Source organism: Dipodomys merriami, unplaced genomic scaffold, assembly GCF_024711535.1.
Source record: "Dipodomys merriami isolate MVZ:Mamm:240054 unplaced genomic scaffold, mDipMer1.0.p SCAF_136, whole genome shotgun sequence".
In the NCBI taxonomy this organism is placed as follows: domain Eukaryota; kingdom Metazoa; phylum Chordata; class Mammalia; order Rodentia; family Heteromyidae; genus Dipodomys; species Dipodomys merriami.
The window spans coordinates 672,878-913,881 of record NW_027202671.1 but is presented as its reverse complement, the minus strand read 5'-3'; the positions used below and the strand labels follow the sequence as shown (position 1 = coordinate 913,881).

The window sequence follows — 241,004 nt, the reverse complement described above, 5'->3', positions numbered from 1 at the left end:
AAGAGAGATGTGATCTGCCATGTTTGTTCAGGATTCTCCTTAGGGGAAGAACAGAAGTGATTGGGGCCTAATTAGGGAGGTTGTTGGTCAGGTAGAAGATGGTGGTAGCAAGAAGGCGGAATGCTTTTATTCGGATTTCAGACTTTTTTTTTCAAGATCTGGTCTCACTATATTGATGAGGCTGGTCCTAAACTCAAGCTATCTTCCTAGCATTAGCATGCACTATGCCACAACAGTGTAGATGTGTTTCAAAGGTTTTGTTGATACATTAGTGGTAAGGCATGAAAAACCAAGGATTACAGTAAAACCTTGGACACCATATTACTCTGCTTTCCCATAGCAGCCTTTTCTCACAGGTGCTCTTCATGAATCACTCTCCCTAAGTGGCTTGCTTACTTTTGTGGTTCACCACAAAGTCTGTTTCCATGAGCATCTGAGCTTGATGGTGCCCACTGTGGTATTTATAACATCACCACAAAGTAATGTATTCAAGTTCTTTATCCCTTAATACAACTCTTAGAAATAAGCCTGCTGGGCATGGTGGCACATGTCTGTAATCCTAACATTCAGGAGGTAGGAGGTAGGAGGACTCTGAGTTCCACACCATCCTGAACTGCATAGAGAGATACTGACTGTGAGACTAAAGGAGGATACTCTTAGGGACACCAAGGCACAATGCCTCTGTGCCTATAATTATATAAAATAATATTTATTTAAATGAATTCCAGGAAATAGAAAGAGATTTTTTCCTTTGTTGCTGTTTTTTTTTGTTATCTATTTTGGTCTTGTTTATTTGTCTTTGGGAGAATAATAGGGGGCACAGAAAATGGAGAGACAAAGGATAAACAAAGGTAGCAATAGTATTCAGTAGACACTATGTTGAAAATGAACTATATAACTTGTGGGTAAGGATGGAATGGAAAAACTGGGAGAGAGTAAGGGAAGGGGTGCCATTGTCCAAAAAGAAATGTCCTCTTTACCTCATTTATGTATCGGTAACCCCTCTGTACATCACCTTTATAATAACAATTTGAAATGTGAAAAAATAAAAACTAAAACAAGCCAACACACAAGTAGTACATACTTTCTGTTCTTATGTGCCACGTAATATTTGCTAAAGTTCTATAATTCCCCATATTTGCTTTTGAAGTCTTTTCTTCTCTTGTTGCACTGAGTTTTATATGTATTTGTTTCTGTGTCAGTACTTGGACTTGTCCTCCGGACTCGGCTCTGTTCCTTAGCTTTTGTGTTTGAGGCTGATACTTAAATCACAGATCCAATTCCAGCTTTTTGCTAGTTAGTTGGAACCAGAATATCTTGGATTTGTCTGTCCAGGCTGGCTTTGAACTCAAGCCTGAGATTTCATTCTCCTAAAAAGAATTACAAGTGTGAGCCACTGGCACCTAACAGTACTAGAGTTTTGAATTCAGATTTTCATGATTTGAGTCACATCCCAAGTCTTTATTTTTTTCAGATGATACTACATGATTTTTGTTTTTGTTTGGTGAGCCTCAGGCAAGATTATTCTACATATGTTCTTACAAGTAGCTGGGATGATTGTTATGTCTCACCATACCTGGCCTAATTATTGTTTTTTTAATAAGTTTTTTATTGTGAAAATACTGTACAAAGAGGTTTCAATCACATGAGCAAGGTAATGAGTACACCTGGCCTAATTATTAAGATAAGGTGTTGCTAACTTTTTTCCTAGACTAACCTCAAACCTCAATCCCCAATAATTGCCTCCAAATAGCTAGGATTATAGGGTTGAACCATAACTCTAGCCTAAAGTCTTTTTTTTTTTGTCAGTTATGGGGCTTGAACTCTGGGCCTGGGTGCTGTCCCTCAGCTCTTTAGCTCAAGGCTAGTGTTCTACCACTTGAGCCACAGTGCCACTTCTGGCCTTTTCTGTTTATGTGCTACTGAGGAATTGAACCCAAGGCCCCATGCATGCAAGGCAAGCACTCTACCACTGAGCCACCTTCCCAGCCCCCTAAAGTCTATTAATTATCACTCTTATTAAATGAAAAAAGTTTAAGCAGGATAGCCAATGTTGGTCTCAAATTCGCAATCATTCTACGTTAGCCTCCCAACTTCTGGAATTACAGGAATGGGCCACTATATCCAGTTTAAGTGAATACTGTTATTGTTATTATTAGTAGTATTATTTTGTCAGTCATGGGAACTGAACTCTGGGCCTGGGCACTGTCCCTCAGCACTTTAGCTCAAGGCTAGCACTCTATCACTTGAGCCACAGAGCCACTTCTGGCTTTTTTCTGCTTATGTGGTGCTGAGGAATCAAACCCAGGGCCTCATGCATGTAAGGCAAGCACTCTATCACTGAGCCACTTTCCCAGCCATAAGTATTATTTTACATTCACCTGTAACTTTTTTTTTAAGAGATGACATCTTTTTTTGTTGTTGTTGTTCGTGAATCTTGAACTCTGAGCCTGAATGCTGTCCCTCAGCTCTTCAGCTCAAGGCTAGCACTCTACCACTTGAGCTACAACGCCACTTTCAATTTTTTGGTGGTTTACTGGAGATAAGAGTTTCACAGACTTTCCTGCCCGGGCTGGCTTTGAACCATGATCCTCAGATCTCAGCCTCCAGAATAGCTAGGATTACAGGTGTGAGCCACTGGTGCTGACAAGAGATGACATCTTAATATATTGTTGGCCCCAAACTCCTGGATTCATGCCATCTTCTGCCTCAGCCTATCAAGTAGCTGTACCTATAGGTGTGTACCACTGTGTCCTACTTACTACATGACATTTAAAAATAAAAACAGCACTTTTATGTTTTCTGAATTTTCCTCTCCCCCCCCCGCCCCATTATAGTATTACTCCTCTTTTCCCTTGCCTACATACTTCACAGTAACTCTTTCTATAGGAAGATTTTGAATTTGTATTTTTGTGTGCCAGTTCTGGGACTTGAACTCAGGGCCTTCGTGCTCTGCCTGAGCTCTTTTATTGCTCAAGGCTAACACTCTACCACTTGAGCCACAGCTCCACTTTTGGAAAATCTCACAGACTTTCCTGACCAGGCTGGCTTCGAACCAACCATGATTCTCAGATCTTAGCCTCCTAAGTAGCTAGGATTATAGTCTTGAGTCACTGGCACTCAACTTGAATTTGCACTTTTGAACCTAGAAGTACCAAGATATGCTGGCCATCACTTTGAGGTAGTTTTAAGAACTAGGCACAATTCTGTGTTCCTTCTACCACAATGACTGACAAGAACTGTCCCACACAGCCTACTCCTCAGAAAATATGGAATGTAGGAAGAGTGAATCATTGTTGCTGTGAGCTACCTTCGAGAGCCACGTTAGCACCACGTTATCTAGTTTATCCTGACTAATGCGTACCGTAAGGACACATCACAAATCATCAGAGTTTCTGGGAGGGGGGTGATGGAGCTCCATCCAGATTCCACAGTGAACTTGCTAATTTACCTCTGTCTCTAGATAATTAAGGAAGAAGCTTAAGATAAATAGTCCCTGGGGCCCTTGAAACCTATTTTAAACTTTCTCACTGAAAGTCACTGATAAATGAGTGCTCAAAATCATGGTTTGATTTGTTTGGTTTTATTGAAAGTGGGAGTTAATTGCTTATTAATTTCCAGCTAAGAAACCATGTCAAAGAGATAATTAGAGGTGGCAGTAAACAAAACACTTTTCATGACATACTAAATAAAATACCTTGCCTAGAACAGTTGCTGATGGCTCACCCATGTAATCCTAGTTACTCTGGAGGCTGAGATCTAAGGATCATGACCAGCTCAGACAGGAAAATCCCTTGGGCTCTTAACTCCAATTAGCCAAAAACCAGAAGTGGAGCTTGTCTCAGGTGTAGTGTACCAGCCTTGAGTAAAAAAACCAAGGGACAGTGCCCAGACCCTGAGTTCAAGTCCCAGAACTGACACAATTATTAATTAATGGAATCTAAATGCTCTGCTGAAAACAGAGACAGACATCTACAACATGAGAATGGTCTGTAAACTCAAATAGTAGGTCAGGTTTGAAAAAAGAGATTTCAGGCCCAACAGAAATTGCCAATCCATGTGAGACCGTATTCCACAAAGTTACAACTGCAAGAAAAGCCTGTAGTTTGCTTCCTTTTTGTGAGAATTGTTTTTCTGAAAGTTCCTGCTTTAGCCAGGTGGCTTGGCCTTTGTTAATTACATTTTAGTTACATACATCCTGTTCCTGAGAACTTTAATTAAGACATCCTAGTGAAGCTCCTTGAATTTTAATTACATACTGGTAAGTAAGCCATATCCTTTTGCATATTGTGAACTCAGCTAATGTGAGCAGAGACAGGGCTGGTTGGGTTAGGAATAAAAAGGGAGCAGCCTGCCTGCTCTGTGTACTTTGTTTGCCAGATGTTTGGCTGATAGTGCATACTTTTGAAGAAATAAACTTCCTGAGTTCCTTTCAAGTTAGTGTCTTTATTCTTCCAGGACACTTAAACAGCCAAAAATTCTAAGACTATTTTAAGCTATGTACAGTACTTGTCCTTATTAATTCATGTACGTCATGTTTATTTTCAGTTCAGTTAAACTGTTTCCGTGCAAAGTCAATTTACCCAAGTATCTGCCTTTCCAGATTTACCCTTCTCCTTGCTCTGCACACTAAGAGGCTGACTTCTTATTGAAAGGAGGAATGGAAAGACAGAAGAGAGATTGAGGAGTCTATTCCTCTGGTTTGCTCTTGCTCATCCTGCTGGGCCTTGGGTTAATGCACTCCTCTGTTGCTCATAAGTATGGCCACTTTGGAGTCTCTTGTAATCACAGCTGTTCCATTAGCTCCTCCCTTCCTCTTTTCCTTTCAGGTCATTATTGCTAGACCTCTGGATTTCCTTACCCAGCCCTCCTTGTGATCGGGCTCTTCATTCTACTATTCTCCATTACCTTTCCTGAATGTACTGTTAAGTGTCAGGATCTTTATTAAACAGAAAGAAGGAAAAGAAGATGGAGAGGAAGGGGAGGGGGGAGAAAGAGAGAAAGGGGGAGAAAAAAGGGAAAATGGGAGGAAAGAAGAAAGGACAGGACAATATTTCTTTCTTCCCTCCATTCCCTATTACTTGTTATCCTGATATCTCTCTTTGTCCTGTATGTTGACAGTGACAACTACTGGTCTCCTTTCTTTTAGTAATGAACACCCAAGATTTAGGTGGGCCCAAGAGCTCCAGATCTATAATCTCTGAAAATTTGAATATCTCAATATCGCTGAAGCTTCCCTGTAACTTCTAGTGCCCAGTGATTAAACTGTGGCCAAGGTGCAGTGAATAAAACCAGCATGTTACCTCCAGGCCTTGCCTTGGAAGACAAAGCATGTCTCCATTCACCTTCTGTGTTAGGTGGTGACCTACTGTTTGAATTTAAGCTGTCTACTGACACTGGATTTGCAAGTATCTCAGACAATATAGTGAGTTGCTCATTTTAAGTATGGATGTGATGGTAAGATGAAAGGAGCCATTTAAAAGAAGTATGCCCTTGCTAAAAAAATGAACTATTATCTGGTTCAAGCTTTTGTTATTTTTCTTTCTTAGCAACAGAGTCTGTAGCCTAACAAATGCATAGGGTTTTTTCTTCTAATTTTTTTCCTGTCTCCTTTTCTTTTTGTGGCTGGTGAATTTTCTTAACAACACTGTCATGATAAAGGTATTTTTAAAATTTATTTATAGCTGGGCACTGGTGGCTCATACCTGTAATCCTACCTACTCAGGAGGCTGAGATCTGAGGATCACAGTTCAAAGCCAGCCTAGGCAGGAAAGTCTGTGAGACTCTTATCTCCAATTAGAAAACCGGAAATGGCACTGTGGCTCAAGTAGTAGAGTGCTTGCCTTGAGCTGAAGAGCTCAGGGACAGCTCCCAGGCCAGAGTTCAAGACCCTCGCCTGGCCAAAAAAAAAGTTTACTTATTTATACATTTCAATAGATGGACTACTAAACACAGGTTTACCATCTTGCCTACCAATTCCTCTTCCAGTTATATACTCAAAGTCTTGAAAACCAATATTCAAATAAAACTGTATACATGGATATTCTGAACAGCCCAATCCACAATACAAAAAAGTAGAAACAACTTATGTTAATCAACTAATAAATGGATAAACCAAAGGAGGTATAGCCACACAATTGATATGGATGTGTAAAAAAGTAGCCAATTAGGGAACTTCAGCCTAGAGTAATTACAGATAGCAGGGTAAAGCTGAGAAACCAAAACTGCTTGACAACAGAAAGGGGCTACAAAAGAATGAGGGAAGTATGACAAAAGAATTAGGAAATAAAGGGGCTGGGAAGGTGGCTCAGCGGTAGAGCACTTGCCTTGCATGCCTGAGGCCCTGGGTTCGATTCCTCAGCACCACATAAGCAAAGAGAAAAAAATGCAAAATAAAGATGACATTATAAAAAAAGAATTAGGAAATAAGGACTGGGCTCTAAACCTTGAAACAGGAGACATATCAATTAGAAATCCAATTGTCGCCGGCGCCGGTGGCTCATGCCTGTAATCATAGCTACTCCGGTGGCTCATGCCTGTAATCATAGCTACTCAGGAGGCCGAGATCTGAGGATCTTGGTTCAAAGCCAGCCCCAGTAAGGAAAGTCCGCGAGACTCTTATCTCCAATAAACCACTAGAAAACCGGAAGTGGAGCTGTGGTTCAAGTGGAAGAGCGCAGGGATAGCGCCCAGGCCAAGTTCAAGCCCCACGACTGACCAAAAAAAAAAAAAAGAAAGAAAGAAATCCAATTGTCAGCTGCATGCTGGTGGCTCATACATGTAATTCTAGCTGCTTAGGGGGGTGAGATCTGAGGATCATGGTTCAAAGCCAACCTTGGCTAGAAAGTCCCTGAGACTCCTATCTCCAATTAACCACCAGAAAACTGGAAGCCATATTGTGGCTCACAGTGGTAGGGTGCTAGCCTGGAGCAAAAAAAAACCTAAGGAACAGTGCCTAGGCCCTGAGTTCAAGCACTAGAACTGACAAAAGAAAATAAAAAACTAATTCATTTATCAGTATTTAATTTAAGGCCAACCTCAGCAACGAAGATGCCCAATATGGCAAGGAAAGTCTGAACTGCTGTCTTCCTTGTGGTATATCTATGCCATGTTCTCTCTTCTCTTCATATTTCTCTTCTAATAAACTTTTTTCTACCATCTTTATTTTCATTTGTGTCTTGTCTGAATTTATCTCTTAACAGACACAAGGACTAATATTGTTTAATTGTCCTAAACTTCGTAGTAATATTTGGTGAATTGGCCAAGAAGGGTTTAAGTATATCTTTATTTTCACTTAAACTCATCCATAGACTACACAATGGAATATTATCATGGCCATAAAAATAATGATGTAGAAATAAATGCCCCGACATGAAAATATGTTAAGTGAGGAAGCAAGATACAAAAGTCTATGTATTAAGTGGTCCTATTTACATGAGATATCCAAGATATGATATTATATTGAGATGGAAAGCAAATTAATGGTAGCTAGAGTTTGGTAGGAATGGAGAATGACTGTTAATGGGTACAGAGTTACCTTTGTGGGTACAGAAATGTTATGAATCTAGATAGTGGTGGGTTGCAAAAATAATACTAAAGTCACTGAGTTGTACACTTTAAAATAACTGAGATGGTGGATTTCAATGTATGTGAGTACACATATAGAGTCTGTTCAAGTAAAACTAAAGTCTAGGAAGCTATGAAATTTCTTCTTCCAAATGAATCAAAGCTCAAGACCAGCAAAAAAATAATAATAATTTTTAATTTTAATTTTAAAAAGCAACACACAATTCCAGACTTTAACAGAGCTATAACAACAACAAAATCCACAAAATAAGTCTGAAGACCAATGAATTAAACTATAAGACCCAGAAATAAACATATATTCATAGTCATCTGATATTTATCAAGGGAGCCAAAGATATATGTTGGGGAAAAAACAGCCTCTTCAGCAAATGATGTTGGGAAAACTGGACATCCATATGCAGAAGACTGAAATTAGATCCCTGTCTGTCACTTTGCACCAATATCAACTCAAAACGTGTCAAAGACCTCAATGTCAGACCTAAAACCTTGAAACTACTATAAGAAGGAGTAGGAGAAGAATTCATTAGCATAGGCAGGAACTTTCTCAGGAGAATTCCAGGGGCTAAGCAAATAGGAGAGACTACAAATGGGATTGTACCAACCAAATAGCTCCTGCACAGCAAAGGCCATCATTACTAAACTAAAAACACAGTCTACAAAATGGGAGAAGATCTTTACTGGCTATACATCCAACAAGGACCTAAAATATGTAAGGAATATACAAAATATACAAGGAATTCAAGAAACTAATCCCCTTGAATTAATAACCTAATTAATAAACAAGCAGAGGAGCCAAACAGACTTCTCAGAAGAGGTAAGAATGGCCAATAAACATGAAATACTTATTATCCTTAACCATAAAGGAAATATAAAAACAAGCTAGCATTGAGAATTAGAACAATAAGAAATGCTAGCAGAGATGTGGGGAAAAGGAACCCTATCACACTGTTGGTGAGAATGTAAACTTGTACAGTTCATATGGATGGCAGTTTAAAGATTCTTCAAAAAACTAAACACAGGAACTATTCTGTGGGGCTGGGAAGGTGGCTCAGTGGTAGAGCGCTTGCCTTGCATACATGAGGCCCTGGGCTCGATTCCTCAGCACCACATAAGCAGAAAAAAAAGCCGGAAGTGGTGCTATGGCTCAAGTGGTAGAGCGCTAGCCTTGAGCTGAAGAGCTGAGGGACAGCGCCCAGGCCCAGAGTTCAGGCCCCACGACTGGACCCTCCCCCCCCGCCCCCCAAAAAAACTATTCTGTGATCCAATGATACCACTATTGAGCATCTATCTACCAGGGCATTACAAATCAGGATACAGTAAAGACACTTGCACACCCATGTTCATTGCTGCACTATTTACAATAGCCAAGTTATGGAAATAGCCCAGATGCCCTACAACAGATAAGTGAACCAAGAAAACATGGTACATATATACAATGACAGTTACTCAACTATAACAATAATATTATGTCATTTTCAGGGAAAGGAATGGACCTAGAACAAATTGTGTTAAATGAAGTAATTCAAGCTCAGAGAGACAAATGGTAAATGTTCTCTCTCAATGTGGAGCTCGATCTAAAATACAAACATACATAATAACATATACAGGGTTTATGCATGTATATATGTATATATATACATATATACATATATACATATATGTATATATATATGTATATATATATGTATATATATATATATATATATATATATATATATATATATATACACACACACACACACACACACACAAACTGACTAAGCATGGCTTGCTTAGGAGTCCAAAGGTTTAACTCTTCTGAACAACTAATGAACTTTTTAACAAAATAAATGCAGGGAATAGAAACATGATTGGGGGGGAGGACAGGTGATGAGGGGAACTCACAAATGGAGGGAGGAAAAAGTGAGCAAATATAGTCATTAGATTGAAGGTACATTATGTAAAAATTGAACCATGTGACTTGCGAGTAGTGGTGGGGAAAAAAGAGGAAGAACAATTGAAGGGGTGACATTGATCAAGATGTATTATACTCACAACCTGACTTCTGGAATTGAAACCTTTTTGTTCAAGTACTTAATAAACTTAAGAAGTACCAGTTCAAAAATATGTTGAGAAAGGAACACAGCTCTATTGACACTGTTTTTGTTTTGTTTTGTTTTGTTTTTTGGTAGTACTGAGGTTTGAACTTAAGAGCCTTGCACTTGTTAGGCAAATGCTCTACTATTGTGCTTGCCTTCAGCCCCCTTTTGCACTGGTGATATTTTGAGATAGGGTCTTGCTTCCTTCCCAGGCTCACACTTGGATTGTGATCCACCTATTTTAGGCTTCCCACTGTAGCTGGGATGATGACCTCATGCCACTGTGCTCAGTTGTCCATTGAGATGGAATCTCACATACTTTTCTGCCCTAGCTGGCCTGGAATAACAATTTTTACAATCTGAGCTTCCCAGATACTGGTGTAATAGGTGCACACCACTGTGCTTAACTATTGATTGTGAAGGGGATCCTGCATGTATGGCTTTGAACATTGCTTCTCCCAATCTCAGCCTTTCAAATAGCTAGGATTACAAGCATGAGCCACTGGCATTTGTTTCTTCTGATATTTTGACTTTCGAATTTCTAAGCTCCAGAGCTGTAAGATAACAATTGTGTTATTTTAAGCCACAAGAAAGGAAAAAGATCTAATCAAAAACCTCTTCTAGCTCTCCCTCAAGAAAATGTTAATACCTAAACACCTTGTGTTACAATTGTAAGGAAATGGACTTTTCCTTCTAACAAGTAAATAGGAAATGCTATCTGTTGGTTGATTGCAATGTAACTTGTAACTTTTGTCTTGCTTTGTCTTGTGGGATCTTTAAAACAACCTTCTATGGTAAGGCATAGTTCATTCCTGCTTTTCTTGTGAGAAATCTAAGGCTTAAAAAGGTTAGGAAAGTTCTCTAAGAAAGTTAGAAAGGGATAGCTAGCCTAACTTCAAAGCCAGTACATGAATTTACCCTGCCAGGTGTTGTTGGTGACCTTCAATATAAACAGTTGCCTGTCCCTGCATAGAGGATTACTGACAGCTGCAGCTGTAGCTAGGCACATGCAAGGGAATGAGAGGGGCTTCCTGGCAGGCCCCATTAGTTTGACAGATTTGAGCTGCCAGCTGCTGATAATCGCAGTGTGGTTTCTCCCTCGGGTCTGGGGGCTGGAGCTTGGGGTCTTGTTTCCTGTCTGCTTTTCTGTCCCCACCTGGAGCCTCCTTTCACCGCTTCGTGGGGCTGCTTCAAGCTGAAATTCCCTTTTAAACACTCATCCTTGGCTAGTTTTTCATGTATATGTTTGTTGTTCCTTATGAAGGACTTAGTCTGAAATATTTTTATCTCTGGACTTGATGTTCTCCTAGCATGTCTCTTCTGATTTATGTTGCTTTGAATCATTTTTAAACTGTGTTATCTTATTTGTTCACCTTTCAAGTTCTCTAATTTCCTTTTATGTTTTCCTTGCTTTTTGAACTTCCATTTTATGTGCAACTTAAAATGTATCTCTGTAATATATTATTTGATTTTTAATCTCTTTATTTTGCTATTTTTTCTTCCTTTCATCTTTTCTTTTCACCTTGCTGTACCTTATTAGAGACTATTTTTCTTCAGTATTTTGGATCTTCTAGTTTAACTTGTTCTACTCTGCTATTACTGAATTCTTTAAATGTTAAATTATTTTGTCTTTTCATTTGAGCTTGTTCTATAATTTCTACTTTCAGTATTTTAATATGTTCAATTATCTGTACGTGTCATAGTTGCTTTGGGATTTATTAAGTGTTATTTTTGGTAACTTATTAGTGGCATTCACTCACATTGTGTGTGTGTATGTGTGTGTGAATGCAAAGCACACCAGTCCTGGGGCTTGAGCTCAGTAACTGGGTGCTATCCCTAAGATTTTGTGTTCAAGGAATCACAGCTCCACTTTTGGCTTTTTTGGTAGTTCATTGGAGATAAAAAGGTTTCATGAACTTTCCTATCCAACTGGCTCCTAACTGCCATTCTCAGCCTCCTGAGTAGCTAGAATATTGACATGAGCCCCCAGCACCTGGCACACTTTCTTATTTTACATGATTTGACATTTCTTTAGCAATTTGATACTTGAACTGTGCCACTGATGTACTACACAAATGATTACATCTCTGGTTTTTCTGTTTTAAACTCTATCTGTTCATTTGAAACATGAATCTTTCCCTTCTCTCTTCATCTGAGACAGGTTCTCCCTATGTTGTTCAAGCTGGCCTTGAACAACCAGGCTTAGGCCATCCTCCTGCCTCAGCCTCCCTGGTCACTGGGACTACAGGCATGTGAAACTGGGCTCAGCTATTTCTCCCTGTTCTTAACTTTGAGTTTTTACTGTTTTCAGCCCTGACTTTAGAAAATTGGTAGGAAGTTTTACTTTGGTGAGTTTTGTGTTTGTCTGGTATCTTTTAATAGGTTTCACATGCTCTTCTGTTCACCTAAAAAGAAATCCTAGAAATAAATCACCCTTCCTGAAATGAGCATCTCTGGCTACAAAAAGCCTCTCTCTCATTTGATACCTATCCCTCTACCCTCTTCCCCCATCCTGCCTCTGTACCCCTCTCTTTCACACCTGTAGCAGAAGTGTTATGGGCCAAGGAATCATGTTCTCTGTAACTATGACTTTCTAGTCAGTCATTCTGACTGTCCACTCTGATTCTCTTTTGCTGCAGTACCCTGAGTATTAAGTTCTTTCTTCATCTTCCCATGCCCAGTACCTATCTACACCCATGGGAAGAGTATTGCTTGTTTGTGTTTGTGGTATTGGTGATGGGGATTGAACCCAGGGCACACTGCACTCTATGACTGAGCTATGTCCTCAATCTAACTCATGATCTTTTCAACCCACCTCCTTCTCTGTATAAGCTTCCTCCTTTGAGGCTAGATCCACCATTTCACACAACCTTCCCTCTGCACACTTAATGAAGAATTTAGTTCTCATCAGACAGTTCTGCTGTTCTCAGTGTCACTGAGTCTCACTCAATGCCTACTCAATACTAAACCTCTCAGAGTCTCTGACCAATTCCCAGACTGGCCAGTTAACCAGTCGCTAAAGGTTGCTCACTTAAATCTTGTCTCCCATTGCCTCAATTTACACACATCATTGAGCTGAATCTTTGCAACACTACTCTGAGGTGAGACTTTTATTAAAATCTATATTGTAGATGAGAAACTGAGACTTAGAACCCTAGAAAGAGCACTTTGGAAAAATCTTTCAAATTTAGTAAGCACTCACCTTGACTTTGTAGCTTCATTTCTACATTATCATCCCACAGATCTATTCAGGTTCAAGGGCACTTACCAAGTGACCAATGTTTACCACAAGACCAAGGGGGCTGTTAAATAAGGGATGATATAAGTTCTGTGATACTATGCAACAGGGAAAAGAAAGGAAGTAGCTGGGTGTTATAGTCAAGACTTTTTTTTTTTTTTTTGCTTTTTTTTGTTGGTCATGGGGCTTGACCTCTGGGCCTGGGCACTGTCCCTCAGCTCTTCAGCTCAAGACTAGCGCTCTACTGCTTGAGCCACAGCTCCACTTCTGGTTTTCTGATGGTTTATTGCACATAAGAGTCTCACGGACTTTCCTACACAAGCTGGCTTTGAACCACGATCCTCAGATCTCAGCCTCCTGAGTAGTTAGGATTACAGGCATGAGTCACCAGCACCCAGCTCATGAGACTCTATCTCCAATTAACAACTGGAAGTGGTGCTGTGGCTCAAGCCGTAGAGCACTTGCCTTGAGCTGAAGTGCTGAGAGAGACAGTGCCCAGGCTGAGAGTTCAAGCCACACAACTGACCAAAAAAAAAAAAAAAACATTAACACAAAGATGTATGTGTAAGCAAAATCTCTAATCCAGGGCTGGGAAGTTGGCTCAGTGGTAGAGTGCTTGCCTTGCATGCATGAGGCCCTGGGTTTGATTCCTCAGTACCACATAAGCAGAAAAAAAAAAAAGCCGGAAGTGGCTCTGTAGCTCAAGTGGTAGAGCGCTAGCCTTGAGCTGAAGAGTTGAGGGACAGCGCCTAGGCCCAGAGTTCAGGCCCCACGACCAGACCAAAAAAAAAATCTCTAATCTACTTTCCATTACCATTTGAGCCAAATCCAGGCTCTCCCCCTCTCCTCATTGAACCTCTCAGAGACACTATTAGTAGTGGGATAAAGTTGTAGACATGAGCAGAAAAATCCAGGAGACTTGATCTCCAAAATAACCAGCAGAAAGCTGGACTGGCAGCATGGTTCAAGTGGTTGAGCGTCAGTTGAACAATCTGGGTTCATGACTGACCAAAAAAAGAGAGAGAGAGTCTCATGGACTTTCCTGCCTGGGCTGGCTTTGAACCTCAGATCTCAGTTTCCTGAGTAGCTAGGATTACAGACATGAGCCACCAGCACCCAGATAATTTTTTTTAAATCCTTGCACATTTTACCAGTTTGGGTGCAGCATGGGAGAAGGAAGCAGTTGAGGCCAGCCAGCACATGAGCAAGCAGGGGTTATTTGTGTGCTGATATTCGTGTTTGTCGCCCTTCTGCTCCTGAGGGAAAAAACCATCTCCGCAAGTGAGGAAGTCTGAATCTCAGGCTATAAATGAAAAGACACAAGAATGTAGCCTGATTTATTCCTATAACCCACCTTAAGGTCAGCCTTTGATCTAGCAGAAGAGTCTGACTTGAGTCCTGGCCAGGGTCCATATCCTTCAAATTGTGTTATAGTTTAGGGACCTCCCAGGAGCCTATGAGGCGAGCATGTGAGATCCTCATCTAGCCATTCATCACCATAGAGGGGCTCTGCTGTTACCTGCTCCAAGCTAGCTACAGACATGGACATCTTGGTTTACTGTTGTTGTTTGTTTGTTTGGCATGGTACTCAGGATTGAACCCAGGGTAATTGTGCATCCTGGGCAAATGCTATACAACTAGTACTTTTTGTATTTTGTTTCATTTTTCCTTTAAAAAAATCAAGTAGGATTTTTGACTATTGATATGGTATATTATACCAATTGGATTTTGTATATTAAACCAACCTTTCATTTTTATGATAACTCTCAGTGTTAATCATTATTTTTATATGCTACTAGATTCTAGTTGGTAATATTTCACTGAGTATTCTGTCTCGATTCATAAAAAATACCAATCTGTAGGTTTCATCCTTTTGATATCTCTAATTACCCTGGTTTTGACATAAGGGTAACATTGGCTTCATGAAATGAGTTGAGAAGTGTTCTGTCTTTATCTATTTAAAAAAGGTTGAGGAACTGATACTGATGATGATGATGATGATGATGATGATGATGATGATGATGATGATGATGATGATTTTGGTACTAAAAATGAAACCCAGGCCTTTATGCATACTAGACAAGTGCTCTGCCACTGAGCTATACTTCTGGTACTAATTTTACTTTTAAATTCTAAAAGAATTTGATGGAGAACTATCTAGATCTGGATTTCCTTTGTTTGTAGTTTTTAATTACTATTTCAGTTTCCTTACACCAGTAAACTCATTCAGCTTGTCTATTTCTTCTTAAATCTATTTGTCTTTGTCTTTTGTTTGTTTACAACCCTCTTTCATAATCCTTTTAGATTCACTCTGATGTCCTGTCATTTCTGATTCTAATCCTTTTAATTCTTCTTTCCTTTTTTTCTTGATTACTATAACTAAAAGATTTATTTTTCAAATAACCAAAAACTGGTTCCTTGATTGTTTTACATTACTTTCTACTTCATTACCCTTCCAATCATTTCTTGCTTTGTCTTTCTCTACATTTAGTTTGATCTCCTTTTCTCACTATCTTCTGATAGGTTGTGTTATGATTTGGATTCACCCTCTCCCCCTCATGCTGGGACTTGAACTCAGGGTCTCTCACTGTCACATGGCTTTATCCGTCAAGGCTGGTGCTCTACTAGTTGAGCTACATCTCTATTTCTGGCTTTTTGTTGGTTAATTAGAGATAAGAGTCACATGGACTTTTGTGCCAGGGCTGTCTTTGAACCTCGATCCTCAGCTTCTCAGCTTCCTAAGTAGCTAGGATTACAGGCTTGAACCATCAGCCCTAGTTAGGATCTTGAACGTACTTCAAAAGCTCATGTGTTGAGGGGTTTAGTACTCAGGGCAACAGTGTTCAAAGGCCTTTCAGTGGTAACTAGATCATGAGAACTCTGACCTCATAGATGGATTTTCTTTTATTTATGGATTTATAACTCAACAGATAATTGAGAAATGGTAGGCACTTTAGAAGGCAGAGCTGAGTTGAAAGAAGTAGGTAATCAGAGGCATGCCTTTAAAGGGTGTCCCCATCCCCCACTCCCCTGAACATCATGACCTAACCATCTTTTCTCCACTACACTCCCCACCATGATATTTCGGCTCATCAAAGGCCCAGAAACAAACAGTCCAAGTGATAACAGACTAGAGCCTCTGAAACAATAAGCCAGAATAAAACTTTCCACCTTTAAGTAGATTTTTCTCAGGTATTTTGCCACAGCAGTGGGAAACTGACTAACACAAATCATGAAGCTACAGTATGAGATCTTACTTAATATAGATACTTAAAACCATACACTTCTTTTTTTTTTGGGGGGGGGAGGTCCGGTCGTGAGACCTGAACTCTGAGGGGCGCTGTCCCTCAGCTCTTCAGCTCAAGGCTAGTGCTCTACCACTTGAGCCACAGTACCACTTCAGGCTTTTTTCTTTTTACTTATGTGGTGCTGAGGAATCAAACCCAGGGCCTCATGCATGCAAGGCAAGTACTCTACCACTGAGCCACCTTCCCAGCCCAAAACTATACACTTCTAAGTAGTATTTTAGCTTATGACTCATGAGTTTGGGTGTGTTATTCCTCCCTGTGGAACAGCCTCAGCTATACTCAGACACCTTGGGATAAAAGTTTGGACAGAGCCCTTTTTGACTCATTCCTTGACTGGGCACTACTATGCTGTGCCATTAATTGTAAACTGATGCATCCTAGGATATAACTTGCCCTGCAGACTAAACCAGTAAAATTCAGCTCCTTTGAAGGGATAGCTCCCAAGGTCTTTGAAGCTTTTCCTGATCCTAGAAACTTTCAGAAACACATCTAGTCTCTAGTTTCGTCCAATTGGTCCATTCATCATCTCCAATTGCCTTTCAACGTGACTTCTAGCTTGAACTTCTCCATAAGCCATTGCCAATAAAATCACTTCCTTGAGATTAGGAGCTGTTGTTTTATGATCTGTTTTCCCTCACAGAATAAAGTCTCTGAATCACGCCTTTAGAGATGAGGGTGGTTGACAATGCCACTTTTCTCTCTGACAGCCTATTTAGGAGCTGTGCATTTGGAGATGAGAGGCAGTAGATTTGGGTATCCTTGGCTTACCTACCCTGGCATGACATAACTGCCTTACAAGTTTGGTCAAGGGAAATCAGGTGCCAGTATGCTCAGGGCTGTCACATCCAAGGTAGAACCTCTATGCCTGAGTGGAATATGGGTGAAACACGGGAGGCCCCACTGGTCATTCATATTTATCTGGATCAGGTGAGAAAGCCGGTATCTTTCCCTCCTTGGGAAGATAGTTGTACACCTGGGAGGTGAGGAGAATCTATTGTCTTTTTGTTTTTTTTTTGTTGTTGTTGTTTGTTTTTTTATTTTGTTGTTTTTTGGGTCATGGGGCTTGAACTCTGGACCTGGGCGCTGTCCCTCAGCTCTTCAGCTTAAGCTCTACCACTTGAGCCACAGCGCTACTTCTGGATTTCTGGTGGTTGTTTGGAGATAAGAGTCTCGTGGACTTTCCTGCCTGGGCTGGCTTTGAACCACAATCCTCAGATCTCCTAAGTAGCTAGGATTACAGGCAAGAGCCACTGGCGCCTGGCTAGACTTACTGTCTTTGACTAAACCAGACTGGAGTAGAGTTTCCATTTTGCTGTGTTGGGAAGTAGAAGGAGGGAGGGAGCATGACTAGGTTTAAATATGACATACTCCTACTCTTTGGACTAAATTTAAGTAGATTACTTTGAATAAGTATTTCTTCATATTTGCTGTATGACTTTGGAATCATTTCCAGAGGATATAAATGGTTGGTGTGTTTTTGTGTTTTTTTTAAAATTAGCATTATTGGGACTTGAACTTGGGACCTCATGCTGGCTAGGCTGGTGCTCTACCACTTGAGTCACACCTCTAGTTTTATTTTTTTGTGGTGATCCTTGAGCTTAGACTCAGGACCTAGGTACTGTCCCTGAGCTAGTGTTCTACCACTGAGTCACAGCTCCACTTCTGGCCTTTTTTTGAGTTGTTTAATGGAGATAAGAGTCTCATGGACTTTCCTGCCTGGATTGGCTTCGAACCACTATCTTCAGATCTCAGCCTTCTCAGTAGCTAGGATAATAGGTGTGAGCCATCAGTGCCTTGCTTAGCTCTGTTTTTTGTTGGTTATTTTCAAGATAGGTACTCATGATCTTTTCTGCCCAGGTTAGCCTTGAACCTTGATCCTTCTGCACTCAGCCTCCCAAGTAGCTAGTGGCTTGAGCCACTACCCGCTCAAGCTGCTTTTGTTTAAATATATTTCACCAGTTTCAGTAGTGAGTGAGCTCACAGAGCTTCTCACCTTGTCCTTCCAGGGAGGTCTGCCTCTGTTTTCCTAAGTCAGTAATCCTTTGGCTGTGAGCTGCTCTTGGGTGAAAAATAGGAAAGATAATATTCCCAGTGAAACAGCTCCTATGTGACTGAGGGGAAGTCTCCAGAGAAAGAGTCAGCTGTGAGCTCTTAGCACCAGCTCTGCAACAGCTGGAGGTGGCTGTCTTACCCATATGACAAGGCTTTAGCAGGCAAAACCAGAACTCCAGGGCTGAGGGCATAGCTCAATTGGCAAAACGTGCCTAACAAGCACAAGTCCCTGAGTTCAAACCCTAATACCAACAAGAAAAAAAAAATATGGTACAATTTTTAAAAAAATTCTAGCCAGGAACCGGTGGCCACACCTGTAATCCTAATTACTCAGGAGGTTGAGATCTGAGCATCATGGTTCAAAGCCAGCCTGGGCAGGAAAGTCCATGAAACTCTCATCTCCAATAAACCACCAGAAAACCAGAAGTGGCTCTGTAGCTCAAGTGGTACAGTGCTAGCCTTGAGCTGAAGAGTTGAGGGATAGCGCTCAGGCCCAGAGTTCAAACCTTATGACCGACAAAAAAAAAAAAAAAAAGATATATTGATGTATCTATTTCTACAGACAGATTAATCTATCTATAGATAGATACCGACAGATAAGATGGATATATCAATATATCTATATATCTATAGATAGATAGATTTATCTGTCTGTAGAAATAGATTTATCTATAGAAATAGATATAAGCTGGGTGCTGGTGGCTCATGCCTATAATCCTAGCTACTCAGGAGGCTGAGATCTGAGAATCGTGGATCAAAGCCAGCCTGGGCAGGAAAGTCCATAAAACTCTTATCTCCAATAAACCACTAGAAAACCAGAAGTGGTGCTATGGCTCAAGTGGTAGAGCACTCACCTTGAGCTGAAGAGCGTAAGGAGAGCGCCCAAGCCCAGAGTTCAAGCCCCACCACCGACCAAAAAAAAAATAGAGAGAGAGAGAGAGAGAGAGAGAGAGAGAGAGAGAGAGAGAGAGATTCATATTCCAGGGTATGTCAAACTTAAATAATACCTACTACTATTTTAATTTTGTACATGTTTTATTGTTAATGTTAAAGTGATTAAGGAGGGCTTACCGTTTTTTACTATTTTTTTTTTTTGGGTCCGGTCATGAGGCTTAAACTCTGGGCCTGGGCGCTGTCCCTCAGCTCTTCAGCTCAGGGCTAGCGCTCTACCACTTGAGCCACTGCGCCACTTCCAGCTTTTTTCTTTTTTTTTGCTTATGTGGTGCTGAGGAATTGAACCCAGGACCTCAGGCTTGCAAGGCAAGCGCTCTACCACTGAGCCACCTTCCCAGCCCTTTACTACTATTTTAAACAGAAAAGAAAGCTTACAAAATCACTGAGACTTTTGTTTCCCAGTCTGAGAAACACTTACATAAGGAAATCTGATTTTCCGAACATTTTATTTTGTTTCGTTTTGTTTTGACAGTCCTGGGGCTTGTACTCAGGGCCTGAGCACTGTCTCTGAGCTTCTTTTGCTCAAGGCTAGCACTGTACCACTTGAACCACTGTGCCATTTCCAGCTTTTTCTGTGTATGTGGTACTGAGGAACTGAATCCAGGGCTTCATTCAGGCGAAGCAGGCACTCTATCTCTAAGCCACATTCCCAGCCCTCTGAACATTGTTCTGATTTTGCACTACAAATAAGATTTTTTTTTTTTGTCAGTTGTGGGGCTTGAACTCAGGGCCTGGGCACTGTCCCTGAGCTCTCTTTTTGCTCAAGTCTAGCACTCCATCATTTGAGCTATGGCTCCACTTCTAGTTTTCTGGTGGTTACTTGGGAGATAAGAGTCTCATGGACTTTGCTGCCTGGGCTGAGATCCTCAGATTTCAGCCTCCTGAGTAACCAAGATTACAGATGTCAGCCAATGGTGCCTGGCTCCAATAAGAAAATTTGTCTTTAGAACCAGATAAAGAAAAATAATTTGAGGGCTGGGAAGGTGGCTCAGTGGTAGAGTGCTTGCATTGCATGTATGAGTCCCTGGGATCGATTCTTCAGTACCATATAAGAAGAAAAAGCCAGAAGTGGCGCTGTGGCTCACGTGGTAGAGTGCTAGCCTTGAGCTGAAGAGCTGAGAGACAGCGCCTAGGCAGAGTTCAGGCGCTACGACTGGCACAAAAAAAAAAAAAAATAGAAAAGGAAAAATAATTTGAGATTATCATCGAAATGAAATCAAGAAACTGGCAATTGCGCTTGGAACTGTAAACAGTTGTAGTAGTCCTGCTCATTTTAATTAAGCTTTTAGGGCAGAGGACCTAGAGACTGTTGTGGTTCTGCCAGCTTTTAACTTTGGAATTGAGCAAGTCATAGCCTTCATTTACTCATCCAAAGAAATGTAAAAATACCATTGACAACACATGTATGGACATGAGATCAGAAAATCTAAGAAAGTGCTTGGGAAACTACACTGACTAGCCACACCATAGTTGGTTATCACTCATAGGTGAAACAGCCCAGGAAACAATCAGTCTTTTCACTAGCACTTTGTGAAGCGTCATAGAGGGGTGGGTATGAACTAATGCATATGGATGGAGGACCCAGTGTCCTTGTCTCACATTGCTGGTGGTCCTGCTTGCTCAACCAGGAAGGATGCAGTCATCTCCAGCATGATGCTCTCCCTCTCTTGCATTCACTGCCTCTGACTCCAGTGGGGCAGCTTCTCTGTCATATTCAGAGGACTGAACTTCCTCACAAGGCTACTATCCAAGCCTGGCACAACATAGTTTTCTTCGTATAGTGGTCCCAACTCTCGTCTGTCCCATGGATCAGCAAACTCTGCTCCAGGACAGTTGGACACTTAGGAGTGGAAAAGGAAGAGCAAAATGGTACCCTGTGGTCTTGGTCATGCCATCTGTAACTGTCTAAGGCTCTGATATCTGTTTTAGCAGCAAACTTGTTTGCTATCATTATGTCGTGTTCCCAGAACCCCAGGCTCTGGGCTGCAATGATAGCTGCTGTAATGTTATGAGTCTGAACTCCAAACTCACTGCTAGCTTGTTATCCTATCACTTCTACCACTTGCTTGCTAAAGTTAAACAAACACTGGCTGCTGATAACCACATACTCCCAGCTACTGACCATCAATTTCTCACATTGCTAACCACTGAGTGGGTGCTCCAGACTCACTTGATCTGGTCTGGATTATAATAACACTCCAGATGTCCTTGAACTCACTATAGGAATAACACTTAAAACACATCTAGCAGTTCCATGGTAGGCCCAACCCTGACCACATCTGGGAAGAAAAGAGGTCCCATTCTGACACCATGAAAAGCTGTGATGAGTTCATGTACACCACACACTCTATAGCCCAGTCCTAGAAAAACCTAGACTCGCAGCCCCAGACCTGCTTATAGGAGAAGGCTCCTTAGAATGTACACTCCCTTTCTTTTTTTAATTGGCTGCTGAATAAAATTTTGCCTGCTCCCAGGATAGTGTGGTTGTTTGGAAATGGTACCGAGTAGGAAAAAGAATCTGAAAATTGGGTAATAGGACTTTAAATAAGGATCCTGAAACCAACTCAGCCTTTAAACTCTTGGAAGAGAAACACTGTATTAAGGCTTGTCTGCCACTTTGTTCTCAGGCTCTCCAGGGAGCAGAGTCTAGGGAGCCTCCTGTCTACTTTCAGTTCTGGAGGCTGAGAAGTTGGCGAGTGAGTAACAATATGAGAACGCTCAGTTCTCAGGCCTTTGGACTTGTACTGGGGGTGACAACATGATCACCCCTGATTGAGTTACACCACACATTCTCTTGATTCTTTAGCTGGCAGAAAGCAGATCATGAGACTTTTTGGCTTACCTAATATGAGCCAACACCTACATACATATTCATATTTATATGAGGTATATATATATGTATATTGTATATGATATACATTATATGCATGTGTATATAACATACACATATATTTAATATATAGATAAATGCAAACACACTATTGATTCTATTTCTCTGGAAAACCCTAATACAATCCCAGAGTACCCACTACAAAATCCATGTGAAGCTCCCCTTCCTGGGATTCCTTGCTTCCCTGCTGCCCCTCTGTCCATTGTGAGGGTTTAGGTGGTCTTAGTTAACAAGTGACTTCTCCCCTTCAGTCCATTTGCATCCAAGGTGAGTTAGGTGCCATCTATGCCTAAGCAGTTTGCTCTGGCATTGCTCTACGAGGCAGATAACAGGAGCAGCCTGGAAGCATGGGCTGGACACAGTCAGGGGTCAGATGAGGGATCTTCGGAGATCATTCTCAGAGTTTAGGGCCCTTCCCCTCATCTCTTATACCTATATCAGTGCAGGTCATTAGCAGTGTTTCTTTCATGAAGGGAGTTTAAGCCATTCTTGTAAGGGTGACTTTTGTTTTAACGTTTGCTATAGTTGCCTCTGAACTAAAATAGCCTTGGGCTCCTGAAAATCTGACCTGTGTGTTATCAGCCCTGTGAGATGCTTGCCAGAACTAATGGCTGTCATTAATCCTGGACTCACAAATCTCTTCTGGAGGAATTCGCCTTTCCCTGCCCTGATGTTCCCTCCCTTGGGAGGTCTCTTCCTTGACAGTTTCCTGCACCAAATTTCTTCCTGTCAGGGTCTACTTCTGAGCAATTCTAATTGGAGGCCATTCAGGTTGGATAATGAAGTAACATAGAATGAGTGGCTTAGATAGACACATTTCTCACAGTTCCGGAGGCTCAAAGTCCAAATCAAAGGCTAAACATGGTCTAGTTGCAGTGAGAATTCTTTTTCAGCTAACACCATATATTCTCATGTGGCAAAGAGTAAGCTAGTACTCTGGCCCCTTGTTATAAGGGCACTAATCCTATTTCTGAGGGCACCACCTGCATGACCCAGTCATCTCTCAGAAGCTCTGTTTCCCTGAAGTTGGATGAGAGTTTCAGTGTAGGAATTTGCAGAGGCAAGAGAGGCACACATTTATTCAGTTGCATGGATGTAGCCAAGATTTTCCTGTTTGATCTCAGATAATCCCCCTATCCACACCAGACTCGAGGCCACTCTCCTTCCATAGATCTTCTTTACTTCTTAGGGAAGGCTTGTGCACTTTTTACTTCCTCTCAGAGGCTCCTTCTCTGTTCTCTGGTTCCAGTTACTTCCTGAATCCACAAGTGTTGTGACTCCAGACTTCTTTTTCTGCTTTTCTCTCTCTGCACTTTTTTTATTTTTTTTTTATTTTTTGGTCAGTCATGGGGCTTGAATTCAGAGCCCAGGCACTGTCCCTGAAATTCTTTTTGCTTAAGGCTAGTACTCTACCATTTTGAGCCACAGCACAACTTCTGGTTTTCTGGTGATTAATTGGAGATAAGTAATTTTTTTATTCTCTTGTATGCTCTTCCCCCACAATATAACCCCTGTTTTCACTGTATTTGATGTCAGTGCCCTGCATCTTGTATATGCATTTTTCTTTTTCTTTTTTTTTTTTGGTCGGTTATGGGGCCTGAACTCTGGGCCTGGGCGCTGTCCCTCAGCTCTTCAGCTCAAGGCGAGCGCTCTACCACTTGAGCTACAGCGCCACTTCCGGTTTTCTGGTGGTTTATTGGAGATAGTCTCCCGGTCTCTGCTGCCCGGGCTGGCTTTGAACCGACATCCTCAGATCTCAGCCTCCTGAGTAGCTAGGATTACAAGCGTGAGCCACCAGCGCCCGGCGCATTTTTCTAATTTTGGGAGGGGAAGGGAAATAACAAAACGCTTCAATAAGGATACAGGTTGACCCATAGTAACAATGAGTTGTATAAGACACTATGTTAAAAACAAACTTTACGGGGCTGGGAAGGTGGCTCAGTGGTAGAGCGCTTGCCTTGCATGCCTGAGGCTCTGAGTTCGATTCCTCAGCACCACATGAGCAAAAAAAGAAAAAGCCAGAAGTGGCGCTGTGGCTCAAGTGGTAGAGTGCTAGCCTTGAGCTGAAGAGCTGAGGGACAGCGCCCAGGCCCAGAGTTCAGGCTCCACGACCGAACCCAAAAACAAACAAACTTTACAACTAGAGTCACGGCCTTTTCTGCCTGGGCTGGCTTGGAACCGTGATCCTCTGGCCTCAGTTTCCTGAGAAGCTAGGATTACCGGTGTGAGCCACTTTACAAATGGATAATCTCCTTCACCACTCATTCCTTCACTGTCAGGGTTCACCCATTATCTCCTGAGTTTCAGCCTCTTAGTACCAATAAAGAGCAGCATCTCATCTTTAGCAGGTCTCCATTGGAACTCTTTCCTCCAACCAGCTTCACCTCCTTGCCTGCAATTCTATGACCAGCTTCCCACCCTGCTTCTGTTATTTCCGGCCCTTCACTTTATTTTCTTCACCTTTACAAAACACTTCCCAAGGCCTATTGATCGTGCCTCCACAGAATTTGCTCATTAACCCTTCTCATCCCCATTTCACTACCCCTTCAGTGAACCGAGCCTCCAATTCCCTCATCTGTTTGTTCTAAGGGCATTTCTGATCCTATTCCAAGAGATCACAAAAGTCAAGACAGATTCTGGCTGGGCACCGGTGCCTCACACCTATAATCCTATCTGCTCAGGAGGTTGAGATCTGAGGATCACGGTTCAAAGCCAGCCCAGGCAGGAAAGTCTGTGAGACTCTTATCTCCAATAAATCACTAGAAAACCAGAAGTGGCTCTGTGGCTCAAGTGGTAGAGCGCTAGCCTTGAGCTGAAGAGCTGAGGGACAGCGCCCAAGCCCAGAGTTCAAGCCCCACGACCGACCAAAAAAAAAAAGTCAAAACAGATTCTGAACTCCAAATTCTCCCACTGGATTGAATTTCATGGCTATTACATCAGTTTATATCTAGTAGATTCAAATTATGATGTTAATGTTAGTAGATATTAATATGGGAGCTTATGGGGTTGTAGGTCAAAGAATGAAACTCTATGTATTATGGAGCAGATAAGAGAGGTCATTTAAACTGAGATTACCCCTAACCATGATTTAATAAAACCCCTCTAAAAGTCTACTATCAAGTAGTTGAGAACATTAATCATATCATGAATATGCAATAAACTGAACAGCCACAATAATTTGAGGAAAACAACTGGGCCAAAATACTTTCTCTCTGAAACTTTTAATTAACTGGTATATTTATATTACCAAAAGGCAAACAGATTTCTCTAATTGGCAAAAGATAACATATTACTGAGACCATCAAAATAGACTTTAATAACGTATCTTTTTGCTCACTATTTCTTCTGCAGCAAAATCTAGCATGCCTTCATGTAGTAAGTAGTTATTTGTATCATTAGCCTATAAAGGCCATCTCCTTTCCTGTCCACATGAGTCTGTAACTCATGACACCTACACTCTGGCACCAGTGAGTTTAGGTAGCACAAGTGGGGTATTAATTCCCACAGGCATGATGATTGGAATAGGAATGGACACATGACCTGAGACTGGCCAATCAGAGCTTTTCTGTGGTATGTTTTTCATTAGAATTTAGAAAAGAGTCTCTCTGGTTGCAGACTTTAGGGATATAAAGCTGAGCTACCCATGGCACATTCCCTACCCCATAAAGGAGCCAGTCCTAGGAAACAAAGTTTGGCTGGGGTTATGGCTCAAGTAGTAAAATGTCTGCCTAACAAACATCAGGCACTAAGTTTAAACTCTACTGTCAGAAAAAAAAAAGAAAGATAAAGACAAAAAAAGAGACCAGAATAGAGACTCAAGCATATGAACTGTCCCTGGATTCAATTACATCTGAGGCTAGATCTATTTCTCCCCTTTCTGCACTCTTTTTCCCTGAGTCAATACATATTCTAATGTGCCTAAGCTAGTTTGAAGGCAGCTGAGATCTGAGGATTGCCATTCAAAGTCAGCCTTGGTGGAAAGTCTGTGAGAATCTTATCTCCAATTAACCACCAGAAAACCAGACGTGGAGCTGTGGCTCTCAAGTGGCTTAAGTGGTAGAGCCCTTGCCTTGAGCCAAGAGCTGAGGGATGGTATCCAGGCCCAGAGTTCAAACTCCGACTTAAAAAAGAAAAAAAGAGTCTCAAGTAAATTCCTATAGGCAGTAGCCATATCTTATAATTTTTGCTTGTGACATCTAGAATGAAAGTTTAATAAAGATCTGCTAATGAATTAAATCAAATTTAACGGATTAATTTCCAAAAGAGACATGCCGATACATACAAGCATACTTGCATTACATATTTACAGACACATCTTTTGTCATTGTCCTGTCAGCAGCCTGGGGAGTTGTGCATGTGTGCATGCCTTCCTCCACCCCACCCCCTCACACGTAAGCAAAAACTACTTTCTGAGAAAATAGAACATCTTCAAAGGGAAGGGAGAGAAATACAAGAGGTAAGATTCATTGGAACATACTATAAACACACATGCAAATGTAACAATGAACTCCCCCTGTGAATAACGAATGTAAGGCTAAATTTAAAAATTGCTTATTTGATCAAGAAAGATCTTCAAAGGTCAAGTTGTCCCAAAGTTCTTTAGGGAACATATCTAGCATTATGTACAAAATGGATCAGAAAAATTTATATTTTCCAGCTCTTCTTTTGTTCCAGGTACTGTGCTTTATAATTTATTTGCTTCAAAATCCTATTAGGTGGATACTGTTGTTCTACACAACGGTTAAGCAGATCTGGAATTCAGAACCCAGCCTGTCCCAGGCTCCTTGTACTATGCTGCCTCCTTGTGGACATGACACTACTCCTATTGTCCAGAATCAAGGTAAGTGCCAAGCTCAGTAATTAGGCAAGGGTAACTTCAGAGAGGCTAACCTTTGTGGAGGCCGGTGATTACCCTGCTGGCAAGTAGAAGACTGCATTGCTGGCCTTGGGGAGGGATAAGGAAATCCACTGCTGAGGAGCTTTAAATGGACAGTACTGGGGACAAGAAGCAATGGTGTAGGCAAAGGAGGCATAGAAGAACAGTAGGTTTGCTGAAACTTTAATTGAGTCATAGGGCAGTTGTTGTCTCTCAACCATATGCTCCTTTATTCATGGTGATCATGGAGCCTGCTCCTCTTAGCTCAATGCTGAACATAGTATAACTTATCAGTGTTTCTGACTGAACTACTAAATTTACTTTATCAAAAAGTGTTGGAACTAGCATCTGCAAAACATAATGGTCCACACAATGGTCACAAAAATGCCTAATAGTATGATGAAAATAATCAGATTGTGCAGTAGCACTGAAAACAAAGGTCAACAGGCTATAGCAGTGGATAGAGGAAGTGAGATCTGATTAGGAGGCAGGTTTAGCCTTTTGGCTACAGTGGCATTTACCCTGTGTCTCGTGAGTACTGACGTAGGAAAGCAAGTTTGATTCTTTCATGGAGCTTCTGTACTCTAGCTCAGGCACTCAAAACAAGGAAAACCAAATCTGGCATGCAATGCACCCCTCTAAATGACTTGCTATTTTTATTCCCAGTAGTACTAGGGATTGAATTCAGAACCTCCCACTTGCTAGGCAGACACTCTACAACTTGAGCTGTTCTTGTGGCCCTTTTTTGCATTGGCTATTCTCGAGTAGGGTCTCATTTTATGCCTTTTATGCCCAGAATCCTGGGGGCTATAATCCTCCTACTTATGCTTCCCAGTGTTACTGGGCATGAAGACATGTGCCACTGCACTCAACCATTGGTTGAGATGGAATCTCAACAACTCCAGTTTGCCCAGGCTGGAATCAAACCTTAATCCTCTGATCTCTGTCTTGCAAATACACAAATAGCTAAAGATTAAAGCTTGAGCCTCCTTGACCTCGTTCCTGAATATTTCTTTTTTGTTCCCCCCTGACCCCTGAATATTTCTTTTATAGCTTTTTTCCCCAGAGCTGAGGACCAAACTCAGGGACAATGCTCACCAAGCAGGTGCTCTTCCCCTGAGCTAAACCCTCAGCCCCAACCTGTATATTTCTTGATGCACTTTCATGCATCCTTATTTCTGTGCCCACCTTCCAGGAAACATGACAATAAGTGAATGGGATATATCAAATGTTTAATAAACTCACCTTTAATGGGATAGCTGGAACTACTTCTCTTTGGAGAGGCATGTAACATAAGCTGGTATTGATAGTGCTGCTATTTGCAACTGCTTGTCCATGTTTGCTTCATCAGTTTGGAGCATAGTACATTTGATCACTGGTACATTTTAAAAACCATTCCTTTCAACAATAATTTGTTCTAGCCAGGCTCTGGTGATTCACACCTGTAATCCTAGCTACTCAAGGTGGCCAAGATGTGAGGATCACCATTTGAAGCCAGTCCAAGCAGCCAATTTTTTCTGCAATTAATTAGCAAAATGTCAGAAGTAGAGCCGTAGCTTAAGTGGCAGAGTGCTACTTAGTTCGACCTTAGTAGTGGCATGTATGTGTACCAGCGCGCGCGCGCGCGCACACACACACACACACACACACACACACACACACACACATCAAAAACAAAAAACACCCAGTAAGTTGTTCTGAACATAGATTCATACTCCAATGCACATGTCCTCAAAATGGGAAATTCATCATTGCTTATGCAACATTCATAGGACTCAAGCAGTAGGAGGTTCAGCTCATTATCACTGCAGCTAAATGATTTCATGACATAGGTTAGCAGGCATAGCCACTATTCCACTTTGAGTGCTATAGTAAAGATGCTCAATTCTGTTAGTCAACATTTTTAGTCAATGCCTCAGTTCATTTCACAGTCATGACCATGTTTAAGTGTCCTAGAAGGTGTTTGTCCTTTCAGAGTAGGGAATAGCACTGTTCCTGTTGCATTGTGCCCAGCTTTAATTTAGCATCAAATGACTTCATGTTTGAAATCAGGGAACTGGGAAACTGACTGGGGCCCTGCAGCTTGACATTTTAGCCATGAGAGGTACTTGGTAATGTACACCATGAACATACAGCCTCTTACTATCATTGGGATCTCTGACAGATTTTTTTCCTTCATCTCCATGAACTGCAGTTGTGAAACTTCATGAGTATGTTCTGAGACTCAGCCATTGCACTTCTCAGAGATAAACAAGATCACCATGCTCAAGAATCAAGGGCATTCAGTCACTCCTTAAACTGTGAATCCCTGTGCTTTTGATCAAATTTATGCATGACATATACTGTTGACATCACATTGTTGACCTGCAATGACTGTACAAAGAGACATTCTTCGTATATGATGCAGTAGCATAAAATTAAATCACTTAGATCAAGACTGAGACAATTCAGTTCTTTCTTGACAAATGCAAATAAGCCCTTTTTGTGAACCAACGATGGCTGGAGTTCCATCTGTAGTAAGGTCATTTGACTTTTCAGATGTTAGCTCAAGTTTTTCATTGGTAAAGCGAGTCTCTCAAGTCCTCATTTTTGTAGTGCCATGCATGGCTTCTAGTCACAGCAGTTCCTCTCCTGTGTCAAACTCTGTAGTTATGAACAAAAATGGCCAGTGGGGCAGTTTTTGTTAGATCCAGAGGGAAAAAATTGTTAACCAGAGGGAAACAAATGGGAAATGTCCTGTGGAATCCTCCAACGTATTTTCAATACCTTGTGCTAAGTCAATAATCCAATCTGAAGTTGTTCTCCAAGACAAAGTAACACTGAAACAACTTTGCTTTGGTGCTAACAGCTTTGCAGCAGCCCCTATGCACCCTGCAAACTCTCCCCACTCTAGGAGGCCTTAGCTTCTTTGCTGTTAGCTTACTAGGTACATAACTCCACTCAATAACCTTGGCTCTGTCACACTGAAGTCAGGCAAAAGCAGCTTGTCATGTGAGTCCAAGCTTAGTTGAAGAGTGTTGATTTATCCAGATGCATTGGGCCTCTCAATTCATTGGATGTAGCTTATTTTGAGGTGTAATGATGCTCCAGATTGGCTTGTTTTAATTTTCCTAAAGCTAACAAATTAAGTATTCGCGTTTGCCTTTAATTTCAATAACAATAAAATCATTTGTCTACTTTTGCTGGAAAGATTGTTATTCTGCATCTATTTTTATTTTCTTTGCAGTTGCCATTTGTAGGATGTCACACCACTTGTTTTAATAACGTGTTCCCAGCAATGCAATTATTTTGCTTTAATTGATGTTCTAAATTTGCATCTTAAATTTGGAATATAACAATATTTCATCTAAACTCTTGAAGTATTTTCTGTATACTGTAATTTCCTTAATCTTAACCTGATATTCTGTTTTTAGGAGGATTATTGATCATAGACATATAAAGATTGGATTGAAGTCACCTGTAAAGAAATCATTGTCATTTAATCATTGGAGGCAATGATATCTCAAGACAATATCTCAGGGTTATCAACATCTGGAAAAACCATCACATCACATCATCAAGAGATCATCATAGTTTTACTAGAGGGTGTTAACACTGTTACAATGTGTGCACTTCCAGCCTGCCTGGATAGTCAGTGGACTCTTCTCTGAATCATTCCAGTACAAGTTTAGGGGCCTTAGCAACTGATGAAAAGCATACATGTCTATTCTGTCATGTATTTGTACATGGCATTCTTGTTGATTATATAAGAAGCTATCGAATTGGAAATAGATTAATATGTTTTATTATTTTATACAAATGTTACAGATTTGATTGCAGTGTAGTATGCATATTTTTTGACCAAAACTAAGCTCTGTTTTAAAAGAAAAAAAAATTCTAAAATGTCAATCTGGCAAGTGAAAATTTGAGAAAAAGAAATTTCATCTTATCTCAGTGACTGTTTCAGAGGGAAGAACAGATACAAATGAACTGGCAGCTAGCTAGCAGAGCAGGAGGGAAGTTTGGAAGGGAAAAGAGGCTGGCTCTGCAGTCTGTAAATCAACTGTGAAATGCCGCCCAGTCTGCTGTCAGGAACATGTTTTATGAAGCCTGTGTTATCACCCTGCTGCACGTTTTTGTTTTCCTGCATAGAGGAAGGAAAGATTCCCAGATACAGGAAGAGGAAATGAAATGGACAGAAAAGATTTCTACCCAGCCCCATCCTCATGGAACTGCCTATTGAGAGGCAGCTAAAGGCCTGAGCTCCTAGATAGGAATCAAATCTTGAATTTTAAGTTTTCCAGAAGGAATTGTGAAGCCAGGCTTCTCTCCTCCTTCTGTGAGCCAGAGATGTACAGATTCTTCAAGATGTGTCCTACATTTTCTGTGTGTGTGTGTGTGTGTGTGTGTGTGTGTGTGTGTGTGTGTGTGTGTGTGTGTGTGTGTGTGTGTGTGTGTGTGTGTGTGTGTGTGTGTGTGTGTGTGTGTGTGTGCCAGTCAGTTCTGGGGCTTAAGCTCAGGCCCTGGGAACTGTCCCTGAGCTTTTTTTCCCCCTTAAGGTTAGCACTCTGCCACTTGAGCCATGGCTCCTCTTCTGGCTTTTGGTGGTTAACTGGAGATAAGAGTCTTATGGATTTTCCTGCTCAGTCTGGCTTTGAACCAAGATGCTTAGATCTCAGCCTCCTGAATAGCTAGGATTACTGTCATGAGCCACTGATCCTCTGCATACATTTGCTTTCTTTGCTTTCTTCTTTCTTTCTTTTCCTTCCTTCTTTCTCTCTTTCTTCCTTCCTTCCTTTCCTTTCTCTCTTCCTCTCTGTCTCTGTCTCTTTCTTTTCCTTTCTTTTTTTTTTTTTGCCAATCCTGGGGGTTGAACTCTGGGCCTAGGCCCCATCCCTGGCCTCCTTTTTGCTCAAGTCTAGTGCTCTAACACTTTGAGTAACAGCTCCTCTTCTGGTTTTCTGGTAGTTAATTGGAGATAAGAGTTTCATGGACTTTCCTGCCTGGGCTGGCTTTGAACAGCGATCCTCAGATCTCAGCCTCCTGAGTAGCTAGGATTACAGGTGTGAGCCACCAGTGCCCAGCTGCATACATTTTCTTTTAATTTTAAAAGTAACATATGCTCAACCTAGGAAACAGAAAATATAGACAGGTATGAAGAAGGAAAGAAAAGTTAATCACTACCCAGAGATAAACATTATTATTATCTCCAAGTTATTATGTACATACACTCTTTAATTTTCACTTAATTGGGAATATACAATAAACTCATGTTTTCTTGTTATGTCATATCTTAACTAAATTCCCATCCCTTCTTTTTGTTGTTGTTGTTGTTGTTGTTGTTGGCCATGGGACTTGAACTTAGCCTAGGCACTGACCCTGAGCTCTTTTGCTGAAGGCTAACACTCCATCACTTGGAGCCACAGCTCTACTTCTGGTTTTCTGGTGGTTAGAGATATGAGTCTCTTGGACTTTCCTGCCTGAGCTGGCTTTGAACTGTGATCTTCAGATATCAGCCTCCTGAGTAGCTAAGATTACAAGTACCACCAGAGTCCAGCTTAAAAATTAGTTTTAAATGTCACTTAAATGACCACATAATATTCCATCTTATAAACATGCTGTATTATTTAACCCTCTGACGTTACTTTTAAGCACATCCCCCCTTAAAAATAACACAGTAATGAATATTTATTTTCATCTACTTATCCTAGGCTCCTAACAGTAGAAATTCTAAGTCAAAGAATATGAATTTTTTTTGGTTGGTCATGGGGCTTGAACTCTGGGCCTGGGTGCTATCCCTTAACTCTTCAGCTCAAGGCTAGCGCTCTACCACTTGAGCCACAGTGCCACTTCTAGCTTTTTCTGCTTATGTGGTGCTGAGGAATCGAACCCAGGGCCTCATGCATGTGAGGCAAGCACTCTACCACTGAGCCACCTTCCCAGCCCCTGAACATGAATTTCTTTGATTCATATAGTCTTTGATTCATATGACACTGAGTGCCCATTAGACAAGCCTCTATTGTCTAAATTCTTTTTTCTTCTTTCCTTTTTTTTGTCAATCATGGGGCTTGATTTCTGGATCTGAGCGCTGTCCCTCAGCTCTTCAGCTCAAGGCAAGTACACTACCACTTCAGCCACAGCACCACTTCTGGTGGTTTATTGGAGATAAGAGTCTCAGACTTGGGCCTGGGAAGGTGGCTTAGTAGAGCGCTTGCCTTGAATGCATGAGGCCCTGGGTTTGATTCCTCAGCACCACATAAGCAAAAAAGAAAAAAGCTGGAAGTGGTGCTGTGGCTCAAGTGGTAGAGCACTAGCCTTGAGCTGAAGAACTGAGGGACAGCTCCCAGGCCCAGAGTTCAGGCCCCACGACCGGACCTCCCCCCCCCCCCCCCGCCAAAAAAAATAAGAGTCTCCTGCTGGCTTTGAACCATGATCCTCAGATCTCAGCCTCCTGAGTAACTAAGATTACAAGCATGAGTCTAACTTCTTAATTGTAGATAATTTGAAGCTGTTTCCTACAGATAATGTGGATCCCATGTAAATCAGAGGAAGCTGTGCTTTAGTGGCCTAAACATTTCTAAAGTAGTTTGGGGGCTTGCCAGTTACCAATTTATCACCTTTGTCTCCAAATTCACTGTTCTTATCTGCTCTATGGAAATAGAGCTGAGATCTTGAAATATGTTTTCCTTTCCCGGTGGCACTAAAGCTTTGTCAGAAGAGGGCGCAGGTGAGGCATTGCAGAAAGTTTTGCCCCTCGGTTCTAGTGTTCTTTGTTCAACAAGTTCCTGTGACAAGTCTAAGTTCTCCACTTCCGGGCTCGTGTGCCAGCCAGAGGCAGACAGTATCTCCTGGCACCTCAATGTAACAGATTGATAGTTAAGTGCCTCCGGTGCCACCTCTTCATGAACAGTTCAGTTCCAGTACTGCTGGAGGGTTGATTTCCAACAAGTTTCGCTGGCACAGATCACAACAACTCTTCTATACTACGGGTCATGGATTCTTGAAGAGTTACTTCTCATATCTGTCATTCCTACATCCTTTAGCATTCATTTGCTTCTTGCTAGCTCATCCCTGTTATTCTAATCTACTATTATAGTTAATTCGTGTGTGTGTGTGTGTGTGTGTGTGTGTGTGTGTGTGTATTGGAGTTTGAACCCAGGATCTCACTGTCTTGCTTAGTTTTTGCACTCAGGTTGGTGCTCTACCACTTGAGCCAAACCTCCACACCTGGCTTTTTGCTAGTTAATTGGAGATACGAGTCTCTACAAGTTATCTACCCAGGTGGGCCTTGAATTGAGATCCTCAAATCTCAGCCTTCTCATAGATAGGATTATATGTGTTTTGTTTTGTTTTGTTTTTTGTTTGTTTGTTTTTTTGTCAGTCATGGGGCTTGGACTCTGGGCTTGGGTGCTGTCCCTCAACTTGAGCCACAGCACCACTTCTGGTTTTCTAGTGGTTTATTGGAGATAAGAGTCTCACAGTGGACTTTCCTTGCCCGGGCTGGCTTTGAACCATGATCCTCAGATCTCAGCCTCCTGAGTAGCTAGGATTACAGGCGTGAACCACCGGCGCCCGGCTAGGCATCTGTTTTATAGTTCATGTTTTACATTAAACTTTCCCTGTTCAAAGTGATTCTGTAATTTCTCTCTTCTGACTAATCTAGAGGCTTGTGCTCAGTGCTTTAGCTGGTGGGTAATGTAACCAGACTCTTCACAGCAACCTGGATCTCAGTTCTGATCTAGCCCAAATATACTAGATTGGGTTTAAAATAACTAAAAGTCTGGCTTTTATTTCCTCTTAAGTTTTCAGGTTGCAAAGCCTTCTAGGCAGTTACTTAGGAGGCATAGACATTTCTAAACTACTGCTTTCTGTAGATGCTTCTAAACTATCCCTTTCTTAGCAATCAAGTTCAGTCAAGTCCTTTTTCTTTTGCCAGTGCTGAAATTTGAACTCAGGACCTTGGACTTGCTCACCTTGCTTGACCATGGCTAATATTCTATCACATGAGCCACACCTCCAGCTCTATCTTTTGCTGGTTAGTTGGAGACAGTCTTGCTGGCTTTTTTGTGTGGACTGGCTTTAAACCTCAATCCTTGGGATCTACTCTCCTGAGTAGCTAGGATTACAGGCCTGAGCCACAGACACCTGCTTAAGCCCTCCTCTATTTCTTCTCTCTTCCCTCTTAATATCTCTCCATCCTCTCTCCCTGTTTCAGGGCCCTCCTCACACAGCAAAATATTTTTTGTTCTCACCAGCTATACTTCTTTTCTGCTTTGTGTTCCTCTATTCAATTATGGTGGCATCTGACTGAATAGGCCCCAGCCCTGTCCTTGGATGGTTAGCAACCTTGTGAACTAATGGGGATCGTTTATTTTCTGTTTCCTGTTATCATTGAGAGCCACCAGCCAAGGAGGGCTGCTTGGTTTATCTGGAAAATAATGGTTATCAAGAATAACAGGGGCTTGCTTCTCTGCTGAGTTAAAGAAAAAGCCCTCCATTTAAAAAGAGTTGAATTGATATTAAGTAAATTTCCCCTTCTCCACTTGCTGGACATCTCATACATCTTTCAAGATCCCAATCACATGTCACTGCTTCAGTGGCCTTTCTGCCAGCTTATCAGTGGGAATGAAGCCTTCCTCCTGGCTCGGCTCCTTTATTGTGTCTATTCCTCAGCTGCGGTGCCGATCACAGTTGGCTGGAATAACATGTCATTTCCCATCATTGTGTAAAACCCCTGGGGAAAAGGTGTCTTTGTTATTTTTGTATTGTTCCCTAATAAATGCTTAATTGGTCTATGTTAGACTGTGTGTTCACAGTAATAAAATCAGTGTTGTATGATAAACATAAAAAAATAACAGCCAGATCAAAACAAATTCTGGATAAGTGGTTCTCAATCTTCCATTTTATGAGTGGAGTTAAAATATAAAATCTTAGGTGGACATGGGTAGCGCATGCCTGCAATCCTAGCTATTCAGGAGGCTGAGATCTGAGGATAGAAGTTTGAAGCTAGCCTGGTAGGAAAGACTGTGAAATTCTGAACTCCAGTTAACCACCAAAAAGCTGGAAGTGGAGCTGTGGCTCAGGTGGTAAGGCGCTAGTTTTGAGCAAAAACAACCTTAGGGACAGTGCCCAGGCTCTGAGTTCAAGCCCCATTCTGGCACAAACAACAAAACCACCCACAATGTTGAAGCAAAATAGGATGAAATAGGAGGTAAGTACCAATGAGAGGAGAGAAAGCTAACAAGGTGAGCAGTGTTGAATATGTCCATGAAGTTTATTTAAAAGATAAAAATAAAACAATGAAGCTGGGTACCAGTGGCTTACACTTATAATCCTGTCTACTCAGGAGAGTGAGGTATAGAAGATTGAGGTTCAAAGCCAGGTCAGGCAAAAAAATCTGTGAGATTCTCATCTCCAATTGACCACAAAAAGCAGAAGTGAAGCTGTGATTCAAGTGGTAGAACATGAGTCTTGAGCAAAAAGCTAAGGGAAAATGCCCAGATTCCAACACCAGTACAGACATAGACACACATACACACACACAGAGACAGACAGACAGATACACACACACACACACACACACACACACACACACACACACACACACACACACAACACACGCAAGATAAGAGAAAGTAGAAACTGAAATAGTGTGTAAGGAAGATTAGAGGATGAAGGGTTGATAGGGATACATTGTTTATGTATCACAATGTCACAATGAAACCCCTTTTGTATAGTAAATATATGCTAAATAAGATTCCTAGACTCCTAGAGCAGCTTAAGCAGTAGTTGCCTGCCTAGCAAGTGTGAGAATCTGAGTTCAAACCCTAGTACTACCACCACCACCACCATCATGGACTTTCCTGCCTGGGTTGGCTTTGAACTGCGATCCTCAGATCTCTGCCTCCTGAGTAGCTAGGATTACAGGCATGAGCCACCAGTGCTCGGCTTGTTCTGAAATTTTTATCTACCTCTCTCCCGTTGTTTTCTGAATACTAGTATGGGATAAGTGATCTCAATCTGGGTTTGAACTTGGGTTTCCCTTGAAGACTTCACCGAGTTCTTTTAAATGTATTATTATGACTATTATTATTTTATATGTGTATTGTGTGTGTACATGCATGCATGCATGATGGTATTGGGGTTTGAACTCAAGGCCTCAAATTCTCCCTTAGCTTTATCACTCAAAGCTGGCACTCTGTCACTTGAACCATACCTTTACTTCCAGATTTTTGTTGGTTAATTGGAGATACGAGTCTTATGGACTTTTCTGCCTGAGCTGGTTTTGAATCTTGATTCTCATATTTCAGGTTCCTGAGTAGCTAGGATTACAGGCATGAACCAACAGCGCCCAGCTTCACTGAGCTCCTACCCCTCCAGATGGACCGGTTGAAGATCATGGGCTCTTCCCAGTCCCTTCCACTTCCCCACCCAGCATAGTTCTTTTGGGGGCCTTCCCCACTGGTTCCCCCAGAGGGCGCACCCCCCTCAGGCCAGAGCCCCAAGGAATCCCCTGTGTGGACTGTAGAACTGGGGCTAACCCTTGACAACATGGCTCTGGGGGAGAAACTGAGTGGTCCTGGCTAGTGTCTCAGAGGGCCTGATGGCTGGGTGCTGCACCTAGGAGGGGCTGTCCAAATCCTGCTTTGACACTATACTTCCGTGTGACCTCAGGTAAGTTACTGACTCTGAGACCTTGGGGAATTGAAGGTTTCATGTGAAAACATCACAAAGCAATCCATTTAAATCCCTTCCTTGCAATCTAAAATGTAATTGATTTAAGTGATAGTTACTATTATTAGGTTTGGGTGAATGGGTTGCCATTGAGTTGCATTTTCTCATCTGATGGTGAGATGTCTTCAATTAAAAGTAAGGCTACAGGTAGATAAGGAAAGGACATAGTTTTCTAAGAGTGAGAGGAGGAAGCAAAGCAAATTGTGTGACTACTATGTGCTGTGTGACACACGATGTGGAGCAAAGTCAGCAGGGGACACACTGGGTACAGGAGTTGGAAGATAGTGTTGTTTCGCTAGCCACTGTTGGTTCACATATGTCTGTAATCCCAGCTAAACAGGGGGCTGAGATCTTTGAAGACCGCCAAGGCAGATAATTCCTAGAGACTCTTATCTCCAGTTAGGCTGAAAAAAGAAAAACCAGAAGTAGAGGTGTGACTCCAGTGGTAGAGCATTAGTCTTGAGTGAAAAAGCCAAGTAAGAATACACACCCTCAGTTTAAGAGAGAGCTGGAGCTGGGCGACGTTGGCTCACACCTGTAATCCTAGCTACTCAGGAGGATGAGATCTGAGGATCATAGTTCAAAGCCAGCCTGGGCAGGAAAGTCTATGAAACTCTTATCTCCACTAAACCACCAGAAAATTGGAAGTGGCACTGTAGCTCAAGCGTTAGAGCGCTAACCTTGAGCTGAAGAGCTGAGGCACAGTGCTCAGGCCCAAAGTTCAAGCCCCAAGACCACCAACAACAACAAAAAGAGAGAGAGAGAGAGCTGGACACTGGTAGCTCACACCTGTAATTAATGTCTCAGGAGGCTGAGATCTGAGGATCATAGTTCAAGGCCAGCCCAGGCAAGAAAGGCCATGAGACTCTTATCTCCAATTAACCACTCAAAAAATCGAAGTGGAGCTGTGGCTCAAAGTGGTAGAATACTAGCCCTGACCAAAAGAGCTCAGGGATAGTATCCAGGTCCCAGGACTGGAGGGGGGAGGAAAGGACAGAGAGAGAGAGAGAAAGAGAGAGAGAGAGAAAGAGAGAGAGAGAGAGAGAGAGAGAGAGAGAGAGAGAGAGAGAGAGAGAGAGAGAGAGAGAGAGAGAGAGAGAGAGTTGCTTTTCCCACCAATTTCACTTGAAGCCCGGCACAGAGGAAGCTCAAAGTGAACAAAACCTAGGAAGGGATCAGGTGACTCAAAAAAGAGAGAGGCTGGACCAGGAGGTCAGATAGCAGCAGACACTGTCTCCAGTGGACCACTACCTGGAGCACCCCCCTAGACAGTGACCAAAATGAAGTCCCTGAGCCCACACATAGCACTGAATCTTCTGCCCCAGAAATTATGCCCCAGCCCTTATGACTTTTGTACCTGTTCTCTCAAGAATGAATTGCAAATAGGTATGTTACTTGATTGAGAAATCCAATAGTCCAGTGCAATCTGATTTTGCCACTAACCAACTCTCAGGACTTGAGTAAGTCCTGAAAAGTAAGTTACTTGTCTTAGATGTCAGTTTCTTTATTTCTAAAATGGAGCAATAATAATATTCACTTCTTAAGACTGTCAAGAGCTTAAATAGGTTATATCCATTTGACATGATCCAGGCTCTTCTAAAATTATAAGCATTTCATTTAGTATTTGACCTTTCTTTCTCCTTCCCTCCCTTCCCCTTCCCTGTCCTCTCTTCCTCCTTCCCTCCCTCCCTTCCTTCCTTTCTTCCTTCTTTTTTTTGTGGTGCATAAGATTGAACTCATGGCCTCAAGTTTGCTAGACACTTGCCTAACTCCACCACTTGAGCCATATTCCCAGTCTTTTTTTATTTTAGTTTGTTTTTCATGTAGAGTCTTGTACTTTCCCCAGGCATGATCCTCCTATCTCCTCCTCCCAAATAGCTTGGATTACAAGCATATATCATCACACCCAGACTCTGGGTATTCAAAGCACATCTTCAAGCATTACAGTGTCTTCTTCTACAAAGGAATTTTATAATATGATGGCAAATATCCTCATTTACCTTTTTGACTAAAATGCCAGGTTTCCAATGATACTTTAAACATCAAGAAACAGATATGTTCAGATTTTGGCCTGACTGAGTGAACAAACAAAAACAGAGTGAATGTTATGAACAATGTATGAAACAGGAATTGCCACTTTTTAGTGGACTGTCTTGATCTTTGCAATCATTAGAACTAGATAATAGAATTTCCTATCATTTAGTAGTCCATAATTGAGTTGGTCCCTTTTCAAAGTGAACATTTGTGTTTTTCACCTATTTCATTTGGTAGTAAGTTGAGGGATATTTTTAAACATCCATAATTGCTTTGTAGAACAATGAAACTTACTGAAATTGTTTTAAAAAGCAGAGAAGGGAACAAGAGAACAATAGAGGCTGAGGTTGATGTGATATATTATATATATATGTGTGGAAATGTCACAATGAAGTCTCTCCTTGTACAACTAATATATGCTAATATTAAAAATCTAGACCTGTACCTGGTGGCTCCCAACTCGTGGCTCATGCCTATAATCCTAGCTACTCAGGAGGTAGAAATCTGAGGATCATGGTTCAAAGCCAGCCTGGGAAGGAAACTTCTTGAGCCTCTTATCTCCAATAAATTACTCCAAAAAAAGCCAGAATTAGAGTTGTGGGTCAAGTGTTAAAGCACTATCCTTGAGCAAAAAAGCTCAAGGACAGTACCTAGGTTCTGAGTTCAAGCCCCAGAACCAGCACACACACATAAAAAAATCTTTGCATCTTTCACTTGTGACTCACACCTATGATCCTAGCTACATTGGAGGTTGAGTCCCAGATAATGGAGGTTTGAAGCCAATCTTGGCAGAAAAATATGTGAGATTCCTTCTCCAATTAACCAGAAAAATGTGAGACTGAAGGTATGGCTCAAGTGGTAGAGAGCTAGGCTTGAGTGAAAAAGCCAAGCCAACGCTTGAGGCCCTGTGTTCAAACTCAAGTACCAGCATGCACATACACAGGCACACACACACACACACACACACACACACACACACACACACACACACACCCCACAAATTCTTTTGTTCAAAAATAGCTAGAAAGGTTTGAGTTAACATATTTCAAGGACACTCAAATGTATAATATTCAGAAACAGATTGCATAGAAACATTCATTTTGCCAGTAGAAAACTTTGGGGTATCTGTGGGCTATTTTATAGTTAATCTCTATCATCTCCTACCTGAGACATACAATATACACACACACACAATATATATATATATATATATATATATACATGTTCTATATATGTATATGTGTATGTGTATATACATGTGTATATGTATATATATATACATATATGTGAGTATACACACACACACACACACACACACACACACACACACACACACACACAGAGCCAGACACTGTGACTCACACTTGTAATCCTAGCTACTCAGGAAGTTGAGATCAGAGAATCATGGTTCAAAGCCAGCCCAGGCAGGAAAGTCCATGAGACTCTTATCTCTAATTATCCAGCAAAAAGCCAGAAGTGGATCTGTGGCTCAAGCAGACCTTTGGCACAAGCAGTAGAGAGCTAGCTAGCCTTGACTGCAAAAACCAAATGAGAGCTCAAGGCCTTGAGTTCAAGCTTGAGTACCAGCACACAAAAGAGAATGGCAATAACTCCTATTTATAGAGAGTACAGTGTAGTAGACATTTGAGGAAAAGTCCTTTGAGACATTAACTCTAAGGGGTTGGAGGTATTTTTGTTTCTACTTTACAGATTATTGTATACTTTATGTTGCTTCTTCACCTCAATCATGCCCTAAATACATCCTATCTTCAGCCTTATCATCTCTTCCTTCCTTTCTTTTTCTGGATACATCTTATCTGCTCTTCTCTGTTACTTGTTAGCTCCTTGACTTTGGACATATTATATAGGTCAAAAAGCCTGATATGAAGCTAAACTAAGACAATGCTTAGCATAGTGCTTAAAAAATGGCAGTTTTAAAAAAATCATTTCATTATTAGCAAGACTGGTCTTATCACCTCCAAATGACTTTTGCTTCCTGGTGTCTCCCTTGCAACCAGGCTTGCATATTTTGTGCAAAATTCTGGACACTCAGCCAGGTGCTGGTGACTAACACCTATTCCTAACTACTCAGAAGGCTGAGATCTGAGGATCTAAACCAGCCTGGACAGGAAAGTGTGTGAGACTCTTATCTCCAATTAACCACTAAAAAGCTGGAAGTGGAGCTGTGGCTCAAGTGGTAGAGTGCTAGCCTTAAGTAAAAATTTTGCTCAGGGACAGTGCCCAGGCCCTGAGTTGAAGCCCAGGACTAGCATGCGCGCGCGTGCGTGCACCCACACCCACACCCACCCACCCACCCCCACACACACACACACACAGACACAGGCTGATTACAGACACCCTGGGCCTGGCTGTCTAAACCACATGGCTCTTCACTGTGTACAAACGGGATTCCTACCTTAGATCATGCAGGTGATGTAGAAAGAGCCCTGACTACAGAGCTCAGAAAGGTCTAGGCAGCACTGAGGGGGGCGGGGTGTTCTCAGGGAAGCTACCCTGTACTTGCATCATCTTCCACAAAAGGTTACCTACACTAGGTAGCTTAAAACAACAGAAATTGATTCTCTTAGTTATGGAAGTCAGAGGTACAAAATCAAGGTGTTGGCAGGTGATTCCTTTTGAAGGGTCTGGAGGAGAATATTTCCATGTCTCTGTCCTAGCTTCTAGTGACTTCCTTGACTCCTACTCACAATGCTCTAATCTTGTCCTCCTCATCCCATGGACTTCTTCCTGTGCACATCTCTGTTTCTTCTCTCCCCTTGTCTCTTCTCCTCTCCTCTCCCCTCCTCTCTTCCCCCCTCCTCTCCCCTCCTCTCCTCTCATATCCCCTTCTCCTTCTTCTCCCTCTTCCTCTCTCTTCCTCCTTTTTCCTCTTCCCCTCCTCTTCCTCCTCTTTTCCCCCTTTTCCTTTTTTCCTTCGCCCATTTTGTTTTGGTGCTAGGCATAGAGAACACAGGCTCTCATGCATGCAAAGCAAGCATTTATCATTGAGCTACATCCCCAGTCACCCCCTCTTCTTTTATTTGTTCAGTCGTGGGGCTTGAACTCTGGGCTGGGGCGCTGTCCCTGAACTCTTCAGCTTAAGGCAAGTACTCTACCACATGAGCCACAGTGCCACTTCTGGTTTTCTGGTGGTTAATTGGAGATGAGACGTTCCTACCTGGGCTGTCTTTGAACTGTGATTCTCAGATCTCAGCCTCCTCAGGAGCTAGCATTACAGGAAGGAGCCACTGGTGCCTGTATTTTTATGGCTGTAACTTTTAAAATTTATTTCATAATAGTACTAGACATTGATCCCAGAGCCTTGTACTTACTAGACAGTCACTCTAGAACTTGAGCCATGCCCATCAGCAGGGTCCTAGCTTTAGATATTCCCACACAAATCTCACAGTGTTCATTTGAATGCCAGTCAAAGATTTTTGTTTAATGATAGATAGAGCTGGGTGCTGGTGATTCACAACTGTAATTTTAGCTATTCAGGAGGCTGAGAGCTAAGGATCATGGTTCAAAGCCATTCTAGTCAAAAAAGTCCATGAGACTCTTTTTTCTTTTTGTCGGTTGTGGGGCTTGAACTCTGGGCCTGGGCACTGTCCCTTAGCTCTTCAGCTCAAGGTGAGCACTCTACCACTTGAGCTACAGTGCCACTTCCGGTTTTCTGGTGATTTATTGGAGATAGGAGTCTCCCGGTCTCTCCTGCCCGGGCTGGCTTTGAACCGAAATCCTCAGATCTCATCCTCCTGAGTAGCTAGGATTACAGGAGTGAGCCACCAGCGCCCGGCTGAGACTCTTATATTTAATAAACTATTCAAAAAAAGCTGGAAGTGGCTCTGTGGCTGAAGTGGTAGAACACTAACCTTGAATAAAAGAAGCTCAGGGAGCGGGGTGTTGGTGGCTTATGCCTGTAATCCTAGCTACTGGAGGCTGGATCTGAGGATCACAGTTCAAAGCCAGCCCAGGCAGGAAAAGTTCGTGAGACTCTTATCTCCAATAAACTATTCAGTGGCACTGTGACTTAACTGGTAGAGAGTGCTAGCCTGGATCTGAAGAGCTGAGGGATATTGCCTAAGCCCAGAGTTCAAGCCCCGTGACCGACCAAAAAAAAAAAAAAGAAGCTCAGGGACAGCTCCTAGGTCCCTGATTTCAAGCCCCAGGATGAGAGACAGGAGAGAGAAAGAGGGAGAGATAGTACCCAGAGATACTTTTGAAGTTTGCCAAAGCCAAATGCATAGAGAAGTTGTTTAAATAATTTAAGTGTAGTGTTCTTGTCTGTTCCGACTAATATAACAAAATGCTACAGATTGGGTGGCTTACAAACAACACAAATTTATTTTGCTGTTCTAGAGCAGGAAAGTTGAAGACAAAGGCACCGGCAGATTCAGTGCTGGTGTGAGGTCAGTCCCCTGGGTCATAGCTGGTGCTGTCTCACTGTGCCCTGCCTCTGGGAGAAGGGGTGACTGGTCTGTCTGAGCTTTCTTTTAAAGAGTCCTAGTCCTCATGATCTCATCACATCCCAATGTGCCCCCCCCCCTCTTTCTCTCTCTCTCTTTCACACACACACACACACACACACACACACACACACACACACACACACAATCACCTTGGGAATTAGGTTTCAATATGAATTTCTTGGGGGACACAAATAGACTGTAGCATGCAGCATGTAGGTAAAATAAAATGAGAAATGTCTTGGCTTGAAAGATTGTGTGTGTGGGGAAGGGGCTGGGAAGGTGGCTCAGTGATAGAGTGCTTGCCTTGCATGCATGAGGCCCTGGGTTCGATTCCTCAGCATTACATAAGCAGAAAAAGCCGGAAATGGTGCTGTGGCTCAAGTGGTAGAGCGCTAGCTTTGACTGAAGAGCTGAGGGACAGTGCCCAGGCCCACAGTTCAGGCCCCACAACTGACAAAAAAAAAAAAAGAAAGATTTTGTGTGTGTGTGTGTGTGTGTGTGTGTGTGTCAGTACTGGGGCTTGAACTCAGGGCCTTGTTCTTGGCTTTTTTGCTTAAGGCTGTCATTCTACCAATTGAGCTATAAGTCCAATTCCAGATTTTGGTGGTGAATTAGAGATTAGAATCTCACAGGCTTTTCTTCCCAATCTGGCTTTGAACTAACCCTCACATTTCAGTCCTCTGAGTAGCTAGGATTATAGACATGAACTACCAGTGTCTAGCTTTGACTTAAAATATTTTTAAGCACTCAGTGTTTGAGATACTGTCTGAGTGTTTGAAGTTTATAACAAAGGATTCTCTGCCTCTTATGTCTTCTGAGACAAACTTCTTTTCAAATATTTTATTATCCAAAAATAGCATATTTATATTTGTGAGGTAGCTATCCAGCTCAGGGACATAAAGTAAAAACGAAACATCTCTCCTGTCCCTAGCATATAATCAGTCCTTCATTGAACAATGGAACACCTAGTAGGTCAGATACTGTGGCTTCAACCTATTGTTCCTACTCAAGGGAGCTCATCTGTGTCACAGATGCATATCCCTTAGCAGAGGAGACAGGGACATGGAGTTCAGAGAATGCATATGAATGCTGCTTGTGGCTGGGGGTCAGGAGAGACTTTCCAGAAGTGAGAATAGCCTAATCAGGAAGAAGAAATAGGTGAGTAGGTACTGAGTGTGGTATGGAGGCAGTCCCACCAACCAGTAGACAGAGATGGGGAGAGAGAGTACCTGGTTTATGAGGAGGAAAAGTAACCATGATCAAGTAGTAGATGCTGGTGAGCTTGCCCCACCAAGGTGGAAAAGCCAGGCACTAAGCTTTGGGGCTGATCACGGGGGACGGCTGGAAACAGAGAGAAGGGAATGCCTTCCATCCACACCCAGGAAGACTGATTTGCTCCTCCTCATCCTCCCCATGATTCTCTGGGCATGAGGTTTCTCACCTTCCTTCTTGTGAAGTTCTCCTTACCTCTGGGACCCCTTCCTCCTGGAGCTCCTAAAATGTTATGGAGTTAGGTCTACCAGACTCTGAAATGATTCATAGAGTGGTCCTATCTGTCTGCTCAGATGCCCCTTCATATCCCCTCTCCTCAGTTTCACCCCCTCTCCTGTTCACTTCCATGCTCCCTAGCTCCCCCACTACCACTGCCACCTGAATTGCAGTGGTAAAACCAAGGTACCTTGATAGATGGTGAGTGAGTCAGACCACTTGGCATGAGTTCAGGTCCTACTTCTTAGAGTTACTTTTTTACTTTTTTGGGTCCTGGGCAAGTCTTTTTGTTAAACTTTTATATAATGTATATTGAATATAATGACTGCATTTGCTCACCTTCCTTCCTCCATTTGTGTGCCCTGTGTTTGTGTACATGTGTGCACGCGCATGCACGCGCGCATGCTGCTACTGGGGCTTGAACTCAGAACTTTGCTATCTTACTCATATTTTCATTTGAGGCTGGCATTCTATCACTTGAGCCACAGCTCCGCTTCCAGTTATGGAGATAAGAGTCTCACAAACTTTTCTACTAAGGCTTGCATTGAAACACCATCCTTAGATCTCAGTCTCCTGAGTAGCTAGGCTTATAGGCATGAGCCACTGACATCCAGCAAGTCTTCTTTAGATAAGCCATTTTTCTCCATAACAAATATTTAAAATTATATTTTACCACTGCACAGAGTCAAAGACAGAACCCAGAATACATTATGTTCATTTTCCCCCTTATCGTTTTTAAAGAAATTAAAACATGTTCGTGGGCACTTTAATATCATGGCTATTCCCCTGTGCTTGGTGTGAATGGCTTTCCTGCTTCTCTTGGATGTTTGTACCAGGAGATAGGGAATTCCCTCTTGAATGTTATGATGCTGGCTGCATCTAGAGGAAGAAAGACATCCGTGATTTTTTAAATGGTTCCAAATATAAGAAAGTAAGAACAGGTCACAGGGGATAGTCTATGGGGCTCTCAGGTACCTGGAGTCTTCAATCTTAGCCCACCTTCTCTCTGAGTGTGGTGTACTTTATTTAATGAATAGAAAATTACTTCACCTTCTGAATAGTTTATTTATTGTACTTTGAAAGCCTTTTCTTTAGGGTGCTTATGATACTTATAAGTGTCCTTAGATGTTTTGTTTATCATTAACTTTATTCATTTTTTGTTTATGTGGTACTGAGGAATTGAAGCCAGGGCCTTATGTATGCTAGTCATGCTATCACTAAGCCACATTCCCAGCTCTCCCTGGATGTTTTTTAATGCATTTTGTCTAATTAGCCTGTTTAGACATGTTCCAGAATTCTTACTATTTTGGAAGGAATATAGCAATCAATGATATCTTCGAGAGATGCACAAAATGTTTGAACACGCTCCTGAGAACAATGGACAAATTCATACATTAACTAATAAGTAGATACATTTGCTGAGGTTTGCAAGGGTGCGTGGGTCCTAGGTGAACCACTTCAGGCCCAGTACCTGGACTCTGGGAAAGGAAAGCCTTACCTCAGGACCTTGTATTCCCACATGCTGTCTCCCTTCTCCTGGAATCCTGAATCCTGGTGAGAACATGCAGCTGCTCCAGCTATTAGCAAGGACGCTTCAGCGGTCAGGCTGAATCTGACTCTGTCAGTGCTGACCAGGACTTAACTGCTCCTGGGATCCCAGTCTCCATGGGAAAAGGCATTCCTGCATCCACAACAGACTTCTGAAGGACTGGCAGCAACCATCAGAGTGTCACTGGGGCTGGTTGTCTTGATGGTAATTCATTTAATGAGCCCAACAGTAAGAACAAACAAAGCAGTCTTTTCTGGGCCTTTTCTCATGGCCCTGGCTCAGGGTTTAAATACTTCCCTTCCAAATTCAAGTGTTCTTCAAGGCTGCCCAGCACTTATCACAACAGACTCCACATAGATTAATTCGTTTATGGGAGTCATTTGTCCAGCCCCCACAGAACCCACTGCTGTGTGTAGGGGGAAAGGCCTTAATTAATTCTGAAGTAAAATAGGAAAAAAAATAATAGCCTGTATCTGTCCACTCTACTAATCAGCAAACTAAACTTAAGGTAAAAATTGAAGACAAAAATCTCACAACATTCAGCTAGCTCAAACTATCAACACTGTTGTTTTCTTTAAAGTAACTATGTTAATGGAATCAATTAAAATATAAAAATTTAAGATTATTTTGTAAAAATAATACTGTAGTACATGGTTATTGAGTGAAAATTATACAAATAGCCAGTATTAAAAAAACAAATGTAGCCAGGCACTGATGGCTTATGCCTGTAATCCTAGCTACTCAAAGGGCTGAGATCAGAAGGCTGTGGTTCAAAGCCAGCCTGAACAGGAAAGTCCATGAGACTCTTTAGCTACCATTAACCACCAAAAAGCTGAAAATGGAGTTGTAGTTTGAGTAGCAGTGTAAGCTTTGAGCAAAACAAAACAAAAGCACAAGGATAGTGCCCAGGCCCTGAGTTAAAGCCCTAGGACCAACATACGCATACACACACACACATATATATGTATATGTATATATATATGGATGTGAGAAATGCATACTAATGCATTGAACATTTATATATAGTGTTTATGTTACATAAAATATTACATGTTATTTATTAGACTTAATATAAATTATTTCAGTTATATAAATATAATTATATGTTCTGTACATTACTTACATTCTTTTTGTTTAATAACCAGATACACTTTAAAAAATTTGTATTGCTACAAATCAAACTCAGTTTCTCCATAACTTACCAGCCCTTACAGTACTATTGTTTTAACAAAACATTAATTGTTGTCAGGTGCCAGTGGCTCAGAAGGCTGAAATCCAAGTATGGAGATTCAAAGCCAGCTTAAGCAGAACTGTGACTCTTATCTTCAATTAACCAGCACAAAGCCAGATGTGGAGCTGTGGCTCAAGTGGTAGAATGCCAGCTTTGAGTAAAAGTGAGTGCAGGCCCTAGTACCAGAAAAACACAAACAAAGTCAATATTGTTTTGTTGTGACAGTGATGGGAAAGTAGGTAAAATTTAGAGGTTATTTTGGTGTGTGTATGTTTAAGTGTTATCTGGTTCACACCCAGTATACTTGTTACCTCATTTAGCTAAGAGCTATAGCTGTTGTTGTAATTCTGCATCCTTCTGAAATAGACTCTTTTTCTTGGAATAACCTGAATTTCATGGTTCTTGAAGGCAAGAGCATGAGCCAGAATTCCTCTGGCCTGGCTTCTTGGCTTGTATAACCAGCTCAGCTCTCACATTTGTAGGGAGACTTCTTTTTCCCGACTTCTTGGCCAGCTCTATTGGAACAATGACATTTCAGAGAAGTGTGACCTTCTTCTACATCTCTCAGTGGGAAGCTACCCATGAAATTTAATCATCACCCTCCAGGTTGGCACCCAAGGATGCTGAGCCCACCGGGGGAAGAGGGTCACTGTGAACATTTCTCAGCATTTGTTCAGTCCAGCTTTGTAGAATAATGCATGAATTCTTTAGAATTCTTTAGAATTCACCACCAGGACTGTAGGCTTTTTCAAAGGATATTAGGATGCTAAAGAAAGGTTGAGGCTGAAGCAGGGACTGGGAGGGATCAGCCTACGCTCTGGCTTTTGACAGAAGTTCCCTTTTTGCTAGGACTGCTCACCTAGATGGGGATGTGCGTCTGAGGCTGCTGGAGCCACTGTGGGTTGGTTTCTGGGTAGCTGTCACTTTCAGACAGATGTAAATAACAGAAAGAAAGAGCTCCATACGTTGATTTGGGTGGAGAAATCCAGTGCTAGAAAAATTAACATGATCTGGAAGCTTATATATTTTCATTCAATCATTCAGTCAGACAAGCTTACATGGAATTGCTGCCATGACTATCCTAGAGCCAAGGGGCTGGGAACCATGGGTGAATAAACCAGAGTCAGACTGGCTAACATTTCCTAGTCTAATGAGATTGAAAGGTTTGTAATGAAATGTAAGCCAGTGCAATGCTCCGGAATAGGTGAATAAAACTTCTAGAAAGAAGCAAAGTAGGAAGTTGACTGGGTAGGCTGTAGGCAGAGTGGTAAAAGAGGTCAAGGAGCCAAGTGCTGGAGGCTCACACTTGTAATCTTAGCTAGTTAGGAGGCTGAGATAGAAGGATTGTCATTTAAAGTCAGCCTGGGAAGTAAAGTCTGAGAAGCTCTTATATCCACTGAACCAGCAAAAACACAGAAGTAGAAGTGTAGCTCAAGTTGTAGAGAGCCAGCCTTGAGCGGAAAAGCCAAATGAGAACACAAGGTCCTGAGTTCAAACCCCAACATTGGAGCAAACAAAACAAACCAAAAGAGGCAAAAGAGATGGGAGAAGAATCTTTCTGACACTGAGTCCAGGCAGGATGAGTGTTTGATGGATACTACAATGTTGGGTGTGGTGATGAGAATCAATATTAAAATCCACCTCATGGAGGGCATGTGCTCTAGATTCACACCTCCTCTTCCTTCACTCATTCCAGAAATGTATCGAGTGCCCTGAGGAGGAACTGTTAAAATACTTGGCACTCAACAATGAACAAATCAAAGCGTGAAACAGGTGAGCTCATAGTCTAGGGGGATAGAGAGAAAGTAAACATAATAAATGAGCCAAGTCATATCCAGCTTGTGCTCTTTATTCCCAGGAGTTATGTCCTATGAAGTTACCACAAACTCTGCATTAAAGAATACTGTACTTTTGCCCCAAGGGAAATTCTGGGAAATTCTGAGTTAGGTTCCTGTAAGCCTCTGGTCCTAACATTTTTATTGACTGATCAATATATGACTTTGCCTTATGGGTGTTTCTATTTGATAAATATGGTTAGTTCATTGACATTGAGCTCACTGCCAACTCACAGCACAAGCTTGGGGGCCTTTTCAAAATTATCAAGCTCAAAAACTCAGCAGAAGAAGGAAAATGAAAGCACAAAATGGACTACAGAGAGGACACTTGATTGTCATATGAAAACTGAATCAAGAAGGCAGAATATTACTTGCTGAACCTCAGCTGCTAATGTCCGTAAGTGATGATTCAAAATGGTTCACTACTGTGCACATGCTGGTGTCTCTCAGGCCAAACCTGAAGCTAGAATTGCCTCCAAAGCACTAGCAGGCCAGGTGTTAGTGGCTCATGCTTTAATCCTAGCTACTCAGGAGGCTGAGACCTGAGGATCATGGTTATATCAATTAACCATCAAAAGGCCAGAAGTGGAGGTATGACTCAAATAGTAGAGTGTCAGTCTTGAGCAAAAAATGCCAAGGGCAGCATCCAGGCCCTAAGTATCAGCATACACACACACACACACACACACACACACACACACACACACACACACACACACAAAACATACCACACACAGAGCAGGAGTAGGGGAGTTACCTTTGAGGGTGCTCCCAACCACAATTCAGAGAGCGATCCCGCTTGGATGTCAAACAAAGAAACAATAACCTCCAGGTTCATTAGTCCAAAGTATCTATCAGAAAAACTTGGTACAGAATGCTATGACATGTCTTTGGACAGACATTAAGAGAAAGGAATGTCCTACATAGGTGTGTCTGCAGTAAAAGTATGGGTATAGTATATATATATGAGTGTAAGGAATTTGGTTCAGAGACAAGAATGTTTGTTTCATCTTTGGAACAATCATCTGAAAATGAACATGAACAACTATATAAACATGGTTATCAGTTCCTGGTAATATTAGAGGCCCAGCTTGGGTTCTAGCCTGCTGGAAAACCCTATAGTTGGCTGGGCCACAGAAGGGTCAAGGTATGCTGTGTTATCAGTAGGGATAAGAGGAAAAACAGGTGCCTGGGACCCTGCAGTTTGCAGATGACTAGCAAAAGTTCTGTATATGTCAGTGGGGGAATTACAGATATATTATAGCAAATATGCAAGTACAAAATCTGCAAATAATGAGGATCAACTGCATGTAGTATTTTGAAAAGTGACAAATTAAGAAGGAAAATAAAGGTCCTTGGAGAGCTTTCTAGGCTGTCATGTGATTTGGGGGTTGGGAGCAGGGTCCAGATCACAGATGCCAGGGCTCTACTTCTGAAAAACCATCACCAATGGCTTGTTATAAGTCATAGGGTGTTGATGAACATCACACAGCCTTCAAAAGGTCTCCAGCAGGAAAGCCTTTGGTAAGAACAACTGGCCTTTTGTGCATATCTGGATCCACATCAGTGGCCATATTTTCCTTTCTTCTCCAGAAATGAATAAACACCTCATAAAGCTCATGATAGCCCTATCAAGTACTTTATATTGATTGATTGATTGATTGATTGATTGATTTCCAGTCCTGGGTCTTGAACTCAGGGCTTGGGCACTGTCCCTGAGCTTCTTTTGCTCAAGGCTAATACTCTTCCACTTGAGCCACAGTGCTACTTTCAGCTTTTTCTATTTATGTGCTACTGAGGAATCGAGCCCAAGGCTTCATGCATGCTAGACAAGCACTCTACCACTAAGCCCCAGTCCCAGTCCCAGATGAAGTACTTTACAGAGAAGTCTCATTGAGCCTCAAAAAACCTTATGAAACAAGAAGGGCAAAGGTAATTTTTGCTTTACAGGTGTGTGTCTAGCTTCATTACAAAAGGTGACTCACCAGTTAAGGGACACTTTTGTTAAGCTAGAGGTGGTGAGTGATGACACAGTTTCTCATCCATCTTTACGGGGTTCCATTCATGCTTGTGGGTTCCACTTGGTCTTCATTTCTCTTATTATATCTATCTTCTCTGTGGTCTTTTAAGTTCCACCATCAAAGACGACAATAGCCTTCCAGGAACTATTTAACCAGCCCTGATAATTGTTTAAATGCCATAGCAAAGAACATACAGAGATGGATACATGGATAGTTAGATAGTAGAAAATAGAAGATAGAAACAAAAAGAAAATTGAAGATAGATGGCAGATAGATGGATAGATGTTAGAAAATAGAAAAAAATAAGTGCCAGGTTCTGGTGGCTCACACCTATAATCCTAGCTACGCAGGAGGCTGAGATTTGAGGATCAGAGTTCAAAGCCATCCCAGGCAGGAAAGTCTGTGAGACTCTTACTTTGAATTAACCATCAGTAAAGCAGAAGTGTTGCTGTGCCTCATAGTGGGAGAATGTTAGCCTTGGGCAAAAAAGCTCAGGGACAGCACCCAAGCTTTAAGTTCAAGACCCATGCCTGTCAAAAGAAAAAGAAATAGAGGAAAAAAATAAAATAGAAGATAGATGATAGATGGATTGATAGATAAATGAGTATATGGATAGAGAGACAGACAGACAGAGAAAATAATCAACTGGTTTGGCATCTCTGGCTGATATATTTTTACATGATTCCACACCCTGCTCAGTGGTAAAAGATCTTCAGCTTAGTATTTCCCATTCCTATTTTACTTTATATGTATATGTCTTTAAGTAATAATACAGTACAGATTATTGAATTGTAGTTAATGTTAATGCTCAATAAACAATAGCTCAAGACTCTTACTATCTTGGTTATAATTCTCAGAGTATCTTCTACAGATATCTCTAGAATTCCAAAGGAATATCTCACATGAACCCACTAACTTCTCTGTTTACTAAGATTTCCATACAGCACCTGCAGTAGCCTTTCTTTCCTATTGCTAAGTCTGAGAAGGTGTTACTGCGAAGGTGGCTACTGTCAGTGGTGCCCCTGGGATCACCAGCTTTACACTAATGGAGCTGCCTCTCTAGCCCCTGGCCTTCTCAACTATGGGCCAAAACAAATCCAGGTTCTGTCTGGAGAGGTCCAGGTTCTTCTCATCTCCAGTACTACATATCTTCATCTCAGTCCCAAAGTATCCTGTCTTGTACTCAGGGGCTCTTACCTATTTATTCCCTTTCACCTGTTTCCTTCACCCTTCAGATGCTGCAAACAATACCCTTCTCATCCAAACAAACCCTCACTCTCATCACCACAGCAAGACATGATCTCTAGAGTAGAGTGCCTTCGGGGTCCATCTACAGCCAAATACCGTTAACTCACACTCACCTTTAAAATTAAAGATACCTACAGGGCAGGTTAGAGACTTCCCACAGCTACAGGGCAAAAGAGTTTACAGCAACTTTGCCTTCCAAACCCGGGCTCTTACTGTTAGATCCATATGACATCTTCTCCAAGAGCAATGTGTGAGCACTCAACTTTACCTCTAGGAAACTTAAGAGATTACATTCATTTTCATCCAATGGAATAGTATGCATCAAAACTTTATTCATCCAATCAAGTGTCTCCTACTAACTGAGGTGTTGGTCAAGACCAACCATAAATTCCACCTTTGTGTGGTTTTCATTCCAACTTAGTGGTCAAAGACTTATACTTTCATACTGTTTTGTAGAATGGGAACTTCTTTGTATAATTACGTAAAGATAATAATTAAAGGGGCTGGGAAGGTGGCTCAGTGGTAGAGCGCTTGCCTTGCATGCTCAAGGCCCTGGGTTCGATTCCTCAGCACCACATAAGCAAAAAGAAAAAAGCCGGAAGTGGCGCTGTGGCTCAAGTGGTAGAGCACTAGCCTTGAGCTGAAGAGCTGAGGGACAGCGCCCAGGCCCAGAGTTCAGGCCCCACGACTGGACCCAAAAAAAAAACAAAAACAAAAACAAAAAAAAAGATAATAATTAAAAATGTAAAAGAAAACCCATAGTTTCTTGCAAATATTAAATGATAGTTTATTCTTTCACCTATATTTATGCTTTTCCTTCAGAATTTCAGAATTTTTTATAGCTCAAACATTAGCCACACCACCATATTAAATATCGAAATTTTAAGATTAATTTTTTTTGGTTGGTTTTGGAGCTTGAACTTTGGGCCTGGGTGCAGTCCCTGAGTTCTTCAGTGCAAGGCTAGTGCTCAACCACTTGAGTCACAGTGTCACTTCCAACTGGAAGTGGTGGTGGTTAACTGGAGATAAGAGTCTCACAGACTTTCCTTCCCAGGTTGGCTTTGAACTATGATCCTCAGATCTGAGGCGCCCAGCTTTAAGATTAATTTTATTGAAGTATAATTTCCACATAATAAAATTCAGACAATTTCGAGTATAGTTGGTTGAGTTAAAAAAAAAAAAAAAGATGTTTGGGCCTGGTGCAGGTGGCTCACGCCTGTAATCCTAGTTTCTCAGGAGGCTGAGATCTCAGGATAGAGGTTTGAAACCAAGGTGGGAAGAACACTCTGACTCTGAGATTCTTATCTCCAATAAATCACTGAAAAATCAAGAAATGGAGCTGTGGCTCAAGTGGTAAAGCATTAGCAAAATTGCTCAGAGGCGGTGCCCAGGCCCTGATTTCAAGCCCCAGGACTGGCATTCCCCCCTCCCCACCCCCCCACCCCCACTTCCTCCTCCGCCAAAAAAGTTTTCATTCTGTAACTACCACCACAATTCAAAGATTTCTGTCATCTCAGAAAATTCCCTGTGTCTCTTAACAGTCAGTCTTCTTTCTGCCCAAAACGCCAATCAACTTTCTGTGCTTCTTCCCCACAGTTTCATATAAATGAGATCATTTCATATAAATGAGATCTTTTTTTCTTTTTTGCTCATTTTGAAGTTTTGAGATTCATTCATGTTATTGCATGTATTGATGTAATTCATACATTTTTATTACTGAATGATATAGAGTAGAATTTTAAAAACAGTTTTGTTAAACTTAGACACATGAAATTAGTATTCCAAAGAGATTCTAAAATTTCATATCTTGGGGAAATGACAGTACATTAAATCAAAATCGAGGCTGGATGATTTAAAAAACATTTGACTTTTGAATAATAAAAAGAAAAGTGAAGAACAAGAGAAAAAATAAATATACCACATTTTGCTTATCCATTCACCTTCTGACCATCAATTAAATTGGTTAATCTTTTTAGGCATTGTAAATAATACCACTATGAACATTTATGTACAAACCTTCATGTGATCATATAAGTTGTACTCCCTACAGTAAATGCCCATTAATAGAGTTTCTGGACCATATGATAAACATTTCTTTCTTTCTTTCTTTCTTTCTTTCTTTCTTTCTTTCTTTCTTTCTTTCTTTCTTTCTTTCTTTCTTTCTTTCTTTCTTTCTTTCTTTCTTTCTTTCTTTTCTTTCTTTCTTTTTTGTTGGTCATGGGGCTTGAACTCTGGGCCTGGACACTGTTGCTCAGCTTTTCAGCTCAAGGCAAGTGCTCTACCACTTGAGCCACAGCACCACTTCTGGTTTTCTAGTAGTTTATTTAAGAGTCTCATGGAGGTTCCTGCCTGGGCTGGCTTTGAACCACGATCCTCAGATCTCAGCCTCCTGAGTAGCTAGGATTACAAGGGTGAGCCACCGGTGCCCAGCTCATATATTTCTTTTTTGCAAATATTTATGCATTTTTCCAGATTAATAAGTTAAATTGCTACCTGGTTTTACAAATATTTACCTTGCCAGCAACAATGTATCAACATTGTCATTCACAATGCATAGGAATTTCAGTTGTCCTCATACCAATTAGCACTTGGTAATTTGTCTTTTTTTTTTTTTTTTTTTTTGGGTCCGGTCGTGGGGCCTGAACTCTGGGCCTGGGCACTGTCCCTCAGCTCTTCAGCTCAAGGCTAGCGCTCTACCACTTGAGCCACAGCGCCACTTCCGGCTTTTTTGTTTTTGCTTATGTGGTGCTGAGGAATCGAACCCAGGGCCTCAGGCATGCAAGGCAAGCGCTCTACCACTGAACCAACTTCCCAGCCCCAATTTCAGTCTTTTTAATAGCCATTCTCTTGGGTGGGTGGGAGATCTTGTGATTTTTAATTGTCCTTCCAGGTACTAGGTTAAGTGCTTTATTACTGTATATCTCACAGCCTTATGAAGCATGTATATTACTATTATTATTCCCATCTTACGTGTGAAGAAGCTAAAACACACAAAGCTTATATAGCTTGAAGCTTGGCCAAATCACAACAGATTTAGTCGCAGTCAGAGTTCAGTTTGGCGTTCATACTCCAAAGTCAAAGCCCCTTTGCATTGGTCTCCCTAGATAAGTGTTTGGGCACTATCATGGGTTCCACCTCCTTCCATAAAAAGGGCTGGAAACAGCAGCCCTGAGAAGTATTACTGAAGCTCCACAGTCTAAAGAAATATGTCTGACGAGATACAGAAAGAAGCTACTGTTGCTAGGTCGCAGCTGAGCCAGGAGAATGAACCACCCCACTGTCCTCAACCTCTGCTTTTCTCTACTAAGCCCTACCCAAGGGAATTTTTGCCTTAAAGAGATAGTGCAAGGTCATTCCTCCTGCATCCCCTTCCTATATTTGAATCCTGTTGGAAACACCCAAGGAAAGCCCACATGACTCAGTAGCCATTATAAGAATCTGGAGAGTGTGTGAGATAGTCTGGAAAGACTGTTCTGCTGCCTTGAATCCTTTCTGGAAACAGGTGGGGCATAAACTATAAATGAACACATGTGCTAGTTCTATAATCAGGGAGAGAAAACAACCAGAGACAACATGAAACCTTACAACAATATCAAGTTTCCAGTGTATCAGATCAGATTCCAGGCAGCCACCCTCTGCAATATGTGTTTCACTATGATTTGACCCAAATCCACAGGTGTCTGGAGGCAGGGACCACTGACAGTGGCTTCCAATATCAGGCTGAGTATTAAAGAAATGGTGGCCATTTCTGAACAGTGTGATAGAGTTAGTGACCTTATGACCATTTCCCGCTCAGAACCTAGCCCAGACCTCTGCTGTACTTCATCATTGCAGCTGGAGTCCACTAGGACAAGGAGAGAAAGTTCACAATGTGTTTGGAGTGGTCTTGATTGCATAGTGTGTGAGCTGCACTGGGATACTCTCATTTCCAACCCACTAGGCAGAGGCACCTGCCCACTCAGGTTCAAAGAACTAAGAAGAACTTGATGCCCACATTCCTGAGGCTGATCTGTGAGCAGCTGTTTTGTTGGTATGGCTGCCTCATTCTCCCAGCTTGCAACCAGGCACAACTTACAACCCTAAGGAAGATGGTGCTAAAAATAGCAGTCTCCTGAGCAAAGCAGGGCCCAAAGAGACCTTGATAGATTTAGGGACCCAGGGCTACTGCTAGCCCTGAGGATACTGAACTCACTCTTAGTAGAGGTTACTGAGCTCTTTAGATGCTCAGAAAAGGTACTGGGAAGATGAGATACCAGTCAAGCAGTTTAGATAAATTTCAGAAATATCTTGGCTGGGCCAGGCTCAAGGTCAAGTTTGTCCCCTCCCCATCCCCCAGCTGCCATCGACTCCAGAGATAATCCCTGTGGTCAAAGCCTTGGTGCGGCTGAGCTAGAAACCCAACAGATCATTTGAGACCATGGTTTGAGGCCCAACTTTAAAACCATTCCTTTTTCATTCCGTCATTCTCTCACTCTCTTCTCCCTTTGACCTCCTTCTGCTCCTCTTTCCTCTCTCCTTCCCTCTCCTTCTTCTGTTTCTTCTCTTCTTGCTCCTTCTCCAAATCTTCTTCTCTTTCTCCCCAGGATCTTTTTCTTCTTATATTCTATTTTCCCCTTCTTTCCTTTCCTGTAAGCCTCCCTCTTTTTTTTTTCTGAAAGAAACCTCAAAGAGGTTAGTTTGAGTCAGGTTTCAATGGCATCCTAGCTACTCGGGAGTATGGGCAGCAAAGTCTGTGAGACAAATTAACCATTACAAAAAAAAAAGCTGGAAGTGGAGATGTAAGTCAAGTGGTAGAATGCTAGCCTTGAGGAAAAAGCTCAGAGACAGCCCCCAGGCCCTAAATTCAAGCTCATGGTCTGGCCCCCACACACAAATGTTACTTTATCTTTATAATAACTCTGAACATGGAGGTGAGAATTGGTATGTGGTGTGAGATTATATAAAGGAAGTTTTCAGGACTGCCTTTGGATGGGGAAGTTGGCAGAAGCAAAGCCCTGAGAAGGATTCTTGTTAGTATGAAGATAGTGAGTGCTGCCTTCAATATGGCTGGGTGAAGACACGGTAGATGCTGTGTAGCCTTTTCTCAGCCATGAGAAGGACACTGCAGAAGGGGAACCAGAGCTATGATGTAATGGAGGTATTAAAACCACAGCCTTCACCTGGACTTTGCATATTTGTTTTTTGGGAGCTGCAGATCAGACCTAGGACATCACACATGCTGCTCTATCCTGGAGCTATACCCCTGGTCCTGCTACACCTAGACTTACTGTTATGTAACAAAAATGAGCTCTTCTTGTTTGGTTCAGTGTGCTCTTACACTGTGGACAATCTATGATAGTTAATACACTTGTAACAGGATTGGGATTCAAAATAAAACTTAGAACTGGAACACTAGCCCCAAATGAAAAAGACAAAAATAATAATTGTAAAATTTATGCATTAGGAGTGAAGATTATGGGCTGGGAAGGTGGCTCAGTGGTAGAGTGCTTGCCTTGCATGCCTGAGGCCCTGGGTTCGATTCCTCAGCACCACATAAGCAAAAAGAAAAAAGCCAGAAGTGGCGCTGTGGCTCAAGTGGTAGAGCGCTAGCCTTGAGGTGAAGAGCTGAGGGACAGCGCCCAGGCCCAGAGTTCAGGCCCCATGACTAGACCCCCCCCCAAAAAAAATTAGGTAGGATTGAAGATTGATTGTGCATGGAAGAAAAATACAAATGAATCTATGCATATATACATACATATATATGTATATTGTATGTTAATGTATCATAGATAAAAAGAAAATTACAGGCCTTAAAAAATTATAACATACATGAGAGACAAAATTTTGTAATGATTATGCAAAGAATTTTTATAAGCCAATAAGAAAAATGGCTAGGGGTATGGCTCCAGTGATAGAGCACCTGCCCGCAAGTGGAATGCCCTGGGTTCAAACCCAGTACCAGGAAAAAAAAGAAAAGAAAAGAGAAAGAGAGAAAAATGACATGGAATAAGAAGAAACAATTAATTGCAGAGGCATATTCAAGTTTTTGTTTTGTTTTGTTTTTTGTTGGTCATAGGGCTTGAACTCATGGCTTGGACTCTGCACCTAAGCTCTTTTGCTCAAGGCTAGAGCTCTACCACTTTGATCCACAGCTACTTCTGGCTTCCTGCCCATGCTGGCTTCGAACTGCAATCCTCAGATCTCAGCCTCCTGAGTAGCTAGGGTTACAAGGGTTAGCCACAAGCATCCAGCTCAGATCTTTTATTTAAATACAATTTTATTGTTATTATTAAGGTTTTATACAGAGCTGTTAACATTTAATTAGTCAGGTAATGAGTACATTTTTTTTTCTTTTTGTCAGTAATGGGGCTTGAACCCAGGGCCTGGGCTGTGTATCTGAGCTCTTTTTCTCAAGTCTAGTGCTCTACCACTTTGATGCACAGCGCCACTTCCAGTTTTATGGTTGTTAATTGGAGATAAGAATTTCACAGACTTTCCTGCCCTGGCTGGCTTTGAACCATGACCCTCAGATCTCAGCCTCCTGGGTAGGTAGGATTAGAGGCATGAGCCATCAGCACCTGGCTATGAGTACATTTCTTTTTAGACAATGTGACTTCTTCCTTTGCTTTCTCTCAGTTTTCCCCACCCATCCCTGCCTATAAATTGTATAGCTCATTACCCACTGTGTCTACTGTACTCAGTACTCATGTCTGCACTTGTTTATACTTCCTCCCTCCATTTCTGCCCCTGTCCCCCCTCAAAAGATAAAAAGAAAAAAAGACAAATGTAAACAAAAAAAACAACAAAAAAGCAAAAACAACACTATTGCTACCACTACCAACAAAATATTCACATACTAAGGGTTTAAAAGACTTTTTTGGGGGCTGGGAAGGTGGCTCAGTGGTAGAGCGCTTGACTTGCATGCTCGAGGCCCTGGGTTCGATTCCTCAGCACCACATAAGCAAAAAGAAAAAAGCCGGAAGTGGCGCTGTGGCTCAAGTGGTAGAGCGCTAGCCTTGAGCTGAAGAACTGAGGGACAGTGCCCAGGCCCAGAGTTCAGGCCCCACGACTGGACCAAAAAAAAAACCCACCATGTTTTCATTTCCTGGAATTCATTTCAATAAGTAGTATTTTAAATGTTCAGAGGCATTTGCTGCTTGTGTGTGAGTGTTTAGAGTCATGTATAATTTATCATGCCCCAGTATATTTTCAATCTAGCTTCCACATATGAGTGGAAACATGTGCCATTGGTCTCTCTGAGTTTTGCTTCCGTTGCTTAACATAATTAGTTCTAGGTCCTTCCACTGCAAATGACATAATATTCTTTCTGATGAATGAATAAAATTCTATTGCATAATGTACCACCGTTTCTTTTGGGGCATCTGGGCTATTTCTGTAACTTTGCTGCTGTGAATAGTGTGGCAATGAACATGGATGTGCATATATCTATGGTCTTTTTCAGATCTTTAAGATCTAAACTTTATAGAATTTGCATGTTGAATTCACAAAACTGTGCGTTCAAGTGAAAAGCAAATACCTTTTTCAATGACAAATGAAATTACAACAGATCAAGCCATTTGTAAAGCTTCAAACTGACACAAATGTCATTAAAGCTAGTAAATATAAAATAATATTTGTGTCATGCGTTAGAGATGTTTTCTTACATTTTCTGGCTACATAGCCTTTCATTATGTCTTTACTTGACAATTTTGCATTGCAATTTTCTTATGGAGAGAAGAGGACTGTAATGCCATGCTATATTCTAGCATAGCTCATTAAAATATGCTTGAGAGCTGGGGTTCTTAAAATACACAACTCCACACATCAGTTAACTTGCTGTTTGTACAGGTTTATAAACTCAAGAATTCTTGTGTGTTCTGTTTTACATCATGCCCATGAAAAAAGAACAAGTAGCTAAGTCTATTTATAATGTTATTTCATATAGTCCTGAAAGAAACTTTTTTCCTTTTCTTTCCTTTTTCTTTTTTCCCCTTCCTTCTTCCCTCCCTCCCTTCCTCCCTTCCTCCCTTCCTTCATTTTCTCCTCCTCCTCCTCCTCCTCCTCCTCCTCCTCCTCCTCCTCCTCCTCCTCCTCCTCCTCCTTCTTCTTCTGTCAGTGATGGGGCTTGAACTCTGGGCCTGAGTGCTGTCACTCAGCTCTTCAACTCAAGGCTAGAACTTTACCACTTGAGCTACAGTGCCACTTCCAGTTTTCTGGTAATTTATTGGAAATAATAGTTTCATAGACTTTCCTGCCCGGTCTGGCTTTGAACCTCGATCTCAGATCTCAGCCTCCTGAATAGCTAGGATTACAGGTGTGAGCCGCAGGCACCCGGCTTCACTTCTTTCTTTTACGCGTGGTAGAGGGCATTGAGTTTGCTAAGCAGATGCTCTAACACTTGAGCTATGCGTGTAGCACCTGTTTGCATTGGTTATTTACAAGACAGGGTCTTGCTTTATGCCTGGACTTGAGTGGGCTGTGATCCTCCTACTTGTGCTTCCCTGTCCCACTGGGGAGGAGCAGCATGAATCACTACATTCAGCCATTGATCCAAGTGGAGTCCAGGAACTTTTTGTTGTCTGTTGTCAGTCATGGGGTTTGAACTCAGGGCCTGGGCACTGTCCTTGAGATTTTTTACTCAAGACTAGTGCTTTGCCACTCTGAACCACAGCACCACTTTTGCTTTTCTGGTGATTAATTGGAGATAAGAATCTCATGGACTTTCCTGCCTGGGCTGGCTATGAACCATGATCCTCAGATCTGAACCTTCTGAGTAGCTAGGATTACAGGGGTGGGCCACTGATACCCGGATCATGAGCTTTCTTTCTTTCTCTCTTTCTTTCTCTCTTTCTTTCTCTCTTTCTTTCTCTCTTTCTTTCTCTCTTTCTTTCTCTCTTTCTTTCTTTCTTTTTCTTTCTCTCTCTCTCTCTCTTTCTTTCTTTTTTTGTCACTGGTCATGGGGCCTGAACTCTGGGCCTGTGCACTGTCCCTCAGCTATTCAGCTCAAGGCTAACACTCTACCACTTGAGCCTCAGTCCCACTGCCGGCTTTTTCTGCTTATGTGGTACTGAGGAATCGAACCCAGGGCCTCATGCATGCAAGGCAAGCCCTCTACCACTGAGCCACCTTCTCAGACCTCTTTCTTTTTCTTTTCTTTTCTTTTGGTCATGAGGGCTTGAACTCTGGGCCTGGGCGCTGTTCCTTAGCTCTTCAGCTCACAGAGAGTGCTCTACCACTTGAGCCACAGTGCCACTTCTGGTTTTCTGGTGGCTTACTGGAGATAAGAGTTTCACAGACTTTCCTGCCCAAGCTGGCTTTAAACCATGATCCTCAGATCTCAGCCTCCTGAGTAGCTAGGATTACAGGCATGAGCCACCAATGCCTGGTGAGCTTTTTTTTTTTTAACGTCAGGACTGGCCTCAAACTTAGACACTTCCCCCCTACCCAAAGTTTAACTCAGGGCCTTGTGTTCTCACTTAGCTTTTCATTCAGGGTTGGCATTCTATTGCTTAAGCTTCACTACCACTCCTAGCTTTTTGCTGGTTGACTGGGGATAAAAATCTTGGACTTACGTGCCAGGCTGACTTTGAACCTCAAACCTCAAATCTCAAGTCTCCTGAGTAGCTAGAATTATAGGCGTGAGCTACTGGAGCCTGGCTAACCTGAGAGCCTGGCTAACTAAGAAGGACTAAACTCAACTTAAAATTGTCTACACCTAATTGGAAGAATTGTTATAACCTAGATCCAGACTCTGTATGCTTTATACCTTATTTCTCTTCTGCTTTCCAAACAGTTTCAGAGACAAGCCTTCTGGACATAATCTTCAGTCAGCAACTTTGTGTCATAAAGTCAGTGAGTTTGCCAAAGGAGTATTTTTGGAAGCCATTCCTTTGGTAGAGAGCAGCTGTAGATTAAAAACACATGAAATTCATTGCAATGTCACAGACACATCCTACCAAACCCCAACTAAATGAAATTTCAACTCAATTTTACCTTAACAAGCTCCCTAAGACACTATCAGCCACTTCATTAACCCTCAGCCAATGAAAAGAGTGATTGAGAGTTAGGATAAAAAAGTTGCCTTTAATTTGTTTTACTTTTGCTACTAGGATTCTGCCCAGAGTTTGAATTCGATGCCTTAAAACTTTAGCTTCATCTATATGATAAATAACCTCTGAGTTAAAACTAGAACTTACACTGAGTTTCCTTATTAACGTCAGTGTTTAAGACAAAAATTTGTTTACAGTAAAAATTGTTCATAGTTGTCTAACACAGTTTTTCCTCAAGTGTGAATCAAATCACTTTATATTTTTTGCCGATTTCCTGCTGGAACATTGGAAGTTCATAGGATCATATTGTAAAAAAATTACAGTTGAGTGCCAGTGGCTTGCTACTGTGAAGCCTAGATTTTGGAGGCTGAGAAGGGAAGAGTGCTATTTGAAGCCAGCCTAAGCAGAAAACACACGACTCCTTCTCAACCTATAGTTGGGCACAATGAGCAGGCCTGCCATCCCAGCTATATAGGAGTCTAAGATTGAGAAGATCAAGATTTTAGACAGAAAAATCCCAAAGAATCTCAGAGGGAAGCTGGTGGTGCATTGGTGGTGCATGTCTGCCGGTCTAGCCACTAGGGGAAACTGAAGTAGGTGAACCCACCCTGTTTTCATTGATATTTTTTAATTTAAATATATACTATGGGAAAACTTTGTTCCATCTTATGTCTGTGATCACCCACAAAGGAATCAAAGTAGCAAAGACATGTGAACAATCACAACTTCTAAAATTGGAATATGGGATCATTCTCTCATAACAAATAGAGAGCTCTGTCCAAAAAAAAAAAAAAAAAGAGGAAGGAGGGGGTGGGCAAAAACAGAGCCAATATATCCAAGACAGCAATAAGAATTCAGAGAACCCATTGATAAAGATGTAAGAACTCCATTGTCTAAAAAGTGAGTTTACTCTCTGGCTTGTGCTTTTCAGAGTCAAGGGCAAACTGGAGGCGGCCCAGGATGCAGAGATTCAGTAGATGTAACAATTACACTTGAAGAGATAGCATGCAATGAAAAGAAACTTTCTTCTCTTCCCTTTCCTTTTTCTCTGCTGATCAGTCCTGCTCTATTAAAAAAAAAAAAGTCCCTTGCACTTGTTAGGCAGGTGCTCTATCACTTCAATCACATCCCCAGCTCTTTTGGTCTTAATTTTATTTTGAATAGTGTCTTGAGTTTATGCTTTGGTCAACCTGGACTGCAATCTTGCTGTCTATGCTTCCTGAATAAACAGTTCATGAGGTTACAATGTTTGTAGGTCTGGAGGGATGCAGCAGAAAACTACAGGGTCCAACCCAGGTTTTTTTCCTTGGTGAGATGGGAAAGGCTGGGTGTTGTGGTAAATCTCAGCTACTGGAGAGGTAAACATAGAGAGGATCAAATTTCATTGGTAGTTTGGGCAAAAGTTAGTGAGATTTCATTTCAAACAACAAGTTCTACAGTGTGGCTCATCCCTGTGATCCCAGCTAAACTGAGAGGCATAAGGAGGATGATCTAAGTTCAGGCTATCCTAGGTAAGACTAGAGTCCCTATCTGAAAAATAACATCAGAGTATGCCACAAGATAGAGGAAAAAAGGGAAGTGGTCCAGGCCTCTATTATGGGAAGGAAAGGGCAAGTCAGGACAGTTAGGTTTAAGTTGGCTAATTTGAATAATTTCAATGGGCTCTGGGGCTTAGTGGCATCTTTGGTCATCTTCTACCTGGTCCTGGAGTGGTTAGGGTAAATATACAGTGTCTTGGAGTATGACAACCCAATAAAAAGGGGGGATGGGTTATGGCATTCAAGCAGGGAACTGACTAGGCTCCCTCAAAACTAAATAAAAACAGCATTTAAAAACCCTATAGTAACCTAGGTGCTGGTCACTCATGCCTGTAATCCTAGCTACTCAAGAGGCTGAGATGTGAGGATCATAGTTTGAAGCCAGCCTGGGCAGGAAATTCTGTTCGATTTTATCTCCAATTAACCACCAAAAAGTTGAGCTGTGACTCAAGTCGCAGAGCACTAGTCTTGAGCAGAAAGAGCTCAGGAATAGTACCAAGACCATGAGTTCAAGTCCTAGAACCAACACAAAACAGTCATTTCAGTTACTCGGGAGATAGGAATAAAAGAATTGCCATTGGAGATTAGCTGGAGAGAAAATTGGTACGACTCTATCTCAAAGACAAGCTGAGCCTTACAGTATATACCTGTAATCCCAGCTACCCAGAAGGTGGAAGCTGAAGGATTGCTGTCCCAAGGCTGGCTGGAGCTAAAGTGTGAGACCCTTTTGGAAAGATAAATCCAGGGGCTGGGAAGGTGGCTCAGTGGTAGAGCGCTTGCTTTGCATGCATGAGGCCCTGGGTTCAATTCCTCAGCACCACATAAGAAAAAAGAAAAAAGCCGGAAGTGGCGCTGTGGCTCAAGTGGTAGAACACTAGCCTTGAGCTGAAGAGCTGAGGGACAGCGTCCAGGCCCAGAGTTCAGGCCCCACGACTGGACCAAAAAGAAAGAAAGATAAATCCAAAGCAAAAGGACTGAGGTATGGCTCAAGTGGTAAAACAGTTGCCTAACAAATAAAGAGTCTATGAATTACCCACTATTGTAAAACACAGCCAGGAACTAGTGGTTCACACTCACAGTCCTACCTACTTGAGAGACTGAAATCTGAGGACTGCAGTTCCAAGCCAGCCCAAGCAGAAAAGTCAGTGTGAGCCAGCAAAAAAAAAGGGTAAGTAGAGATGTGGTTCAAGTGGTAGAATGCTAGCCTTGAGCAAAAAAGCTAAGTGAAAGCAAAAGGCTTAAGTTCAGGCCCTAGCACCAGCCCTAGAGTCCCTACCTGGCCACACATAACTCAGAGAAACCCTCTATTACAGGTATATTTATGAGTTCTTTGGAGATGGTTCAATACAGAGAATATCTTTTGTACAATTTCTTTATTGTCTCTCTTCTGCTGTATCTGGCACATACACACACATTCTGCTACATGGGAAGGAACTGCTTTCCTGGCCTCTGCCTATTTCTGAGGTCACCTTGTCTCTGCTAGGAAGCAGAGCCTCATGAGCAAGGACTCCATTGGCAAAGGCTCTAAGCTACCTCTCTCCTGTATGTCTCACCTCTGTCATTGAACTGTACATGACATGAGTGTCAGCAACCAGAACTGGATGCTGAGAGAGTACTAGAGGAATGGGGCTGTTGGAGGATGGGAAAGCAGAAACAGAGCCAAAGCAAGAGTGGGTATGCAGCCTTTCCTGTACAACAGAACAAAATGTCGATCAGTAGGGTAAACAGAGCAAAGCACTCAACTGGAGTGGGAAATTTAGAGGGGGGGGCACCATCAAATTCAGCAATCAAGATAAATTCTATCTAATATGATATTTTAAAAATGCTTTTTTATTATCTTTTTTTAGTTATAAAAGGATCATTGTATTTTTAATTTTTATATTTTTATTGTGAAAATACTGTACAGAGGGGTTACAATTACATGGGCAAGATAGTGAGTACATTTCTTATCAAGCATTGTAGCCTCCTCCTTTGTTTCCCCTTCCTATCCCTTCCCATCCTCCCTCCCCCCACCCAATCCTCCCCCCAACAATAAAAGACCCCAAATAGCAAAAAACGCTCCTCAAGGGAAAGAACACTGCTGGAGGAATATCAATACCAATTTTCAAACTCTACTATAAAGCCATAGTAATCAAAACAGCTTGGTACTGGCACAAGAACAGACCTCAGGACCAATGGAATAGAATTGAAAACCCAGAAATGAACCTACAGTAAATAGTGCTGGCAAAATTGGTTAACTACTTGCAGAAAACTAAAGCTAGATCCTTATATATCACCCTGCACCAGAATCAACTCCAAATGGATCAAAGACCCCAGAGTCAAAGCAGACACTCTGAAAACATTACAGGATGGAATAGGAGAAACCCTAGGTCTCCTTGGCGCAGGCCGAAATTTTCTTAATAGAGACCCAGAAACACAAGAAATCAAAGAAAGGTTGGACAAATGGGATTGCATGAAGTTGCAGAGCTTCTGCATGGCAAAGGACATAGCTAGCAAGATCAATAGAAAGCCCACGGATTGGGAGAAGATCTTCACTAGCCATACAACAGACAAGGGTCTCATATCTAAAATATACTTGGAACTCAAAAAATTAAATCCCCCAACAACAAATCCTCAAAGAAACAACTGCCCAATAAATAAGTGGGCTAATGACTTCAAGAGAAACTTCTCTGAAGAAGAAAGAAGGATGGCCAATAGACACATGAAGAAATGCTCAACCTCCCTAGCCATAAAAGAAATGCAAATCAAAACAACATTGTGATACCACCTCACCCCAGTTAGAATGGCTATAATCAAGAACTCTAATAACAACAGATGCTGGAGGGGATGTGGACAGAAGGGAGCCTTACTTCATTGTTGGTGGGAGTGTAAACTTGTTCAACCACTTTGGAAAGTAGTATGGAGGTTCCTCAAAAGACTCCACATAGAGCTCCCCTATGACCCAGCAGTCCCACTTTTGGGCATTTACCCAAATGTTTACAAACAAGACCACACTAAAGCTACCAGCACAACTATGCTTATTGCAGCGTTATTTACCATAGCTAAGATATGGAACCAACCCAGATGCCCCTCAGTAGATGAATGGATCAAGAAAATGTGGTATATATACACAATGGAATTCTATGCCTCCATCAGAAAGAATGACATTGCCCCATTTGTTAGGAAATGGAAAGACTTGGAAAAAATTATATTAAGTGAAGTAAGCCAAGCCCAAAGAAACATAGGTCCCATGATTTCCATTATTTGCAATATCTAGTATATGTATGAGTCACGCAGAAAAGGTCAGATAAGGTAACGTTAGGAAAATGAACCCTAAGATATGTATTTTAAATGTTTTTTTTCTTTCATGCATTTGTTTCTAACGCAATTATAAGATTATTTCTTTGTTGCTTTGTATGTCCCTCCCCCACAGTATAACCCCTGCTTTCACTGTATTTGATGTCAGTATAATTTGTGGAGGGGAAGGGGAAAAACAATTCATTTAAATAAGGATACAGGTGGACCTGTTGCAACAATGAGAAGTACAAGTTGTCATGTCGAAAACCAACTTTATTATCTTTAAGTAGTTGCACAAAGGGATTTCAACACAGCAAATTGGTTTCTATGTCATCTTGGTCAATGTCACCCCTTCCGTCATTTCCTCCCATCTTTCCCAGACTCACCCATACGCTTACGTTACCTGGTTCCATTTTCTCATATGTACTTTGGATATAGTAACTGTTTTTGCCCACCCTTTCTCTCTCTATCCTATAAAGCACTATTTAAAAATATATTATAATACTTATATTGAGTGGCCAGTTTTCCTTTTTGTCTAAGGCCCAGTGTGCGTTGCATGGCCACGATGCACAACAGCAGCCTCCGGTTCTCCTAGCCTTTTGGCTCAGACTTGAAGCAAACCAAAGCAGGAGGTGTCCATGAAAGGACAGGGGAGAGGAAATGCCCATGGAAAACTCCTAGAGGCCGGCGGTGAGAAGCGCTAGTAGGGAAAGGTAGGGGTGGGGATGAGCTTGCAGGCCTGAGCGAGTGCGGACCCTGTAGAACTGTCAGGAGACAGGTAGCTTCTGCAGTCTTGGAGACAAGACTGAATAAATCAGGCCTGGCGACAGGTAAGTATCTCTTGGATCTCTTTAGGATGACAGAACAGGTGGAGAACAGCTTCCCAAAGTTCCTGTCTAGACCTCAGTTTCCCCAATGTACCAGTGAGGGTGGGGCCACCTCAGGGTTCCTCCAGATCCGGGCGCCAGGGCTCCAGAGAATGCCACCGACTCACCCAGATTCAGCCTGAGGGGCTAATGGCCAGTGAGGTGGGGCGGGTCCTAGCTGCCCAATCACACAGGGTCGGCGGATCCGTGATGATGGTGTGTGTGTGTGGGGGGGTGCGCTCCCTCCCCTCCCCACTCCTCACCCTGCCCCCCCCCCACCGGCGCGCCGCCGGCGGAACGTGCGGCGACTGCGCGTACGCGCGGGCGCGGGGCCGGGCGGCGGGCGCGCTCAGTCTGGCGGCGGCAGCCGTGCGCGGACAGACGTGCCGGGAGCGCCGCGCTGCACCTCCCGCCTGCAGCCCAGCCGCGCCCGCCATGGTGTCATGGATCATCTCCAGGCTGGTGGTGTAAGTGGCCTTCTTCTACGCGTCCCTTCTTCCCCGTCCCCGGGTCCCCCCCCCCCTTAGGCTGCGCGCCCCTGCCGCGCCCGGCCCCGGTTGCTCGGGCTATTAATACCCGGTAGCCGCTAAATTTAGCAGGTACAGTAGCTGTTGCAGACGCCTGAGGGAGGACGGGGTGGCGGGGTGGCCCCCGGGGGCGCTGCGGGGCCCGGGTTGGGGTCCCCGCGGGGGGAGCTGGGAGGGTTGGGGCGCACGGGGGACTCTCTGGGGACTGGGTCTAGCCGGCCCCCCGCCCCCCGTCGCTTTGTTCCCCGGGTCGGGTGGATTCGCCGAGGCCCGCGAATGGGTGCGCCTCGGGGACACGCGTCCCCTTTAGGAGAAGGCCCGGGTGGGGTCGGGTGTCGTTCCCGGCTGCCACGCTTTTGTCAGGTGAAAATGACAGACGGAGCCGGGGCAGGCGAGGGGCGCTGCCTGGGAGGGGTCAGCGCGGGGACCGGTGGAGACGTGGAGGCGGGGCTCCGTGGGGTGGGGGAAAAAAATCACTCCTTTTTAGGTTTCCCTCCTCGATCGCGGGCACCGGGCAGGTGCGAGTTAGGGGGCTGTGGGTGAATTTTGGAGTAGCTGTCCTGGTGCCCCAGGTCTGATTCCTTCTGCAGAGGTTTGAGGGCCAGGGGGCAGGCGTCAGGAGGAATACACGGGTGATTTCCAAGTGACAACCCCCAGGGCGGTGGCCGTGACACCCCACGATGATGCAGGCGAGCAGTCATCTGGGGTGAGGCCTGTGTGAAGTCATTGGGGATGGGCCTGGAGAGTACATTTGTGTCTTTCAAGACCCTCTCCTTCCTTCACCTTTCCCACTGGGATGGATGGGGGGTGGGGGACAGCTTTGCCACCTGGTCTGGGCAACCAGGACTGAAATGGGCCCAAGGAGGCTGCTGGAGAAGAGCATGTGCCTCGGTCTTTTCTTTGTCTGAGGAAGCGGGGCTCTGGACTCCCCTTGATTGTGCGGCATCACGCCTCGTGTTTGGCACATCTCCTCTCCTTCGCTCCTGATTTCCCAAAAGGCAATCCGGAGAAGCCTTCCAAGGTCTTCAAGCCGTGTCTCTGAACCGCTCTTCTGAGCTTTTCTCCTAAAGCCAGTGTCTGCCTCGCAGCCCCCAAGTCATTCCCTGAAGGTCTCTCCACAGATTGGGGCTTTCACGGGGTCCCTGGAGGGGGCACATTAAATATTTAGGAGATTTCTACAGGCAGAGCTGGCATGAATAATACAGAGGAGAGCCTTGCCACACCTCAGGCCAACAAAACCTGACTTACCTTTAGGGTGATGTTTTCTCTCCTAAAGTAGCTCTGAGAGCTTTAAGTTTTCCAGAAAGCTGTAGAGTGTCCACAGGGTATGTAAAGAGAATTTAGTTAGCTTTGCCTGATGATTTCTAGTTAGCCTGGCTGAGGTGACCTGCTGGGCTGGGAGTGAGTGTATCTGTTTCAGAGTCATGTGACCATCTTTAGTTTTATTAGCATTCTCTTCTATACAAGGCAGCTGAGGGCTATAGAGGGGAGACATATTTGGGAGGGGACTCAGCAACTTTCTGTTACTTTCTGAAACAACCACCACCCCATGCAGAACTGAAACATGGGATAAATTGATCGTGAGAATTGGCCCTTAGATCAGCCCAATACACTTGGCCCAGAGGGCTGTTCCACTGTCAACTCCAAAAGGTCAAGAATGCTACCGACCACTACCCATCCCTAATTCACTGTATAAACCCAACATGAATTATTGGAACCACATTATTTATTTATTTATTTATTTATTTATTTATTTATTTATTTATGTCAGTCGTGGGGCTTGAACTCTGGGCCTGGGTGCTGTCCCTCAGCTCAAGGCAAGCGCTCTACCACTTGAGCCATGACACCACTTCCGATTTTCTGGTGGTTTATTGGAGATCAGAGTTTCATGGACTTAACTGCCAGGGCTGGCTTTGAACCAAGATCCTAAGATCTCAGCCTCCTGAGTAGCTAGGATTACAGGTGTGAGCACCGGCGCCCGGCTGGAACCACTTTTAATAAGCAATATCTGTCTCACATAAACCATACCTGATCATTATAAGATAATTAGGAACCATAGACTGAAAATCATCAGCATTATCACCATACAGAGAGATTCATGGTGATTTGGAGGTATGTATTCTTTTTCTGATGCTTTTTTTTTTTTTTTTTTTTTGGTCGTGAGGCTTGAACTCTGGGCTTGAGTGCTGTCCTTGCGTTCTTCAGCTCAAGGCGAGTGCTCTACCTCTTGAGCCACAGTGCTACTTCCGGTTTTCTAGTGGTTAATTGGAGATAAGAGTCTCACAGACTTTCTTGCCTGGGGTTGGCTTTGAACTGTGATCCTCAGATCTTAGCCTCCTGAGTATCTAGGATTACAGGCGTGAGCCACTGACACCTGGCTCTGATGCATTTTTATTAGCATATATTGATAGTACAAAGGGGTTCCATTGTGATAATCCCGTCATACATGTGTACATTGTACTTTGAAGTTCACCTCCTCTATTATATTTTCACACACACATATGTCTTCAATCCCATTCACTAAGGGTGTATTTATTTATTTTTGTCATGGGGCTTGAACTCAGGGCCTGGGCCCTGTCCCTGAGCTCTTTTACTGGAGCCTAGTGCTCTACTAGTTTGAGCCACAGCTCCACTTCTGGTTTTTGAGTGGTTAATTGGAGATAAGAGGCTCATGGGGACTTCACTGCCTGTTCTGGCTTCAAATTAGGATCCTCAGATCTCAGCCTCCTGAGTAGCTAGGGTTACAGGTGTGAGCCACTGGCACCTGGAAAAATGCAAAAAAAAATTTTTTTGCTTGGTTATGGGGCTTGAACTCAGTATGTGGGCATTGTACCTGAACTTTTGTGCTCTAGGCTAGCGCTCTACCACTTTGAGCCACAGCTTCACTTCTAAGGGGTATAATTTTTTAAGAAGTATTTCATGTGTATGTATGCATATGTATTTATGGAGATGACTGACTCAGCCAGTATTCTACATACCTAGAGGAACATATTATGAAACTATGTTTGAACTTAGAAAACCCATGGCTCAAATCCCAGTTCTGCCTCTTGCCAGTGGATCCCAGTTCAAAGCCCAGATCACAACAGATCTTAGTTCACAAACTATTTAACCTCATGTAGCTATTCAAAGATTTCAATGATGTGTGATACATGAATTACCAAGCACCAAAGACAGCCTCAATCCATGGTGATTCCCTCCTTCTCTCCCTCTGGGTCTCTCTGCAAGAGAATACAAGAGCTCTCTATCCTGAACCCACTCTTGCCATGTTTGGACTGAGTTCTGAGGGTCACATAGACTGGTTTGTTTTATATATTGGATTCTAGATAAAATAAAATTTGGAAAACAAATGGATTTTAGAGCAAACAGAAACCACTAATCAAATAAATAAATAAAACCCATAGATCTTGCCACCTGTCCCCACATCAATGGAACTCAGAAGGAATGCCCAAGGACACAGATGAGCTGGTAGAACAAACAGGCCCTGGACTTTTAGTCCAGTGCTCTTTTCTCCTCTCATCACCTCTTACAGTTGTAGTGAGCTCTCTTCTAAGACCACTCATAGGAGGACACTCTATGATCTTGCCCATAAGTCCTGTTTCCTGTAAGTAATCTTTTTAAAGTTTAGTAAGCTTGTGTTAGTTACTTCAAAGAGCATTCAAGAAGAGCTATCACTGAGTTCTGAAGATAGAGAGGGAGTGTCTTCCTGTCTTTGTGATCCCAGGCACCCAGCCAGAGGCATTAAAACAAGCTGAAGGTATTCAGGGACTGTGAGTGGTCTGGGGGCAGTGATTATGATTTGTTTCCCTTTCCGGCCCCTGTCTTTCCCCTCCTCACTGCCTGCCCTCCCTCCCCCCCCCCCCCCCCCACTATTTTGAAGTACCTAGCGCCTAAGTCCACTCAGTAAAGGTTGTTTTGTGAAAGGAGACTTGATGCCCTGGGAGTAATCAGGGAAGCCTAACCAGGGCTATTCACTGGGTATCAAGACAGGTATGTGCCCACTGGATAAAGATCATAGCATACCCTTGTCAGTCTAGCTCTTCCAAGCTTCCTTGGCTTAGCTTGGGAAGAATTAAACAAAAGATAGTGTAAGGTAGACCTTGTTAGAGAGATAATAGTTGGTATCCACTAGGGACATGGTTTCATTCACTCGCTTCTTAAAATTTTTTTTTTTGGGGGGGGTACCTCAAGGCCTAAGCACAAATGAAGTTCACAGTGAGGAAAATATGTTTCTGTGCAGCAACCTGATGGACAGGGGACACAGAGGTTGCTTTGTGACTTCTTGGGAGAATGTGCCATTTTGAAGCATTTATTCTAAGGAGCAAGTGTTAATTCATTCTCTCTAGACAGATTTTTGGCTTCGGTCCAGAATGTTGGCTGAATGGACCTAACACTTTCCATGTACTCTAGGGGCAGCAGAGTCTTAATTCAATGATTTTTTGTTTTTGTTTTTGGTAGTGCTGGGGATTGAATCCAGGGCCTTACAACTGCTAGCCAAATGTTCTGCCACTGACTCTAGCCTTTGCAAATGGTTCAGGATGTTAATTTTAGGAAAGTACAGTGTAATGATCAAGACCATGTCGTAGATTAATGGCTGGGGATCTGGCTCAATCACAGCAGTGGGATTTGGAGCATGACATCTATTCATTGTGGGTCGGGATATAAAAGTGTAGGAGACTGAAAGGAATGCGGATTGTCTTCATGATGTTCCCCAATGGTTGCAAAACAAATGGAAAAAGAAAGAGACCATAAATCCTTAAACATAAGCTTGCTTTTCTTTGGGGCCTGCTTTTAGAAAGTGGAATGCAAGAACATGACACAGTTAATAGAGGGTTCTTGTTGGTTGAGGATTTATTTCCTGGCCCTGCTTTGTGGGACATTCTAGTTTCTGGGTATATGTTTCAACTGAATTGTGAGAGGAACGATATTGGGTTAAAAGTGAGCATGCTTGAGTTCCAGTCTCCACACTAGACAGAGTCCTAAGAGTAACACCATCACTACCCCTCTCCCTCTGAGAGATGGGGTGTTGGCCACCTGAAATCATCTGAGAAGTCCTAATATCACCAAGAGTTGATGCTTCTCAAGGGTACTTCCTTTCCCACCATGCCCAACACACCGTAATTTTTACAAGCAGGAGTAGCCTGAAGGAAGTGAAAACTACCAGCTTAGATTGAGCTACTGTTGAGTAGCTCTGTGTCTTTGCTTACTAATCCTGCCTGCCTGCTGGGAAATAGCTTTTATGTGCTTCTCCCCACTGTGTCTTATTTGGGTTTTAGCTGACAATGAGAATATTACCTGTTTATTACTGGGCCAGTCCCTCTTTCCTTCTGAAAAGAGCTACCTTCCTTAGAAGAGAAGGAAAGAAGAGCTCTGGGAAACAAGAGGAAGGGAAAGATGGACCCTCTTTAATCACTTAGTGAGGCTGCCATTCTGTACTTAATGCGTGGTGAGTGTGTGTGTGTGTGTGTGTGTGTGTGTGTGTGTGTGTGTGTGTGTGCGCGCGCATGCATGTACCCACGCTTGCGCATGCACAGGGAAGCTTGAGAAGCTGGGGAAGGGGAGGGAGGGACTTAGCAGTGTGGTAACCCTCACATACAGTGTCTTTGCAATTTCACTGCTAATAGTATCAAGCACCAACCAGAGTTTTAAAAGTTTGAATTTGTATCTGAGAAATATTTTCCTCAATTCTAAGCCACGAGAAGGCCGTGGGAGATTGGAAGATAGATAATTGTATACATATTATACTTTGAGATTTCATGTGTTCACACAGAAGTACTCTTGTGACCATTTGGAGGTTTTTAGTCACACTGAGGGACTCCTAGAAATATAAAGCAAAAGGAAATAATAGATGATGGACCAAATATTTGGTATCAGTGGGGATATTTGGAGAAATATTTGTATTTATTTATTTATGTTGGTCGTGGGGCTTGAACTCTGGGCTTGGGTACTGTCCCTCAGCTCTTCAGCTCAAGGCTAGTGCTCTACCACTTGAGCCACAGCGTCACTTCCAGTTTTCTGGTGGTTAATTGGAGATAAGAGTCTTGTAGATTTTTCCTGCCCAGGCTGGCTTTGACCCGTGATCCTTAGATCTCAGCCTCTCTAATAGCTAGTATTACAGGCATGAGCCACTGGCACCTGGCCTCATTTTCATTTTTGCAGTGCTAAGGATCACACACTGGTCTTTCTAACCACTGAGCTACATTCCATCTCTGGAAGAAATCTTGATGGATAATTTGATAGAGCTCTTCAAGCATAGTGTAGGTAGGTCCCTAGATCAGGAACAGCACTGAGATTCATCTCTTAGGATTGGTATAAGGAGGCAGAGTTGAGCTCAGTGAGAAAGGGGGGTCCTAAGAATGATTTCTGCAGGGAAGATGTCATGGTGGGTCAGAACTTGCTCTCCCAGGCAGGCAACTCTGTCCATCATAACCACCCACAGTCCCAGGCCAATACAATTGCCTTTCTCTTAGTATGGTATCCTTGCCACAAAAGACATCTGGGTTGACAGAGTATGAGGGAAATGGAGAGTCACACACTGGCTCATAAGTACCTTCCCTGGAAATGATAACATGTCACTTTTCACATTTTATTGGCCACGCCTAGATTCAAGTAGTAGAGAATTATATTCTTATCTAAACATCTTTGAGCAGCTGTAATAACTACAGATGTTGATTAAATGACCCCTAACCAGCTTGTAAACCTAGAAATATCCTTGCAATAAATGGTATTGACTTTAACAGTGCAAGAGTACTAGCTAGCACTTTTCTTTTTGTAAGTTGTTGGGCTTGAACTTGGGGCCTAGGTGCTGTTCCTGAGCTCTTTTGGCTCAAGGCTAGCACTCTACCACTTAAGATTTTCTGTTGGTTAATTGTAAATAAGAGTCTTATAGGGATTTTTTATGCCTGGCTTTTTGACAATTAATTGGAAACTTTCTTGCCCAGGCTGACTTTGAACTGTGATCCTCAACTCTTAGCCTCCTGAGTAGCTAGGATTATAGGCATGATCCACTGGTAACTGTTTTTTTTTTTTTTCCTTTTTAATCCTGGGGCTTGAACTTCTGTTTGGGTGCTGTCCCTGAGCTTTTTTGCTCTACCTCTTGAACCACAGTCCCATGTTTGGCTTTTGGTGGTTACTTGGAAATAAGAGTCTCAAGCTGGCTTTGAACCGTGGTCCTCATATCTCAGCCTGCCGAGTAGCTAGGATTAAAGGTGTGAGCCACCATGCCCAGCTCATTTTACTTCTTCACATGAGAAATATCTCTTTTTTCCATTTTATTTTATTTTCCTTGTTCTATATGTAAGTTAAAAAAAAGAAAGCCTTAAGTTTGAAGAAATTAGGGACTGGGACTATAAAGAAATGATGTCATTTCATGGCTAAAGCACTGGGTGGTGCCTGGAATTTTCATCATGTTTGTTTCCCAGGTATTTTTATATCTCTGTGAAGTCCCTCCTGGGACCCCTAAATGAGGAAAGATTTCTCTTCTCTGAGTCTCCAGAGTGGCCTGGTCATTTTTTTACTTTATAATACAAGTGTACATTTAGTGCCCCTTAAAGCTCATCTTTGTTCTCTCCCCCTCAGTTCCTCATGTTTAGGTGCCTATTAAGTACATAATGAATCATGGTTGAGTTAGGTTATGTCTATTCAGAGTGCATACCCACATCATGGGCATCCCCGGAGTCATTAGGAACATAGATTTCCACTCCTCCCACGACCTAATGAATCTGCATGTAAACAAGATCCCTGTGAATCTTGAGAAATGCTGAGTCAGGAACAGAAATGAACTTGCTTAAGGTTTCCATTATTGATGAGAGAGATGGGATTCAGTCAATCTTGAGTCATCCATTCACTCTAGACTCTGGTCTATCCTTTCTGGTTTAGAGAGATCCGAAACCTGACTTCTTGTGATTTTTTTTTTTTTTCAGTCGTGGGTCTTGAACTCTGGGAGCTGTCCCTCAGCTCTTCAGCTCAGGACTAGCACTCTATCACTTGAGCCACAGGGCCATATCCAGTTTTCTCGTGGTTAATTGGAGATAAGGGTCTCAAAGACTTTCTTGCTCCGGCTGGCTTTGAGATCCTCAGATCTCAGCCTCCTTAATGGCTAGGATTACAGGCATCAGCCATAGGCACCCGGCTCTTGTGAGTTTTTTGGATGGTATGATTGGGTTACACCAACCTAATGCTAACCTAAGAAGATTTCACAGATGGGCTGTCGAGTCCTGATAGGTAAAAGTTGGTTTTGTTACCACCTGGGTGTAAGACTTGGAGAAGACAATGCCTGACATACGAAGTATTGGGTTGAGCAGTCACATTACTTACAAGAGAAGAGGTAACAACCTACCTGGAGAAAGAGCCTGCTAAGCCATTGATAGCTGATGCTGGAATCCTACAGTAAATTTCTAAAAACACATAAGGACTTCTTTTCTTGAGCATGTGATTATGTTTTAGAGCTGCTAGTCCACACGTGTCTAATGGGACTTGCAGGATCTGTGTTGCAGGATCTAATGTGCTATGCAATCCTTTTACAAAGTCCTTTTAGGTCTACCTTCAAAGGACTTACTGTCCAACCAGGACTGAAACCATGCTGCTCCAACTCAAAATTACTGTTTGCCTGAAATATTTTAAAACACACTGTAAAGGATGAGGCTATGGCTAGTGGTGAGGTACTTCCCCAGTAAGAACAAGTACCTAGGGATTGACTCCCAGCACTAAAACAAACTAAACCCATTTCTACTTCTGTCCCTCCAACAACCTGTTTTAAAATTTCTTGTCTCTCCAGAGATTTATATGTTAGAAGCTTTGTCCTCATTCAGTGTGGTGATGTTTAAGAGGTAGAGCTTTGGGGGAGGTCCCTAGGTCAACTGGTGACATGCTCTTGGAAGAGATTGTGGGGCCCTATTCTCTGGTTTCTCATTTTATGATGTGATTTCTTCCCACACGTGTTCACACCACTGCTATTTACCATTAGATGATTCAGCCAAAGGAAGCCCTCTTCAGAAACTATGCTGTGCTGTTAAAACTTTCAGCCTCCAGAACTGTGAGTCATTTATTTTCCTGTCCTAGGGCTTGAATTCAGGGCCTCGGTGCTGTCCCAGAGCTTCTTTGGCTCAAGGACAGCACTCCATGACTGGCTTTTTTGTGATTAATTGGAGATTAGAGTCTCATGGACTTTCCTGGCTGACTTTGAACCATGATTCTCAGATCTCAACCTCCTGAGTAGCTAGGATTACAGGCATGAGCTACTGGTGACTGGCTTAATTTTATTTTATATTTTTGAATGTTGGTACAGAGGCTTGAACTTGGGGGCCAAGTGCTTACCTTCACTTTTTTCACTTAAGGTTAGCATTTTACCACAGCTCCACTTCCTGATTTTGGGTGGTTAATTAGAAATAAAAATCTTGCCGGGCACTGGGCTATAGCACATACTTCCAGATTGTCCTCCCTTTTTTCATTTAGGACTGCTTATAAATCTCTTTGGGAGAGGCCTTTTCAGATCAACGTCTCTAAAACTCCAACTCTCTATCCCCTTACCGCTTACTGAACAAAGCTTTGAATTTGTTTACTTGTTAGTGGTCTTAGTCTTTACTAGCATTTTGCCTCTATGACTTTTAAGGTTAATAGGTTGTTGAGAAAAGTTGGCTTTGAGTATGCAGTGTCACTGCTTCAGTCTCTTGAGTACTAGGATTACATGATATGCTACCAAGGCCAATTGTCTCTATGACTTTGGTATTTGTCTTATTCCCTGTACCTACAGAAGTGTTAAATACATATTAGGTGTTTAAAAATATTTAATGAGCTAGGCACCCATGGCTCATGCCTGTAATTCTAGCTACCTAGGAGACCTGAAGGATCAGAGTTCAGAACCAGCTCAGGTAGAAAAGTCCTTGAGACTTTTCAATTAACCAACAAGTAAAGAATACCAGACTGAAAAAAAAAAGCAGACTGCTGATAGAGCAACATACATGAGCAAGAAAGCCAAGCAAGAGCTGGAGGCCCTGAGTTGAAGCCCAAGTACTGGTACAAAAAAATCCCACCCAAAACAGAAGGATCATTCATTATTCCTCTATGGTTAGATCATTTTCCAAACATCAGTTTTGCAGAAACTTAACTCATGATGTTGAAAAGTAACTTCATTTTGCTAAGCCTTAATTTTTTTTCATCTGTAAGATGAGAGATTTGATTTTTGTTCCTGGAAATATGGAACACTAAATAGCCTAAAAATCTTTCCTTAATAAAATGGAATTGTCAAAATTTCTAAAAAATCTTAGATAAAATTTAATAGCAATCTCTTAAAAACATAGCTGAGCTTTTAAATAATGAAAATAAAATTGCCAGGATATAAAACAGAGGGCATCATTTTTTACAAAGATACAAATGAGGACTACAACAGTTGTATACTTGACAACCTGAAAATTCAGCTATATTATTGACCTTGAAGAGTCTGGCAGAATTTTTTCCAGTCTCTCCAAGAGCCTTTAATATACATCCTACAATATTAACCCCCAAACTATGACTTTACCTTTAATATCCTACAATATTAATCCCCAAACTATGACTTTACATTCCAAGTATGAAACGTGAGGAAACAGCCCTCCTACACAGGAATTAGCTAGCATCACAAAGCAACAGGATGAGCCCTCCAATAATAATGCATGAACATCATACATACCATGTGACTTGGCTTTCCATCATTGTGACAAAATACTTGAGATAATCAACTAAACACAGGAAAGGTTTCTGTTGGCTCACAGTTTTTGAAGTTTCAGCTATGGTTGGCCCATTGCGTTTTGGTCTGTGGTGAAGTATTGCATCATGGAAGGCAGTGTGAGGTGGCGGAGGCCTGTTCACCTCCTGCTGGCCTGGAAACAGATAGGAAGGGGTCAGGGTCTCAACATCCCCTCCAAAGGCATACATCTAATGCCACAACATTCAAAGTTCCTACCATCTCTCAGTAACACCATAGGTTGGGGACCCAAACCTTCAACAAACAGCCTTTGGGGGACATTGCAACAAACTATAGAAAGTAGTCAGGACTCCCATCCTTTCTCAAGGCTGATTGATTCATTGCCTGGTTGTTTTATCCGCTGGTTCACTGCCCATTTATTGACCATTTGCTTTGTGATAGGCACTACGATGGGTACCAGAGATATAAAGATGAATGAGTTGTGATCCATCTTTGAGAAATTTATGAAGTTATGCAGCCAGTCAGTGGGAAGCTGGGACTTGAATTTGGGTGACCTCCTATCTGACCAGTGCTCTTTCCATTGGGCAGATATTGTGTGGGTGTTAGTGAGTGACTTTCCTGGTGTTGCTTGGCATTTGTGGGGAGGACCTCTTTGAGCTTAGGTCATGGTGCATCTGATATTTGAGGGTATTAAATCACTGGCAGCGTCTCACTACCTTGGAGACACTTGGGAGAGAAAAGAAGCAAGAGCAAAGGATGTACTAATGAAACAATTGGGCTTGAGCATCTTTACCCACTGTATTAGTTTTCTGTTGCTGCTCTAATAGTCACCAGTTTTGTGGCTTAAAAATAACAGATATGAAGCTAGGCGCTAGTGGCTCATGCCTGTAATCCTAGCTATTCAGGAGGCTGAGATCTCAGGATCACAGTTCAAAGCCAGCCCAGGCAGAAAAGTCCCTGTGAGATTCTTATCTCTAATTAACCACTCAAAAACCGGAAGCTGAGCTGTGGCTTAAAGTGGCAGAACACTAGCTTTGAGCAAAAGCGCACAGGGACACGGGTAGGACTGACAAAATAAATAAGTAAACAAAAACAAAAAAATGAAAAGCATTAACAAATGTATTTAATACAGTTCTGGAAGCAGAAAGTCTAAAATAAATCTATGGGGCTAATATCAAAGTGTTAGCAGGACTAACTTCTTCTGGAGATTCCAAGGGACTCCTTGCTTGCTTTTTCACTCAGTAGTTAGGATTGCAGATGTGAGCCACTGGCACCTGGATCTCCAGTGAACTCTTGACCCACACTTTTATTGCTTTTATTTTGATCTTGGAAAGGAAGCTGTGGTGAACACTCTAGTACATTTAGTGTATCTGTGCATAAGTTTCTTTATGATTGAAATGGCTAAGGCAGAGTGCATTTACATTTTCTTCTTGACCAAATAACTTTAATAGATGAGCAGATGTTTCTATGCCCTTTATTCAGTTCCACTGATTGGTTTCTCTGACCCTTTATTACTGCCACACTGCTCTCAATTACACTAACTTTACACAAATTCCTGTGTAAGGTCCTGACACGTACCCCCCCCATTTATAATTAATAAATTGCTTTTCAAAATGGCTTTTCTTAGCATAAATATGGCCTCATTTGTACCATGTCTTTCTCATCATTTGACATTGTCACACTTCAGCATTTTTGCCAGTCTGGTTAGTACAAAACAGAATCTCATTAGGATTTTAATTTACATTTTCCAGAATACTAATGAACATCTTTTTTTTTCCAGTCCTAGGGCTTGAGCCATTGAGCCACTCTGGCTTTTTTGAGTAGTTTATTGGCGATAAGAGTCAGAAGGACTTTTCTGCCCAGGCTGGCGTTGAGCTGCAATCCTCAGATCTCAGCCTCCTGAGGATTACATTACAGGCATGAACCACTGGGCTCTGGCTCCAATTTTTCTTTAATCTTACTGATATGGAGAAGTTATTCAAATATTCTGGGATTCTATTCTTTCATCATCTGTTACATATGTCTCTTCATCTGTGCTTTATTCTCTCACTTTACAATATATTTTGATACACAGAAATTCTTAGTGTATTTAATGCAATCGATTTATTAATGTTTTTCACTTACAGTTTGTTGTTGTATCTTTTGTCCTTGAAATCATGAAGATATTATATTGCTTTCAGAAGATGTGATGCTTTCCTTTCCCATTTATATTTCTAGTCTGTCTTTGATGTGTGTGTGTGTGTGTGTGTGTGTGCATGTATGCGTGTGCACATGTGCGTGCCAGTACTAGGCCTTGAACTCAGGGTCTCGTGCTCTCTTCTAGTGTTTTTGCTCAGGGCTGGTGTTCTACCACTTGAATCACACCTCCACTTTTGGCATTTTGCTGGCTAATTGGAGATAAGAGTCTCCTGGAGTTTTCTGCTCCACTTGGTTTCAAACTGCAGTGCTCAGATCTTGGCCTCCTGTGTAGGCTAGGATTACAGGTGTGAGCTGCCCAGAGCTCAGCTTAGTTGGTTTTTGTGTATAATGTGAAACAGTTATCTAATTTTTTTTCTTTTTCTTTTGATGGTCATGGGGCTTGAACTCTGGGCCTGGATGCTATCTTCAGCTCAAGGCTAGAGCTCTACCACTTGTGCCACAGCGCCGCTTCCTTGTTTTCTGGTGGTTAGTTGGAGATAAGAATCTTACAGACTTTCCTGCCCAGGCTAGCTTTGAGCCGTGATCCTCAGATCTCTAGGATTACAGGCAGGAGCCACCAGTGTCCAGCTTATTTTTTTTTATTTTTTATCCTGCAAGTTGAAAAAGAAAAGAAAGTTACCCTAGTGCCATCTGTTAGCGAGTTTATTCTTTCTCTGAAGATATTAAGTGTCCATAACATAACATTTGATGTGCCTTTGTGTTTTCCTCATCCAGATATAATTATCTTAAACTTGTGTCACAGCATACACACACTAAAAAATCTTCTAACATTCTCATTAGGAGATAATTGCATGTATAGAGTAGTAGTAAATTAAGATTTTTGAAATACAATTAATATTCTTTTTAGCACTGATTTTAGTATAACAGGGTTGAAGTAGGGAGAAATCAACAAAGAAACATTCCTCGCTGTAAATTAATGTTCTTAAGATATTAAGTGTCCCAGTCCATAAACAGGGTCTGTACCTCAATTCATTTAGGTCTGTAGTGACTTGCAATGGCATTTTATGCTTTTTTCCCCTTAAATGTTATGTACATCATTTTTTAGAGTTGTTCTCGGGTACTTGATATTTATTTATTTATTTATTTATTTATTTATTTATTTATTTATTTATTTATTTATTTATTTATTGGTCCGGTTGTGGGGCCTGAACTCTGGGCCTGAGCACTGTCTCTCAGCTCTTCAGCTCAAGGCTAGTGCCCTACCACTTGAGCCACAGTGCCACTTCCGGCTTTTTTCTTTTTGCTTATGTGATGCTGAGGAATCGAACCCAGGGCCTCAGGCATGCAAGGCAAGCACTCTACCACTGAGCCAACTTCCCAGCCCGGGTACTTGATATTTATCAATGCCACTGTGTGTAATAGCTTAACAAAAATTTAAACTTTCTATGCTTTTTTTTTTTTTTTTTGCCAGTACTAGGGGTTGAACTCAGGGCATGGGCACTGTCCCTGAGCTACTTTTGCTGTAGGCTAGCTTTCTACCACTTGAGCTACAGGGCTATTTCCAACTTTTTTTTGTTTATGTGGTACTGAAGAATTGAACCCAGGGCTTCATGCATGCCATATTCCCATCCCAACTTTCTGTTCTTTTGTTAGAAAAGTGCAACGTTGCTGAGCTTTAGATTTTGGGAGAGGTTTCAAATAGTCATATCAGTTGAAAATAGTTCAGTGTTGTGCCTTTCAGGTCATCATCATCTTTTCTCTCTCACTGATCTAATGAGACTCTCCAGCCAGGATGACAGGGGTGGTGCATGCAAGGTACTTTAGCTTTGTTCCTCATTAAAGATGAATGCTAGACATTTTCCCATGTTGTGCTTGCTATAGGGCTTTCAGAAATGTATCACTACATTCATTCATTCATTTTTGTCAACAAAACAACACTAACAATAACCCAAGAGCCTCATAAGGCCAATCTGGGACATTATTGCAACAAAATAATTGAAAGTCCCCTGAATCATGACCATGGGAAAAATAGCATCCATTTTAAGTGATAGTTTACTACAAAAAAATTTTAATAAGGAATGATACTGTATTTTATCTAATGTTTTTGTGACAGTCTTTAATCAATTAGGAAGAAAATTTTATTACTCAGTTTTACGATTAAGTCCTGAGTAACTGAGAAGTTTGTGTTAAGATTAGATTTCTTTCTTGAATGTACAGTAGAATTTGCTAGTAAAACCCATCAAAGCCAGATGCTTCTTATTTGCAATGGTGGGGATTGAATTTAGGATTTTGTACATGTTAGGTAAGCATTCTACAACTGAACTACATCCCAGCCTTAGGTTTTTATGAGCCAGGTCTTTTTATATAGCTCAGACTGGCATTAAATTCACTGTGTAGCCCACGCTGGTCTCAAACTTGTAATCTTCTAGCCTCAGCCTCTGCAAGCTAGAATGAGTGATGTGTACTACTACACATGGCACAAATTTATTGGCAGTCAACAATATTGTCTCTGTCCCATTTCTTTCCTTTTCCCTTTTTACCAGTCTCATTAAGTATATGTATGTTAGCTTACTATGTATACGTATGTTACTATGTATATGTATGTACTTACTCTATTAGCCACTTTCTTTCCTTCTTTCATTCTCTCTCTCTCTCTTTCTCTGTCTCTGTCTCTGTCTCTGTCTCTCTCTCTCTCTCTCTCTCTCTCTCTCTCTTTCTTTTTTGTTGGTCGTGGGGCCTGAACTCTGGGCCTGGGCACTGTCCCTCAGCTCTTCAGCTCAAGGCTAGCGCTCTATCACTTGAGCCACAGTGTCATTTCCGGCTTTTTCTCCTTATGTGGTGCTGAGGAATTGAACCCAGGGCCTCATGCATGCATGGCAAACACTCTACCCCTGAGCCACCTTCCCAACCCTAGCCTCATTATTTCTTATGTCATTTCTCATTACTTTTTCTGTCATGGCTGCATTATGTCTATCTCCTTGGCCATATCTAATCAGCTATTGAACATACCCACTGAGATTTCAATTTTACTTATATTTAAGAAGTCCTGTTTTACTGTAGGATTTCTATTTTGTTGTAGCTTATAAATCTTCTATGATATCTGTTCCTCTTATGTATTTTAAATTCACTTTTATTCCATTAAATATATTCAATTTATTTATATTATATTTGGAGTCTGATAGTTCTAGTGCCTAAAAGGTATTTTTTGTTTGTTTTTTTGTTTAGTTGGTCATGGGGCTTGACCTCTGGGCCTGGATACTGCCCCTCAGCTTTTAAGCTCAAGGCAAGTGCTCCACCTCTTGAGCCATAGTGCCACTTCCAGTTTTCTGGTTGTTTATTGGAGATAAGAGTCTCACAGACTTTCCTGCCCAGGTTGGCTTTGAACCACAGTCCTCAGATCTCAGCCTCCTGAGTAGCTAGGATTACAGGTGTGAGCCATCAGTGCCCAGCCCTGAATATATTTTTGAAAGACAGTTCTACCACATTAAAAAAAAAAATAAAGGTGACTTTTAGACATTGTGTGTTTGTCAAATTGTTTTTTCCCTGTGAGGTAGGACTTATATCTATAGGAATTCTTAGAATCTTGGGTTATAGCTGAACTCCACCAGAGGAAATTTGCATTTGTTTCTGCCAGGGTCTGGGGACACCTCCAAGATGAGACCAGTAGAAAGCAAATTCTAAAATATTTTTTATTTCATCATATGGTCTGCAAGCTTACATAATGGGGACAGGCTGATAGTTACAGATTCTTTTTTTAAAATTTTTTTGCATTATTGTATTTTTTTATTGTGAAAATACTGTACAGAGGGGTTACAATTAAATGGGCAAGATAATGACTACATTTCTTATCAAGCATTGTAGCCTCCTCCTTTGTTTCCCCTTCCCATTCCATCCTCCCCCCACCAATCCTTCCCCTGCCCCCCCACCCCCCCCACCCCCGCCAAAGTTGTAAAGTTCGTTTTCGACATACGACTTGTATGTCTCATTGTTGCAATGGGTCCACCTGTATCCCTATTTAAACGATTTGTTTTTTTCCTTCCCCTCCACAAATTATAACAACATCAAATACAGTGAAAGCAGGGGTTATACTGTGGGGGAGGGACATACAAAGCAACAAAGAAATAATCTTATAAATGTGTTAGAAACAATCGCATGAAAGAAAAAAAAACATTTGAATACATATCTTAGGTTTCATTTCCCCAACATCAACTTATCTGACCTTTTCTGCTTGACTCAGACATATACTAGTTATTGCAAATAAGGGAAACCATTGGACCTATGTTTCTTTGGGCCTGGCTTACTTCACTTAATATAATTTTTTCCAAGTCTTTCCATTTCCTAACAAATGGGGCAATGTCATTCTTTCTGATGGAGGCATAGAATTCCATTGTGTATATATACCACATTTTCTTGATCCATTCATCTACTGAGGGGCATCTGGGTTGGTTCCATATCTTAGCTATGGTAAATAACGCTGCAACAAACATGGTCGTGCTGGTAGCTTTAGTGTGGTCTTGTTTGTAAACATTTGGGTAAATGCCCAAAAGTGGGATTGCTGGGTCATAGGGGAGCTCTATGTGGAGTCTTTTGAGGAACCTCCATACTACTTTCCAAAGTGGTTGAACAAGTTTACACTCCCACCAACAATGAAGTAAGGTTCCTTTCTGTCCACATCCCCTCCAGCATCTGTTGTTATTAGAGTTCTTGATTATAGCCATTCTAACTGGGGTGAGGTGGTATCTCAATGTTGTTTTGATTTGCATTTCTTTTATGGCTAGGGAGGTTGAGCATTTCTTCATGTGTCTTTTGGCCATCCTTCACTCCTCTTCAGAGAAGTTTCTTTTTAAGTCTTTAGCCCACTTATTTATTGGGCAGTTGTTTCTTTGAGGATTTGTTGTTGGGGGATTTAATTTTTTGAGTTCCAGGTATGTTTTAGATATGAGACCCTTGTCTGTTGTATGGCTAGTGAAGATCTTCTCCTAATCCGTGGGCTTTCTATTGATCTTGCTAGCTATGCCCTTTGCCATGCAGAAGCTCTGCAATTTCATGCAATACTTTTGTGTGTGTGTGTGTGTGTGTGTGTGTGTGTGTGTGTGTGTGTGTGTGTGAGTCGTGAGGCTTGAACTTTGAGCTTGGGTGCTGTCCCTGTGCTCCTCAGCTCAAGACGAGCGCTCTACTGCGTGAGCCACAGCGCCACTTCCGGTTTTTGAGTGGTTTATTGGAGATAAGAGTCTCACAGACTATCCTGCCTGGGCTGGCTTTGAACAGTGATTCTCAGATCTCAGCCTCCTGAGGAGTTAGGATTAGAGGCGTGAGCCACCAGTGCCTGGCGATAGTTACAGATTCTTAGAGGAAATACTGTTTTCTCTCTATCTGCTGTCATAATTAAGGAATAGACATTTTCTTTTCTATGTTTTTTAATATGGAAGCAAGATTTGCACTAGTTTACCCTTTTACTGATGGCATAGTTCTTTGGAGTCAGTGTTAACTCCCTAGGGCTACTGTAATAAAGTACTACATACTGTAATGGCAGCCATTTACTTTCTCACAGTTTTGGGGGCCAGAAGTCTGAAGACAGTGTGTTGTCATGTCCATGCTGTGTCTGGAGGTCCCATAGGAGAATCTGCAGCATGCCCTTCTTTTAGTTTCTAGTGCTGTCTACAATCCTTGCCCTTCTTTGACTTTTCTTTTCTTCTCTTTTTTTGGTCCGGTCGTGGGGCCTGAACTCTGGGCTTGGGCACTGTCCCTCAGCTCTTCAGCTCAAGGCTAGCGCTCTACCACTTGATCCACAGCACCACTTCCGGCTTTTTTCTTTTTGCTTATGTGGTGCTGAGGAATCGAACCCAGTGCCTCTTGCATGCAAGGCAAGCGCTCTACCACTGAGCCACCTTCCCAGACCCTTCTTTGACTTTTCTATGCATCATTCTAATCTCTGCTTCTGTTGTCACATAACATTCTCCCTTGTCTACTTTCCTCTTCCTCCTCTACCTCTTCTTGTTGTTTATTTTGTTTACTTTTTGCAGTATGGAGACTTAAACTTGGAGCCTCATACTTGTTAAGCAAATGCTCTATTGCTGAGACCTATCTCAGCAATAGTTGGTACTAGTTATTTTTGAGATAGGGTCTTGCTTTCTCCCCGTAACATGCCTGTTGGGCTCAGTCTAGCAGTCATAGCAAAACACTACATAAAGAATGAAGTGCACTGGCCACTACTTCTTGCAAAGAAGATAGAGTGTCACTTAATAAGACCAAATCCAACTGATTCCTTTAAATGCATAATTTTCAGTTATTGTTGGAAACAATGATCACCTTTTGACTTTTCATGTTTGAGTCACATACCAAAATATCTAGAATAACACTAGTTCCAGGTGAGGCTTGATAGCAGTTGAGTATTGACACCATAGCAGCAGGTTCTTGAGTCTACCTCTACCCTTTGCAATTGCTGGTGCCTATTTCACATTAGGGCTGAAATATAGCTGTGAGATGACTGCTAGCAACTTCTGTGTACTTGGAATTCTGCATTTGTGTCCAGAAGAAAAAGAGATCACATCTCTGAGGGATATAAGAAGCGTCCTCTGCAGAAGCTTCTCATAAGCATCTTGCTTTTCTGATTTGGATCATAAGCCTGTCACTGAGTCTGTTTCTATGGTAAGAGGATGAAACATGCAGACTCAGTAAGCCAACCAGGACCTACCCTGTGTATCAGGTATGGTCAGACTCAGTAAGCACAAGGACCATATGGGGCTAAGAGGAAGACTCAGAAAACATTGAGACCATTAGCAAATTGAAAGCCAAGTGGATGATAGCATCTAAATATCAGACCTACTAATATCAGACCCTGAATTCCTAGTATGTGACAGAGGTGGTGTCACACCATTCTTTATTTGATCAGCAGTTGCATACAGACTTAGTGAGTTGCTATTGTGGCTGAGTATAAGTCACTACTGATGGAAACAGATGGCATTGTTGCTCTCATAGTGTTTCTCATGCAAAGCATCATAATTTCATGAATACAGCAGTCATACAGATGCACATGACAATGTCATTTCCAGATGATAAAATTGTAATTCAGGGCTGAACAGCTTCCCATGGGCCATCCAGCAAGTTGGTGGTGGCATCAGTGCAGAGAAGTATGCCAAGATCAGCAGTAGATGACCCAGCAGTTGGCCGGAGTGGGACTCACAAGTATATCTGGTCCCATCTCTATTCCTATTGAGCTGTGACATCCTGTGCACAGGATTGTGCTTCTCAGGGCATCATGGGGCAAGGTGGAGCTGCAGCTCCTGGTGGGCAAGTTCCCACACATTCTACCACCTGAAAATCCAGAAGTTGTCACTATGTAGACTCTTCAGAGTTGCAGGGACTTTCAGGGCCTTTGATGTTTATAATGAATAGTACTTGAGGACAACAACCCAAAGAGGACCCTGAGGACAGGACCCTCTCACAAGCTGGGGCAGAGCAGGGAAGGAATGTAAGATTGGCTAATGAGTTGTTGCTTCTACTCATGCTGGCCACGAGCTGCTGGTGATGCCGTTGTCTGCTGCTGGGGTTCCCTTCCTGACTATCTTCACCCTAGCCAGCCTAGTTAGTTCATCTGGGTCTGTCCTGTTGCAGGAAAGGCCCAGATCCAATGCCTGAGGTCAACCTGGGCCAGCCCAACCCTGCAGTGTCCTCTGAAGCACGACAGGCTTGGCGCTTCCCTGGAGGCTGCTCATCCAACTTAATGAGACTCTGGTTGAAGAGGTGGTTTTCCTGCAGCGCCTGGGCAAATTCCCCAGCTGACATGGATACCAAGGCAGCCGAGCTGCTGCCACGGGGCTGGCAGAGGATGAGGTCAGCTGTGGTTCTAGCATGCTGGACATCAGGCTGGTGGTTGCTCTGGGATTGGGTGAAGTCATTTGGGATGGGAGCTCTGATCCAAGGAGAAGAATTTCTAGATGTTTCTTGGGTCAGCAAAGGTATCATTGCTATGACTTATGCTTTTAGTGCGCTACTTGGCAGTTTACAAACTGCTTTCCTGTGTGTTGTGGGCTCCAGGGTCACAAATATGGCTCTCAGACAGAAACCAGCCTACAGATACTTGGATTTGTCTATGTTGGAAACAGTTACAAACAGTTAAATGAGAGAGCTGTGGCTTCTCTTGTGGGATCAGGGGACCTGGTGCCTCTGGGTCGCTCCCACAGGATAGCATCAAATGAGCTTCAGGGTGGTTGTCCCTGAAGTTCTGACTCACTTAGCCAGTAACTCATCCCCATCCCCATTCTGCAGTTACAGGGTCTCCTCTCACACCTGGACCTTTCCATCACTGGCCTCACCCTTGATTCTCTGTTTCTAGAGCAACCTGGGAAGGCAGGGATTAGCATTCCTGTTTTGCTGATGAGGTAACTGTGGTTCAAACTAGTTTCAACATGTTATATGGGAAAATAGTCACGGCCTGATTCAGGCATTTCTCTGCCAATTAACAGCTCTGTGACCTTGAGTGAGTGAGTGAGTGACTCCTTGGTCCTAATGTACTGATTTATACAATGAAGCAACTGGGATATATATGTATAATATATGTATTTATATACATATCTGCATACATAAATACAGATGTATATATGTATAATATATGTATTTACATACATGTACATACATATATACATGTGTATACACACAAGTAAATACATATTTTATACATACACACATATGTATATATATACATATACATATATTAGACATGTATATACATATATGTATAGCCCATACATACCCCATATACATGGAAATGTATATAAATACATATACATATATTATACATATGTGTATGTATAATATATTGTTCTGCATAAGAAATGAATGCAATCTAGAGAATCTAGAAGAGAAGGAAAGTGGAGGATGGCTGAACAATGTAGCAGGTAGATACAGGGAATTTCAAAAGGATTTCTTCTATTCTGTTTTAATCCATTTGTTCTTCTCTGATACCAGCTTTCTGTGTCTCCCAGAACTTTGAATAAAATTGGGTGTTTAAGAAGAAAAGGTGAGGTAGCTAAGTGCTTATTTTCCTACCCACCTGGTATCTGTCTCTCTAAGAAGTCACTGGCTATATGTAAATAGATGCCAGAGGAACACAGAATGTATGTCTCATTTCCCTGACCTAGGGGCATATATGTCTGTTTATCGTAATAAAAGCAAAGTATTTGCTGGGCACCAGGGCTCACGCCTGTAATCCTAGCTACTCAGGAGGCTGAGATCTGAGGATTGTGGTTCAAAGCCAGCCCGGGCAGGAAAGTGCATGAAACTCTTATCTCCAATAAACCACCAGAAAACTGGGAGTGACGCTGTAGCTCAAGTGGTAGCGTGCTAGCCTTGAGCTGAAGAGCTGAGGGACAGCGCCCAGGCCCACAGTTCAAGCCCCATGACTGACCAAAAAAAAAAAAAAAGGTAAGCATTCAATCCGGGGATCCAGTTTGAAGGTATCTGATTATCCAGTCACTGTTTGGATATTGCTACATTCTCTGACTCCATGGAAGAATCATTCCTAGTGCAGGGTGGTGCATTCTCAGCTAGGATCCTACAGGAAGAACCGTGGAAATGTGGAACTACTATGGGCTAGAGTGGCTGGTCTAGCTAGCTGCAGGGAGGAGGAGTAAACAGTTATATGAAGGCAGTTAGATCCCCTTCTGTAGGGTGAGAAGCTCATTCTAGGCAGTTTGAAGTAAGATGAAGTGGGGAAGAGTGTGGCAGCTACATTTGAAAATAATGCAGTGTCATCTTGAGGATTCACCAAAAGGTAGGCTTTGAAGTCAAAATACAGAGCTTTGCTTTTAGATAGGAGCCAACCAGTTAAAGTTTGAGATCAGTGGGGAAAGTAATATATCTATGTTAAGTTTGAAGCAACAGAAGTTGAACCAGTGTTATGTCTCCTTTCCTTCCCCGTCCCTTAATTATGCCTACCCAGAATCTCAGGCTGTGACCTTATTTGGAAATAGGGTTATTATATGTATGTTAAGTTAGGATGTGCTCATGCTGGATTAGGGTTGACCCTTATTCAGTGACTATCCTTGTAAGTGGAAGGAAATGTGGAAAGACTGAGACATGCAGAACATGGTATAACAATTGAGGCAGAGTGGATTGATCGCTCCACAAGCTAGAGTACTGAGGATTGCTGCAACTTGGAGAACCTAAGATGGGAGGTGGGAAGGCCCTCCTGGTAAATCTGCACAGGGAGCATGACCCAGCTGCCATTTTGACTTGAGACCTGTAGCGTCCTGAACTTTCAAAGAATGAGTTACCAAGTTTGTGATAGGTTTTTAGGGTAGCCCTAGAAAGTGAAAGCAGTATCCCTATCTTTGAACACCCCATGCCCTTGTTAACTTCACAGGAAGAAACTAGGGCAACTCAATGTAAGTTGTCATTCTAGACCCCAAACAGCCATAGTTGGCTTTTTTCCTTTCTCGTGATCCCAGTCATTTTAACAGTCTGATCTAGAACTTTGCATTGATGTTGAAGATTCTGTAGTTATTGATGATCTTATTTTACTTATTTATTTGGTAGTACTGAGGATTGAACTTCCAGGGGCTCATACTTGCTAGGCAGATGCTACCACTTGAGCTATGCCTCTAGCCCATTTTTCAGGATTTGCATGACTGTTCCTAACATTAATTTCTATGCTTTTAACTTGAGTTGTTGCTACCTTACCCTGAAAGCCATAACCCTTCTCTTCCCCATGTATATCTCATGTACCTTGAGGATATACTTGTTCTTCCCTAGACCATCTCAATCCAATATGATTTCTTTGTTCTGTATCCTGGAAGCACACTACTAGCACCAATTACTGGGTAGCATCCTACATAGCTGTTCTGAGGCACTGTATGTTTTTGTATTTCCAACTCATTAAAATGTTTCATTCACCTTAGCAATAGTTTTGTCTTGCCTCTTAGGCTTATATCTCAGTTCCTTGAAGGCAGATAATCTGTCTTTTGCTATCTTTGCTCATCTGTATAGTTTGTACATTGTTATTACCTAACAGATACAGTATAGATGGAAGATAATTTTCCTGATCTGGAAAAGATTAAAAAGAAGAAAAGTTGAAGAAAAATATTTATTACTAAAAATTTCTTTTAGAAACCAGGTGTTGGTGGCTCACACCTGTAATATTAACTACTTAGGAGGCTGAGATCTGAGGATCATGGTTCAAAGCCAGCCTGGGCAGAAGAGAGGGAAGAGGTGGGGGAGATCATTGGAGTGCAAATTCTCATTCTCCTAGCAGTTATAGTCTTACAGCAATTTCCATATGGAAGCCATGGAAAATAAGACAGATATGACCCTTATCCTCAATGAGAGTTTAGTTTTATGGAAAATACTGACAAAGAGCAAATAGAAACTTCTTGACATGGTTTCCTGTGGCTTTTGGTTTAAGCAACAAGAGTATAAATAGAACTGGTATTGAGAATAAAGTCTTGGCAGCATGACCCACCCTCTCCACCTGGATTTGACTTTTTACCTGGTCAGAGGTAGACAAACCAAATGAATTATATTTCCATTCTCCTGGAATTGTAGATGTAAGATTCAGAGGAAGTCAATGGCCATGAACTGAACTGTGTTCCGCCAGAATTCATATTCTGAAACGCTGACTCACAAAGTGATGATGTTTGGAGATGGGGCCTTTGAGAGATAATGAAGGTTTGCAGAGGTCATGAGGGTAAGGTCCTTGCAATGATATTTTGTGTTCTTATTGGAAGTGAATGTCTGTCCACCAAGCAAAGACAATGCAAGAAAGCAGCAATCTGCAACCCAGGAAAAATGGCCCTTGCCACATTACCATGCTAGTAATCTGATATCAGTGTCATAGCCTCCAGAACTGTAGGAAAATATACCTACCAGTCTGTAGTGTTTTATCATGGCAGCCAAAGCTGATAAGTTCAGTAGCTCTTCCTGTAGGTAGGCGCTGTGATGGATAAGAGAGGCAGGAGGTATGGAGGCTCTGCTTTGCTCTATGGATTGAATTACAATCCACACAGAGCATGTGACAATCTTCTTGTTTGTCTTGAGATTTCGTTTAAGAATGACCATAAACCATCATCATCAGCTGTCTAGGGGAACTTTGCCCAAGAGGAAATGTGTGTGTGTAGACGCAAAGTGAAGGTGAAATCAAAACACATAAAACAAAAACTATTACAGATTTCAAAGCGGCAGGGAGAAGAGAAGGATGGCAGATGAGAAGTCTGAAACTACAGAGAGCTCAACCAGCAGGTAGAAAGATAAGAGGTGGGGGAAGAGAGGAGACCTATGGGCCTGTGTCATAATTAAGGTCCATGAGGTTATCCCTTTTGTTTTCCTCTGTTGATTGTGGATTAGCTATTGGCTAAAGAAAACACATACTAAGGAGGAACTTGTTTCCATGACTGCCATGTTGATTGTTAGGTTTTATTATAGTCAGATAAGGCTTTATTGTGGTCAGCAGCTGTGGTATCTGTTGGATTTGGGGTCAGTGTAATGAAAAACAAGCTAGCTGACTCAGCGACTATGACAGGGTGAGGAAGTTTAGGTCACAGGTGGTGGGATACACATAGTACATCAGATCTAAAACTGCATGTCAGGACAGCAGCTAAATCAAACAGAGGACAAGGTGGAACATAGGTCAGTGGAGAAGAAAGGATGTTCAGACATGCCTAGGTAGGAGAAATACTGTGTAGCCTCCCCAGGATTCTTCAGTTCCTGGTTTTAGATGCTTATAAGGCCCAGCTGCCTATGGGTTTAGGCAGTACACTTGGCTCCTTCCTAGAAATTTTCTTTAATGTGTATACCAACTTGAGTCAATTTTGATTTCTTTCTTTCTTTCTTTCTTTCTTTCTTTCTTTCTTTCTTTCTCTCTCTCTTTCTTTCTTTCTTTCTTTCTTTCTTTCTTTCTTTCTTTCTTTCTTTCTCTCTTTCTTTCTTTCTTCTTTTCTTTTCTTTTTTGGGTCTGGCTGTGGGGCCTGAACTCTGGGCCTGGGCGCTGTCCCTCAGCTCTTCAGCTCAAGGCTAGCACTCTACCACTTGAGCCACAGCGCCACTTCTGGCTTTTTTCTTTTTGCTTATGTGGTGCTGAGGAATCGAACCCAGGGCCTCGAGCATGCAAGGCAAGCGCTCTACCACTGAGCCACCTTCCCAGCCCTTCAATTTCGATTTCTTATTACCAAAAGAACCTCTGCAGATACCCTTCCCAATTACAGGGGAAGAAGAACAGAGCAGAGAAGCCGTGTATCTGGTTGCAGTTACTATACCTAGCCTCTACCAGGTCTTCAGGCCACTTTTTTCCCTTTCCTTCCCTTCAAACTCTAAACACAGGGAAGCAGACCCAGAGTGGTTCTGAAACTGTAGGGAAAATGATGTTATTCTTCTACTGTCAGTCTTTGGAAACAGGATCTGTCATACTTGAAAGTGTCTTTCTAACATCAAATATGTTTGCCCCTTTTCTCTGTATTCCTGTCAAATGGAGTAGCAAGGCTATCACCACTTGTATTGTAACATTCACACATATACTTGTAATATAGAGGTTTGAATTTAAGGTCTGGAGTTTGCTAGAGTGGTGCTCTATTACTAAGTATGACTTGCTAGCACACATTGTTGCTTTTGGATCTTGCAAAAGAGATTCTTAGCTGTGCACACTGGCCCATAACTAAGGTCTTCCCATTCCTTTGTGCATTCTTTGCATTTGTTTTCCTTTTGTTCTTGTAATTGGATCCAAATTTGAGTCTCAAAAACAGGTGATCTTCTCTGAGCCCTATGGTAGGGAATGGCTTACACCCACTTAATACCCTGTTTGGCTCCTATAGTTATTTTAAGATATGTATTTTAAATGAATTCACTAATTGGAAAACATGTAAAAACTGAAAGGAAAAATTATAGTTCCATTGATATGGTAAGTTTATAATTTTCTTAGTAGGTTTCTACTTGTGGACTTAATTTGTAAAAAATATGTAATTATAATAATGAGGAATTTTATATTCTACTTTCTCCCTTAACATGGTAATAGAAAAAGTTTCATGCAATTCCATTTTGTAAATATTTTTAAGGCTGTATCTACTGTCTTCACTTAAGTGTATCATAACTTCCTTTGGGCCTGAATGAACCATAACTATAGGAAATCTAAGACTCAAGCCTCAATTTGTTAGACATTTAAGTCGTTTCTGATTGTGTATGTACATATTTGTATATGTGCAACTACAGCCTAGACTTTATTTTGGGGATCTTTTCTTTAAGATAGATTTCATAAAGTAGAATTATGGAAAAGCATGGCTCTTTTAAAGACTTTTTGTGCATGTTATCAAATTTCTTTCCAACAAAGAGTATAAATTTATTCCCTGCTCACCGCAGAGTGAGAAGTCTACCAGAATTTCTTGGCTGCTGTGTAAGTAACAGGTGTAAGAATAGACACATGTTCAATTAGTGTTCTTAGAGGTTTATTAGGAGAACTTGGCCTCAACAACCAGCTTGCAGATCCAGTAACACCAAAGAGGAGGAAATGCCTTTTGTGCTTTCATTTGATAAGGTTACAATAACTGTTCATCACCAACCTGTGGAAAATGTTGCTAGTGTGATACTATAGAGAGTTTTATATACAAATCCTTTAGTTCAGTTTTTCTGGATAGATTAGTAAAAATTAGAAAACAACTTAAACAACTAAATATTTTTATAATAATATTTTTCTCAAGCGAAGGATGGTAAAAAAAATAAACTTGATTGTCTTCATTCAAATGTTTTGTGATCTGTGTTTTGGGAAGAACCTTTGATTCTAGTCTGAGACAATGGGAAGGTCAGACAGAAGAGGTCAATTTGACCTGGACTTTAAGGAGATTTGGGATTCAACAAAGACACTGGTGCACATAGTGAAAATTCAGGACTCCTGTGGCCTTTTGGGTTTTGCTGACTTGATAGGTATGAGCAGATTGCAAGATTGGGGAAATCAAGTTCAAGAGTTTAGAAATTGTTTGATGGACTTACTCAAGATCTATGAACAGGAAAGGAATGCAGAGTGGAATAGCTGCTATAAAAAAATACTTAGGCAGTTTTTGGGCTGGGAAGGTGGCTCAGTGGTAGAGTGCTTGCCTTTCAGGCATGAGGCCCTGGGTTTCAGTCCTCAGCACCATATAAGCAGAAAAATCCCGAAGTGGCGCTCAAGTGGTAGAGCGCTAACCTGAGCTGAACAGCTGAGGGACAGCGAACAGGGCCAGACTTCAGGCCCCACAACCAACCAAAACAAACAAACAAAAACCAAACAAACAAAAAAAAACAGGCAGTTTTGTTTTGTTTTGAAAATACATGTCCGCATAAACACAAAAACTTTGCTCAAATGTTCCTAGTAGCCTTATTGTGTTCAAAAGATTGACATATTTAATTACATACAAATTTAAAACTCATAAACATCAACATACCATGTTGTGCTGGGGATGTAGCTCAGTGGTAGAACACTTGCCTAGCACGTAAGAAACTGGATTTGATTCTCAGCGATGGAATTGGGGGGAGTAATGTAGAAAAGTTCAAAATGTGTTTGCTTGATTCATGTATCAAAGGAGAGACAGCAAAAGAATATTGACCCATCAAGTAGCAGTTGGCATTAGGGATGGACAGACCAACAAGCTACAAAAAGTAGTCCCTTGTCCTTATTAGAAATTTAGGTTTCTTAGCCCTGCTTCAGACCTGCTGATTCACAAATGCTGGGAATGAGCCTAATGTTCTGTTTTCAAGAGCTCTCCTACTGATTCCCATGCACCCTTCACTTTGAGATCCTTTAAAATAGGAAAATTGGTTTGAGTTGAGGGTGTATAATCCAAGAGGGACTGCCCAACAGGTGTTGAGATAGAGAGCTGGAGTTCAGGGAGGGGAGTAGCTAGCTTGTTATTCTCCACAGTACAGGGGAGTCTTCAGAGGCAGAAGAGCAATGAAAAGGCAGAGGCTCAGGGCAATCTTAGGCATGTCTTTGTGAGAGTTCTTTGGTTGAAAATAACAGAGACTTGTTTCAGAACAGTATAAGCAGGTTGGATACTGGGCTCATGCCTGTCATCCTAGCTACTCAAAAAATTGATATCTGAGGATTGTAGTTTTGAAGCTATCCTGAATTAAAAAAAAAATCATGCAACTCTTTAATCACCAAAGTCAAAAGTAGAGTTATGGCTTGAGCAAGAGTGCCAGCCTTGAGCAAAATAGTTCAGGGACAGTGCCCAAACCCTGAGTTCAAGCCCCAGGACTGGCACACACAAAAAAGAACAGTATGGGCAGAGAGGGTATATCTGGGAAGGATAATGGGATCTCCTAAAGGACTGGAACCATGGACCAGAACCCATTCTGCTGTCTGTCTCTCTTAATTATCCTTTTTAATTCATTAGTCCAATATTTATTCCACCTCTTAACAGTGTCCCTATTCCAGGTACCAAAGATGAGCTCAGAAAAAGAGTTGACTTTGCTTTCATAAAGCCTTTCTATCTTTCTGTATGTCGTTTTCCCCTCCCCTTCCATCTGTCTTAGCATGCTTCTCTGTGTCTCTTTCTGTCTGCAGATGCTCATCTCTGGCCAGATGTGGCCACCCTACTGCTGCTTATGTTTATAGTCCCTATTCTAAGTAATATGCAAAGATCTCATCCCTGATTCAAAATTTCTGCAGAAAAGAATCTAAGAGACCAAACTTAAGTCCAATCTTGCTCATGCTGCCTTTGGCTGGAGGCAGAGTCCTATGGTATATGCTTTAGGGGTGGAGATGGGAGCAGGTGGAAATACACCAAACTAGGGTCTCTTCTAGAGTGCATTGCTTTCATCTTTGCTAGTGGGAGCTATACTTAAAAATAGTCTTTATTTGCCTTTCACAATGAACTTCTTAATGGAGGTGACTGAGGTGGCTGTTTCTTGGAGGACTCAGTGCCCTGTGTGTGTTTGAATGTGTTGAATACTAGAAACCCTTATGGTTGGGCAGGAGCTTGTCATTGCAGAAAGGACTGAAGTATTGCTTCAACTGGAGGGAGGTGTAGGTGAATGAAATTTAAAATACCTCTCCTTTGCCTCTGAGTCTATAATTGCAAAGGAACCAAGAGAACTTGGATGTGTGAGTCTGAAGGATATGCTCTTGTTCACGGGTGAAGGATATCCCTTTTGTGTTCCTTCCTCCTAGCCAGAGTACAGTAGATCCATCTTTCATCTAGTTAGTGCTGTGCTGAGTTGGGATGCATTCATCCTTCCTTGCTGTGAAATCTAGGACTTGGTTGCTAATGGTTTACAGGAAATGTTCCCCTGTTTTACTGGAATGTTTTTGAGTCCTGAGAGACCACAAGGGCATATTTTGAAATCTTTACTCTCTCTCATTAGGAGGGGACTTCAATTCACTGCTTCCCTTCAGTCTTGGTTGTAAAGTATTTCTCCAACCTCCTCTGTCTATATGAGCCATTCCCCCCATCCATTTTTTATCCATCCATCCATCTATCCACTCATCCATCCATCCATCCGTCATCCATCTGTATTCATTGCATGTATACTGTGTGCCAGGCACAGCCCTAGGAAGTACAATTCTTAATACTTTTTTAAGTGGGGATAAAGGAGGATGCAGAAAGGGAGAGAGGGAGGAAGGGTGAACAAATGCAATGATGCTAGTCAGCATACACTATGTGGAAAATGATCTGTATAACTTGTGAGCAGGGATGGAGGGGGAAATAGGAAAGCAAAGGAAGGGGTGACATTGTTACCTGACTTATGAAATAGTAATCCCTCTGCAAAACACCTTAAGAATAACAATGTTTTAGTCAGTCAAGGGGCTTGAACACAAGGCCTGCACACTATCCCTGAGCTTTTGTGCTCAAGGCTAGTGCTCTACTACTTTGAGCCACAGTTTCTGGCTTCTGGTTTCCTGGTAGTTAGTTGGAGATAAGAATCTTATGGACTTTCCTGCCTGGGGTTGGCTTTGAACTGTGATCTTCAGATCCTGAGTAGCTAGGATTACAGGCATGAGCCACCAGCATCCAACTACAATAAAACGACTTTTAAAATACTTTATTTTTAGTCACCAGCCTTGCCATCCTTCCTTCAGCTTTCCTCCTCCCCTCCCTTTTGGACAGATGCTGCCAGAGTGTGCTTTCGGGAGTGAGAACTCTCTCAGCCCCTCTCAGCCTCTACCTGACTCAGCTGTACTGAGCACACGACAGCCCCAAAGCAATGCTCTCTCATGGTTCAGAGGTTCGTTCATGTTCTTCCTTTGTAGGATGCCTCACCTACCCCTGTCTTTCTTCCCTACCAAACTCCTGCTTATCTTTCAAGATCTGTTCAAATGTTCCCTGCCTGAAGTTACTGGTTTAGAAGCCCACATTTAGCCCCCAGAACATTCACTGTGGGTGGCAGCACTTGCTTGTGTGTCATTCAGTTGGGCTTGAACTTGAAGAGCACTGTTCTGCTCATCTCAGAGGAATAAATGTCCCATTCATATTTGAGGAAGAAATACCACTGGAATCATTAAGCTAGGGAAAAAAAGGAAAGAATGAAAAGAAAAATAAGAACTGGGAAAGGTGGGTCACATCTTGAATTCTAGCATTGGGATGCTAAGGTGGAAGGATCACCAGTTTCAGGCCAGCCTGGGATATATTGTGATGTCTTGTCTCAAAACAAGAATGAAGGAGGAGGAGGAGGAGCAGAAGAGGAGGGAGAGCTATTGCTGCTGTTGCTAGAGGAGAATAAAAATCACTTATACTGCAGGATGCTGGTGGCTCATGCTTGTAATTCTAGCTACTCAGAAGGCTAAGGATTGAGGTCTGAAGCCAGCCTGGGCAGGAAAGTCCCTGAAACTCTTAGCTCCAGTTGCCCACCAAAAAGTTGAAAGTGGAGCTGTGGTTCAAGTGGTAGAGCACTAGCCTTGAGTGAAAAAGCTCGGGGACAGTGCGTAGGCCCTGAATTTAAAGCCGAGGGACCAGCAGACACCCACACACAAAATAATCACTTATACTTTCTTCACCTGGGAGATACCTTTTAGAAAGGTACCCTTAAGACATCTGAGCACAAAAAAAATGTAATTGAAGTTACTATGTTTCTTTTTCCATGTAACATTGATTTGTTCTTTCATATTATCCACAAGATAAGATTATAGTGATCCTTTCATGTTATGTAGCCAGTTCCTTTGTTATTGTTGACCACTTATATTCACTTTTGACATGAAATGGCCGTGGAACACATGTATGCCTTAATCATAGTTTCCTGCTGGTGATTTCTTTTGTATGGAGTCCCAGGAGAGCAATTACTGGGTCAGAGGATAGCCAGACCATTAAAGTTCAAGAACTAATAGCAACTTGCCTCCCAAAGAGAGGGTATTAATCTCTACACTCACGTCCAGTTTTTGCTTTGTTATGGTTGGAATTGTGGATTTTTAAAAAAATGTTACTACTAGAGATGGATCCTAGTGCACGTTACCATTGAACCACACCCTATCCTGGATTTGTGTATTCTTAGAAAAGATTAGGACAGAAATCCCGAAGCATGAATGAATGACCTCCTAATTGGCTCTGGTTTCAGCTTAGTGGAAAATTTGAGGGCAGCTTTTCTTATTTTCTTACTTTATTTTCTAAACTTCAAAAGGTTGTACACAGGGAATACAATTTAATGTGTCCATCTAAGTGTCCAGTGTTTTTTGATCAGAGCCTCCCCTCCTGTCATTCTCCCCCATCCTGAGCTTTTCTTCTGCTAGAAGTCAGGGCATAGTGCGGGCTGTGTCAGGCTGGGGTCTGGAGGCTGGCCTTCAGTGATTAAGGGGTGTTATCAGCCCAGAGCCTCCTGGAGAGACTGCACAGCTCTGGAGCAGGGAAGGGAAGAAAAACTGTTTCACCTTTGGGGACAGAATTCCCTGCAGCACTCCATTAGCCAGTCAGCCATTAATGAGGAACTCTGGCTTCAGGAAGCCAGGCTGCTTTTATGAAGCCTACTGGGAATTAAAGGAAGAGGGGATGTGGATGAAACATTTGTTGTTGTCACAATTGCCTGTGCATTCATCCGCATAGAACCCAGGGCCACTTAAGGCACAAGCAAATGTAGGTTCTGAGAGATGAGTCACTGGGCGGTCATTTGACTGGAAAGTGAACTTGTGGCCTCTTGGTGGGGTATATCTTTTGAAAATATTAAGAATGCTTTTGCCGAGAGAAAGTAGTAAATATGGGTTTTGGGTTGATGGGATACATTATGTGCCTGCATGAAAATGTAGTAAAGATCCTACTTGTAGGATATAAATTTTAAAAAATTAAAAAAATCTGAAGAAAAACAAAGAATACTCTTGCTCGTTTTTGCCAACATTGGCATTTGTGGAATTGGGGTCATTTAGAGGACATTTTGAAAAATAAAATAAGCTCTAATCAAGTTTTTGTGTTCTAGGTGATTATATTTAGTGAGGGTGACTTTTCATAAATTGTATCTTAAAATTGATATCACAATGCCTCTTAATAAATTAAAAAATAAATTAGAGTTTAATATGAACAAGGTGAGATGGGAAATCACTAGCCGGTGGGTATCACCATGCTGGTCTCTTTAACACTCTTGTGTTGTTTCATTTAATCCTTGAAATGGGAATTGTCATTTCTTATTCTTGTAGATGGGGAGATTAAAATGTAGAGAAATTTAATAACTTAAAGTCATAAAGCAAGAGGTGGTAGAAATGGGATGATAATCCAATCTGTCTCCCAAACCCTGCCTAGTATTCAGAGGCTGTTTCATTCTTGAGGTGGCAGAAGGTGGGAAGAAGCCAGTCATTTTCTGCTCCCTAAAAGGGAGAGCTGTTAGTCCTTAGGAAGGCCTATCCCCATTTCTCCTGGTGCTGTGGTCTGCAGTTGCAGGGAGCTGCCTCTAAGAAGTTGCTTTAGAGAGAATACTACTGGAGAGGCTTAACAGCTCTCAGCTTCTCTGGTCTCAGATTGACTTCAACATAGTACAGAAAGTAGATAACTTTAGCTAAAATTTTGGAATTTGAACTGGACCAAGAAGTGGAAGTTTCTAGGTCAGTAAAGGATTCCTTAGTGTGATCCATAGTAGGCCAACTTGAGTGATAGCAAGTTCCTATATTTGGGAGGAAGAGGTTCAGACAGTCATGAAGAGCATTCAAAAGTGGTCTGAACTGGGTGCTGGTGGTTCACGCCTGTAATCATAGCTAGTCAGGAGGCTGAGATCTGAGGATAGTGGTTCAAAGCCAGTCCAGGCAAGAAAGTCCATGAGTTTAACCCCCCCAAAACTGGAAGTGGCGCTGTGGCTGAAGTGATAGAGCGCTCGCCTTGAGCTGAAGAGCTGAGTGACAGTGCCCAGGCCCAGAGTTCAGACCCCACAACTGACCAAAACAAAGAAATGGGGAGGAGGGAGGTCTGAGCTTCTGCTTGGGTGGACCAAGTGGCCTTCAAGGTTCCTGTGGTCATTGGTCATCTAGTCTCATCAGTGTGTACAAGGACAGTCTGGTCCTAGGTGCTGCAAATACAGCTCTGGGTTCTCCAAACATAGAAGAAAGATTGGAGAACATATGCAAGTATTTTAGTGGTGTATTTGTATTAGAGGGGCATATCCAATATACCAGTATCTTTACCACTGTTATTTCTGGGTGGTGATATGGTGATTCTGATTCTTTTTCCTCTATGTAAAATTTTTTAATGTAAACACAAAAGAGCTAGGTTCATCTTAACAATAAACAAATTAAACCCAGGTGGTGGATTTAAGTAGGGCACTATTTATTATGTATTCTGGATGGTAATACGACTTATGTAAGATGAACAAAATGTAGTTTCTGCCCTTAAGGAACTTGTAGTCTGGTGAGGAGACAATAATGTAAGCAAGTACAATTCATGCTGAAAGAAGTCTGTGTTAGCGCTGAGTGTGGAAGCTGTGTGCATATGATATAGTCCTCCTAAGGAACTCAAGGAAGGTTTTCCTGTCAGATTCACACTGGATCTGGGCACAGAACAGGGATTCTCAAAAGGGATTTTTGGCCTCAGAAGACATTTGTCAATGTCTGGAGACACTTTTGTCACCTTGATGTAGAGGAAAGCTACTGGTGTCTAGTGGGTAGGGCCAGAGATGGTACTAAATACCCTCCAATGCTCACAGCAAAGAATTATCTGGTCCTAAGTGTCAGTAGTGCCAGGCTTCTAACTCAGTGCCTACGAAGCATGCATGGGACATTGGCAGACAGAAGTGTGGAGGAGCACTCCAGGCTCAGAGAACAGTGGCTGAGCACAGTTGGCAGAAATGCATATATGGATGGATGAGTTAGTGGATGGCACATGATATTGGTGGGGCAGACATAGCTAAATATGGGAGGCAGTACAAGCCATTTGGACATCTTTGTGTAGGAATTAGAGAGTAGGTTTTTGAGTAGCAGAATTGCTCTATAAAGAAGGATCGGTCAGTTCTCCTCTCCACAGCTTTGCTTCATTGCTTGTTTCTCTACACAGCCACAGAGACTAAAACACGCACGCACCTTCCTGTTTTCCTCCCCAGGCTATCCACTCTTTGTTTTTCACCATCCAGAGGAAAAGCTCTGTCAGCACTCTGCCTTGCTGACCCAGAATTCCATCCACTGGTGACAAAGGGATGTGGGGAAAAAATGATTCCCTTTTGACCACTTTATTTCCTGCTGCAATTTCCAGGAATGTACCATGGGCCAAGGATGACAGCTCATGATTTGTGGCCACATAGCAAGCTTTGCCCTCTCCTCTCCTTTGTTTGATGCTTACCACCATCCTCACACTATCTCAGGATGCAAAGGGATATCTGTAGTTCATGTCAGTAGGCTGAGGAAGCAGCTGAGCAGAGACCAGGGTAGCTGTGAGTCAGTGGAAGAAATGAGAGTTCAGGATGCCTGAGCTAGGGGAAAGAACTCAGCACAATACTGTCTTCCATGGCTCTGTGGTGCAGCAGCAGCAGCAGCATAGTGCTGAATATCCATAGCACTACAGGTTAGGTATCCCATGTCTGAAGTACTTGGGACAAGGTGTTTCAGTTTTAGGATTTAAAAAAATTACACTATTCACAGGTATTTCAGGGATGGGACACAAGTCTAAACATAAAATTCATTTATGTTTCATATAATAGCCTTAAGGTAATTTTTCTACAATCTCTTTTGTGCATTTGTGTGGTGGTGGTGGTGGTGGTGGTGGTGGTGGTGGTGGGGTGTGTGTGTGTGTGTTTGTGTGTGTGTGTGTGTGTGTGTGTGTGTACTGGGACTTGAAACCAGGGTTTAACACTCTCTTTTAGCTTTCTCACTCAAGGCTGTTACTCTACCACTGGAGCCACAGCTCTTCTTCCAGCTTTTCTCTGGTTAATTAGAGATAAGAGTCTCATGGACCTTTTTGCCCAGGCTGGTTTCAAACTAGGATCCTCAGAGCTCAGCCTCCTTAAGTAGCTAAGATGATGGGTATTAGCCAGCAGCACCCAACTGTTAGGACTCCTGAATTTTGACTGTGACCCATTAATGGATTGGCTGTGGAATTTTCCACTTGGGGCATTAGTGTGCTCAAAAAGTTACAGATTTTGGGGCTGGGAAGGTGGCTCAGTGGTAGAGCACTTGCCGTGCATGCATGAGGCCCTGGGTTCAATTCCTCAGCACCATATAAGCAAAAAGAAAAAAGCCGGAAGTGGCGCTGTGGCTCGAGTGGTAGAGCGCTAGCCTTGAGCTGAAGAGCTGAGGGACAGCGCCCAGGCCCACAGTTCAGGCCCCACGACCAGACCAAAAAAAAAAAAAATTTACAGATTTTTAGCTGGGCTCCAGTGGCTCACACCTGTAATCCTAGCTACTCAGGAAGCTGTGATCTGAGGATGGCATTTCAAAAGCCAGCCTGGGCAGGAAAGTCGGAGAGACTCTTATCTCCAATTAACCACCAGAAAACTGGAAATGGCACTGTGGCTGAAATGGTAGAGAGCTTGCCTTGAGCACTTTAAGAGCTAAGGGTCAGCACTTGGGCCTAGAGTTCAAGCCCCATGACCAACAAAAAACAAAAGTTACAGATTTCGGAACATTTAAAAATTTCAGATTAGGAATGTTATACTTGTAATGGCATTAAGTCAAACGAGTGAAGTCAAATGAGAAAGCTGAGCTCTGAAGAAAGGGTATGATGGCCCAAGATCACCTAGCCACTCTGGATCAGTACTAAGCCTAGAACTAGGGTTCCTGACCTGTACTGTCTTGGTCCTGGGCCACAGTTCCCCTTCCATGCCCACAGACCCAGGGTCTTCACCCTAGGCTTAGTGAGGCAGCATTAGCCAGCACTCTGCCTTCTAAACCCCTCCTATTTCTTGAATTCACTGTGTCCAACAATCCAACTAGTCAAGTCTGAAAATAAAAAAAAAAAAGGCTTGTTCTTCCCTGTATGCTGGTAGTAGGTAAGAGCTCTTAAATGGCTTAATGTTCAAATATCAGAGAATGATGGTTACCTTTGTAACATACCTGGGGTATTTCTCATGGTGTCCTAGCTCAGAAGTTACTTGAAAGACCAGGTGGAAAGAGAGGTGGAGGTGTTGACGTTTTGGCAAAACTATGCCCTTTATAGCAAATCCTCCTTGAATCAAATACATATGGAGGAAGGATGGACCTGCTGGTTGTTATCTCTCTTTATTTTGGGAGGGATTTAGGCTAGATTTCAGAACCTCTCTTCCTCCCCCAAGCTTCCCCAGTGGCATACATCCAGAATCAATGAGTCTGGGAGAAGAATGCTATTATGATTCCACAGAGACAATGACACCCCTCTCCAGGCCTGCAAAAAAGCCTCCAAATTGGATATGTGTTTTCTTCCCTGTCCTAACATCCAGGGAGAATCTGTCTTTGAGGCAGTTGCTGTTACTGATTTCCAGCCATGTGGCATTCTAGAGTCTTATAGGTACCAGGGCTTAATCTGCTCCTCCCCCAGGACTGGTAAATAACTCCCATGTCATGTCTTCTGGAGGTAGAGCACCATAGCCCATAGGTGCTGGTTGGAGTCTTCTTCATAGGAAAAAGGCTCCTGGGCACCTATCCAAGAACCCGTCTGGTCAGCATACCACAGACCAGCACTGAGGTGCCTGAGTTCTAGAGTCTTCCGTGTCATTGCTCCTTCCAAGGTGTAGTTTGTGGTTCATGGGCTTCATAGCCAGGCAGAACAGTGGCCATGTATACCCTTCATATGTGCTGGCCAGCTCTGTGACAGGGAAAGCCTCAGGATGTGGTGTGTATGGAGTGAGATCAGGTGGGTGATATATTAGCAAGCAACATCCAGAGTAAGTAGATCCTTCTCAAAGGCACTGGGTGAAATGGGCCTGCAGCACATGGCCCATACTCCCATTGAAGGTCCTGAGGGGCAAAACTAGAGCCGTGACATAGTAGGATCAGTGGGGTCCCTTGTAGAACATGAGTCATAGTAGACTTTCAATGAACTTTGGCAAGTGGGCTTATATATTAGATCTTTTTCTGTTGTTGTTTGGTTTTGTTAGTGAATTCAGCCTGGCCTTGAATTCACTTGAATTCTGACTGACCTCTGATTCTTCATCCTCAATCTTTCTGCTTCATCCTCCTGAGTGTTAGTGACATATATCACCACACCCTCTTCACGTGGTGGGGCATACTTCTAATCCCAGCACTCAGAAGGTGGAGGCAGGATAATGGAGGATTTAGAGTTGGAATTCATCCTGGGATGCACAGTAAAATCCTATTTAAAAAATCAAGACATCTGTGATTTAGTACCAGAGCTTTGAATCTCTAAAGCAAAAAAAAAAAAAAAGTCCCATCCCTGTAAGGAACTTGATGTGTGACAATATCCCCTTTATCGAACTCTGTCATTCTCATTACTGATCTGTGAAATGGAAATTAGGATCATGTCTACTTCTTAGCAGTTTTCTACGTGGAAATACCTGTTACCTGCTTAAAGCTGTAGTGAGCACTTAGTAATTGGCACTGGTTACTATCTGATGCTACTATTTCCTTTTTCAGAATGTGAGGGTTTTCTTCTTGATGTTGGGTCTCTGAATAACAGGACATCCTTCACTCAGACTGTCCCTTATGCTACCTATGATCATGGCCTTTTAGACCTCCCAAATGGAAATAACACATATTGTCTGCTTAGTGGAACAAATGCCATTTCTTACATCCCTATCCTCAAAGCCACCTCTTTTGGATATTCTATGTTGGAATCTTCCTTCCTTCCTTCCTTCCTTCCTTCCTTCCTTCCTTCCTTCCTTCCTTCCTTCCTTCCTTCCTTCCTCCCTCCCTCCCTCCCTCCCTCCTTCCCTCTCTCTCTCTCTCTCTCTCTTCTTTTTTCTTTTTCTTTTTGTTGGTTATGCAGCTTGAACTCAGGGTCTGAGTAATGTCCTGAGCTCTTCAGCTCAAGGCTAGCTCTCTACCACTTTGAGCCACAGCTCCACTTCCAGTTTTCTGATGGTTAGTTGGAGATAAGAATCTTACAGACTTTTCGGCCCTGGCTGGCTTTGAACTGCAATCATCAGATCTCGGCCTCCTGAGTAGCTAGTATTATAGGCGTGAGCCACCAGTACACAGCACATATGCTCTCTTTCTTAATGATGGCCTCAGTTTATTCATTCTTTTCAGATCTGAAAAAGCAAATGGCACAGCTGTTAGTATTCTGTGGTAGTTGAGAGGAGTATCTTTATTTTCCAAACAAAGCAAGCTGTTCATTATCTTTTAACCTTTTAACTATTAAGCAATATTCCAAGCAGTTCCAAGGAAAATTATTTTCCACGTGGCAGTTTCACCTTTTCACACAGGGTTGGCGTTAACTGTAATGGTGAGGGAGGCCCTTGGACCTGTGCAGCCAGCACAGTGGAGGGGCCCACTTGCTGGCATCCTCCCAGGGAAGTAGCCAGCCTTCTTCTGTAGCACCTGCAGGGAAGAAGCTCAAGAGTTGCCTGTGGCAAGTTCTTGCCTTACTAGTCCATACTGCCTCAGGCTCTTCTGAAGTTCAGAAGGACCGCCAGCCAGAACCATTTTTAAACACTGAGGAGCTATGTTTGTTTGCTAACTGTCTGCACTTGTTCATAATTAAGACATTCTAGAATGTCTCTCAGAATTTTAATTTTGCTCACTGAAGGGAACATGGCAGTTTTCTAGCTTGCTTTTCTTTTCTTTATTTTTGGCCGTTCCTTGGGTTGAACTCAGGGCCTGGGCACTGTCCTTTAGTGTTGAGTCTGGCAAAGTAGGCACTGGTTAAATATCTGTTGAATGGATGGATGAATGAATGAATGGGTAGATGAATGAATGAATGTAACCTGCCCGTTCTCTCCCGTGTACAAGAGGATAATAGTTGCTCCTTCATGCCAAACACCAGTCACTCATGCCTGTAATCCTGCCTACTCAGGAGGCTGAGATCTGAGGATGACAGTTCAAAGCCAGCCTGGGCAGGAAAGTTCATGAGACTCCTATCTCCAGTTAACCACCAGAAAACCAGAAGTGGCACTGTGGGTGGTAGCCTTGAGCAAAAGAGCTCAAGGAAAGCGCCCAGGCACTGAGTTTCAGGCCTCAAGACCTGTATCACCACCAACAACAACAAAAGGAAAAGTAGCTTCTTCATCCAATTGCTGTGGGAATCATCGGCATCTGGTGAACATCAGTACAGGTTTATTCCGTTCCCCTAGCCTTGCCTGGAGAGTTTTGATATCCTTTCCCAGATAGGCTTATATATGTGATACAGACTTCAAAGCTGGCTGGGACCCCAAACCTTCGATGTGGGAACCACAGACAGCTAAGCAAAAAAGTCCCCAGAAGCTCCACAGTTACCTGCTGACCCACACCTTACAAGTCCAGTTCAGACAGCTGCTAACACTTATCCCCTCTTCCTTGGCTGAGTCAGGAAACCCCATTGATTCCCTCCCACCCAAACATAAATCTTACTTGGGCTTTAGAGGAAGTCTATCAGAAGACTATAGTCCTTTAACCTCCTTTACTGGGAAGTTGGGTCTCTGGATCTCAGACAGGGGATAGAGTACTAGCTGGGAGGTAGGCTCAGCAAGGCTCATTACGATGATGGTTTGTTTACTGGTTATTTGTGTGCTTCCCCACTTGCTGGCTGCCTTCCATCCCAGGGGACCCAGGGCACACAGTATGTGCTCAACAAATATTTACTTATTGGATGAAAATGTTTTTGAAGTTACTGTTTCTGTAGGGAAATATAGTAGGGAAGGGAAATAATAATTGTCATTCATGTGCTGCATGTTTGGGATGTTAAATCTTTACCGACAGTGTCCTAGTTTAATTTCCACAGTAGCTGTTGAAAGTAGTGTGCTGTCTTCCACACTCAAGGAAACGGATACAGACTAGTGAAGAAACATGTCAGCAGTCCCCTCACTAGGCAGTGATAGAACCAGATTCAAACTCAGATCTGAAGGCAAAGCCCAGTCAAGCTTGAATTTCTTCAAAACAAAACTTTTTACAGTCGACTTAAAAACAAAAACAGAAATTTGAGCAGGGTCTGAGTGGGTTGGATTGTAGAATTTAACAACATGAACAAAAAAATTATAGAAACTGGTTTCCTGAATACATTACACTTTCTGCTTTGTGCTTTTCTAAATTGGATTTGAATGCATTTCCATAATCCAATTCTTTTTCTACATAGCCCTAATTAAGCAAGGAAGCTCCCTGCCTGTGTTCAGAGAGGCTGCGTGGTCTGGGGAATGGCCTGAGTTTGAATTTTGTTGGATAGAGGGTAGGCCTTATGAATCTCTTAACTATTCTGAGGCTGTTTTTTATTTGTAGATGGCAGAGTGATCTCAGCTCTCTAAAGGGATGCGGTACAGATCAAATGAACAAATAAATGAGATGTGGGAGGGGGGTTAGCTCAGCAAAAGTTATTTGTTCATTGTCTCAAGCCTGTAGACAAGGCAGAGGCTTAAAACACTGGGAAAAAGCTGAGCTCCAGTGGTTCACGCCTGTAATCCTAGCTACTCAGGAGGCTGAAATCTGAGGATCGCAGCTCAAAGCCAGCCTGGGCAAGAAAGGCCATGAGACACCTATCTCCAATTAACCACCAGAAAACCAGAAGTGGTGCTATATCTCAAGTGGTAGAGCGCTAGCCTTGAGCTGAAGAGCTGAGGGACAGTGCCCATGCCTGGAGTTCAGGCCCCATGACCGGACCCCCCTTCCCCCCCCCCAAAAAAAAAGAAACCACTGAGAAAAGAAAGACTGTTCAGACACACTGACACAATCACGTGCCAAGGTGAGAAAAAGAATGTGCCTTGTTTTTGTTTTGCCAAGATAAGCTTGAGATGAGAAAGAAGCTTGTTTTAGTGAACATTTTATGGAAGTTGGTAACATTCTCCCTTTCTCCTAGTCCTCATTCACTCATTCATTCATTCATTCATTCATTCAGGATTATCTCCAGGAACTGCAGAGTCAGGAGAACAGTGTATCATAGCAGTAAAGAAATGAAACAGTGCACTCAGACAAACCTAGATTCAAGTCTGGCCTCCTCTTCTAATTGTGAAATTCAGTTATTTAATTACACTTGAATCCTGGTTTTGTCACTTTTATTATTAGGAAAGCAATCATACCTGTCTCTTATGAAGGTTAAAAATGATGATGTTTGTGTTAAAAATGTTAATGTGTGTAGTTTCTTGTGCATAGAAAACTCTCAGTAAATAAATAGCAACTTATGAATCATATAATCATCTCTTGGGAGGGAAATGCACAGTGGGCCCGTTCTGTTGTTTTCTTGTTTTTCTCTCTCTAGCCTATTAGAAGGTTATGATGGCTAGGCAAAAGCCTCAGGGTTGGGACCCACAGCAACCAAGGCCTAGGTGGTTTGCTGGGCTGAGAACTTGAGCTGAATGCCTAGGCTGGGCAGTTCTGCTTCTGTAAGCTTCTGAGTAACCGTCTTGACTGAGGATGTGCCGCGTGACAGCATGGAATAGATCAGGGTTTCTCAGGTTTATTTCTAACCTAGTATCAGTGGGCCTTGGAAACACACCATGGTTTCTGTGAATCCATGTTTTGTCACCCCACAGCTGTCTGCCATCATCAACATAGGCTGTTTGTCTCAGAGTGGGGAGCCTTTTATCACTTGAGCCCCACTCTATGAGCTCTTTATGCTTTAGTTATTTGGGGATGATATCGTATTTATGCCTGAGTCAAACTGAACTGTGAGCCTCCTATTTATGTCTCCCACATAGCTAGCATGCCCCTTACAACCTAGCTTTTATTGATTGAGATGGAGGTCTAACTTTTTTTTTGGTCGGCTGTGGGGCTTGAACTCTGGGCCTGGACGCTGTCCCTCAGCTCTTCAGCTCAAGGCGAGTGCTCTACCGCTTGAGCCACAGTGTCACTTCCAGTTTTCTAGTGGTTTATTGGAGATGAGTCTCATGGACTTTCCTGCCTGGGCTGGCTTTGAACCGAGATCCTCAGATCTCAGCCTCCTGAGTAGCTAGGATTACAGGTAAAAATTTTGAGAATTTGTCTGTCCAGGGTGGCTCCAAAGTATGATTCTCAAATCTCACCTGCCCGAGTGAGATTGTAAGCATGAGCCACTGGCATCCAAGTGCTTTAGTGGTTTTAAAAGTCTGGTTTATTGAGGTAGAATTACTAAAATTCATGCTTTTCACAGTGAGTTTGTTGAGTACATTTAAATTCTGTTTTTAAATTTTTTTTTTAAATTTTTTATCTGAAACTGAGACTCAAAGTCAGTACCTGAGCTTTCACTTATTGGCTGGTGCTTTCCCAACTGAGCTACACTTCCAACCCCAAACTTTAAGTTTTGACAAATGCATATGGTTCTTACAACCACCATCACAATGGAAGTACAGTGATGCTCTAGCATTCTCTACATTCTTTGTATTCAGTCCCTTCGGCCACTTCTGGCCCTGGCAACCAATAGTTTTTGTTCCTACATAGTTCCTTTTTTTCAGAATAGTTTAAATGGAATCATACCAGAAGTTGCCTTTAGAGTTTGTTTTTCAGTTGCTGTGATACATTTGAGGCTCTGAATGTTTTTATTACATACAACAAAATGAATGGTTCTGTGATTAGCCTGGATAATAGCATTCTTATAAACCATTAATAATTAGGAAATTTAAATTTAAAACTCAAAAATACCAGCAAAGAAACATGAAGTAACTGGGAGAGAGTGAAATTGTCCAAAAAGAAATTATCTGATTTAGGTAATTGTTAACTCTCTGTACCTCACCTTTATAATAACAAGAAAAAAAATTAAAAAGAAATATAATATATTTTAAAAAAGAAAGAAAACATGAAGTGCCATGAATAAGATAAAATATGCAGGATTCTTATGGAGAAATTTACAATATACCATGAAAAGGCACTCGAAAAGACATGAAGAAATTGAAGAGACCATGTTCATAAAGAGCAAATCTAACATAAAGAGAGTGATTTCTTCTAAGTAAATTCTATGAATTCAGTTGAATTCCAACCAAAACCCAAACAAGATTTTTCATGAAATTTGATAAATTGTCATGAAACTTACTTTAAAAACCAAAGACCATGGGCTGGGAAGGTGGCTCAGTGGTAGAATGCTTGCCTTATATGCTTGAGGCCCTTAGTTCCTCAGCACCACATAAGCAGAAAAAGCTGTAAGTGGCGCTGTGGCTCAATGTGCTAGAGTGCTACCCTGAGCTGAAGAGCTCAGGGACAGTGCCCATGCCCAGAGTTCAAGCCCCACATCCGACCAAAAAAAAAAAAAATCAAAGACCAAGAATACCCAACAGAATTTTAAGACTACCAGGATTTATTGTAAAGCATTAATTAGAAATACCATGCTTGTTATTAAGATAATGTGATGGAAATATGTGATTAGACAGTGTGTCAGTGGAATAAAGAGCTGAAAATGATACTTAACATGTCAGAAACTTTACACAGAACCCCACACTAGTAGGAAAAGATTCAGTAGATGTGCCTAGTATAATTATATATATACAGAACAGAATAAAATTGAATCCCTAACTCATACCATACGTAAAGATAAATTCCAGATAAATTAAAATCTAGCACTGAAAAAGTAAAAGCCAGCCCAGGCAGAAAAATCCAAGAGACTCTTAATCTCCAATTAACCAACAAAAAGCTAGAAGTGGAGCTGTGGCTTAAGTAGCAGAGCACCAGCTCTCTAAGGGAGAGCACCTAGGCTCTGAGTTAAGCCTCAGTGCAGGCATGTAAATAAGTAAATAAGCTATCAAAAATCAATGTATTTGTTCATATAAAATTTATAACAAAAGACACCACAGGTGCTGGTGGCTCACATCTATAGTCCTAGTTACTCAGGAGGCTGAAATCTGAGGATCATGGTTTGAAGTCAGCCCAAGCAGAAAAGTCCCTGTGAGACCCTTTATCTCCAATTAACCACTCAAAAACCAGAAGTGGTGACACGATGGCTCAAAGTGGTAGAGTGCTCTAGCCTTGAGCAAAAGAGCTCAGGGACAGCACTCAGGGACAGCCCTGAGTTCAAGACCCACAACTGACAAAAACAAACAAACAAACAAAACACCATAAACCAATTAAAAGGGCTATTTTGGGAGAAGATATTTGCACTGCTTAATGTCAAAGAATTATACCCAGAACTCATGAAAAATTCCTAAAAATCAATACAAAAATGATAACATAATGAAGAGGATATGAAAGGTAAACTAAGCAGCTCAGAAATGGCCAGTACACATAAAAAGTTGTTCAACTTCACTTTTTTAAAATATGATTTTTATTATAAAAATACTGTACAGAGGGGTTACAGTTACATGAGCAAGGTAATGAGTATATTTCCTATCAAGCATTGTTACCTTCTTTGTTTTTCCCCTACCATCCCTTCCCTCCCACCTCCACAACTATTACCCCCTCTTTTCCTCCCCTCCCTACCTGAATTGTAAAGTTCATTTTTCAACATAGTGTCTTATACATCTCATTGTTACAATGGATCAACCTGTATCCCTATTTAAGACTTTCGTTTTTTCCCTTCCTCTCCTCAAGCTAGAGAAGTGTATAAACAAGATTCAGTGCACTGACATCAAATACAGTGAATAGGGGTTATACCATGGGGGAAGAACATACAAAGAAACAAAAAAAACACATGGTACATTATAAATATGTTAGGAACAATAGCAAGAAAGAAAAAACCACTTGTGTCCCATCATCTTATCTGGTCATATGTACGTAGCTTTTGACCTTTTCTGTTTGTCCCAGACATATACTAGTTAGTGCAAATAAGGGAAACCATAGGACCTGTGTTTTTTTGGGCCTGGCTTACTTCACTTAATACAATTTTTTCCAAGTCTTTCCATTTCCTAACAAATGGAGTGATGTCATTCGTTCTGATGGAGCATAGAATTCCAGTGTGTGTGTGTGTGTGTGTGTGTGTGTGTGTGTGTGTGTGTGTGTGTTTGTGTGTGTGTGTGTGTGTGTGTGTGTGTATCAATCACATTTTCTTGATCCATTCATCTACTGAGGTGCATCTGGGTTGGTTCCATATCTAAGCTATGGTAAATAATGCTGCAAGAAACCAATCCATGGGCTGGGAAGGTGGCTCAGTGGTAGAGCGCTTGCCTTGCATGCTTGAGGCCCTGGGGTTCAATTCCTTAGCACCACATAAGAAAAAAAAAAAAAGCCAGAAAGAATCCAATCCATCAACTTCACTTTTAATACAGGAAATGCAAATGAAGATTCTGTTTCATACCCATCAGACTGGCAAAAATTTGAAGACAGTATCAGTTTCACAAAATGTGAACTATTAGAACTCTTATACTTGCAGGAAGAAGTATAAACTGGTGAAAGTCTGCCAAACAGTTTCATTACCTGGTAAGAAGATGCAGTGGGTATGGCCCATCAGTTCCCACATACTGTCTATGCCTGTTAAGGCTTTATCTGATATGAAGTGTCTCCCCAAAAGCTCCTATATGGAAAGCTCGGTCCCACGCTAGGTGGATCTAATCATGAAGTTAATGGATCATGCGAGCTTTGACCTAATTAGTAGGTCAAAGTGATCAGTAGATTACTTCCCTGATAAATTCACAATTTGATGGTATTATTTGGAAAGTGATGGAATCTTTCCAAAGTACCCTAGTGAGGGCATGCCTTTGTCCTGGGATCCCCTCTAGCACCCTACTTCTTGCTTACTATGAGATGACCAACTTTGCTTATCCTTATAGCCTTGCCACCATGATGTTTATCTTCATCACAGGCCCACAATAATGGAACAAACAGATTGTGGACTAAAATCTTTGAAATTATGAGCCAAAATTAAAATGTTATCCTTTCGTTATTTCACTCAGATATACATTACAATGACAAAGAAATCACTAGCAGTTTCTCAAAGAAGGTCTTAGAGGTGCATAAGGAGAGGTATACAAGAATATTCAGAACCAGGCATTGTGGTGCACATCTATTACTCTAAGCCCTTTGGACAGTGTAAGCTAGCTTGGGCTGTATAGTAAGACCCTGTCTTAAAAGCAAGTATGTTCACACGAAATAAAGATAAGACCCAGCAGCTCATGCCTTTAATTCTAACTACTCTTTGAGATCTGAAGATCACCATTGAAGCCATCCTGGGCAGGAAAGTCCTTGAAGCTCTCATATTTCCAATTAACCACCAAAAAGCCAGAAGTAGAGCTGTGGCTCAAGTAGAGGGACAGCATTCAGGACCTGAGTTTATGCCTTACTACCAGTATAATAAAAAAAAAGAAATAAAATGTTTGTCACTGCCTTGTTTATAACAAGGAAAAAGTGGGAGGAATATAAATATTTATCAACAGAATAGGTAAATAAATCATGACTCATGGATAAAGTAGTATTCATGTAATGAGAAGTTGGGTACAATGGCTCATTCTTGTAATCCTAGCTACTAGGGAAGCAGCAATCAGGAGGATTATGATTTGATGCCAGCCTAAGGACAAAGTTTTTGGGTCCCCTTTCCAACCAGTAGCTGAGTGTAGTGGCCCATGCCTGGTATGGGAGACTGAGATTGGAAGGACCACAGTTCCAGGGCAATCTAGGCAAAAAAATTTGTGAGACTCTATCTTAACAGAAGAAGCTATGTGTAGTGGTGCACACCTGTCATCTCAGCTATAGCGGGATGCATACAAAATACAATTAGTGTAAATTGTAATACATTTTAATGTTCCACTTAAACAGTATGGCTCCATAAACTAGAAGACCCTTTGCAGAAATTTATTTCATGGGTTTGGCACACCATTTTTAAAGAATTAGGAAATATAGCATATATATATATATATGCATATATACACATACATATATACACACAAATTGAATATTCCAAAGCCCTTATGTAGTGTATAATTTCTTAGTGCAGTTTGTTTTATGATAGTATAAACAAGTGCATAAATAGGCTTATTTTGCTTATATTTCATGTTTTAATTTTAGGGGAAACATCACTGAGTTTTAAGTTTTCAACATAATCTGTGGCTGAGAAATGTTGATTTCACTCTAGGGTACCTGAGATGACTTGGAAAATATTGATTAGCTTCACAGTTTGTAGAATCTTGGCCACAGCAAGCGACTGTGATGCCAGGGCTCCCAGGCCAGCAGTGACTGGGAATGACTCACTCTCCTCCTTGGCAATAATTAGGGTCAGTTCTGTCTTCCGTTGGATAGAGCTCTAGGAAGTTGCCTCAGAATTGTGTTTCCCCTACACTGGGCAATAAAGCAAGCTGCATGGTCTTTACCATCTTGAGGCATCCCCTCCTGAGTATTTACTCTCGTTCCTAGAACACTGGACATTTTTTAAACTGTTGGGATGGTCAGGTGAAAAGTCCATAGCCTAAGGTCCAGAAATGGTCCAGCAGTTCTCTACCCAGTAGACGCCAGTAGCTCCTCCTCAGTTGTGATAATCAAGTATCTCCAGACAATGCCCACAGTCCCTAGTAAACTAAATCATCCCCACTGGGAACTGCTGTGTTGGAGTGCAGTAGTCACGTAACCCAGACAATCCCATCTGTATGTGGCAGCTGTAGAAGCAGAAGGGTAGGAAGCAATCTGGATGAGCCAGAAGAGCCAAGGGTAGAGTTAGGAAAACCAAGGAAGGCAGATTAATGGAGTCAGTAAACTAGGAGTAGGGGTTTCTTGTAACCTCTCCTGTGTGGAGAAGAGAGGGTGACTGCAGAATTGAGGCTGTGGTGTCCATTTATGGGTAAGCCTAGAGCCCAGGCTTCTGCCTAGAAGATGCCACTCAGCTTCCTTCTTGCCAGTGCTTGAGCAACTTTGAGCACTTCGAGAGAGCTTTAGGCTGTCTTCATATCTTACTACTTACTCTCTTGGCCTTGTAGAGAGTGATGAGTCCAGAAAGATTCATTTCCTTGGAGAGAGATTGCAATTGCTTGATCACATACAGGCCATCAACAAACATCTCTGAAGCATGCACTTGGGCAGAGGCTGTTCTATCACCCAAAACTGTGTGGTCGAATGGGGAGAGAGTACAGCCAGCCTCAAGGGTGGGGTGGGTAGAGAAAGAAGGCAGGCTGTGGGATCCATATCCCAGCTCTGCTCCAGCCATGGTATCCCCTTGGGTTAAATGAGTGATGCTGATAATCCACAGTGTCTCTGACTGTAAAGCAGGGTGATAAGGATTCTTATCCCACGTGGATGTGAGCAGATTAATCAACAGTGTGCCTGCCTGTAGAACTGGGCCTTGTATGAAGGAACACTCAATAATCTAATACTATCTTAAGTATTTTATTATTGATGGTATGTGAGAGTGTCATAGACTTAAAGAGTGTCCAGAAACTTCTGAAGGAATAGTGACCAAATACTTAACAGAACAAATGACTTATCTGTGGTAGGTCTTGAAAGATGAGTGAAGCTTTATCAAGGGAAACACTTTTTTTTTGGTGGGATTGGGAAGGAGATCATACACTAAGCTTCAGACAGTGGTAAGAGCAACTAATCCACTGCAGATTGCTAGCCAGCTGACTTACGCAGGGACAGCTGCCAGTTCTGTGATCTGAAGCTGGGGAAGGGTGGCTGTGAGGCTGTTGGGGCTGGTGAAGAATGCCTCTCCTTGGGAGGGGTACTGAATCGGAACAGACAGAAGAGGCTGGGTGGGGATGGAGTTCAGTGGTAGAACCCTTGCCTGGCATTCAGAAGGTCCCAGATTCTGTCCCAAGATCATCCCTCCATCAGCTTTGAGCAGACTCTTTAAGTACCAGACCCCGATGGCTTGGGGTCTACTTCCATCATTATTTCTTTTCTCCAAAGTAAATTAAGAATTGGTCATTTTAATTCTATCTCCTTTGCTGAAGAAGTGAACTACTGGAGACAGAAAGGCACATTTGTCTGTGTGGGGAATCTGTGTTGTCACATGGAATCCAGGCAGGGGGTGCTGGCAGCCAGTTGGTGTCAGAAGAGTTTAGCAGACTAAGCTCAAGCTGCTCTGTTTCGGTGCCCTGAGCCTTCCTAGCACTGTGACCACTCAGGATGTCACAGCTCATTGTGTTCGCAGAGGTGCTGATTAATTAACTCTGGATCTTTCTTACAGTGGGCCCAGTTTATATGCTGCCTCTTGCCAGGGCCCAGAAACCAGCGTGGCAGACATGGGGAATAGCTAAAGCACCTGTGCCCAAAGTGTGGCATATTTATTTCCCTGGAGTCCATGGCACTATGCCTGAGGCTTTGCTGATTCAGCCTGGTGCTGTCTGCAGTCTGCTTGCTGACCAGACGTCTGTCCCAAGGTTGCAAGTGTCCCCTAGATGGTGTTGACTTTAATGTCTGTACTCTCTGAAACTTCATTCTGTGAACATGTTCTTATTAGGCACTTCCTACTGTGCTAGGAATCAGGAATTTAGTTATAAATGAGATGGACACCAGACCTGGCTTTGTAGAACTTAGCATCTTGTGGGGGAGAGACTGAACAAACTGTCCAAGTGTTACAGATAAGGGCCAAGAAAGGAAAGTTCCAGCAACCATGGCAATGTAGAACAGGGAAAAGAACCTAATCTTAAGGAGGGTGGCAAGGACAGGAAAGGAAGACTCCCTTGGTATCTGAGAATGTTCAGGAATGGGGCAGGCCAAGAGCCAGTGGAATGCTAAGGAAACTTCCCTTACCAGGGTAGCCTATGACTGAACATCTTCACACCACATATCTCTTGGCTTGCCTTCTGTTCTTTTTGCTTTTGTCTTGGGGCTTGAACTCAGTGACAGACTTAAGCTGTCACTGTATTACATGAGCCACACCTCCAATTTTGGCTTTTTGCTAGTGAATTAGTCTTTGAACCATGATTCTCAGATATCAGCCTTTTGAGAGCTAGAATTATAAGAGTGAGCCACCAATACCTGGCTTTCTCTTTATTAAGTTTTATCTCCCTTGTCCCCTCTGCTGGCTTATGTTGTTCTTCAAGCCAATAATCTTAGCCTTGCTGGAGGTGGGTCTTGCTCTCCAAGGTAGTGGACAATGAAGAGGAAGCCAGACTTTGAGGAGACCAGGTGGGATTCAGCTCCTGGATTTTTCTTTCTTTTTTTTTTCCAGCTCCTATTTTAATGGTTATGACCTAAGCACTGGGTCCCTATTAGCATTGGTCAGGGTAGTCTAAGTGGGGCAAAGCCTGGTAAGCACTTAATTCAAGGCCTGTGTAAGTCAGGAGTTTGACAGTACTTATAGTGAAGCTGTCCCCTGGTTGGGCATTTGCCTCTGACCTGGGAGTTCCTTGTGTGACCTGTGAATGCCTGATAGGCCTTAGCTTCAATGTGTCATCTTTTATTTATTCTTCTTTTCTCTTCTTTTTGTGGTACTGGTGGGTTTGAACTCCACTGCTAGGCAGGTGCTTTTACTACTAAACCATGCCTCCAAGACTGTCTTTGAGATATTGTCTTGTCTGCCTGTGTTTGGTTTTCCTGTCATAACTGGAGTAACAAACGTGTCCTGCTCTACATTAAAAAGAGGTCTTTTGAATTTTTCTGCCTTAGCTGTCCTCAAAGCAGTATCCTCCCAAAAGCATCCCACACAGCTAAGATTTCAGGTGTGAGACTTTACACATCCTTTATATGGGCTTAGTCTGCTATCTTTTCTAACCAGGCAGGTTTCTTTTTTTTTAATTGAGTTTTTTATTGTGAAAATACTGTTCAGAGGGGTTACATTTACATAAGCAAGGTAATAAGTACATTTCTTAGCCAGTATTGATGCTTCCTCCTTTGTTTTTCCCCTATCATCCCTTCCCTCCTGCCTCCTCAGCTACACCTGCCCACCCCCCCAACCCTCACCAGGCAGGTTCTTGGCAGGGGCTGTCTCAAAAGATTTGAGCTCCTATGGGGCCTGGAACAAAGTGGTCTGAACGTGATGTGACCTGACATTATCACTGGGAGTGGCAAGGTATTAAGCCTTCTAGGTCTGACAGTGCCTTCTTTTGTCTGTTCATTCACAAATACCTATTGATAGCCTATCCTTTGGTAGGTTCTGGGAGCACAAAGATGAACAGATATTCTCCAAACTTAAAGTCTGTTAGGGAAAGGCTGTTAATCAAAGCATGACACAGTTGTGAAAGAACACTCTGGTATGCCATGCAATGAGAGTGTTATGGGGAGATTTGACAAGTTCTAGGAAGTTGGAGAAAGCTTGTGTGAAGAACTTAGGTGGGAGTTGGGATCTGATGAATGGGCAGATACCAACCAAACAAAGGAGGAAGGGAAGATTCCAGCCTGGGCAAAGGATGGTGTGGAAAGAATAAGGGTAGGCAGAGCTATACCATGCAGTCATCTTATTTGCGGACCCTGTGCATCTTTTTAGGATGCTGAAGTCAAGTCTGAGTGGGTGGGCTTTGTAGAGCTTCAGGTAAGGATTAAGAAGAGTTCAACTCTACTTTCAGGGGTTATTCAGCTGGGTTGTACACTTCCAGTTTTGCCTTCCATTGTCCCAAACCACCCTTGAGGTTGCTAAACTATGGGTTAAAAAGAGCAAATATGAGCCATACCAAGAGATGGAGGGTCCCAAAGATAAGCCAGGTAGGAGTAGGAAGCCTTAAGGGCATTCATTCATTCTGTGGGGCAGACCCCCACAGAAGCATTTTCCCTGGTGGAGAGAACTGCTCCTTGTCATCAATAACAGAGGATATTTTCCATCAAACAGCCTGAATGAAAAATCACATTTCTTCTTTTTCCTCTTTTCCTTCTAGGCTTATATTTGGCACCCTGTATCCTGCATATTACTCCTACAAGGCTGTCAAATCAAAGGACATTAAAGAATATGTAAGTAGAGCTGTTTATTTGGAGGGTATCTGAGGTGGCTGAGGCTGGGCAGCAGAGAGTGGATGTCCTTCTTGGTTGGGCATGAGTAGCAGGAAGTCATCATTTTTATTCTCATGACACTTGGCGGGAGTACTTTCTATCTAGACCTTCACTGGGGAAATGAGTTCAGCAGAAAGGTTCAGAGAGAGAGGAAACAGCATCTGCTCTTGGAGGCCCCACTGCTATGTCACATGCTGAGTGACTTTGCCTCACTTAGCTTCAGTTTCCTTGTCTGAAAAACACTGTAGACTGCAAAGTGCCATTCCTTGGAGACAGCCTTACCTGGTGTCAAGAGCAAGTGCACTGATCCTAGAGTTCAATAGACCTAGTCCCCCAAACCCCTGGCTTTACAGCTCTGACTCCATTCCAGCCTATGAATCCAACCCCTACAATTTAAGCCCTGTCACTGTGTAAGTTTTTTTGAGGGTGTTCATCCTCCTCTTTCTCTTGCTCACGGCACCTTGCAATGAGCTGAGCACACAGGAAGGGGACTGAAAGGCCCCATTGGTTGGAGGATTGTATTCATTACTGGTGGATTGTATTCATTCCTATTGCACCAGCTCTGTATGAGCTGGATACCTCAGCAGGATGACTGTTAGCCATTCCTGATTGGCAAAGGTGATGGGTGATGAACAAAGGATCACCCTTCCTGTGTAGTGCACTATCCCAGGTCAAAGTTCAATGAATGTATATTTGGGCATAAAGGGACTGAAATCAGGCCCCAGATCTGACATTTAATTGGTGCACAGGTGGGAAAAATATCTTAAACTTCCAAAAGTCTAGATTTCATCTGAACAGTGAGGTGATGACAACAACCCCTCTTGTTCTTTTACTCACATACCACTTGGCAAGTTTGGTGTAGGTTAAAGAAATCATTTAGAATGGGCTTGGAAAGTCGTCATTTTCTTAGATTTCCTCAGAAGTCCGCACCTTGAAATCAACTGCAAACAGAACTCAGTCCCTGCTCTTCCAGTTTCCCAGAACTACTTGCTGCTCTGAAGCAAAGGACCTAGAGGGGGTGATTACTCCTCTGGAATCCTGTGTCTGGTATGTGTGAGGAATCTCCACATGTACTCTATAAATAACTGGAAAGTTGCAAGCGCAGGCTCTCCTGGTCCTCAATTAACTGGGCCTAGTGTAAAACATTTGGCAGCCTTCTCCAGCCTCCCTATCCTAACCCTTCCTTCCTATGGCAAAAGCCACCTGTGCTAGGGAAGGTAGTATTCTGGGGTTACTGCCATGCAAAGAACAGAAAATTCTCGGGGATAGAGAAAATTCTGCGGGGACAGATCAAACTCAAATTGTTTTGCACTGATGACCTCATAGGAGCCTGGTTTATGACCGGAATGGCAACTCATTAATTTAAAGTGAACATTGTAACTGATAAGCTGAGCAGCTGTTGTGTTGGCTAGTGAGAGACTTTCCCTTGGGGAAAAGCGTGAAGGTTTCTGGGTAAAAATGGAATTGGAAGAAAGGAACTGACACACACTCCCTCATTGTCACATACTCCCACACCTACTCTCATACACACAGTCCCTTTCACACATACTCAGTGTCACAACACTCAAGTGCTCTCACACAATCCCACATGCACTCATTCTCACAAGCACACACATGCAAGTCACACACTCATACATACTCCTTTGTCCTGTGTGTGTGTGTGTGTGTGTGTGTGTGTGTGTGTGTGTGTGTGTGTGTGTGTGTGTGTGTGTGTGTGTTAATAGGATTTGAACTGAGGATCTTAAGTTTGGTAACCATGGTCTACCACTAAGCCACATCTCCAGCTTCCATGTTTCCTTCTTTTGACTAACCCATTTTTTTTTTTGGGGGGGGGGGTCAGTCGTGGGGCTTGAACTCTGGGCTTGGGCGCTGTCTGTGCACATTTCAGCTCAAGGTGAGCACTCTACCGCTTGAGCCACAACACCACTTCTGGTTTTCTAGTGGTTTATTGGAGATAAGAGTCTCACGGACTTTCTTGCCTGGGCTAGCTTTGAACTACAATCCTCAGATCTCAGCCTCCTGAGTAGCTAGGATTACAGGCATGAGCCACTGGTGCCGGCTTACTAAGCCATTTTTGTACAGGCGAGAGACCTGGGAATTGCTCGGTCTCCTGTGTCTCTCTTCATCAATCATCTCTACAGGTACATGTTGGTAACTGTGTCCTACAGCCCTTCATCTTTCTTGTTTTTCTTTTTTGGTCATATGGGGGTTTGAACTCAGGGCCTAACATTTGCTATTTGCCACTTGAACCATGCCTCCAGTCCCTTTTATTTTTAGTTATTTTTCAGAAAGGGTCTTGTGCTTTTCCTGGGCCTACCTGGACCAAAGTCATTCTAACTATATGCCTCCTGTGTTGCTGGGATTACAGGCATGAGCCAACTAGCCTGCCTTCCTCCCATCCCCTTCATAATCAAATCAGCTCTGTCTTCTCTGCTGCCATTTTCAGAAATGAGCTTTCAGTCGTTTTCCAGGAAATATTACAATGGCCTTCTATATTAGGGCTTTATTGTTACTGTAACAGGTTACCATAATCTTAGTGGCACATAAAACAACACAAGTGGGGCTGGGAAGGTGGCTCAGTGGTAGAGCATTTGCCTTGCATTCATGAGGCCCTGGGTTCGATTCCTCAGCACCACATAAGCAGAAAAAGCCCGAGTGGCACTATGGCTCAAGTGGTAGAGTGCTAGCCTTGAGCTGAAGAGCTCAGGGACAGCATCCAGCCCTAGAGTTCAGGCCCCATGACCAAAAAACAAACAAACAAACAAAAACCCCACAAATGTATTTTCTTCTCACTCTGGAGGTCAGAAGCCCTCCAGGGGCTCAAATCAGACAGGACTGCATTTCCTTTAGAAGCTTGGGAGAGGAATCCATTTCCTATCCTTTGATGTCTCTTAGGGGCTACCTGCACTCTTTGGCTCATGCCCCTTCCTCCTTGCTTCTAAGCAACATCGTTACATCTCTCTAAGCATTCTAGTGTCACTTGTCCCTTACCCAGCTGAGAGCAGTTTTCGTGTGTGTGTGTGTGTGTGTGTGTGTGTGTGTGGTACTAGGGCTTGAAATAAGGGCCTAAGTGCTGTTTCTTAGCTTAAGTGCTGTTTCTTAGCTTTTTTGCTCAAGGTTGAGGCTTTACCATTTGAGCCACAGCTCCACTTCCAGCTTTTTGGTGATTAATTGGAGCTGAAATCCTCATGGACTTTCCTGCTCAGGCTGACTTCAAACTGTAATCCTCACTTCTCAGCCTCCTAAGTAGCTAGAATCACAGATATGAGCCACTGAAACCTGGCTCTGTTTTCTTTTTTAAGGATGCATGATTACATTGGACCCAGAATAGTCTTTCCATATGAATGTCCTTATCTTAATAACTGTAAGTATCCTTTGCCATATGAGGATTTGAATGTAGACATCCTTAAGGAGCTATAGTTCTGCCAACCACACTCCCTCCTCCCCACACTCATTTCCTACTCTGTTGTCCACAAACTATTCAGAGAAGCCTTTTTTTAAAAATAGAAATCTATTTATCTCATCCCTCCCTGGATCCTTATCACCTGCAAGACCAAGACCAAAGTCCATTACAGTGTTTAATGCTCTTCTTGACTTTGCTATATTTACTTTCAGCCACTTCTCTATTAGCTTTCAACACTCTATATCTCTGCAGGTCAAACCACCAACATCACCTCGGAGTTTATCAGAAATAAAGCATCAGGCCCTACCCAGATCTCCTAAATAAAAATCACAAAATTTGGGCTGGGAAGGTGGCTCAGTGGTAGAGCGCTTGCCTTGCATGCCTAAGGCCCTGGGTTCAATTCCTCAGCACCACATAAGCAAAAAGAAAAAAGCCAGAAGTGGCGCTATGACTCAAGTGGTAGAGCGCTAGCCTTGAGCTGAAGAGCTGAGGGACAGCGCCCAGGCCCAGAGTTCAGGCCCCACAACCGGACCCAAAAAAAAAAAAAAAAATCACAAAATTTAGAAACATTGCTCTTGCTATATAGATTATTGTATCTTTCCAAATTTAATGCTTTGGTAAGATTTTTGGATGGAAATGAAGGAGACTGGGTCTATGCTTTCCCTAGGTAATTAGCTCTCTAGCTCCTCTGATCATTTCCCTAGATCGTTTGCTTTTCTATTAGGTTTAAGTGTCCTCATCTGGTTTGCTTTGCTCATGTATAACACTTTGATTGGTCTACATGAGATTTGTGCTAGCTGAATTTGGGGCTGCTGGTCTTTGAGACCTGAGTCCGCCAGTAGTTCTCTGGCTGTCCAATAAAGACTCATAATTTGGACTCTTAAGTGGTGGCTTCTCCATTTCTCGTGACTGAGTTTCCTTGCTAAAAAGAAAGGAACTTCTGGGTAATTATAGAATTAACTATGGGATGGAGAAGTTGAAGAGCTAATAAGGTTGGATAGTGATAACAGACCAGCTCATGCCGCAGGAAGGATCTTCTTAGAGTGTTCTGACCATGCCACCATTACTGACACTGGCTGACACCACAGGTGCCTGTGGAACATTCTTTGAAGAGTGAAAGTCCTGGATATGAACAGTGAGAACCACTAAAGTCTTAAAAATTACTCAAAGGAGACTCTAAAATACCAGACATATATAGGTATAGGCAATCTGAAATGTTAGTTGGACTTACTAATTGATATTAAACTGATTTGTTGTGTGGAGCAAGATGAAAAATTCAACTGTACCTCCACTGGACAAAATTCATTTGTACCTCCATGGATAAAATAATTTTCAATCCAATCAATAATCTGTAAATTGTGAAATAGTTCAAAAGACCCCTACAAACTCCAGGAAATTCAAAAGTATATGCTAGACACTGAACATTCTGTAGAACACATGTTCTTTTTTTCAAGTTTTCCTGATACTTCCATCTTTTTTACATCCAATTCATCTCCCCTTTGTCTCAGGGAGTAAGGTGCCAGTCCTGGGGCTTGAACTCAGGGCATGGGCACTGTCCTTAGCTTCTTTTGCTCAAGGCTAGCATTCTACCACTTGAGTCACAGCACCACTTACGGCCTTTTCTGTTTATGTGGTACTGAGGAATTGAACCCAGGGCTTCATACATGCTAGGCAAGTACTTTACCACTAAGCCATATTCCCAGCCTTGGAATGATGTTCTTAATGCCATTTTATGGCGCAAATCTGCATTTTTGGAACTCTGATGCATTGGAATTCTTCCCTAGATAGGGTGGTGGTAATGATCCTTTGACTTTTACCTGAACAAGATAGTACTGAAGGTCCCTAGATAAGCCCTCCACTTCCATCTACATTTCTTCCTGCTGCCTTAGGTAGCAATTGCCCTGGTTTCCCTTGATAATCAGGATCAGTTGTACTATCAAAATACCCATAAGTCAACTGGGCACTGGTGGCTCATGTTTGTAATCTTAGCTACTCAGGAGGCTAAGCTCTGAGGACAATGGTTCAAAGCCAACTTAGGCATAAACTCTATGGCACTATTATCTCCAATTATCCAGAAACACACACACACACACACACACACACACACACACACACACACACACACACACACACACACACACACACACACACACCATTTAAAAAAAAAACAAAAAAACTGTAAATGGAGGTATGGTTCAAATGGTAGAGCACTTGCTAGCCTTGAGCAAAAGAGCCAAACAAAGGTGCAAGACTGAGTTACAGCCCCAGCCCTGGCACAAAAACAAACACAATTTCAGCAGGCTTTACCTTTGCCAACGAGTTGCCTCTACTTGTCTGCTACTTGGCCCTGGGGTGATTTGGGGTGAGGAGAATTATTGGCTAAACCTGTGAGACCTCCAGTTTGGAATACAGGCTCAGGGTTGTCCAGCTTGCAGATGATGGACACACACTGAGCAAATCTTTTGCTATCTCTAAGAGTTTAGTAAAGTCATCTGCAAACCAGGCTCTCATTTTTTCTTTCTCAGTCACTTGTCACAAGGATGTTCCTGTGACACTGAAGCAGAGCCAGATGCAAGAGGAGTGTGAAAGGCTTGAACAATATTAGTGTCTGGTTAGAGGAGGGTCTGAAGGTAAGGTGAAGTCCACAGCCCATAAGGGAAGGCCTTTGATTTGCTGCCAGGAACTCTGGGAGAAGGGGCAGACTCAGGGAGCAGATTCTGTGGAGTCCCCGTCAGCATGGTGGTTTGTGGAAAGTCTCTAGGCCTGCTTCTCACATTCAGCTTTGAAGGCATGTACCTGAAGGTTGCAGCTTCTCTTCTCGCTCTTTACTCCTGTATCCCGCCCTGACCAGTCCAAAGGGATGCCCCAGCCAAGGGGTCATCTTCCCATTCCAGAGAGGTTCCTGAACATTACCTTTCAATCCTAGCTCCCTCTCTCGGTTCTGACTGAAGGCCTTTCGTGTTCCTCCTCCTTCATTCTAAAGGGATTTGAGTAGAATCCCTCAGACCTATACTGTTCTATTTCAAACCTTGGCAAAAATAACTGTCATTTGATTTTGGTGAGGCATGATGCCTGATAATTATAGATGAATATGGCTTTTAGTTCTGAGTTGCCATCTACTATGGTAGGCTCCATGAGTCATTCTCATATCCTTTTATTTCCACAACAGTATTTTTATTGGTGGGGAGAGAAGCAGTGCTGAGATTTGAAGTCAGGGTGCTTGCTAGAGGTACATTGCCACCTGAGCCATGTCTCCATCACTACATGAGAATATTCTTTGTGTGTGCCAGTCCTGGGGCTTGAACTTATGGCCTGGGCACTATCCCTGAGCATTTGTGCCCAATACTGTCTCTACTACTTGAGTCACTTGGTGTTAACTTGGAGACAAGAATCTCATGGACTTCCCTGCTTGGGCTAGCTTTGACCTGTAGATCCTTAGATCTCAGCCTCCTGAGTAACTAGGATTACAGGTGTGAGCCACTGGTGCCTGGCTCCTACCTGAGAATATTTTAAGGTGATGATGAAGACTTCAGGCAAATGCTTCAAGCCCTCTCTCTGGCATGGCTTTCTTATCTCTGTCTATAGCCCCAACCTTTCTCTGAACTCTTCAGACTTCCCTCAGCCACATGGAACTCAACCTCTGCTTCCTCTCTTTACTTCCTCTGTTTACTCTCTTTTTGTTCTGAATGGCCACATAATTTATCAGCTAGTTATGCCCTGGCCTCAGCAAGTTTCTTCCCATCTGCAGCCATTTACCCAGTGAGCTGAGCACTCATCAGGAGTATCTGTTGTCTCACAAGTTTCTTTTTTTTTGGGGGGGGGAGGTCCAGTTGTGGGGCCTGAACTCTGGGCCTGGGTGCTGTCCCTCAGAAGTTCTGCTCAAGGCTAGTGCTCTACCACTTGAGCCACAGTGCCACTTCCAGCTTTTTTCTTTTTGCTTATGTGGTGCTGAGGAATCGAACCCAGGGCCTCAGGCATGCAAGGCAAACGCTCTACCACTGAGCCACCTTCCTAGCCCCATGTCTCACAAGTTTCTGATTCTATCCTTTTCTTCTCAAAAGCCTTTTAGACACTATCTTCCAAGTGTATTCACTCAACCATTTTGAAACCATCCTTTCTTTCCCATACACAATGCCAATATTGTAATTACTCATTTGAAGCATACTCATTTTATACTTACATTGTACAGGCACTTAGATACTAGTTACTGGTTTTAAATACTAGAACAGTACTGACGATATTATATTATGCAAAAAGATCTGGTCTCTTTAGGAATTTATAATATAGTAGGAAAGAAATGCAAACGAACAGATAGAGGCTTTCAAAATAGCATGTTATGACAGGTACCATGTGTGGCCTGGCAGAAGAGGGCATTTATCTTAATTTTGGCCATTTCCTTATGGAAATAAAGTTTAGAATGAGATCTGAGAACTGAAATCTGGAGGCAAGAGAAAGTACTGTGTTTAGGGAACTAAAAGTCATCCATTATGGCTTGGGTGGAAAATGCACGGCTTGTGAAGGAGAACTTTTGATGGAGATAATTAGAAACCAGCTCCTACAACACTTTGAAAGCCAACTTAAGGAATTTGGATTTTATCTTAACAATAAGAAATTGGCTTTAAGCTAGGAAAGAATGATTACTTTTGAAGTTAAGATTATCTTGACTAGAGTAAGAGGTAGAGGTCTAGAGACCACATATAGAATACAGTTCTAGTCTATACAGGAGTTGGTGGGCTAATAGAGGGAAAGGAGGAAAAAAGCTAGGTTGAAAAGAAATAAGATGGCAGAATGGATAGAACTGGGTTATTGGTTGACTGTGATGTTCTCCCCAGGACTGAGTCCTGAGAGGAACTAAAGGGCCTTAAGAAGAGGCATCCAAAAAGGTCAGAGGGGAAACCAGGGCAGTTTTAGTGTTGGATGAACTTTGATAAAGTTGTCACTTAATACTGTGCTGAAAAATCAAGAATCAAACAAGAAATATAAAGGGGCCCCCTAGTCTTCCTTGAAGAAGGTTACAAAGTAGCAACCCCAATATAAGTTGGTATAGTGGGTGCATCTAAGCAAGTGGCTGTGAGTAGATTTTGCAAGTATCCATGATTTACTGGAGAAGTTTGTAGCTAAACATTGTATCAGTTAAAGGGATTTTTTAAAATTGTTGTTACTAGCTGTTGGTCACTAGTAACAATTACTAGCCATTACAGGCTCACAACTGTAATCCTAGCTACTCTGGAGGCTGAGATCTGAGGATCACAATTCAAAGCCAGCTTGAGCAAGAAAGCCATTGAGACTCATCTCCAGTTAAACTGGAAGTGGTGCTGTGGCTCAAAGTAGTAGAATGCTAGCCTTGAGGAAGAGAACTCAGAGACTAGTACCCAAGCTGTGAGTTCAAGCGCCACAACCAACAAAATAAATTGTTGTTACTATTTTGTTATTTAGATCTCTGATTTATAGTTTTCCACTTAGCCTTTAAAAAAAATTGGAGTACGTGTGTTAAACACAGGACCTCACACTTACTAGAACAAGTGTTCTACCACTTGATCTATGACCTAGTCCTTTTTGCTTTAGTTTTTTTGCCAGTCCTGGGGCTTGAACTCAGGGCTTGGATACTGTCCTTGAGCTTCTTTTGTTCAAGGCTAGCACTTTACACTTGAACCACAGTGCCACTTCCAGCTTTTTCTGTTTATGTGGTACTGAGGATTCGAACCCAGGACTTCATGCATGCTACCACTAGGCCACATTCCCAGCCCTCCTTTAGATGTTTTTGAGATAGGGTCTTGAATTTATGCCCAGGCTGTCATGGACCATAATGCTTCTATTTATGTTTTCAACATAGCTCCTTAAATATATTCCTGAGTACATACTTCATTTGTGATTTGTGCTCTTGTAAGTTTGGTAGTCCTCCTCCTCCTCCTCCTTTTCCTCTTCCTCCTCCTTCTGTATGTGTGTGCTTGCGCACACATGCCTGTATGTGTGTGTGTGTGTGTGTGTGTGTGTGTGTGTGTGTGCGTATGTGTGTGTACCGTTATTGGGCTTGATATCAGAGCCTCACATTCTTTTTTTTTTTTTTGGGTCCGGTCGTGGGGCCTGAACTCTGGGCCTGGGCCTTAGCTCTTCAGCTCAAGGCTAGCGCTCTACCACTTGAGCCACAGCGCCACTTCCGGCTTTTTTTCTTTTTGCTTATGTGGTGCTGAGGAATCGAACCCAGGGCCTTGAGCATGCAAGGCAAGCGCTCTACCACTGAGCAACCTTCCCAGCCCCGAGCCTCACATTCTTACTCCACTTTTGAGCTTATGGCTGGTGCTCTAACACATGAGCCATACCTCCCCTTCCAGCCTTTTTGGGTTAAATGGAGATAAGAATTTTATTGGATTTGCCTGCCCAGATTGGCTTTGAACTTTGATCCTCAGATCTCAGCTTCTTACGTAGCTTGGAGTATAAGCATCTGGCACCTGGTTTAGTAATTGTTTTTAAATTTCAAATTCCAGTTGTTCATTGCTGGAATATGGGAAGTGATGGCCTTTTATATTTGTTCCTTGTATCCTATAATTTTGCTGTCATTACTTGTTAGTTTATAGAAAACTTTAAAAAATCTGTCTTTGGAGATTTTCTGCATAACCAGCCATTTGCTGGCTTCTATCTCATTCTTTTTGGTCTGTATACCTTTTCTTTTATTCCTTATATTGCATTAGCAAGGACTTCCCTTAGGATGGAATAGTATTGATGAGAGAATATCTTTGCCTTGTTTCTATATCTCTCAATCTTAATGCATCAATTTTTTCCAGCCATTAAGTAATATGGTAGCTGTAGGCATTTTTTTGTAGATATTCTTTATCCAAATTGAGATATTTTATTGAGACTTTTTTTTTAATCCTTAGATGGTTGTTGAATTTATTCACTATTTTGTTTAGTTGTTGTTTCATGGATTTTTGAGGTGGAAGAAGTGTTAGGACCAAAACCAGTGCCTTGCAATTAATCACATTAATTACTTAGTGTATATCAATTGTACTAAGCAATGTGTTTCATGGTTTTGTTTTATGTATGTCTTCAGACATGTATGTAATGTTCTTTGGTCATATTCATACATCATTGCTCTCTTTTATCCCCATTCTTGTTTGGTGTCCTATTTGGTTCTATATATCCTGAGCGTCTGCCAGGGATATTTTTTTCAAGTGCTGGATTTGAAGGATTTGAAGGGAATTTATACATTATATAGTTTTTTGTTTGTTTGTTTGTTTTTGTTGGTCATGGGGCTTGAACTCTGGGCCTGGGCGCTGTCCCTCAGCTCTTCAGCTCAAGGCAAGCACTTGAGCCACAGTGCCACTTCTGGTTTTCTGGTAGTTTATTGGAGATAAGAGTCTCATGGACTTTCCTGCCTGGGCTGGTTTTGAACTGTGATACTCAGATTTCGGCCTCCTGAGTAGCTAGGATTACAGGCTTGAGCCAGTGCCCAGCTACATTGTAGATTTTGGGACCTGCCCTCTTATACTTCCAATCTTTAAGTTTTTTTCCATTTCAATTTCCAGCAACTCCGGTAGCCTTAATCTCTGTTTTCCAGTTCTTCAGGCATAAAATACAATGGATGTCTGCTCATGTTCTGTCTACCTTAGGATGTACAGACTGGGATGGACCTTAGCTATATCCACCTGGATTAAAGCTTGTGTAGAGATTGAACTCCCAAGGATTCAAACCCTTTTGGGTCTGTGTCTGCTTTTTATTGTTCTCTGGTGTTTTGAAATATTTTGTTGAAAAGTTGTCATTATTGGCAGGAGGTCTAGACAATGTGAGTTATCCCACCATTACCAGAAGCAGAGTTTGAGGAAACTGAAGAAATTAGACTTTTTTCATGAAAGAAGATTTTAAATGGAAGAATATTATATTCTAAGAGCTCATACTTTGGTGAGATTAAAATGGGAATGGCTTTAAAATGAATTGGTAAGAAGGCAAGGGAAACCTATTTGTTTTGAACTTAGTGCCTCACACTTGCTAGACAGTAACTTTACCACTTGAGCCAGGCCCTTGCCTGCTTAGAAGAATTTTGTAGTAGTTCAAGAGAAGAGGTACCAGGGCTTCATTAGGGGAGAGGGGCAGTGACATGCAAAGGAGGATGTATGGAAAGATTTAAAGAAAGATCCATTCCTACAAGTAGTCCTGGGTCCTTTTCTACAAGACAGGATTTACCTGGGCCATCCTAGACTGGGCTCAGAGGTTCATTCAGGCTTTTAGTGCTTTCTCACCACTTGTTAGTCCTGTAAAATGATCTGTTGATTCCTGGTCATTTGTGGTCTATAGTCTCCCTAGCTTACCTGAGGAGTATGTTTATGTGGGGCGGGGCAGCGGGGTGGAGAAGGGGATGCACAATTTAAAGAACCTAATCTGATCTTGACTCTGGTCAAGATCAGCCTATTTACTTCCAGCCCCAGAGTATCAACTGGATATAAGTTGGGGAAGAGGAGGGAAAGGAGTTACTGTACGGGTGGCACTGCCTACCCTGGCCTCAGTATATACACCTGGGGCTGTTCCTAATGTTAGGCAATTGATTATCTTTGACCATTTCTTCTAGCTCTGCTTTTTCTTTTAACAGGTCAAATGGATGATGTACTGGATTATATTTGCACTGTTCACCACTGCAGAGACATTCACAGACATCTTCCTTTGCTGGTAAGTGCTCCAAGATTGGACACTCCAAGTGTGTCTTGTACACTCACACACAAGGGTAGAGAAGGGGAAGGGCTAAAACTGTGAAGCTTGCCTCAGATCAGAGAGCAGGGACCAGAAGTATTCATTGGAGCATATTATAAAAATTGGCCTATAAAAGTTGTTCAAGGTGGGTGCCAGTGGCTTATACCTATAATCCTAGCTACTGAAGATTGAGGTTTGAAGTCAGCATCAATAAGTAAATCTTGAGAGACACTTATCTCCAATTAACTAGCAAAGAAGCCAGAATTGGAGCTGTGGTTCAAATGGCAGAGCACACTAGCCCTAAGCACAAAAGCTCAGAGACAGCACCCAGGCCTTGTGATCAAGCTCCAAGACCAGTATTAAAAAAAAGGGGTGGGGGGTGTCTGGGAATGTGGCTCAGTGGTAGAGTGCTTGTCTAGCATGCATGAAGCCCTGGGTTTGATTCCTCAGTACCACATAAACAGAAAAATCCAGAAGTAGTGCTGTGGCTCAAGTGGTAGAGTGCTAGCCTTGAGCAAAAGAAGCTCAGGGACAGTGCCCAGGCCCTAAGTTCAAGTCCCAGACTGACCAAAAAAAAAAGTTTTCAAGTAAATATTTATGGTTAACCATGTAGAGCTACTGTTCAAGAGACAGTAGTGTAAAAGGGTAGCTAAGACAAGCATGGCCCCTCAGCCCCTCAGCCCCTCAGTGAATAGAGTTGGTAAAGAAACACTCATATCTCCAAAAAAAAAAGAAGAAAAATAAATAAATAAATAAAAATTTATTGATATACGGTCATGATAGCCGGGCACCCGTGACTCAACTCATGCCTGTAATCCTAGCTACTCAGGAGGCTGAGATCTGAGGATCACAGTTCAAAGCCAGCCCGGGCAGGAAAGTCCGTGAGATTTATCTCCAATAAACCACTAGAAAACCGGAAGTGACACTGTGGCTCAAGCGCTCAAGTGCTCGCCTTGAGCTGAAGAGTGCAGGGACAGCACCCAAGCTTAGAGTTCAAGCCCCATGACCGACCAAATAAAAATAAAAATAAAAATAAGGTCTTGATAATCAGCTGATGATTTGTATAAATAAGCCCCAGAGTCCCTTCTACAACTTGGGATTCTGGAGTTGGTTTTGCATCATTTGCTGTTACTATATGAGTTTCTTTGGTGTGATAAAGTATTATTCAAAAAATATAATGATATAACCATTTGGAGAAGATAAAGGTTTTGCCTGGCACCAGTGGTTCACATCTGTAATCCAGCTAGTTACTCAGAAGGCTGAAGTCTAAGGGTAACAGTTTGAAGCCAGTCTGGCCAGAAGTCTGTGAAACTCTTATCTCTAATTAACAATCAAAAAAGCCAAAAGTGGAGCTGTGATTCAAGTGGCACAGTGATGGCTTTGAATGCAAAAGCTAAATGACGGAGTACAGGCCCTGAATTCAAGCCATATACAAAGAAAAAAAGAAGAGTTCTTACCCACAAAAGTGGAGATATGGCTCAAGTAATAGAGTGTCAGTCTTGTGTCAAAACAAAACAAAACCTCTTACCTAGAAAGGACAAGTGTAAACTTACCCTTATCCTGTAGCATGTCCTACTCCTGGGACCAGGACTAAACAGCACTTCTCTGAACCTTATTGGGGGTTAATGACCTTAATTCTTTCTCTCCCTACCCCCTCTCTGTGTGTCTGTGTCTGCGTCTGTGTGTCTGTGTGTCTGTGTGTCTGTGTGTCTATGTCTGTGTCTATGTGTCTATGTGTTTGTATGTGTTCTCATGCCCCAGTTCTGGGTAGTGAACTCAGGGTCTGGTGCTGTCCTTGAGTTTGTTTTTTTTGCTCATGGCTACCACTCTACCATTTGAGCCACAACTTCACTTTTGGCATTTTGATGGTTAATTGGAGATAAGAATCTCATGGCCTGTCCTGCCCTGGCTGGCTTTGAACTGTGGTGCTCAGATCTCAGCCTCCTGAATAGCTTGAATCACAGGCATGAGCCTCCAGTGCCCAGCTCTACCTAGTCTTTTAGCTTACAAAAACTGTAGAATAAACTGGGCGCCAGTGGCCCACGCCTGTAATCCTAGCTACTCAGGAGGCTGAAATCTGAGGATCACGGTTCAAAGCCAGCCTGGGCAGAAAAGTCTGTGAGACTCTGATTTCCAGTAAATCACTAGAAAAACCGGAAGTGGCGGTGTGGCTCAAGCGGTAGAGCACTTGCCTTGAGCTGAAGAGCTGAGGGACAGCACCCAAGCCCAGAGTTCAAGCCCCATGACTGACCAAAAAAAAAAAACCAAAAAACTGTAGAATAATAACTTTGTGTTCTTTTAAGGAGCTAGATGTATAGTAACTTGTTATGCCTCCCCAGATAAAAATAAAATTGAATCCAAAAACAGTTTTTGAACACTTACTAGGTATGACACTAAAATTCTGCCATGAGTAAGGGCACTTGAGTCAATTGAATTAAAATGAGGTTCAAGGAGCGACACTCAAAGGAGAAAGACAGTCCTCATTAGGCAGTATTTTCACCCAGCAAAAAAAGCAACATGGGGGCTGGGAAGGTGGCTCAGTGGTAGAGTGCTTGCCTTGCATGCCTAAGGCCCTGGGTTCGATTCCCCAGCACCACATAAGTAAAAAGAAAACAGCCAGAATTGGTGCTGTGGCTCAAGAGGTAGAGTGCTGGCCTTGAGCTGAAGAGCTGAGGGACAGCGCCCAGGCCCAGAGTTCAGGCCCCATGACCGGACCCCCCCCCCAAAAAAAAAAAAAAAAGAAAGAAAAAAAAAAGCAACATGACTGGCATGTTGCTAACCACAAGAAAGAGTTCCTGAGTCTAACACTGTTGTTTCATAACATTTATGGGAAAGACATGGGGACAGCAGGAAGCTGCCCAGCACTAGACAGAGGCTGCATTAAGGGGAGAAGGCTCAATGGCTTGAGGTGCTGGCCACAATATTAAATAAACTGTTCATTTCTCATTAGCCATGACATGGTCTCAAAAAACTTTTTACTTCTGTAAACATCCTGGCCTTGAGGAGCTGAGAATCAGCTTATCCTAGGAGCTGCTAGATTCCTCCCCATCCTGCTTTAACATCCTGGCTTTGTGATAAGGATGGCTTGCTGTAGCAGCTAGAACACATGGGAAAAGTGGAAGAAAACATGTATAGTTTTGCTTTTAGCGAGTAACAGGTTTAATAATTATGCTGACTTTATTAGTGTTAACTGAGTTTTGAGGCTTATAAGATCTGGAGACTGAAAGGATAGGGAAGAACATATACCATAGTTATTTATTTTGCTTTTTCATGTTTCTTGTGTCTTTTCTTTAATTTTTCCTTTGGTACTATAAAGGTGATGTACAGAGGGGTCATAGTTATGTAAGTCAGAGTATATTTCTTTTTGATATTGTCACCTCCTCCCTTACTCCATACCTTTTAATTTTTAAATTATTATTATTATTATTATTATTTTGCCAGTCCTAGGGCTTGAATTCAGGGCCCGGGCACTGTCTCTGAGCTTCTTTTGCTCAATGCTAGTACTCTACCACTTGAGCCACAGCCCTACTTCCAGCTTTTTCTGTTTTTAGTGAGGAATTGAACCAAGAGCTTTATGCATGCTAGGCAAGCACCCTACCACTAAGATACATTCCCAGCCCTTTTAAAACTATTGTTTTCTTTTTTTGTTTGTTTGTTCGTTGGTCATGCGGCTGGGCCTGGGCACTGTCCCTGAACTCTTCAACTCAAGGCAAGCACTCTACCACTTGTGTCACAGCGCCACTTCCAGTTTTCTGGTGGCTTATTGGAGATAAGAGTCTAACAGACTTTCCTGTCTAGGCTGGCTTTGAACCACGATCCTCAGATCTCAGCCTTGTGAGTAGCTAGGATTACAGGCATAAACCACCAGCTCCCAGCAAATAATTTTTTGAGACAAGTTTCTCATAGGCTAGCCTAGAACTCCCCTTGTAACCCAGGCTGGCCTTGAACTATTGATCTTCCTTCTTCCCTCCCTGCCATAAACCCAGTGCTGGGATCATAGGTATATACCTCTGTGCCCAGTTATGCCATGTCTCTTAATGGGTAGTAAATTATGGATCAAGGGGCTGGGAAGGTGGCTCAAGTGGTAGAGTGCTAGCCTTGAACTGAAGAGCTGAGGGGCAGCGCCCAGGCCCAGAATTCAGGCCTCATGACTGGATGCCCCCCAAAAAACAATTATGGATCAAGACCCAGAAAGTACATTTGTCCTTCATTCCTAGGTGGTTCCTGACTATCTCAAAGGAGGCTACTTTTAACCAAAGTCTTCCCTGGGAGGGCTGGGAATTAGCAGACTCTAATGACTTCCTTTTTTTCTTTTTCATGCTCTGGAGAGTGAGGGTATCTTTTCATTCAAGGAACAAACCCACTTTGGTGAGATTCTTCTGTCATAAATTGATTTATTTCACCCCCAAATACTTCATTGGAAGCTTTATCACCCAGGGTTAACAGTACCACAGAGTAGTGCTATTCAGGTCTAGAGCTATCTGAGAGAAAATACCATTGGGAAGCCATGTTGGCCCCTCCAAACAAAGCCTATTCTCTAAACTTGTAATGAAGATGCTCTGTTGGTGTGAGAAGACAAGGTCCGAGAAAGTGAACCTAGAAGTTAAGAGGTGGTAAGGTTTTGAAAAGCTTTTCCTCAAAGCCAGGTACTGGTAATCCACCTAGAGTCCTAGCTTCTTAAGGATGCTGAGGTCTGGAGAATCTTGAGTCATATTCAGCAGGACAAAAAAGTCGGTGAGACTCCATCTGCAATTAACTAGCAAAATTCTAGACTGGAGATGTGGCTCAGATGGTAGAGCATTATCCATGAACAAGAAATCCAAGTAAGAGCTCAAGGCCCTGGTTTCAAACTCTGATATTGGATTTTTTAAAAAGTTTAAGAAAATGGAGCTGTGGCTCAAGTAGTAGAGTGCCAACTTTAAGCAAAAAAGCTGAGATAGCAACCAAGCTCTGAGTTCAAGCCCCAATACAGACACACACACACACACACACACACACACACACACACACACACACACACACACACACACACAAAATAAATAAAGAGACATACTGACTACTACCCATATCTATAAAATGATCAGCCCTTGGGAGGGAAAATGCTTTTAAAAGATCTCCATCAGCATGGCAGGGATAGATATACAGAAAAGAGCCCAAAGAACAAGGATGGTTTATAAGAGAGAATAAAGGGGGCCTGGGTAGTCCCAAAGGACCACTAGTATCTAATATGGAAACACATCCCACAAGCCCTAATCTTATAATCTAGGACAAGAGGCTGTTACGACTGGCCAGACACTGGCAGTGTGGCTGTGGTAGGTCAGGTGCTCCTGTTCAGGTTTGCAAAGAGGTGCTTTATCTGTCTATAAAGTGCACACAGAAATCCCACTCTTGACACTATGTTGAAAATAAACTTTACAACTTTGGGGGGGGGAAGGGAGGAGTTGGGGAGATGGGGAGGGAAGGCATGGTAGGGGAAAAGCAAAGGAGGGGGTAACAATGCTCGATAGGAAATGCACTCATTACCTTATTCATGTAACTGTAACCCCTCTATACAGTATCTTTACAATAAAAATATATATTAAAAAAAGAAATCCCTCTCCTGGGCCTTTGTGCTGTAGATGCATGTGCATGGGTATGTAAAGAAGCATAAATGAAAAGGTTTATAGCCAATGATTATCATCCTGTGAATGTCTGCTGATGGGGCCCTGCAAGATGCTGTAGCATTCATATGCAGCCATTAATAAGACTGAGGCAGCTGTCCCAAAAGTATATTGTGGTTTCTGTGGGTGTTATGGGAAGCTAGGTACCGAAAGGGATGCATAGAATGCTGCTGTGTATATGGAGGGCAGTTATGGAAGTCACGTATCTAACCCCTGCTTAACTCTGAAAGGGCACTGATAATACTTCTGCTTTTAGGAAAGGGACTAGCAGTCAGGAGTAGGTCAGCAATGCTTTCTTACATACTCTTTTGTACTCTGAGATTTTTTTTTACCAATGTGCATGCATGACCTATATTTTAAAAATACATCTTTTCATAATAATAATAAAAAACCAACTGCAGTGCAGCAGCTGCCCTTGGGATTGTCTGTGTATCTTGTGTTGGTGCCTGAGCTTGCTAGATTCATTTGTTTTTTTCCCTCCTCAGGGATGGCAAATTCTTGTTTTCAAAACAAAAGTTCCTCAATTATTAATCACCAAAGTATTACACTGTGGGAGAATTATGCCTCTTTTCTTTCAACCCTTCTTTTGTCTGGCTATGAACTGCTTAAACAATCTGCAGTGAAAATGCATCCCCTAGTTGCTGAGTGAAAACTAAAAAAATAGCCTGTAGAGGTAGAAAGCAGAAATGCCTAAGACCTGGATGTGTAAAGAAATGAGTAGAACTGTGATTTGGAAGAGAGAGAGGGTCCTGAAATGTTAAAATGTTGTTTTTAGCCAGACGCCAGTGCCTCATGGCTGCCATCCTAGCTTACTCAGGAGGTTGAGATCAGAGGATGGTGGTTATAAACCAGCCAGAGCAGGAAAATCCAGAAGACTTATCTCCAGTTAACCACCAGAAAACTTCGAGTGGTGCTGTGGCTCAAATTGGTAGAGCACTAACTAGCCTTGAACAAAAAAGCTCAGGGATATCACCTAGGCTCTGACTTACAAGAAAAAAAAATAAAAATAAAATATTTCATCCCAGAAGGATACATGGTGATGATTTATGTTCTCATCCCTCAGTCTAGCACACATAACCTTCTCCTTTGTAATACCATGTTTTAAGGATAGCTTGGATTTGCTTTAAGCAGGTGCAATGAGAGATGCTGACCTAACAAAGACAGGAAGAAAAAAGTTAGTTATACTCACAGATTCCTAGAAACAGGAAACCTGGTCCACCACCATTCAGGGCCACACAGGGAGGCACCCAAGTAAGTCAGGAGGCAGAGGGAGGAAAAGGTACAGGAAACAGAGGAGCTTTATTTCAGTTTCCACAGGAAGGAATGGGTGAGTCAGGGTAAGCAGGCTTGGGATTAGCTAGTTACAAGAATTTCAAAGTGTGCTGGGAAACAAGGGATATCTCTGATCTTCGTGTGACTGGTGCAGGTGGCTTGAGACTTAAAGCAGGAGATTCAAGCAGAGGATGTGGCCGGAATATGGGCTTTGGATTGATTGATTGAGATAGGCAAGGTGTTTTTCCAGGTATTGTCTTTGCTCTTTAGGAACTTGCTCACTATGTTAGGGGCAGTATAGAGCAAGATGTCAAACCATCCAAATACAAAAAGTTTTTTTTGGGGGGGTCCGGTCGTGGGGCCTGAACTCTGGGCCTGGGCACTGTCCCTCAGCTCTTCAGCTCAAGGCTAGCGCTCTACCACTTGAGCCACAGCACCACTTCCGGCTTTTTTCTTTTTGCTTATGTGGTGCTGGGGAATCGAACCTAGGGCCTCAGGCATGCAAGGCAAGCACTCTACCACTGAGCCACTTTCCCAGCCCCCAAATACAAAAAATTTTTTTTAAGTCATGACTGTTATACCTGCACAGGTTATCCCAAGCAGACAGCTATCTGAGCTGGTAAGCAAGCCTGAAATCTAGACCAAGCCTGCTTGCTAATCTGTGTGCCTATAGAACTGGACTCATTGATGGACCTAACTTCTGCTACTGTACTCCAAGATACCGTGTTGGTTAGCTAAATTTCACCATAACATTTCTCAGATTACTATTCAGTGTCATTTGTGATTATTTTATCCATCTCTATTTCCCTGACTGTACTCCTACTTCCAAGGATACCAGAATTTTGTCTCTTTTTGCAGTCTTCAAGAAGTCAGGGAATCAGATCTTTGCTCATTATTGTCTCCCTGAGGTAGGTGCTGGGTGGAGGTGAATGAATGAATAGGCTCAAAGGTATGCAGGTCTTTAGACACCAGACTTCTAAGCTTTTCTTTCTTTTGACACCAAAAATGTCAGGATGTCTCCAGGTGCCAGTGGCTCACGCCTGTGATCCTAACTACTCAGAGGCTGAGATCTGAGGATTGAGGTTTGAAGTCAGCCTGGGCAGATAAATCTGAGCAACACCTCCAATTAACCAGCAACATGCCAGAAGTGGAGCTGAGGCTGGGTTGGTAGATCACCAGCCTTGAGCAAAAAAGCTAAGGGTCAGTGCCCAGGCCCTGAGTTTAGGCCTAGTATGACTGAGTGGGTGGGGTGAGTAGTATTTGTATTTTTTTCTCTGGCAAAGGTTGGGTTTGCCTCTATTCTTTGGGGAGAGAAGTGACGATAGGGGAAAAACAAAGAAGAAGGTAACAATGCTCAATAGGAAATGTACTCATTACCTTACTCATGTAACTGTAACCCCTCTGTACATTATCTTTACAACAAAAAATATATACTAAAAAATAAAAGGAAAGACTTTTGTTTTCAGTGTGAAGACTGTGAGCTCCACCCTAATGTCATTCCCTTGGTGTCCATGCCTTGGCTGTAACTGAAGTTGACAACTGAGTGCACAGACATGGGTCTATTCTTCTCAGCTGCAGCTGGAGCCACATGCCAACCTGTGTATCCACAGAGAAAGCACCAGAGGCTGCCAGATAGGGCCACGGGGAAATTTTAAATGAAAATGGGTGTTCTGGGTTCACTTGGGAAAAAGAAGAAAACTGGAACTGGCTCTCAGAGAGAGACACTGGTAGTGCTGAGTATTCATATGTTTGCACACATGCCTTCCACAGGTAGAAGATGAGGAATATGGGACCCTTGCAGCCATGTGCAGGTAGAAAAAGTATTTACACCAAACTGGGTCTCATTCTTCATAGTCTCGAGCAGTGCTTCTGAGACCTAACAGCATGTATTCTTTTTTTTTTTTTAATCTCTCCAGGTTTCCATTCTATTATGAACTAAAAATAGCATTTGTAGCCTGGCTGCTGTCTCCCTATACAAAAGGGTCCAGCCTCCTGTACAGGAAGTTTGTACATCCCACGCTGTCTTCAAAAGAAAAGGTAAGTTATACTGCTGTACTTCAGTAAGTGGTAAATAAGAAAAGCAGAAGCCGGGCGCTGGTGGCTCACGCCTGTAATCCTAGCTACTCAGGAGGCTGAGATCTGAGGATCGCGGTTCAAAGCCAGCCCCGGCAGGAGAGACCGTGAGACTCCTATCTCCAATAAACCACCAGAAAACCGGAAGTGGCGCTGTAGCTCAAGTGGTAGAGCGCTCGCCTTGAGCTGAAGAGCGGAGGGACAGCGCCCAAGCCCAGAGTTCAAGCCCCACGACCGACCAAAAAAAAAAAAAAAAAAAAAAAAAAAAAAAAAAAAATAAGAAAAGCAGATAAAAGTGGTAAATAAAAAAGCAGGTTATATATTACAGGAGATCCCCTGCTTGGTTCCTAATTCCCTACAGCTATGCTTCCACTGCTTGGACAACTATAAGAGTCTCAGCCCTAGGTTACAAGATTAGGGCTTGTGGGATGAGTTTTTATATTAGATCCTGAGTAGTCCTTTGGGATTGCCTAAGTCTCTGCTACCAACCATCCCTATATTTTGGGTTCTTTTCTGTATATCTGTCCAATCCATGCTGATGGAGCTTTTTTTTTTTTTAAGAATGGTATTTTATGGATATAGGTACTCGTATGCTTCTTTATGTGTGTGTGTGTGTGTGTGTGTGTGTGTGTGTGTGTGTGCGTGCCAGTACTCAGGCTTGAACTTAGGGCCTGGGCACTGTCCCTTAGCTTGTTTTGCTCAAGTCTGGTACTCTACCATTTGAGCCAGAGATCCACTTCCTTAAGCGTTTTTTAAATTTTTAAAAAATTTTTAAAATTTTGTTGGTCGTGGGGCCAGATCTCTGGGCCTGGGCACTGTCCATCAGCCCTTCAGCTCAAGGCTAGCACACTACCACTTGAGCCACAGTGCCACTTCCTACTTTTCTGCTTATGTGGTGCTGAGGAATCGAACCCAGGGCCTCATGCATGCAAGGCAACTACTCTACCACTGAGCCACCTTCTTGGCCCCTTCTTTAAGCTTAAAAAAATATTTTCATTATTATAATTATATATTTGGAAACATGATAATTCAATACATTTCTATAATTTATAATGATCAAATCAAGATACCTAACACATCTATCTCCTTACATGTGTGCGCACACATACACACACATATATTTTTTGGTCAGTTGTTGTATTTTCAGTACTGGGAATTGAACTCAGGGCTTTGCACTTGTTAGGCAAGCATTCTACCACTCAATCCACACCCACAGTCCTTTTTTTAGTTTATGTTTTTCAGATAGAGGCTCTTAATAATTTTGCTTTGGTCAGCTTTGGACTACCATCCCCCAACCTCTGACTCTTGAGTAGGTGGGATTACAGGCATGTGTTATCACACCTGGAATTTTTTTTTAATTTTTTTATTTTGTTTTTTGTTTTTGTTTTTTTGGGGGGGGTCTGGCCGTGGGGCCTGAACTCGGCCTGGGTGCTGTCCCTCAGCTCTTCAGCTCAAGACTAGCGCTCTACTACTTGAGCCACAGTGCCACTTCTGGCTTTTTTCTTTTTGCTTATGTGGTGCTGAGGAATCGAACCCAGGGTGTCAAGCATGCAAGGCAAGCGCTCTACCACTGAGCCACCTTCCCAGCCCCTTTTAGTTTTTTTATTAACATAATAATTGTGCATACTTATAAAGTCTACAGTGTAATAATTCAGTGCATATGTATAATTATACTAATTAAGTCAGAATAATTAATATTTCCATCTCCTTATTATTACTTTGTGTTTGGGGCCTTCAAATTCCTTTCTTCTATTCATAAAATATGTACATTATTGTGACCTGTAGTTACCCTTATGTGCTTTAGAAATACAGAAATATTACTTCTATCTGACTGCATTTGGGCACCAACTATTGAGTTCTGTCCCTCCCTCAATCCCTTCTCAGATTCTAATCTATGATTAGATTGACATTTTTAGCATGTGCATATGAGAGAGACCAGGCAGTTTTTAATTTTTCAGTGTTTGATTTACTTTTAAAGTTTTTAGTAGCACACATTAATTATACAAAGGAGTTTTATTGTGATTTTCCAAATTTCCAATTCTCTTGAATTATTTCACTAAACATAATATCCTGTAGTTGCATCCATTTTTGTTTTAAATGATAAGATACCAATCTTTTTTTTTTTTTTTTTTTTTTTTTTTTGTGTCCAGTCATGAGGCTTGAACTCTGGGCCTGGGCGCTATCCCTCAGTTCTTCAGCTCAAGGCTAGCGCTCTACCACTTGAGCCACAGCACCACTTCCAGCTGTTTTCTTTTTGCTTATGTGGTGCTGAGGTATCGAACCCAGGGCCTCAGGCATGCAAGACAAGCGCTCTACCACTGAGCCACCTTCCCAGTCCATAGGATACCAATCTTTTTATGGCATGTAACATTCCATTGGACGTATAGTTTATTTATTCATCCATTGATGGGCAATTGAAGTTGATTCAATATTTTAGCTTTTATGAATAGTACAACAATAAAGTACAAAAATAAAATGCTTATCTCAGTATGTGTAGGAAAAAGCATTTGATAAATTTCAACATTCCTTCATGATAAAAACTTTCAACATGGGCTGGGAAGGTGGCTCAGTGGTAGAGTGCTTGCCTTGCATGCATGAGGCCCTGTGTTCGATTCCTCAGCACCACATAAGCAAAAAGAAAAAAGCCGGAAGTGGCGCTGTGGCTCCAGTGGTAGAGTGCTAGCCTTGAGCTGAAGAGCTGAGTTCAGGCCCCACGACCGGACCCAAAAAAAAAAAAAAAAAAAAAAACTTTCAACATATTAGACATAGAAGAAAACATACTCAGTAGGGAAAAACTGAAAGCTTTTCTTCTACTATCTTCTACTATCAAAGATGTCTTATTCACTCACCATTCTTACTAGCTCATTCACCACTCTTATTCAACTTAGTACTGGAAGTCATAGCCAGAGGAGGGAGGCAAGATAAATAAATGAGGCATATGAATTACATGAAGGGAAATCAAATTACCTGTTTATAATTGTTAAGATTCTACATAGAGAAAAAATTGGACTTCACTATTCATCTATAAGCACTGATCAATTTAGTGAAATGACAGGACACAAATCAACATGTAAAATCAATAGCATTCTTTTTTGAGGGGGTGGAAGGATGCTGGAGATCAAGTCCCAGGATCTCATACAAGTACTAGGCAAGTACTCTACCACCAAGCTACGACCCCTGTCTCAGTAGCTGAGTAGATAGCTAATCATGAACATCTTCTCCTTTTTAAAGTGTATTTTTGTACATATCTAAAAGCAGTGATGAAATTTTATAAAATATATTGTTATTATTGGTTGTAAGGCATTACTATAAATTAGAAGAAAGACAATTTCACTCATAATTTTACTCTCCAGGGCTGGGAAGGTGGCTCAGTGGTAGAGTGCTTGCCTTGCATGCCTGAGGCCCTGGGTTCCATTCCTCAGCACCACATAAGCAAAAAGAAAAAAGCCGGAAGTGGCGCTATGACTCAAGTGGTAGAGTGCTAGCCTTGAGCTGAAGAGCTGAGGGACAGCGCCCAGGCCCAGAGTTCAGGCCCCATGACCAGACCCCAAAAAAAAAAACAATAACTCTCCAAATTAAACTTCCTCTGTTCTTTTTGCAGATAACTGTGTGCATAGACTGTATACATAGACAGTGTACAATTTTACTCAGACTTAAAAATAGTTTTAAAACTTAACATATGCCAGACATGGTGATACCTGTGTAGGACGAGCTATCTGTGAAGCTGTGGCAGGCTTGAGGCATTAGTTGAAAGGCAGTCTAGGAAACATAGTGAGACTCCATCTCAAACACAAATAAACAACCAAAAGAAAAACACCCTAACAATTCTAGGCACTAATGTCTCCTGCCTACAATCCTAACTATTCAGGAGTTTGAGATCTGAAGATTGAGGCATGAAACCAGCTCCAGCAGACAAATCTGAGAAACTCTTACTTCCAATTAACTAGCAAAAAGCTAGGAGTGGAGCTATGGTTCAAATGGTAGAGTGCCAGCTTCAGTGAAAAAGCTAAACAAGAGCATGTGGCCCTGAGTCCAAGCCCCAGTACCAGCACACACCAACCCCCCCACCTGCACACACCAACCCCCCCACCTCCACACACACAACAAAGATAATTTGCATTCTGAGATCTTAAGCATGTTTGCACATAATCCATATCTTTGTACTCTTCATAATAACTCATGGTGATAGAGCTCTTTCCTTCCTGCTAGATACTTAGATTGTTTTCTTCCTGTAGAAAATACTGCAGTAAACACCACCTCATATAGAGTTTAATTTCTTCCTTTATCTAAGAATAAATAAGAGTGGGATTAATGGATTAAAAGGGTCCAACATCCTATAAATCATTAGTTATATTGCTTTCTAAATCTGATTGTGTAGTAGACTTTTTTTCAAATGAAATAGGATGTCTATAGGTGGCTCCTGTTGATATTTATTTCTGTAGTTCTGCAAGATAAATTCTCTGGATTTCTCCTAGGGGAAGAATTTGGGGAACACAGCAGTTGGATAAGCGGGCTGTTGTAGACATTTCTGAAAATCCTTTCAGGAATCAGGACCATAGCTCTTCCTTTGTCTCTGAAGGATTTTTGATCTGGCCACCATCCTACTCTCCCATAATTTCCCCAAATACTGCCCCCCCCCTCAATCTGTCAATGTCATTTCCATTGAAGGAGAGGTAACTGCCTCTTAAGAGCTGCCAAGAATCACTGGCCTAGTTGGTCATATCACAGTTAGAAGGCTTGCTGCTGCGACCTCCTCGGGAAGCTGTGCACAGGGAATCCAGGAGGGCTGCTGAGCCCTCCTACACCCCTCAAAGCAAACACTGATGTGCTGAACTTCAAATGAGCCTGAGGTCTCAGGCCATTGTCTTACTGAACTGCTGGAGCTATAAAATAGCCTTTCTTAAAACAATGATACTCAGGGCTGGGAAGGTGGCTCAGTGGTAGAGTGCTTGCCTTGCATGCCTGAGGCCCTGGGTTCGATTCCTCAGCACCATATAAGAAAAAAGCCAGAAGTGGCGCTGTGGCTCAAGTGGTAGAGCGCTAGCCTTGAGCTGAAGAGCTGAGGGACAGCGCCCAAGCCCAGAGTTCAGGCCCCACGACCGGACCCAAAAAAAAAAACAAAACAAATAGATGCTGGAGCTATAAAATAGCCTTTCTTAAAACAATAATACTCACAAAACAACTCAAAACAAATAGAGGAACAGCATAAACCGGAGTTGATCCGAATTTGAATCAAACTGATATTATACTTGGCTTTGGTCCAAGAAAGAGACCTCAGTTCTGTTTTCCACTTCACTTTTACATGCTTTATGAGCCCAGATGACTTTAATTTCTCTTTGCATCCCAACATCTACATCTATCTACAAAATAACCACCATTTATTTCTATATCTGGTTCTTCTTCCCATTGATAGATACATTGGACAGTATTTGTGTTTTTGATTTTTGGAGCTTGAACCCAGGCCTAGTCACTGTCTCTAAGCTATTTTGCTTAAGACTATCATTTGAGCCGCAGCTTCACTTCTGGCTTATTGGTCATTAATTGGTGATAAGGGTCTCACAGATCTTCCTCCCCAGGCTGGCTTTGAACTGTGAATCCTCAGCCATTAGCCTCCTGAATAGCTAGGATTACAGAAATGAGCGACTAGCACCTGGCCAATATTTGGTTTTAGACTTTCATGACTATAGAATAACAAAATTTTAGAACTGCAAGGGTCCCCACTCCTTGAAGGCAAGGAAGGTACCTCTGGCTATCCCTGACAGAAAACAGCTGTTAGGCTTAGGTTTCATTATTCTTCTCTTCTGGTCTCTTCTGGTCTCTTCTGGCTCTTCTCTTCTGTTCTCCTCTCTTCTGTTTTGTTCTCTTCTCTTCTCGTGTGTGTGTGTGTGTGTGTGTGTGTGTGTGTGTGTGTGTGTGTGTGTGTGTGTGTGTGTGTGTGTGTGTGTGTGTGTGTGTGTGTGTGTGTGTGTGTGTGTGTGTGTGTGTCTATACTGGAGGCCAGTATAGAAAATCAGTGATCAGGCAAGCTGGCTGGCCCAGCACTCAGGAGAAAGAAAAGGGAACAGAGACTTATTTGACCATGCCAACTCAAGGCCTTGTGCTCTCATTTGGCTTTTTTTTTCCATTCAAAATTAGTATTCTTCCACTTAAGCCACTTTTTCACTTCTGGATTTTAAAGCCACTCGTGTCTGGCTCATTCTCCTTACTTTTCAGAAGACAAAATTGTGTAGAGACTACAACAAAAACAAATATTAGGAGCCAGTGACTCATGCCTATAATTCTATGTACTCAGGAAGCTGAGATCTGAGGATTGTGGTTAGAAGCCAGCTTAGGCAAGAAAACCTGTGAGACTCTTATCTCCAATAAACTATCAAAAATCTGGAAATAAAGCTGCAGCTCAAGTGATAGAATGCTAGCCTTGAGCAAACTAATCTCAGGGACAGTGCCCAGGCCCTGAGTTCAAGGCCTAGGACTGGTGCATGTACATGCGCACGCACATGAACACACACACACACACACACACACAGAATATTAGGGAGGTGAAATATGTATTATCTTGGATGTGAATACCAACAGGACAAGGGAAGGCAAATGGAGAAGGTGGATGAGGATGAATATAGTCAAAATACTTTGTATATGTGTGAAAATCAGATAATGAAGCTTGCTCAGATAGGTTTGGGAAGGGGAGAGGAGAGGAGGAAGAATGATAGAGGAGGTAAGTGTGATCAAAGTACTTTGTATCCATATATAAACATGTCTAAACAAAACTCCCATACAGCTAATTGATGCTAATAAATTAAAAAAAAATTAAAACACAACAACAAATAAAAACATGTTCAGAGGCTAGGTATGGAGCTAGTACCTAAGGATGAAACCACCTTGGGGAATCAGAGGCAGAAGGATCTGAATTCAAGACAGACTGAACTACGTAGTAAGACATTGTCTCAAACAAAAGAATAAAAATAGACACCAAATATAAAGTAAGCCAAGGCCTTATAGCCAGTAAGTGGCATGTCTGCAGTTAGGAGCTGGATTTTTGGCGTTTTCTCATGCTAGGTTCTTTCAATGTTTATGTCCAGAGTCTGTGCCCACTGCCACTGGGCATAGAATGGCAGGATTGTCATATCCCTGGAAGTTAGAGGAACTTTATAAAGAATTCTAGGGCGTTGTTGGCCAGTAAGTTGTAATTTTTTTAAAAAATTCTCTTTTAGACTCACCTGCATCTCTTCTGTCTGTCTCTACCCTCCTGTTTACATACATGTATTCCAGTTGTCTATGTTTCAGGCCAGTGAGAATCAATGATCAGGCAGGCTGGCAGGCCCAGCACTCAGGAGAAAGAAAAGAACACATTTGAACATGCCAACTCAGTGTGCCCTGTTTCCTTTGACAGGAAATTGATGATTGCCTGGTCCAAGCAAAAGATCGAAGTTATGATGCCCTTGTGCACTTCGGGAAGCGAGGCTTGAACGTGGCGGCCACAGCGGCTGTGATGGCTGCTTCCAAGGTATTGTGTCAGACTCTTGACCACCATGACTGGCAGGTATCTCAGTCCTTCCAGTCCTCCCTACCTGTCACACCTGCCACTCACACAGGACAAGCTAAGGGACTATTCAGTGTTCCTCTCTGTCTCTGTCTCTGTCTCTGTCTCTGTCTTTCTCTCTCTGTCTTTCTCTGTGTCTTTCTCTCTCTCTCTCTCTGACACACACACACACACACACACACACACACACACACACACACACACACACACACACACACACACACACACACACACACACACACACACACACACACACAAAATGTGTTCAATATCCAAAAGTTCCTAAGACCCAAGGTCCACATAGTCCCAGGTTAAGAATCTGGAGGTGAAACCTGAGAGACCAAAGAGAAGGGGAGGGAGATAGAGAAAGGTACTTCTCTGCAATTAACAGCTGCATTAAGACAGTCATCAAAACAATAGCCAGAGACCATCTGAGTGAATGGGTAGACTCACTTCGTGCTCATGTGGCCCAGCAGAGCCAGAAGACATCCAGGATCCTAGAGCAAATTGGATGGTCTTAATGTGAAGGACAATGACTTTCAGAATACTAGTAAATAAAGTGAAGGAGGCTTGAAATAAACATTTCTCCTGGAATATTGCAATATGAACCTTCTTTCTCTTTTCTGCTTAGCCCTTTGGCAGTGTCTTCTGTCTCTCTCCTAGCTCCTTCTCACATCATACCATCATTGTGTCAGTTTCTCATTATTTCTTCAGACCTGAAGAATGAAATTGGTGGAACATTCCTTCTTAAATTTATCAGGTTTCCCTAGTGTTTCCTAGGGGCCACCCCTCCCCGGGAACCCAGATGTGGGGTGAGGGTCCCACTGGTAGTCACACTGGTATTTTGGAAGACATAATAGTTGTATTAGCAAAGGAAGGTTATAAATCCTGGATGGTGGCTCTGGGTTTGGAGGACAGAGGAGGTAGAGTTGTGCAAAGGTTTTGGAGAGGGAGATAGATACAGATCTTTGTGCTCTGTGAGCTTTGAGTGGATGGCAGAATGGAATGTGCTGAGAACCAGCTGTCTCAAGGGGTGGAGCTAGGTTCCCAGGGTCCTGAACTAGAAGGAAGCCAATGGGAAACATTTCTTAGAGCAGGGCTTAGCACACAAGGTTGGGTGGCTATTTAAAAGCCCCATCTGCCTGAAGTCAGGAAGTGCTTGGGGAAAGTGGCACTGTGGCTCAAGTGGTAGAGTGCTAGCCTTGAGCTGAGGAGCTCAGGAACAGTGCCCAGGCCCAAAATTCAAGACCTACAACCAAAAAAAAAAAAAAAAGAAGAAGAAGAAGTGCTTGGGTCAGGTGCTTAGAGAGAGGGGATGAGACCCAAAAGGAACAATTCTATTTTCAGAAAAGGACCAGCGCCTTCTGTCACACATACCAGTGGGGACGTGTCCAAAACTCCATATGTTGGTGTCCACAGGACCCTCTCCTGCCTTGGTGTAATAGGTCTGGCTAGGTGATGAATCCCAGAGAGCCTCTTGGGAAAGGACAGTTCACTTTGATATCCAGAGGAGATGTAGCAGGATTTACAAAAAGCAGTGACAACCCAAAGAGCCATCAATTGTAAAGCTCTTGTTTGTATGCTGAAAGAAAAGAGCGCTGAATCCATCAGGCCAATCTTGTAACACAAAGTCAAAGAAAACCTTTCTCAGTCCCTTTCTGTACCCTATCTCTGCCTCTGGAGCCTAAAGGAAGTTTGGTAGTACTTTTTCCTCAGGTTAGTTAGAGAGCCTAAGTGTGGTGTATTAGTCAGATGTATTTGCATCCATAACCCCACAGGGCTATCCTTTTTCCAAGTCTGCCACAAACTGGAGTCTTTATGCCCTTCTGGCCAGTCACCTTCTGTTCTCCTAACTATCAGGATAAACTTGTGGTCCTATGATTTCTCCAGTCAGGCACCTTACAACAGCTCTAGACAGTCTGAAATTTGCCTCAGGAAATAACTGCTCATTAGTTCCACTAAAGTAAGAGCAAGGGACATCTGCTTTGTGTTGAATTTGGTTTCAGACAAGAAAATAGAAGCTTTGCTTATTCTTCCTCAATATAAGTATCTGAAGAGAGGAAACACATCTCTTCCAAAAATAGTGCCCTATATTTTTGAAACATGTGTGCTTTGCAGGGGATTGGGGCAGTAATAAACTCCCCAGATCTGGTCAGGCTAGGGAAGTACATCCATAGTGTCCATAATAATAGTACCAGGCTGGGTCAGTGGATGGTGACTTACCAGTGGGTCAGTGAGTCCATATCCAGTTTTCATGCCCCAATCCACCTGGGAAGTTTTTTTTTATGTTTTAAATAGATGCTCAGATGTGTGGAATCAGAATCTCGAGTAGTGAACACATGAATCTCTCTCTCTCTCTTTTTTTTTTCTGTCATGGGACTTGAACTCTGGGCCTTCCTCAGCTCTTCAGCTCAAGGCTAGTGCTCTATCACTTGAGCCACAGAGCCACTTCCAGTTTTCTGGTGATTTATTGGACTTTCCTTGCCCAGTATGGCTTTGAACTGCGATCTTCAGATCTTGTCCCCTGAATAGCTAGGGTTACAGGCGTGAGCCACCAGCACCCGGCATGAATCTCTATTTTTTACAAGTTTCCCAGATGATTTTTAAAAGGCTAGCTCTGCTTGAGGCCCCATGCAGAGCCAAGAGCACTGGTTGTTAGGGTTCCTCAAGTTAATGTATTTTTCCTGGGATGCACATTTAGCTCACTAGAGCATATACTTTGAAATGGAAGAGAGCAATGTATGTGTGTGTGTGTGTGTGTGTGTGTGTGTGTATGTGTGTGTGTGTGTGTGTGTGTGTGTGTGTGTGTGTGTTAGGGTTCCTCAAGTTAATGTATTTTTCCTGGGATGCACATTTAGCTCACTAGAGCATATACTTTGAAATGGAAGAGAGCAGTGTGTGTGTGTGTGTGTGTGTGTGTGTGTGTGTGTGTGTGTGTGTGTGTGTGTGTGTGTGTGTGTGTGTGTGTGTGTGTGTGTGTGTGTTTCTCCAAAAGTTAATGCCAGTTGAGAAATGTAGTAAGTTCTGAGCAACTCATGCTTAGGTGACCTGGCCATTGTGCTTACACATATACTTACACAAACCCATCTGGACAGTTCATTCCACCTGTAGTGCTAGGCTAGATGGCACATCCTGTCTTATATGAGAAGGCAAACATTGTTACACGGAGCATGTCTATGCTGTGGTAGGACTACAAATTCTACCAGGTGATGGGATCAAAGAGCCAGATCTTCCTCCTTCTTCTGCTCTTTGTTCTATCCTTTGATGGCTCTAGGAGGGTACTGTGGAGCTAACACATAAAAATAAAAGATCTGAGCCGGGCACTGGTGGCTCACGCCTGTAATCCTAGCTACTCAGGAGGCTGAGATCTGAGGATTGCGGTTCAAAGCCAGCCCGGGCAGGAGAGACTGTGAGACTCCTATCTCCAATAAACCACCAGAAAACCGGAAGTGGCGCTGTAGCTCAAGTGGTAGAGTGCTCGCCTTGAGCTGAAGAGCTGAGGGACAGCGCTCAGGCCCAGAGTTCAAGCCCCACGACCGACAAAAAAAAATAAAAAAAAATAAAAAAAATAAAAGATCTTCTGAGCATAGTAGTAGTTAATCCTTATTGCCATAATACTGAGCCCTGAAGGACTGGGGGAGCTGGGGTGCAGGGGTGTGGCTCAAGTAGTAGGACTTTTGCCTAGCAAGCACAAGATCTTGAGTTCAAATCCCATACAAAAAAAAAAACAAAAGAAGAGGAAAAAATCTGGAGGAAAAAGAACTTTATGTAATCAGAACCTTATTCCAGGAACGTCATAAGTTTCTGACCTGACCCAATCAGCCTATTGTGTATAAATTAATCAAAGGGAAGGCCTTGATTTTCTCCTAATACCTCCCTCCTGTGAAGGTATTTCCAAGGAAGAGAAGAGATAAGGTCTGTCCTTTCTCTGTGTGTCTGGGTCTCTCTCATTGCTGAATATATGGGCTGAGGACTCCAGAATCCCAAATCTGTCCCTTTGCCCTTCAGAGGAATGCCTCCTGGCCTCCCTCGTAGCTTGCTTGCATGCAGTTAATCTTCTTCTGTTTCAGCTTAGGACTGTGAGACATAACATGAATATTTAGAGTTCACCATGGCAACTGGTTTTGGATGCTGGGATTATCTAAATGGTTATAGGCAATCAGCTGAAACATTTGGAAGTGTTCTGTGCCTTCTGGTCTCTCAAAGAACCACTTACAATTGAACTTCCTTTTGTTTTTTCTTTTCCCTTTTTGCCACACTGAAAATTGTACCTAGGGTTTGCTAGGGAAGCACTCTATCATGAGCTATTCTCCTAGCTCTGTATCTTCACTTTCCAAAACCCATGAAAGCAGAACTGAGCAAGACTTTTCACCAGTATAGATTTACTCTACATGCTTCTGTCATTCCTGTCTTGGATTCCTGTTTTTTCCCCAGTGTTTCTACTTACGATGATACCTGTTCACCTCCTTCTGCTGAGTAGAGAGGTGGAATCTTGATGGCCAGCTGAAATACAGGGGCCTGGAATCCACATAGAGTAGCTGGTTGGATGTTACTTGCCCCTTATGTTCCACGCTTTCCTATGGTGCTTAGGGATCCTGAAGTATCCCAGGTTGGGGCCAGAGAAGAGCCTGGTTGAAGCTAGAAGACCTCAGGGAACAGACTGAGATCATTGAGAATAAAGAGCTAGTCCCTTACTTATGGGACAAGGGTGCTCATGGGCACCTCACACTCCCTCCCTTCTTCTCCTCCTTCAGTGATGGATGGATTACTCTGGGCCCAAGCTTTCTCTTTTCTTTCCCTGCCAGCACCATCTCATCCTTTATCTACCTTCAGCTGTCTCACAGTATAACTTGTTTCCCTGTTGGTTTCTTTGCCTGCAGTTCAAGTCCAGTGTTTATGGTTTTCTGCCGAAACCTCCTTGTCTTATTAGTACCTTTCATCAACACTCCACTAATGACAACTCTTCCATCCTCTGTTATTGCATAATTGCTAACAAAACCAGAATCCTCTCAGACACCCAGGGCTCCAAGTCTCAATCATTTTTGATACCCTACCTTTTCTTTGTGTGTGGGTTTTTTTTCTTTTGGCAGTGGGAGGTTGTGCTATCCTGGAGGCTAAACTCAGGGCTTAGGTGCTGTCCCTGAGCTTAGATACACCACTTTCTTAAAGTTCTCTCTTAACGTTCTCATCACTGAATATCAGTTGTTTTTTTTTTCCTTCTGGGCTTTTTCCCTGTCTGACCCTGACCCTCCCTTGTAGCTAGGACTCTCACAAAAGTCGTCAGTGCTTTTCTCCCTTTCCCTTTGAGGGTTACACAGTCTCACCCCAACTTCTAATCTAGTTAATCTCACTTTACCTTTCTATCCCTTTTGGTATTATGCCCTTAATACCACGTTCTTATTGTTCTAGAAATAGCAGCTATGTATACTGTTTATAGAATATTCTCTTTCCTGCCTCTATTTTTTGCTCTTTTTTGGTCCTCTGTCTGTGTCTATTTCTATCTTATTGAAATCCTGCCAACTTTTCAAGGCCAAATGCCAACTTTTCTATGAAACCACCTCTGATCCTAGCTAGAACTGCTCTGATTCCTTGGTCTTCTAGTGGCATTCGATTGTAATCATTTGTATTTGCCAGTACTAGAGTTTGAACTCAAGGCATGCTAGGCAGGCCCTCTGCTGCTTAAGCCATGCCTCCAGCCTAGCCATTTATATTTGCATCCCTGGTAGGTATTCACTGAGTGTTAAAGGAATGAAAGATTGTTGTGCATCTTTTTAGTTGCCATGGTCAATAGAGCAGTGCTTAGCAACAAGTACATCCAAAGTGTGACTTTTTTGGAGACGAGCAGGCTACGTTGAAAGTCCCACTCCTTCCTGAGATATATCTGTGAACCTCAGTTTTCACTTGTAAATAGGGAATGCTGGCACATCCTGAGCCAAAATAGTTCTTAATTGATAAACATGAAGACTTCACTCAATACAGAGCTCACAGCAAATGCTGAATAAAGGCCACTGAAACTCACTTCTGCTTCTCTGTCATTTTGATGTTGATTACCATCTTCTCTTTACTGCTAAACAGAATAAAACAAGTCAGGTCTTGGCAGTAGGAAGTTATTTACAAGGCAGACTCGTCAGGCTGAGTTTCCCACAGCTGTCCCATCAACTCTCATGTGCTTTGTCTTTCTGGTCAAGCCACTCTTCCACTTGGGCCTCTGGTTTCTTCCAGGGGGGCTTCACTTTTTGCACAGTTACTTTTCTTCTTCAACCCTGGGTCCCTGAGAGGCAGCTTACAACAGATGAGCACCTGCCACCTGTCAATAAAGAAGGAAGTTCAAAGGTAAGCTGCTGGAGTAAAGAAGGAGCCCGAGCTGCCAGGCACTGCAACCTCATTTCATGGAGGAAACTGAGCCCAGGATGCTGAGTGACCTTCCCAGGGTCATACAGCTTGTTAGTTACTGGACTGACGTTACAGCAAGGATATCTAATTCCTAGTCAAGTGCTCCTTGAATCCCCCAAGCGCCTTCCCTATGAACTTCTCAAGCAGATATGTCTTTCTACTTGGTTTATACCACTAGTCAATAATCAACTGCTACTAAGGATTTTAGAGTCAGCTCCAGCCCTGCATACTTTATGGTTGTCCCTAGATCTTCTATTTTAAACCAGATGTCTGTAGGTTCATTTGTATATGAAACAAAAACAAAAACCACACACACACACAATAAACAAACAAAAAACTGCTAGAGTAGCTGCCAAGGCAGACTCTTGGCCTGAGGCAAGAGTCCCAGCTGTACTTCATGCTCCTTGGAAGTATGAAGTACACCACACTCATCTTTGCCCTTCTGCAGAATGTTACACAGCGTTGAAAGCATCCCATAAGCATTTGTTGTGAGTAAAGAAATAAAAATGTGAATGAATAAGTGAGAGAGTGAGCAAGCAAAGGAAAGAGGTGAGAACCAGTGACTCCCTTCATCACCTGTTGGCCTGGAGCCCTTGGCTGGGTTTTTTTTTTCATTGTCCTCCTTTTACCCTTTATCAGGTGACTCGACTCTTTCATTTTGTCTCCTCTTTGGACCTCAGAGAAGGGCAGGTAACCCCGTTGAGAGGCGTGACTAACTCCAAACTGATCCAGTCCGGTAGGGAGGTCAAGCAACCAACTCTGCCTACCAACCGCTGGTCTGGATCAGAGGCAGGTGTCTCTTCACCCTGACACTTGTGTGTGAGTGTGTGTGACTCCATGCCAGGCACATGGAGCTGGCTACTTCATCGTCCTACCAGAGCATCTCTTGTGTGTTAATTTGGGAGCATCTAACATGTGATTAACTTGAGGATTTTCCTTTGTTTAATGCCTGGAGAATGAATTGAATTTGATTACTGATGTTATCCTGGCAGAAACTCTTATCTCTTTTTCTCTGTTTTGTTTGTTCAATTTTATGTCACAAACAAGGCTGGGTCTTTGTGTGGCATGTTGATAAGGAGCCTGCCTGGCATTGATGTGGAGCATGTGGAACGGTAGAGGTTAACCCATGGGGAGCTGGGCACCTCATGGGATTTAGACCAAAGAACTAACTCTTCTTGAATTACCAGTGGGAAATGTGGTTATGCTGGTGGCTTTGTTATCATTTGCCTGACTCACTAAAACCTTTTGCCTTTATTTTCATTGTCCTCAGTAGCAGGCATTAGATACTGTGTTTGCCTGTGACGTGGTGGTGGCTCCAGGATGAAGGGCCTCATGAGGGCTTGGATCATTCTGTTTCTGGAGATACTGTGTCTTTCCTCTCAGCTCTCTTTCAATTTTAATTTTATTTTGTTAAAAGAATTTTTTTCTTTTGGTCTAGATGGTATTTGTCAGTAACATGCATTCTTTATGGTTATGAAATGACTCTCAAGGTGACCTTGAGAGAATCCTGTGGGTATTACTGAAAGTTAAGTTGTACTGACTTCCTAAAGTCCTAAAGGTAATTGTGTTCCTGGTTGCAAAATTCTTTTTATTACGCATGTGTGCGTGCATGTGTGTGTGTGTGTGTGTGTGTGTGTGTGTGTGTGTGTGTGTGTGTGTGTGTTGGTGCTGGGGAGGGTCCTGGTCCTCTTCTTTAGCTTTCCACTCAAGGCTGTACCTCTACTACTTGAGCCACAGCTCTACTTCCCAAAATAATAACAATTGTTATAATAGTATATTATTGTATTAATAATAATATATTGCCTATATTAATCATATTGTAATACAATATATACTATATTGATATTATTATTAGTATTGTGTTGGGGGTGGTACTAGGTCTTGAATTATAGGCCTCAGGCTCTCATTTAGCTTTGTTGCTCAAGTCTGGCACTCTAGCACTTGAGCTACAGCTCTACATCTGACTTTTAGGTGGCTAATTGGAAATAAGAGTCCATGGACTCTTGTTGTTGTTATTACCAGTTCTAGGGCTTGAACTCAGGGCCTGGGCACTATCCTTGAGCTTCTTTTGCTCATTACTCTGCTGTTTATGTGGTACTGAGGAATCGAATCCAGGGCTTTATGCATGCTAGGCAAGCATTTTACCACTAAGCCACATTCCCAGCCCATGGTTGCAAATTTCTTAAACAACAAAAGAAGGTGGATAACAGAAAGTAAAATCATTCCTACTTCTGCCTTCCAGAAAAATCTGCCACCTTGAAGCAGGCACTTTCAGGAGCCAAGTTTATTCATGACCATGAAGGAACACAGTAGAGTGGATTTCCATCTCTTTGGGAGAAGAAAGAGCAGACTCTCTGGAATGGAATGAAATGGTCATGCTTAGTGGTGACAGATACCAAAAAATACTTTCCTTTCTACTTTGTCCTCATCTTCACCTGCCCAAGTCCTCCCAGAGCTGCTTCCTCTGGGATACCTTGCCTCTGAAAAATACCCTATCTGTCCTCTGCTCCCCTCTAACATTCTGAGACACATTCCAAGGTCCTGTGCAAAAGGATACTTCCTCTGGTCTGTCTCTCTAGCTGATGCTTTGGAGTGGGGTGGGATTTCCTGCTACCATACATCATTCAAGCTGCAGGTCAATAAATGGTCATATCCTTGCCTGCCTGCCTTCCTCCCTTCTTCCCTCCTTCCCTTCCTCGCTCCCTTCCTCCCTCCCTCTCTCTCTTCCTTCTTTCCTCCCTTCCTTCTTTCTTCCTTCCTTCCTTAATTCCTTCTTTTCTCCTTCCTTATTTCCTTCCTTCCTTCTTTCTTATTTCCTACTTCCTTCCTTCCTTTCTGCCTTCCTTCCTTCTTTTGCAGTAGTGAGTATTGAACTCAAGACTTGCTTGTACTAGGCAAGTGTCTAGCACTTGAACCATACCTCCAGTCCTTTTGTTTGTATTTTGCTTTTGAACTAAAATGAAGTGGTAGATCCATGGCAATGATAGTTAAGAAAACACTCTGGAGGAGAAAGCTAATTAGCAAACAATTCAAAGAGTTAAATATAATTGTATAAGGGTAAAACAAAGAAATACAATGGGGCCGGGCGCTGGTGGCTCACGCCTGTAATCCTAGCTACTCAGGAGGCTGAGATCTGAGGATCGCGGTTCAAAGCCAGACTGGGCAGGAGAGACCGTGAGACTCCTATCTCCAATAAACCACCAGAAAACTGGAAGTGGCGCTGTAGCTCAAGTGGTAGAGCGCTTGCCTTGAGCTGAAGAGCTGAGGGACAGCGCCCAGGCCCAGAGTTCAAGCCCCACGACCAACCAAAAAAAAAAAAAGAAATACAATGGGGCAATGAAAATATATTACAAAGTTGGAATGGTTGGAGAAAGCTATTCTGACAAGTGCAATCATATTTCACTGAATCTAAAATCATTACTTTTTAAACTTAGTGGTATTGTAAGTACCACTAAGAAAGTACCACTAATTAGAACACATGCTTTTACATTTAGAGTGTTTGCCACTTATTAATGACATAGACTCAGATGTTTGTACATACAATGAAAAGGAACACGAAATCTTAAGAATTGGTTAAGGTCTTCCTAACCTCATTCCTTACCATCAGAGTCTGCTGAATTACTTTTCAACTCAACTCATCTATTTATGGCCATGCCATACCACTTTCTATTCCTTCCAGTGCTGCAATTATGTAGAGCTGTTATTTCTGGATCTTTTTTTCTTCCTAGTCCAGGGTCTTGAACTCTAGGCCTGGGCTCTGTCCCTGAGCTTTTTGTTCAAGGCTGGCACTCTACTACTTGAGCCACAGCACCTTACATACTTTCTTGCCCGGGCTGGCTTTGAACCACAGTCCTCAGATTTCAGCCTCCTAAGTAGCTAGGATTACAGGCATGAGCTACCGGCACCTGGCTACTTCTGGAATTTTTTATTTATTCTGCTGATACCCATTCTGCCAGTTCTGATGCTGCTACTTTCATGATTATGCCAGAAAGTATCAGTGAAATGTGTTTTAGACAACTGGAACTTACATTCCTTCTTCAAGTGATCCTTAAGTGGTTTCTTACTTGAACACTCAAGCTTCCATTGTCCATTTGTGCCATGGGGAATAATAGCCAAGTATATTCATGTGTGGGTGGTGACAAGTTTGGCAGGGCAGCAGCAATTGTAAGACTCATCCCAGTTTCAGAGATGGGAAAATAATGTGCCTTGCAATCAATGAAAATCATTTACAAGAAGTCTAAGAGTAGGTGGGAGCTCTCATTATTCCAGTGACCTGGTGATGACAAGACTCTTAAGTGGATGGCTTTGTGGTTCCTCTAATCACTCGATGTCAGTTCCAGGCATCTGAACCACACTGAATGGGAGAAAGGCAGGGAGAAGGGTCAGGCCTTTTTCTTCATCTCTCAGGAAGGGAAAATATCTTTCCCAGAAATAAATCCCTTATATCTCATTGACAAGAACTGCATTATAAGGCCATCTATAGCTATGGGGGGAATTAGGGATGGGGAAAATCTGTTTCTTACTCACTATTTCAAGAATGGAATTGTGGATGACTTTTGGACAGTTAGCTAATAGAGTATCCCAATTTGGTCAAATACATTTAATGTACACCGAGTTAAACAACCCAAGAACACTGAGGACTTCTCAGAGCTTTTTACTATGGTTAATATGATTTATTGAATCATGAAGAGTATGGGTATTAAGCTTTTCATACCTAGGAAAATTTACATTCCTATAGGAGATCTAATTTTGTGGGAAACTCTTGGTTGCGCTCAGAAGATGATGAGCCAGAATAACAAAATGAAGGATCAGAATGGGACTATAGCTTTGTGGTAAAGTGTGTGCTCAGCATGCAAGAGGTCCTGGGTCCTATCCCCAGCACCAAAAAGAAATTTTTGGAAGAAGATAGAATTTGCAAAGATTATAAATTAGAATCTGGAGAATTTAAGATACTAGAAAAAGAGAACGTTGAAATGGTAGAGGAGATTGGGGTTTATGGGAGGAGAATAGGAATGAGATTTTTGAGTGAAGTCTGAACTGGACTAAGAAGTTTGCAAATGTGAGAGAGATGTTGATTTTAAACATCTTTGTTTTGACTGAGAAGACTAATTTGTTTTCATGACTCTTGTTTCTATGCCCCTGTGATTTCCTTTGACACAGGACTGGGTTAGTACTGAGCTATTATTATCTCCTCTTTCTTAATGCTGCCACTTCCAGTCTTCATGATGCTAGTGATATTGGAGCTAGTCTGACTGGCTTCTGGGAGTGAAATTGAGCCTTTTGCTAAAATGGACAGGTGCTGCTTTTTCTCAGATATATTGCTGAGCATTTTCAACAACGGGCAAAGTATATCAATGGAGTTTAGTCCTTGACTGTTGATTTGGGCTGGGGGTTATGAGGCCTCTTCTGGTCTTCTTGTTGGTCAGACATGATTTTTTTCCTTCTCTGATTTCGACAGCAACTTAGATGTCTCAGCAACTTACATGGTCACCAAAGTTGGCGCTGTTGAATATCTACTCTGCCTTAGGTACCCTGATGGGTATTTGAAGGGCATAGTCTCACTAGGGCCTCACCAGCATCTCGCCAGGTGGATGCTGTCTTGAAGATGGTCAATCAGGTGCTAAATTATAGGAGTGGAATATGAATCTAGATCTGACTTGAGAACTGTTGTTCTCTTCACATTTTGTGGCTTCTGTAAAGCACTTCTGCGCCATTTGTACCTTTGTCTTCTTACATTTTGTCAGAAATAAAGCTGTATTTTTGCAATTTCCTAATAATACCTAAGGCAGCTGCCCATAGAAAGTATTCACTAAATCATTACTGAACAGATAAATAAGTAAGAAGATGAATGAGGGCCTGGGAATGTGGTTTAGTGGTAGAGTGCTTGCTTAGCCTGCATGCATCTCTGGGTTCATTTCCTCAGTACTACATAAACAGAAAAGGCTGGAAGTGGTAACTCAAGTGGTAAGAGTGCTATTCTTGAGCAAAAGACAAGGACAGCACCCAGGGCCTGAGTTCAAGCCCCAGGACTGGCAAAAAAAAATGAAAGAGAACATCATAGGTTCATGTGATGGCAGAGGCCTATAAACACAGCATTTGAGAGTTTCCCCCACAGTCCCAATTACTCTGTCAGGTTTCCTCTTCTAAGATTTCTCTCAGCCTGAGACATTCCTGAAGCAGTACTCTAGCCTTCAGCTTTCACTGTGTTTCTTTCCACTGAGACAGAGTCTGTTTTCAGGCAGTTAGGACTGTCTCTTCATTATATGATGCCCTTGTCTTTCCTAAACAAAAGAACAATCACCACCCCTGAGATTGATATCCTGGCACCTTCAGAGTATGAAATAGTTACAGTCAGCAGCAGGGACTTTTTAATGTGCTGGTCTTGAGGCCTGAACTCAGGACCTGGGTGCTGTCCCTAAGCTTCTTTTGCTCAAGGCTAACGCTCTACCATTTGAGCCACAGCTCCATTTCCAGCATTTTGACATTTAGAGAAAAAGAGTCTCAAGGACTTTTCTTCCAAGGCTGTCTTTGAACCACAATCCTCAAATCTCAGCCTCCTGAGTAGCTGAATGTAGACATGAGCCACTGGTACCCCAGCTTGGGCTGTTTTTTTAGTATCATTTTTTCTCTTCCTACCTCATTACTTTTTGGGTATTTTATGAGAGGCTCACGTGCCACCGTAAGTGAATGTGTCATATAAACAGCTGCACAGAAAAAAGTAATGAATGCTGTCACACACTGAAATAACGCTGTCTGCATTTTATATCTTTTGGAAAGAACAAGGGATGAGCACATAGAAAATTTGGTTTGGCCTTTTTCTAGCTAGATTCTTGTGTACTGAGAACTGAGAAGAACCTGGCCATATATGGATTTTTACTGGTGTAACAGCAGAGAGGCAACCAGCTGTGTCTAGAGTGCAGGGATTACAGGCAGAAATTGTTCCTTGGCCCTGGTAGATCTGGGGCTATAGCAAATCATGGGGTATCAGGAAGAGAAGAATAATGACTGAGACTTAGAGGTCCTGGAATGTGCTGGGCTTGCCTCTCATTGTTTTCAATGTCCTTGGATCCCTACTCCTTTGCAGAGACATCACAGGACTTGATGTTGATCTTGCCCATCCTCAGAGCAAGGCTACCTGTGAACCTGTGGTCAGGCCTCTGACATGTGCCTTCCTGTATTATATCCAGGGACAGGGTGCCTTATCGGAGAGACTGAGGAGCTTCAGCATGCAGGACCTCACCACCATCAGGGGAGACGGTGCCCCTACTCCCTCAGGCCCCCCACCCCCAGGGCCTGGGCGGGCCAGCGGCAAACATGGCCAACCTAAGATGTCCAGGAGTGCTTCTGAGAGTGCTGGCAGCTCAGGTAGGTGTCTTTCACTTCCCCTCTTGCCCAGCCTTTAGGCCTCACTTTCGTTGAGAGGCTCAGGCCGCCATATGTCATGCAACCTGGCGCTTGCCCTGGTATCTGCCACAAACAGAGATGTCTATCAGATCCTCTAAGGGGCCTAGCACTATTTGGGCTAGTCCTGGAAACCTTGCCCTGAGGCAGGTTAAGTCACTGCACTAAAGGGTTCAATGTCCTTCATTTATTGACTGGGAAACTGGGGTGTTGAGTGATAGTACTTGGTAGTATCTAGAGGCAGCAGACACATCTCTCTCTTTTTTTTGTTGGTCATGGGGCTTGAAAACACATCTCTTTTTGTTCTCTGTGATCTTACACTTAGGGCTTTACCTGTCCTGAGCACCTGAATGTCTTCTCTCACCCACCAGAGATGTCAGCTACCACAGCCTCTCTCCCTGCCTGAGTAGTTCCTGTCCCTTCTATCCCTCCACTGTCCCTTTCTCATCCCTGACCATCCACTCACCATAAATACCTCAGCCCCTCCAGACTAAGGTCCACACTACTCTAAGGTCTAATTTGCGGGGAGGTAACATCTCCACTTCCATTGTCTAACTGGTTGTCAAGCACCCAGCATAAGGCTGTCCCAATGAAGACTGACCTGGGAACCTTGTTCCACATGCAGAAAGGATCCTAGACCCATCCCCAGAGGCCTCCATAGGTCTAAGGTGAGACCTGGACATGTGATGCTATGGGAATTAAAATGTATTCAGAATCTCCTGGCATCTGATCCACTGGTGTAGGCTTCAGGCTCCTGGAAGATAGACCTGTGGACTCAGGAGGTAGGCAGCTGGGCTAGGACTCAGGGTTTTACATACTATTCCTTACAGAGATTGCAGGCTCAGGTGCTCAGCACTGCCATCAGCTAGGGTTGATAATAGGAGGATTGAGGATGGTTTTGGAACTCCTCCTTGTGAAGGGAGTGGGTAGGAAATTGGATCATTCTTTTGGAACTTGCAGGGGTGTGCCTGGTGATCACCCAGGACACCTAGACCCTATGTGCTTGGCGATGTGGCCTGCAGGGACATCTGGACCCCAGATATTGATATATCCTACCTGACTTTGGATACAGGGATTAAGCTGTGGGCATATAATGAGCCATATTCAGATCTGACATGCCTAAATCTATTGACACTGTTTGATATTTGTTTCCTCCCCTCTCAGGAATGCTCCCTTTGCTTCTCCCCCAGGTTTGAAGACTGTGGATCTTTGTTGGCAAATGTTTTAACCTAGAAGCAGGGCAAGGCTGGAAAGGGAGGCTTGGTTGGGCTTGGGTTGAGGACCACCATAGGGAAGGGTTATCCCCTGAGAGAACCTAGAATGGAACCTTCAGATTTCAGGCAGGAAAGGACCTTAGGTTATCACTCAATCTGACTCTCTGACTTTACCCTCTGATGTCACCAGCATCACCTGGTAAAAGGCTGCAGTTAAATGTGACTACCTGGTTTCTGGTTCAGTGCCCAGTGGTCATTTACCCAAGGACCATCCAGGCTTCATGAGTAGCTACAGCTTCTGATCTGCTATGTATGTATACTACCCAGAAATTCGACCAGCTCATTGGCTACTGAGCTTCAAATGGAAGCTGCATCCTAGAAGAAAAAGGTGTGGGATGATTTGTTTTGGTGTTCTGCTACCTTCCATTAGCACAACCAGTGACATCCCCTGCCGCATCTGAGCACTTTGGCAGTTGGGAGGAGAGAACCAGCTATGCTGCAACCAACACAACCAACCCTTTCCTGAACTTCCCCTTGGCCTCAGCACCTGTGGCTTCAGGACACAGAGAGGGAGGTATCAATGTCAGGGAAGCCAGGGATTTGTGTCTTTTTCCTCAGCTGTCCTGGGGCCTAAAATAAAAGCCATTCCAGAAAGGAAGACAGGTGAAAGGTAGCCTAGACCCTGGATGTAGAACAAAAGCCTACAAAGAAGGCTTTGGGGCTGTCGTGCCTCTGAGGGTGAGGGTCGGTGGCCCTGGGAAGAATTCTAGCAGAGGAAGTCTACCCACCCAGGGCTGCTATGGCCTTCTGGACATGGCCAGGTAGAAGAAAGAACACCAGAGTAGAGGATCTGACTGGGCTTCTTGCTGGTAACTCTAGGCCTGTGCAGACACAGAAGATGCCACACAAGGAGCAGACACCACTAGGCAATCATGGGAGTAGATTCAGCTTCAGGATTTTTCCCCAGAAAGTTACTTGCATGGATTTGATCTTGATTCAGGCAAAGGTCCCATTCTCTTTTACCTTTTCTTTCAGAACAAAGGCCCAGTAATCTCTAGTCAGCCTGTGTCTTGGGGCTTATGAGGAGAGAAAAGGTTATTTGCAAACCCTGGGCAGGTGCTGAGTTGAGAACAGTAACTAGGGAGAGAGGTCAAGTAGGCAGAGGTGACTGCAGGCCCTCAGAGCTCTGGACAGCACTTGGGAGCTACAGTTAAATGGCACAACCAACATGCATTTACTGAGAACTTACTACATGACAAAGCCCAGATATACACCAATGGAGTATGTAAAGCAGTGTTCAATTAGGTCTTCAATCAAATGCCCAGACACTAGTGCATAAGTGTTCAGAGAGCAAAGGAGATGTCCCCTAAAAACTTTTTGAACCAGAAGCCTTGGAGAAAAGGTTTCTGGAAATGGGGTAGTTGGAATTATTTCCTTAAGAAAAATTTTGCCCTAGCTGGCTGCTGGTGGCCCACACCTGTAATCCTAGCTACTCAGGAGACTGAGATCTGAGGATCATAGTTCAAAGCCAGCCTGGGCAGGAAAGTCTGTGAGACTCATCTCCAGTTAACCACCAGAAAACCAGAAGTGGCGCTGTAGCTCAATGTGTTAGAGTGCTAGCCTTGAGCAAAAGAGCTCAGGGACAGTGCCCAGGCCCTGAGTTCAAGCCTCATGACCACCACCAACAACAAATATAAATAAATAAATAAATAAAATAAAAAGGAGAGAGAAATTTTGCCCTATCCCCTACCCTTCCTAGGGCTGAATCAGGGCCTGGTGACAGTATATTCTAGCAACTGTGAGAAAGCTGAAACTGAGATGTTTCCCTCCCCCACCTTGTTTTCCTTTCAAAACTCCACTTTGCTAGGAGCCCTGCATTGAGCATGTAGGACCCCACCCTTTCCTGGTGTGTCTGTTTCTCCTGGGCTGGCTCCTGTGGAGTGGGGATATGGTTGATGGTCCCACCCTCCCCCATTCCCACAGTGTGTACCTGCTGCTCTACCTGCAGGACCCGGAAAGGTGAGTAGCAGCCAGCCTCCTTGCAGCTTGCTGGGCTCTCGCCTCAAGAGGAGGCTCTAACCAGAGTGACAATGCTCCAAAGTTCTAGGGGTTCTGGGCCTGGTACCGCCAAGAGAGCCCACTTACTAGCCGCTTTGCCACTCACTAGCCGTGCAGTTTTGTGTGAGTCACCTAACTACTCTGAACCTCAGTTGCTTCCATCTTGAAATGAGGTTAGAGCTCACCATCTTCCTACCTCCCTGCACTGTTGTGAAAAATAGCCTTGAAGGAGCTTTTACAAGGACAGTTACTATTTGAGCCTTGTTCCAGTGAAGAGAACTCAGAGAGAGGCTGAATCTGGGATCTCCCTGTTCTGGATTGTTCCTGCCCAGTGTGTGTGAGTGACAGCTTGGTGGAGCCACAGCTACCCTGCCACTGGCACCCCCAGGGCCTGATCCTCCTGTTTGCCTAACTTTAACTGGAGACCTTAGGGACTAGGAAGGATCTAAACTAACAGCTTCTCCATGACCTGCCCCCCCTTCCTGGCTTCTCCATGGAGCAGCTGTCCTTGGCTCTGAAGGCTGGAGGGCCATCCTAGCCCAAAACCTGCTGGCTGATGCGAGAAAGAAAGGCACACAGTGCCCCTGATATTGCCTGCGGTGCTCCCCTGGAGCTACAGAGACACTTGCTTGCTCCTCCCATATCCACACCAGGACATGAACCTGCATGCATGAATGTTCTGCTCTCCCTTTAATTTCGTAGCAATAAATCTTTTAAGGTCTTTGGAAGAACAGGGGGTGTTAAAGGGCTGCAAATCCAAGGTAAGCAGCAGTCAGAAAGTGCTGAGCAGGGACACAGCTAGAGAATAGTGTTCTACCCTGGCTCCACTAATCAAAGCACCTCCCTCTGGTGCCTCCAGTCCACATTGGAAGTTGAGGGGCACACAGATATTTTCAGGGCTAGGACTCAGGCCCAGTGGCCCTCCAGAAACAACCATGCAGTTCTGGTGAGCCCAGGTGACCAGAGTTATTTGTATCTATTCATCCTTTAAAAGTTTGAATCTGAGTAGAAGCCAAGCTTCTCTGGCAGAGAAGTCCTTGAGACTTTTTTTTTTTTTTTTTTTTGGGTCCGGTCATGGGGCCTGAACTCTGGGTCTGGGCGCTGTCCCTCAGCTCTTCAGCTCAAGGCTAGCGCTCTACCACTTGAGTCACAACGCCACTTCCGGTTTTTTTCTTTTTGCTTATGTGATGCTGAGGATTGAACCCAGGGCCTCAGGTATGCAAGGCAAGTGCTCTACCACTGAGCCACCTTCCCAGCCCCGTCCTTGAGACTCTTAGCTCTAATAAACTATCAAAAAGCTGAAAGTGGAGCTGTGCTCAAGTGGTAGAGCACTACCCTTGAACAAAAGAAGTTCAGGGTCAGTGCCCAGGCCCTGAGTTCAGGTCCCCGGACTGGCACCACCATCCCTAAAAAAAAGTGTGAATCTTGGCTGGGAGCATGGCTTAAGTGGTAGACCACTTGTCAAGCAAACAGAAAGCCCTGAGTTCAATCCCTGGTATTGAGCAAAAAAAAAAAAGGAGTTTGAATCTTTAAATACATGACTTCTAATACTGTCATAGGGGACCAGGAAGGGCAATACTTATGAAGTTCCATTCTGTGCTATTGTCACTGCTCTGGGCCACTCTGAGAACCTTCATCTGCTGTGACACCTGGTGGTTTCCTAATCACAAGCTACATTCCAGCCATTTAAATATAACTGCAGCTGATTGTAGGAATTGTAGGAGTTTGGGCAGGCTGTTACATACAGAGCAGAGCCAGTCCAGGATTCAGTGGTTCTCCACCCCAGAATGGATGGGGGTTGGTAGGGAGTAGACCTGGCTAGGCTGGCATCAGACCTCTTTCCTAAGGAGGACAGGCCTTGTTCACAATCGAATAAACTGGAGTTCTGTTGCCACTGCTCAGGGATGCTCATACAGCATTGCCTGCCATGGCCTTGAGAAAATAGTGCCCTCTCTGGGCCTCAGTCTCTCTCTCTCTCCTTAAGGTTATCGGCTTGGGCTGGATGTCCCTGGGGTCCTTCTAGCTCTGCCAGTCTTTGCCAGTGAAGGACACTAGGCTGTGAAGTGGTGGAGGATGGTGTGGAGGAAGGCTTGTTTTGCTTCAGGGCAGGATGCCAATTCCCAGGCATCAGAACCAGAGAGAAGAAACAAGGGGTCACAGATGCTTTCCCAACCTGATGTCATGGTGAGGGGGTGGGGGCTGATCTCATCAAAGCCTGGGAAGGCTCACAGCATTTGGAGAACTTGTCAAACCTCAGGATCCTTGAGCAAAAAGTATAATTTCCTAAGGAAATTGTAAATCTAGATCTTAATTTGGGGTTGAGGGGGTTGGGGGGAGGGAGGGTGTGGCATTGAGCTACTAAGTCCCTCATAGGGCAGTGACTGCCTTGCATGGAGTCAGTGGCCCCAGGGAGCAGTTTGTTCTTAGTTGCACATATTTCAGATCCCAGGAGAACATTCTTGTCCCACTTCAGTTCCAGTCCTGCCTGCCTTTCTGTCTGCCCTTTCCTGCATGTCTGTCTCCCTTTCTTTGTGCTTTTCCTCTTTCTCCACCCCCCCCCCCACTTTTTTCACCCTGTCTACCTACCTTGACAGAACATGTACCCAAACTCAGAATCACTGCATGTAATCAGTCAGAGAACGTTACCCCCTAAATCAAGTAGGTGTTACCAAATAGTAAGTATGTGTGTGGGTTTCATCCCCAAGGACGCGGAGCCTAACCTGTGTTCTTTTCTCTCTCCTCGGTGGCTGCTGGGGACCTGGATGTAAGTGTTCCAGAAAGGCATGCTCCTCACACACATTTGCTGCCTTCCATTAACCCAGCGTGTGCTGTGGGGCTGTGTTTGCTAACCTGAGAGTGATGTGCTGTGCTACAAGGATGGGCCATCCAGGGGTTCAACTCTGGAGGTGCTCTCAGACATTTAAAGAACTTAGCTCCCCTCCCTCCCCTCCCTTGGAGGGGAGAGGTGGCACCTGAGGTTAACCTATTCTATGGTACTGGCATTGGAGCACTTGCCTAATTGTTTTCCTGTGGGAGACAATAGGGACCCTTTCCTAGAGGCCACCCAGCCTTGGACTCCTTTGTGACAGCTCTGTGGGTTTGAGGCCTGTGCTTTTGTCACTTGAGACTCAGAGATCTATGTATGTGGAGACCTGCTCCCATACAGATCATCTCTGAGGTCATCAGGGTACTCGGGTATAGATAGAAACTCCCTTTCAGGGTGGGAATTCACTTGTGGAAATAACACTAAGGATTGTCCGCAACCTCAGCTCAACCTGTTGCACTCAGTGGGCCATATTCTATTATCTTCTTTCTTTCTTCTCCTCCCTGTGCTAAAATGTATATAGTCTGCTTGTGCAACTGCATATGAAATAGTAAATCAAAGTAAGAAGAATGGAACCTGGGGAAGGGAATGGGCAAATAAATTGTGGTGAGGAGAATTGAAAATATCAAATGCGGGCTATTGGGTTGTGAACAGTCAAAGATGCCAGGCTTTCTCACGCAGCGCCACTACCATTAGTTAGGATATGCAGGGCCCATGGTGCCCTGGGGCTCTGAGGCTTAACTCTTGAGTCCCAAGAGTAAGACTGAATATTATAAACAACACTCTTGGCAAAAAAATGTTCAGGGCAGATGATGGCTAGGGTTTTTGTTGTTGTTGTTGTTTTGTTTTGTGCTAGTTCTGGTGCTTGAATTCAGATCTAGCCATTGTTTCTGAGCTTTTTTGCTGAGGACTAATGCTCTACTGCTTGAGCCACAGTCCTACTTCTGGCTTTTTTATTGTTAATTAGAGACTTTCTTTCCCAGGCTGACTTTGAACCGTGTTCCTCAGATCTTAGCCTCCTAAGTAGCAAAGATTACAGGTGTGAGCCACGGCACTCAGCCTTGGGTCTTCTTTTTGTAACTTTTGGCTCCTAGCTGCCTGTGCTGGCCTCCCTTGCTCCCAGGCTCTGCTCAGCAGAGTACTAGTTTCAACTCCTTCCTTCATATCTGGATTCTTTTTGACTGCTAGGGACCAGAGTATCACTTCAACCCTTGCTCAAGGACTCTGTGGGATACATTCTCAAAGCCCTGTTGGTTTCAGTCCTAGGGTGGTGGTAGTGGTGGTGGTGGTGGTTATTGCAGTGTGCGAGTTTGCTGCTCAGCCTCAGTACATCAGACCTGGTGAATGGCACAGATTGTTAGATCCCTAAGGATCTATTCAATACCAGTGGAAAGACTTAGAATGGGTCTAGAGAGAATAGCATGTGCACATGTGCACATGCAGAGGCATAGACTGGACAGAATACAAGTCCACTTGCAGGATATGGGTTTGTTGCTAGATTGGGCTTGGCTAGCCTGTTTCTGGAGTTCAGCGTTGGTCCAGGAGATTTAGGTCCTGGGCAGCCCTGTCTCTTCTTCCTTTTGCACACAGGAGTTATCTGTATCTGGAGGAATGTCCTGGGTGGTGGGTGTCAAGCTCTGAATGGGGCAGAGCTGAGCTCTTTGAGATAATGCCAGGATTCCACCTAATGTAGTGGATGAGTAACCACTGTGCCTGACCCAGAGTCAGGTGTACAGAGGGCATGAGGAACAACCTGCCATGGTCCTACAACTAAAGGATGCTTTCTGCTGAGCTGAAGTAGTGAGAACTGACATGGGGCATGATCACCAGGGCGTTTGGCATGAGCCTTGTAGTATGGGTGATAAATGCAGTTGGAGTCTCAAGCTGGGGAGGCCCAGAGTCTTCACAAAAGTCTCTCTAGATTATGGTGTTCAGATTTAACAGGATCCAAAGAATCCAACTGCTTTGGGCAGGAGAAGAGAGCGAAAAACAGGCTGAGGGAAGCACAGGGTGAAAAAAACCAAGGTGCCTTCATGACTTCTGAGCAGTTCATTCTGTCCACCCACCATGCCTCTTTGCAAGGTCTGGTTCAGGCAGCAGCGCCCTCATGCTGCTCCCTGCTGGCTGCTAGTAGGTATGGCAGTAGAAACTGGAAATGCTGCTTAGGATTCAGTTGTGAGCTTTACTCCTTTTTACTACAGTGCAGCCAGCTCCCTGCTCATGGAGAAAGCATGTTTGGGGCCGACAGGTCTTGGGGGTCCAGGCAAGAGCTCAGGTTTCTATCTTCAGACCTCAGTCTGGTTGGACTCAATGAGCCAAGGCTGTTCTAGCTCAATCTGTAATTCAAGGTTAAAATAATGTACAAAGTGTAGAAAGATGTGTCTGTGGATTTCAGATTAAGTTGGTGTAGGCAAAGAATAGTTTACATCTTCACACTAAGGCCCACCTGAGTAGGCAACAGGAAATAGACTGCACTCAATGAGAGTTAATTCTGGAACTTTTCCTGTGGGTTTCTTCAAAGCAGTCTGAAATAGGAGTATAAATGTCATTTTATTGGAGTAGTAGTAAGAGGAATCTACATTCAGATTCTGTTCCCCCTCCTTTTCTAGGATGGGCTTTTGAAATGAAAAATCTGCATAGCAGCCGGGCGCTGGTGGCTCACGCCTGTAATCCTAGCTACTCAGGAGGCTGAGATCTGAGGATCGCGGTTCAAAGCCAGCCCGGGCAGGAGAGACCGTGAGACTCCTATCTCCAATAAACCACCAGAAAACCGGAAGTGGCGCTGTAGCTCAAGTGGTAGAGCGCTCGCCTTGAGCTGAAGAGCTGAGGGACAGCGCCCAGGCCCAGAGTTCAAGCCCCACGACCGACAAAAAAAAAAAAAAAAAAAAAAAAGAAAAATCTGCATAGCTTTACTTAAGGTTTTTCCTGGCATTTTACGGCCTGTCTCTTGAAGAATGTTTGAAGCCCAATATACAGGATAAAGCATGTCAACAGTGCTTGTAAAATGTATATAGAGAACCATATTTCTTCCCTAGAGAAGACCTCCCCTTAACCAGGCGCTGGTGGCTCACGCCTATAATCCTAGCTACTCAGGAGGCTGAGATCTGAAGATAGCGGCTCAAAGCCAGCCTGGGCAGGAAAGTCCATGAGTCCTTTTTTTTTTTTTTTTTTTTTTTTTGGTCGGTCGTGGGGCTTGAACTCAGGGCTTGGGCGCTGTCCCTGAGCTCTTCAGCTCAAGGCAAGTGCTCTACCACTTAAGCCACAGCCCCACTTCCAGTTTCTAGTGGTTTATTGGAGATAAGAGTCTCACGGACTTTCCTGCCCTGGCTGGCTTTGAACCAAGATCCTCAGATCTCAGCCTCCTGAGTAGCTAGGATTATAGGTGTGAGCTACCGGCGCCCAGTTTCTACGAAACTTTTATCTCCAGTAAACTACTAGAAAAACGGAAGTGGTGCCGTGGCTCATGTGATGGAGTGCTAGCCTTGAGCTAAAGAAGAAGACCTCCCCTCACCTTTGTTGTTTTTTCTTTCTTTCTTTTTTTCCTTTGGTTGGTTGTGGGGCCTGAACTCTGAGCCTGGGTGCTGTCCCTCAGCTCTTCAGCTCAAGGCAAGCACTCTACCACTTGAGCCACAGCACTACTTCCAGTGTTCTGGTGGTTATTTGGGGATAAGGGTCTCACAGAGTCGAGCTTGGCATATCTTAGGACAGCTGCTGCTTCTCCTAGGGGAGTGTGCCCCTTGTAGTTGTTTAGTAGATTCGAAGCCTGTGGTTGTTTCTGTGCATACCATCTAGTCCATCTCATAATTACAATCTCACCATTTTGAATCTCTTCCTCCCGCTTGCAGTGTCTCAATGACACTGGTGCTTCCTCAGACATGGGACCTTGGCTGTCCTAACAGGCCTGGCTTGTGGTGCTATATCTAACCTTACCCTTCCCATCCTCCTTTCCTGCTTTCCACACTGATCCCTCCTTGCTGTACTTTGTCTCCTCTGTGTAGATTGTAAATGGACATTAAGTGGTTGAGGGAGATGTGAATGAGGGTGGTGTGAAGGCATGGGAGCCCCACCAGGTCCAAAACCCACTGGCATTTTCTGACGACGAGGAGGAAGACCTGCTGGAGTTCATGTACAAGTATAAGGCACCGAAAAAGACGGAATTGCCCCTGGAGGTACACTATGTCTGGGGATGTGGGTTGGAGCATGTTTTTGTCCAGGAGGGATTGCCCTGGAGATCTAGGGGTGCTGAGAAAGGCATTTATTGGAATATCCAACATCTCTCAAGTGCTTAAGGTGATAAGGTCTCCCTTCATCAAACAGGCAGGTAACTAATTCTTTCCAGAAACAGGAGAGATAGTAAAGCTTGATTTTGATCATTTTTTGTTCTAAATATCAACAGGTAACTTAAGATAGTGTGTCAGTGGAAAGCAACCCAAAGAAGTGTTTTGGTGGAAGAAAAATTCAGAATGTTAATTGACAGGTTTTTATAAATAAGGCTTTTCACCACTCTATCTCCAAGACACAGCACCGCACCTGGTACAAATTCAATGTGGGTGACAGGGGTACTGTGGATGTGATGGTCTCTAGCAGCAGGAGGGAGGAGCCTGGAGCTCTTGAGCCTTATGTATGTGTGTAAGTGGGGAGCCAGCAGAATCTGGGGACCTCAGAGACTTCCTCTCTATCTGCTCAGTTTCTTCCATTCCTGATTTGCTGACTCACAAATCTGGAACAAGTTGGGTGTCCCTTCTCTGGATGACACAGGCCTCTGAGAGATGAAGAAAACTGAAATGCTTACCACACCAATATGGAGGCCCAATCTTCCTGTTCATACGGGGATGGTAGTTGGGACTATTCAGTTTTCAGTTCATCATATTCCTTTCCAAGACTAAGTGTATAGGGATCAGTTCTTTTCTTTTTGTGGTGCTGGGGATCAAACCCAAGGCCTCCTACCTACTAGGCATGCGCTCTAACACTGACCTGTATGTCTAGCCCATAAGGATTAGTTCTATTTACCAGAGGAGACCCATCTAGGCATTAGGAAGAATGAAAGCCTACTGTGGGCATGGGAGGGGATGCAGTGAGGGTACAAATGTCCCACTGTTTATTGTAACAAGCAAGGGGCAGGTGACTTACAAAGGTGAGTTACACTGCTTCTGAGCCTTGGTCCTATCCATAGGTTGGTGGTGGACACTTTCTTGTGGCAAGGCTGCCACCCAAGGACCCTGTGTGAGTACCCAAGCCTGCTCTGTGCTTGAATCATTCTCTCTTCCTATGTGCCTACCTGGCATGGAGCCAGACACCATGCAGTGGGGGTGAGCAGTACATGGACTTGCTGTCAGGAAGTTCACAATCTGGTGGGGATTCAGAGCAGAGAACACACTTCCACTGGGTGCAAAGTCCTCGGCTTTGGGGCATACGAAACAGTACTGAGAACAAAGGCAGTGACAAAACCTGGCTCTGTGTGTTTGGGCGGTGGGGAGAAGGGCTCAGCAAAAGCTCAGCCCAGGAGACTTTCTTTTTTGGTTGGTCATGGGGCTTGAACTTTGGGTTTGGGTGCTGTCCCTGCGCTCTTCAGCTCAAGGCAAGTGCTCTACTGCTTGAGCCACAGCGCCACTTCCAGTTTTTTTTCTAGTGGTTTATTGGAGATAAGAGTCTCACGGACTTTCCTGCCCTGGCTGGCTTCGAACCGAGATCCTCAGATCTCTGTCTCCTGAATAGCTAGGATTACAGGCGTGAGCCACTGGCACCCGGCTTCCAGAAGACTTTTTTTTAAACCTGTTTTTTTTTATTTAAATTTAAATTTGTTATTATAAAGGTGACATACAAAGGGGTTACAGTTACATAAGTCAGGTAAAGAGTACATTTCTTTTGGGCAATGTCACAACTTCCCTTACTTTCCCCAGGAGACTTTTGGGCTGGTGCTTAGGAGAATTAGGCTATGTGCAAGCCTGGAGACAGGGAAGGGCTTTTGGTCAGAAGGAACAGCAGTGTAAAAGGACACAGTACAGATAGAGAAGGTTTTCTTATCTAGCTTCAGAGAAGTTAACAGGAATAGAGGATGGAAAGTGGAAGGGGCTGGAGCCAGTTGTATGAACCTCTGGGTGCTATGCCAGAACAAATTCTTTCCCTTTCTTTCATTTTCATAGCAATTCCTGTGATGTGTGTATCCTATGGAAGGGTGGGGTTCCTTGAGCCATTTTTGGGATGGGGTGAGGTGTTCCCCATGATACATGAAGGTGGTATTTGCCTTTGTAGTGTGGTTTGCTGTGCAGTAAATGGTTCCACCTCCAGAATGGGGACTGGCAATTTGGTGATGGAAATTTGAAGCATGCATCAGGAAACCGGAGGCCAGTTCCCAAAGGAGCTACAACAGGCCAGGCTGGGCGACATTTCTCTGATGAGTCACTCCTTAAGATCATTTGCTCCCAAGGTAGAAACAACAAAGATGCGTCACTCTTCGGGCCAGACATTCCATTGGGAGACCTGAAGAAGTAGAACATGAAGAACCCAAGAGGGAGGTGTCTCCTCAATGTACTCGGCTTCACAGGGTGTGCAGGGTGCAACTCTGTGATTCCTATTGTGGAGAGACCCAAGAAAGACCCCAGATCTGCCCACTAGCTCGCAACCATGTGAAGAGCTAAGGATCTGAACATTACCCCACCCCAAGGTACCATCCTCAAAACAACACACTTGTGCCACACTGAAGAATTTCTTTTTCTGTTTTCTCTACCAGGCACCGCCTAGAACCCTTCGATCTCGCTTCAGGAAGAAAAGTACCTCATCCTCGGCCACTGAAACCACGTGAGTGAGTGAGATGAGCCAACAACACTGGATCCAGAATGTTTCTTCTCTGCCTTAAAGAGCTAGTCATTAATAACACAGAAATCCGCAGGCTGGGTGTGCTTTGAGTGTATAACCTCACAGACACGGCCTTTATTCGCTCCCCTCTTCTACCTATAAGAAATTCATTCTTTTTCTTCTCTCTTTCTCTCTCTCTGTTTGTCTCTGACTTTCTCTCTCTTTCTGTTTGTCTGTTTCTCTTTTCCTTCCTTAAATTTTTGCTGGGGAGAGCCTAAAGGGCGAGGTCAGGGGTGAGCCTTTAAGTCTCCTGAGGTTAGTTAGCCATTTCCCACAATTGGATTGTCTTTACAGACGGCAGTGTTTTTAGAAATGCAAGCAAAATCACCCCTATGCTGCTGAGATGTACATTTGTAATTTATTTGTTGCATATTTAGTTTTTAGTTCTGTAAATGCAAATGAAGTTTTTTTAAACCTTTTTTGTTCTTGGTACTAATATTTTGGACTGTGATGTACAGAATTATGGCTTTGGCTTAATATAATGAATTTACAGATGCTGCCAGCAGTTCTGATAAGAAAAAAAATGTAAACAAATTCTTTTGGTTCTGGACGATGGCTCCCATGTTCTTATAAAGATCCCAAATCCAGTTTCAGTAGCACCCCTTTTCCAGTGGGAAGATGGTCCACCTTCTTCAGATGCTTGTGTAGTCAATAGGAGGTCAGGAGACTAGAGACTGCATCTTAGCAACAGGCATGAGTGTTGGTGGGAGGCCGGGGAATGACTCCAGGATAAGGGAAGAGTCAGGGAGCTCATCGCTTCCTTGGAGTCAGGATTGGGAGTTTCCAAACCCATTCAGGGGCACTCCTGGTAAAACGTATTGGGCTTGAGGACTCACAGTAAGTGACTCTTTCTTCATAGTGGTCAGTGCTGCAACTCATTTCCCCAGGTAAAGGAACCTATGATCTGAGCACCTTGTTTTTAAAGAACACTAAGCAAAAACAAACCAATAAAGCTAGAACTAAACCTTGTTTCAGATAGTGCTAAAATAGATAAGACACGTGTGTAACAACCAGAATGGCAAGTTCTAGAAAGGCTTTTAAGATTCAGGGCAGCTAGGGTGCCCAGTCCTCAGTCCTCTTCTTTACTGTGTGGAATGTGAGTGGTGAACTTATTCTTGTGGGCACTCTAGGATTTTAGGTATTTTCTATATGCCAGGATTGCTTAGTAGGAGAATGAAACATTAAGAATTTGGGGAAGAATCTGGTTAAGATGACATTGTGATCTGAGGTAGTTGCCCTGCTTTCTGGGAGCTGAGCCAAAATGTAGGACTAGTATATTTGTGCTTAAGAGTTGATGTTTTCTTTCAGTGTAATGCATGCAATGGTCACAACCCAGTTACTCGTATTTGGATTGTGTCTGTTCATAGATATGCCCTGAAGATTAGAGTAGTGTTATATGCCACATAGAGCTCTCTACTGACTGCAAACAGGCTCAGTTCAAACCTGCTCCATTACTTAGCTACACAAACATGCATCGATGGCCTTTGCTCATCATGCATTATTAGCTGGATCTTAGCCACTTCACCAAGGGTTTTAGTTACATTCATTGCTGTCCAGGCATACATACTGAAATGCCTTTCCATAATTCCTCTGAAGGTGATTTTGTAATTTACAAAAGAATTTAAGAAGGCTAAAAGCAGATTTGTGGCTAAGAGGGCAGAGGCTCTCTGCTCACTGAATGTGTCCCACACTTGTCAATATTGAACCTGTTAGGAAAGAGAGAAAATCTGTTCTCATCAAGCTCACTGAATAGCTCCAGACAGGAAAAATACTCTTTACCATGTATTTACTCTCTTAGTTGAGAGTACTCATAATTATCAGAAGCCAATGGGGAAGGGGGAAGCTTAAGTTAAGCAGCTTTTTAGCAAAAAAAAAATTTTTTTTTTGCCAAAATTATGCCTTTAGCAGTAGAGTTTAAAATCCTATTATATTTTCATCATTTTACAATGGAAAATTCTAACAAGGCTAGGATATCAAATTTGCACTCAACTATGCCAAAAACAGTTTGATGACACACTCTACTCTCAGACATGCTGTATTACTCCTCATTTAAAATTTAAAAAAATACAAAGGTATCTAAACTGTTGTCTTAATGTAAATGTATCTATTTTTCCTTCAAGTGTTGATTAGGGAATAGGTGTCTCTCAAAGACACACTGTACAAGTGAGAGCAGTTGTCACTTACTTCTGGCAACATGTGTTTACTTATCTGACAAGCTGTATATTTGTGTATGGACTTAACATAAAATGTGAATGCCTATCTGTGTACACTTAGTGTGGTATTCTGTCTAGAGGAGAAAAATGAATGTTTTTATGGATTTACGGACACAGGCTGTTTACAAAATGCTAGTTCAAAAGTCTGTAATTTTTCCCATGTCATAATTTTTTAGTTCCTTGCCATTGAACACCTATTCCATTTCTGAGGTGGTGAGATGTGGTCTTATGCTTATCAACTGGAGAGTTTAGTCATAATCGCTCCTGGCTTTGTGTGAATAGCTTGCTCACTTAGCTGGCCTTCCAGATATGTGTCCTCTGTGGTGAACTGTCCATGTGTTTGTGCTTAACAGTGCTGTCCACTGCTGGCCATTGGTAGTAAGCCTTCCCAGTTCACCCTGAGAAGTATTTGAAATGGCAAGGGATGTGCTTTATTATCTTTATAGCAGATACTCTGGATTGTGACTGTGTACACTTCCTCTACTTTATTTCTAACTCTCCATAGAAGGATCTAGAATTAAATAGTAGACTGGATTGTGTATTAAAAGGATGTTAAATTACAGTATTCCAAAGGCTGAAGTTCTGCTGTTTTGTTATAATGCCTGATATACATCTTGAATAAAGTCTTAAACATTTTTCTTTAAAAAACTTTATAATGTTGGGTTTATGAAAAAATATTTTTTAAATATGAAAGGTCACAAGGATTAGAAGCTGAGTGCTCAACCACTATCTGGCCTACAGACTTAGCCACCAGCTTACTGAATAGGATTAGTGTGATTAAAAAAAAATTAACCAGGCATCAGTGGCTCATGCCTGTAATCCTAGCTACTCAGGAGGCTGAGATCTGAGGACCACGGTTCAAAGCCAGCATGGGCAGGAAAGTCTGTGAGACTCTTATCTCGTTAATCACCAGAAAACCAGAAGTGGGGCTGTGGCTTAAGTGGTAGAGCCTCTCCTTGAGCTGAAGAGCTCAGGGACAGTGCTCAGGCCCAGAGTTCAAGCCCTTTAACAAAATAATTAACTAGTGTTGGGAATGTGGCTTGGTGGTAAGTGCTTGCCTAGCATGCATGAAGCCCTGGGTTCAATTCCTCAGTATCACATACACAGAAAAGGCCAAAAGTGGTGCTATGGTTCAAGTGGTAAGAGTGCTAGCCTTGAGCAAAAGCTCAGGGACAGTGCCTGGGCCCTGAGTTCAAGCCCTAGCACTGGCAAAAAAAAAAAAAAAAAGTGGCTTACAACTGTAATCCTAGGGTGAGATCTGGGGATCTCAGTTCAAAGCCAGCCCAGGCAAGAAAGTAAGACTCTTTTCCCCAACTGACCAGCAGAAAACCAGAAGTGGTGCTATGGCTCAAAGTGGCAAAGCATTAGTGTTGAGCAAAAGAACTCAGGGACAGTGCCCAGATCCTGAGTTCAAGCCCTACAGCTGATAAAAATAAACATTTTGAAAATGATCACACAAACATAAACCTGAGTCACTTTCACAGCTTTAAAAAGTGGGTAGAGGGCTGGGAAGGTGGCTTAGTGGTAGAGTGCTTGCCTAGCATGCATGAGGCCCTGGGTTTGACTCCTTAGTGTGTGGCTGAAGTGGTAGAGCATTAGCCTTGAACTGAAGAGCTCAGGGACAGTGCCCCATGACCGACAAAAAAACCCAAAAAGTCGAAAAATGGGGCCAGGTATGGTGGTCACGCCTGTAATCCTAGCTACTCAGGAGGCTGAGATCTGAGAATCAAGGTTCAATGCCAGCTTGGGCAAGAAAGTCTGAGATTCTTATCTCCAATAAACCACTTAGAAAACCAGATGTGGCGCTGTGGCTCAAGTGGTAGAGTGCTAGCCTTCTGCTGAAGAGCTGAGGGACAGGGCCCAGGTTCCTCAGTACCACCATAAATGGAAAAAGCCGAAGTGGCACTATGGCTTAAGTGGTAGAATGCAAAAGAAGCTCAGGGACAGTGCCTAGGCCCTGAGTCCAAGCATGCGGACTGGCCAAAAAAAAAAAAAAAAAAAGGTAGAAACTGGAGAACTGTAAAAACACATTGTTCATTGATAGCAGTTTTAATCCTGTTGTAAGACAGACACTGGTGCATCATTTTGATTAGTGTTTCTTCATCTGCAATGGAATGAGCACTTGTACAGTAGAGGGGAGGGCAGGGCAGCCTATGTGCAGGGCACTGTGGATAACGGGGATGACCTTTGCCCTCTGTAGTCCTTGTCTGATTTAAAACAGAAGCCAGTACACTCAATCTTCATCCTTCATGGGGATGTTCAGAGATGTGAAAACATCAGAGTTAAACAAATGTTCATTTTCTTTGCTTTGGCACAAGTAGCAAGGAAAAGAAGCAGATTCAGCTGACAGAAAGCAGCACAAAGATGGAAAGAAAGGCTGGAGATCCATTCATTTATTCATGTAACAAGACAGGATCAATGTCAATGGAAGATTACCACCAGAAAAACAATGTTACAAAATTTAAAAGCTGAATTGAAAGTGTTTTGAAGTACTGAGAACTTTCAAAGTGACTAAAGTCACTTGCTGATTTAAGACATTAATTTTCTTATGTGGTTAGAAGACTAAGTAAGTGAAATATACAGAATTCCAAGGAATTGGATTAGGGTTTAGGAACCTAACAGCTATACTTTGGGGGTAATTTACTTAACCTTCCCTAAGCTTCGGGCTTTACTTTCATCAAATTTAAATTAGGGATAACACAAATGGCATCTTCTTTGTAAAGTTGTTATGATGTTGAGTTTTGCAGCTACGTGCCCAGTATTGTGGACATGTAGGTGTTCTATACATTACCCATATATGTCAATACACTATCTATGTACTTCCTAAATTACACATGTACTTGAAGGTCACTCAGGTGACTTTTCAAGCTTTGTAACAAATGTTTTACTGTCAAGTTATAGAACTAGTTTTGATAAGCCATCCTATCCAAAACAAGAATTCTATATATGAAATCCCTCCTAAACAGGGTGCCCATCATCCCTTCTACTTCAGCCCATTTCTGCATAGTGAAGTCCTGGTCTCCAGTCTTGTCCCACAAGGCACTCTAAGGCCCCCAAAAGCCTTGAATTATTACAAGAACAGGACAGTAAGCAAAAGCTGTGAATTAGAGGTCAGTGCATCAGCAGAATCCACAGGTAGAGTCCCAAGTCTAGAATAGCATAAAAATTGCCCCTCTCTTAATGAGCAACACTATTCAATCTCTGCCCTTCCTGAGACAAAGGAGTGGTCCATGCTTCATAGATCGAGCTGGAGAGCTGGCTCCTGAGTTGCCACACATGTATCGTTAAAATATGACAGAGTAATTAAATAAAAAAAAAATGACAGAGTACTTGAGTATTACCTTTACTGACTTGTTATGGTCTTCCTCATTTGAGATACCTTGCAACTAAGTAAGTCTAATTGAAACAGCTTGTTCCAATGAAGTCATTTCCATTTTGTAAAAAAAATGCAAACTTGAATGTTTAATCCATTAAGTTTTAAAATCTTCATAAGTTTAATATTGGTATATTATGTTTACATGTCAGTTCACACAGTTTACATCTACACTTTTAGGTTTGTTCGATCATGATACTTCTGATAAGGATCGTCAGCATACCAGTTTCTCCTTTTCCAGAAAGACGTTGTCATTTTATCTAAGAGTTTACTCTGGGTTTTATTGCAGAACACTATTTCTCTCAAGCGTTTTTTTCTTGCACTTGTCTTCTTCCATAATTTTTTCTTATAACCAGCCTGTGAGATATTAGAAGACATGTAAAACATTATGAAGGAAACAGCAGATTATATTAGTAACTCATGGTTTATGGGACCAATGAGAAAGGAAAACCAGATTTCTATTAAAGCTGGGATGTTTTTCATCCCAGTTGGCAGAAAATGTATGTGTAGTTTGGAAAAAAAGTACTAGTAAATAATTTAATATTTTGGAAGAAGATTAAATTTACAAGCCTACTGTCATTTCCCAACTTTAATCCCAGCATTAATGCAAAAGGATCAAAAGTTTTGAGGCCAGCTGGGCGCCTCGCTTATGCCTATAATCATAGCTACTCAGGAGGCTGAGATCTGCGGGATCTGAGGATCATGGTTCAAAGCCAGCCCAGGCAGGGAAGTCCATGAGACTCTTATCTCCAATTATCCACCAGAAAACAGGAAGTGGCACTGTAGCTTAAGTGATAGAGCACTTGCCTTGAGCTGAAGAGCTCAGGGACAGCACCCAGCCCCAGTTCAAGCCCCACAACCGACTCCCCCTGTCCCCCTCCCCCCCCAAAAAAAGTTGGAGGCCAGTCTTGACCTACTTAAGACCCTGAGTCAAAAAACAAAAACAGGGCTGGGAAGGTAGCTCAGTGGTAGAGCACTTGCCTTGCATGCATGAGGCCCTGGGTTCAATTCCTCAGCACCACATAAGCAAAAAAGAAAAAAAGCCGGAAGTGGCGCTGTGGCTCAAGTGGTAGAGTAGTAGACTTGAGCCGAAGAGCTGAGGGACAGCGCCCAGGCCCAGAGTTCAGGCCCCATGCCCAGACCCAAACAAACAAACAAACAAACAAAAAACACCAAAATCACAACCAGTTATTTGGGAGGATAACTTGATCCCATGAATTTAAGACTACTCTACACAACCGGAAGGAAGGAAGGAAGGAAGGAAGGAAGGAAGGAAGGAAGGAAGGAAGGAAGGAAGGAAGGAGGGAGGGAGGGAGGGAGGGAGGGGAAGGGAAGGGAGGGAGGGAGGGAGGGGAGGGAGGGAGGGGAGGGAGGGAGGGGAGGGAAGGGAGAAAGGAAGAGAGGGAAGTAGGAAAGAAAGAAAGATAATTGGAGATGTAGCTCATTAGTAGAATACTTGCCTAGAATGTATAAGGCTCTGGGTTGAATCCCCAGAACCTGGTGGACAGGGTAGCTAAATAAACCTGTGTGGTTGATGAAGAACAAGATAATGACCTATAACAGCTAACTTTTTATGCATTATCTTACTTCTTTACCAGTCTTCAACAACATACTATTTTTATGCTTGGGGCTTCAACTCAAGGCCTGAGCAATGTTCCTGAGCTTTTTTGCTCAAGGCTAACATTCTATTACTTGAGTTCTACTTACGGTTTTCTGGTGGTTAACTGGAGATGAGTCTCACAGACTTTCCTGCCCAGGCTGGCTTTAAACTGCCATCCTCAGATCTCAGCCTCCTGAATAGCTAAGGTTATAGGCGTGAGCCACTGGAACCCAGCTGATACGTTCAGATTTTATACATTAAGCAACCTAGAATTTGGGGTTCTGTTTTATTTTTTTTTTGAAGTACTGGTGTTTGCTTGCTTTACTGGTGCTCTATCACTTGAGTCATGCCTCCCTCCTCTAGACTGGCTTTTTGCTGATTAATTGGAAATGGAGTTTCTGCCTTAGTTGGCCTTTAAGCATGATCCTCTGGATCTCAGCCTCCAAAGTAGCTATTAACTACCAGTGCCTGGCTCCTCTTAACATAAATAAGTTTTTTTTTTTTTTTTAGGTTGGTATCTTTCATGAAGGAATTTCTTTTTTTTCTTTTTCTTTCCTTTTTTTTTGGGGGGGCGGGTGTCAGTCATGGGGCTTGAACTCTGGGCCTGGGTGCTGTCCCTCAGCTCTTCAGCTCAAGGCTAAGGCTATACTACTTGAGCCACAGCACCACTTCCAGTTGTCTGGTGGCTTACTGGAGAAAAGAGACTCAAGGACATTCCTGTCTGGGCTGGCTTTGAACTGTGATCCTCAGATCTCAGCCTCCTGAGTAGCTAGGATTACAGGTGTGAGCCTCTGGTGCCCGACTCATTAGGAATTTCTTTCCCTTCCCCTTTAAAAATTTTTTACTGGGAGCTGGGAAGGTGGCTCAGTGGTAGAGTGCTTGCCTTGCATGCATGAGGCCCTGGGTTTGATTCCCCAGCACCACATAAAAAGAAAAAAAGCCGGAAGTGGTGCTGTGGTTCAAGTGGTAGAGCACTAGCCTTGAGCTGAAGAGCTGAGGGACAGCGCCCAGGCCCAGAGTTCAGGCCCCATAACCGGACCCCCCCCCCAAAAAAAAAAAAACAAAAAAAATAAATAAGTAAAAATTTTTTTACTGGAGCTGGGGCACCCAGTGGCTCATGCCCGTTATCCTAGCTATGCAGAAGACTGAGATCCAAGGATCATGGTTCAAAGCTAGCCTGGGCAAGAAAGTCCTTAAGACTTTTTTTTTTTTTTTTCGGGGGGGGGGGGGGGAGGTCTGGTCATGGGGCCTGAACTCTAGGCCTGGGTGCTGTCCCTCAGCTCTTCAGCTCAAGGCTAGCGCGCTACCGCTTGAGCCACAGCACCACTTACAGCTTTTTTCTTTTTTGCTTATGTGGTGCTGAGGAATTGAACCCAGGGCCTCATGCATGCAAGGCAAGTGCTCTACCACTGAGCCACCTTCCCAGCCCGTCCTTAAGACGCTTATCTCCAATTAACCACCAGAAAACAGAAAGTGGTGCTGTGGCTCAAGTGGTAGAGCACTAGCCTTGAGAGGAAGAGCTAAGGGACAATGCCCAGGCTCAGAGTTCAAGCCCCATGACCAACAACAAAAAAAAAATTTACTGGGCTAGGAATGTGGCTTAGTGATAAGAGTGCTTGTCTAGCATGCATGAAGCTCTGGGTTATATTTCTTGGTACCACATAAACAGAAAAAGTTGGAAGTGATGCTGTGTGGCTCCAGTGGTAGAGTGCTAGCCTTGAGCAAAAAGAAGCACAGGGACAGTGCCCAGGCCCTGAGTTCAAGCCCTAGGACTGGCAAAAAATAATCATGTATATACATTTTTTACTAGCCAGGTGCTGGTGGCTCATACCTATAATCCTAACTATTCAGGAGGCTGAGATCTGAGTATTGTGGTTCAAAGCCAGCTTGGGTAGGAAAGTCTGTGAGAATCTTATCTCTAATTAACAACCAGAAAACTGGAAGCAGTACTGTGGCTCAAAATAGTACAGCACTAGCCTTGAACACCAAAGCTCAGGGACAGCACCCAGCTCTCAGTTTAAGCCCTACAACTGACTAAAAAAATTTTTTTTACTAGCATAAATTGTACCGAAGTTTCATTTTGGTATTTCTATACAAACAAGAATATAATGTTTGATTAAATGCACTTTATGTATGTTTTTGTAGCCTTCATCTCATCTCCCACCTCCTTTTTTTTTTTTTTATCAGTTTTTAGTTGGCATTTTCATTCATATACTAATGTAATTTAGAATTAATTTTGATGAAGCAGGCCATTCTGTGAATGCCATGCTGAGCTGGGGCAAAGTATTATGATCAGTCCCTTAATAATAACACCAGGGCTACAGATCTAATGGAAAGGAAGGCAAAAAGTACCCACTTCTTTTTATGCAGGGCCAGACAGGGACCTGGATTTAAAACTGGTATGATAACAAAAGGAAAGAAATGTTTCTTATGGTTCAAACACAGAACTCAACTATTTAAACTTCAGCTACTTATACATCATATGAGCTATGACTGAGTAGGAAACTCATTACCGTGTCTTTATGAAGAAATGAACTAAGAGTTCCAATCAACCTGTTCTATAAGTGAAGACATTGCCTTTTTTTTTTTTTTTTGGGTCCGGTCGTGGGGTCTGTCAGCTCTTCAGCTCAAGGCTAGCGCTCTACCACTTGAGCCACAGCGCCACTTCCGGCTTTTTTTCTTTTTGCTTATATGGTGCTGAGGAATCAAACCCAGGGCCTCATGCATGCAAGGCAAGCGCTCTACTACTGAACCACCTTCCCAGCCCTGCCATTTTGATTAATACATCTTTTAAACTAATGTTTACATTTTATTCACATGGATTCAGAGATGACTGTCAGCTGGTATACTTAAGGCACAGAACTGTGAAAGCTACTGCTAAGATGAGCGAAGACAAGCCACAAATAGGCTCAATGAACTCTGCAACATCTTAAATCTCCTACTCTCCCTCTTTTTCAACCAGAAAACAGTGTAAAGACTCACCTTTCTCCTTAGCCAAAGGCCAGAATGAAGTCGAAGAAACCGATAGATAACGGCTTTTACGGTTTTTCTTTTGCCTTTTTGTGTACTGCAGTATGTAACATTTCTGACTGGCATCTTCAGGACACTGGGAACCAAAGGGGCCACTCTAAAATAAAATTTAGAAATGTAACTCAGCAGTCACACTATCTAAAACACTAAAATTCATTGTGTTTAGATCCAGTGCTTAAATGCTGCTTCACTGGCATGGAGCTTTTAATACATATTACTTCAAATGACTCATACATGTAAGAATAGCAAATATCTCAGGCTGGGGGCATGGCTCAAGTGCAGAGGGCCTGGTGAGGCAAGTGCAAAGCCCTGAGTTCAAACCCCTGTTACAAAAAGAAAAGAAAAAAGAAAAAAAAAAGAAAAAAAAGATAAAGTAACTATCCAGTGCCCTGGGAATGTAATGCAGTGTAATGCAGAGCATGTGCTTAGCATATACAAAGTATTAGCACCAAAATTAAAACCCTCCACACTTCAACCCATGAAAGAATCTATCCTATTATACTGTATGAAGGGGCTTCATTATTAATCACCTGATTTCTTACCTATTTGCCCAACACATTATAAATTCCTTGAGGGCCAGGTGCCTATGACTCAATCCTGTAATCCTAGCTACTCAAGCGATGAGATCTCAGGATCATAGTTCAATAGCCCAGGCAGGAAAATCCACAAGACATTTTTTTTTGTCGGTCATGGGGCTTGAACTCTGGACTTGGGCACTATCCCTCAGCTCTTCAGCTCAAGGTGAGCGCTCTACCACTTGAGCTACAGCACCACTTCCGGTTTTCTGGTGGTTTATTGGAGATAGTAGTCTCATGGTCTTTCCTGCCCTGGCTGGTTTTGAACCATGATCCTCAGATCTCAGCCTCCTGAGTAGCTAGGATTACAGGCTGAGCCAGCTCACAAGACTCTTATCTCCAATTAACCAATAAAAAAGACAGAAGTGGAGGTGTTGCTCAAATGATTAGAGTACTATCCTTGAGCAAAAAAGCTTAGGGACACAGCCAGGTTCTGAGTTTAAGCCTGGGACCAGCACACAAAACTCCTTGAGGATTTCCACGTATTTATCTTTGTGTCCTTTCTGCCAAATACAACGCCAGACACCCAGAGATGTTTAACTATTTACTGACTTCATGAAAACTACCCACTTTCCAGTCTTGTTTATTCACCTCCACTTTTCCATCTTAGCACATATACAACACTGTAAGTGAGCATGGTGATACAGTGTACTTGCCTAGCTTGCACAAGCCTTGGGTTCAATGCCCAGCACTGCAAAAGAGGGGAGGTGTGCTCTATCTGTTAGTTCTTGTAGCAGGCACCTAGGTATGTTCATATCCATCATACTCTCCTACTCAGGCAAATTCTGCATAATAAACTGTAGGTAGGCAAAAAATATCATGGTAGGCAAAGAATAACGTCTTTCAGGCAGTACATTCATTCATTCATTCCAGAACCTTATACCTTAGGCAAGCATTCTACTGCCACACTCCCATCCCAGGCATGAAGATTTCAGAAATTCTATCTATGCACCATGTTTACCTATTAAAGACTGTTGCAGTATGCCCGCATGTTAGGTTTCTGACAGATGTGACAAGTTGGGAAGCAGAAGAAACAACTGGTGTCTGAATATGACTGAAATGCCTGGGGAACAGTATAGAATTAAGACAGACATTCTTGACACAGTTTCCGTAGGTTGAAGACACCAAAGTATTCAGAGGCCGTAAGATTCCTGTAGAGAGAAGTGTATATACTTAATATGAGTCTCTAAAATATGCACCCAATATTTAAAATTAAATAATGTATCAAAACATGTGTAATATGTAATAAAAGGTCCCGAGCATCGGATTCACCCATGGAAGTTTTTTTTAAACCAACTTTATAGAGTTATGACTTACATATATTTACGCATTTTAAGTATTCAAGGAATTTTTGAAAATTTGTGGAATTCTACCTAGGTGCTGGTGACTCAAGCCTATTATCCAAGCTACCCAGGAAGCTGAGATCTGAGGATCCAAGTTCAAAGCTATCCTGGGCACAAAAGTCCAAGAGTCTAATCTCCAATTAACGAGCAAAACAAAAAAAAAAAAAAACAAAAAAACCCCCCCAAACCAGAAGTGAGGTGTTGGCTGGAATAGCATCATCTTTTTTTTTTTTTTGGGTCCGGTTGTGGGGCCTGAACTCTGGGCCTGGGTGCTGTCTCTCAGCTCTTCAGCTCAAGGCTAGCGCTCTACCACAGTGCCACTTCCGGCTTTTTTCTTTTAGCTTATATGGTGCTGAGGAATCAAACCCAGGGCCTCAGGCTTGCAAGGCAAACTCTCTACCACTGAGCCACCTTCCCAGCCCAACATCTTTTTTTTTTTTTTTTTAAGGTTATGAGGACATTTATTTATTTATTTAGGGTCCGGTCGTGGGACCTGAACTCTGGGCCTGGGTGCTGTCCCTCAGCTCTTCAGCTCAAGGCTAGCACTCTACCACTTGAGCCACAGCGCCACTTCCGGCTTTTTTTTCTTTTTGCTTATGTGGTGCTGAGGAATCGAACCCAGGCCCTCATGCATGCAAGGCAAGCGCTCTACCACTGAGCCACCTTCCCAGCCCTAGCAACATCTTTGATGAAGAAAGTTGAGTGCAAGCCTCAGTGCAAGCACAAAAATAAAAAATAAAAAAATAATTAAGAAAGATTCTACAACCATCACCACCATAATTCAGTTTGGCATGCCCTAGATCTATGTACTGTATATATGGGATTAATTTCCACCCTCAAGATCTTATGCTTTATTCTAGCCTCTCCTCCTCCCATCTTATACTCTAGAGACAGAACTCCCCCATTCAGTGCAACTGGCATTCAGACACAGAAATGTATTTCAGAGGGATAAACAACTTTAGCAAAAGGCCTGGGGCTGAAATAAGAAGGGGAGTCTGGCCCAAACCTTAAGCCAAGATTGCTGCTCCTCCTTGCCTGACCATATTACAGACTGCTTTGGACAAGTAGTGGAAGTAAGGCAGGGTGGCTGGAAGGCAGACTGCAGAAAGCAATGTGGATTAGATGTAGTCCTCTTTATCAATCCTTCTCATGAGGCCACTATGCAAACTGGAATTCCATACAGAGCTCTGTCTCCAGGCATACTTTGAGACCATGTTAATGTAATGCTAAAGTAGTGCCACAAGATGATGAAAATGTCCTAAGACTAAAATGTGATGGTTGCACAACTTGCTAAACTTACTGAAAATTGTCAAGTTGAACACATAAAATGACTAATTTTGTAGCATGTATGTTCTATCTAAATAGTTTTAAACCAGGCCCCAGTGACTCATGCCTGTTATCCGAGCTGCTCAGGAGGCTAAGATCTGAAGCTCATGGTTTGAAGCTAGGCTGGGCAGAAAAGCCCCCCAAAAAGCTGGAAGTAGAGCTGTGGCTCAAGTGGTAGAACACTAGCATTGAGCAAAAGAGCTCAAGACCCAGGCCCTGGGTTCAAGATCCAGGACCAGCACCAACAAAACAAAAACAAACAAAAAAACAGGGCCAAGCACATGATGGCTCACACCTATAATACTACATACTCTGGAGGCTGAGATCTGAGGATTGAGGTTCAAAGCCAGCCCAGGCAGGAAAAGTCCGTGAGACTCTTATCTCCAATAAAACACTCAGAAATCGGAAGTGGTAGAGCACTAGCTTTGAGCTGAAGAGCCTGCCTTGAGCTGAAGAGCTGAGGGACAGTGCCCAGGCCCAGAATTCAAGCCCCACAACTGACAAAAACAAACAAACAAACAACAACAACAACAAAAGCAGGGCTGGGAATGTGGCTTAGTAGTAGAGTGCTTGCTAGTATGCATGAAGCCCTGGGTTTGTTTCCTCAGTACCACATGAACAGAAAAAAATGGAAGTGAGGCTGTGGCTCAAGTAGTAGAGTGGAGCTTTGAGCAAAAGAGGCTCAGGGACACTGCCCAGGATGAGTTCAAGTCCCACGGCTGGCCAAAACAAACAAAAAAACATACCTCAAAACATTGTTTTGGGGCTGGGAAGGTGCTCAGTGGTAGAGCGCTTGCCTTGCATGCATGAGGCCCTGGGTTCAATTCCTCAGCACCACATAAGCAGAAAAAAAAAGCCGGAAGTGGCACTGTGGCTCCAGTGGTAGAGCACTAGCCTTGAGCTGAAGAGCTGAGGGACAGTGCCCAGGCCCAGAGTTCAGGCCCCATGACTGGCCCCCAAAACAAAACCAAAACAGAATGCTTTGCACAAAGAAATCATCTACTCCATGCTGAGAGCAGATAAAGAAGAAATAGAGGCCAGGCTCCTAAGGCTCATGCCTGTAATCCTACCTATTCTGGAAGCTGAGATTGGAGGTTTATTGTTCAAAACCAGCTTGGGCAGGAAAGTCTATGTGACACTCATCTCCATTTAACTACCAAAAAAACCCAGAAGCAGAGCTGTGGCTCAAGTGGTAGAGGGCTAACCTTCAGGGACAAAAAAAGCTCAGGGACAACACACACACACACATACATACACACACCCAACAACAAACACAAGCTGGGCCCTGGTGGTTCATGCCTATAATCCTAGCTACTCAGGAGGCTTCGATCTGAGGATCATGGTTCAAAGCCAGCCCAGGCAGATAAATCTGTGAGACTCTTATCTCCAATAAACCAAAACCACTAGAAAACTGGAAGTGGTGCTGTGCCTCAAGTGGTAGAGTGCTAGCCTTGAGCTGAAGAGCTGAGAGACAGTGCCCAGGCCCAGACTTCAAGACCCACAACTGACCAAAAAAAACAAAACAAAACAACAACAACAAAAACCCACCAAAAACCTCAAAGCCTTAAGACTTAAAAAAAAATTTGTAAAGTCGATGAACAGAGGGGTTATAGTTATGATTGAGGTAATGAGTACATTTCCTTTTGAACTGTATTGCCCCCTCCCTCATTTTCTCCCAGTTTTTCCTCTCCCAACTTTCCCTCCTCCCAAAGTTGTATAGTTCCTTTCCAACATAGTGTCTAGTGGATTTCACTGCTGAATTGGTTCACCCTTTGTCCCACTGCTTCTGTGCTTCCCCTTCCCTTTCCCAAATCAGATACTCTTTGAACTCAGGGCCTGGGCATTGTCCTTGGCCTCTAAGGCTAGCACTCTTACCACCTGAGTCACAGTACGACTTTCGGCTTTTTCTGTGTATGTGGTGCTGAGGAATAGAACCCAAGACTCTATGAATGCTAGGCAAGTACTCTATCTCAGATACTTATATACAAGACAAAGGGTACAGAATAAAAAACAGTGGGCTGGGAAGGTGGCTCAGTGGTTGAGCGCTTACCTTGCATGCATAAGACCCTGGGTTTGATTCCTCAGCACCACATAAGCAAAAAAGAAAAAACTGGAAGTGGTTGCTGTGGCTCAAGTGATAGAGCGCTAGCCTTGAGCTGAAGAGGGACAGCGCCCAGGCCCAGAGTTCAGGCCCCACAACTGGACCAAAACAAACAAACAAAAAAAAAAAAACAGTGACAGAAGGGAATTAATAAATTTTTTAAAAAAGAAAAAAAAACACAAACAGTATAATAAAAGACCTGTTACTTCTGGTTCTTGGAATTCATTTCAATGAGCCCTTGTGATACTAAGAAAATCCCCCTTTTGGGCTGTGAATATGGCCTAGTGGTAGAGTGCTTGCCTAGGATGCATGAAGCCCTGGGTTCAATTCCTCAGTACCACATACACAGAAAAAGCCAGAAGTAGCGCTATGGCTCAAGAGGTAGAGTGCTAGCCTTGAACACAAAGAGGCTCAGGGACAGTGCCCAGGCCCTTTGTTCAAGCCCCAGGACTGGAAAAAAAAAAAGAGAGAGAGAAAAGGAAATCCTCCTTTATTCTGTGTGAATGTTTAGTTTGCTGTTTAATCAATCATGTCCAGGTGTAATTATTTGTCTTTTACTGTCCATTGGGTAAGACTTATCCCCAACTGACCAGTAAAAAGCTAGAAGTGAAGGTGTGCTTCAAGGGATTGAACTCCTGCTTCAAGGATGGGTTGGGAGGGATGATGAGAAAGATGAAAGGGGTGATAGAGCTGTATTCATACAAACTGCTTTGTTAAATGGCAGCTCCGTTGTACAACTACATAAAGATAATGTAGTTAAAAATACAAATAAGAACTCCAGATTTGAGACAAAAAGCAAGCAAGAGCTCAAGGTCCTAAGTTTAAGCCCAAGAGAGAATGTGGGGGGAGAAAAGCAGACATTACAGCTACATACAAAATAAATCTTATGGGCTGGGAAGGTGGCTCAGTGGTAGAGCGCTTGCCTTGCATGCCTGAGGCCCTGGGTTTGATTCCTCAGCACCACACAAGCAAAAAGAAAAAAGCCGGAAGTGGCCCTCTGGCTCAAGTGGTAGAGCGCTAGCCTTGAGCTGAAGAGCTGAGGGACAGTGCCCAGACCCAGAGTTCAGGCCCCACGACCGGACCCAAAAAAAACAAAAACAAAAACAAAAACAAAATAAATCTTATAAAGTAAAAGAAGCCGGACACTATAGCACAAACTATTTGATTTCAGTTCTAGTAATGGAAATCCCAAACCAGACAAAAATAGCAGTATGCTGAGGGATGCACATATGAATGCTAAAGCTACTACAGGAAAAATAATCAAGGTAATAATGAAGTATGAAGTCTAAAAATTCAGATAAGTTATGTTTGGGAAAACATAATTTTGATTTGAGGAAACTCAGGGGTGGAGAAGGGGCTTGTCTTAACCTAATATTAGTTATACAAATGTTTGCTTTAGCGGAGTTGTTAAAACTGTTCATGTATATTTTTCCTAACAGTTACACTTCATACATACTCAAAAAAAACAAAAAAACAAAAAAACATAATTCATGTTAAAAAAAAAAAAAAAGCTTTTCTCTAACACCTAGACTTCTTTTTTTTTTTTTTTTTTGGGGGGGGGGTCTGGTCGTGGGGCCTGAACTCTGTCTGGGCCTGGGCACTGTCCCTCAGCTCTTCAGCTCAAGGCTAGCGCTCTACCATTTGAGCCACAGCGCCACTTCTGGCTTTTTTATTTTTGCTTATGTGGTGCTGAGGAACTGAACCCAGGGCCTCATGCATGCAAGGCAAGCACTCTACCACTGAGTCACCTTCCCAGCCCCAACCTAGATATTTTTTTTGGGGGGGGGGTCCGGTCGTGGGGCCTGAACTCTGTCTGGGCCTGGGCACTGTCCCTCAGCTCTTCAGCTCAAGGCTAGCGCTCTACCACTTGAGCCACAGCGCCACTTCCGGCTTTTTTCTTTTTTTTGCTTATGTGGTGCTGGGGAATCGAACCCAGGGCCTCAGGCATACAAGGCAAGCACTCTACCACTGAGCCACTTCCCAGCCCCCCCAACCTAGATATTTTTATAGTTGCCTTGTTTCTTCTTTTTTTTGCCTTGTTTCTTCTTGATCTCCCATTTTTCTCCCACATAATTATATCCTTACTAATGTTTTGTGTGATACTAACTTGCTGATACTTTCATCATATTTAAATGATTTTTAACTTTTGCTACAAGTCCTGCCTTCACCCCTGTATCAAGAAATAATTCAAGGGATAGGAGGCATGGCCCAGGCGGTAGAGCGCCAGGCAATGAGCAAAAGTGTCAGATACTGAGATGATGTCCTAGTCTAAATAAATAACCATTTAAAGCAGGGCGCTGGTGGCTCATGCCTGTAATCCTAGCTACTCTGGAGGGTGAGATCTGAAGCTAGCTGAGGCAGTAAAGTCCTTGAGACTCTTATCTCCAATTAACCACAAAAAAAGGCCCCACCAAAAGTGGAGGTATGGCTCAACTGGTAAAGAGCTAGCCTTGAGCAAAAGAACTCAGGGACAGTGCCCCGGCCAGTGCTCCAGTTCAAGTACCAGAACACGGGCACGCTCAATCTGCCCACCGTGTATTGAGAATTATAGTTCAAGACACGTTTAGCCACAGTCCCTGATGGCTATACATGCATGACCCTTAAGCTGTGTACTTGGTAGGCATCACACGCAGGATGCTTTGCACACCTGAGTTCATTTAATCTCCTGGTAGGTGGACCATCTCCACTTTACAACTGTAGAATCAAAATCAAGTTAATGGACATTCAAAAAGAAACACACACACACACACACACACACACACACACACACACACAAAACCTTCACATACACATTCATTAAACCTTCAAGGTCAAGGTCCTACTCTCTTAAGTTCAGAAGGTGGAGTTTCTGTGTTACCCCGGCGACGCGCTTTCAGCCGGTTACTCGGGTCCATTCTCCGGGGAAGGGGGAGCAGGAAAGCCAAAGGCAAGCGCCCAGGCAGGGTTGCAGGAAGCCAAGGAAGAGCAGGAAAGCCCGGGAGGGCCGAGGCAAGCCAGGGAGGGCCGCGGGACCCAGGGCGGATCGCGGAGCACGGAGCTCCGCCGGCGCCGGGCCGGGACCGAGGCTAGGTGGCGGCCGCCCCGCCCCGGAGAAAACTCTGAGCAGCCGTAGCCTGCAATGACGAGCCTGCTTTTCCTGTTAACCTCCAGACTAAACGCCCGCCCCACGAGGGCCAGTTCACACATGGAACAGTCGCTCCCCACTGACCTGAAGCAGCTCTCCGCGCGCCCGTGAGGACGGAGGCGGCCATGACAGCACGCTCGCCTACGGCGGCCGCCGTGGGCGCGGCAGCCCGGAAGGAGCCGCCAGCCGGCGGAAGGAGGACAAAGGGCGCGGAAACGGGCGTGGCCAACTCCATGTCTATTGAAGGCCTACTGAACTACTGTTGTAAAACTACTGTCCTCAGAAAACAGCGTATTGTGGTCCCCGGAATGTCTGTCTGTCTCTTCCTTCCTTCCTTCCTTCCTCTCTCTTTTCTTTCTTTCTCTCTCTTTCTCTTTCTTTCTTTCTCTTTGCCAATCCTGAGGCTTGAACTCAGGGCTTGGGCGCTGTCCCTGAGCTTTTGTTCAAGGCTAGCACTCTACCACTTGAGCCACAGTGCCACTTCTAGCCTTTTCTGTTTATGTGGTGCTGGGGAATCGAACCCGTGTCTTCATGCATGCTAGGCAAGCACTTTACTAAGCCATGTTCCCAGCCCTCTACCCTCCCACCCCACCCCCAATTCTTTTTTTAATTTCTTTTTATACGATGAGGTCACCTCTATTGCTTGGAACGATTGGTCTCAAGTGAGCTTCTGTCTTAACCAGGAGAATAACTGAGATTACTGGGTGTCAGTTGCAGAGCTTGGCTTCTCAAAAATGTTTTGAATTGTAAAGTGAAAATTTTATTTAAAGCATATCACATAATTGAAACTTCTTGCTGTTTTTATTAAGTTCATTTTTGTTATCTTGCACAAAAATACCTGGAAGACATTAGGATAAATAAATGGGGGATGTCGCAATATTTAAAGTCCTTTTGGAGGAAAAAAAACCGCTTCATGCCAACTAAAATTAATATATTCTAAGGCTATTGTATGCACACAGTTTTTTTGTTTCATTTTTAGTGCTGGGTACTGAATCCAGGGTGCCTCTTGAGTGTGGAGCCAGCTATTCACCACAGAAATACATCCCTAGCATAGTACATGAAAGATCAGACACATCCATCCCAGGGGACCACTCAGAGGCAGGCAGGCACAGGAGAAAGATTATTATAACGTTTATTAGAGGAGCCATATTTCCCCCAAGAGGGAGCACATAGCCTCTGTTATCATCCAGATAGCAGGAGGGTCTGAGGGATAGGAAGTGAGGTAGATGGGAGTTCAGGTGGGTCTGGGCAGAGAGAGTGAGGGGCCAACTGTATGGAGGGACCTCCAGGATAGGAGGGGGGTCCAGGTCTGGGTGGAGCTGAGGACCAAAGGTGAGCATAACACTAGCAGTACATACTTAAAAAGAAAAATGAAGACATGTGGTGATATATGTCTGTAATCCCAGCTACTTAGAAGTAGAGACAAGAAGATACTGAGTTAAAGGACAGTTAGACCCTATCTCAAAAACAAAATACAAACCAAAATAAGCTGAATATGTGGCTAGGAGACTAAGCCCGGCACTGGCACCCTACGCCTGTAATTCTAGCTACTCAGGAGGCTGAGATCTGAGGATTGCGGTTCAAAGCCAGCCCGGGCAGGAAAGTCCGTGAAACTCTTATTTCTAATTAATCACCAGAAAACTGGAAGAGGTGCTGTGGCTCAAGTGGTAAAGCACTAGCCTTGAGCAGAAGAGCTGAGTTCAAGTCCCATGACTGACTAAAAACCAAAACAAAAAAACTATTGTAGAAGCTGTTGATAGAGATATTAAATAAGATTATCAAGTAATTCTAAAGTACATTGAAAAGCAATGAACATACTCCCACATAAGTGATTTTAGGTTATTTTTCCGTTTTACAAAGGAGATAGTCTATGGAGAGAATAGCACATCGTAATAAATTACCTAGTTAGGACTTGAAAGTACTTTACAAGCAGAAAACATACCAACTATTTAATTATAGGATACTAACAATATTGTTATACTGGACTCGATCGTAGAGTACTAATGCATGATTAATATTTAAAATGTTTATTGATTCAGTGGTGAATTTATAATGAGTTTCTGCAATGACTGTTCTTATGCTCCAAATCCTCTCACAGGCAGGGGAAAAAAACTATCTTTTTTTTTAAAGTCTTTTTTAGATATGCTTTTTATTACAGAAATACTGTACAGAGGGGTTAATTACACGAGTAAGGTAATGAGTACATTTCCTATCGAGCATTGTTACCCCCTCCTTTGCAAAAACTAGCTTTCAAAAAAAAAAGTACGGAGAAAGCAATCTGGTTTAATCTGGAAGGAGTGGAAGCCGTGGAGTCCACAGAGCCTGGGTTTCTGTCGGTGCTCCATTAGTTCCATGAATGACAAGATCTGGCGCTCAGTCTCCAGCAATCAAGCTGAGCCATGAAAAAGGTCCAAGGAAACAAACGAGCAGAGGGGTAACTTAGCCAAGTTACTATTTCCTACAACATATCCCGACGTGAAAAGCCTTCTCGCTTGAGTTCTCCTAAAAGTTCCCTTCGCCGACTTTGAACGTGAGGTTGAAGACGAAATTTCCCAAGCCAGCAGCTCCTCTTTACCCCTCGGCTCAAGTGCAGTTCACCTAGTAACCCAGGGTTCGGGCCACGGACCGGAAGCCCGAGCGCGACCCGGAAGGAGAATGATCGTTTCCGCAGCCAGGGCGGGACCTACCCTTTCAGACTAGCACTATCCGGACGATAAGAGGGCTGCGCGTGCGCATTGGCGTTGGCTGTCCTTCCGGTGCGCTGGGCACGGAGAAGCGGTAAGGACGCGGGCACGCACACACGCACGCACGCACGCACGCACGCGTGCGCGCCCTCCTCTACTCGTGCCGCCGCGGCTGCTCCCGCGTACACCAGCAACGCCCGTCTATTCGGCCGAGATGCTGCGGGCCTGTCAGTTATCCGGCGTGACTGCCGCTGCCCAGGTGAGCGTGGGGGCTCCCGAAGTGGGGCATGAGAAAGCTGACTCGAAACAGACTACAGAAAACGAGGGGCGGAGTGGACATTTGATGGTGCCTAGTTTCTAGGACACAGGTGTAACGGGCGTGTCTCGGGCAGGACGGGGAGGCACCTCACGGGGGAGCTTGTCCGTAGACCGGAGGGTTGTGACTGAGGCGGGTTGGGGTGTGGAGAGAGGGAGCGGGGAGGTGGGCGCGGGGCCGAGGCGCGGCTTCGGGTTTGTCATCCAATCAGCACCGCGCTGCCCCAGTAGCCAACCAATCCTGGCTGTTGGCGTCCAAGCTGCCGGTTGGGCGCGTGGTAGGTTTCCAATCGTGAAGGTCGAGGCGGGAGAACTACAATTCCCAGCAGGCCACGCGAGGCCGTAATTTATTGCATCTTTAATAAGCCGGTGCTTGGACAGCCGAAATTTAGGGGTCAGGGTTATGATTAAACGAGGTTGACGTCCTTTTCGTAGCTGAGAACAGCTCTGACTCTAAAAAGGGAAGTTTTTTTTTTAGTTGTTGATGTTGATGAAATTTACACTCCCGGTACTTGAGGAAGGACAGGAGCCATGACCTTGTGCTCATTTCTGAGATTAGCCGGGAGGTCGGTGTTTCCATGCTATGCGACTACTGTAACTGACATTAAGGAGCCTAGACAACACTTGATGTTTTTTTTTTTTTTTTCCCTTTTTGTCGGTCATGGGGCTTGAACTCCGGGTTTGGGCGCTGTCCTTCAACTCTTCAGCTCAAAGCTGGTGCTCTACCACTTGAGCCATTGCGCCACTTCCGGTTTTCTCAGTGGTTAATTGGAGAGAAGAGTCTCACGGACTTTCCTGTTCAGGCTGGCTTTGAACCGTGATCCTCAGATCTCAGCCTCCTGAGTAGCTGGGATTACAGGCGTGAGCCACCGGCGCCCGGCTTCGGTGCGGTTTTTGTTAGTTTTTCATAGTTATCAAAGTAACTTTCTACAATTGAAAATGAAAAACCTGTTTCAGTTCATGATTTTCAGTGTTTTTGCAAATTGTGTTGCAAAACAGATACTGTGATGTGAGCAGTAAATGGATAATTACTTTGCCCCCTTTAGCCCAACTCCTGGGAACAGTGAGTTAGAGATCATAAAAAACCTTTCAAGTTTGCTTCCCCCTTTCAAGTTTGCTTCTCTTCCTTTTCAATATAGGGTTAGAGAAGCGGTTTCTTTTAAAGGGAAATGGGACTTGTATTCGTTTCTATTGCTGTGTAGCAAATACCACGAATAAACAACACCCACTTTAACCGTTTCTATAGGATTTTTTTTTTTGGGGGGGGGTCCGGTCATGGGGTCTGGGCCTGGGCACTGTCCCTCAGCTCTTCAGCTCAAGGCTAGCGCTCTACCCACTTGAGCCACAGCGCCACTTCTGGCTTTTTCTTTTTGCTTATGTGGTGCTGAGGAATCGAACCCAGAGCCTCAGGTATGCAAGGCAAGCGCTCTACCACTGAGCCACCTTCCCAGCCCTTTATAGGATTTTTATCCTACAGAAATGATTGGGGTTCTCTGCTCAGAGTCATGCAAGGATGTGATTGAAATTTTGATAATCTGCTTATTGTTAAATCATAATGTTATCACTGTTAACGTCTCAAATGTTAATCTTATGAGTGGAGGGATGGATTAAGAGAGGTGGGTGACAATGTCAGACTTTTTGTTCTCGTATCTTGTTTTGTAGAATGGGAACTTATTTGTACAACTACTTAAAGATAATAAAAAATAAAACATAAAAAATGTTAATCTTATGCAAAACACCAACATGACACAAAATAAACCATCATCACTGTGGATGGTATCTGTCTTACCCTTAAGTTTAGGCTAATCATACTTGAATTCCCTAAATTGTTCTTTTGTGACTTGTGCTTCAGAATCATGGTTCTTTTTGAGTTTATTTCTTAGTCCTAACATCCTTTATCTCTTAGTTCCTGTGTTGTATTACTATGCACAACTTTTTTTTTCTGGTATTGGTGCTGTTATTGGTACTTCGGTGATATCCATTAGTCTTCTCTGCTCAAGTCTAGCATTCTACCATTTGAGGAACATCTCCACAGCTAACATTTGGTAGTTAATTGGAGATGAGAATCTCATTTTGTTTGGTCCTGCACTTTACTTGATTAAATGAATGGTTGAGTTGCAATTATTCTCTTTTTTTTTTTTTTTCTCCAGTCCTGTGGTTTGAACTTAGGGCCTTGGCACTGTCCCTGAGCTTCTTTTGCTCAAGGTTAGCACTCTACCACTTGAGCTACAACTCTACTTCTGGCTTTTTCTGTTGATGGTGTACTGAGGAATCAAACCCAGGGCTTCACTCATGTTAGGCAAAAAGACTGTCACATGTCATAGAGCTGGACTTGCAATAGTGACAGCTTCATTCAGGAGTCTAAAGAAAGCATTTATTTTTCTTGACTTGCCATAGTTTCACTTTCTACATGGTATATAAAAAAGGTTTTGGGCTGGAAGTGGCACTGTGGCTCAAGCAGTAGAGCGCTCACCTTGAGCTGAAGAGCGCAGGGACAGCGCCCAAGCCCAGAGTTCAAGCCCCATGGCCAACCAAAAAAAAAAAAAGGTTTTGGGATAAGTGGTGTAGCTCAGTAGTAGAGTACTTAATATGAGTGAGACTGGATTGAATCCCCATCACAAAAAAAAAAGGTTGTTTTTTTTTTGTCGGTAGTGGGCTTGAACTCTGGACCTGGGTGCTGTCCCTCAGCTCTTTAAGTCAAGGCTAGTGCTCTACCGCTTGAGTCACAGCGCCACTTCCATTTTTTTTTCTGCTTATTTGGTGCTGAGGAATGGAACCCAGGGCCTCATGCATGCAAAGCAAGCACTCTACCAGTGAGCACCTGCCCAGCCCCAAGAAGAGTTTTTGTTTGTTTGTTTTTTTTGGTCAGTCATGGGGCTTGAACTCTGGGCCTGGGCACTGTCCCTCAGCTCTTCAGCTCAAGGTGAGCGCTCTACCACTTGAGCTACAGTGCCACTTCTGGTTTTCTGGTGGTTTATTGGAGATAGGAGTCTCATGGTCTTTCCTGCCTGGGCTGGCTTTGAACCTCGATCCTCAAATCTCAGCCTCTTGAGTAGCTAGGATTACAGGCGTGAGCCACCAGTGCCGGCTTAAGAAAAGTTTTTTTATTTTATAGATACAATTTGAATTTTTCTTTTTCTTTCTTTCTTCTCTTTTTTTTCTTTTGTCGGTTGTGGGACTTGAACTCGGCCTGGGTGCTGTCCCTCAGCTTTTCAGCTTAAAGTGAGTGCTCTAGCACCATTTGAGCTATAGCACCGCTTCCAGTTTTTAGGTTGTTAATTAGTGATAAGAGACTTGAGGCCTTTCCTGCCCACTCTGGCCTTGAACCACAGTCCTCAGATCTCAGCCTCCTGAGTAGCTAGGATTACAAGTGTGAGCCTGTAACCTGTAACCAGCATCTGGCGGCTTCCTTTTTTTGGGTATGGGGCTTGAACTCAAGGCCTGGGTGCTGTTCCTGAGTTTTTGCGCTCAAAGCTAGTGCTCTACCACTTTGAGCCATTGCTCCACTTTAGGTTTTCTGGTGGTTAATTGGAAATTAGAGCCAAGCTTTTTTGCCTAGGCTAGCTTTGAACCTCAGTCCTCAGATCGCAGCCTTCTGAGTAGATAGGATTACATGAATGAGCCACCAGTGGCCAGCTCAGATATTTTATACTATTTATTTTTCTTTCCAAGTAAGAAAATGTGTAAATCCCATGTAATACTTGTAAATATCGGTTGCTCAGGTGGATAATTATTATTATTTTTTTTGTCGGTTGTGAGGTTTGAACTCTGGGATTGGGCGCTGTCCCTGCACTCTTCAGCTTAAGGAGAGCTCTCTACCGCTTGAGCCACAGTGCCACTTCTGGTTTTCTAGTGGCTTATTTGAGATAAGAGTCTCATGGACTTTCCTGCCTTGGCTGGCTTTGAACTGTGATCCTCAGATCTCAGCCTCCTGAGTAGCTAGGATTACAGATGTGAGCCACCAGTGCCCAACATAATTGTTTTTTTGTGTGCCTGTCCTGTGATTTGAACTCAGGGCCTAGGCTCAAGGCTAGTGTTCTAACATTTGAGCCACACCTCTACTTATAGCTTTTTAGAGATAAGAGTATGGTGGCTTTCCTGCCAGGCCTAGTGTGGAACCTTGATCCTTACATCCCAAACTGAATAGTTAGGATTATAGGTGTGAGATACCTGTCCCCAGCCTAACAGTAATTTTATATGAGCTGTGGCATACATAAAACATCACAAGTTTTTTTTTATTTGGTCGGTTGTGGGGCTTGAACTCTGGGCCTGGGAACTGTCCCCCAGCTCTTAAGCTGAAGGCTAGCATTCTACCACTTGAGCCACAGTGCCACTTCTGGCGTTTTCTGTTTATGTTGTGCTGAGTAAATGAACCCAGGGCCTCATGCATGCAGGGCAAGCATTCTACTACTGAGCCACTTTCCCAGCCCCCAGTTTTTTTTAAGAATCTATAAATGTGGGGTTGGAGGCACGGCACAGTTGGTAGAGTCTTAGCCAGTGAACAAAAGTGTCAGGTACCAGGTTTGTGTTCTGGTCTTGACTCTTAAAAAAAAATAAAAAGGAATCTATAAATGTGCTTCTTGGTAAACTGACTTCTGAAAATAAAATACATTTTTGTTTAATAAAGGTATCTGTAATAAAAATATTATTTCTTCATTACCAGACCTAAAAACTCCCAGGTTCATTTAACTGTATCTGTTGTAATGTTTTCTCTTCCTTCTATAGAGTTGTCTCTGTGGGAAATTTGTCTTCCGTCCATTGCGTCCATTTCGTAGATACTCTACTTCAAGGAGTTCTGGGTATGTAATTTGTCTCACTGGAATTAACTTTTACTATGTACTGCTAAGATTGTATTTGTTTTTGTGTGTGAGAGAGCTTGGGGGGAGGGGAAGGAGAAAGAGAATAGAAAAAAGAGAATATGTGCTTAGAACCTTTCACTCTTCCCTTATCCATAATTTTATTCATTCATGGTCAGCTTGTAGCCGTATGGCCTCATTGTCATGAGAAGAGAAAGCATATTGCAATAAGGTATTTTGTGAGAAAGAAGGGGAAGGGGAAAATGAGGTAGAACATGGAAGGGGTGACATTGATCAAGGTGCATTGTACTCATAACCTGACTTACGGAATCACATCGAATCTATTAGAGTATATTGTTATAACCTATTTTAGTTTTCTCCCCCCTTTTTTGGGTACTGAGGATTGAACTCACGGCCTTGAATTTGCTAAGCCAATTCTCTATTGCTTGAGCCACACCCTCCAATTCTAATTGTCTTATTATTATTAATTAGTTAATTAATTTTTTGTTGGTCGTGGGGCTTGAACTCTGGGCCTGGGTGCTGTCCCTCAGCACTCTACCACTTGAGCCATGGCGCCACTTCCAGCTTTTTTTTTCTGCTTATGTGATGCTGAGGAATCGAACCCAGGGCCTCATGCATGTTAGGCAAGCACTCTACCACTGAGCTACCTTCCCAGCCCCGTTTATTTTATTATTGTTTTTAACCCCTTGCTGTGCCTAACTCATAGAGTTTGTCATAGGTGTGTGTGTGTCTGTTTACATAAAACACGGCATATATTGGGTCTGGTATTATGTATGGTGGTTTCAGGCATCCCGTGAGGTATACACAGACAAACACACACCTCAGATAAGAAAGACTACATGCTAGTATGTACTTTACAAATACTTTACTGTAATATTTTTGGGTCCCTTTTGTTACATTATTTGTAGGTAAAAGCTTGTAATGATGTTCCTTTTGGCTCTACGGTAATTAGATGGCATCCATGGCACTTCCATCCCCACTTCAGGCTGCAATCTTCTAGTCTATGGAAGCAGATTTAAATCTAGAATTGCAATTGTAAGTTCAAAAAGTAGTTTTCAGGGCTGGGAAGTTGTCTTAGTGGTAGAGTACTTGCCTTGCATGCATGAGGCCCTGGGTTTGATACCTCAGTACCACATAAGCTGAAAAAAGCCAGAAGTGGCACTATGGCTCAAGTGGTAGAGCGCTAGCCTTGAGCTGAAGAGCTGAGGGACAGCGCCCAGGCCCAGAGTTCAGGCCCCACAACCGACAAAAAAAAAAAGTAGTTTTCAAGTTATAGCTGATACTTTTTTTTCTTTTTCTTTTTTGCCAGTCCGGGGGCTTGAACTCAGGGCCTAGGAACTGTCCCTGAGCTTTTGCTGAATAATAACACTCTACCTCTTGAGCCATAGCGCCACTTTCGGCTTTTTTCTTTTTGCTTATGTGGTGCTGAGGAATTGAACCCAGGGCCTCATGCATGCAAGGCAAGCGCTCTACCATTGAGCCACCTTCCCAGCCCGTGTGAGACTCTTATCACCAAGACTATCTCCAGAAAACTGTAAGTGGTGCTATGGCTCAAGTTGGTAGTGTTAGCCTTGAACTGAAGAGCTGAGGGATAGCTCCCGGGCCCAGAGTTCAAGCCCCAGGACCAACTGAAAACAAAACAAAACAAAAAAAACTTAAAACACACAAAAAATTTGCTGGGTGCTGGTGGCTCACACTTGTAATTCTAGCGACTTTGGAGGCTGAGATCTAAGGATTACGATTTGAAGCCAGCTTGGGCAGGAAAACCTGTGAGATTCTTTACCACAAAAGCTCTGGAACAGCATTTAGTCCCTGAGTTCAAGTCCCAAGAATAGAACTGAAAAAAAAAAGTATATTGCTTTATTTCTTTCTGCCTACATATTATCTTTAAAATTTGTTATCCAGGGGCTGGGAAGGTGGCTCAGTGGTAGAGCGCTTGCCTTGCATGCCTGAGGCCCTGGGTTTGATTCCCCAGCACCACATAAGCAAAAAGCAAAAAACCCGGAAGTGGCACTGTGGCTCAAGTGGTAGTGCGCTAGCCTTGAGCTAAAAAAAGCTGAGGGACAGCGTCCAGGCCCAGAGTTCAGGCCCCACGACCGGACCCAAAAAGTAAAATTTGTTATCCATATAACAACAAAAAAGGAGGCTGGGTGCTGGTGGCTCACACCTGTAATCCTACCTACCTAAGAGGCTGAGATAGGAGGATGGTGTTTGAAAGCCAGCCCTGGCAGGAATGTCTGTGAAACTCTTATCTCCAATTAATCATAGAAAAAGCCAGAAGTGAAGCTGTGGCATAAGTGGTAGAGCACTACCCTTGAGCAAAAAAAAAAAAAAAAAAAAAAAATCTCAGGTCCAGGCCCAGAGTTCAAGCCCCAGGACCAGCAAAAAAATAAAATAAAAATAGTCAATAAATAAGAGAAAAGTGGTAATGTGCAACGATGGTAGCAAATCAGTGCTAGAGAAGTAAAGCTTTGTTAGAAGTCTTTGGGCGTTTTCATTGGTCTAGGAAAGTAGATATTGGGTAGCTGAGTAAATACTGTGTTTCCTATTTCTTTCCCTTAGGTTGACTCCAGGCAGAATTGCTGGAGCTGGCGTTTTGTTTGTTGGTGGAGGTATTGGTGGCACTATCCTATATGCCAAATGGGATTCTCATTTCCGGGAAAGTGTTGAGAAAACCATACCTTACTCAGACAAACTTTTTGACATGTTTCTTGGTTCTGTACCTTACAATGTCCCATTGCCAACGAAGCCGGTAAGTTTTAAGCAATATTTCAGTTTATCCTAAGAATACTTTAAAAAGCAAACTCTTTTCATTTTGATACTATTATTCATGTACGGTTAAGTGCACCTTGCCAGATGTATATTTGTTCTCTGTAATATGTACAGGTGTGATTATTCCATATATGCTCTGTTAGTGTATACAACATACAAAATAAGTGCATTTCACAAAGAGGTAAGTGGATGAGGCATGTTGGGATAGCTGGTTGCCTTGTAGACTGAGTGGCAGAGAATTATATCAACCATACAGTTGCAGCTAAAAAGCTCTCACTTAGGACACTAAAAACATAAATGTAGATATAGAATAGCCATGGTATAGAACCCAAAGTTATGGTTAATTATAGCTCCTTTTAGACCTAAAGCCGTCAGAATTTTTAGCTACATATTGATTGATTTTGTCTTCCAGTATTCCCGGAACTTCGTGAATGTTCTTCAGAGCTTTGCCCTTTCTCCCTAACCAGCTCAACTTTGAAAATGTATCTTAAGTATTTCTCCATTCAAACACAGTTTCTTTAAATAACAACAACTCTGTATCTGGCTGTCTTTCTATCATCTCTCTATCTCTCTATCTCTCTATCTATCTATCTAATCTTGTTTATATATACTTGGACACACAAGAGCATGGGCTTTTGACTATTTGGTATTAAGACATTTCTTTGTATCGTGAGGCTGGACATGTTGTTGAACTATTTCTTAGAAACTATATGGACTTGGCCAGCTGTAGTGGCACATGCCTCTAATCTAGCTTCTCCATAGAGAAAGACTGGCAGTAAGCTGAGCTTGGTGGTATACTTCTGTGATCTCATCTGTGTGGAAGGCATAGGTAGGAAGATTGTGTTCCAAGGCTGGCTGTGATAGTACCTTAGAAATAATTAAAGCACAAAAAGCTACAGGTGTGGCTTAAGTGGTATAGTAAGCCTAGCAAGCATATGACCTTGAGTGCACGTTCCAGTACCATCATTCCCTCTGCCACCACCCCCCTCAAAAAAGAAACTGGGCTTCCATTCTCCAATATCTAATGTGGTCTACAGACCAATCCTGTCACAGAGGTGGTATTTGTGAAAACGGTGTTCTTTAATTTCTTACTTATACCAATAATACTTACTCAAAATGTTCCTGGCTGGTTTTCTGCACCATTTATTCTTTCATAAAAACTTTATAAACTGTTTTTACTCAGGGAAGACGGTTTTGAAGCTGTAATAGTTAAGTCAGAATCTTGTGCATTTATTCTAAAACCTAAGTCTATTTTAAGCTTTATTATCCAAGAGGAATAGCTGGAAGCAGCCCTCGGAGCATGAAATCAGGCTGAAAAGTTCAGAGTAATGTTTTTTCTTTCTCAACATGACTTTTCATTTTTTGTAAATGATTTCTCCCTCTATATGTAGACTTAGCATCTGCTCACTCCACTTTACTACTTGGAGAATATTTCCATGGCACTAATTCAGCATTGTCTATACTATACATAAAACCTTGTGCATTCTTTCCATAGGTTGTGCATTTGAGCTAAACTTCCAGCCTCTTGATTTTTGTTGTTGCTGTATTTAAAATAGTACCAAGTTGTCAGGTTGCTAGGTTAGGGCTCTTAGATTATTTGTAGTTGCTTATATTTTATTAGCTTTCCTGTTTTGTTTACTCTAATATTTACTCTCTTTCTTGCATTATCACTCACCCTGCCCTGGCCTTTTTCACTTGATATCCGAATTATCTTCTCAACTAAACTTATTCCCTATATATACAGTCTTTCCAATCTTCTGGTCTCCATCATCAGATATCTCCTCCTAAAAGAATATAGATCCTCTTCATATCAGTACCAAGAGAATATTATAAAATTAGCACTATTATGTTTATATGATACAGCTATTAGGAACTTTCAAACATTTCCTGTTGTTTAAACACAGAGGTAAAAATTAGAGACTTTAAAGATTGCTTCATACACAGAATAAGGAAAGTGAAGGTATGGAAGGTGAAATGTCAGCCTGGGAACTTGTTATTTGGGTTCCTTTATATTGCTGTGGTGTATAGACTTCACTAGTTCTTGGATTGACTTTCAGTATCCTTGACAATCTCACATTCACCTCTGCAGCCATTTCTCTGCACAGAAACCCTTATCAGTTATATAGAAGACACCATAATTCAATTAAAAAAATGGATATAGCTTTTTAAATGTTGTATATGTACAAGGAATGGTGTTTAAAGGAGGTCATATATTATGTGCTTTAAGAGTGCTAAAATATGAAATATGCCTAAGTCCTTTGGAATGAAACCTTTGGACTCCAATTTTTGCATATGTGTGCATGCTTGTGTGTGCCAGTTCTGGGGCTTGAAATCAAGGCCTGGGCACTGTCCCTGAGCTTTTTTGCTCAAGGACAGTGATCTACCACTGGAGCTACAGCTTTACTTCCAGTTTTTATGTGGTTAATTGGAGATAAGATTCTCATGACCTTTCCTGCCTGGGTTGGCCTTGAACATCGATCCTCAGATCTCATCTTCCTAAAGATACAGGCAGGCTAGGGTATAGGTATGAGCCACACCAGCTTTGGATCACAGTTTTTACAAATAATGATGATTGCTGGGTGCTGGGGGCTCATTTCTCTAATCCTGGTTACTCAGGAGGCTGAGATCTGAGGATCGAGTTTTGAAGCCAGCAATGGCAAGCCAGCCCACAAGACTTAGCTCCAACTAAATACCAAAAAAGCCAGAAGTAGAGTTGTATCACAAGTGATAGAGCGCTAGCCTTGAGTTTAAACCCCAGGTCTGGCACCAAAAATGGAAAAAAAAAAGTGGCTTCTGTTATGATTAATAAAATATTACAAAATAGTGATAACTTTATATTGAAAACCTGAAAGACTAGACTTTTGAAAATATTACTCTATGTTACCATTTACAAAAACAGTATTATACTCTAAATGTTAAATATTTTCATTTCTAAGATTCAATCTGGTCCACTAAAAATCTCTAGTGAATCAGAGGAAAAGAAGGAATCTGAACAGCCTGCCTCACAACTCCAAAAACAGAAGGAAGAAACTCCAACGTCAGGTACTCATTCTTTTAAAATTTAAGATAAAAGTTTTAATTCGTATACATACTGTTAATGGGATGGTCCATCGGTCCCCATCTTACCTATCCTTTCAGGGGTACAGTAGGGCATGATATAGGGCTTTCTTTTGAATAGATAAGGTTACAAACTTTAATTTTTCTTTTTGTCCCTTTATTCTTCCCTGATTCTTAACTTTTCTCCAGTTTGGATTTTAAGAGTTAACCTCTTTTCTCATTTCCTCCTCCCACCCCCCTCCTTTTCCCCTTTCTTTCTTAGTGATAAATGTGTCTTGCATAGCCCCTGCAGATTTTTTTGGTTGTGGGGCTTGAACTCTGGGCCTGGACACTGTCCCTCAGCTCTTCAGCTCAAGGCTAGCCCTCTACCACTTAAGCCACAACACACTTCTGGTTTCTGAGTGGTTTATTGGAGATAGGAGTCTCAAGGAGTTTCCTGCCCAGGCTGGCTTTGAACTGAGATCCTCAGATCTCACTCAGCCTTCTATGTAGCTAGGATTATAGGCGTGAGCCATCAATGCATGGCCCCTACAGATTTTTTTTTTTTTTTTTTGGGGTCGGGTCGTGGGGCCTGAACTCTGGGCCTGGGCGCTGTCCCTCAGCTCTTCAGCTCACTAGCGTTCTACCACTTGAGCCACAGCACCACTTCTGGCTTTTTTCTTTTTGCTTTTGTGGTGCTGAGGAATCGATCCCAGGGCCTCATGCATGCAAGGCAAGCACTCTACCACTGAGCCACCTTTCCAGCCCCCCTACAGATATTTCTTTAACCTTCAGAATTTACTAGTAATTACATCTTAACATATAGCACCTGCCTCTATTTAGTATGCACTTGAACTTCTTGGGTTTCTCTTTAGTTACTTCTGTCCTTATAATTACCTGGCTTTTTAAAAATTTTTTGATTCAGCAAATATTTACTATTACATGTCAGGCATTTTTCTAGACACTGGGGATATAGCAGTGAGTAAATTTTTCATTTTTTTAGGTGCCAATCTTGGAGCTTGAACCCAGAGCCTGAGTGTTGTCTCTGAGCTTTTTTTTTTCCCTCAAGACTAGTAGTGCTCCACAACTTGAACTACAGCTACACTTCTGTTTTTTTTTTTTTTTTTTTTTTTTTTTTTTTTTTTTTTTAGTGATATATGGGAAATAAGAGTCTTGCTGACTTGCTGGGGCTGGCTTTGAATTGTGATCCTTAGATCTTGACTTGCTGGGGCTGGCTTTGAATTGTGATCCTTAGATCTCAGCCTCCTAAATTGCTAGGATTATAGTAATGACTCATCAGCACTCATCCTCCCCCTCTCCCTCTCTCCATCAGTGGTGGAGCTTGAATACAAGGTCTGTCCTTAAGCTTTTTTCACTCAAAGCTAAAGCTTTACCACTTCCAGCCAGAGCACCACTTCCAATTTTCTTGTGGTTAATTGGAGAGATAAGAATCTCACAGCCAAGGTCACAGGCGAGTGGCTCCCGCCTGTAATCCTAGTTACTAAGAAGGCTGAGTTCAAAGCCAGCTCACCTGTAATCCTAGCTACTAAGGCTGAGTTCCAAGCCAGCCTGGGCAGGAAAGTCCATGAAACTCTTATCTCCAATAAACCACCAGAAACCCGGAAGTGACTTGGTTCAAAGTGGTACAGCACTAGCCTTGAGCTGAAGAGCTGTGGGACAGCGCCCTGGCTCAGAGTTCAAGCCCACATCCAGCAAAAAAAAAACAAAAACAAAAACAAGAAGAATCTTACAGACTTTCCTTCCTAGGCTACTTTGAATCATGGTTCTCAGATCTCAGATGTCTGAGTAGGATTATAGGTGTGAGCCACCAGGTACTTGGCTCTGCCTTTTTTTTTTTTTTAAACTGCTAACATTTCTTGGTGGATTGAATGGAAGGGGATCATATATAAGTAAATAATTAACATATAGAATATTGTGGGAGGGAATGTTGCAATTTTCAATGGAGTGGGTAAGGAATTGTCAACTGGAAAGAATTATTTAAGCAAAGACTAAAAAGAGAAGGGAGTATGTTATATAAAAGGCTGGTGAAAATAGCACCCCAGATAGCAGGTTGGTTCAAGGAATAAACAAAGGAATAAATGAGGCTGGAGTGAAACTGGGAGAATGCAGTAGCAAATGTGACTGACAGAGCAGAAAGCCTATTGTAAAGGTTCTCGGAAGCCATTGGGTTTATATAGGGAGTGGGATGGGCTGTCTCTAGAGTGTGCTGAGCCCAGCGACTGATATCTGAAACTTACTGTAATTTGATTACTCTGGCTATTGTGGGCAGATAAGGAACCCACAATAGAGTCTGGAAGACCAGTTAAGTATTGAGTTTTGTGAGTAAAATCTAATTTTATTTCTTAGACAAGATCTTTAGTTTTCTGAAATAAATTTTGTGTCCTATTTTATTGCTCCCTCATTTCATCTTTAAAGTTCTTTTCTCTTTCATCAATATTTTTGTTTACATACTTGCAAGACCTTGATCTTTTTTAAACTTTCTTTAAAATTTCCTTTCTTTAAAATTGTCATTTCTGAAGTGACTTTACAAACTGTGTTCTGTTTTTCACACACTGTTTTTATTGTGTTTTCTTTGTTTGGAGCTATTGTCTTTCTGCTTAAACTTCTTCCTTCATCTCTATGACTCTTCAGCAGTTATTAAAAATACTCTTTCTTTAGTTCCTTTTTTGGTCTGCTTATATAGGCTCTTTTTCTCCTCTTGTCATTCATTTTCCATGTTATTCAAATCTGATGTCTACTCTTGTAAAAGATTATTAGTACAGTCACCAGATGCCTTTCCTGGGATGAGGAGGGTAAAATACAGATGAGTCCAAGGCTTCTTTGCCATGGACTTTCTCCACCCTTGTCATGTGGTAGACAGTGTTGCTGCTTATGTATTATATTATTATTATTTTATTTATTTATTTATTTTTTTGCTGGTCCTGGGGTTTGAACTCTGGGCCTTGGCACTCTCCCTGAGCATCTTTTGCTCAAGGCTAGTGTTCTATCTTGAGCCACAGTGCTACTTCTGCCTTTTTCTGAGTAGTTTATTGGAGATAAGAATCTCACGGACTTTTCCTGCCTGGGATGGCTGTTATTTAAGCAAGTGGCATTAGATTTTTTTTTTGGGGGGGGGTGCTAGTCCTGAGCTTAATCTCAGAGACTAGGCACTATCTCTGAGCTTTTTTGCTCAAGTGCTCTACCACTTGAGCCACAGCTTCATTTTCTGCTCTTTGCTTGTTAATTGTAGATAAGAATCTCATGGACTTTTCCTACTTGGGCTGACTTTAAACCGTGATCCTCAGATCTCAGCATCTTGAGTGCTTACTAGGATTACGGGCATGAGCCACTGGTGCCTGGCAAGAAGCATTTGTTTTTAAGTAGTCAGATGTAAAGTGAAAAGTAGTTGTAGATTCCTGTGTGTTTTCCATTAACCCAGGAAATGATAAATACCACAAGTAACATGTATTTATAGCATCTACAGAGGCAGCTCAAGTTATTTCTGCAGCAGGTGATACACTTTCCGTCCCAGCCCCTGGCGTTCAGCATGAGGACTCTGTAAAATCTGATGGCCCTGAAATTGGAGGAAAACCCCCATCTGAAATTTCAGGTAGTTTAATTATTTATGCTCGTTGTATTATAGATGATATTCTTACCAGAATTATTTAATGCTACACAGCACCTATACACTGTAAGTATACATTTATCCTTGCATCAAGTCTTTAGACTTGCTTAGGAAAATTCTTAAATTCTTAAGTCTGAATAAATCGTTTGGGGAAAAGAAGAGAATTGCTAATTCCTTATTTCTTCATTTTGGAATCATTTAAGAGTGATGATGTGTTTTTTTTGCAATCCATATCACCAGAATGCCTTTGGTTAACGTAACTGGTTTGTATACATTAGCTGTAAAAGTCTATGCTGAAATTTGATTTCCTCTTATTTACTTCTGCTGCAAGAGGAAGCATCCCCAACTGTAAGGGAGCGACCACCTGAAGAAGTTGCAGCTCGCCTTGCAGAACAGGACAAACAAGAGCAAGTTATGATTGAGTGTATGTAAATCAAACAGCTTTTTAAGTGCCTGGAGTCATCTCTCAATTGCTCTCTTAAACCATCAGTAGAAGTTTGTCATCTACTAGCTAGTTGTAGTTTCTTTTATTTGTTTAGTGTTACTGCTTCATTCTCCACTTCCATCCCATCATTTGTGTTCCCACATAAACTACTTTCATCCAGATGACAAGGACTATTCTTAGGGTATAGTTGGTGAACATTCCAAATAAAAAGTGTATTATTTCTCCATTTGTTTTATTTGTATTATTTGTTACTAGTGCTGATGATTCTTATATTCTGGGGAACAGAAATTAGTTACGTTTCAGCATAGTGAACTGGTAAAAATTTTTGTGAGAGTCACAGTGTCTTATACCCAGCTTCTGGACTCCCATTATTATTTGATACTCTTATTTGAAATTGGTGGGGGAAAGAGTGTTCTTTATGTTGCTGGTGTTTGGCTACCAAGCATATGCCTTTTTAAGTTTTTTTTTTTATTTTGTTGTTGTTTGAGAGAGGGTCTTACTCTGTAACCAAGGCTGGCCTTGAACTCTTGATTCTTCTACCTCATCTCCTGCAGTTGCATATAAATGTTAGCCAGGCTAGCCAAAAATCTTAATTTTATTATGTGGGGCTTGAAATCTGGGCCTGGGCACTGTCCCTCAGCTCTTCAGGTCAAGGCTAGCCCTCTACCACTTGAGCCACAGTGCCACCTCCAGTTTTCTGAGTGGTTTTTTCAAGATAAGAGTCTCATGGACTTTTCCTGCCCAGGTTGACTTTGAACCGTGATCTTCAGATCTCAGCCTCCTGAGTAGCTAGGATTACAGGCATGATTACCAGTGTCTGGTGGGATTTTTGATAATTAAAAAAAAGATAATAGAAAAGGTTTGAAGTTGGGCTCAAGTTCAATCCCTAGTACCACATCCTAAATAATAATAGATAGGTGTTTTCTTTCTTGGGGCACATACAATATAATATACTGTACCACCATATTCTTATATCTCAAAAGGAAGTATATAGCTTTTTGCTGGACACTTGAGTTGCTTGTTTTAATTTCTTTATGGTACGAGGGATTGAATCTAGGACCTTGTATAAACTAGGCAAACTTTCTACCATGTTACATCTTAGTTCCTGAATTAAGATGTGAAATTGTAAATTTGAGATGAAGATGTCTATTGCTTTATCTGCTGTTTTGTTATTTTGCCCAGTTTTTCTTACTTTTTATTTTGGGCAAAGTGAAAAAGTATCTTGATCTTGACTTGTGCCTCAGAAATATTGAAAAAAAAAATACATGTATGCATATGACTTAGCCAGAATCAGAGCACCAGGAAAAGATTGTATACTGTGATGTCCCCCATTAACACAAGCCTGTCATAAAAGCCAAGTGTAGTATTTACTCTCCCTTTACTCTTGCTCTCTTTATACTCCTTTAAGTTGTACTTCAGTCTGACTTCAGTTTCTTGATACTTGGTCATTATCAGTTCTTTCCTATTATCTAGGTTGCAGAGGTGCCACATGTGGTTCAGCAGGTTCTTTTGTTTGTTCACTTCTAGCTTAGGCTTGTGCTCAGAGCACTTTTTATTTTTATACTACATACCTAACATATTCTTAGGATTTCTGATTGTTACTCATATTCTCATTGGTCTTCAATTATTTCTCCATTTTCATCCCAAATCATCCTTTGTTCCACTTAACACAAATCTTGAAATTTCTTTTTTGTATTTTTGAAGGAGCATACAGGAATTTCTATGTGATCTTAATAGGTTTGAGTTATTTGTGTAAACTATCCATTCCAAGCTGTTACTGACTTTTTTATTTGCATATTTTCTTGTTTGCCTTTTTTCTCGTCTGTTATTTTCTTGTACCCTGGCTATAACAAGATTTTGCTATAGGTTTTCCTTCTTCCTGAGCTGTTGAAAATATGCCCTTTTTTTTTCCTGGTGAGTCTGTATGACTTTTTAAACAAAAAAGTTGGTAGTTATTGTATATTTATAGCTTCTAGAATATCTAACCTTGTTTCTTCCATTTGAAACATTCTTGCCTTCTTTAGGTAATTTTTTTCCTTAAGCCCAAACTTTTTACTTTGGAAAAAAACTCATAGGTATTTATAAAAGCAAAAAAAAAGTATAATAAACCCTGATAGATTCACCATCCAGATTCAGTTGCTATCAGTATTTTACTATCCTTTATTATTGTTTCCTCAGCTCTAGCCAAGAGCTTACAAGATGCTCTGAGCCAAACTGCTTCCATCACTCAGCAGGCTATTGCAGCCCAGAATGCTGCTGTCCAGGCTGTCAATGCACATGCCAACATACTAAAAGCAGCCATGGACAACTCTGAGGTGAGTCAGGTAGAGAGATTGGTCATGGGGCCTCTAAAATACATGGATTTCTAATACACAGATTTCTTCCAGGGTTTTTTTTTTTTTTTTTTTTTTTTTCACGAAAAAGGACAATCTAAAGCATTTGTCTTCAGAAAACAGAAAAGCTTTTTTAAATGTTTTTAAAATGAATTTTGTTATGCTGCCTTAAAAAAAAAATCTTATAACACCTATACAGTATTATTAGATTTGTTTTTACACTTTAGGAGTGTTTGTATATATTTGTTGTTACTTCTTTGTTGTTTTGAAATTGCCAACTATTTCTTCTTTTTTTGAGGTTGACATGAAATTTTAAAAAATGATATTGAGACAGCTTAAATGCCCCAGGCACCGTCTATTTTCAATTAAATATATATGCTTATTATTGGTTTATCTTAAACACCTCATAGAATAAAGTAACAATTTTGATTTCTAAAATGACTTTATTTTAAATTTTATTTGTTAATTCAGTATATATAAATATATCTCAACAGGAAGTTTTCTTAAAAGTAAAATAAGTAACCTATAAGTATCAAGGGCAAAGATCATGCATACATGCATGATTAGTAGTTATCTTGCTGCCATAACTACATTGTTTTTATAAATGTTTTTAAACATGCTTTGCATTTTTTCTAATCTATACCCACGGACCTTAACTGCTAGAAATGACAGCCTTTTAAAAAACTGAAAATTCCATTTTATTTGAAATTCAAGGAGATGTAAATATTAGGAGCTCAGTCAACAAAGAAGAACACACAAAGTATTTAATATGCCTGTTACACAGGTTCAGGAAGGCTGCAAGTACCATGATATTATAGGAAGCTGAATCTAAACCAGCTTCAAAAGTACAGCAACTGGGCTGGGCACCAGTGGCTACACTTGTAATCCTAGCTAATCAAGAGGCTGAGATCTGAGGATCAGGGTTTGAAGCTAGTCAGTCTGTAGGCAGGAAAGAACATGAGACTTTTATCTCTAATTAACTTCCCAAAAAGCTGGATGTGGAGCTGTGGTAGAGCATTAGCCTTGAGCAAAAAAGCTGATGGACAGGGCCCAGGCCTTGACCCCCCTCCCCCCCCCAAAAAAAAAAAAGTATAGCAATTGGAAGCTTTCAATATTGTGATTCTATTTTGTAGTAAAGTATTTAGGGTATACTCTTTTTCCGATGAACATATAATGTGTCAAGCATATGGATTAGACCATGAAAAATCTATTGCATCTAAGATTTTACTACTAAGGGACATCTTATAATACAAGTTCAATCGAATTAGAGAGTGTTACCTAATGTCACAAGTAATAAGAAAATACTTTCATTCTTTATTGTGTGTTTTGAGGCAGAGTTGCTGTGTAGCCAGGTGGGTCTCCAACTTACTGTCTTCCTGCCTCAGCTTGTGCTACCATGTCTGCTTAGACAGATTTTCACATATGATAAAAAGGAATATCAGCAGAATAAAGTGTGTCTTGTATTTCCCAGGCATATAGAAAAAAGGATTCCAACTGCTGTTTCTAGTAAAAGAAGCTTCAGGTACACTTGAGATCTATAATACAAAGCTAAGTGCTTTTCAAAGTAGTATTTACAAATAGTTGAGCTTGACTCTGAATGAGTTGTATCCTCTAGGACCTCTGTAAACAGGAGTGCCTTCAACAAGGAAGGCACATTTTGCCTCCTAATAAATTATTGACATTTGCACTCTTTTTTTTTTTTTTTTCCAGTCCTGGGTCTTGAACTTGGGGCCTGGGTGCTGTCCCTGAGCTTCTTTTGCTCAAGGCTAGCACCCTGCCACTTCTGGCTTTTTCTGTTTATGTGGTACTGAGGACTTCATGCATGCTGGGCAAGCACTCTACCACTAAATCACATTTCCAGCCCCCTGCACTCTGTAATTTTTATTTATTTTTGTAGTACCAGGGTTTGAACTTAGGGTCTTGAGTTTGCTAAGCAGTGACTCATCACTGAGCTATGCCTCTGGCTCAGTCTTTTTTTTTTTTTTTAAAGTATATATATTATATATATCACAATGTACAATTCACTCAAAGATGACTTCAAAAAGTTGATTTATACTTTATGAATTAGGAAATGACATCTTTGGGAATAACCTTTTGGAGTAATAATGAGCATATGAACTTTCTACTTTATAACTACTATATAAACTTTCTACTTTATATGGCACAGTACTAGGGCTTGAACTTAGGATCTTATGCTCTTGTTTGGCTTTTTTGCTTGCAGCTTATATTCTACCACTTGAGCTTGTATTCTACTTTTTGCTGGTTAATTGGAGATAAAAATCTTGAGGATGGGCTGGGAAGGTGGCTCAGCGGTAGAGCGCCTGCCTTGCATGCATGAGGTCCTGGGTTCAATTCCTTAGCACACATAAGCAAAAAGAAAAAAGCCGGAAGCGGCGCTGTGGCTCAAGTGGTAGAGCACTAGCCTTGAGCTGAAGAGCTGAGGGACAGCACCCAGACCCCATCCAAAAAAAAAAAATCTTGAGGATTTGTCTGCCCAGGCTGGCTTTGAACCTTGGTTCTCAAATCTCATCTCAGTGGTAGCTAGGATGAACTGTTAACTGTGCTTCTCCTTACCCTTAAGCTATGCTTTTGGTAGCCAGCCCTGCAATTAAGAAAAATTTAAATATTAGTACTTCACTGAGAATGACTTAAAATCCGCAGACAACTCAGAAAAAGTGTGGTTTTTACATTTTCTGCTCCATATTTTCCTTTGAGAATCTAATTTTAAAAAGTCTTGAATGGGGCTGGGAAGGTGGCTCAGTGGTAGAGCACTTACCTTGCATGCCTGAGGCCCTGGGTTCGATTCCTCAGCACCACATAAACAAAAAGAAAAAAGCCGGAAGTGGTGCTGTGGCTCAAGTGGTAGAGCGCTAGCCTTGAGCTGAAGAGCTGAGGGACAGCGCCCAGGCCCAGAGTTAGGCCCCACAACTGGACAAAAAAAAAAGTCTTGAATGCTTACATACATTGGAAAATAAAGCTGCTTCCACCCCCCCCCCCCCCCAATTTTGTGGAAGGGCAGTTGATGGGAGATTATGGACTTTGTGGTTGTTGATTATAAAGCTTCGGTTATAAGTTTCTCCTCTGGAGAAATATTATATAGAAGCTTTTACTTTTGAATTTAATGTCACTTATTTCAGTATTTAATCTTATATAAGCTGTTGATTATATAATTAATCATTTTGATATAATTAAAATTTTTGTTTAGATTCCAAGCGAGAAGAAGTCTGCTCAGTGGCGTACAGTGGAGGGTGCATTGAAAGAACGCAGAAAGGCAGTAGATGAAGCTGCTGATGCTCTTCTCAAAGCCAAGTAATTACTCATGGACTTTAACAAGTAATTAGGGTCTCCTAGTGATTTTCTTTGGGCTGGGCTTCATACTGTATATAGAATGAAGAGGCAGATAAATCTTTGTTTTGTTCTCTATATGTGATTGATCTGAGTTGGCATATTAAACACAAAAGTTTTAAAGGGACAGGATGTATAACATGTTTAAGCCAGAATGAAATTGGCAAAAATTGATATATAGGATCTTAAGACAAAAGTAAGGTTTCCTTTGGATTGTTACTAAGGTAATATTTCCACACATTTACATTTGCTCTAATTTTAGAGCTGGGGTAGATGGAACAGTTTTATCAGAAGATAGAAAATAAGACATAATCTGTTTGCCCTAACAATCAAAGTATTGAGTATATAGCTTTATCCCTACTCAACCTTGATGCCTGGGAATTGGCTACAATTATGTTCAAGTCTAGAAACTCAAACCACGCTCAGCCTCTGAGGATGAGAACCTGTATTATACTACAAGGTTCCTACCAAAATGGATGGACATTGTCTTTCTAAATTTTGCCATATTGACATATTTATTATTAAGAGAAGCCATCTAATAAGGCTAGCATATCTTTTAGGAAATTTAAATCATTATGTTTACATCACTGGATTGTGCAGGGTTGGATACTTTTTGTGGTAAGTAGACCATAGTTCATCTGATCTACGAAATATTCCAAATTGTGACTGCTCCTGAGACCCTGTTACTTATTTGCTCAGTGAGTTCTTTGGCCTTTGCCTTTGCCTTCCTTAGGTTCTCTCTTTTTTTTTTTCCTTTTCTTTTTGTCAGTCGTGGGGCTTGACCTCTGGGCCTAAGCACTGTCCCTCAGCTCTTCAGCTCAAGGCAAGCTGTTTACCACTTGACCTACAGTGTCACTTCCGGTTCTTTTGGTGGTTAATTGGAGATAAGAGTCTTAAGGACTTTCCTGCCTGGGCTGGCTTTGAACTGTGAGCCTCAGATCTCAGCTTCCTGAGTAGCCCGGATTTCATGTGTGAGCCATCAGTGCCCAGCTTGGGAATCATTCTGACCCTTTGGAGGCTGACATTTCTTTAGTACTCATGTAGTGGTAGGCACTGTGCTATATTTCTCATGAATAAATATCCTTATACAAGGGTGACTAGCCCATTAGGTCTAAAAGTTTAATGTAGTCTCTCTTGTTCTAAAGTATATATCCCATGCTACTTCTGAGTTGCTCTACGAGGTATAGCTCATGGCTGAGTGGGATTTTCAAGCGGTTGTTGAGAAAAAATTTCACTGCCTATTGGCCATTAAGAAAGCATGAAAGGCCAGATACCAGTGGCTCACACCTATAATCCTAGCTACTAAGGAGGCTGAGATCTGAGGATCATGGTTCAAAGCCAGCCTGGGCAAGAAAATCAGTGAGACTCTTATCTCCAGTTAACCACCAGAAAACTGGAAGTGACTGTAGCTCAAAGTGGTACAGCACTAGCCTTGAGCTGAATTGCTCAGAGACAGCATCCATGCCCGGAGTTTAAGCCCCACGATCGACCAAAAAACAAAAAGCATCAAAGCTGGGCACCAGTGGCACGCATGCACACACACACACACACACACACACACCTCTCTAATAAGCTTGATAAGTAATTATATTAAGTATTTGCTTTATTTGTTTTCAGAGAAGAATTAGAGAAGATGAAAGGTGTAATTGAAAATGCAAAGAATGAAGAGGTTGCTGGGGCCAAAACTCATATAACTCTTGCAGAGGGAAAACTTCACAACATGATAGTTGATTTGGATAACATGGTCAAGAAGGTACATTTCTCAATTCTTTATAATGTTTTTATTTGTTTGTTTATTTATTGCCAATCCTGGGGTTTGTACGGAGAGCCTGGGTGCTGTCCCTGAGTTGCTTTTGCTCAAGGCTAATGTTCTAATACTTGAGCTACAACTTCCAGGTTTTTCTGAGTCGTTTATTGGGGATAAGAATGGTATGGACTATTCTGTCCAGGCTGGTTTGGACCGTGATATTAACATCTCAGTCTCCTGAGTATCTAGTATTACAGCTGTAGGCTTACCGCATGTGGCTTATATTTTTTAAATATGTTCAGCCAAAAGCTTTTTAAGAATTTGGGAAAGTAGTAAGATCTCTATTATCTCCCCATTTTTCCTAGCAAAGAATATTAGTTGTTAAAAAATGCCTGGGGGGAAATCATGGTGGCTCATGTCTGTAATCCCAGCTACTTGGGGTAGGAGATCTAGAGAATTACTATTCAAAGACAGTCTGAGCAAAAAAATATTAGTGGGATCCTATTTTAATGAATAAACAAAGCATGATAGTGCATGTTTACGATTCTAGCTAAATGAGAGCTATAGGTAGGAGGGTCATGGTCTGAAGGTGGCTTGGCAAAAACGCAAGATGCTCTCTGAAGAAAAACTAAAGCAAAAAAAGGACTGTGGGCTGGGAATGTGGCTTAGTGGTAGAGTGCTTGCCCAGAATGCATGAAGCCCTGAGTTCAATTCCTCAGTACCACATAAACAGAAAAAGCTGGAAGTGGTGCTGTGGCTCAAGTGGTAGAGTGCTAGCCTTGAGCAAAAGAAGCTCAGGGCTGGGTGAGGGTGGCTCATGCCTATACTCCTAGCTACTCTAGAGGCTGAGATTTGAGGATCATGGTTCAAAGCCAGCCTGGGCAGGAAAGTCCGTGAGACTCTTATCTCCAGTAAACCACTAGAAAACCGGAAGTGGCGCTGTGGCTCAAGTGCTTGCCTTGAGCTGAAGAGCGCAGGGACAGTGCCCAAGTGAGTTGTTCAAGCCCCATGACCGACCGAAAAAAACAAAAAAACAAAAACAAAAAAAAAAGGTTTGTATCTAGTAAGCTTGAGGATTTTTTTTTTTGCTTGAGGCTTTGAGTTTGAACCCTAGTACTGCCCCCCAAAATTTTAACAAAAACTTTTTTTCAGACGAGGCACTGGTGGCTCATGCCTATAATCTTAGCTAATAATAATAATCAGGAGGCTGAGATCTGAGAGTCTCAGTTCAAAGCCAGCCCATCCAGGAAAGATCATGAGACTCTTTCCTCCAATTAACTACCAGAAAATCAGAAGTGGTACTGTGGCTCAAAGTGGTAAAAGTGCTTGCCTTGAGTGAAGGAGCTCAGGGACAGTACCAAGGCCCTGAGTCCCAGTCCAAAAATATAAAAATAAAAACTTTTTTTTTTTTTTTTTGCTTAGGGAGAGTACTTAAGAGAGTTTTAAGTTTTAGGATTCAAGCCTTAGTACCAGCAAAAATAATTTTTAATGGATTTTATTATTATGTTCTCATATATGCTTATAATGCACATATTCACCTCCATTCCCTATCAACTTTTTGTCCTCTTTCTTTTTATTTTTTCCCCCTGTGTTGGTACTAGTGCTTCTACTCATACTAGGGATTATACTCATGGCCTCTCATTCATCAGCTTGCAGTCTACTACTTGAGCCACATCTTCAGTTCTTCTTTTTTGTTGGTTAATTGGAGATAAGTATCTCAGATTTGTCTACCTGCACTGGCTTCAAACCTCAATCTTCACATCTTATGTCCTAAGTAGCTAGGATTATAGTTGTGAGCCACCAGGACCTGGTTCTCCTGACTCCTAAACACTTCCCCTTTTAATGAGCTTCAGATTTGTTTGTGTTATTTACACATTCCCATCAAGATATAAAGGCATTGTATTTCTTTTTTCCTGGTATGCATGTGGACTTTTTACTCAGCTTAACTCTTGTATTTTCTAGGTCCAAGCAGCTCAGTCTGAGGCTAAGGTTGTCTCTCAGTATCATGAGCTGGTGGTCCAAGCCCGGGATGACTTTAGGCGAGAGTTGGACAGTATTACTCCAGAAGTTGTTTCTGGATGGAAAGGGATGAGTAAGTACAGTTGTAATATTTATACTTTTTCTTTTTTCAAATTTTTGGCAACTTATTAAACATGATTAAAGTTCTTCATGTAGTCCATATGCCTCTGACATATCTTATTGGGTATACAGTACATTGACACACTGGACAGTACTTTTTTTTGTTGTTAATTTATTGTTTTAGAGGTACTGTGCAGCAGGGTGACATTTACATATGTTAGGTAATAAGTACATTTTCTGTTTGCACTGTGGCATCTGTTTCTTAATTTAATTCTCTCCTATTCCTCCCTCCCATCTCCACCCACGAATTGTATAATTCACTTTCATCAATGTCTGGTGGGTTCCACTGCTGTACTTTTTTATCCTTTTCCCTCGATTTTGTGCCACCACCCCTCCCTTCCCACTGATGTGCATGTGAATACACCATATATAAGGTAAAGAATACAGAGTCGGGCTGGGAAGGTGGCTCAGTGAAAGAGTGCTTGCCTTGCATGCATGAGGCCCTGGGTTCGATTCCTCAGCACCACATAAGCAAAAAGAAAAAAGCTGGAAGTGGTGCTGCGGCTCAAGTGGTAGAGCACTAGCTTTGAGCTGAAGATCTGAGGGACAGCACCCAGGCCCAGAGTTTAGGCCCCACGACTGGACCCCTCCCACAAAAAAAAAAAAAAAAAAGAATACAGAGTCATCAGAAAAAAAAAAATCAAAGGTCCTTTGTTTCCATGTCTTTGGAGTTCATGTGTGTATTATTTTTTTTTGTCAGTCGTGGAGCTTGAACTCTCTGCCTGGGCACTGGCCCTGAACTCTTCAGCTCAAGGCTAGTGCTCTACCACTTGAGCCACAGTGCTATTTCCGGTTTTCTGGTGGTTAATTGGATATAAGAGTCTCATGGACTTTCCTGCCTGAGCTGGCTTTGAACCGAGATCCTCATATCTCAGCTACCTGAGTAGCTAGGATTACAGGCATGAGCCATTGGCTCTTGGCTGTGTTTTATTTTATATACACATGCTTGGGTATTGCACCTCTGTGATTCTTTCCCTCTTTTGGTCTCACTGTATGTGAGTATCTGGAATCCTGTGTAATTTGTTGTGATAATATTCTTTTTTTTTCTTTCTTCTTTTTCTTTTTGCTAGTCCTGGGGCTTGAACTCAGGGCCTGGGCACTGTCCCTGAGCTTCTTTCACTCAAGGCTAGCACGCTACCACTTGAGCCACACACCGCTTCTGGCCTTTTCTGTTTATGTGGTACTGAGGAATCAAACCCAGGGCTTCCTGCATTCAAGGCAAGCACTCTACCACAAGCCACATTCCCAGTCCTGGATTTTTTTTTTTTTTTTTTTTTTTTTTTTTTGTGCTCTAGGCCTGGGCACTGTCCTTCAGCTCTTCAGCTCAAGATGAGCACTCTACCACTTGAGTTACAGGGCTACTTCCAGTTTTCTGCTGGTTAATTGGAGATAAGAGTCTCAAGAACTTTCTGTCCTTGAGATCTCAGCCTCCTGAGTAGTTAGGATTATAGGTGTGAGCCACTGGTGCCTGGCCAGATTTTTTTTTAAAATATCTAACTCAAAACTTTTGGTAATGCTAACTATATGTAATAAATTACTTAAGGCACACCTTATCACTACTTCATGACAACATTGTTGAGAATTCACCTGCAGCTCAGACTGCAGGGAGCTGTGATGATGGCAGTAGTGATACAGTGTACTTATAAGGAAAGATACTAAGGTAGATGTTCTCAACCCAAGTCATTTGGCAGTGTCTAGTGACACCTGTGATAACTCCACTGTGGGGGGTGTTACTAGTCTCTAGCTGGTAGAGATGGCCGCCTTGCGAAATAGCTCCTTCTGTGTGTCTCACAGCAAAGACTTATTTGGCCAGAGAGTTAGTACTGCCAAGGTAAAGAAACCCTTGCTAGCCGGGCACGGTGGCTCACGCCTGTAATCCTAGCTACTCAGGAGGCTGAGATCTGAGGATCATGGTTCAAAGACAGCCCAGGCAGGAATGTCCGTGAGACTCTTAACTCGAATAAACCACTCAGAAAACTGGAAATGGGGCTGTGGCTCAAGTGGTAGAGCACTAGCCTTGAGCTGAAGAGCTCAGGGTCAGTGCCTAGGCCCAGAGTTCAAGTCCCACAACCAACAAAAAATAAAAAGGAAGGAAGGAAGGAGGGAAGGAAGGAAGGAAGGAAGCCTTGCTAAAGAAGTGTCATGTAGAAAGTGAAAGTCCCCTGCAGTTCGTTCTCTGAAACACATACACACACACATTTTTGGCAGTCCTGTTTTAATTTGTACTAGTATATTAAATAGGACATACATTTACATGGTAACAATATTGAAAAACAAAATGCCATTTGGTGGTTTTTCCTTTTTACTTCTTGCCAATCACCCTACAGTGTCATTCAGAGAGCTAATGAATGTTACTGATTTCTTGTGTATCTCTGGAGATGGTGAATGATCTCATGATTACCTTAGCCCTCAGGAGATATTTTCACCTGATATAGGAACATGTTTAGACTTTATAACTCAGTTCTAGCTTATTTGATGTATTATTTTTGCTTGTATTCTTATTTCTCTCAAATTACAAGTAAGCCTATAATATTAATCATGTCTAATACTGTGTTCTCCACAGTTGGGCAGAGAGCATTATACTGCACCTCATAGTCTTCTAAACAGTTAATATGTACTAATATATTTAAGATCCACAGTGCTATGAGATAACTTTTGTTCTCATCTCCATTTTACAGATGAGGTGACTGAGATACAGAGAGGCTAAGTAATTGGCCAGAATTTTTTTCTTAGCTTCTTGCTATACTATTCTCTGGCAGTTTTGGATACTTGGCCTTTCAAGAGAAAGAGCAATGTGGTTGTAATAGACTGGAAAACGCATTCTTTTTTAGGATAGGCTCTTCCAACTTGCCATCTTGGTCCTTTTATTTTTTTGCCAGTCCTGGGGCATGAACTCGGGGCCTGGGCACTGTTCCTGAGCTCCTTTTGCTCAAGGCTAGCACTCTACCACTTTCAGGTTTTTCTGTTTATGTGGTGCTGAGGAATCAAACCCAGGGCTTCATGTATGCTAGGCAAGCACTCTATCACTAAGCCACATTCCCAGCCCTAAGCCTTCGTTTCTTGATCTTTAGAATTAAGGCATATCCTGCCCTGTCTAGCAAGACAGTTCACTGCTAAGGGCAAGGAAAACAGATAAAAAGGTGCTTGTTTAATCTGAGGGTGAACTGATGAGTGTCTGGAAAACTGAAAATGAAGACCAGGAAAGACAATTGACTACTTTTTTTGGTAGTTGGCTTTAAAAAAAATTTAAAAAGGGGGCTGGGAAGGTGGCTCAGTGGTAGAGCACCTGCCTTGCATGCCTGAGGCCCTGGGTTCGATTCCTCAGCACCACATAAGCAAAAAGAAAAAACCCTGAAGTGGCGCTGTGGCTCAAGTGGTAGAGCGCTAGCCTTGAGCTGAAGAGCTGAGGTACAGCGTCCAGGCCCAGAGTTCAGGCCCACAACCGACAAGAGACAAAAAAAATCATGCATAGTTCTTAGATTAGTTTGCACAGGTTAAGTATACATTTAATGTAGAATTTACTGTTTAAAGTTTTCTAAAGAAACTAGTGGCCTGTACTTGTTAATCCCCATGCTCAGGAGGCCATGGCAGGAGAGTTGCAGATAAGAACTAGACTATCTCAATGCCCCTAAGAGGATTAATTCCATAAGTGTTTTAAATAGAAGAGGCCTGGAACTGAGAACCACCAAAACTGTGACTTAGTGAAATACTTTGAACTATGCAGTTAGGAGAAAATTTGGTTGCTTTAATGAAATACTGAGTCTTAAAGCCTAAACTACTTTTAATATCAATGGTTCTCTTGTTTACTAAAATGTTTACCTAGATCTGTATTGTTTTATAAAACCTTTACATTTTAGGTAATGTACTTTGCTTTGAAGTATTAAAATACGTTTTCCTAGTTTAAGTTTCTGGTTCATTTTGTTTCCCTTTGGATGTTTCTATTTAATGATCAATAATCAAAGTGTGCACGTTGTTTTTTAAAAGCCATTCTTGTCTTTCTTTGTAGGTGTTTCTGATCTAGGTGAGTAATTACATGTATTTTACATTTAAAGATATTGCCTTGGATTTTAAAAGACTAGTCTTTTATCATATCTATGACTCATATGTTAAGCCATTTAAATAATAGCAAGTAGAATCAGGTTACATTTGATAAATCTAAATTGGATGTTTGAACAGCTATGTATTCTTAGAAACAAACATATTTCAAGTGATTGGAAACCTGTGTATGTAAGAGGTATGTGTATATGTATATATAAATTACATATGTTTATTTGTGTTATTATTTTAGATAATTGAAAACATTAAAAAGCAGGGAGAAAGTTTTAATAAACTCTCATGGTACCTAACTTTAGCAATTACCCACCCATACCCAGTTTTGTCTTATATTTTTTTATTTTTTTGTCAGTCATGGAGCTTGAACTCGCAGGGCTTGGGTGTTGTCCCTGTGCTCTTCAGCTCAAGGCTAGCACTCTACCACTTGAGCCACAGTGCCACTTCTGTTTATGTGGTCCTGAGGAATTGAATCCTAGGCAAGCACTCTACCACTAAGCCATATTCCCAGCCCTTGTCTTATATTCTTAATTAAAACTTCATAAGATGAAATTGAGTTGTTTGGTTCAGGTCAATTTCCAAAGAAGTTCCACACATTGAATATGTTCCATGAATTTTTGTTGTTGTTGGTGGTGGTGGTCAGGAGGCCTGGGTGCTGTCCCTGAGCTCTTCAGTTCAGGGCAAGGGCTCTACCACTTGAGCCACATCACCACTTCCTGTTTCCTGGTAGTTAGTTGGACATAAGCGTCTCACAGATGTTCTTGCTGAATCTCGATACTCAGATCTCAGCCTCCTGAGTTGGATTACAGGTGTGAGCCATTACAGATTGTCCATGAATTTTAATACCATCTTTCTTTTTAATTTATTGTGGAATTGAATCATTTGTCTTATAGAATTCTCCACATTTTATATTTTGATATTGGAGCCATGTTCTTAATTTGTGTTATATATTAGAACACTGTGGAATGTGAAACATAAAAAGATTCTGCATCTGAATGTTTATAAAAGCTCCACACGTGATTCTTTTGGGCATCTTTGATTGCAGATTTCATGGGCTTTCCTGCCCGGCCTGGCTTCCAGTCACGATCCTCAGATCTTAGTCTCCTGAACAGCTAGGATTACAGGCATGAGCCACTGGTGCCCAGCTGATAATACATGTTTATGAAGAGAAGCAACACTCTTGTAGGGAAACATATGAAAATATTAATTTGATGGGAATTTTAGTAGAAAACAGCCTTACATTGGATACCTTTTTGACTAATGATAGTTACATGTGAAAGAAAGGCTAGAAGTGATTGCATCTGTAGACTTTGTCTTTAGAAGCAAAATTAAACTAGACAGTCAGATAACAATTAGGTCAGATTAGGATTAATTTGGGCTCCTAGAAGAGAACTAATTATTATGTCTATATTACTTTGCTTGGAATTGACAAAATTTAGTTTTTCTACATTACCCACTTCTATTTGCGTTAGTGAATTTAAATTTCAAGTTAGCTGCCATTTGCTATAAAAAGAAATGAAAAGCTGTAACATTAATCGCACATGAAGCAAATTCTCTTTTATAGACATAATTTTGGTAAAGTTATTAACTTTTTAATGTGGTTATCTTCTTAGCTGATAAACTCTCAACTGATGATCTAAACTCCCTAATTGCTCATGCACATCGTCGCATTGACCAGCTAAATAGAGAGCTAGCGCAACAGAAAGCCATAGAAAAACAACACATCGCCTTAGCCTTGGAACAACAAAAGGCAGAAGAAAAGCGAGCATTTGACGCTGCAGTGGCAAAAGCATTAGAACGCCACAGAGATGAAATACAGGCCGAACAGGACAAAAAGGTAGAAGTGAAAATCATTGACATATAAACTGAATCTAACTTGATTGTCTTCTGCAGATAATACTAGCAAATCATTGATTCACTAGATATGTCATGCTGATCTTGTTTTTTGTTTTTCTGCCAGTGTTGTTAGGTGATTAAAAATAGATGAAAGAATATCATGGATCATGCATATCAGGTACTGAATATGATGTCCATAGTCTGATTTAGGAATCTGACTACTTAACCTACCCTCAAAGCTCTTTTTTCCTACCTGCCAGACCTCAAACATCCTCCTGGCATTGCAGTCACTTTGCTGCCCTTGACATCTTGCTCAGCTTGTCAAGTGCTGGCATGCCTGGGATTGGTTTTGAAAGCTTTTCTCCATCTGAACCATCTCCTAGTGCTATCTAATCCTGTGGCTTTGGAGTTTACCCTTAATAAGATTCTTAAGCTCTGAAATCTGTTTTGACTTTAGGTCCCAAACTAGCAGCCTACTTTCTACTTCCATATCTTTACCTTGGTTTTAAACAGTCACTTTAAATTCAACAATATTCAGGGGCTGGGAAGGTGGCTCAGTGATAGAGTGCTTGCCTTGCAAGCATAAGGCCCTATATTCAATTCCTTAGTACCACATAAGCAGAAAAAGCTGGAAGTGGCACTATGGCTATTGGTAGAGTGCTAGACTTGAGCTGAAGAGCTGAGGGACAACACCCAGGCCCAGAGGTCAGGCCCCTGACCAAACACACATACACACAAAATGTTCAAAACATTTCTTGATTTACTTCAACCTATCTCCAAGACACTCAGCTTGTTTAAATAAATCACCCTCTACCCAATTGTTCAAGCCAGAAAATGCTTGGTTAATCTTTACCAATAGTTCAAGTTACCATCATGGCAATTTGTTTTGTTTTGTTTTTTATATATGTGTGGGATTGATATATGTGTGGAATTTCACTGTTACATCTCCACACATACTCTATTCAAATCAATCTCATCCCCTCTATCACATTATACCCACTTACCCCATAGCATCACCTGTAGATTTCTTTGTTTTGTTTTCATAGCTGTAAACAATCTATTTCATAGTATTTAGCCTTCTTTATTTTACTAGCCTGCTAGGCCCTCCCCACTGACAGTCTACTTTTGAGTTTCTCAATTCTTCCTCATGTATTTGCAGTGTGTCACATGGTTATTTACCCCCTCCTTTTCTTGGCTTGTGTTTTACCTTTTCTTTCCTTTTCCTTCCCACCCTCCTTTCTGTGTCTCTCCCTCTCTCCTAATATTGGGACTTGAACTCAGGCCCTTGTATTTGGCTTTTGCTCAATGCTGGTGCCTTATCATTTGAGTCACATGACTTCTAGCCTTTTGCTGGTTAATAAGAAACCCTTGGATTTGTGTGCATACACTGGCTTTGAATTTTGATCTTCAGATCTCAGCCTCCTGAGTCGGTAGATTTAGAAATGAGCCACCAGTTCCTAATGTTCACATTCTTTTTCCATTTTCCCCTCCCTTTCTCTTCCTCAGGCTCTTTGTTTGATTCGTTTTATTTTTAGTCATATAAATAATTACATATGTGTATGTATGTGCAACATACATAGGTATATATGTGTGTATATTTGTATGTGCAATGTCCACAAATGTAGGTCTTTTAGGTCTAGCTTCCACATATAAGTGAAAACATGCTGTTTTCTTTTTGAGCTTGGCTTATTTTGCTCAATGTGCAGTCTTCTAGTTGCATCCATTTTTCTGCATCCAACTTGTACATAGTTCTTATTAAATATACTGAGTACCCAATTTGCTTAATATACATTCCATTTTTTTTCTTTAGGCCCTGGGCCTTTTGCTTGTTAGGCAGACATTCTATCTCTGTGCCACATCTCCAGCTCTTTTTTATGTAATTTCAGGGCCTCATGCTCTCCTTTAGCTTGTCAATGGAAGGCTTGTGCTCTACAATTTGAGTCACAACTCCACCTCCACTTTTTGTTGGTTAATTTGAGATAGGAGTTTTATGGACTTTGCTGCCTGGGCTGGCTTTGAACAGTGATTTAGATCTTAACTTCCTGAATAGCTAGGATTATGGGCATGAGCTACTAGTTCCTGGTTGTGCTTTTTTTTTTTTAAAAAGGATGGGTCTCATTTCCCATGTGGGTGCATTCTGAACCATGATGACCTCTCCACTTTAGGTTTCCACTCATAGCTAGTATAGGAAGACAGATAGGCACCAATGAACTCATTTCGGGAAGAGTCTCAAACTTCCTTGGCTGTCCTTGAACCACAGTGTCTTGACCTCAGCCTCCTAGTAGTTAGCCTAAGTTTTACTTTATTTTTGTGACAAGATCTTGTTATCTAGCTCAGGCTGGTCTTGAACTCTATCCTTCTGCCTTAGTCTTCCCAATGCTGGTATTATAGGTATATGCTACCATATCTGGCTCAAAAATTTCAAAATCTTTTTTTGTTGTTGTTGTTTGTTGTGGGGCTTGAACTCATGCCCTGGGCGCTGTCCCTGAGCTCTTTTGCTCAAGGCTAGTGCTCTACTACTTTGAGCCACAGTACCACTCCCAGTTTTCTAATTGGAGATAAGAGTCTCACAGATTTATCTGCCTGGGCTGGTTTTGAACTGTGTTCCTCAGATCTCAGCCTCTTCAGTAGTTAGGATTATAGATGTGAGCCATCAGTGCCTGGCCAAAATTCCAATTTTTTTTTTTTTTTTTTTTTGTCAGTTGTGGGGCTTGAACTCTGGGCCTGGGCGCTGTCCCTCAGCTCTTCATCTCAAGGCTAGTGCTCTACCACTTGAGCAACAGCACCACTTCTGGTTTTCTGGAGATAAGAGTCTCATGGACTTTCCTACCTGGGCTTGCTTTGAATCTTGATCCTCAGGTCTCAGCCACCTGAGTAACTAGAATTTCAGGTGTGGCTATTACTCAGTGCCCAGTTATCAACTCCATTTTTTCCCCTCAGAAACAATATAATAAATTGATGAATGACAGTGCATAAGAATTTTTGAAGTGCCAGGCACTGGTGGCTGTTCCTGTAGGAACCTGAGATCTGAGGATCAAGATTCAAAGCAAGCCCAGGCAGGAAAGTCCACCACCCCAAATCCAGAAGTGAAGTTGGGCTTTGAGCAAAAAGGCTCAGAGAAAGTGCCTAGTCCCTGAGTTTAAGCACCAGGACCAGCACCAAAAAAAAAAGAAATAATTTATAGTAATTGTAATATAGTCTAGTGTGTGTGTGTGTGTGTGTGTGTGTGTGTGTGTGTGTGTGTGTAAATATACACATGTATAGTAATTGTTAAAAGATTTGTTATATGACTCAAGGCAATTCAGAGGCAAGCCATATATAAATTTTTTTTTTAATTTTTAATTTTCTTTACTTTTTGACGGTCATGGGGCTTGAACTCTGGGCCTGAGCACTGTCCCTGAGCTCTTCAGCTCAAGGCTATACTACTTGAGCTACAGAGCCCATTTCCAGTCTTTTCTGTTTATGTGGTGCTGAGGAATCAAACCCAGGGCCTCATGCATGTGAGGCAATCACTCTACAATTGAGCCACCTTCCCAGCCCCTTGTATTTTTTGGTTTGATATGGCCCATATTGAGTCTAAATTCATGTCAAAATAAGCTATTTCAGGCAAGGCACAATAGCACACACCTAATAATCCTAACTACTGAGAAAATAGAAGGAGAAAATAGTGGCTTGAAGTCAGTCTGAGACCCCATCTCAGCCAATAAAAAGCCCTGTGTTGGCACACACTTGTCAGGCATCCAGTTATATGGGAAGGATATATAGAATCAAGGTCCGTGCTAGCCAGAAATAAATCTTAAAAAAATAGCTAAGGCAAGCTAGGTGCCAGTGGCTCCCATTTGTAATCCTTGTTATTCAAGAAGGTGAGATCTGAGGATTGCAGCTTGAAGCCTGCCCAGGCAGGAAAGTCTGGGAGATTCTTGTCTTTAATCACCAAAAAGCCAGAAGTGGAACAGTGGCTCAAGCGGTAGAATGCCACCTTTGAGTAAAAATGCTAAGGGACAAGCTGGGAACCGGTGGCTCACACCTGTAATCCTAGCTACTCAGGAGGCTGAGATCTGAGGATCACAGTTCAAAGCCAGCCCGGGCAGAAAAGTCTGTGAGACTCTTATCTCTAGTAAGCCACTAGAAAACCAGAAGTGGTGCTGTGGCTCAAGTGGTAGAGCACTAGCCTTGAGCTGAAGGACAGTGCCCAGGCCCAGAGTTCAAGCCCCACAACCAACACACACACACAGACACACACAGACACACAGACACACACAGACACACACAGACACACACAGACACACAGACACACACAGACACACACAGACACACAGACACACAGACACACACACACAGACACACAGACACACACACACAGACACACACACACACACACACAGACACACACACACACAGACACACACACACACACACAGACACACAGACACACACACACAGACACACACACACACAGACACACACACACAGACACACAGACACACACACACAGACACACACAGACACACACACACAGACACACAGACACACACACAGACACACACAGACACACACAGACACACACACACACACACACACACACACACACACACACACACACACACACACACACACACACACACACACACACACACACACACACACACACACACACACACACACACACACACACACACACCCCCAAGGGACTGTGAGGTCCTGATTACAGGCATACAAAATAAATACACAATAAGAGGCACTGTAAATGTCTGGAGGTGTGGCGCAGAGGTAGAGTATCTTTCTTGCAAGTTTGAGTCCCTGAGCTCAAACCCAAAACTGATAATGAGGAAAAGTTGGATTTTATAGTAAACAATGTGGACATTCAATGGAGGATTTTGGTACTATTTTTTTGCCACAGATGTGTGACCTTGAGTTGGTTTCCAGTGTTAAGATTTCTGGTTGCTATAAGAAGCAGAATATAGAATGTGTACAGAGGTTGAGGCCACAGGAGGCTGTCATCATTGTCTCATTAGGTCCTGCCTAATAGGTATATGTGGAGACTCAAGAACTAATCATTACTCTGTTTGCTTTTGCAGGTAGAGGAAGTCAGAGATGCCATGGAGAATGAAATGAGAACCCAGCTTCGTCGACAGGCAGCTGCCCACACTGATCACTTACGAGATGTTCTTAGGGTGCAAGAACAGGAACTAAAGTATGAATATGACAAGGTGGGGACCCACTGTGAAGGACAAACTTCTCTTAAGCTCTCTTTGCACTTATGTTATTAGGTTTTCATTTAGGGTGGAGAGAATAGGGGGTGGCACTGGGGATTAAATCCAGGGCCTTATGTATGCTAGGCAAGCAATGTAGGAGTTATACCCCTAGCTCTTCTTTTTTCCTTTTAATGTACTCTGAGGTTGTTAAGGAATAGAGAAAAATTTTATGGGAAGTGGAGCTTTTGTATATCTGCAGGACTGTTCATTTTTGCATAACAGTGCCTGTTATTAGATTTTTTTTTTGTTGGTGGTAGGACTTGAACTCTGCGTCTGGGCGCTGTCCCTCAGCTCTTCAGCTCACGGTGAGTGCTCTACCACTTGAGCCAAAGCACCACTTATGGTTTTCTGGTGGCTTATTTGACATGAGTTTCATGCACTTTACTGCCTGGGCTGGCTTTGAACTGTGATCCTCAGATCTGTCTTCTGAGTAGCTAGGATTACAGGCATGAGCCACCAGCACCTGGTGATAATCAGATGTTTTATGTGTGTGTTCACAAAGATGCACATATATGTAGTTTTATATTTCAGTGTATATGTACAGATAAACCCTAGTTGGAGTCTTCATACTTTATAGTTTGTGTCTTAAGAAGGAATGAGGCTTGGCAAGTAAAGGAAGCCTTCTAGGAAATTAAAATTTATGCCCACATGAAAAGGTATTTTAAATTCTATTGGGTGGACATTTTGTTTTTTGGGGTTTTTGTCAGTCATGGGGCTTGAAATCTGAGCCTGAGTGCTTTCCCTCAGCTCTTCAGCACAAGGCAAGTGCTCTACCACTTGAGCTACAGTACAGTGCCACTTCCAGTTTTCTAGTGGTATTTATTTATTTATTTATTTTTTGGGGTCCGGTCGTGGGGCCTGAACTCTGGGCCTGGGTGCTGTCCCTCAGCTCTTCAGCTCAAGGTTAGCGCTCTACCACTTGAGCCAAAGCGCCACTTCTGGTTTTTTTCTTTTTTGCTTATGTGGTGCTGAGGAATTGAACCCAGGCCTCAGGCATGCAAGGCAAGCACTCTACCACTGAGCCACCTTCCCAGCCCCTTTCTGGTGGTTTTTATTGGAGACGAGTTTCACGGACTTTCCTGCCTGGGCTGGCTTTGAACCATGATCTTCAGATCTCAGCCTCCTGAGTAGCTAGGATTACAGGCATGAGCCACTGGCACCTGGCTGGGTGGACATTTTTTTTAAGTTAGTATGCAGAGGATTTAGAATATATTTTATGATGTTTATTTAGCAACAGAGTAGTTTCTAAAGTTGAAGATTTAAAGGCTGACTGTAAAAGCCTTTTTTTCTAGTGTGCTTTCTTTAATATTAGGCTCTAACAAAATTTTTAGAGAATTTTAAATCAAATATAAGTGGGGAAATTTTTGATACCTTACAATACAGGAGTTTCATGATGACTATTACGAGATTTTAAAGACTAGAGGTTCAGGAGGTGTAGTAGTTGCTGGCAAGTTACATTATTTTCTCTGTACATTCTTTTATTTTAGGATCTGTCTGAGAAACTCTCTGAAAAAGAATTAGAGTTCCGTCGTCGCAGTCAAGAGCAAGTTGATAGCTTTACTCTGGATATAAACACCGCCTATGCAAGATTAAGAGGAATTGAGCAGGCTGTTCAGAGTGAGCATTATCTATCATAGCACCTACTTAGAGGGAACATTTTCTTTTTTTTTTTTGTCAGTCGTAGGGCTTGAACACAGGGCCTGGGCACTGTCCCTCTGTGATCAAGGCTAACACTCTACCACTTGATCCACAGCACCACTTTGTTTTGTAGTGTCACAGTTTTCCTGCCCAGGCTGGCTTTGAACTGTGTTCCTCAGATCTCAGCTTCCTAAGCAGTTAGGATTACAGGTGTGAGCCATTGGCACCTGTTTAGAGAACATTTTTAGAGTAATTTCTTGTTAAAAGGTTAGTGGAGGACATGTGCAGATGCTATCCCTATAATTTGCAAATTTTTCTTCATTCATTGGAAAGTTGGCTCCAGATTTGACAGGTTTGGATATGGAAGGAGGAAATTAGAAAAGAGGATCTAAAAATGAAATCTAAAAAACATGTATGAGTACCATTTTCAAGGCAATTTACCCTATACTCTATGCTTATGCAGTAGTGGAGCTAAATATTAGTGTGGCCCTGAGTTAACTTCTACAGTCCCCAGAGAGTTATCTGGAGGTAATTTGCTCTCTCCTGTCCAAATACAGTTATGTTGAGGCCTTTATGTGCCACATTGAAAGAAATATGTTTTAACACTGGAAGTGTTGACAAAAGAGACTTTGGAATTCCTTTGGGATCTTTTTTGTTCTGTAACAATGAAAATAAGCTCAGTACTCAGGAAATTTTAAGACCTAGTGTTAATCTAGTAAGTTCTTTTGAAGTCTTTGACTTTTTTGTGGCAGTGGTGGCCTAAACAGAAGTTTTAGCCTTCATGTTTTTCTCACTTACTAAAGATTAAAACCATTTGATTTAAAAGAGCTTGCAAGCTGGGTACTAGTGGTTCATGCCTATGATCCTAGCTACTGAAGAGCCTGAGATCTGAGGATCATGTTTTTGAACTCAGTTCTGGACATGAAAGTCCATGAGACTTTTATTTCCAATTAAACACATAAAAGCTGGAAGTGGATCTGTGGCTTAAGTGGTAGAGTGCTAGCCTTAAGCACAAAAGTTCAGGGACAGCACCCAGGCCCAGAGTTCAAGTCCTGTGAATGACAAAAAGAGCTTGTAGATTGAAATGACTTCTGTGTACTATTTAACCTGAAATTTTTGTCTCACAATAAGGAATTTGGGATGGAGACTTACACTGTGCATATATATCCCTCTGTTTTCTCCATGACCTTAGTAAAAAAAGATTGTTATGACAGCAAGAATATATAAGAAATATGATAGAATGGGCTGTAGAAGGCTGTCTTGGGTCTCATCTTCCACATGTGTAGATTTAGATTATTGAAGGCACATCTGTTCTATGAACATATGTAATCAGGTAGAGAGAGAAAAGCAGTTTTGCCTTTTTCCCTCTGTAGGTCATGCAGTTGCTGAAGAAGAAGCCAGAAAAGCCCACCAACTCTGGCTTTCAGTGGAGGCATTAAAGTACAGTATGAAGACCTCATCTGCAGACAGGCGTACTATCCCGCTGGAGAATGCGGTAGAGGCCATCAGAGTCAACTGTTCTGATAATGAATTTGCCCAAGCTTTAACTGCAGCTCTTCCTCCAGAGTCCCTGACCCGGGGGGTGTACAGTGAAGAGACCCTAAGGGCCCGTTTCTATGCTGTCCAAAAACTAGCTGGAAGGGTAGCAATGATTGATGAAACCAGAAATAGCTTGTACCAGTACTTTCTCTCCTACTTGCAGTCCCTGCTCCTATTCCCGCCACAGCAACTGAAGCCACCAGCAGAACTCTGCCCTGAGGATATAAACACATTTAAATTACTGTCATATGCCTCTTATTGCATTGAGCATGGTGACCTGGAGCTAGCAGCAAAATTTGTCAATCAGCTGAAAGGGGAGTCCAGACGTGTGGCCCAGGACTGGCTGAAGGAAGCCCGAATGACCCTAGAAACTAAACAGATAGTGGAGATCCTGACAGCATATGCCAGCGCCGTAGGATTAGGAAGCACTAAAGTACACGAAGAGTAAGGTTGAGGAAAAGATGTGTAATGTCTTATTTCATGTCAAAGGAAATCAGCAGCAATATAAGGGTTTGCAACAAGGGTTCCAGAATTGTCTAGACATATAAGCAGGTTACAGTCCTGTACTTAATGTTAACACCTGTTGCATTTATCTTCTTTCCACTTGCTATCATGTCAATGAACTCCAGGAGTGCTTTCTTTGCAACTTGTGTAACATTTCCTGTTTTTCAGGTTTTACTGATCAGGCTTGTGAGCCAATCAAAATAATGTTTGTGATCCCTACTATTGATTCTGCCCTTGGAGCAAACTGAATAAAGCAACATGATGAAAACTTGAGTACCTTATCCCTTTTCAGAAAGCACCATTTCCAGTTTGTTGTGTGAACCAATGAGCAGCAACAGCAGATGTAGGAACTTTTGGGTCACCAGAAGTTACATACATGCTTCTTGGCTTTGACTGATAGGTAAACTGGTTCTTGCTGGTCTAAAACAAGAGGGATGTGCAAGTTCAAATGTCACTTTACTTTCAGTTGGGGATACATTATTCTAATAATTTTAAAGCTTGAGGGCCTTTATATGCAACCAAAACTTTTTTGTTATAGGAAAACATACACCTATGTATTTATATGAAGCAGTTCTAGAACCATTGCTAGTATTGCCGTTTTCTAGCATTTGAATGCTTATTTCAGCCAGTCCTGGGGCTTGAACTGAGGATCTGGGCACTGTCGAGCTTCTTTCTTTCTCAAGGCTAGCACTCTACCACTTGGGCCACAGCACCACTCTGGCCTTTTCTGTTTCTGTGGTACTAAGCACTCTATCACTAAGCCACGTTCCCAGCCTGAATGTATTCAATATAGTGAGCCTAGAATCTGAAGAAAGGGACTAATATTGTAGTGTTTCATCTAACTGCTCTAAAATGCAGAGAATTCTCATTTTACCTTGCCACCTTGAATAAACACTCCTTTCATCACCATCTTTAAATAATATGGCCATTTTTCCCCCCTAAGTTTTTTGTTGTTCATGTTCATAAAATGACTCAAGGACACTTATGTGACTAGCATTTATCTGTAAAACATGAAGATGGTGGTTTTATACTTGGAATTTCTAGTGGTTACACACCTACCCTGAACTTGGGTTGATTCAAATTTCTGCATAGTGTCAGCCTTATAAGATTAACAGTACATTATTCATTTGGTTTAAGATGATGTTAGTATTCCTTGGGTTCCCTTCCAAATATACCAACACTTAGTTTTTCTGACTGGAATACTTGCTTTATGAACTTTCCACAATTTCAGAAGGTAGAAGCGCTCTGGATACCTACTGTAGTCTGTGGAACCTTCCTAAGAGATAATAGGCTGTTTGGAATTCAGTGTTCTGTTCCCTTTAAAATGTCATGAAATTGCAAATGTGCCAAGTTAAATATTTTATCTCAGCTCACCAAAAGCAACACTGGGTGGTTTAATTCTATAACAAAAGACCACTGGCTTTCAAATCTTAGTAGTTCCTTATACAGGTTATTAAGGGATGGGATGCCTTATTGTTCTTCCACATTCCAAATACAGGTGTCTTCCAGAAGTGTCCTCAGTTACACTTTAGTGATAAAGAGATTAGAGCTCTACAACAAGACCATAGAATCAACAAATAACTAAGGTTGGGGAAAAGGTAGAAAAAGCCTGGGGCAGTTAAGGCACATCAGCTTAATTTCTACAGATTTCATACCACTGGCAATTGGAGATCACATATAGCCAAGTCACCACTTTCTTTACTTTTTTGTTCTCAGTCTATCTTTAAACTGGGTTGCCTTATTCTCAAACCTGATTGCTTGCAGGAGTGTCTCAACCTTTTAAAATTCATGTTTCCTTATTTAACATAAATGGATGGTAGCTTCAATGTTTGGTTTCAAAATCATAACTAAATATAATTTTAGACAGTCTTTTTAAAGTGTGCTACTTTGTATTCAAGTCCTCTACAGGCTCTGGATAAAAGCTCTCCATTTTTTTTTTTTTTTTTGTAGGTCATGGGGCTTGAACTGTGGACCTGGGCGCTGTCCCTGACCTCTTCAGGTCAAGGTAAGCGCTCTACCACTTGAGCCACAGCACCATTTCGTTTTCTGGTGGTTAATTGGAGGTAAGAGTCTCAAGGACTTTCCTTCCCTGGT

At 42.4% G+C, this 241,004-nt stretch overlaps 3 protein-coding genes across 11 annotated transcripts; 2 read left to right on the top strand and 1 right to left on the bottom strand.

The window, feature by feature from the left end:
* Positions 1–69,660: 69,660 nt before the first annotated feature.
* LOC138825226 (receptor expression-enhancing protein 1) lies at positions 69,661–180,923 on the top strand. 2 transcript variants are annotated; one of them, XM_070019626.1, is made up of 9 exons: positions 69,661–69,746; positions 122,662–122,734; positions 134,758–134,834; positions 143,704–143,824; positions 151,251–151,364; positions 164,981–165,158; positions 168,392–168,427; positions 175,308–175,459; positions 178,021–180,923. In XM_070019626.1, exons 1-9 carry the CDS (start codon positions 69,715–69,717, stop codon positions 178,090–178,092), a joined length of 855 nt encoding a protein of 284 aa, XP_069875727.1. In that variant the 5' UTR covers positions 69,661–69,714; the 3' UTR covers positions 178,093–180,923. The 2 variants fall into 2 exon arrangements, with proteins under 2 accessions (XP_069875727.1, XP_069875728.1); XM_070019627.1 differs by lacking the exons at positions 168,392–168,427; positions 175,308–175,459.
* A 1,813-nt stretch (positions 180,924–182,736) lies between these two features.
* LOC138825225 (large ribosomal subunit protein bL35m-like) lies at positions 182,737–197,003 on the bottom strand. Of its 2 annotated transcripts, none has more exons than XM_070019624.1 (4): positions 196,915–197,003; positions 189,898–190,087; positions 188,314–188,458; positions 182,737–184,088 (listed from the first exon to the last, which is right to left on the bottom strand). In XM_070019624.1, the coding sequence occupies exons 1-4, from the start codon at positions 196,955–196,957 to the stop codon at positions 183,900–183,902; spliced, it is 567 nt and encodes a 188-aa protein (XP_069875725.1). In that variant the 5' UTR covers positions 196,958–197,003; the 3' UTR covers positions 182,737–183,899. The 2 variants fall into 2 exon arrangements, with proteins under 2 accessions (XP_069875725.1, XP_069875726.1); XM_070019625.1 differs by lacking the exon at positions 196,915–197,003 and adding an exon at positions 196,564–196,842.
* A 2,656-nt stretch (positions 197,004–199,659) lies between these two features.
* Positions 199,660–239,178, top strand: LOC138825223 (MICOS complex subunit MIC60). Of its 7 annotated transcripts, none has more exons than XM_070019618.1 (15): positions 199,660–199,773; positions 204,555–204,628; positions 207,209–207,398; positions 210,355–210,460; positions 213,966–214,064; positions 214,411–214,503; positions 216,703–216,839; positions 220,063–220,166; positions 221,820–221,955; positions 223,912–224,041; positions 228,095–228,109; positions 229,752–229,975; positions 235,053–235,184; positions 236,717–236,846; positions 238,241–239,178. In XM_070019618.1, the coding sequence occupies exons 1-15, from the start codon at positions 199,729–199,731 to the stop codon at positions 238,852–238,854; spliced, it is 2,229 nt and encodes a 742-aa protein (XP_069875719.1). In that variant the 5' UTR covers positions 199,660–199,728; the 3' UTR covers positions 238,855–239,178. The 7 variants fall into 7 exon arrangements, with proteins under 7 accessions (XP_069875719.1, XP_069875718.1, XP_069875716.1 ...); XM_070019617.1 differs by having other exon boundaries at positions 213,963–214,064; XM_070019615.1 differs by having other exon boundaries at positions 199,661–199,773; positions 213,930–214,064.
* The last annotated feature ends 1,826 nt before the right edge of the window (positions 239,179–241,004 follow it).

What these genes read in the sequence shown, in the direction of transcription:
- LOC138825223 (XM_070019615.1), top strand. Translation starts at nt 199,729, where the DNA reads ATGCTGCGGGCCTGTCAGTTATCCGGCGTGACTGCCGCTGCCCAG. An exon ending in CAGCCATGGACAACTCTGAG is followed by an intron (nt 216,840 to 220,062) that starts GTGAGTCAGGTA and finishes ATTTTTGTTTAG; the next exon opens with ATTCCAAGCGAGAAGAAGTC. An exon ending in TAAAGTATGAATATGACAAG is followed by an intron (nt 235,185 to 236,716) that starts GTGGGGACCCAC and finishes CTTTTATTTTAG; the next exon opens with GATCTGTCTGAGAAACTCTC.
- LOC138825226 (XM_070019626.1), top strand. Translation starts at nt 69,715, where the DNA reads ATGGTGTCATGGATCATCTCCAGGCTGGTGGT. An exon ending in CAAAGGACATTAAAGAATAT is followed by an intron (nt 122,735 to 134,757) that starts GTAAGTAGAGCT and finishes TTCTTTTAACAG; the next exon opens with GTCAAATGGATGATGTACTG. An exon ending in TGAGAGTGCTGGCAGCTCAG is followed by an intron (nt 165,159 to 168,391) that starts GTAGGTGTCTTT and finishes CCATTCCCACAG; the next exon opens with TGTGTACCTGCTGCTCTACC.
- LOC138825225 (XM_070019624.1), bottom strand. Translation starts at nt 196,957, where the DNA reads ATGGCCGCCTCCGTCCTCACGGGCGCGCGGAGAGCTGCTTCAG. An exon ending in ACTGCAACAGTCTTTAATAG is followed by an intron (nt 188,459 to 189,897) that starts GTAAACATGGTG and finishes ATTTTATTTTAG; the next exon opens with AGTGGCCCCTTTGGTTCCCA. An exon ending in GCCTTTGGCTAAGGAGAAAG is followed by an intron (nt 184,089 to 188,313) that starts GTGAGTCTTTAC and finishes AATATCTCACAG; the next exon opens with GCTGGTTATAAGAAAAAATT.